This window comes from Leptodactylus fuscus, chromosome 1 (genome assembly GCF_031893055.1).
Source record: "Leptodactylus fuscus isolate aLepFus1 chromosome 1, aLepFus1.hap2, whole genome shotgun sequence".
NCBI lineage: Eukaryota > Metazoa > Chordata > Amphibia > Anura > Leptodactylidae > Leptodactylus > Leptodactylus fuscus.
In genome coordinates, this window is record NC_134265.1 from 72,892,722 (window position 1) to 73,157,198 (window position 264,477).

The following is a 264,477-nucleotide window of genomic DNA, read 5'->3' on the forward strand; positions in this document are numbered from 1 at the left end:
GTAAAGTGCTATCGATCCCGGGACCGTAGCGCTTTACAGTCAGAAGGGCATTTCTGACACTTAGCCAGGGACGCCCTTCTACACAGCAGCGCCTATCGCGCTGTACTGTGGAGCGGGGAGGAACGCCCCCTCCCGCTCCTGATAATACTCGTCTATGGACGAGCACTGTCGACACCACAGCACAGCGCGATAGGCGCTGCTGGGCAGAAGGGCGTCCCTGGCTAAGTGTCAGAAACGCCCTTCTGACACTAAAGCGCTACAGTCCCGGGACCGATAGCGCTTTACACCGGGCACAGATCGGGAAAGCCGATAGTGCGCTGAATTCAGCGCACTGTCAGCTTTCCAGCAGTATATAAAACTGCATGTGCCCAATCTGATGAAAGGTCCTCTTTAAGAGTTTGGTCCCCCACCAATCTGATAGTGGTAATTGATCCTAAGGATAGGTCAGTCACATTTAAATCCTGAAAAAAAAAACCTTTAGGGACATTCTGCAGCCAAAAAGCTCAGCAGTAAAAACCGTGGCAGCAACGCATCACGGTTCTTCCTGCAGTGCTTTAAATAGAAAGTTCACAGAGTTTTCCTCCTATATCTATGGGAAAACCACTGGCATTTCCATAGATACGGTTGACATGCTGCAATTTCCAAAACCGTGATGGTTTTGGAAGTTGTGAAGTGTCCACACCACGGTTTTTACCGCAAAGTGGACATGAGATTCACTAGAATCCCATCCAATTTACCTGTACTGTAAAACGCCGCGAGTTTTCCCATGGCGGACGGCATTTCCATCCCGCGGGGTCCCGACCTTGAAGACAAGAACTTGTATGACAAGCCTAGAGCTGTTTAAGAGTCTCAGCATAATCATCTGAGAAGTTAAATTACTGACATTGATACTCATTGTTGCCTGCAGTTGTCTGCTGTATAATACAGTTAACAGAAACTGACCATGTGCCATACAGCCAGGTGAATATTATATCATACATGTATGTCAAATATCAGGTAAGGGTTCATTTCTATGATTAAAGGGGTTGTCCATTTTCAGTAGTCAAATGCTATTGTTTGTACTGTATAATGGAAAAAATTCAATTTACTATCATTCTTTGTTTACTTCTAATGGATAAAAATCAGTCCATAGTTATGTGATCTACAGTCCATGGTCATGTGAATTACAGTCCGTGGACATATGATGGACACACAGGTGCACAGCTCAAGACAGATGTGAGGATACTTAGATGTAATTGTAACAAGATGGGCACCTGTGTGTGCATCACATGACAGCACATTTACTGTTCTGCGTGGATTTCTTTCTGGAGCTTGTGAACATCGCTTCATGATTTCACAAAATTGTCAGTGAGGCACTTTGGCAATTTTGAGATGGATGAGCTATTTATATTGTTTATTCATTGTAATGCATTTTCATTATGTTTTACTGTCTTCACACACCAAGGGAGCTCATAAGGTTTGCTGGTTTTCTTTAGTTTCTGTTCTCTTTTCCTCATTATTTCTTTAAAATGCTCTTCGTTTTTTCTTTGTTTTTCTTGCTCTTCTTTCTTCATCTCTTCTTCTTCTTCCTTCAGCCTAATGTCTAACTCTTTTGCCCACTTTAGATAAAATAATATACAATATATTATTAATGTCATTGTTTCCAGTCATTACATAAGTACCTATAGAACCAAATATAATACAGTTGAAGTCTAAACTCAACAAGTCACTTGGAAAATGGTGTCCAGCGTGTAGTCATGTAGTCAGCATGTTATAGTAGGAGGCAATGAGCAGAGAGAGATGTATAAGTTTGTAAGAAAAGATTCAGTATAACCTGTCTATGATGAGAAGTTAAGAAGACATTGCACAAGGCAGAAGTAATAAATGGCCAGGAAACTCCCCAGATCTTAATCCCATTGAGAATCTGTGGTCCATCCTCAAAAAGTGGGTGGAAAACAAAAACAGAGAAATTGTACTATAATCCAACCACTGATTAGGAAAGATCAGGTTGCCATCAGTCTGGATTTGGCCCAGAAGCTGATATCTAACATACCAGGGAAAATTACAGAAGTCTTCAAAAATAAGGGTCAACACTGCAAATATTTAGTCATAAACATTAACTATTAAGTCATAAACTTAATGCATTTGTAAAAAAAAAATAGGGGAAAAAAATTTTGAAGCAAAAAATGGTAAAATATTTAATATATGGGAGTTGTAGTTTTGCAACAGCTGCAAGGCCACATTGACAGGTGACCCTGCAGCTGTACGGGGACGCATAGAGTGTTTTGTTTTTTTTGCGGGGCCAGATGTACTTTTTAGTTTACCATTTTGGAGAATATCTATTGCTTAGATCACCTTGTATTGAAAAAAACCCCGGTGGTTTATGACATATGATTTTCTACTTTTATATATATATTCTAGGGACAGGAGGTGATTTAAAACTTTTATTTATTTCATATTTTTATTATATATTTTTAAAGCTTTTTTTTTTTTTTTTTTAACTATTTTATTTCCCCCCCCCCCCCCCCGGGGGCTTGAGCCTGCGGTCACTTGATTGCAAGTCCCATAGACAGCAATACAACTGTATTGCCGTCTATGGGACATTCTGTCTGTTAGTATTATGGCTGGTCATAGACCCAGCCGCAATACTAATATAGCAGTGACAGGCCCGGGAGCCTTCATTAGGCTCCCGGCTGTCACCTGAACAGGTCGGCTCCTGCGATATCGCCGCGCAGGAGCCGGCCTGCAACTTTACAGGTACGGGGCCGGTGGGGACCAGCCCCGGGGGAGAAGAGGCCGCTGATACAGACTGCAGACCCGGCATCCGCTGTACTAGAGAGGCGGATGCCGGCAAGGGATAGACGCCAGCACAGGTGCCGGGGCCTGAGACATCGCTGCGCTCCTCTGCCCTGCATGAAGCCAGTGGCGGGGGGACGGAGGAGCGGAATAGCATCGCCCCTGCCGCTGCTGGCTTCATGCAGGGCAGAGGAGCGCAGCGATGTCTCAGGCCCCGGCGTCTATCCCTTGCCGGCATTCGCCTCTCTATTACGGCGGGTGCCAGGCGCCACATTCAGACTATAAGACGCACCCTTCTTTTCCCCCCAAATTTTGGGGAAAAAAGTGCGTCTTATAGTCCGAAAAATACGGTAAAATTATGAAATGCTTATAATTGTACTTCAGCATACCACATAAACATCTGACTAAAAGATCTCAAAACATTGAAGCAGCAAAGTTTGTGAAAACCATAATTTGTATCAGTCTCAAAACATTTGGCGAACATCTTCACTTAAAGGAAACCTGTCAAGACAATTTGGGACACTAAACCGTGGTGTTTATCCCCCCCGCTTCACTGATCAACTGCGCAGGAGAGAACCAGAGCGGAGTCTGATAAGACTCAACAGACTCATCTCTTGGTAAGTCTAGAGGTTTTTTTTTTTTTTTTAATATGGCACACATGACATTGCTGCAGGTCTTCTTGGGACACTAACCCCCCAGTCAAGAAGGACCTCAGAGTTTATTTATTGTCCCATGTTGACCTGACAAGTTCTCTCTAACCCCTTCCCAATCTCCGTTGTAATAATATTTAAATATGGCCGCTGCCTAGGAGCCGAGTGGCCATGGGTTCTCTGCTCTATTATACAGCAGAGACCCGGCACTAATGCCCCCAGCTTTGACCGAGACATCATTTTGCCTTGGATCGCCGACACCCTGAGCGAGATCCAGGTCATGCGTCCTGTTGTCATGACAGCCGGGAACCTATTGAAAGCTCCCAGGGTTGTTTCCCATTCATTTGTATGGCAGGCTGCTTTATCATCAGAAACCCTGGGGTTCAAGACTCCTAGGGGCTCTGATAAAAACAATAAAAAAAGTTAAAAAAAAAATATTTAAAAACCCCAAAAAGTATTAAAAGTTCAAATCCCCCTTTCCCTATAATACTTATAAAAGTTAAAAATTACTGTGAAACATATACACAGTAGGTATTCCTGTCTCTGCAGACGCCCAGTCTACAAATGAACGTCACAGCGGGATCAAAAGTTCTGAACCGCCAACTTTGTGTCCGGTCAAAAAAAATAGTTTCACCATGGAGAGGCTGCATACGAACACCAGTAGTTTGCTTTAAAAACCCATTCAAATAAATGGGTTTTTAAACTGACCGCTGGCAAGCTGTTTCCTATGCAGTTTTTCCAGGGATTGGAACGGAGACCCAAAGGCCAGACAGTGGCACAAGTGTGAACACCACATAAAAATTACACCTGGAGCCATAAAAAAACACAAAGAGGGCCAGGTCTATAACAGGAGATCTAGCTTCACCATTTACAGCAGCACAGCTATTACCAGCTCTTATATCTCCTGAATGCAGGATATCAACCCAGCTCCATAAATAAGACTCAGAGTGACTTTAGAGACACCTGTATCAAACATTGTATTCCTTTTGTGAACCTTTGCCTCCATTGCAGAGCTATTGATGCTTTTATAAATATGCAAATAAGCACTTTGGAGAAACAAGAGTGTTCCGGTTGTTCTAAAGAAGCAATTGGCAATGTTATTCTTGCTCTAAATAGCTCATTTGCATATTGAGAAAAAAAAAGGTAATCTCTCAGTAATGGAGTCTCCAATTTACAAGGGAAAAACAACATTTGGTTCAAGGGACTCTAACCTATAAACCTAAAGGGTTGGCTTGATATATTGGGTTCTGGTGACAGACCCACTTTAATCCCTTCTCGCCCCACACTGTGCTATGGATGTCAGATATTTAAATATTGCTGCTACTCAGGACTTGATAACAACATAAGGGTAAGTTCATACAGGGTTTTTTGGTCCGTAACCTGAGGTGAAAGCCGCCTCAGGTTCCGGACCAAAAACCAGGTAGCCACAACTGAAAGTTGGTGCACTGCAGCGGCATCCAGCCGTGCACTCCGCTCCGGATTAGGCCCAATGAGGAGTCCGGAGGAGGGTGTGTCTTCAGGTCGAATTGCGAGGCAAAACAGCCTGAAGAATAAAAAGTGATCAAAGCAATAGATATTCCCCAAAATGGTATAACTAAAAAGTACAGGAATCGTATACGAAGAAATCATCCAGCAGAAAACGAAGATGTAAATATAAAACTTCTTCTTTATTTCATGCTCGCAATATAAAAATTATAAATATTTTTCATGCAGTCTACAGGAAAAAATGTGCGTCAGACTTTTTTTCCTGTAGACTGCGTGAAAATTATTTATAATTTTTATATTGCGAGCATGAAATAAAGAAGAAGTTTTATATTTACATCTTTGTTTTCTGCTGGATGATTTCTTTGTATACGATTCCTGTGTTCCTGCTCCATACCGAAGGAGTTTTTCATCCGGGCAGAGCTCGCAAGATACATATCAAAGAAATTGGTCGTAATCCATAAATATCTGAAGGCAACTGCAAGAGGGCTGAGTATACTTTTCCATTTTTCCTTTCCCAACATTGCATAACTAAAAAGTACACCTGGCCCTGCAAGAAAAAAAAAAAAAAAGATGCCCTTTTTCTCCAATTCCACCCCATTCAGAATTTTTTCCCAGCTTCCCAGCTAATTGGACATGATAATAAATGGTACCCTTATGAAGAACAATTTGTTCCACAAACATTAAGCCCTCATATGGCTCTGTGAATTGAAAAATGAGGAGTCAAAACCAAAAATTGAAAAACGCCTCTGGCGGAAAGGGGTTATACTTTGTATGTGTTGCTTTTGAGCATCAGCTCTGTTCATCTCTATAGAGGTTCCCTTGCTAATTTAACCAGTGATGTCCTGTGATGTCCTGTTTGTGAAATGGGACCACTTCAGCCAATCACAGGCCTCTTCACAGCACGTGACATGCAGGTTGTGAAGAGGTGACCACTGAGGCCGTGATTGGCTACAGCAGTCACCTGGCACGAGTCTGTGTACAGGCAGAAACTGAGGCCCACAGGGAGGACAATACTGGTTTGCTATGTTTAGAGCCACATTAGCAGCACTGGTAAATAGTGTTGAGCGAATAGTAGATTCGAATACTTCGCTCCCATAGGAATGCGTGTTAGCGGCCGGCGCAGGAGCGGAGATATTCGAAACTATTCATGAGTACTATTCGCTCATCTCTACTGGTAAATATTAATGTGCCAATACACAAAGTGCAGGAGGAAATGTCTCGGACTACCCAAGCACACTGTGCATAAAATAGTCTGGACACTATACTAGTATGGACAGCTGATGGACACGTTACAAAATTGCAGAGGAACTCGTAATGAGAGGAACAGTGATAGAACTTTTTAACTATGGTCTGGTTCACATCTGTGTTTGGTCTTCCATTTGGGGACCCCCCGAACGAAATACCAAACGCATTTAAAAAGAGAATGAAAGCACACAGAATACTCAACACAGAATATTCTTTCATTCGCTTTTTAAATGCGAATGAATATATAATAGAATATAATGGGGTCCATGTGGAGTCCGCACGAGTCATGCGGAGAGAAAAGTGCTGCTTGCAATACTTTTCTCTCTGTAAGATTTGTGCGGACACCACGTGGAAAACACATGGACCCCATTATAGTCTATGGGATCTGTGAGGTTTCTTAGCTAACTGCTTCTTAATGTCTTCAGTATTCCGTTTGGAGGGGTCCCCAAGCGGACTCCCCAAACGAAATACTGAACACAAATGTGAACCAGGCCTATGACTTGTGCATTTACTGTCAAACTTTCAGTTAACTTAGATTAATGTAGGGCTACGGTGTATGTACAACACAACATTACTTACACATAGTGAATACAGATCAGTCTATGAAACGTCCCATGTTCTCCCCTGGGGTCACATAGCATTCCCAATGTGGATTGGCCATGGTAGAAGTATTGTACTTGTCAGTGTATTTTAACTATTTGCCATCCACAGATCTGAAGATATACTGAATCTAATTAATATAATAGTTTTGACATTATGTGCTTTAACTTGCTAGCTTGCACTTTTCTGTTACATTTAATAAAGGTTATAAGTAAATTAATAATTCAATAATTGGCTTCTGACTTCATATTTAATATAGTGAGAATAGATAAAGCATTTGTTGTAGAGACACTTAATTAGCTAAGGAAGTCAGGAAAGAACAAAACTTAATATATGCTCAGTAAATTGCAAATAATTCTATACAATTAAGTATCTTGTTAGTAGAAGCAACAGCAGCATAGCCATAAAATATGGATAATTAGCCTTGCAAGATTTATAATGCATCAAAGAATTAATTTTTACAATGAAGAAGGATGAACGAGGCCATGATTTCTGTCCTGTCTATTCTTCCGCGGTATTACCTGCACAATGCACCAAATCCAAACTCAGACACTGGCATAAAGAAATCCAAATATAAAGAATTTTGCTGAAATCCCAAATGTCAATTTACACATTAAAGGGATCTTCTGGGATTATATTGATGGTCTCTCTTTAAGATCACTGGGGGTCCAACACCCAACACATCCACAAACAGCTGATTGAAATGGAAAGCGCTACAGACTCTTCTTCAGTCATGTGATCCTACTGCAGCAGAGTCCCATTCAAGTGAATGGGCCTGAGCCACTACACTATGTACAGTCTTGTGCTTGGTATACAAGAAGGTTGTAGCAACTTGCCAAGCAACACATCCTTTTCAATCAGCTATCTGTGAGGGGTGCATAGTGTCAGATTCTAACACACAATGGATCCCTACTGATTTTATTTAAGAATAGACCATCACTATAAGAATCCTAGAATATAAGAATGCCTATATAAAAAGGTTCCATAAAATTCTGCATAGGCCAGTGACCTAATAAGTTCTCCTTACTTCTACTACATATTTCTTATGCTTAGTTTCCAAAACGTGCATTCTGTGGTCTAGCTGCCATCTTGTCCTCTTCTCAGCTCTGATGAGCAGTGCACTTGCTAATGCTCATCCACATTAGGAACAGGAAATTACAAGTCCCAAGATGCCCTATAGTCAATGAAGCTAATGGGAGTGGAGTTATTGCAAATCTAGCAGCTCTTGAGGAAAAGAGAATGGAAGAATTGGGCAGGAGAGCATGTGAAACTCTACTTGACTTGAAATCTGGGAGGACACAAGAGAAGACAGACTACTCACTGGTTATAGCAGTCACTGTGTTCACCAAAGTTCAGAGTAGAGGACAGACACACAACAGCTGGGAAAAGAAGTTGGGAGGCAGGAAGGGCTGATAGAAGAACGTTTTACATTATATCAACATTCATACTGAATAAGATTGATAGTCACCAAAAACCTAGTGTCAGTGGCGTAACTAAAGACTTGTGGGCCCTGGTGCAATCTTTTGTCTGGGGCCCCTACCTCATCCCTACAGCGAATTCTTGATAGTGATGGTTCCGGGTGCTAAGGAGTTCACTCAACCTTAGTGTGGTTAGGGTAATCTGTGGGTCTCCTTGGCTTATTGGCCAGATGGAAGCTGCAATTTCAATACTGATGCCAGTGCTTATCGGCCACCTAAGGCTCCTGGGCCCTAGTCTGACTGCACCCTCTGCACCCCCTCAAGTTACGCCACTGCCTAGAGTACTTCTTTAAATGTATGCATACTATAGGATTTTCTAGCTCCTCACAATCTTCTCAGCATAATGACTACAGTGCAGAGGGAAAGAGAATGGAAGGATTCAGGAGTACAAAAGCACTGCAATCCTAGAAATGGATGGAAGCCATATGAGATATAGGATACATTCTTGCATATTATATGTTTCTTTTTTAACATCAGTGTGAAGAAAGATTATTTCCAACGACCTTCTGTTTTTCAGATAGAAAAGAAGTGCAGCTTTTGCTGCTACCTAAAAAACTGAAAACGGACAAAATTGACCTTCCATCTTTTTTTTAACACTGCAGTCAATGAAGACAAGTATGAGCAGACAGTATGGTTTCCATCAATCTATCTTGAAAAATGTAATGTCCATTGTTCTAATCCATTGATGGATACCACGAACCATGAGTAGTGTGAAATTAGCCTAATTTGTATTATTATTCTGGCCCTGGACTGAATAGATGCCCCAAATAATCTGTTTACGAGTCACTAACTGAAGTGAAAAGCGTAAAGAGCAAAGCGTATAAAGCAAAGCATCAGAGCACAAGTGTACATGGGCATGCTTATTATTAAATAGTCTACCCTACCCTACCCTTATTATTAGATATTCTACCCTGAAAACAGTCGCTCCATAAAGATGGAGTCTGATGGAACATGGGGGCGTTCACACTTGTGCCCCTGTACGCCCTGTGTCATTCCACCGGGTTTCCGTCGTAAGCCCCGAAGAAACTAGACAGGGGACGGCTTCCTGGCGGTCAATTTTAAAACCCATTCATTTGAATGGGTTTGTAAAGCAAAACACCGGAGTCTGTATGCAGCCTCTCCACAGGAAAAACATTTTTTTTGGCCGGACACAAAGTCGGACATGCAGGACTTTATGTCCGGCCCAAAAAAAAAAAAAAAAAACGGTTTTCCCGCAGCGAGGCTGCATATGGACACCGGCGGTTTGCTGAAAAAACCCATTCAGATGAATGGATTTTAAAACTGACCGCTGGGCAGCCGTCCCCTGTCCAGTTTCTTTAGGGATTAGAACGGACACCCGGTGGAATGACACAGAGCGCACATGGGCGCAAGTGTGAACACCACACACACTAGTTAAATGAAACTGCTACAAAACTTTCTAAACCTTTTTCTTACAAATAGCGGGTTTTGCTGCCTTTTCTTTCTACAGGAACCATATATAACTTTCAGCATTGTACTGCAATAATAGGGCTAATATTAGAGATGGAAAATAATAATAGAAATGACAAAGTGCAATGTGTAAGTCCTTGTTCCAGTCTGATGAAGCAAAGATTGAAAAAAATAATAATAGCCATTAACCTAGGGAATAACATGGAGTGCCATTTTCATTTAATTTCCCAATGTAAATTAATCCAGGCTTATTCCTTTCATGACTGTGTATAATTTAACCAGCTAATAGAAAAAGCAAAAAACATAGAAGGGGCTTTCTAGTACAAAACTATCTATCTACATAGCCGGATGGAAATTCGCACATGTTATGGCTGTGCAAAGAAAGGTACAACATTGATCATGTATGGTTATAAGAACTACTCTTAAGAACATCTTACAGCACCAGGATGGTTATTGACAAAGTAAATATAACTTTATTGTGCAATTTTGCTGGCAAGAAAATCAAATTTTAAGGCTGAGGCCCTACGTTGCGGAAAAGCTGCTTTTCTTTGTTACTGAGGTTACTGTGATTTTTTGAGTCAAAGCCAAAAGCAGCTTCAATAAGAATGCAAAATATAAAGCAAGTACTTCTACTTCTACCTTCTGCTAAATTCACTTCTGGCTTTGGCTCAAAAAACCAAAGAAAAATCAGCAACTTAGGGTCCATTCACATGGAGTAAATGCGCGCTCATTTTGGCAAAATACACGTATAAAAAATACATGTGTAAAATAAGACTCCCATTGACTTCAATGACATTTTGTTACACGTGTAAAAAAACACGTCAAAATACACGCGTAAAATGTCATTGAAGTCAATGGAAGTCTTATTTTTACACGTGTATTCTTTACACGTGTATTTTGCCAAAATGAGCGTGCGTTTACTCTGTGTGAATGGACCCTTAAAAAGCAGCTTTTCAGCAACGTGAGGCTTTACACTACGGCTAAGCCTACCCCTGCTGATCAGCTGTTTGAAAAAGATGCAGCATTAGGCCGGGTTCACACAGAGTATTTTGGCTCGTGATTTGGTACGTAGACGCCGCGGGAGCTTTTGCGGGCCGTATACACGGCGCTATTTTGCGGCCGCCGCAAAATCACGGCCGCAAAATAGCACCACGTATACGGTACCGGCTCCCATTGAAAACAATGGGAGCGTATACGGCCCGCAAAAGTTCCCGTGGCGTCTACGTACCAAATCACGAGCCAAAATACTCCGTGTGAACCCGGCCTTAAGGTGATCGCTGCAGCCTCTTTAATATTGCATTTGTATAGCACTTGTATTGTAGCTCAGCTTATTCACTTGAATGGGACTGAGCTGCTATCAAGCCATATGACCAATGAACATGGCATGGCCTCAGGTAGCACCACTCCAAAAAATCTCCAAACAGCTGATACCTGTGGATTATGGGTGTTGGACCCCAGTGGTTCTTCAACTGATGCAAAAGATAGGTCATTAAAGGGGTGATCTGGTGACTAACATTGATGGTCTATCCTTAGGATAGGTCAACATTTCCCAAACCTTTTGAGTCGAGGAGCACTATTCAGGACAGACATTCTGTAGAGAGCACTTAACATATTTTACCTAAAACCTATAGGTGCCAAAGATAATGTACAATATTAACGATGGGGGGGATTTCTAATGAATTGATATTAGATATTACATTTTCGTTTGCTGAACGCTTCTGGCGCATTTGGCATCACTAAGGGCATGTTCACATTTGCGCCTGTGCGCGCTTTAGCCAATCTGGCAGGTTTCCGTCCTCTGCCCGAAGAAACTAGACAGGGGACAGAAACCCAGCAGTCAGTTTTCAAACCCATTCCGTCCCCTGTCCAGTTTTTCGGTACTGTAGACTGAAACCCAGCAGGATTGACTAAAGCGGAGTCCGGGGGCAGGTGTGAACCCACCCTAACTCTTCCACAACCTCTTCAGCCTGTTGAATTATTTCAGCATCAGTAATCTCTTCAACACTGCAATTGAAAAGTCATATCGCCCAAATTTGGTTCGGGATAATCACAACATCCATATTTTTACTTTTTAACATAATATTTGAACATTCCTGTTGGATGTTGAAGCCGCTGCTCCTACGGGAGGGTCTGTGTCAGTGGTGGCTCCTACGGGAGGGTCTGTGTCAGTGGTGGCTCCTACGGGAGGGTCTGTGTCAGTGGTGGCTCCTACTGGAGGGTCTGTGTCAATGGTGACTCCTACTGGAGGGTCTGTGTCAGTGGTGACTCCTACTGGAGGGTCTGTGTCAATGGTGACTCCTACTGGAGGGTCTGTGTCAATGGTGACTCCTACTGGAGGGTCTGTGTCAATGGTGACTCCTACTGGAGGGTCTGTGTCAGTGGTGGCTCCTACGGGAGGGTCTGTGTCAGTGGTATTAACTGCTTTTCTGAAGGATCCAGTCTTCAACCAGTGATCCATTGCTGAACAACCAAATTAGGAATAACACATGGCGAATAGCTACAAATACTGCGCGAACTAAACTGACACAGCAAGGACTGAGTGACCGCACAATACGAGCGTGAAAGATGACTAAAGCACTTCTGTCCATAGGTACAGTTTGTTCGGCAAATATACGACACCGGCGTATTAAATCGGAAAGGGTGGTCTGAGACCAGTTTGAAAGTGCTATCCGACCATGAAGCATTAATCCGCCGACCTCGTATATTCGCCAAACAGACCGTAGTGCTGCGCCGGTAGAATATTAGGAGTGTATGTGAATCAGTATTTTAATTTTGAAACCCTTCACATTTACCTATTCTTTTTATTGTTAACCCTTTATTATTACCATATCGCGGAGCGCCTGTAAATGGTTTGAGGAGCACTTGGTGCTCCTCGGCGCGCAGTTTGGGAAACACTGAGATAGGTTATCAATATTAGATCTGTGAGGGTCTGACTCTCGAGACCCTCACAGGTCACCGGTACCGAGACTGCAGCATAGATTTCAGTGCTGTAATACCTACACTGGCTGCTGCAATTGGTATGGCGAGTGAGCAGCACGGCTCAATATCAGTGCTGTATCAGTATCGGTGACCTGCAGGGCTCCCAGATGTCAGACCTCAACAGATCTAATATTGATGGCCTATCCTAAGGCTAGGCCATCAAAGTAAGAAACCAGATAACACCTTCAATTTAACAGTCCAGGAAAACACCTATAATATGCATGCAAATTAGCTGTTCAGTGCACCTGAAGCATGGCAGCACTTGCAGGGGGACTTGTTCTCACCTGTGGTCACGACCCAGCCCCCACTTCATCATTAAGATTGACAGGTCCCTATGTGTGGCAGCCACAGACAAGAACACTTGCATGACCCAGGTGCACCAAACAACTACTTTACATATGGATTAAAAGTTTTGCACTTTGACACAAAAACTTATATTCATGATACCCACCATGAACAGCCCCTATAGCAGCATAAAAGTGTCTTAGAAGATACTTGTGGTTGTAAATTACTCCCTTTAAGAAAAGAGTACAGCTCACCCATACATTTACATTACTTATGGTCTTGCATGCATCTAGGGCACTGCTCATCTATAGAAGAAAAGATACACATGGAAATTACCATTCCACTTGTCCATAGATTGTGTCTACTAATGTCGGCATGGATTGGATTCCAATTAAATAGGTCTCTTCTGGGAGTCACCAGAAAACTCAATGTCAAATGAGCCACAGAGCTTTATAGGGGGCACTATACTGAGCACTAGCATAGCTTTAGGTAGCCCAGTAGGTCTAATTTAATTTCCTTATTAAAGCCATTTTTAGAAATATGCAAATTAGGTTGCAGTGCAATGGGGGAGGGGAGTTACCAGAACCCCTACTTTTCCAACTTGAATACAGAGTCCTTGGAGTACCCAGCATGTTGCCCCCTACAATGCACTATGACTGGCTTGATATTGAGTCACCTGGTGACACACTCCCTTTAAATGCTATCATGATCCAATATGTGTTATGAGTCACAGATACAGCCAGAATCATACACCCTGCTCTCCCATGCTGTCACAGTGCTTAAAATCTTGTGACTCATTGTCACCTATAATCGGCAGCATAAAACCATAACCACATTGTACTATTTTTACATCTAGCCTGAAGGGTCGTATGTTTTATAAAATATCAAAAAAACTGCATGAACGTTGGATAACTAATAATGAAGTAAATTCCTTTGACTCTTCACTCTGTCTAATAAGCTGGAAACCCCCTCTAAGGGCCTGTTCAGACAGCAGAAAACGAAGAGGAATCTGCTTCAGATCCCTCTTCACTTTCCAGCCCTTTGACTTTCTGCCATGGCTTTCACTCATTGATGAGCCCCAAATGAATGGAGCTGATCAGCGGAGTGTCTCACGCTGCGCGTTCTACGTTTGATCAGCCGTAGAAACTGCGGCAAGATTGAACAGGACGATTATTTTTTCAGCATCCTGCATTGATCTCTGCCTCCTACTGAATACAATGAATGGCAGATTCAGGACAGAATTTGGCCCTGATTTTGAGGGGTCAGAATAATCTTAAGAAGCTATAAGTATAGGGTGCAATGTACAATCACAATGTGAATACTGTTATGGACTGTAGTATTGTAAAGTTCAGCCTGTATTTTTGTTTCAGTGCACATACCGAACAATTCTCCTGGCATATACGTTGAATGTAAAGCCTTAACATATGACACTGTATACACACCACAGATGAGGGATCCTATTACTGAATCTATATGCTCAAGGAATAGGAATGGTGCAGGCAAACTGCTGAGAGTCCAATACTCCAATGTGTTCGATCAAAGGCTGTAAGCAGATGTGCTGTACAAATCTTTTATTTTCAACAGGCCGGTGTTTGGCATTGGACCAGTGGCCTTCATCAGCCCGTAACCAAATTAAGAGAAAACTTTTACAACACATCTTTTTACAGTCATCAGTCAAGCACCTTGTCATCCCCAGACTTGATCACTATTCTATTCCATTCACGGTCTTAAAACATCTGGAGTAGGGAGCAAAAAAGAACAAAGACATCTTTGGCACAAATCACAGCAAAGATGCGCCAATTGTTCACCAATTTCTGGCATATATGTGTTGGTAAATTCCTCCCTATCAATGCATAAGCAAAATTTATAGCAGTTCTACTGGAAAAACAAGACTAGTCTAAATATATACTGTATATATATATATATATATATATATATATATATATATATATATATATACAGTCCTATGAAAAAGTTTGGGCACCCCTATTAATCTTAATCATTTTTAGTTCTAAATATTTTGGTGTTTGCAGCAGCCATTTCAGTTTGATATATCTAATAACTGATGGACACAGTAATATTTCAGGATTGAAATGAGGTTTATTGTACTAACAGAAAATGCGCAATATGCATTAAACCAAAATTTGACTGGTGCAAAAGTATGGGCACCTCAACAGAAAAGTGAAATTAATATTTAGTAGATCCTCCTTTTGCAAAGATAACAGCCTCTAGTCACTTCGTGTAGCTTTTAATCAGTTCCTGGATCCTGGATGAAGGTATTTTGGACCATTTCTTTCTACAAAACAATTCAAGTTCAGTTAAGTTTGATGGTCGCCGAGCATGGACAGCCCGCTCTCAAATGATCTGAAAACAAAAATTGTTCAACATAGTTGTTCAGGGGAAGGATACAAAAAGTTGTCTCAGAGATTTAACCTGTCAGTTTCCACTGTGAGGAACATAGTAAGGAGATGGGAGAGCACAGGGACAGTTCTTGTTAAGCCCAGAAGTGGCAGGCCAAGAAAAATATCAGAAAGGCAGAGAAGAAGAATGGTGAGAACAGTCTAGGACAATCCACAGACCACCTCCAAAGAGCTGCAGCATCATCTTGCTGCAGATGGTGTCACTGTGCATCAGTCAGCAATACAGCGCACTTTGCACAAGGAGAAGCTGTATGGGAGAGTGATGAGAAAGAAGCCGTTTCTGCAAGCACGCCACAAACAGAGTCGCCTGAGGTATGCAAAAGCACATTTGGAGAAGCCAACTTCATTTTGGAAACAAAGATTGAGTTGTTTGGTTATAAAAAAAGGCGTTATGCATGGCGTCCAAAAAGAAACAGCATTCCAAGAAAAACACTTGCTACCCACTGTAAAATTTGATGGAGGTTCCATCATGCTTTGGGGCTGTGTGGTCAATGCTGGCACCGGGAATCTTGTTAAAGTTGAGGGTCGCATGGATTCCACTCAGTATCAGCAGATTCTTGAGAATAATGTTCAAGAATCAGTGACGAAGTTGAAGTTACGCCGGGGATGGATATTTCAGCAAGACAATGATCCAAAACACCGCTCCAAATCCTCAGGCATTCATGCAGAGGAACAATTACAATGTTCTGGAATGGCCATCCCAGTCCCCAGACCTGAATATCATTGAACATCTGTGGGATGATTTGAAGCGGGCTGTCCATGCTCGGCGACCATCTAACTTAACTGAACTTGAATTGTTTGTCCAAAATACCTTTATCCAGGATCCAGGAACTGATTAAAAGCTACAGGAAGCGACTAGAGGCTGTTATCTTTGCAAAAGGAGGATGTACTAAATATTAATGTCACTTTTCTGTTGAGGTGCCCATACTTTTGCACCGGTCAAATTTTGGTTTAATGCATATTGCACATTTTCTGTTAGTACAATAAACCTCATTTCAATCCTGAAATATTACTGTGTCCATCAGTTATTAGATATATCAAACTGAAATGGCTGTTGCAAATACCAAAATATTTAGAACTAAAAATGATTAAGATTAATAGGGGTGCCCAAACTTTTTCATAGGACTGTATATATATATATATATATATATATATATATATATATATATATATATATATATATAGTAGGAGGCATGGATTTGAGTAAAACAGACTTTTTCTTCTGCGAGAAAATATAGACACAGAAACCAAGGCCACGGGTTTAGAAGAACATTCTATAGAGATTCATGGAACAAAAGCAATGTCCTTCATGACTAAGATGGAGTCCAGTGTATATAATTCAGACTCAGATTCTCTCAAGACCCAAGTGATTAAAACTCTTTCAGACCTGTAAAGTACAAGTTCTGGTTACATGTAAATGGAGTCATTGTGTTTCGATGTAACTGCTGAGAATACACAAAGCATAAGATCGTTTCTGAACATTGAGATATCAAGTTTCTGTCAGATGAAATCAGCACTTCTCAGCGTAACTCAGCTTCTCCCCAGTCAAAGAAAGAACAAGAGGTAACATATTCCGATACATTCTTGTGAAGAAAAGGCATTTCGTTTGCTCTAAATAAATTAAATACACTCTGTAGGTTCACTTAGGTCTGAAGGAGATCTGCTCAGGGATGCTTGAAAACTGAGTAAGTTAATGAAATATCTGGATGGAGCTATACTTTATAATTGTATTATTGCATATAAATCTGTCCATAGACATGATATACATGGTAGCCAAAATGACTGATTTTCTTTTTTCTGTAATTTTTGCCTGCTCATGGCTGTAAATGACCATAAACCAGATGTCTATGTCATATGTTCACTTGAGTATGGCAAGACCACACAGCCATACATTGCCATAGTTTCTGGATCCATTTCTATAAAAATGTCTAATCTCACACAACCCTTAGATTAAGGCCCCGCATAGTAAACTGCAGCCAAAAAACACTGCAGAAAATTAGAGAAAAACATCATTTGTATAATAATTTGCAATGCAGTATATTTTTAGTCTTGACTCGATCATTAGAATCCCTTTTTTCAGTACTACCACGTCAGAATAACCTTAAGAAAGGCTATTCTTCCCCTTCCTTTAGAATTCTTCTCCGCACCGCCATTCCAGTCATATTCCCGGTTTTCTCTGTATGCAAATGAGTCTCCAGACAGCACAGGTGTCCCCTGTGCTGCCTGAAGACTCTCCAGTGATCCATCTTCTTCTCGAGAACGCCTCTTCATCGCTTTTTCATCCAAAAGCGCCGACTGTGTATGTCCGTCAGCCATTTTCTTATGGCTTCTTACACGATTGTCCGTTCGGCCACAGGAAAACAGCCGGCGGACATACGCAGTCGGTGCTTTTAGATGAAGACGCAGCGAAGAAGCCATCTTGAGAAGAAGATGGAGGGTGTCGCTGGAGAGTCTTCAGGCAGCATGGGGAACGGCGGCGTGGAGAAGAATTCTACAGGTAGGGGAAGAATAGCCTTTCTTAAGGCTAGTCTGACGTGGTAGGCCTGAAAAAAAGGGATTCTAATGATAGAATCCCTTTAAGGCCGGAGCCCCACATTGCAAAATAGAAGCAAAATAACGCTGTGGCAAAAAACACTTTTACAATACTTGCAAAGTGGATGGGAACAATGTTTTTGAAGATCACAGCATGTCAATTCTACCTATGAAAACACAGGCGTTTTTCTTATAGGTATAATAGGGACAGAAACTCTGCAAACTTTCTGTACAAAGGGCTGCAGTAAGAATTACAATGCATTGCCGCTGCAGTTTTTCCCGCAGCGCTGTTTTGCTGAGGAATGTTGTGCGTGGCCTTAGCCTAAAACATTTTACCCCACAAATACATTTTGTAAAGTCATCCTAATATATGAAATGATATTACCTGATCTTCCACAACTCTCTGCAAATCCATGCTAGTTCGTGTGAAATAATTTAATGGAGGAGTTACAGCTCTTGCTTCATGCAGATATTCGTGCCTGTGGAAAAATGTATTTGCACTATAACTAATATCTAGAGATGTATACATATATATATATACTTTTTCTTAATAATAAGATCTATTTATGTATTTTACTAGAGATGAGCGAACAGTAAAATGTTCAAGATTCGATATTCGTTTAGAGTAGCCCCTCAATATTCGACTACTCGAATCGAATATCGAACCCTATTATAGTCTATGGGGGGAAAATGCTCGTTTCAGGGGTAGGCAACGTTCGATCAAATTATACTTACCAAGTCCATGAGCGAGGGTCGGGCTGGATCCTCCGAGCAGTCTTCTCCGTGTAGCGTCCCCGCGGCGTCTTCCAGCTCTGAATTCACTCTGCCAGGCATTGGGCCTGGGCAGAGCCGACTGCGCATGCCCGCACTACAAGCAGACATGCGCAGTCGGCTCTGCCCAGGCCCGATGCCTGGCAGAGTGAATTAAGAGCCGGAAGACGCCGCGGGGAAGCTGCACGGAGAAGAATTCTAAAGGTAGGAGAAGAACCAGCATTGATTGGCCGACTGTATAGCATTCAGCCAATCAATGCTGGTTCTGCATCGAACTTTTCCATTCGAACAGCGAGTGGTACTCGATCGCGTACGAGTATTTAGAATACCGTAGTATTCGATCAAATACCTACTCGATCGAGTACTACTCGCTCATCTCTATATTTTACAGATACTCTCACAAAATCTAATGCTACTTCTTAGGCTATGTTCACACTACTGTCTCTGCTGGAATGATGGATCCATTTTTAAGTTTACATACAATGATATTTGGTTTGGGTCCTTTGATGAGAAGAATAGGGCTGCAGACGATGTTGTCAAAAATACTGCACAGCCAACTGAAAGTGTCAGTATGAACAAGTCTTTATACATTTTGGATTTCTTCATTTTTACTATTTATAGCGCTTTCTTCCTCTTTTTCTATGGAGATCCATCACTGGTTTCCTTCCTTTTGTGTTTCCACTGAATTTTACAAATCACATACATTAAAGCTCTGTTGTTGCGACGAGAAGGATGGAAGTCAGACTGTCCCATAATAAGTCATAAGAATCCATCACTCTTTGCTAGGATCTGTTTCAAAGCTCCCATTGCTATAATTATAATGGAAGCCATGACGCTAATGTGAATGGAGCCTAAGGCTAATCTCAATTAAACGAAAAGTAAATTGTTTTGCATCATTGTATCAGTATAGATTTATTTGTTTAGTTATTCATTAAATAGTTATTTAGATGAATTTACAATAACCTTATACGTAACCTCAAGAAAAACTAAGTATGCAATTTCTTGACAGTCTTTGATAAGACAGAGAAGACACTTATAAAACCCATGAACTGCTAAATCAATTTACTGTCTGTCTGCAACATCATGTTTAATTGTGGTATTGCTGTTCTGGTGTGCCGGTTGTCACCAACATGCTAGGCGGCTCGATCTCCTCAGTGTCTGGCATAATGAACAGTTTCATGTCCTTTTCTTGCATACTTAATGCAGTATACTGTAAAATTAAGATCATTCCATAGTAACTACAGCCAAGGACAAAACAAAAATATAATTTCCCCAGAGAGAAGCCCTGCACACCACAGATCTTACTGACAAAATGTTAGCTGTTCAGCTGAACTGTTGGTAAATATGCAAGTGCACAGATCTATCCATAATAGAAATGTAATGATATGATGCATATTTAATGCAGACACAGTAGCCATTTTATGTGCTGTATCGTAATAAGGAAATCATGATATTTGGTTTGTGTATAACTATTAGCTTTCCCCAGAACAGAGACTCTTATGCCAGCTCTATTGAACACAAGGTGTTGGAAGCGCTCTTTACTGCACGCAGCCTTCTTCAGCCTATCTGCTCACTGATCCAATTTTTGATCTCCTTTACCAACTATGGTCTTGCCATTCTGCCTTTCTTTTCGCGGTAGGTGGATTTACAATTATAGTTTGATCAAAGCGTAAAAGCCAAGAGCATCATCTGTACATATTCTTATATATAGTAGGTATTTGCGGGAACGCTGTAGCAGAGTGCTGATGCAACTTTTTGTGTTTGCATTTGTATTGAAACCACAGCCTTGTGCACCTGAATTTCTTGTTCACAATGTTTGGAAGTGCTGACCAATTTTTGTGCATTTGTTGCATTGTGCGTGCATTGAACTCCATTTTGGTTCATACGCACCACCCATCTGTCCAAGGCTGATTTTAATTAGAGCATAATAAGGGTGAACTTCATTCCCCTATCATTCAGAGGCCATGGGTCCAGAGAGAAGAGGCTTTTTTTTGTGCATTTGTTGCCAATATCCAGGAATGGCACACGAAGGCTGAATTCAGACAGGGGTTTTTGATCAGGATTTTGAGGCAGAATCTGCCTCAAAATCCTGACCAAAAAAAACGCCTCCCATTGAAATCAATGGGTTCCTTTTTCCGTGAGTGGTTTGTTGCCGCTCCCGGGAAAAAAGAAGGAAAATGCTCTTTCTTCAGGCAGATCTTTTTTCAGGACATCCGCCTGAAGACAATCCCTCCTGACTAGGCCCATTCATTTGGGCCTAATCCGGAGCAGAGTGCCATGACTGGATGCTGGCTACCCGTTTTTTGGTCTGGAATCTGAGGTCGCCTCCGTGTCAAATTCCAGACCAAAAAACCCCATCTGAACTCAGCCTAAGGAATGATGAGTTGGGTATTTTTTTAGAAAGTTGTATGTGACTGCAATCTGTTTGACTCTGCATCACATATCAGTTCTAATATATATATATATCTACAAATTAGAGATTGGGAAACCTTGCAAGATTCATTTCTGATCAAACAAGTTTACGTCCAATTGTCAAAACGTCAACATGCCTCACATGACCACTAAGGATCTATCACAGACTTTAGCAATCCGCCAGGGGCTGGTAACATCATCAAGGATGCCAGAAGATTGCCAAGAAAGAACACAGGTTGCTGCAAAGGAATCGTACCTTTATACTCTTATGTTTGAAGAGACCCCAAAGTATAATAATACTCCGTGGGTATATTTAACAAACATGAGATCTAAATAGGAAAGAACAGGTCTCCTATTTGTGTGCCATACGTGGTGCTCAGCTGAATATAGTCCAATGACACAAAATTGAAGAAAGTAGCAGCACTCGCCATGCAATAAAATGTCTTTATTCCTGCGTAGTGAGACACAAAACAGCCAGCATCTTGTATTCCCCATATCTTGTGCCTATATGACTATGCACTAACACTATATGGCTATGTAGTTTTATTAGACAGTGAGTATAACTACTTTAACATTCTAGCAGATTTAGGTCATAGTAGCATGACCAATACGGAGCCTGACATTGTCCTATTGATAAATGGTTCCTGGAACACTTTGATTTGATCATGGAAGCAATGCAATGGCCATTTTTCAATGTACATAAAGACATCCCACACCTTAATCCTTGGGGTTAGGACCAGTGCAACGTTTTCTTGTGAAGTCCTCTTCAAAGTGTTGCCCACATGGTCCCCAGAGCAATGGTTATTATTCATCTGAGAAAAATGAAGGACTGGGCAGGATTACTGAATAAGATAATCCTTTAATAGTCCCACAGTGGGAAAATTTTAGTATGTTACAGCAGCATAGTAATACAGATACAGGACAGAAGACAGGAATTGGACAGACCTCCATTGCCATCTTGAATGGCACCATAATAGTCTTTGGGAGCAGAGAAGTGAGGTCAATGGAACACTTGTAGCTAAAGATTTGGCCCAATGCTGTGCAAATGAATTGTGTCAAGACTGCTTGCTGCCCTAGGCTTGGATTGTATAATCAAATTTCACTTGTAGTACAAAAAGGATCACTGAAGACCATTATTCCTACAACATGATATGTCCATGTAGAATGTCACCTTTGGGCACCTCTTGCTGTCATTCCAGTTTGTCGTTGCTCTCTCAACCACTGGGATACGCAACGATGAACAGTAGTCACAACTTGGTTTAGGTGCAAAGTGATCTGCCGGGATGATCGAAATCTCACAGTTCAAGGATTATATCCCTCTGAGTTTGCAACAAGGAGCGATAACTGGCTTGTCGACAAACAGGAGGTATCTCACAATCATCCAATACTGATGGATCAGATTTTTTAGGTTTAATGTGGCTAAAAACTTAGCTTTCAATCTTTCTATTCTTTCTTTCAATTTACATAACCCTACAGTTTGTCCTTCTTGGTGCTGCAACTGGAATACTAAAGAGTATATATCTTACAGACAATGTATGCCAATCAATTTCATTCTTTACCATATATATATATTCATACAATGCCTAGTTACTTTATAGAATGCTTAGTATTTTTGATAAAGTAAATGAGGTTAGCTTTTTCTGACCTTAAATAGTTTAACTAGGAAATGCAATGGAGGGGGTGGACTTTATTAACGTAAATCAAAAAGGAACGTAATGGGTAGGGGGGGAATGATTGCATTCATAATCTAGAAAGAAGACAAAATTCATTACTGCAATAACATCACAAACCCCAACATAGTCTGTTGTACAAATGAATGGATGAACAGTCAATGCAGCAGAAAAACTCATCATATAAGACCCCCCCCAGTATAAAACCATATATATTCTGCATCAAGAAAGCAGTGACTGCATCCCTAATTGAACGTAATACAGTTCATACAGTTCAATGTCACTACTTATAGTGCATTCCAGAGTAATGTAGGCCACCATACAAGCATCCAATATTATGAAATAACGTCATTTTATTCTGACACCATACAATTTACCTACGGATTTTATAGAATGCCTAGCTTTTTTTTTTTTTTTGCAAAGTATAAAAAGGATTATTTCATTCTGTTGCATATATTTTTAGGTAGTATTTTATAATAGACAACTAGATAAATTAATTGAAACCTATGAATCCCAAACTAATTAAAGGGGTTGGCCACTTTCAGACCAATATTGACAAACAAATGTACAATAAAAAGATATACAAATTTCCAATATACTTTCTGTATCAATTCCTCATGGTTTTCTTTCACGGATTTTGGCTTGCTATCATTCATTCTGTTACTTCTAGAGGATAAAAGTCTAACCATGGGCCAACCCCTTTAAAGATAAATAAACAACAAAGGTGAGAAACTTTTAAGAGTTAACTGTGATCTGAAAGTTGACTTTATAGTATTATAGTCTTTTAGTTATTAGGGTTAGGAAATGTGCACTCACTGTACAGATTAGTGTAAGGGTTAGAGCATGTCCGCAGATCAATATATTGTATAAACTGCCTGCAAGTACTTTGGTCACTTTGGGTTGGGGGAAGTGGACAGATTACTTTATGTTACATATTGCCTTCATGTTTTAGGCTGCAGTTGAGACATTTGGTCCAAGAACAGTTTACTTCATGCTCTAAATAGTGACTGGACACCATCACTGCAGCTTTGTTCCCATTAAAGTTAATGTCCCAGGCCCTGGCCCTGGCCACTGTACAGGGATGGAACCAACTGCTTCTGGATTTATAGCCTAAGCATAGGCAATACATAAAGGAAAAATCTTGGTCAATCCCCTTTAAGGTTAAGAAAAGTGTATAGATTAGAGTTAGGGTTATGAAATAGGTAGAGATTTATATTATACATTCCCTGAAGATTGGTCATTTGCATCATTAACGTTAGGATTAAAGTAGAGAAATATGTACAGATTCATTTATTATTGAGTTTTAGGCACAACAAGGTTGTTTGGAAGAAATCAGTCCTTTATTTATTAGAGTTTTAGAGTCATCTATTTTATGCGCTTCCTTTGAGCTTTAGTCTGCAGATTTGTTGTATCACTGGTGATTCACAAATGCTGATATCTCCCCTCCCCCCTCCCAGCAGTCACAATGGCTAGTATCCTCACACAGGCTGCACTTCTCTGCTTCTAGGCAGCTGTTGACGTATCATATATGTGACGGTGCGCGCAACCAGTATTCTGTCCCTTGCAAATCACCAATGTTTCTGGGCTATAAAAGGCAACTTTCCATACAGGAAGGCTCCTGAGCAATAAGGTTCCTAGCATTGTAGTGTCCTACATATATCTCCTTCAGTATGGTCATTTCACACATTGCCTAAAATGAATTAGGCATCAATGGAATACCTAGTAGATGTATAAAGGTGATATTTTCTATATTACATTATTACATTATTATGATGCTGCCATTCTTATTACTATAATTCACTTTACTGTAATAAAGGCACAGAGGCAATTTTTGACTTTGCTTTGGAGCCCAATGAATTATTTTTACTATAACCATGGTCTTTCTTTTTTAAAGCGGGCGTTCTATGTTCTGGGACATGCCATGACTTCCTTATTGTGGATAGGGTGTTAGGTCATACGTATGAAAAGATAACTAGCCACAATAAGGAAATCATGGCTGGGTACCAGGCCATAGAAAGATCCTGCCTTCATGGTCATATCCATTGGCAACCGATCAAGCTAAACATGACAATGTTATAGAGAAATGTTTAAAAGTCTGCAAAATGTTTAATTACTTGTATCTTAAAAAAATGTTTAACTTTTAATTCAAACTTAAATAAGATCATGTTTCTGGGGAAACCCCTTTAAAGGGGTTGTACAATCACAAGGATCCTATCTATACTGCTAGTTTATGTGGATTTTAGACTTTTCCTAAATGCATTGCTTTATAAAAACTGCTTTGTTTGGTCGCTATTTTAATTTATTCACTTCATTGTTTACACCTCATTTCTATGGCCCTTGGGATTATCTGCTCATTTGTCAAATGATGTAGCTGCCTGCTCTCAGAGGGAGAGTGAGGGGCTGGGAGCAGCTTTGAGCTGTTTGCGTCTTTTAAGTAGCGGAGCTTCTCAGATAGGGGAGGTGAGAGCTCCAGGATTTCTGAGCTCTTATCAGTCGGTTTAATTGAATTTGGCTGATAAGGGCTGAGATAGGGAGTCCGTTACCTCTGTATGTAATGCAAACTGACTCAAATCCAGCTCTGCTACATCAGCTTCACACTATGGTAATTCATTTACAACCAATCCCGTGCAAGTGAAACCCCGCCCACCTATGTGCCGAGAAAAGCAGGAAGTGAATAGAGCACAACAGCCTGAAGGTTAGTGAACAAGCATCATGGGAATACCCCTTTAATTATGAAGGGACTAGTAATAAAACTAACAAAGTACATTGTGAGAATCATGAGAAATTTTGTACGTTATGTTAAGAATAGGTAGGCTCGATACGTTTTTAAGATAGTTTTAAATATGTACTGTCTAAAATAGAAGTCATTGACAAAGTGCCAAATTTTCATTAGTGTCAACCCAAAGAGAATCTATGTAAGTTTAGTCCACCACTAATTGGCTAGATAAGGCTTGTTTAGATCCAGCCAGATTTGTTGCTGGGCTGCTGGGTCTCGTCATTCATTTTCTGGGCTTACTTTCAGGTTAATTACAATATGATATTAATGCGGAATTATGTTAATTTCGACTAACAATGTGTAAATCTGAAATGAATGTGTAAAATGCATTGTGACAACAAGAAGAAAGTAATGGCTCCTATTCAAATGTCAAATTCATTCATCTCTGTTTCTTGGTATAAATGCTATAAAATCATTCTCCTATATTCTGGTTACCCCCAAATTTGTTCTTATCCCGGTATTAAATATTAAATATAGAACAAGCTTAATGGGGATGTGCTGCGATAGACATTAAACCCATTCAAGTCTATGAGCCTGCCAGAGATAACTGAGAGCTGTTGCTTTATTACAGAAGTCCCAAAGACTTATATGGAGTGCAATGAACATGCTTGTCTACTGCTCCTTTGTAGTAGAGAGCTATGGGACCCCTATTCTTGAGAACAATACGGACCCCATCTGGGAATAGCAGGAACTAAGCCATTATGAACAGAATCAATAGATTCTTCTCAATAAAAAACTATATACTCATCTCGATACTTGTCATATTTTGAGTTTCTTAAGCATTTGTGAGTCAGCCTTACAGAAAATGTGTGTTAAAGTTATTTTCATTGGAATCAGCCATTGATGTGAAGAAACCAGTAGTGACAAACCGTTCTATTTTATTCAATCATCCAAGGTCATACAGTATGTACCAAGGAGGCAGCCCACTACCATGAAGAGTAAGGCAGATGTGGTCTTCTCCCCTTGGCTATCAGGTGTCAAGAACACGTGCTGTACACATTTAGAAGAATAGAATATTATCTTTAGTCAGCATTAAGGATTAAGACATGGTTAAGGCAGCAGTGAAGAATGTAATAGTACATAAGATAGAATGGATACTAATAAAGAAATGGTAAATCATCCTCCCTTAGGCATCGTTCATGACAGGTAATTTTCAAATACGCTCCGATACAGAAACAAATGTCTTCTTTACACTGTACTAAATGCTTAACATAATAATTCTGCAATTCTACTTCTTATGTATCTGTAATAATCTGTATGATTGATCTGCACACCACTTTATCTGGAAAAGAGTTATCCCAATTGTTTCATTTGCACAGAGATAGCAATGCTTATTGATAGACAAGCAACACTAGTAAATCTGACATAGACTTCCCCTAGCTACATGATTAAAACTGTAAGATTAACTTGAATTATAATCCAAGTTCCCACAATTTATGCAAGGTTACAATTTACTAATACATAGAATCTGTACAAACATCGGGCAGGGATGGTAAAATTATGGACAAAACCTGAGCTGGATTATAGCAGGTTTCATGACCAAATATTAAAGGGATTGTACAATTAAAACACTTTTTTTTCTAGTGGACACGTGGGAATAGTCTTAAGAAAGGCTATTCTTCTCAGAGGCCACAAGAAAATGGCCGCTTACTTACTGTGCATGCGCAGTCGGCTCTTCCTGAGGCCTACAAGTTTGACCGCCTGCGCCGGAAGAAGACGGTAAAGAGGACGTTCCAGATGAAGATAGAGGAGTCACTGGAGAGTTCTCTTGCAGCATTTGGGACTCCCCCAGTGCTGTTTGAGCGCTGGGGCCCCTCCCCAGTGCTGCGAGAGAACTCATTTGCATACTGATAAAAACCGGATTATATACCGAACGGCGGCGTGGAGAAGACTTCTAAAGGTAGGAGAAGAATAGCCTTTCTTAAGGCTATTCCTACGTGTCAACTAGAAATAAATTGTTTTAATGGTAGAATCCCTTTAACTCTTTTGGGGTCTGACAACTAGCAGATAGGTCATCCATATTTTAGCCCAGAAAACCCCTTTAGGCTGGGGCCCCACGTTGCAAAAACACAGTGTTTTGGACATGGCGGAAATGCGTTTTACAGTATCTGTAAAGTGGATGGGATTGTGGCTAATCCCATCCATACATTGTAGAAAAAATATGCAGGGGAAAAGCTGTGTATTCAAAAATGTTTGTGTTTTTGAAAATCGCAGCATGTCAAGTATACCTGTATAAACGCTGGAGTTTTCTGTATAGGTATAATAGTGGCAGAAAGGACACAGAGGAAAACGCTACGGACGCGCTGTGAAAAATGCTGCGGAAAGAAATGTGATGCTGTTCCGCTATATTTTTCTCTGCAGTGGCAGCACTTCGCTGCATAAGGCCTTATCCTTAACGTTGGTAGATTTACACTTTGAAAGAATTCAAATTGCTGCTATATGTCTTCCTTAGAATGTCTAGGAAGTGCTGAATGGAGGTGGAACAGTGGATAATCTTTTCTTTTCCACTTCCTACAGTATAATCCAGCCTGGAATACAACACAACAGCTTCCACATAATGTGGGGCTATATATCTCAAGGATCTGATTACTCTCCAGGAATAGGAAGCAGATAGAAATTAAAATAAACTTCGATTTGGACATCAGCCCTAATGGGCGAGAAGGCACCAGCTCATTTAATTTATATACTTTTTCTCTTACTGTTGAAATTCTATGCTTTGTCAAATATTTTATAGCAATATAGTATTAATTACCATTATTACGCTTAAATAAAGTTGTATTGAAGCTGGACAGAAAGATACATATGAAGCAACGTATTACTTATATATTTGTTCCATAAAAATGTATTATAATAGGAAAAAGTGTAAACCAATGGACTGAACAGTTGCCTTGCACATATGTTTATATCATTACATTGTCTTTCACACAAACACATAAACATTATTCAAGGATGGTCATAAATATTGGATAGTACATATGGTGTACATATTCCTTGTGACAACAACCATACTGTTAGGGGGCTGGTCAGGGATGGCATGGGTTTATTTCTGTATGTCTAGATTCTCTGATTTTGGATGAGATTTTGCCCCACCCTCTGGTGTACTGTTTAAGCTGGGTTCTGGCAGCTCTCCAGTGATGTCTATTCAGTTGATCTCCATGTTCTGATAGTAAGCGGTCCCTGATCTGATTACCTGTGTTCCTGACCCTTCTGCCTTGACCTTTGACCTTGCCTTTGTCTCCTGATTCCATAATCTACCTGTTTCTGTTAATGACCCTGGCTTGCCTCTAGACCTCTGCTCCCTGAACTACGCTTTGTACTCCGCTACCATTCCTGTTACTGACTCGGCCTGACTGATGCTCCACTTGGATTTCACTCTGTACTGTGTTGCCCTCTTACTGACGGCCCAGACCGTACAACTATCATTTACTCCCTGCTAACCACCTGCTTCAGCCTTCTGGATCTCTGGACCAACACTGCAACCCGAAACGTTTGCAGGTAAGAGTCTCAGTGTCTGGTTTGCCGTGATTTGACACGTACCAATCTGTCCAGCAGTGCCGTCAAGTCCATCCCTACTATCTGGGGCTGTGGTAAACACCATTGTGGGGTTGGAGTTGGTGTGGTCCGGGGATGTTGAACACAGGGTGCAGTGTTAACGATTTTAATTGGTATATCTAGTACTGGTTTTTACTTTAGCTCTGAAACTGCATCTGCTATCCTAACACATACACATCCAGACTTGCAAACTATTGCACTACTATTAATAATGACCTGGAACATGATAATATGGGGGTCTGTCATAGTGTATGCAATGCTAACATGGGCATGCCAACAGTTTTTCATATATCAAGAGATTGTGAGACTCTCTACTAATGTTCTAAAATTCATGCAAGTGATGGTGGACCAACTGGAAAAGAAGGAAATTCCAAGTTTTCTCTATAGTCTCTGAAACCAGCCTTTATGTTTGAGGTCTAGATATAAGGGCAAAATGAATAATTTTTAAGGAAAAACAAAAAAAGTCTAAGGTTGAACTATCTATTCTTAACAAGACTAACCCCTTTCCATCAGATGGATCTTCTGATGAAGAACTATTGTTTTCTTTTGTATGGAAAACATTTTGTTGTTGTTTTTTACTTTCTAGCCTCGCTACATTGCCTCTTCTTCAAGCAGAAAATCTTATATGTCACAATACTTCCCATCCTTTGGTTGATGTTCATATAAAAGTAGTAATGCTACATTTTGTGTTACTGCAGTTTACTTTGCTATCAACAAAGCGGGGCCCGTTCCTGAGTCCATACGAATTCTTGGTGAGGATTATTGGATAACATATAAAATGTGAATAACAAACTATATTTTCACTAAGACAGAATCTTAAATGATTGCCTGCAGCCAAAGCTTGACCTACATGGGCAGTTGATCTCTAGTGAGTAGAGATGAGCAAACAGTGTTCGATCGAGTACATGTTCGATCGGATATCAGGCTGTTCGAGATGTTCGATTCAAGTCGAACACCAGGTGGCAAACTCACTAAAAATGCTTTTTTTGCACCAATAACTGCACAGGGGAGGTGGGACAGGAACTACGACAATGCAGGCATCGAAAAAAAAAAATCGGAAAAAGTAATTGGCTGGCTAATTCAGGTGACCTCCAATTTATACGAACAGTGGATTTAATATCCGGTTCATATGAGACTGTGAACTATGTGACTGTGAGACAGGGATAGATGTACTGGCAGGGTTAGCTAGGGATTACCTTTATTTAGGTGGGAATGTCACTCACCCAGCTCTTTGGGGCTCTATCTGGTCGGGATCCCTGTCAGTTTCCGATATGCACGAGCTGACTTTTTCCCATAGTAATGCATTGACCAGCGTTGATCAGAGGACAGCATTCGGCCAATCAACGCTGGTTCTGCCGGAGGCTCGTCTGTGAGGAGGCGGAGTCTAAGATCATACCAGAATGGAGACTGCTGTGGACCGATCTTAGACTCCTCCTCCTCCGGCAGAACCAGCGCATTCGGCCAATCAACGTTGGTCAATGCATTCCTATGCCGAGATGTAGCAGTGCTGGCCGTGCGCTCAGCACTGCTACACCGGAGATGAAGCAGAGCTGAGTATGCGCTGAACCCTGCTGCACACTCAGCTCTGCTGAGATGCAGCAGAGCTGATTGTACAGCAGGGTTCAGCGCACACTCAGATCTGCTACATCTCTGATGCAGCAAAGCTGAGTGCAGCAGAGCTGAGTGTGCAGCAGAGTTCAGTGCATCTCTGATGCAGCAGAGCTGAGTGTGCAGCCGGGTTCAGCGCATCTCTGATGCAGCAGAGCTGAGTGTGCAGCAGGGTTCACATCTCTGGTGTAGCAGTGCTGGCTGTGCGCTCAGCTCGGCAGCATCTCTGGTGTAGTCGAGCTGAGCACACGGCCAGCACTGCTACATCTCGGCATAGGAATGCATTGGCCGAATGCCATACAGAGTACAGCATTCGGCCAATCAACGCTGGTTCTGCTGGAGGAAGTGGACTCTAAGATCAGTCCACAGCAGTCTCCATTCTGGTCCAATATTAGACTCTGCTTCCTCACAGACGAGCCGCCAGCAGAACCAGCGTTGATTGGCCGAATGCTGTACTATGTATGGCATTCGGCCAATCAATGCTGGTCAATGCATTCCATGGGAAAAAGTCAGCTCCCGCATATCGCAAGCTGACAGGGATCCCGACGTAATACAGTGACTTGGGCATGTTAGATGCCCCCAGACATGCTTCCACTGCTGTCCCAGTTGCATTACAGAGGTGTTGGCATTAGAGATGAGCGAACAGTGTTCTATCGAACACATGTTCGATCGGATATCAGGGTGTTCGCCATGTTCGAATCGAATCGAACACCACGTGGTAAAGTGCGCCAAAATTCGATTCCCCTCCCACCTTCCCTGGCGCCTTTTTTGCACCAATAACAGCGCAGGGGAGGTGGGACAGGAACTACGACACCGGGGGCATTGAAAAAAATTGGAAAAAGTCATTGGCTGCCGAAATCAGGTGACCTCCATTTTAGACGAATAGTGGATTTCAAATCCGGGTCATATGAGAATGTGAACTTTGTGACTATGAGACAGGGATAGCTGTACAGGCAGGGATAGCTAGGGATAACCTTTATTTAGGGGGGAATGTTATTAAAAATAACTTTTTGGGGCTCTATCGGGTGTGTAATTGTGATTTTTGTGAGATAAACTTTTTCCCATAGGGATGCATTGGCCAGCGCTGATTGGCCGAATTCCGTACTCTGGCCAATCAGTGCTGGCCAATGCATTCTATTAGCTTGATGAAGCAGAGTGTGCACAAGGGTTCAAGCGCACCCTCGGCTCTGATGTAGCAGAGCCGAGGCTGCACAAGGGTTCAAGCGCACCCTCGGCTCTGATGTAGGAGAGCCGAGGGTGCACTTGAACCCTTGTGCACCCTCAGCTCTGCTACATCAGAGCCGAGGGTGCGCTTGAACCCTTGTGCACACTCTGCTTCATCAAGCTAATAGAATGCATTGGCCAGCGCTGATTGGCCAATGTATTCTATTAGCCTGATGAAGTAGAGCTGAATGTGTGTGCTAAGCACACACATTCAGCTCTACTTCATCGGGCTAATAGAATGCATTGGCCAGCGCTGATTGGCCAGAGTACGGAACTCGACCAATCAGCGCTGGCTCTGCTGGAGGAGGCGGAGTCTAAGATAGCTCCACACCAGTCTCCATTCAGGTCCGACCTTAGACTCCGCCTCCTCCGGCAGAGCCAGCGCTGATTGGCCGAAGGCTGGCCAATGCATTCCTATGCGAATGCAGACTTAGCAGTGCTGAGTCAGTTTTGCTCAACTACACATCTGATGCACACTCGGCACTGCTACATCAGATGTAGCAATCTGATGTAGCAGAGCCGAGGGTGCACTAGAACCCCTGTGCAAACTCAGTTCACGCTAATAGAATGCATTGGCCAGCGCTGATTGGCCAATGCATTCTATTAGCCCGATGAAGTAGAGCTGAATGTGTGTGCTAAGCACACACATTCAGCACTGCTTCATCACGCCAATACAATGCATTAGCCAGTGCTGATTGGCCAGAGTACGGAATTCGGCCAATCAGTGCTGGCTCTGCTGGAGGAGGCGGAGTCTAAGGTCGGACCTGAATGGAGACTGGTGTGGAGCGATCTTAGACTCCGCCTCCTCCAGCAGAGCCAGCGCTGATTGGTCGAGTTCCGTACTCTGGCCAATCAGCGCTGGCCAATGCATTCTATTAGCCCGATGAAGTAGAGCTGAATGTGTGTGCTTAGCACACACATTCAGCTCTACTTCATCAGGCTAATAGAATACATTGGCCAATCAGCGCTGGCCAATGCATTCTATTAGCTTGATGAAGCAGAGTGTGCACAAGGGTTCAAGCGCACCCTCGGCTCTGATGTAGCAGAGCTGAGGGTGCACAAGGGTTCAAGTGCACCCTCGGCTCTCCTACATCAGAGCCAAGGGTGCGCTTGAACCCTTGTGCAGCCTCAGCTCTGCTACATCAGAGCCGAGGGTGCGCTTGAACCCTTGTGCACACTCTGCTTCATCAAGCTAATAGAATGCATTGGCCAGCGCTGATTGGCCAGAGTACGGAATTCGGCCAATCAGCGCTGGCTCTGCTGGAGGAGGCGGAGTCTAAGATCGCTCCACACCAGTCTCCATTCAGGTCCGACCTTAGACTCCGCCTCCTCCAGCAGAGCCAGCGCTGATTGGCCGAATTCCGTACTCTGGCCAATCAGCACTGGCTAATGCATTGTATTGGCGTGATGAAGCAGTGCTGAATGTGTGTGCTTAGCACACACATTCAGCTCTACTTCATCGGGCTAATAGAATGCATTGGCCAATCAGCGCTGGCCAATGCATTCTATTAGCGTGAACTGAGTTTGCACAGGGGTTCTAGTGCACCCTCGGCTCTGCTACATCAGATTGCTACATCTGATGTAGCAGTGCCGAGTGTGCATCAGATGTGTAGTTGAGCAAAACTGACTCAGCACTGCTAAGTCTGCATTCGCATAGGAATGCATTGGCCAGCCTTCGGCCAATCAGCGCTGGCTCTGCCGGAGGAGGCGGAGTCTAAGGTCGGACCTGAATGGAGACTGGTGTGGAGCGATCTTAGACTCCGCCTCCTCCAGCAGAGCCAGCGCTGATTGGCCGAATTCCGTACTCTGGCCAATCAGCACTGGCTAATGCATTGTATTGGCGTGATGAAGCAGTGCTGAATGTGTGTGCTTAGCACACACATTCAGCTCTACTTCATCGGGCTAATAGAATGCATTGGCCAGCGCTGATTGGCCGAATTCCGTACTCTGGCCAATCAGCACTGGCTAATGCATTGTATTGGCGTGATGAAGCAGTGCTGAATGAGTGTGCTTAGCACACACATTCAGCTCTACTTCATCGGGCTAATAGAATGCATTGGCCAATCAGCGCTGGCCAATGCATTCTATTAGCGTGAACTGAGTTTGCACAGGGGTTCTAGTGCACCCTCGGCTCTGCTACATCAGATTGCTACATCTGATGTAGCAGTGCCGAGTGTGCATCAGATGTGTAGTTGAGCAAAACTGACTCAGCACTGCTAAGTCTGCATTCGCATAGGAATGCATTGGCCAGCCTTCGGCCAATCAGCGCTGGCTCTGCCGGAGGAGGCGGAGTCTAAGGTCGGACCTGAATGGAGACTGGTGTGGAGCTATCTTAGACTCCGCCTCCTCCAGCAGAGCCAGCGCTGATTGGTCGAGTTCCGTACTCTGGCCAATCAGCACTGGCCAATGCATTTCTATGGGGAAAAGTTAGCTTGCGAAAATCGCAAACTGACAGGGATTTCCATGAAATAAAGTGACTTTTATGCCCCCAGACATGCTTCCCCTGCTGTCCCAGTGTCATTCCAGGGTGTTGGTATCATTTCCTGGGGTGTCATAGTGGACTTGGTGACCCTCCAGACACGAATTTGGGTTTCCCCCTTAACGAGTTTATGTTCCCCATAGACTATAATGGGGTTCAAAACCCATTCGAACACTCGAACAGTGAGCGGCTGTTCGAATCGAATTTCGAACCTCGAACATTTTAGTGTTCGCTCATCTCTAGTTGGCATCATTTCCTGGGGTGTCATAGTGTACTTGGTGACCCTCCTGAGTCGAACAGTGGTTTCCCCCTAAACGAGTATTTATTCCCCATAGACTATAATGGGGTTCGATGTTCAATCGAACAGTCGAGTATTGAGCGGCTACTTGAATCGAAATTCGAACATTTCACTGTTCGCTCATCTCTACTAGTGAGTATTCAGTTTCTCTTTGTCCAATTTCACCAAATGTAAAACTGTACATACATTTTTTGTAAAATATTGTTTTCATTGTAACCGTCTGAGAATGTAGTGCGACTGATAAAATAAGGGGCTACACTAAAATGTCACATTCCCACAGCCAAAATGAATATGCACATGGCAGCTTGTATTCAGTGAAGGTCTGCTCAGATCATTTGGTGGGTAACCGGAAACCCCACCAGATTTTTTTGAGAAATGTATTGGGGAGCCTTGCAAATGCAGAATTCTTTTTACAGCACATGCAAAAAATCAATCCATAAGTTTCAATAGAATTCCGACAAAAATAAATTGTAACTCTGCAAACAATTATGCAAATAAGTAAATGCTGTACTTTCAAAATATATGCATTCTGAGCATTTGTATAACCTTGATAGAAAAACAAAGAGAACACTAAAAAAGAAAAGAAAATGATATAATGGAAATTCAGAATTACCTTGATGTCTAAGATGAGAGAAGCAATTTTATAAAATGTACTAAACCATAAAACCTAATTTCATTCAAATCAGAAAAATTCAGGTGTAAGTGCACTTTTTTCTGAGTAATCCACTACTTCTATTTCAGCAAGTTCTAGAAATCGGGTGTTATTTGACTGGGTTGTCGCATTAGAGCACTGCTTTACCTTCTAGATTCTGCAGCATTACTAGGATTCCCTCCAAGTCACAGGCAGACAAGTGGACAGCTAAAGTGGATTTCCACTATGGGAACCATAGCACATACCCATACATAACTCCTGACCCTGAACACATTCCTCATCTTATCATTACTAGCTAGTCCCTTGCGTAACTCCGCTGCCTGGATGGAAAAGGTATGACTTGAAGGAAAATGAATGAAATATACTGGGATTATAGCAGTCACATCATGTGAGTAAAGTTAGACTGTAACCTTATGTTACAAAGCTCTCAGGGTGTGAACACATATCCCAGCTGCTGCAGATACCATGCCCATCCATGGGGTAAATGTTCATATCATTTTGTTGGCAAAACCAAGATCATACCATAAAATTGATTCGGACATTGGATGCCAATGAGAGCAGGTTTTCTGCCATATTGGTAACAACAGATATCACTCCAGCATGGTCGTCTTACAAAAATATCCAAGTTTTGTGTTAGGGAATTGCCAGTTAAGCAATTCCCCAGTAACTGCTGCAGGAACCTGGCAGGGGGAAGGGGAATGACAGGGACAGCGAGTCCTAATCCTAGACCCACTACTTGCCTCAACTATCCTAGGCAGTAGATCACAACTGGGCCACAGTCCCTTCCTATAATACAAGTGGAAGACAAAATGCAGACAAGACAGACACAGATAATCAAGAGAGCCGGGGGTCAGAACCAATCTTGCAGAGAAGTACAGAATCAGAACCAGAAGAATAGTCAAAGGGAAAAGGTCAGAAATATAATCAGCAAACAGATTATAGCCAGCATGTTCAGAGAACCTAATAGCAAGCATCCAAGAGAGGGCTGGAAAACTATATAAAGGGTAACAAGAACCCACCACAAGCTTGATTGGCAAGTGAGGATATCAGTATTAGTAGCTATTTGATTAACTCCTTAGTAACCAGAGGAACTATTAACACTGGCTGGACTGACACACTGCAATGAATACTCAGCTTTGCTAAAACAACAGGAGCACAAGATCACAAATGTACATGCCTCTTGTGCCATAGCATGTGACCTGAGGATGGTGCAGAGGCCAGAACAAGCAAAAATATTCCACTTTGTTGAAAAATCACATTAAAAACAAAGTGGGGTACACATCCATAAAATCCAGAAAAACTGCTGACAAAACATTCAAGGTTTCTTAATCTTGGCTAGTATATGCCCAGTACTGTATGTAAAGGTATTGATTAGAACTTAAGAATACCAAGTAAAGACAAACATAACGTAAGATTCCTTCAACCCTGTGGAATTCTTTGTGTCCCGAATATCCACTTAATATGCCCCTGTTATTGTCTTGCGATCTCTCCTTACTAATGAAAGCCTTGTTAATATTTTACCAGACAGCTGTTTGCATTTGGACTCAGAACAGACGCTTTTCTATGTTTCTATGTGAGCATCTAATGTTTATGAGTCAGAAGCAGCGGTAGTCTTCTGTCGTGTGCTACTAAAGCCTGCAAAACAAAGTAGGTGTATTGATTTACTGCTCAGACAGACTGTTCACTGATGCTGTAGGGTCCATGACGGACATAAGTTACATTTCTGAAGTGTAATTCAGCGGAATGAAATGACAGGTACAAAAAAGTGATTATAGAAACCAGGAAATCAAACAAATGTCCAACAGAGACGTCGTATGTGACTTTTTACCTGTTGCAAACTACTTTACTTATAAATAGGTTTTATCAATTTTAAGATTTCTTCAACTAAACTTGTTATGTGGAAATAACGCGTCGAAAATTTATTTTGCGTTTTTTAACATCAATTTTTTAAGACTTTTTATTTGTATTTTTTTATATTTTTATTCAGCATGTGTATGTGCTTTAGTCATAAAAGACCCTTGGGGGACAGTCACACTTTTGTAATTTTTTATATATTGCATTTTTCCAATATAATTGGGGTATTCCCGGCAGTCCCAGTTACAGGTGAAAGGAGTCTCCATGTATGACAATAGTCATTGGCAGAGCTGATCTGAGGGGTCTGCTATTACTGGAGGTCACTAGGCCCAATAGAGGTAGCGGCCAGAGAAAACAGAAGTGCTGATAAACTTCTTCTGTCTTCTCCTCAGGGTCTCCTGCTGTCGTGCTAGCTGCAGAACAGTACAGAGTTTGCACCAGTCCCAACTGATGTCTAACGTTGGCCGTGTTATTCCTCAGGTTAAATATCATTGTACTTCTCTTATCGAATGACTATATTTCAATTGGAACAATTAAAAAAAAAAAAATTGCTCATGTATCTAGGCAATGCTGTTACATTCTTTGTTACGGTGCCCCCTGGTGTTGTTAAGAGTCCTTCTTTAAATGCCCATCTAATGTGTCCAGTGACATTTAGAAGAAGTCACCTCTAGAGTATTGATTCCCGTAGACTGGCCTACGTAGTAGCAAGAATCACGCCACTGCCTGCGTACAAGCGGATTTGAAGGACGTCACTGAACTATTGCCTATGTGTTACCACCTAGGTGGATATTGTGAGATGTACATAAAAAAAGTAGGTGTTTCCATGGACAAGTATGTAACAGCAATATCTAGTATAGGATAATTTTTTTTTAATTGATTCCAAATTTTAAAAAAATTAGTAATAGATAAATGTAATATTTAATTGTGGTTGAGCCCTTTTGCAACAGAATTGGGGGCATTCACACGGAGTAACGCCGGGCGTGTATCACAGCCGTACACGCCGGCGTTACGGCAGACTGCCGAACACTTCCCATTTACTTCAATGGGAGCGCTCGTAACAGCGGCGTTTACGAGCGCTCCCATTGAAGTGACTGGGAAGTGTTCGGCAGTCTGCTGTAACGCCGGCGTGTACGGCTGTGATACACGCCCTGCGTTACTCCGTGTGAATGCCCCCTTAGTCTTTTATAGTATAGTCTTTTTAGTATATTTAGTAGCATTTTGTGCCAAAGACTGGACTTTGGGATGGGAGAGTCCTTGGTAAATGAGTGAATGTGGTACTTCGCAAATAACTTTATGGTTCCTGATTGGATCTTTGTAAAAAAAAACAAAAAAAAAAAAACAACATTTTCACCAATTTGTTTAGAGAGTACATATTGCTGCTAAAATGTCATTTCCTCCTCCAGTAGCTGCCAAAGGATATTAAATGACGTATAGCTAGAAATATTGCACTTGAATCTAATAAGCTGCCTCCCCAGTCCTGTCCTCGCACGCTGTTTCACCAAAACACTGGGGCTGAGGCTATAGCTACATTCCCTGTAGTATTAGCTGCCTTATCTGTGTCTTTCTTAATGTTCCTCTCTTACTTGGGCCCTCCTTTATCTTTCCTCCTTTCCCCACAGACTTATGGTCTGTTGTTAGTTGATATCTCAGTGATCTGACAGTCCCTCTTGGGATACCAAGACAGATTCAACAGAGACTTCTGAGTGAGTGAATTGAGTAGGAGGTAGGGAAGAAGGAAAAGGCCCTGAGAAAGAAGAATTTTTCTATGATTAGATATATTACAAAAGTTTTTTCTATATATATCCGCTTGCAGTATTGATTTATGCAAAGTGTGTTGAAAGGTTATTAAGTATTTAAAATAGTTTCACTTTTATTCCCGTGATGGTAAGCAGAGGTTTGGCTTGATGTTAATTGTGTATTATATTTAGTACAATAACCTGCTAATTTGTTAATTAGCTTTTTGAGGAGATGGGAAGAGATTTGTTTGGAGATGGGCAATACAATGTTGAATTCTTGAGGGATACGGAGATAAAGGGGCACTGAAGCACTGAGAGGAATGGCAATTGTTTGAAACTATTTTCCATTAGGAGCAGCTGATGGTTTTATTGTGTTAACAACTGATAAGAACAAGAAAAACCTTTTTACTTAAATGAAGCAAGTACAACTGAAAGAATCTGGGTCTCCTTGTCAAGCAAGTTCACATGAAGACACACTGAATAGTTGCAATCTAAATGTGCATCAGCAAATAGCAGCATCACTTAAGCTTTAATTTCACTGTCCCTGCCTATATGTTTCCATTAGGAAGAAGTGGTCTTGTGGCCTGTCTTGGAAGGGCAGACGTTTCACATTTGACACAGAGTTTTTGTTAGATATTGAGGACTAAATTTAATTAGCAATGATAAACTCTTGTGATTATGAGTGTAGGATTCTGAATGTAATTTCATAAAGTGCAAAATAATGCATAAACCAGGTAGAAATCCAGGGTGACAATATACAATGGATGGCACTTTGCTGATTACAAATCCGCAAGGAGAGGAGTTATTATTACCTATACAGTGTGTACCCTGTTGAATTCTGAAGACCTCATATCAAGGCAGGTATTTTCAATGATTTATACATGTTAAAGGAGTTATGCCCAAAACATATTTATCCCCTGTCCATAGGTTAGAAAATAAAATACTGATCAGTGGAGAATATGACTGCTGAGACCCCCAAGATCCTAAGAATGGGGGTTTATTACCCCTGCTGTGAATGCAACTGTGGGAAAAGCTACACTGTCTGGTGGACCCTCACTCCCATTAATTTCAGGGAGCGCCAGAGATGGCTGAAGTACAGCACTCAGCATCTTCAAGGTGTTCAGTCACTTTTCCCAAGGCTGCACCCACAGCAGGGGGTAATACACCCCCTGTTCTTGGGATTGGCAGGGTTTCAGTGGCCACATCCCCACCAATCAACAATTTATCCTATAACCTATGGATAAGGGATAAATATGTATCATGGCAAAACCACATAAAGGGTCAGCAAAAGGGTTTCTTGTAAACTAATCCAGCCTTAGAGATATGTAACCTGTGCAGACACACAGAGCAATTGCGTGCCCCTGCTGGAATGGAGCATCTGACCATATCACTGTTACTTACGCACATGAAATAGTGCATAAGCAAAATATAGTATCATATATTGCTAAAATAACACATATAAAAGCCTAAGTTATAATACAAAGTAGAGTAATATATTTTATCTTGTACGGTGCCATACAATAGGTACTACACAGAGCACCATCAAATGTACAGCTGTCCCTGCCTGCATCCAAACATTGACTGTAGTACACTAGTTTTACCAATTACCGTATTTTTCGGACTATAAGACGCACTTTTTTTCCCCAAAATTTTGGGGGAAAAGAAGGGTGCGTCTTATAGTCTGAAGGTGGCGCCTGGCATCCGCTGTAATAGAGAGACGGAAGCCGGCAAGTGATAGACGCCATTACAGGTGCCGGGGCCTGAGACATCGCTGCGCTCCTCTGCCTTGCATGAAGCCAGCAGCGGCAGGGGCTCCTCCATCCCCCCGCCGCTGGCTTCATGCAGGGCAGAGGATCGTAGCGATGTCTCAGGCCCCGGCGTCTATCCCTCCCCGGCATCCGCCTCTCTAGTACAGCGGATGCCGGGTCAGTATCGGTGGCCCCTTCTCCCCCCTACAGGTGGGGACCGGCCCCGTACCTGTAAAGTTGCAGGCCGGCTCCTGCGCGGCGATATCGCAGGAGCCGACCTGTTCGGGTGACAGCCGGGAGCCTAATGAGGCTCCCCGGCCTGTCACGGCTATATTAGTATTGCGGCTGGTCTCTATGACCAGCCGTAATACTAATAGACAGAATGTCCCATAGACGGCAATACAGTTGTATTGCCGTCTATGGGACTTGCGATCAAGTGACCGCAGGTTCAAGCCCCGGGGGGGGGGAATAAAATAGTAAAAAAAAAAAAAAAAAAAAAAAAGCTTTAAAAATATGAAATAAATAAAAGTTCTAAATCACCTCCTGTTTTTTTTTTTCAATACAAGGTGATCTAAGCAATAGATATCCCCCAAAATGGTATAACTAAAAATTACAGCTGGCCCCGCAAAAAAAACGCTCTATGCGTCCCCGTACAGCTGCAGGGTCACCTGTCAATGTGGCCTTGCAGCTGTTCCAAAACTACAACTCCCATATATTAAATATTTTACCAGTTTTTGCTTCAAAATTTTTTTTCCCTATTTTCCTCCTCTAAAACCTAGGTGCGTCTTATAGTCCAGTGCGTCTTATAGTCCGAAAAATACGGTATAGTCCTTAAGATGTCATTAGACGAAGTACCAATCATGGCATCAGTAGTAAGTATTATGACATGTCCGTCAATACCTTTAGGGTGCATTCACACGGAGTAAAATGGAGTGTAATTTGGAGCGTTTACGGAGCGTTTACGGAGCGTATACGGAACGTTTACGTAAACGCTCCGTAAACGCTCCGTATACGCTCCGTAAACGCTCCGTAAACGCTCCAAATTACACTCCATTTTACTCCGTGTGTATGCACCTTAAGGTGCATTCACACTACGTTTACGGCAGCTTATTCTGAACGTAAAACACGTTCAGAATAAGCGGCGTCTAAAGCAGCTCCATTCATCTCTATGGGAGCCGGCATACGAGCGCTCCCCATAGAAATGAATGGGCTGCTTCTTTCACTGCGAGCAGTCCCATTGAAGTGAATGGGGAGTGCTGGCGTGTACGCTCCGGCATGAGCAGAGCTTGCCGTATACGCCGGCACTTCCCATTCACTTCAATGGGACTGCTCGGCGTGAAAGAAGCAGCCCATTCATTTCTATGGGGAGCGCTCGCATGCCGGCTCCCATAGAGATGAATGGAGCTGCTTTAGACGCCGATTATTCGTGTTTTACGTTCAGAATAAGCTAGCGTTTACTCAGTGTGAATGCACCCTTAGTGTATTTATCTGAATCAAAGCTGCAAGGGATGGAACCTTCTATGGAAAGATGAATTGCTGCACTGTGAGAGACCATAGTGAAAAGAATAATGGTATGGTCCTGGTTATGTAAGATGACCAAAGAGGTCCATATTCATTCTAAAAACTGTACCAGAGTTCCACCTTAACAAAGGGAAGTAATCACTGGAAACAAAAATTGTCTTTTGCCTTAAAGGGGTTGTAAAGGCAAATTCTTTATATTTTAAATAGGCCATTGGACATAAAAAACAAACAAACAACATATATATATATACTAGCTGGTACCCGCGACTTCGTCTGCGGTGATTGTAGCAGTGGGCATATACAGGCGCGGGTAAGGTTTTCGTACTGTGTATAAGGTATGGGATATAAAATGTAACTGTGTATCTTGTTGTTGCTGTAATTCTGAGAGCACATGAGACTTTTGTGTTGAATGTAATTTGTATTTCAGCCGCTATACGGTGTTGGTATAAACTGTACATAGTGACTTTGGGACAGAGGTATTTCAGGTTAATATACTTCGATATACGACATTGTATGATTTGTTATTTTCCGCCAGTACATGTAAGTTTTGGGCACAGGATACTCTTGAGTAAGCAACATAAAGTCTGGCCCTGTGCATGACAGTTTAGTAACTCCATGTGCCTCTTATTAATAGCAATTAACCCCATCATGTCCCTCACATTAACCCCAGTGTAAGAGTTACTGATAGAGATGAGCGAGTACTGTTGGGATCAGCCGATCCGAACAGCACGCTCGCATAGAAATGAATGGACGTAGCCGGCACGCGGGGGGTTAAGCGCGCTGGCTACGTCCAAGCGGAAGTACCAGGTGCATCCATTCATTTCTATGGAGCGTGCTGTTCAGATCGGCTGATCCCAACAGTACTCGCTCATCTCTAGTTACTGATATGTGAGAGACTTGGAGGTAATAATTAAGTATCTTCATTACTGAGGTCTTTTATTAGTACCTCCATATGTCTCATATATTAGTAATCTTTATATGGGGCACACAGGGGTTAATATGAGGGACATGATGGGGTTTATTCCTATTAATGTGAGGTACATGGAGTTACTAACACTAAACTAATAACCCCAAATGCCTGACATTAATGAGAATAGGAAGTAAAGGAAGGGAGCTGTGTGTTTCTTACTTTCAGTTTGCTAGCAGCTTCGGCAGGAGCTATCACTATAGCAGGCAGAGACTTGAGCGACTAAGCTCCACCCCCTGGGTTTCCTGCACATCTCACAAAGGGGAGTGTCCTTATGCCTCAGCTCTAGCAGAGACTTTATTTAACTCTTGCAGGTCCTGTGCTGCTGGCATGCCAGTGAAATATGGCAGGAGTGCCACTCTTGGCATGTGTGCCAGGGGTTGCTGACCTCTGCTGTAGGGGGTAATATGAATTTTGTGGCTTGCTATGGTCCAAAGTGTGTGAGATTGCACAGATAGTGATGTGAGTTTGGGTTTTGTGGGGGTCCTGGGAAAAAGTATGTGCGCTATTGTGACGAAAAGTAGCCTATTGCGCAATCGAGTGTAGGGACTATGTTTGTGGAAAATTTCAGCCAAATCGGTGGAGCGGTTTTTGCGTGATTGACCGCCAAACATCCGAACATCCAAAGGGTCCTGGGAAAAACGTATGTGCGCTATTGTGACGAAAAGTAGCCTATTGCGCAATCGACTGTAGGGACTATGTTTGTGGAAAATTTCAGCCAAATCGGGGTCCAAAGTGTGTGAGATTGCAGAGATAGTGATGTGAGTTTGGGGTTTGTGGGGGTCCTGGGAAAAACGTATGTGCGCTATTGTGACGAAAAGTAGCCTATTGCGCAATGGGGTGTATTAACTATGTTTGTGGAAAATTTCAGCCAAATCGGTCAAGCGGGTTTTGCGTGATTGACTAACAAACATCCGAACACACAAACCCACAAACATCCAAACTCACAAACTTTCACATTTATAATATTAATAGGATATATATATATATATATATATATATATATATATATATATAGCGTGGTTCAGTCCTGCCGGTCCATTGTTATCTTCTGGCGGATGTCCTTGCCACACGTGACCGGTGGGGCTAATCAGCGACCTCAGCGAAGGGCATGTGACGTCACTACCTGTGACCTCCGGGGTCACTTCCTGAGGCTGCTGATTGGCCTCAGCGGTCTCGTTTTCGTTTCGGTCAATCAGCAGCTTCAGCTGAAGGGATCCAGGACATAATAACCAGCGAACAGATTCACTTTGAGAAGACATCCAGAACACTGAGGCCAGCGCGTATTTTTTTTTTCACCTCCCCTTGCTATTTTATTTCTATTTATTTAGTATTATGTTTCATGTAAAAGTGCAAAACCATTCAGCATTGTAAAATTGCAATAAGTAGTAAAATCTAGAAGGAGAGAAATATTTTAAGGTTTGGCTACTTAATAAGAAAAGTATATAGATTATAAAGCATTTGCCAATTACAATTGATAAGATTCTCTTTCTACTGAACTCCAACAGGACACGTGTTAAATAATTTCACTAAAATAGTAACGTGCATGTATTGTCTTTATTAGAAGCCTTAAAGACATGACCTGTTGAAATTTGAGCACAAGATTAGGAAAACGCTGGCATGACTGGTATACAAACAGTCTTTGCTGGTTTTAGTTTTAGCTTCAGCTTTAGATTCCCATTTCATTTCCATATGAACAAAACAGTAATTTATATAATAATGGTACTCCAAGGCTGAAAAACAGAGGCATATCTGGAAACTGAAGAGTCACCTCTGCGATGGCCTGTTATACTGTAGTACTGTTTAACCCCTTCCCGACATCCGCCGTAATACTACGGTGGATGCCGGGTGTTTAACTATGGCGGCCACCCGGGAGTCGGGCAGACGCCATAGCTGCCGGGTGTCTACTGTTTTACACAGTAGACACCCAGTGCTAATGCCTCCGATTGGTGCCCGGACCGATCAGAGGCATTAACCCCTCCGGCGCCTCGGTCAAAGATGACCGAAGTGCCATTTTCTCAGTGGCGCATGGGCACTGCCATTTTGTTGGTGATCGCTGGCGCCTGGAGCATGCTCCAGGGCCGATGTCACATTGGCATGACAGCCAGGAGCCTTGTAAAGGTTCCCCGGCCAGTCTGCAGTGCTTTTCTTTTGCAGGCTGCTCTATGTAGCATGCAAAAGAAATGACGATTTTTTTTGCAATGTATTGCAATACATTAGCATTGTAATGCATTGCATTAGTGATCAGACGCCCTGGGGTTCAAGACCCCCATCATGAAGAACAATCAGTCCCGCAAAGATTAAGACCTCACATGTTTCTGAGAGCGGTGAAATAAAAAAAATTATGGGATTTAGAAGGAGGAGTCAAAAACGAAAAACGAAAATCAAAATATGATGTCGGCAGGAAGGGGTTAAAGTCTATAGGTTACAGACTGCTTAGGGTTACATTTTTTAAATAAATTTAGAGCAATTCACTTTTATGATCTAAGAGAGAGTTTGATAAAGAATAAAAGGGCTGCGTACTAAATGCTAAGTACAGACCATAGCTTAGTGAAGAGTATTAGAAAAGTGCTCCCAATCATTTATTCCAGACACTATATGGGGATATTTAGCTAAACTAAGGCAAAGTGGAACTTCTTAAAGAATAATTAAATTTCATGCTCGATTGCAGTTCCTCTTTAGGAATCTGCGGCATAATTTCCCTAGAATGAATGTTTAACATAGGCATTATCAAAGACTTTATCCATTCCAAACCGGCTTTCAGTAGATTCCCACATACTGATTTTACAGTATAAACATCATACGAACATCCAGCATAAATACCTTCAATTCCATACCATATTGGGGAATAAAACATCGCCCTGGTGAATTATTAATTCGTTTTGAACATCATATCTCTATTAAAAAAAAGTGCTCATTAGGATTTAAGTCACATAAATCAGGCCCTGTTATGGAGCACAGGGGAAGTCTGTCAAATTCCCTGAAATATACAGTAACTCTTCTAATTAAAATTGTGAATTAGAAATAAAAATACAACATTAATGAAAACTATGTGAGCATCTTTGCAATGTAAATGCTAATCCATCCCAATTAACAAACAACACTAAACTAATTACTTTCATAAACAACATGATTAATTCACTATCACAGTATGACATTTGCGGTATTTTAGGATTTTTCAAATGCCTCTTGATAATGCCGCAAATAGATTCAGGCTGCCATCTGCTGTGGAGATAACGTATCACAGGCTGAAAAATGAAGGCGCTGAGATTACTCTCCATGGCTGTCAGTTCAGTATAGGTGTCCTCTGAATAACCCGTAATCCACTGCATCAGTACTGTATTAGAACCAATGCAAAATCCATTAGGTCTTGTTAAATGTAAAAGAAAAAGCTAGATATGGAAATACCGCAAAGATTATGGAGACTTGGACTAGATTACACAGAGTTGATGCAGGTCTGTGACTCAATATATACAAATTAACACTACAGGACAAAGAGGAGTGTTAATAATTCACAGATAATTGCATCCGCCTTGCGAAGATAGTATGTACAGGCGCCTAAATGATAACCCATGTGTTACTGCTATGTATCCATCACCAAGGGATTTGTGGTCTCTGTAATGAGCGCTAAAGCTTTTTCCTAATTGAATCCGTTAAAATACAGACAGTATATAATTTCACCTAGTCGTGACTTCCATCTGCACCCAAAGGGCTATGCTTATAAATAACATGGATAACATATCATAGTCAATACTCTCTGGTGATCTGAAACGCTCATGGACCTTGGGCTGTGTCCCTTAAGAGATATATATATATATATATATATATATATATATATATATATATATATATACTGTATATCTAACTGATCACCCACTGAGGCACTATGCTTCAATAGAGCTGTCCAATAAGAAAAATAAAACATTGTAAATAGGTTTTAAAAACCCATATTCTCCAATTGTCCACCATTCCTATCTCTACACGGTCTGACTGGTCAATTCCTGTGTACTGTATCCAGAGGGACCAGAAAGTAGGGACCTGGGGGAAAACAGATGTGTCCTACCCAGAGAGACAGGGATCAATGAGGTCCATATATAACACCACCCATCCCACCCCACCTCCCCATATAGCGGTCACCAACTAAGAGGAAGCTGAGACTCCACGGACTGTTATACCCCAAATCAGCCACCCCACCCCGCCCATACTCTCCTCCTCGACTCCAACTCCTAACCCCCCCCCACCCACCCACCCACTTTACTAGCTTTGGCAATGCCAAATATCTATTCGGACGTGCCAATAAAGCCGATTTGATTTGATTTATATCTCAGTTCTTTTACATATTACTAAATATAGAAATCATTACATATAGTAATTCCTTCACATTTTAGTTGGTTTTAACATTAAAATATACAGCAGAATTTTGTAATAAAATAGTATTGTAGAAAGTGCAGTTCTTACATTATAATTTATATATTGTGTATGCAACAATGTTTCCATCTAGAGAAAAACATGAGCACTGGAACATAGGGAAGAAATTTGTTTAAGGCCGGGGCCCCACATGGCCTAAACACAGCAATTTTCCCACGGCGAAGATACCGTGGAAAAAGTCACAGTGTTTTACAGTCAGAGCAAAGTGGGTGGGATTCTAGCGAATCCCATGCCCACTTTGTGGTAAAAACCGCGCTCTGGACATGCTGCGATTTACAGCACAGCATGCTTTTAGAAATTGCAGCATGTCAATTATACCTACTGAAATGCCGGTGGTTTCCCTATAGGTATAATTGAAACAGAAATTCGGCAAAGGCAACCTCTGCAAACTTTCTGTCTAAAGCGGGAAGAACCGCAATGTGTTGCGGGACACCACATGGGGCCTTAACCTAAAAGGTTTTCTGGGACTATATTAACAGCCTATGTATTGGATAGGTCATCAAGGTTAGATTGGTGTGAGTCTGAATATTGGCAGCCCCACTGAACAACAGCTTATGGCTGGGGGCCCCACGTGGCATAAAGGCCCACAGAAAAAAAAAAAGGGGGCATTTTACAGTCCCTGAATAGGAGAAGGGGTTAAATCTGTCACATGGTTTTATGGCATCTTACAGAAATCACTGACCTGAGACCCTAAGAACTGATAAGAACCTGGAATTGTTTACATTGTTCTTACATTGTTTCTACCAATTACTAATAACCCTCTACCCCCCTTCCTCCTGGAATTCTATCCCTATGTGTCCTTTTGTACATAAATATGCATCCTTCAGAAATGGTTTTTAAATTTATTTGAGAAAGGAGCCTAGAGTTCCGAAACGTTGTAATCTGTTATCATTATTAGTTAGCCATTAAAAAGGTATCAACTACTGAAGACTTCCAAGTTTTGGGGGTTTTTTTATATTTCCTACCCACTGGCTAACACAGTACAGAACAAACATTTTCCTTGGTCTACGTGAGTCAAAGTTGAAACACTTTTTGTCTGTAATGCTTTTCAGTTCCTGCTCAATTCAAGGGTTAAACAACTGGAAAGACAAAGAGGGTGATATATCAATACTAGCAGTTTGTATACCAGTCTTGATAATCCCTGTGCCACTGATGGATATTCCTGATTTATGGCAAGGATTAGGACTCTTCATAAATCATGCACATCCTTTGGCTGGCTGCATTGAAATCTGCACCAGCTTGTAGTTGCTGTAGATTCCAGACATTGTTTATACCAGAAAACTTCTACAGTTTTTGGAAATTGGCAAGGGCAGCATAAAAACATCATATTGACATTTTCACAATATGCCTTATTTGCTGTTTTTGTATGTTATTTGCTTTTTTAAAATTATTCTTTATGCTGTTGCCTTTAGTATCATATACTAAAAGTTTTATTTCATTTTTTAAAAGTATGATCTATTAAGATTGTTAATAAGAGCAGAGATGGGGGCTACAGTGTGAGTTTCCTGCTCCGCCATTATATAAAACTGTATCTGCATCCTGAGGATGGCCGCGATGAGAGATCTCATAATACGCATGAAAATAATATAACAATATGAAAGCTACCTGTACTATTCAGAAACGATTGTGGCTTTGGGAAGTATAGAGATGACATGACGCATACAGTATCACTTATTTCGTTGGCCTACATTTAAATCTTCTACGGTAATCATATAACACATGTCGTACAATTTGCATAATGAATTGCATCACATTTTTTCTTAAATTATATTTCAGTAAAATGTCAGATTAATTCTTGTAAATCATTTCAGGCTGGATGATGATTGATTTGAATTTTTACTAAGCCTCCTGTTGCTAAGACGTAAGGAGCGCTGATCATTGTAAATTGTGGTGGCCTTTCTATACAGGTAATTAATCAAAATGTCTTCTCTTATTTTTATGGCCTGCATTATTCTACTGAATGTATGCAATTATATACTCGAAGATGCCAACAACCTAAATTATCATGCACACACAGTCTGCTTTTGTTAAGATAGCTCTTACAAGCAATATACCTATGGACACGTAATGATCAATTTCAATTTTTAACTTCACTACCTCCACCAACTCCAAATCTTTGCATGCTTCAATAGTTTCTGCTTATTAGGACTGTGCGGCAGGTGTGGCCAAGAGAGCAGGGTCGCAGCCTGGTCCGCTGTCACTGCTCAGTCCAGCATAGCAGGGGTTAAGTCCCTTGCAGCCCATATCTGTGGTCGGTTTCCTGACTGCCAGGGTTGTCAGCCTATGAGCACCTGGCCTGACTGTTCAGGCCCGCCTTCCCTCAATTTAAGGAGGCAGAATTGGGCAGCCCGGTGCTCTAGTCTCAAATTCCATATGGTGCACATCTGTGCAAGACTTTAGTTTTGGCAGCAAGCTGCCTAGTTAGGTGAGTAGTGAGAATCTCCACCCTTTATTTATTTATTTATATTGTGGGTATCCTTTCCCTTAGTTAGTATTGTAGGAATCTCATTACCTTAGGCAGGCTGCTACCTGTGGTGCTCCACAGCAGGTGGCTGTGGTGGGTGCTGCCCAGTAAGCTACTGAGAGCATACGGTCATGGTTTGCGTTTGTATTGCACTGGAGTAACAGGAAGACTTTATAATTCATTTGCGGCTGCTCTGTCCTGCAGAGAACTTATCTATTTAGTTTATTTGTTTACCCAGATGGTGTTGTAGCCCAGCAGTGACATTAACTGTCGGGCCTTGTTCACACCAGGGTGCTCCGCGGTTCAGAGCCCAGTTGGGCTCCGCAGGTTGTTTATTTATAATTTTTTTTAAATAACCTGCTGACCGTAACACTGCTCCACTGATTCTGCCCTGGTTGGAATATTTTCTCTAGCCCCACCATTCCTGAGCAATAATTTGTTAGTTTCAAACAAATTAGGCTCTGTAGTGGGTGGTCCCAGACTATCTGCAGCAGTCCAAGACCACCAACCTGACAGTAACCTGTAATTGAGTGCTGAAACTAACACAAATTATTGCTCAGGAATGGTGGGGGCCAGAGAAAAAATTCCAACTGTGTTGGAATCAGTGGAACAGCATGCTTAGGATGCAAAGTGTAGGAGGAGGTGAAAGGTTCTCTTTAACAGGTTGTCCTCTTTGAACTTATTTTGTTAGAATATTCCTTGGTAATCGATCAAAGCATTTCCTATTGCTAGTAACTCTGTAGATGGGAACCGGGCAGATGTTCAATTCTCCTGCAGCACCATCACAGGCGACATTTTGGTTTCCATTTAAATCCAGGTGAGATTTGTGTAATTTATGGACATGACGGGTTCCCAAGAGCACTCTTATAGTCTTTCTCTTCTCTGGTAAATGGACAAAGAAGCTAAAGGTGGCCACTTTTCTTTTTATTCTATTTCTCAAATAGGGTATTTTCAACTGGCTCTCTAAACCAGACAGCTCCTTTAAATTAGCAGTAATAAAAATGTGTTTAAGAGTACTGTGACCTTAAAAAGATGAAGAACAAATGAAATCACATGTGTTATAGCTGCCAATTATTAAGCAATACTTTCTACTTATTTCACTAATTCTGTCAATGGCAAGCCAAAGTCAGTCAGACACGCAGAAGGGCAGCCTCGATGTGCTAGACTTGTTTCCTAAAAAAGAATTAAATCACCCATTTTGTTTAGAGTGTAATCAATTGCTGGTAAAGGTGACAGCCGACTGACAAAATACTTCTGGCAGGCCGCCTAATGGACTTGATGGAATTGTATGTATTATTGATGGTTTTCTATTGGATTCCAAATTACATTACAGACAAGTTTTGAAAGTAAAAAGTAGCCTGGTAAATATTAAAACGCATTTTAGATTGTATAAAGACAATTTTATATAGAATTACAGATTTTAGGCCACTTGAAATTACTGAAAAATGTGGATGTGTAAAGTATATGAAAAAGTAGCTATTGACCAGTGTTAAAAAAAAAAAAAAGACCTCAAAAGACCTAGACAATTTCCCACACTCAGCCTAAAGCCCCACGTTTCGAAATCAACACTTTTTTTGTTGCAGATTTTGCTGCGGTTTTTTGAGCCAAAGCCAAGAGTGAATTGTGCAGAAAGTAGTAGTATAAGAACTTCCTATACATTTCCCATTCCTTTTATAGCCATTCTCAGCCTAAGGCCCCATGTTGCGGAAGTGCAGCTTTTGTTGTTGAAGATTTTGGTGCCAAAGCCAGGTGGACTAAGAACAAGGTAGAATTGTTAGGTCTCCCTATGTATTTCCCATTGGCTTTGGTTCAAAAGAACGCAGTGTAATCTGCAATAAAATGAGCTGCATTTCCGCAACGTGAAGCCTGAGCCTAATCTATTTTATGACTTACAGCACTTTGCAAATACTTTGCCCATAGTTAGTGCAATAGAGTGAGATGACAAAGTTGGATGATAAAACAATAGGTTCAATGTTATAGCCTTAGAAATTTCTATGGCATATCCACAGTATGAGACCTGCTGCTACAGTATTAGGGCTAGTTCACACGGAGTCAAATGGGCCGGATTTTCACACGGAATCCGGTTTGTTAAAAAAGAAATGAGCTGCCCTTTCTTCAGGTGAATTCCGCGGCTGAATCCGCCTCGCGATACCTCTCTTCTGACTAGGCCCATTCATTTTGGCCTAATCCAGAACAGAAAGCCGCGACTATCGGAAGCCGTGACAGTTGCGGCTAGCCGCGGCAGGTGCACTCGGGTCCAGATTCAAACGCGGATTCCTGCATCAAAATACAGATCATTTTACTCCATGTGAACTAGCCCTTAGTGGTTACTTGGCTGTACTCCTTTAGAAGTGAGACAACTGAGCATGTGCGACTACCTCTTCATTAAAAGCAGATGTGGCACCAGTCAGGACAGGGGCTTGACGCACCCTTGTTTTGGAGGTGAATGCATGCAATATCCTGTGGATATTCCATAAATGTTTAAGATGAAAATAGCCTTGTAACCCAATAACATTATTGGCCAAGATCTACCTAACGTTTTAGCCACAGCAGAAGTCAGGAACTGAAACTGCAGAGCATGCAGTTACTCTAAAGGTTCTAACTCCAAAGTCACTTGGGGGTAGAGCCACAATTTTGGTCTTATTTTGCAGGCAAAATCACTAGTTGAAGTGGGTGCAGCTTATATTCACTTCAATAAGGAATATATAGGAGAGTTGAAGCTACTAAAGGATGTATTAAATGTCAAAACTTTATTACACTTGTTTAAAAATAGGTAAACAAATAACCCCAAAAACAAAAGACATAAAACTAAGGCCTGGTTCACACCTGCATTCAGTATTCCATTTGGGGAGACCGTTTGGCGACCCCTGAACGGAACACCAAACGCATTTAAACAACGGTGAGCAATGAAAGTACACAGGCCCCATAGACTATAATGGGGTCTGTGTGTTTTCCACATGAATCATGCAGAGAGGAAAGTAGTTCTTCAAGTACTTTTCTCTCTGCATGATTCGTATGGGCACCAGGCAGAAAACACACAAACCCCATTATAGTCTGTGGGGTCCCTGTGCTTTCATTGCTCACCACTTTTTAAATGCATTTGGTATTCCATTCGGGCGGTCCACAAGGGGACTCTCCGAACGGAATACCGAACGTAGATGTGAAGCAGGCCTAACTCCACTCTTGAGAAATAATAAATGGATAATTTAACTACTCGACTGAATATATAGGTATGTATCCTCAGATATTGCACCTGAACATAGCACTAATATCCACCCTAATAGAATTCGGTCAGTGCGAATACCCCTCTATCTCTAATGCAAAGTGGGAGGGAGCTGATCAAAAAAGTGCTCTAAAAATCCCAAGTATGTTCACCATCAGAGGGATACCGATAGTAGTCAGGAAATAACCCACATAACAGACAAATGAACATCTGTTCCACCCCACATCTGCTGATAATGTAATGCAGGCTATGGCAAGACATGAGCTGATAAACTCAGCCAAACATGTGAACTAAGCATGAGAACCGCTCCAGCTGACTTACTAAAACTGTCTGAAAACATACCTTACGCATTTCAATGCCCATAGATGTATGCTACAATGGCAAATCATCAAAGGTTTTATGCTACAGATCTAGGGGATCTATAGTAAGTACATCCCTAGTTTCTTGTTTTGTTATACAGGATTATACAACAACCCCACCACCACCACCACCACTCCCCTATTGGCACTGATACATGACTGCACGGGGGAACGGAGGTTCTGGCCTCAAATGATTAAAGATCCATCCTCTCCTTAGCCTTAAGGTTAGACTACATTCTACAGATTTGTATTATTCCTTGTTATACTTACTAACACTATGTATCTCTTCTAAACAAGATCATTAATCCATAACCCAGGAAACCTAAGCACACATTATATTATACTCATCTACCTCTACAGTATATTAGAATTAAACATTAAAAAGGCAAAGCCGCTCAAGGTAAATTGCATTGTCAAAGTTTACAAGTAGAAGCTGAACTAATGTCTCATTTAGGAAAATGATGTTCTTCATAAAGAAAGTGGAAAAAAATGACAATAGTAAAAGAAAAGAGCATTGAGTCACTTCTATAGACAACACAATGCAATGGCGAATAAGAGTAAATGTACTTAAAGACTGAACAGCTCAGAGGAATTGCTGTCTCTTGAAAACAATAACCAGAGTGACAACTCCAGATGACATCGCAATGACTCATTATAATTCATTTTACTTGGTAACTTTTCTATTAGTAAGGTACCGTTCACATCAGCAATTTGACTAGCATTTATAACTGCCATAAAGCTATGTCAGTTTCATCGCAGGTAACTGATGGACATCCATGACAAATAATGGGGGATGGGTTTTATGGTAGTGCATAGGGTAACACGGTTTTGGCCAAACTTAGAACAGCCCTTTGAACAATATTCCTGACAATAGCCCTAACAACTGACCCATCACGTATCGCAAAAAATAATAAAAATACGTTTTTTTCTATCCCTGCATCCATCACCTGATTGTTACTCCAGGATCATTTCAATAAAGCTAGTCTGGATTATAAATCATCTTGGATTTAGCATTCCTCCTTCCCTTTGCTCGGATATCAATCCTACAGCATCATATGGGCAGGTATTCCTACAAGTATATCATTAGGGAGGCTAAACTGTGAGCTCCTTCTCCATAGCTGTGACAGGAAGGGTCTGCTCATACGTAGGATTGCTTCTTTAACCCCTTCATGCAAAATCATGTACATGTATATGATTGGGGTGAGGTGGTGTATGGAGAGAGCTCAGGAGCTGAGCTCTCTCCATACATGGCGGATGCCAGCTGTATAACACAACCAGCACCAACCACTAACAGACTATGACAGCGGCATCTAAAGTATCCCAGGCTTGTCATTGCATCTCTGCTACAGCCTGTATACATTACTATTGTAGTGTACAGTGTGAGCAATCAGACCCCCTAGGGTTCAAGGTCCCTAAGGGGTCTGAAAATAAAAGTAAAAAAAAAAAAATTACATAAAAGTTCAAAACAACTCTTTCGCTAGATCACATATAAAAACAAACAATAATAACCAAACAAGTTAGGTGTCCCTGCTCTCTAAAATGCCCCAACCATCAAAACATTAACCCCTTAAGGACCAGGCCATTTTTTGGTTTCGCATTTTCGTTTTTCCCTCCTCACATTTCAAGAGCCATAACTTTTTCATTTTTCAGTTCACAGAGTCACATGATAGCTTATTGTTTGCGGGACAAATTGTACTTTGTAATGGCACCATTCAATATGCTGTGCAATGTACTGGGAAGCTGGAAAAAAATTCAGAATGAGGCGCAATTGGAGAAAAAATGCATTTGCGCCATTTTCTTATGGGTTTAATTTTTACAGCATTCACTGTTTGGTACAAATGACATGTTACCTGTGTTCTACGTGTCAGTACAAACGCGGTGATACCAAATTTATATAGTATTTGAAATTTTTTGATACTTTTAAAAAAATGATAAACTTTGCAAAATAGAAAAAAAAAATTTGTGTCATCATGTTCTAACACCTGTAACTTTTTCATATTTCCATGTATGGAGCTGGTTGTGGTGTCTTTTTATGCGGGACAAGATGACGTTTCTATTGATACCATTTGGGGAAAGATCTGATGGTTTGATCACTTTTTATTCAATTTTTTATAGGAGGCAAAGTGTTGAAAAAAACGCTTTTTGGCTGTTTTTATTTTTTTTGCCGCTACGCCGTTCGCAGTACGGGATAAATGTTTTAATATTCTAATAGTTCAGGCATTTTGGAGCGCAGGGATACCTAATATTTTTATGTTTAATGTTCTTTAATTACTTTTATAGCTGATCTAGGGAAAGGGGGGTGATTTGAACTTTTATATTATTTTTATTTTTTTAATACTTTTAAAAACTTTTTTTTTTCTTCTGTTACATTTATGATCAGACCCCTTAGGTACCTTGAAACCTAGGGAGTCTGATCGCTCATACTATTCACTGCAATACTACAGTATTGCAGTGAATAGGAAAATCGCAGCACTTCTATTAGACGATGCCTCTGGCCTCTGGCATCGTCTAATAGATCTAGTGCAGAGACAAGCCTGGAAGCCTTCAATAGGCTTCCGGCTGTCATAGCAACCGATCACCGCCCTCTTGTGACGTTCAGGAGGGCGGCGATCGGCGAAACATGGCGGCGCCCATGCCGCCGGTGCCGTTTACACACTGCGGTCACGTTTGACCGCAGTGTGTAAAGGGTTAACAGCAGCGATCGGCTCGGGCACCGACCGCTGCTGTTAGTGGCAGGTCCTGGCTGTATTATACAGCCGGCATCTGCCGTGTATGGAGCGAGCTCAGCGTGTGAGCTCGCTCCATACATCCCCATGCGACCCATGACGTACAGTTACGTCAAGGGTCGCTAAGGGGATATAAAATGTATTCCGTACAGTGAACAGTTTTGCAAGGAAAAATATCAAAATGGCCAAATAGCCATTTTTTCAACTTTTTGCATATAAAAAAATAAAAAAAATAGGATAAAAAGTGATCAAACTACCAGACCTTCCCAAAAATGGTATAAATAAAAACGCCATTTTGTCCCACAAAAAAAGACACCTTAGCCAACTCCATACACATAAACATAAAAAGTTACAGATGACAAAATATGGCAACGCTATATTTTTTTCTATTTTACAAAGTTACATTTAAAAAAAAAAAAAAAAAAAAGGTATAAAAATATTTAAATTACTATATAAATTTGGTATCACCGTGATCATACTGACACAGAATACAGGTAATATGTCATTTTTATCACATAGTGAATGCCATTGTCAGAGCTCAGGTCACGATTATAGCATGTTATATTTTACGTTATGTTGAAATACTAATTTTCCTTCAAAACTATTTATTTTTTATTTTATTTTTATGGTAGAGTTGGAAGGGACCTCAAGGGCCATCGGGTCCAACCCCCTGCGAGTGCAGGTTTTCCTAAATCATCCCAGCTATATGTTTATCCAGATTCCGCTTGAAGATTTCCATTGATGGAGCGCCCACCACCTCCCGTGGCAGCCTATTCCACTCTCTCACTACCCTCACTGTCAGAAAGTTTTTCCTAATGTCTAATCTGTATCTCTTTCCCTTTAGTTTCATCCCATTGCTTCTTGTACTTCCTTGTGCTAATGAGAATAGGGTAGATCCCTCTGCACTGTGACTACCTTTCAGATATTTGTAGACTGCTATTAAATCTCCCCTCAGCCTTCTCTTCTGCAAACTAAACAATCCCAGTTCTTTTAGCCGCTCCTCATAGGACATGGTTTGCAGACCTTCCACCATTTTGGTTGCTCTTCTCTGGACTTGCTCCAATATATCGATGTCTTTCTTGAATTGAGGCGCCCAGAACTGTACACAGTATTCCAGGTGTGGTCTGACCAGGGAAGAGTACAGCGGAATAATGACCTCTCTTGATCCAGATTCAATGCTTGTCTTAATACATCCCAGAATTTTATTAGCCTTTTTTGCAGCAGCACCGCACTGTTGGCTTATGTTGAATTTGTGATCTACTATTATGCCCAAGTCCTTTTCCCCTATGCTATCACTTAGTTCTATTCCTCCCATACTATATATGTTTTTTACATTTCTGTTACCCAGATGTAGAACTTTGCATTTGTCCCTGTTAAATACCATTTTGTTCGCCTCAGCTTATTGTTCCAGTGTGTCTAAGTCCTTTTGAATACACTCTCTCTCCTCTCTAGTGTTGGCTATTCCTCCTATCTTCGTATCATCTGCAAATTTTATGAGTTCCCCAATAATTCCATTGTCCAGATCATTTATAAAGATATTAAAAAGTACTGGGCCCAGAACAGAGCCCTGCGGCACCCCGCTTTTGACTTTCTTCCTGTTATGTCAGTCCAGGTAGCTGCAACGGGGCTAAGGAGTAGCAGTAGGGAATCTCGCCCTGCACTACTCCCACTAGCTATCCCGGTCCCTGCCTCACGGGTGTGGGTCGGCTGTACTCAGGCTAAGCCTGACCCCGACAGCTCCTCTCTCACTGATTCCGTAGGCCTAGAGGGAAGTGGGAGAAGGAATGCCCTATAAGACCTCTAGGGACTGGAGACTAAAGGGGGTCACCCCTAACGAACAAGTGAAGCTGCTACTGACAGGGACTGACAAGGGTGTGCGCTGACTAACAACACAAGCAGCACACAGGAAAAATGTGGGAAAGGATTCCCCCAAACCAATATGGGAAGGAACCTTACACTAGGAAACAAACACAGGGAAACTGAGTAGAAATCAAAGGATAAGGCAATTCACTCACACAGTCAATTATACACAGAGGGAGGATTGGTGAACACAGAAGGGAAAACACACAAACCAACTCGTTCACCCAAACCTCCCAAAAACCAACCACGGAACTTCCTCTATCCAAGATAACCACCTACTCCTCCTGCTAAGGCCTAGCTCTGTAAAAGCGACACTCAGCACAGAACCATGGGAGGTATGGGTTTAAATACAGAGTAGAGACCACTCCTCCCAGGTGCAAATGGGAGGACAGACTAATCAACCAGGAGATAAAGCTGCCTACCATCAGTGCGCACGTGCAAGTCAGAAGGTGTGCACCAATACTCACGACAGGACAACCCCGCAGCGCCAGGATGCCACCCCAGACACTGCGCAGCCAAAAACTCCCCAGGTAAGAAAAATAGAAAGTAAAGAACCTAAATACTCCTAACACTTCCAGTTCGATGTGTAGCCATTTAGTATTACTCGTTGTGCCCGATCATTAAGCCAGTTGTGAATCCACCTAACTGATTTTTTGTCAAAGCCATACTTAATCATTTTTTCAATAAGAAGGTTATGTGATACTTTATCAAATGCCTTACTGAAGTCAAGATATACTATGTCCACGGCATTCCCTTGGTCCAACCATTCAGTGATTTTGTTGTAGAAGGAAATCAGGTTAGTCTGACAAGATTTATTGGTCATAAAGCCGTGCTGGCTCTGGTTAATTAATGCCTTCCCATCCAGGTACCGAAGTAAATGTTCCTTGACAATTTGCTCAAAGATTTTTCCTGCTATCGAGGTCAGCCTGTAATTTCCTGGATCGTCCCTTTTCCCCTTTTTGTAGATGGGGACAACATTTGCCCTTTTCCAATCTAAAGGGACCACTCCTGTTTCCCATGACTTACCGAAGATTATAGCAAGGGGTTCTGTTATTTCCTCTGCTATCTCTTTCAGGACTCTAGGGTGTAAATCATCTGGTCCTGGGGACTTGGTTTCCTGTAACTTGGCTAAGTGCTCTCTTACCAGACCTTCGCTTATAGTCAGCTTGGAGTCCTCCTTCCCTTCGCTAAAGACTATCAGCTTTGGAATTAAGAATGTATTCTAAGATGGCGCTGACTCTCATGTTTTGCTGAATTCCTTAGATTGTAACCAAGACTACAACCTGTTATATGTCACGATCAAGAGCCAATCATGTGAAGAATTTCATGTTATATTATGCATTAACCCTTTCTTTTCCTTTCCTGTATAACTATGTGTGATGTGAAATAAACGCAGTTCAGTGCTAGCCGAGGCGATGATATTGCATGAGATGGGATTGAAAACGGAACGGAGTGTCTGTGTCATTCTTAGTGCGGTGCACACATGCTCATTGATTTGGACTGGCTGATTGACCCGTGCTGTCGAATTCGACCCTGACACCGTAAAAATTAAACCAATAAGAAATTGGTACAAATTCCATCTCATTCTCAATTTTTTTTCCAGACTCGCAGCACAGTGCACAGAATATTGAATGGTGCTGTTACAAATTACAATTTGTTTCGCAAACAATAAGCCATCATGTGACTCTGTGAAATGAAGCGATAACGTCACTTGCTGAAATGCCCACTCTGTAAACTCACTAGTAACTGAATACTTTATAATTCTGCACTGCCTTTTGGATTTATGTATACGATTTCAGTCGGTAACTAATAGTAAAATGACATTCGGTAGTTAAAAAAAGGACAAAAAAACAAGGGAAACTGTCACAGATACCGTAATGGCTCAGCACTCTTATCTGCACAGATGAGCCATCAGTTCCACTTGCAAATTGGATTCCTTGCTCATCTGAGGTTTCTGTTGCAGATTCACATAGCATCTTTTTTCCTTTAAACATAAAGATACCATCTCACCATGGGACACCGTGGATATCTAAGTACTCACAAAAACTGTACAGTTTGATCATAAATCACTTGAATCTCCCCATAAATGCTCATTATAAGAAAAAAAACACGGCCCATCTGTCCATTTGGTTACAATTTACATTCACTAACTTATCCCTATGTTGCTTAACATTTGTCAAGTTTTTACTTGTTCTACTGGAGAGAAACGGTCCCATTGAATACGCAGCGTAAAGTATAGAGCAGAAGAGGCAGAAATTTATATTTAAGTTAAAGGGGTATTCCAGTAATAAGAATTTAGCTCCTATCCAAACGATAAGCACATTTTAGTGGTGAGCTTATGAAAGCACATGGAACCCATAGACTATAATGGGGTCCGTGTGTTTTCCGCTCGCTGTCCGTGCGAGTCATGCGGAGAGATAAGTGGTTCATGAATGTAGATTCTCTTCACTGCATGTCAATACCTTCTTCAAACAAGATAACCAACCAACAGAGCTAGCTCTTCAATTCATCAGGTTCATACTCCACCACTATTACTTTTCATTTAACAGCAATATATATTTACAGTGCATAGGAAGTGCTATGGGTAGCAAAAAGTCCCACAGTACTACAACATGTTCATAGCGAAACTAGAGGAGGATTTCTGTCCTTCATTCAACTTAGGGTAAGTTCGCACAACGATTTTTGGTCTGGAACCTGAGGCAGAGGACACCTCAGGTTCCGGACCAAAAGCCAGGTAGCCGCGACTGAAAGCTAGTGCACTGCACCGTCATCCAGCCACGCACTCTGCTCCGGATTAGGCCCTATGAACGGGCCTAGTCTGGAGGAAAGAGTGGCTTCAGGCCAAATCGCGAGGCGTGTGGCATCCATTTTTTTAAAATTTAATGTCTGTGAATGGGGGCTATTCACCCGACTGCTATTTTGATGGTCTATTTCAACGAACCATCAAAATATAGGTCATGTTCAATTTTTGTGTTTTTACGGACTCCTCCATACACTCAAATGTATGGGGAATCCGTGAAAAAGGCAGCCCCTCAGGTGCAAGATGGCCATGATTTTTTTTTTTTTTTTAAATCCGCAAACAATTTTGGCTTTACAAACTACATACAAAGACCTGAGTCTGTAAACAGACCTGAAGTAAGAGGTGTCTCCTTCCTACTATGATATTACTCTCAGGCTATAGTATGCCAAAAGTCTGTGAGTGTTGCCGCTAGGATGGCCTGGAAGCTATGTGTGTTGTAAATGTTGAGCAGTAGTGTCTGTGTTGTGTAAAGAAGCTAATATGTAGTTAGTAGAATGATAGTCAGGAATTGTTATACACAGGACATAGTGGGGCAAATTTATTAAAATTGGTATATTGTATGCCAGTGTTAATAAACAGCCTGACTGGCACTGGGACAAGAGATTTATGAAGCGGCCTCAGCCTCTTCATATGTCTATCTGCTGTCCCTGATCAGAATGAAAATCTATGGCATTTAGGAACTGGGGTAGATTTTCACTTTAAGCCATGCCAGAAAACTGGCATGAGTTATAACAAATCTGTGACCTTTCCCCGATCTCCGCCCCGCTCTGCCTACATTTATATAATGTGGACGAGGCGCAGATCAGGGCTTGAGATGTAATATTATCAGTAATTAATTTACCCCATTAAAGTCAGTTTATAATGGATTCCTTTGTGGATTTTGACCCAAGAGTTGGCAATCCCAATAGGTCACTAATCCCAACATTCTTACACTATAGACAAATAAAGTGAAACCTCTTCTTACAATGGCTTTATATATATTCCCAGTAACATATCTATAACATATCAAACAATCCAATAATCTAATATCTGCAGGGTACATCAGCGATACGACCACATTTTGGAGTGTTTTACAAGAGAAAGTTCCTCTTTTCCTTAGCAGACCCCTATCAGACATTATGAAGAGGCTATCAACTTCAAGGCACAATGATATTTAAAATGGCCTAAATAATTTATGGAATGAAGATGAAGACTTTCATTTTACCTCATCTAATGAAGTGGAGAAAATGAAAGATGAATGTAATAAAAAGGAAATGAGATACCCTTTGTACGATGGCCGCGATATATTATTTGTAGCCATTGTAATTGCCTAAATGCTAATTTATCTATAAGTAGCGTTTTCTTTAATTTTCTGAAACAGTTCTAGAAACATTTACATTGTGCTTGGCTGAAAAGGGTAAAGTCCTCCATGTATTATGTCATGTTTAGAGAGGAACACAGAGTATACTAGAAGGACAATGGTGACTGATAATGGTTATTTCCAAAGATCAAGCTAAAACTCGTCCTTTTGATGTCTCTCATCCAAGTTTAAAGGGAGTCTGTCTGCATGAAATTACATTATAAAGTACACACAGTACCTTGCTGGCCATTGAATACAGTTTCCAAAGCTGCTTTTATTTTTTTTTATAGGGTTTTTTTTTTTTTTTTTTTTCAAAAAATATACTGGAACACTCCTTTAATTAAGATATTTGGCCATTTAAAAAAGTTGTAAATTTTAAACACAGCCCATCTTTTGTAAGAGAGCAGGAAACTTTTTGTGAATTGTTTTCTGCATAAAGTAAGGTGGGCGTAGAGGAAAGTAGCATGGCCAACTGCAGTCCAATAGGTTTAATGTAATTTATGCTAGTTCCCATTCCTACTTTTCCCATTCCTAAAGCTAAGGTGCCTCAGTGGATGTCCATATCCTTGCCAGTAGTCTATCCACAAAGTAGATATTCTAAATGACCATTAGTTGTAAAAGGAACTTGTCGGCTTCATTAAACTCACCCAAACCAGCATCATTACCTCACAGGACATATCATGTGATGTCTTCAGAATGCCTGAGTGCTGCCACTATCAGAAATTTAACTTTTACTTCTTATTCAGATTAGGAATTTCAAGTCAAGGATTTAAAGAGATATCAGCGCAAGTTAAAGGGGTTGTCCCATCACAAGGATCCTATCTATACTGCTAGTTTATGTGGATTTAAGACTTTTCCTAAATGTTTTGCTTTATCAAACCTGCTTTGTTTGTCCGCCATCTTAATTTATTCACTTCATTGTTTACACTCCGTTTCTGTGGTCCTTGGGATTATCTGCTCATTTGTCAAGTGATGTAGCTGCCTTCTCTCAGGAGGGAGGGAGGGGCTGGGAGCAGCTCTGAGCTGTTTGTGTCTTTTAAGTAGCGGAGCTTCTCAGATAGGGGAGGTGAGAGCTCTGGGATTCCTGAGCTCTTATGAGTCAGTTTAATTGAATTTGGCTGATAAGGGCTGAGATAGGGAGTCCATTACCTCTGTATGTAATGCAAGCTGACTCAAATCCAGCTCTGCTACATCAGCTTCACACTGTGGTAATTCATTTACAACCAATCCCATGCAAGTGAAACTCCACCCACCTATGTGCCGAGAAAAGCAGGAAGTGAATAGAGCACAACAGCCTGGTGAACAAGCGTCATGGGAATACCCCTTTAAGTTTTCCATACCTTTAAATCTCTCCATATTGTGAATGACACCCCTCAACTCTGCTAATGTCACAGCATAGGGGCCATATTTGGGCATAGAGAACTTGACTATTAGTGCTACAATCCCTTGATTTGAAACACCTAAGTTGAATATAAAATAGATGTTAATTTTTGGAAGGTGGAGGCATTATAAGCACATTGTTGCAAAACACACAAGATGCCCTGTCAGGTGCTGATAGTGGTGGGAGGTTATGAACTGAAAGGTTAAATTAAAATCCCCCATCAACCAAAATATATCACCATTTATGTATCACAATTTTTTCATTTATAAAAAAAACTAGGGTTTGTTTTCTCTATTTTGTTCATGATTTGTGGGGTCGCTATCTTGCCTGAGATTATCCTCTGCTCTGTTAACAGCATTTAGTGATTTGCTTTACAGCAGGCTCATGACCATAGGTGCCGATAGACTGGAGTTGACAATCTGAGGTCTAAGGGATAGTTTTCTAGATCTGCTCTGTGGAGGGAAAGAGAATAGATAAGCTTTAACATAATCTAACATAGTAGTATATGCAATGTTGGGTCAATAGAGGTGTAATCCTGTCTGTGTTATCTGTGATGTAAATGATCTGACTTCTGCAAAGAAAACCCCCACAGAATTGGAAAGAACCAGTCTATTATCAAAAGTAAAAATTGCAGGATTTACTATTTTTTTAGATATAGATAGTGATTGGAAAAAATTCTAAAAAATATGGTTAGCACAAAAATTTGGTTTAAAAAAATTAAGAAATAGGTAATTTTCTAGTGACAAATTCCCTTTAAATTAAAAGATAATTTTCTTATGGAAAAAAAAATCAATTCTCTAGGCCAATTATCTAGCATAAAAAATGGCAAATGTTTGTTTCACAAAGATTTGCTGAATCTTTCAAAGATTTATATTCTTCTGATAGCCTTGCCACTTTTCTGAAATCATTGTGGTGCGGGCAGGGTATTAAGGGAGGGGGTGTTGTCTCTCACAACTGACAAGATTGAGCCGCTAGCATAAACTATATTTCAAATTTATTGCAGCCACAAGCATGGGGTGGGGGGTAGAGATGTCTCGACTTCTCTTAGAAGTACATGCCTTGCAAATCACACCAATGGGAGAAATTATCATGAGGGGAATAAAACATTGTCGCATATAACAATAGTACAGTGTGTGTACTAGAATTTTTTTTTTGTTATATTAGGCTGAGGAAGGTGAAAAAAATACATAAAAATCATACTCTCCTGTCCCCGATTCTCTGGTATCTCCCAGTATGATTCGTTCCTGTTGCTTTGGTGTTTTCTTCTGGCAGAAGTCCCTGCCGTTTCGTGATTACTGAGGCCATTCAGCGGCTTCAGCAAAGGACATGGGATTTCGGTATCTGTGATGTCCGGGGTCCTTTCCTTAGGCTGCCGATTGGCCTCAGCGGTCACGTGACCTTAGGAAAAGGACTCAGGACATCACAGTGCGGCGGAGACTTACGCCACAAGAACAACATTGGAGCAACACGATCGGACTGCGCTGGGTGATATTGGAACATCAGGGACAGGCGAGTATGCTGCATTTTTTTTTCTTTTTCTTATAACTATCCTTTTTAACGTATCCATTTTCCAACCCACATTTGATAAGTGGAATGAGAAGTGTGAAAAAGCTGAATGCTCTGAAAAAAATAATGTTGTTAAAACTGTACAACTGTCTTAAAATTGTACCATACATTTTGGATAATTTTACAATGTGTCCTCTGTTAGCACTGCCGAGATAACAATATGTTTGCAGAAGGCTTAACAGTGCACATTTACTAACATTGGCATATAGCAAAACAGTACACCAATGTGCTTTACCCAATCACATAAATAGAAGAGGCCATGCTAACAGTGATGTCATCAAGTAAAACTGTTGCCCACCAATGAGAAAGGAACACCAACCAAAAGAGCAAATAAAATAATAATTATAACTATGATGTCATCAAACCTTCTTAAATTTTCACCAATCATAGAGCAGCACTCAGAATAAATACCAGCCTCTGGTCAGTCTAGGAAGGGCAGAACTACAACTAGGAGTAGCAGAACACCCAGGGCCAATATAAAGCAGGTCATGTAAACTGTGATGTAAGAAAAAATGGTGCTGGCTTTAGTGCCAGTGGTTCAGTGCTCCTGAATGCTGTGATCAATAACATGTTCTTAGTAGTGCTCAAAAACCATTATCAGTATACCACATCGCCTACTGCTGGCAAAGCATGCAGATGTGGAAGGCAGGTAAGTAATTGGTCCCTTAAGTATATCACATGGGTAATTACATATGATATTACATGGGTAATTATATATGATCCTACACCAATATCTTACCTGACTAGTCATGCTACATTACTACAACTGCCTGGCTGTATTAAATACAAGCAGTAGTGTACTGTAAAGTAAAGCTACTGGTATACAGAAGGAAGCAGGAGGATACTGGGTACGAGTATAATGACAGAGGAAGTATTCCATTAATAAGAGAAATGTTTGCTGTCTCCGCTATGGGGAAGCAGTGTGGCTGTCACTGGCATGTACAGCATTAGCGTTACACCACTGCTATCTTATGTCGCCTCTGTTCTCTAACTTGTATTCTCTTGTGATACTTGTAACCTTTAATTGAAAGCAAAAAGCAAGAACACTCTTCTTTTTTTCCTTCTAGCAGAAATGTATGACAAAATTACTTGTTTTTATGTTCTGACTTTTGCTGGAATATCCTTTTCACTGTACATCTAGATTGAAATAAAATATCGGAAAACTACATGACCAGTATTTAGCTAATAGTTAAAGGGGTGTCCCCCTGTAGGAAAAGAAAATCACAGGAAGGACTAACAACTGGGTTTTCCTATTAAAGAAGACCTTTCATGTCGTCATAAAAGTGCAGTTTTATATAGCGCTAGAAAGTCAACAGTGCGCTGAATTCCGCGCACTGGCCGTTTTTCCAGTATGTGCCCTAGTGGTGGAGATATTAGTGCTGGTAGTTTCGACATAGAAATCACCCCATTGTGAGAAGGGTGCCCAGCCCTGACTGTACTATTCCATAGACTTATACGGGGGAAGGGGGTGTTTCTCACAGCTCAGCGGCAGATGATGACGCTGACCTATGAGGAACGCCCTTCTGACACTGGGGAGATATCCGTGCCGAAACTAAACAGATAAACCGACAGTGCGCTGAATTCAGCACACTGTCTGCTTTCTATTGGTATACAAAACCACGCTTTCATGAGGAATGAAAAGTCCTCTTTAAAGGACTTGTCGGCAAAAAAATAATTTCCAAATAATAGCTCCTCCATAAAATTACTTTATAATCTATAGTCATTGGTAGGGAATAGAGATGAGCGAACACTAAAATGTTCGAGGTTCGAAATTCGATTCGAACAGCCGCTCACTGTTCGAGTGTTCGAATGGGTTTCGAACCCCATTATAGTCTATGGGGAACATAAACTCGTTAAGGGGGAAACCCAAATTTGTGTCTGGAGGGTCACCAAGTCCACTATGACACCCCAGGAAATGATACCAACACCCTGGAATGACACTGGGACAGCAGGGGAAGCATGTCTGGGGGCATAAAAGTCACTTTATTTCATGGAAATCCCTGTCAGTTTGCGATTTTCGCAAGCTAACTTTTCCCCATAGAAATGCATTGGCCAGTGCTGATTGGCCAGAGTACGGAACTCGACCAATCAGCGCTGGCTCTGCTGGAGGAGGCGGAGTCTAAGATCGCTCCACACCAGTCTCCATTCAGGTCCGACCTTAGACTCCGCCTCCTCCGGCAGAGCCAGCGCTGATTGGCCGAAGGCTGGCCAATGCATTCCTATGTGAATGCAGAGACTTAGCAGTGCTGAGTCAGTTTTGCTCAACTACACATCTGATGCACACTCGGCACTGCTACATCAGATGTAGCAATCTGATGTAGCAGAGCCGAGGGTGCACTAGAACCCCTGTGCAAACTCAGTTCACGCTAATAGAATGCATTGGCCAGCGCTGATTGGCCAATGCATTCTATTAGCCCGATGAAGTAGAGCTGAATGTGTGTGCTAAGCACACTCATTCAGCACTGCTTCATCACGCCAATACAATGCATTAGCCAGTGCTGATTGGCCAGAGTACGGAATTCGGCCAATCAGCGCTGGCCAATGCATTCTATTAGCCCGATGAAGTAGAGCTGAATGTGTGTGCTAAGCACACACATTCAGCACTGCTTCATCACGCCAATACAATGCATTAGCCAGTGCTGATTGGCCAGAGTACAGAATTCGGCCAATCAGCGCTGGCCAATGCATTCTATTAGCCTGATGAAGTAGAGCTGAATGTGTGTGCTAAGCACACACATTCAGCACTGCTTCATCACGCCAATACAATGCATTAGCCAGTGCTGATTGGCCAGAGTACGGAATTCGGCCAATCAGCGCTGGCCAATGCATTCTATTAGCCCGATGAAGTAGAGCTGAATGTGTGTGCTAAGCACACACATTCAGCACTGCTTCATCACGCCAATACAATGCATTAGCCAGTGCTGATTGGCCAGAGTACGGAATTCGGCCAATCAGCGCTGGCTCTGCTGGAGGAGGCGGAGTCTAAGGTCGGACCCTTAGACTCCGCCTCCTCCAGCAGAGCCAGCGCTGATTGGCCGAATTCCGTACTCTGGCCAATCAGCGCTGGCCAATGCATTCTATTAGCCCGATGAAGTAGAGCTGAATGTGTGTGCTAAGCACACACATTCAGCACTGCTTCATCACGCCAATACAATGCATTAGCCAGTGCTGATTGGCCAGAGTACGGAATTCGGCCAATCAGCGCTGGCCAATGCATTCTATTAGCCCGATGAAGCAGAGCTGAATGTGTGTGCTAAGCACACACATTCAGCACTGCTTCATCACGCCAATACAATGCATTAGCCAGTGCTGATTGGCCAGAGTACGGAATTCGGCCAATCAGCGCTGGCCAATGCATTCTATTAGCCCGATGAAGTAGAGCTGAATGTGTGTGCTAAGCACACACATTCAGCACTGCTTCATCACGCCAATTCAATGCATTAGCCAGTGCTGATTGGCCAGAGTACGGAATTCGGCCAATCAGCGCTGGCCAATGCATTCTATTAGCCCGATGAAGTAGAGCTGAATGTGTGTGCTAAGCACACACATTCAGCACTGCTTCATCACGCCAATTCAATGCATTAGCCAGTGCTGATTGGCCAGAGTACGGAATTCGGCCAATCAGCGCTGGCCAATGCATTCTATTAGCCCGATGAAGTAGAACTGAATGTGTGTGCTAAGCACACACATTCAGCACTGCTTCATCACGCCAATACAATGCATTAGCCAGTGCTGATTGGCCAGAGTACGGAATTCGGCCAATCAGCGCTGGCTCTGCTGGAGGAGGCGGAGTCTAAGATCGCTCCACACCAGTCTCCATTCAGGTCCGACCTTAGACTCCGCCTCCTCCAGCAGAGCCAGCGCTGATTGGCCGAATTCCGTACTCTGGCCAATCAGCACTGGCTAATGCATTGTATTGGCGTGATGAAGCAGTGCTGAATGTGTGTGCTTAGCACACACATTCAGCTCTACTTCATCGGGCTAATAGAATGCATTGGCCAGCGCTGATTGGCCAGAGTACGGAATTCGACCAATCAGCGCTGGCTCTGCTGGAGGAGGCGGAGTCTAAGATCGCTCCACACCAGTCTCCATTCAGGTCCGACCTTAGACTCCGCCTCCTCCAGCAGAGCCAGCGCTGATTGGCCGAATTCCGTACTCTGGCCAATCAGCACTGGCTAATGCATTGTATTGGCGTGATGAAGCAGTGCTGAATGTGTGTGCTTAGCACACACATTCAGCTCTACTTCATCGGGCTAATAGAATGCATTGGCCAGCGCTGATTGGCCAGAGTACGGAATTCGACCAATCAGCGCTGGCTCTGCTGGAGGAGGCGGAGTCTAAGATCGCTCCACACCAGTCTCCATTCAGGTCCGACCTTAGACTCCGCCTCCTCCAGCAGAGCCAGCGCTGATTGGCCAGAGTACGGAATTCGGCCAATCAGCACTGGCTAATGCATTGTATTGGCGTGATGAAGCAGTGCTGAATGTGTGTGCTTAGCACACACATTCAGCTCTACTTCATCGGGCTAATAGAATGCATTGGCCAGCGCTGATTGGCCGAATTCCATACTCTGGCCAATCAGCACTGGCTAATGCATTGTATTGGCGTGATGAAGCAGTGCTGAATGTGTGTGCTTAGCACACACATTCAGCTCTACTTCATCGGGCTAATAGAATGCATTAGCCAGTGCTAAAGGTTATCCCTAGCTATCCCTGCCTGTACAGCTATCCCTGTCTCATAGTCACAAAGTTCACATTCTCATATGACCCGGATTTGAAATCCACTATTCGTCTAAAATGGAGGTCACCTGATTTCGGCAGCCAATGACTTTTTCCAATTTTTTTCAATGCCCCCGGTGTCGTAGTTCCTGTCCCACCTCCCCTGCGCTGTTATTGGTGCAAAAAAGGCGCCAGGGAAGGTGGGAGGGGAATCGAATTTTGGCGCACTTTACCACGCGGTGTTCGATTCGATTCGAACATAGCGAACACCCTGATATCCGATCGAACATGTGTTCGATAGAACACTGTTCGCTCATCTCTAGTAGGGAAGTAAGTCCTCATTGGTGAAAGAAAGGAACTTGCTCTGAGTGCCACCTTAAATTTCAACGATACATGTCTTTTTTGTCTTTCTTGAAAGGAATATTCAGACACAGGAGGAAATTCTCCTCCTCACTTCTGTGTCAAGAGACGGCTCATCCTCTAGAATGTCTCAATATTTCAGACCATTTTTAACTTAGAACCTCTAGGCAACAACATAGCAATAAGAGTCACTGGCTCATCTCTTTCTACAACGAGGATCAATAGCAATAGTGTTCCTTACAGAAACAAAGCACTGGCGAATATATAAATAATAAAATATAAATAATTATATAGATAATGTTTGTGTGTTTGTTTATAGCTTTCCCATTTTTCTCTTACACATCTTAAGCTGTTCACACTACCGCTGCTGTCCGCCCCAGGGTTTCCGTTGTAAACCCCAGGAAAACTGGACAGCTGACGGCTTGCCGGCGGTCAGCTTTAAAACCTATTCATTTGAATGGGTTTTTAAAGGTGACCACCGGTGTCCGTATGCAACCTCTCAGCCTGGAAACCATTTTTTGCAAGACTTTGTGTCCATGCAAAAAAAAAATGTATAGCGGCGGTAGTGTGGATAACGCTTTAGCTACTAACTAGGGTTGAGCCGATCTTGACTTTTCAGGATCGATTTTAAAATCCGATTTCCGATCATTTTTCATTCGAACCCGATCTCGATCCAAATTCCGATCCCAATGCAAGTCAATGGGATTTTTTTTTTAATCGGAGATCGGATTTTAAAAGCAATCCTACCCCCTGGTGTCCACTTACCTCCAGAGATGGCTGGTCCTGTGCCCTGTGCCTTCATTCTTTGCCTCGCTGCTGCTCCACGCTGCTTTTCTTCCTTCGCTGCCCCCTCCCTGCCAGGTTAGGAGAGTGTGGGCGGGTTAGGAGAGTGTGGGAGGGTACTGGGAGGGGAGACGTCATGTCTCCCCGCCCTGTACCCGCCCACACTCTAAGCCCCAAGCCCCGCCTACCTAGTGCTTTAAACACTAACCTGGGAGGTGGGGCAGCAAGGCAAGAAGAAGGAGGGCACTGGAGCAGCCATCTCTAGAGGTAAGTAGCTGCTAGAGATTTAGTTTAGCCTTCCATTCGAATGAATGAAGGCAGCCGGCGCGCAGAGGGTTAAGGCTGTGTGTCGGCTGCTTCCATTCATTCCTATGGAACTGTAGCGGAGCCTTTACACTGAATATACAGTACATCGTATACTCAGTGTGAAGGCTAAGCAATGCATTGTGGGAAAAATCACCGATCTCGATCCCACATAAAAAGATCGTATTCGGAATTCCGATGGCGATCATGAAATTTTCTCGATCGCCGATCGGAATCCAATCTTTTCCAAACACGATTGCTCAACCCTACTACTAACTTATTAAGATACCAGTACTTTGTGCTTTGTGGCTATAAAATACATTGCTAATGATGAGGCTTTTAGGCTGAGAACATCCTTCCTTTAGTTCTGAGAGGTTTATTAGTTGCTCACCTCACATGACTGCTACTAATGTGAAAAAAGAATTTTTTCACATTCACATATTTTTCCATAGGGCCTCAGGCCATATAACTGTAACCTGTACTGCTTTAATAGTAGCCCTACTGATTCCAGGGGCATCGAAAGAGGTAAGTGAGCGAAGTAAAAAAGGAATTGCAAAATAAGTAAAGCCCAGCTTCAGTCTTCTTCCTTGAAGTTGCGACCCCAATACTTGCAGGTATTAAAGTGTGTGGTACTAAAGGGGCAACACGGTGGCTCAGTGGTTAGCATTGCAGCCTTGCAGCGCTGGAGTCCTGGGTTTGAATCCTGCCAGGGTAACATCTGCAAGGAGTTTGTATGTTCTCCCCGTGTTTGTGTGGATTTCCTCCCATACTCCAACGACATACTGATAGGGAATGTAGATTGTGAGCTTTATATGGGGCTCACAATCTACATTAAAAAAAAAAATTAAAAAATGTGTGGTACTAAAAGCAGACATGTAAACATTTATGAAAAGAAGAGGTTTAAAGTAAAACATACAAGAACATATAACAAAGACTTGGTAATATTGTGTATCTTCCCACTTCTTAAGAGCCATCTTAAATCTGAAGAACACTTGATCTGTATATGGTCTGGCACTCATTAGTGACACATAAATGCATGCCGATAAGAAACATTTACCATACTGTGAGACAAATGTGTATTGTGACTCAAGGACGTACTCAAGTAATGAGAACAGCAGTGTTCTATTGTAGGAGAAATGTACAGTATTATGGAGCCATTTTCCCTATTTGTACATATTGTACTACAGATTTTGCTGTACATACATTCATAACAAATAAGAACTCATTATTGTACCTTATAGAAAGACGTGATGTTTTCTTCTCCATGCTGTGCTCTGTTACATCACAAACTTTCCTAGGCACCTGTCTTTGAGAAGGTTCCCATGGTGTAGGGATGCAGGGCACCACGGGTGGTAGGAACCGTTGTGAAAGTGCACTTGCAAGTCTGCCTCCCACATACTGAAAAAAGACCAGGCTCTCAGGGGCTGATGGAGACTTAGCACTTGCAGTAATAAAAGGATTTGCAGGACCATTTATTTCAACCTTTTCAAAGGACAATAACAGGAAAAACACATTAAAAGCTGCATTAGTCTATATATATATATATATATATATATATATATATATATATATATATATATAAAAACACTGTTACTTTAGAATGATAGGACAAAACTACATACAATCTGGATTAGCAACCAATATGTGAACATGGCAGACAGTGTCAGACTGATATTTCTTGGGTACATCATGTAGCCTCTGTATACAGGACACATGAATGTCCCCCTTTTAAATAATTTTTGTTCGTATTGTATAGGCAAGACTTATAATCATTAATATTAGATAGGATATTTGGTTATTGGTTCCAAGATCAACTCCAAATGGGACCGTCTTCTGCTAGACCTTGTGGTTCCTATTTTCTTAGATTTCTACTTTTAGAAATTCACAGGACTGAGTCTTGGCTGTGACACCCAGTTTGCGCATCTGTCTGATTTACTAGTCTGGACAGGGTGCAGGGTCTCCTAGCATTATAGTTATATATGGTGCTAGGAATCGGCCTCCCTGTGAACTACTGTTCCATACTGTAATGGTATACTGAAAAAACAAAGAAATAGGTATACAGACACTCAAAATTTTGAGTGTCTGTATACCTATTTCTTTGTTTTTTTCTCTATTAGTTTGTGGTATAGACACGATTTTGGATGTAGGACCCTACTTTGGGAACATACTATGTGTCTCAAAACTATATTTAGTTTTTCCCTCTTATGTGCTAGGTTTGTTTTAATCTTGTAATAGTATACTGTATGAGCAGCCTATACTATACATTCATATAAAAACAGTTAACAATAGAAAACAATGGGGCAGATTTACTAATGCTGTTTAAGCTTTATACAGTGCAAACTAAGTCTAGACCTTTATAAAATGTGCCAGATTTACCATAGTGTCTGCTGCTGGATTTTAAAGATGGCGCACTGTTACCCATCGCTCACATCTGCGTTTGGTAATCCGTTCAGGGAGTCCGCATGGGTATCCCACGAACGGAATACCAAACGCGATTGCAAGTGCTGTGTGGAAAAAGCACATGGACCCCATAGATTATAATGGGGTCCGTGTACTTGTCGTGCTCTGCCCACATGAATCATGCGGACAGGAAAGTGCATTGTGAACTACTTTCCTGTCCGCATGTTCTGTGCGGAGATCTGGCGGCAAGCACACGGACCCCATTATAGTCTATGGGTCCGTGTGCTTTTACTGCACAGCGCTTGAAATTGCATATGGTATTCCATTTGGGGGGGTCCCAATGCAGACTCTTCGAATCGAATACAAATGCAGATGTGAACGAGAGGTTTGACTGTCCAGTCCTCGTTACACAACCTATGAATTGGCTTCATTTCTTACAACAATAAAAATGCACCAAAATTTTGGAGCATTTTAGACACATGGTCACATCTTAATCCACGTATCTTCCTTCACAAACCCGACCCACATGTTGAACACAGTACAGGAACTGTCAGAAAGTGTCTAAAACCGGTTATAAATGTGGTGCAAATCATATGGAAGAAATTGTTTGGGTTTTTTTTACAGCAGAACTCTGGCTCATTTTCAGTAGTAAATCAGCACTACAGCAGATTTACTACTGAAAATGAGCCAGAGTTCTGCTGTAAAAAAACAAAAACAAATCTCTGCAAACAGTCACCAAGATTAGCATATAAGAACTGAATATTAATCTATGGTATTTTAGAATATTAGTGGTCAGTTACTTATACATTCTGGAAAATCTTTATAGAAACCCTTTCAATGAATACAGAACCTTCCATTCATGACCAGATTCCCTAGAGTCCAGTAGGTTTGAGCAACTACAGTAAGCTCCTCTGAAAAAGCTTCTTAAAGAAGGTTGTACTTAGGGCTGGATCATGGGTGCACATACCATTGGTGCCACGTGTGCAGTAGAACAGTAGCCCCATAGGCCAAGAGATTCTATCAGGTTTGTGCTGTGTATTAGACTGTGGGTAGCTGCCTAAACCGTCTAACCTACCGGATATACTGGAAAACAAGAGACCCATAACTATTCTAGCACAGGGTCCTTCAACTATCTGCATGTGCTCCTTAGTTTGAATATGGTTGGTAAGGGTTCCTTGGTTGTAATAATGGTGTCCAATAATATGTGAGCATATAGTACACATTAAATGATTGTCAACAGTTGCTGCCAATATCAACAGGATTTCCCAAAATGTGATTTATCAGTAGATCATGACATCTGTTGACCAATATCTTCTAATAAAGAAACCAAGGATCACCAAATTGTATTTGAATAAACTTTCTTCTTCCAGTGGTAAGTGATGTCTAGTGGGAACCTAGACCCTATCTGCTTATGGCAATAAACAAGTACAGCCTTTGGATTTTTTTTCTACCAAATAGTGCAGTATGGGGCCTTGAATCTCTGAACAAAGGTAACAGAGCTTCAAACATTAGCATTATATACTGTACATGTGGACATTCCCAATCACTAAGCCTAATGCCCTTGTCTTTTAATATACAAAAGATGGACCAACTACACAACCTAGTGAAGGACGGAGGAATACTAGGAGTAGTAGTCAGTGATGGTTGGGCTCACGGTGGCTGTAGTCAGCTCCACTAGCCAACATATGCTCCACAGAGGCAGTTGCAATGATGCTAAGATCACCTATAGTGTGGATGGTGGTGGTGGGATTTTTCCTAGGGCACTTCCTTGTAGCAAGTCTCTCCCCTGATAGTGATTGGGTGTCCTTGACGTTAATGTTGTATTGAGGCCTCAGAAGATAATGAGGAACAGTACAAGAACACACAGTTTTACTGAAGTAAGGCAGGTGAACAACAAAACTTCAACCAAACAGAGGCACAAACTTATACCACTGGGCTGGAACTAAGGTTTCTAGATGAATTACCCTGGGGCGAGTCTGTGTCTGTGTTGTTCAGTCTTCTCACAAAGTGTGCTCATTTATTTCCCACAACCGACTGTCTCCTCCTCCTCACTAGAATAATATAAGATGGAGGCTTTCTTCAGCCTCATTGGTACCATGTATGTAGGGTTCACACTGCAGTTGGATTCCATTCAGAAGGAAATGGGCACCTATCAGAACGGAGAGTATCTGATGGCTATCAGTTACTCTCTGTTACAAGTTCATTGCCCATAGACTTCAATGTTAAAATAATAACAGACACTTGCTGTGCATTTTTTCAAACGGATAGAAAAGTCCTGCATGTCGGATTTTTTTGTCCGCTTCAAAAAACGGACATGGGTGTAAACGGACCCAAACAGACACAAGATAAAATCCAATTGAAATGAATGGAAATTTCAGACGGACCAGTGTCCGTTGCTAAAATCTTGTATGGACAATAGCCACGGGCACTGCTGAATCCAACAGTACTGTGAACACCCCCTTAAAGTTATAACAAGTAAAACCTTATCAAACAGCATTACAACTTATTAAAGTACAAGTACACAATAAGCAATTCAGTAAGTCCTTTAGTAGTGATAATACTAAGTTTTTATATACTCCGGTTTGTTCTTTATTACCATTTTCTTTTTATTATCTATATTCTTAGCTACAAGAAACTAGGAAAGTGTTAATCCAGCACTCGCAACTACATAAAAAAACAGAAAGATAAATTTTTCATTATCATATAATTAAAAGAAAATTGGTTGAATAAATTCATTGTTTCTAATAACTTAATTGTCTGCCCGTACTAATGCATCCAGCTATTAATTTGGATTGTCTTGTCAATCTGTACTATTTATACATTAAAAAGAGAAAATTTATGCGGCATAAAAGGCTAAGTAATTCAATATTTTGTTAATGTCTCTCAGAAGCCAAGTATTTTTCTAAATTAACAAAGTTACATTCATAGCATCTGTGGTGTCTAAAAATACAATCTGATTAATGCTACATATAAATTATTTAGATCCAGCACCAGATGGCTGAGGGTGGTAATGTTCAGTGGAAGTACTGAGTTTTGCCAACATATGCTGTTAAATTGATTAAACAAAGGAGTCTAGCTCAAATTATTGTGGATCATTTTCTGTATCATACACTATTTTCCATAAACTTTTATTGCGTAGAAAACTGTCATGCCTCTTTCTCCCGTTACAAATGTATTTTTACCTGTCTGAAGCATTAGGATCATTTTCAACCCAGCAGGATAGGATTTTTCTATTTTGCCACTTATGTCAAAGCCATTTCCCATACAGCATAAGGTATTGTATGAATGTAACAAACCCAGAAATAGTCCACATATAGATACACATACGTAATTCTGACATTAAAGGGGCTCTATCATTGGGAAAAGTCATTTTTAACTAATCATATCCTTGCATAGCCTTTAGAAAGGCTATTCCACACCTACCTTTTCTATGTACATCGCCTCAGTGGTTTTTGAATGTGCCTGCTTTTATTCACATGCTAATTAGCCTCTCTGTGCACCCCAGAAGTCTCATCGTGCACCCTCTTTGCTATTGTTTCCTATGGGTGTATACAGCACAGGCTGCTGATGATAATGATGACTTCCTGCTTTATGTTGCACACACAGATAGGAGAGCCTAGCAGAGGGGAGTGCTGCTGGGAACTTCCTGTGCTGGCTGGAAGCTAATTAGCATATGAATAAAAATGGGCTCATTCAGAAACCACTGAGGTAATTTACATACAAAGTTAGGTGCGGAATAGCCTTTCTAAAGGCTATGCATGTATGTGCTTAGTTAAAAATGACTTTTCCCAATGATTTTCCCCCTTTAAAGAGTTATTTAAACGATATAATGAGTTTTCAATTAGATGTGTCTATCCTTAAGGCTGGGGCCCCACATTGCAGAAATGGTGGAAACACTGCGGCAAAAAAGCAGCATTTTTCAGTTCCTGCAAAGTGAATGGGATTCTGACTAACCCAAGACCACGCATTGCTAAAAAAAAAAATTTGCAGCGGAAATGCTGCAATGTCAAAATGTTTTTGCAAATTACTGCATGTCAATTATTCCTACGGAAAGCTGGCATATGACTTTTCCACATTGCCTTTTGGCTGTGACTCGCTACATGGGGCCTTAGCCTATGGGAGTTTCACACAAACTTAGTTAAGTCTTTAGAAAATTATAGGTTAAACATTTTTGAAAATAAGTAATTCAAAATTTTGCAGAGTTTTAAAGATTTTCTCAAACTATCTTAGTGGTGACAGTCTGTTGACTTGATATGACCAAGAATGCAGGAACTTTCTATGGTCTGGCATTTGTTAGAAATTCAATCATGATTTCCTTATTGTGGCTGTGTTATCAGGCAGGGTAAATAGGTAAAAAAGCCTCCCATTGATTTCAATGGGTAGCGCGCGTATGCCGAAACCCATAGAAGTCAATGGGATCTGTTTTTACTCTGTTCACTCTGAACGAATTTACGTTCAGAATGAGCGGAGCGTAAACTCCATGTGAACGCTCCCTTAGAGTAATTAATCTATTGATGTAAAGGCCAGCAAACACAATACAGCAATACATTACTCCATTTCATACAGCACATATACTGCAAGTAGTGTCTTCCTATTCTATACAAACCTCTGCTACCTTCTCAGCATCCAGAATTCGAGCATCAGTTTGTCCACTTTTCCATTTGTCCAGTGCTTTATATATTGCAATTTTTAGGCCATCTCTGCTGTCGTCCCACTGCAGCTCATGGTATATTTTAACCAGGTTGTAAACTGTGCAGTAATGAATATTCCACTTTAACTGGCCTGATCAAGAAAAAAATAAATAAATAAAAAAATCAGTGTTAATTAAAAATTTTTAGTACACCATAAAAGAAAGTAACCACAGTATAGAACACCACATTCAAACATCTTTCCCCAAAGAAAGGGTAATTGCAAACTTTATCCTTATACTTAACAGGGAAGAAAAAACACTGAGCAAACACAGCATAAACTGGAAAAAACACATGGGGCCTTTATCCAACTGTAGAACTCTTCTTTAACCCCTTCCCAACATCCACCGTACTAGTATTAGCACTTCATTAGCATTGAACAACTTGTGTCTGGGGTCATAACAGTTTGTTGGAAGGTTCATGGTCGACAGTTGGCCATATTACCATCCAACCGCAGTTTGTTTCAGATGAGCAATATGTATGGCCAACTTTAGTAATGTAGTGCAGATTGCTATAGGTGAAGAGGCTGTGCAGGATATACTTAAAGTATACAGTACTAAAATGTTCCTTCTTACCTCTGTTCATTTTGTAATATTATTTTCTACTTCTACCTATTATTCCCTACCTCACTTTATATAATATTCTTAAAATTCTTAATATTGCAGTGTGGGAAGCCCTTACAGTTTCCCATTGGAATAACTGTCCATTTAGCTGTATTGCTAAGCACCACGCTTCAGAAGCACTGCTTTACTTGTTGCAGATTTTTGTGATTTTTTTTTTTTTTGTAGCCAAACCCAGGAGTGGCTATAGAAGTAATGGGAAATATATTGAAAGCTATTATATTTCTCCCTTCAGATCCATCCATTCCTGGCTTTGGCTCCCAAAAAAAAAATCTGCAACCAAAAAAAGCAGCATTTTACAGTCCCTGTGTAGTGGATGGGATTCTAACGAATTCCATCCCTGCACTGTGATAAAATATGCGAAGCAGACACGATACAATTTCTATACGTGTACTGGTTTTGCCAATCGCAGCATATCAATTATACCTATGGAAATGCTGGTGGCTTCCCTGTAGGTATAATTGAGGCAGAAAGTCCGCAGAGGAAATCTCGGTGAACTTTCTGTGAAAAGTGCTTACGATGAGTAGCCACATCACAGCATCTGTTGTGTTTTCTGTCTAATAGTGCCTTAATGTGGGACTATTAAAGGATTATCTTATCTTATCTTATTTCTTTGCCGCGTCAGGGTATTTTGTTTCCTGTTTTTCCTTTGCCCCTGTATTAAATATTTTCCAATGTTAAACAAGATATGCCAAAACCTAAATAAATTTGCTAACTTAAAGAGGATCTTTCATGTCCTCGGGCACATGCAGTTCTATATACCACTAGAAAGCAGATAGTGCGCTGAATTCAGTGCACTGTTGGATTTCCCGTTATGTTCCCCAGTGGAAGAGCTACTGGTGCCAGTACCGGTAGCTCTTCACTGTCAGAAGGGTGTTCCTGATAGTCTAACAGGGAATGCCCGTCTTGACAGTACTATGTGAAGCGTGATGACGCTGAGCAGTGAGGAATGTTCCCCCCGACATTACCCGTACATAGACTAGTACTTGGAGGGCATTCCTCACCGCTCATCGTCATGGCAGTAAGGTATGTCCCCTCACAGTATCAGCGCTACACACAGTACTGTCAGGAGGGGAGGGGCGTTCCCAGCGGGACTGTCAGAAACGTCATTCTGACAGTGAAGAGCTCTTGGTAATGGCACTGATAGCTCTTCCATCGTGGCACATAACGGGAAAGCTGATTTCAGCGCACTGTCGGCTTTCTAGCAGTATATAAAACTGCATGTGCCCAAGGACATGACAGGTCTTCTTTAAAGAATATAAGGAACAGTGAAAACCATAAGAAATGAAAATCTGATAAATTTTACAAATTATGTAAATGTGTGTAAGATCTAAACTTATAAAATCTGCATTGATATGGTTCATTAATATAGTATAATAGTATACAAGACATGTCTGATCCTTCTGGTCTGGTACCAAGCTCATCACAATGTCAGAATGACACCAGAATGCATATACTATTGCATATTTGAACACTCTTTCACATATAGATTTGTTTTATTTTGGAAAAACGTACTTCATGTACATCCTACTGTATAAATGTCTGACTAAATAATTTCAGCACCTCCATATAATTTATATATCATACAACATATGTGAAAAGCAATAAATATTAAATTGTAAGATATGAACTGAATCCAAAAATGATCATTTTCCCAGTATCTATTACCTTGCCTAAATATGGTTTCTCAGTTGAAATCCAATATCACAGATCATATTGTGCATGGTCAGGATGCTGGAGGCTATGAAAGCAGAATATTTGCTCATATAGAAAGGAATATTTTAATAACAAAGATCCTCCATTATTTATACATTAAAAATACAAGTATGCATAGTATTCTATGGGAAGTGCATACTGTGGCTCCAACATTAATGCTCAAAATATTCATACAAAGGAATTTACGTGGGTACATTTTAATATATTGAAAAGCTAAACAAATAAATTAAAAAAGTAATACAGCAGGTTTGCAGCAAGCAGTACAATATAATGTCCTACAGTAATGCTTTGTGTACTTTACTGTATATTTCTCCAGTGTGGTTTGATTTTTAGCCATTTCCTTACGGAGCAGCTATTATTAGTGACTGCAACTTCTACTGATAACCAAATAAAAAGGGGAAAACACCGAGCTGCTGGAAGGTTCTGGTTGCAGGTCACACCCTGGGTGGGGGGGATACTCTTGTGGTGATGGTCAGATATTTTGAAGCAGCAGCAGCCTACACTTCCCACTAGGGAATAAGTGCACACAAATACGTCCTGAGTAACCAAAGTGGGACCCAAGGGTTTCACAAAAAGGCTTCGCGCTAAATGCAACTTAAAAAGCAAAAAACTTTATTGAAACACACCAAGTAGCTTAACACATGACGCTTGTCAGAGCGATTCGGGGAATCGCACCCCTTTCTCAAGTGATACGTACAAGAAACAACCGAAAGATCACAGGTTCTGCACAGCGATTGTTTTTCTTCTCTGCTTTTTTTCTTCTCTATTCAGAAGACAGGAGGGAGTTACACGGGAGCCCAGCAGAAGATCCTGCAGTTGTTTCTCATAAATATCACTTGAGAAAGGGGTACAATACCCAAAACACTCTGACAAGCGTCGTGTTTAAGCTACTTGGTGTGTTTCAATAAAGTTTTTTGCTTTTTAAGTTGTATTTAGCCTGGTGCCTTTTTTGTGAAACCCTATCCATCGGGAAGGGCTCACTTTAGTCACTCAGAATATATACAACTACTATTGGGCTGTCTATAGCTATATTCACCTCTGTGTCAGGTTCTGCATAAAATCATGAACAATAAATCCTACATGCAAAACTTTTTGATCTGTCGAAATTAAAAATAGGCATATGCATGCAAGACTTAACTTGGTCCTTGACTGAATGTGATGTGCAATTCTTTGACGGCATCATAGGTCACACTTGAAATCAACACAATATTTTATGTTGATCAAATGAAGCTAGGGGTTGAGGATGCTGCTTATGCAAATTAGCTGTTTAGTGCACCCAGGGCATGACCACAGAAGCCATGGGTTCTTCTAAACAGCTACCTAGCACTCTGAAAATTAAAATGGTGTTAGCCCACAAAGCAGGAGAAGGCTATAAAAAGATAGCAAAGTGTTTTCAGGTTGTCCTTTCCTCAGTTTGAAATGTAAAGGAATGGATAGTTACAGGAACAGGGGAGGTCAAGATAAGGTCTGGAAGACCAGGAAAAATTGCTTGTAAGATTGCCATAGTAGCAAGTCAGAACTCCCATTTGACTACAAAAGACCTTCAGGAAGATTTAGCAGACTCTGGAATTGTGATACATTGTTCTATTGTTCAACAATACCGGCAGAAATACGGCCTACATGGAAGAGTCATCAGAAGAAAACCTCTCCTGCGTCCTCACCTAAGCAAACCGGATGCATTTTAGAATCAAAACCTGTGTGCCAATGAGGCTAAAATAGAACCCTTTGGCCACAATGATCAAAGGAATGTTTGGAGAAAAAAAAGGGACAGAATTTCAGAAAAAGAACATTTCTCCAACCATTAAGCATGGGGGTGAATTAATCATGCTTTAGGGTTGTGTTGCACATGGGAAACATTTCATGGATAGAGGGAAGAATGGATTCAATGAAATTTTAGCAAATTCTTGAAGCAAACATAACACCATCTGTACAAAAGCTGAAATTGAAAAGAGGATGGCTTTTACAAATGGAGAATGATCCAACACACAGGTCAAAATCCACCATAAGGCTGGGGCCCCACGGGCCGGAAACACCTAGATTCGCCCGCAGCAGCAACGCTGCAAGAAAAATCGCAGCATTATAAAGTAACAGCAAAGTGGATGGGATTCATGCGAATCCCATGCCCATTTTGCGTTAAAATCCGCAGTGCGAACACACTACGATTTCCAAAGCCGGTGGAGTTTTGGAAATCGCAGGATGTCAATTATACCTACAGAAACGCCAGCGACTTTCACGTAGATGTAATGGTAACAGAGTCTGCAGAGGAAAACTCCATGAACTTTTTGTTCAAAGCGCTGCAGGAAGAAGCGCGATACGTTCCCGCCACAGTTGTTCCCACAGCGCTTTAGTGCAGCCTTTCCGTCCCCTTGAGGCCTTAGTCTAAATCATCTAAAAAAGGTAGAAGGTCCTACCATGGCCCTGACAGTCCCCTGATCTGAACATTATTGAAAATCTGTGGCTAGACCTCAAAAGCATGGTGCATGCAAGACGACCCAAGAATCTCACAGAACTGGAAGACTCTTGTCTGACTGCAAACAGCATTTACAAGCTGTCATATTTGCTAAAGGGGGTTCTACTAGGTACTAACCATGCAGGATGCCCAAACTTTTGCATTGGGCCATTTTCATTTTTTTGTTACCTTGAAAATCTAAAATATGTTTTTTTTTTCCAAATAGTACATTGGAAATGTGTCATCTTTAATGTTATGCCTTCTAAAGATCATTTTATCTTCAACGTGCTTAATTGTTCACAAACTTTTGCAGGCCACTGTAAGTGGTTTAAAAGTCATTTTAGTGGTGGTATATTCTGTTTAATGTACAATATATGGATGGGATAGATCGAGGACTCCAGCTAAGAACTCCCTCTGTTTGCGAGATGAATCACTGTGCCCCGACTGACCCAACATGACCCACTCCACTGTGAGAAATAATTTATTCATTACATATATTTGTTGTTGTTATTTCATGGTGGGCCATTTATGTGAAGTATCGACGTAAAATGGAATCTTCCCTGAAGCTGCTGTATGTTTTTTCTCTTTTTTTTTTTTTGATTCCTCTAATCTTCCATGTTTTGCTTAATCCTTTACTGCTTTACTGTTTTGCAGATTCTTGACTATAGAAGACACAGTATTTGTGAATTATGGGGCAATAGACTATAGATTAATGGCTTCATTCTGTAACCATTTTTAAGTAAAGAATTTGGATCTAAAATATTGCTAAGATACAAGCATGCTCTAAATCACACTACACAGATTGATTCTATTTCTACAAAGTATGGAATGATATATGGAATTTAATTTATCCTGTTCATCTCATAATAAAACAATACATTTTATTTTAATATTTCAATATAAGTATAAGATTTATTGTATCAATATCCCGCTTATTTGTTCTACTTAATTGCTTTGGTGTTATGATCATTATTTGTTTTTTGCAAATAGTTCTGGTTCTGTTGATGTTTTGTATATTGTCTTAAAATGGAAATAGCTGGAAAACAATATAAAGGTATATCCACAATTTTCGCACACATTTTAATCTGTATTCAGTGCCTTAAAGGGGCTTCATCATCAATACAAATGAGAAACTCAAAAAGCATTTTAGAGCAACTATGTAAAATATTGTTTATAAAAGGTTTCCTTACAGATATATTACAAGTGAATGGGAGCGCCAAACATTACCGGTCTCACCCAGAATAGGTGATGGTCAGCTTGAGTGTGAAGCGCAAGAAAGGTCCTTTTCACTTTACTTTGCAGGTGTAAGGGTATTGCAAAAGGAGCAAGTAGCTGCTGGTGAACCCTGGGGGGAGGGGCACAAGAGACAGTGAGCCCTAAGCTGAATTCCCACCACTGTCCCTTTCTGCTTGCCGATCCTATCCTAGACAATAGGGGGCAATGGGCCCTTCCTGTATATGTGCCAACACAGACCGCAGACAAGACAAACAACACAAAAGGGAGGTCAGCTCGTCTCGGGTGAAACTCCTTTGGATATGTTGCCGTAGGCCAAATCAATAATCTATAAGTTCAAGCGCTCGGGAAACAGACACTCAGACACCAGTGTATCTCAAGCGAATGTTTCAATTTAATACAGCGCCAAGCAAATACTTATAGGAAGTATGATTGTACTGCAGTCACAGGGTACATGCCCTTACAGGAAGATCCGCTTCCGGGCCTAGTTTTACAACATGCAGACACAACAGCAACTGATAACAGAGTACAGCTGCTTCTTTTCCCAGCTTTGATATCACTATGCCCTAGACTGGCTGGCCGCCCAAACCTGTAAGGTCAGCACTATGAACACGGCAAGCATTTATTTTCTACTATTTTTCAAGAACAAGAATCATCAGACTATTTTAACCCTTACAGCTAGCTAAGGGTCCAGTAATAGTCGAGCAACACAGTACAGAATCAAAATCCAAAAGAATAGTCAATAGGGAAAGCCAGAGGTCTGAGGTCAGTAATATAATAGTAACAGAAGAGGAGCTTAGCAGGGACAAAGTCAATAGCCAGCAAGTCTATGTGGGCTGATGGCCTGTATATAGGAAGCCAAAGACCCGCCCTAGGCTTGGGAAGACAGGCTGTCAATCATACAGGCAAGTATAGAATTAACCATTTGATGAACAGAAGGAAACAAGGTGCAGGAGATGGAGTATGGTCATAATCTCATAATCTCCTGCCTAGACTACTGCAACACCTTTCTCCATGGACTCCCAGCTATCACCCTCGTGCCCCTCCATTCCACCTTAAACTGCGCTGCTCACTTAATCCACCTCACCCCTCGATCTTCATCGGCTGCTCCCCTCTGCCAGTCCCTCCACTGGCTACCTATAGCCCAGCGAATTGAATTCAAGCTACTAACACTAACATACAAAGCCATCCACAACCTGTCCCCTGCATATATCTCTGACCTAATCTCCCGCTACCTGCCCACACGTAACCTCAGATCCTCCAACGACCTCTTACTCCGCTCTGCTCTCATCCACTCCTCACACAACCGTCTCCAAGATTTCTCCCGTGCATCCCCCATACTCTGGAACTCCTTACCACGACACATAAGACTGACCCCCACAATCACAGGATTCAAGAAGGCCCTGAAGACTGACCTATTCAGGAAGGCATACAACCTCCAATAACACTATCACCACACTGCCATCTGAACTGTCTCCCCCTCTCCTTCTGTCTCTAACCCCCTTCCCTCATAGATTGTAAGCCCTCGTGGACAGGGCCCTCTACCCCACTGTGCCAGTCGGTCACTTTTAGTATTATATCTATCTGTATATTTTGTGCATTGTACGTAACCCCCAAATGTAAAGCACCATGGAATTAATGGTGCTATATAAATAAATTAATAATAATAATGTGGAAATTTAATTACAGAGATTGTACAGTTTGAACACTGCTCAATGATAAACACTACGCAAAGAATCAAACTGGATACACCTCTTGCGCCACAGCGTGCGATCGGTGGGTGGCTCAGAGACCAGAGCAGGCAGAGACGTTGCAGCAGGACTGTTAAATATTATGATATTACAATATTCATTATAGGGTTAACATTCTAGTCTGCTGACTTCACTCTTCTACTGGGTGCGGTTAGGGTACATCATTTTAGAGTTGTCCTTATAAAGCAACAAGATGGAGGGCAACACGCTCTCTCATGAACATAAATGAGTGACAGACACACATGTCTGAGTCGTCATCCATGGGGGGGGGGATCCTTGAGGGATCTATGCTGGTCTGCCTGCTATCTCTTCTCTGTCATCCTGGACAAGATGTCGTGACCATCCCAGAGCCCATCAACCAAACGATCAGCATGAACCAAGCTGGAACACTACAAGATATCCAGATTGAAGAAACCTAACTATGAGCTTCTTTTCTGTTATTCTGGAAGTTTTCCCAGTTTCTGTAACAAGTCATCCTTGAAGACGTTAATAAATCAACATTTTTTTTATATTAAAAGCTGAGTCCTCTCTCTTAAGGCCTCTCAACACATGATTACAGATTTCACCAAATATTGTATATTTTACAAGGACAGCCCCTTTAAAGGCAATTATAGGTATAAGGTGATATAATTTAAGAAGTTGTGCCATCTGTACAAATAGCAGTAAAGAAACTCATCATGCATTTTATAGTAACATTGTAAAGTACTGCTATTAAAAAAAATATTCTCTTCACAAATTTTTTGAAATTATATGATACTATTAGAACCCACTGGTGTTCAAAACAGATAGGTATGTGCATGTAATTCGTCAATCTCCGTTGCTCCTATTAAAGTGAATAGACCAAGCATCATCTGTCTCTCCCAACCTAGCTGTGGTCAGGTGGTATGTAGAACTTTTTACTTTACTTTGTAGGACAACCCTTTAACCCCTTAACGCTCTGGTCAGTAATAGTACATCCTCGCATGTACTACGTTAATGCTCAGGTCAGTAATATTACTGACCAGCTTCCCCTCACCCTCCTGCCTCCGTTTCACCGAAAAAAGTTGTGATGGCTGCTGTTCCCTACAGCAGACCATCACAGGCAAGTAAAAAAAGACAAATGGTGGAGGTCTCACATTATCGATCACCGCTATTAGTCACTGACTGATAGAATACTAATGGCGGCGATCGCCGAAGTTGGATCGCTGCTATTTTGTTTCATTATGCATACAAGCTGGGATGGTCTGCTGTCTGAGACAGCAGACCATCTCAGCTAACTGCCAGGTGACAAATAGCAGTGGTCCCACTTCGGCGATCGCCGCCATTAGTCACGTGGGTAATGGCAGCGACCACGGAAGTGCGACCCCTGCCATGTGAGTCTTGTCGCTGCAAATAAATAAAATTCCTGCTGTGATAGCTGCTGTAAGGGACAGCAGTCATCACAGCATGCAAGATGAGGCCCCAGTATGATGCACCAAACCCCGGTATGAGACGCCAGCATGAGGCATGAGGCGCCAGAGAAAAGTGGCGGCGGTCGCCTGTTAGGATCGTGAACATATTGGCGATCGCCGCTATTGCAGACATTGCAGACATCTGAACAATGTCTGCAATGGCAGCGATCGCCAATATGCAAACGCAAATGCATGTTTATCCTGCTGTGAATCAACGTCATTGCATATGTGAGCGATATGCTGCTGCTTGCATCTATCCAGATGTGCATTGGCGCCCATGCTGTGATTGGCTACTGTAGTAGTAGTCCTGCCTCCTGATCGCCACTATTGGTTAGTCACTGACTACTGACCAATAGGAGTGATCAGTGATGTCACAGAACTGCTACTACATCTTGCACCCTCCTCCATCTTCTCTGTTGGGTTTAGTCAGTCGTTGAGAGAGGTTGCTAGTGGTTGCTGTGCTGTGCTATTTTGAGATATATTCAAAACTCTGTTCCTGTGTGTTTGTGCCCACTGTGTTCCATCTGAATTTCCCCCTCTGCCCATCTCCTTATTGCACCACCTGAATTACCCCCTCTGCCCACCTCCTTATTGCACCACCTGAATTTCCCCATCCGTCCACCTCCTTACCTGTGTCCCATCTTTGTCTGTTTGTCCTTGTTTTTTTGTGGGTTTTTGTGGGTTGTTTTTTTTATATAATAATAATAATAATAATAATAATAATAATAATAATAATAATAATAATAATAGATTAGTGTTAGGAACCCGTCACCTTAGTTTTAGTAATAGGGATTAGTTCAGTGTTAGTTAGGTGCGTTTACCGTCTGTCTACCCCCTGCGTCTTGTCTGTCTGTCTTTTTTTTTTTATTATTATTATTATAGTCAGTGTCAGGGAATTTGCAAAAAATTTAGTTAGGTTAGTTAGGTTTAGCATCAGGGAATAAATAAAATTAGGTGTAGTGTAGTGTAGTGTAGTTTAGGGAATCCTTAGTGTAGTGTAGGGAAGTCCAAACTTCATTTATATACCTGATTTTTTGGGGTATATTATTTTTTTTCTTTATACAGTTTTTACTGTATATACAGTTTACTGTGAACACACCAATATACTGTATACTGTGAACACACAAATATAATAAACTGTGAACACACATTACGTACAAAAATGTCCCAGCGTTCCTTTACTGCTGAAGAGGCGTATCAATTTCTCGCCTCTGAAAGCGAATCTTCTGATGGTGCCACACTCTTTTATTTATCATCATCCTCATCAAGTCATGATGAGGATGATGATGAGGGACCCCCAAGAAGACACTCTAGACCCACTGCACTTGAGACCCCAGAAAGGAGTGACAGCACCATACAAAGCCCAGAGGAAAGTTGCCCCATTTGGACTTCGGTTCCTGAGAACTATGTTCCCCAGATCCCCAAGTACACAGGCACCCCAGGGATTAAATTTGACACGGCAGGCTCAGAGAATTTGATTTCTTTAATTTTTTTTTCTCTGAGGACCTCATAGAGCTCATGGTGGTGCAGACGAATTTGTTCGCCGAACAGTACAAAACCAAAAACCCTGGTGCATTTCTTTCGCAACCCCACAGGTGGACCCCTGTAACAGTAAATGAAATGTACATATTCTGGGGACTCTTGTTAAACATGGGGCTTGTAAAAAAGCCATCCCTTAGAGACTACTGGAGCACGGACATATTATACTACACCCCATTATATCGCACTAGAATGTCCAGGATGCGCTATGAGGCTATACTTCGATTCCTGCGCTATGCAGACAATGAACAGTGCCCACCCCGTGATGACCCCAGTTTTGATCGCTTATATAAATTGAGACCCATAGTAGACCATGTCAGTGCCCGGTTTGTCCAAGCATACACCCCAGAGAAGTATATTTCTATCGATGAATCGCTGGTACATTTTAAAGGGAGGCTTAAATTCCGCCAATATCTGCCAAGCAAGAGGGCAAGGTATGGCGTGAAGATGTATAAGCTGTGCGAGAGTGCATCAGGGTATACCTACAGATTTAGGATATACCAAGGGAAGGACACCAAAATTGATCCTCCAGAATGCCCCTCCTTCCTGAGAGTTAGTGCCAAAATTGTGTGGGATTTGCTACACCCACTGCTGGACCAGGGTTACCACCTCTACCTGGATAATTTTTATACCAGCGTGGCACTCTTCAATAGCCTCGCCTCCAGAAATACTGCAGTATGCGGCACCGTCCGAAAAAATCAGAGAGGCCTCCCTAAGACCCTGCTTGGGCAAACGCTCAGAAGGGGTGAGAGCAGGGCTCAATGTACCAGCAATGTATTGTATGTCAAGTACAAGGACAAGAGAGAAGTCCTTGTATTGACAACAATACATGGCCACACCAGCACCCATGTACCAGAACGAGGTACCAGTACAGAGACTCCCAAACCAGATTGCATCCTGGACTACAATAGGTACATGGGAGGGGTAGACTTGTCAGATCAAGTCCTGAAGCCCTACAGCGCCATGCGCAAATCAAGGGTGTGGTATAAAAAACTGGCTGTGCACATTGTACAGATGGCAATGTACAATGCGTACGTGCTATTTCGATGTGCAGGCCAGAGGGGAACTTTCCTGGATTTTCAAGAGGTGGTTATCAAGAACATCCTGTTTAGAGACCAGGAAGGGACGGTACCCAGTACATCTGGAAGCGAGGCCCCATGCATAGTTCCAGGACAACACTTTCCAGGAGAAGTTCCTCAAACTTCCAAGAAGGGAAAGAATCAAAAGAGGTGCCGAGTCTGTGCAAAGAGGGGGATAAGGAAGGACACTATATACCAGTGTGATACGTGTCCTGAAAAACCAGGGCTCTGTATGAAAGAATGTTTTCGCATTTATCATACATCCCTTGATATATTTTTTTTTTTTTTTTTATGTAGATTGTGAGCCCCACATAGAGCTCACAATGTACATTTTTCCCTATCATTGTCTTTTTTGGAATATGGGATGGAAATCCATGCAAACACGTGGAGAACATACAAACTCCTTGCAGATGGTTTTATGCCCTTGGTGGGATTTGAACACCAGGACTCCAGCGCTGCAAGGCTGCAGTGCTAACCACTGAGCCACCGTGTGGCCCCTCATCCCTTGATATTTAATTTTACCCTGATGCACTCCACACAGCTTATCCCCTTGCCGCATGCTGCCTCTTTCCCTTCTCTTTCCCTTGTGTGCCCAGGTATCACATAGCAGCCATGGGGGATTGCCATTTCCAGGAAAATCTATGGTAATAAAAGCTGGGCATAATATATCAGGCACTGAAATGGCATTTATGATTCGAAAATTACAATTCTCACTGTGCACCAGTTGCTGCACAATACCTTTTGAAAATACGTCCATGCTCCAGTAGTCTAAATAGTGGCCCTTCCATTCTGAGCCCTGCCGTGTCGTCAGACATTATACAACTGCCACATATAGGGTATTGCCATATCCAGCAGAACCTACGTTACATTTTATGGGGTCAATGTCTCCTGCGGCATGTGCTGGGCACAATATATCGGGCACTGAAATGGCATATATGGTTTGAAAATTGCAATTCTCACTCTGCACCACCTGTTATGCAGTATCATTTGGAAAAGCCTGTGGGGTCAATATGCTCACTATACCCCTAGATGAGTACCTAAAGGGGTTACGCTTTTAAAATGGAGTCACTTCTTGGGGGTCTGAACTGTACTGGTACCTCAGGGGCCTTATGTAAATGCCTTAGCTGATATATCTTTCTGCTACCAAATCCAGGGTCCTTTCCCATTATGAGCCCTGCTGTGTCATCAGGCATTATACAACTGCCACATGTAGGGTATTGCCATATCCAGCAGAACCTACGTTACATTTTATGGGGTCAATGTCTCCTGTGGCATGTGCTGGGCACTATATATAGGGCACTGAAATTGCATATATGGTTTTAAAATTGCAATTCTCACTCTGCACCGTCTGCTATGCAGTATCATTTGGAAAAGCCTGTGGGGTCAATATGCTCACTATACCCCTAGATGAATTCCCTAAGGGGTCTAGTTTCCAAAATGGGGTCACTTTGGGGGGTTTTCCACTGTTATGGTACCTCTAGGGCTCTGCAAATGCACCATGGCACCTATAAATCATTTGTGTGAAATCAGAGCTCCAAAAGAGAAATAACACTCCTTTGCTTCTGAGCCCTCCTCTGTGCTCAAACAGCGGTTTTTGACCACAAATGGGGCATTTCTGTGTTCGGGAGAAATTGGGTAACAAGATGGGCTATGTTATTCCCTGGTAAAAGGGAAAGAAAATATGAAAAAGTGCATATAACTGTAGAAATTATCATTTTTTTAAACTGATGGCCAAATTCAAAGAAGTTCAGTGAAAATTCGGGCCATTCAAAATGGTCATATGACCCCTAGATGAATTCCTTAAGGGGTCTAATTTCCAAAATGGGGTCACTTTTGGGGGTTTTCCACTGTTGTGGTACCTCTAGGGCTCTGCAAATGCAACATGGTGTCTATAAATCATTTGTGTGAAATCAGAGCTCCAAAAGAGAAATAACACTCCTTTGCTTCTGAGCCCTCCTCTGTGCCCAAACAGCGGTTTTTGACCACAAATGAGGCATTTCTGTGTTCGAGAGAAATTGGGTAACAAAATGGGCTACTTTATTCCATGGTAAAAGGGAAAGAAAATATGAAAAAGTGCATATAACTGTAGAAATTATCATGGCCAAATTCAAAGAAATTCAGTGAAAATTCTGGCCGTTCAAAATGGTCATATCACCCCTAGATGAATTTCTTAAGGGGTCTAGTTTCCAAAATGGGGTCACTTTTGGGGGTTTTCCACTGTTGTGGTACCTCTAGGGCTCTGCAAATGCAACATGCTGTCTAAAAACTATCCTAATGAAATTGCTGCACCAAAATCCTCAAAGGTGCTTTTTCATTTCTGAGGGCTGTTTTTGAGTCAACTTACATAGAAGGGCCACATATGGGATATTTCTACAAACTTCAGAATCAGAGTAATAAATATTATGGTATGTTTTGCTATTAACCCTGTCTTTGTTACTGGAAAATCTAGTTTGAAATGGAAAATGTGCATAAAAAAGTGGCTTTTGGAAATTTCACCTCCATTTTGCATTAATTCCTGTGGAACACCTAAAGGGTTAACAAAATTCCTATATACAATTTTGAATAGTTTGAAGGCTATACTTTCTAAAATGGGGTCATTTATTGGTGTTTTCTATTATATAGGCCCCTCAAAGTCACTTCACAACTAAATAGGTCCCTAGAAAACACAATCTTGAAATTTTTTTGAAAATTTGCTACTAAAGTTATAAGCCTTCTAACTTCCTAGAAAAGTAAAAGGACATTGAAGAAACAATGCCAATATAAAGTAGACATATGGGAAATGTTAATTAGGAGACTTTTGTGTGATCTGTCTGTTTTTTTACAAGAATATCAGAAACTTTCAAAATTGATAATTTTATGAAATTTTCAGTACATTGTCCTTTTTTTAACAAACAAACACAAAGTATAATGACCAAAATTTACCACCAACATAAAGTAGAAGGTGTCACAAAAAACAAATCTTGGAATCACCTGGATAGGTAAATGCAATATGAAGCTGTCCTCACATAAAGTAAAAGATGTCATATTTGAAAAACAGGGTCTGAGCCTTAAAGCCCAAAGTACCCTGCGTCCTTAAGGGGTTAAAGGCAATTGAAGGTATAAGGTGATATAATTTAAAGGGGGTTGGCCACTTTCAGACCTATATTGAGAGACCAATGTTATTGTTTGCAATAAAAAGTTGTACAATTTTCCAATATACTCTCTGTTTCAATTCCTCACAGTTTTCTCAATCTCTGCTTGCTGTCATTCATTCTGCTTACCTCCAGTGGATAAAAGTCCGACCATGCTCATGTGATTTACGGTCCATGCTCATGTGATTTACGGTCCATGCTCATGTGAAGAGTACACAGGTGCTGCTCGTTATAGTCATAGCACAGTAATCAGACATCTGCCTGGTTGTGCACCTGGGACTTGTCAGGAACCCAGCCATGATGTCCTTATTGTAGCTGGGTTATCAGGCAGGGACACTACATGTATCAGAAGATATCCCGGCCATAATAAGGACATCAGGGCTGATTTTCTGACCTTAGAAAGTTTCTGCATTAGTGGTCGTATCCAGTGGCAACCGATCAAGATAACAGACTGTCACCACTAGAGAAAATCTTTAAAACTCTGCAGAATTTTGAATTACTTATATTTGCAAAAATGTTTAACTTTTAATTATCTAGAAATTTAAAAATAATTATGTAGATGGGAATACCCCTTTAAGAAAAATCAAAAGTTTGCACATATCCTAACAGTACGCGGCAATCTTAATAAGGTTTGTACCAAGATTTTACATAATTCCCTATTAATCAGTGGGGGGTCTGACTGATTGATCCATGCCAGGGTCTCTTGCCAGTCTCTACGTCCTGGTTCATCTTGACACACAAATAAATGCCCACTCAGCTGATCAGTGGCCACAGCAGTGACTGTCTCAGGAATAACTGGCTGTGACGTGTTTTTCCTTTATGTCAAGAGGGACTTGTAGAGACAAGTGGATAACTCATGTAGAATCCAAACACGAGCAGTGAGAGTTCTACCTGAACTGAATGGCAAAACATTTTTGATTCTGAAACGTTTGATTCATAACTAGATTTAAAGTACTTACTGGAATCTGATGTATTTGGAGGATTAAAATGTAATAAACTGTTTAAACTGGCTCCCATGTTTTCCATATTCCAGGTGTTGTCACTCTGAAATCCAACAAATGCATGCTTTTGGATTTCAGATGTGGTTCCATGTAAGCAAATATCTGCTAGCACCATAGTAAAGACATAAATAACTTCCAGTGGCCAAGAAGAAGTATTTAGAGAAGAGACCGAGGACTGTACAGAGAAAGGAAAAATAGATCAGCTATTCCAGAAATTATTTAAAAATAAATAAATAAAAAGATTAAGTTAATGAACAAAAGAGAAATCTGAATTACATCAACATTTAATGTGACTGGTCTTTAGAGGAAGAGCCCTGGAAGTGATGATATGGCCCCCACAGTGTCCTCATCTCATTATCCAGTCTGTCTGGGATTACATGAAGAGATAGAAGAATTTGAGCAAATCTACATCCACAGAAGATCTTAGGTTAGTTCTCCAAGATTTCTGAAACAATCTTCCAGGGTAAATTCCTTAAAAAACTAGGTGCAAGTGTACCTAGAAAAATTGATGCTGTTTGGAAGACCAAGGGTGGTCACATCACATATTGATATGACTAAGACATCACTGCAACTTTTCTTTGTCTTTCTCTGCACAGTGGTGGCCAGCCATAGACTATACAGAAGAAGTGCTGCTCAGAAGTCCTTTCACATGAATAGGGTTGGCTGTAGCTCCCCAAACAGTTGGATTTGCCAGAAACATAGGTAAATGGGACACAGCACTGAATCATCTCAAGTGGCCTCTTCAATTTCAGAATCAATAGGGATCTCAGAAGTAAGATCCCTAGTGATCAAAAAGTACTGGCATATTCTAGTTATTTGGTAATACTTTAGGACATGGGAATACCCATATAACATCACACATGACTAACTACAAAGCGCAGCTTCAGATCAGGGACTTTCTTCTCTACAGTTGTCACTAACTTTCTTAATGGACCATTTACTGTGCACAAGTGTACAAGAGAAGTTTTGGATATGATGGCAACATGATGACTCAGTGGTTAGCTATAGAATATAAAAGAAAAAAGTTCCAGCATGCCATATATAATAAAATATAACTTTTACTAAGGCATAATTAAAAACCTATAACAATAGGTATGGATCCATGTAAAAGAAATAACATACAAAAGCTTACGCGTTTCGGGTGTTCAAAAAAACAATCCCTTAGTCATAGCTATGACTAAGGGATCGTTTTTTTGAACAACCGAAACGCGTAAGCTTTTGTATACGGCATGCTGGAACTTTTTTCTTTTGTATCTATCTTGACATCCCGAGTAGCAGTCCGGGAGTTTTTCCGTGCAGCCGTTTTTTTTTTTGCTCAGTGTGAATACGTGTTTATATACGGTAGAGTGGTCAGTAACACTTGTGGTGTGTTTGGACTAAGCTATAGAATATGTCATTATATTTATAAGCAAAATAAATAAATGATACAGTCCTATGAAAAAGTTTGGGCACCCCTATTAATCTTAATCATTTTTTGTTCTAAATATTTTGGTGTTTGCAACAGCCATTTCAGTTTGATATATCTAATAACTGATGGACACAGTAATATTTCAGGATTGAAATGAGGTTTATTGTACTAACAGAAAATGTGCAATATGCATTAAACCAAAATTTGACCGGTGCAAAAGTATGGGCACCCTTATCATTTTATTGATTTGAATTCCCCTAACTACTTTTTACTGACTTACTGAAGCACAAAATTGGTTTTGTAACCTCAGTGAGCTTTGAACTTCATAGCCAGATGTATCCAATCATAAGAAAAGGTATTTAAGGTGGCCAATTGCAAGTTGATCTCCTATTTGAATCTCCTCTGAAGAGTGGCATCATGGGCTACTCAAAACAACTCTCAAATGATCTGAAAACAAAGATTGTTCAACATAGTTGTTCAGGGGAAGGATACAAAAAGTTGTCTCAGAGATTTAACCTGTCAGTTTCCACTGTGAGGAACATAGTAAGGAAATGGAAGACCACAGGGACAGTTCTTGTTAAGCCCAGAAGTGGCAGGCCAAGAAAAATATCAGAAAGGCAGAGAAGAAGAATGGTGAGAACAGTCAAGGACAATCCACAGACCACCTCCAAAGAGCTGCAGCATCATCTTGCTGCAGATGGTGTCACTGTGCATCGGTCAACTATACAGCGCACTTTGCACAAATAGAAGCTGTATGGGAGAGTGATGAGAAAGAAGCCGTTTCTGCACGTACGCCACAAATAGAGTTGCCTGAGGTATGAAAAAGCACATTTGGACAAGGCAGCTTCATTTTGGAAACAAAAATTGAGTTGTTTGGTTATAAAAAAAGGCGTTATGCATGGCGTCCAAAAAGAAACAGCATTCCAAGAAAAACACATGCTACCCACTGTAAAATTTGGTGGAGGTTCCATCATGCTTTGGGGCTGTGTGGCCAATGCCGGCATCGGGAATCTTGTTAAAGTTGAGAGTCGCATGGATTCCACTCAGTATCAGCAGATTCTTGAGAATAATGTTCAAGAATCAGTGACGAAGTTGAAGTTACGCCGGGGATGGATATTTCAGCAAGACAATGATCCAAAACACCGCTCCAAATCCTCAGGCATTCATGCAGAGGAACAATTACAATGTTCTGGAATGGTCATCCCAGTCCCCAGACCTGAATATCATTGAACATCTGTGGGATGATTTGAAGCGGGCTGTCCATGCTCGGCGACCATCTAACTTAACTGAACTTGAATTGTTTGTCCAAAATACCTTTATCCAGGATCCAGGAACTGATTAAAAGCTACAGGAAGCGACTAGAGGCTGTTATCTTTGCAAAAGGAGGATCTACTAAATATTAATGTCACTTTTCTGTTGAGGTGCCCATACTTTTGCACCAGTCAAATTTTGGTTTAATGCATATTGCACATTTTCTGTTAGTACAATAAACCTCATTTCAATCCTGAAATATTACTGTGTCCATCAGTTATTAGCTATATCAAACTGAAATGGCTGTTATAAACACCAAAATATTTAGAACTAAAAATGATTAAGATTAATAGGGGTGCCCAAACTTTTTCATAGGACTGTATATAGGTTTCTATGCCTTTGTTAGCCTGTACTCTCTTGCCTGTTAGTTTTGAACCCATTGACCCTAAAATGTATTAAACAGCAAGTACCATTTAAACTGTGCAGAACTTGCCTTACAAGGACTACTTGACCATGTTGTCTAGGAGATACAGATACTCCCTGAAAACAGAGCCTCTTATTACAGCAGCAGCTTTCCATATTTACCTGTCCTTGAATTTCTGGAATTGTAGTTAGAAAGTCACAGCCAATTTCTACCAATGTTCTTAAACACAAAATATCAATTTTTGCAGCATCTCCCAGGATAAATAAAGCAAGAAGTAAATCCAACCTGAATAAAAGCAATAAAAAAATAGTAAAAATAAAATCAAATAATTAAACCAGTAAATAAAAAGCCTTTATCTCCTTCATAACTTGAAATGTCACCTCATGTTCTGATGATTTCATATTAGAAAATATTTAGAGACATCCCAAGTCTATATCTGAGCAAATCTAAGAGCAGGCATAACATCCAGCAAATATGTCCAACATGCCGCTGCTAGATGAGACGTATCACTTGTTACATCGGTTTAATTAATCACAATTTTAGTCTTCAATATGAAGTTATTTAAATTATTCAGGATTCATTCTCGCTACATAACACAGATGGCACATTAAGCAGTAAACCCTATGTATTTATTTCCCAAATGAATGTCAAACTTAATTTTCTTTTACTTACATACTTGATAAATTATGGAAGCTTAGAGTACAAAAATAAGGAGACTGAGGATAGATCTTTTAAGGCACATTAAAGTTACAAACTGTCTTGAAGTTTGCAATGAAATGTATATATTTTGTATATTACTATTTATACAGGATGAGGCCTCAAGCACACACTCCCATAAAACGGGTACCTTACACCACGATAGAAATGGGCATCTCACTCCTCACGGCAGAGCAAGAATCTGGGCCACAACTAACATAGGATCACGAATGGATGAGTATTAATTTAGTTATTTATTTTGCTTACATATATTGCGCCATCACATTCCACCGCAGTTTACAGAGATATTGTCAAACACAAATAGTGTGGGAAGAAGCCAGAGTACAAACTCCTTAAAGATGCTGTCCTTGTCTGAATTCCAGCACCGCGTCTGCAAGGTATCAGTGCTAACCACTGAGCCACCAAATAACTTCTTATTTCAATGTGCCCCTATTAGTCACTATTGCACATAGTTTTCTGGGGTTTATAACCCCTTTAGCTTACTGGAAGAAGATACGTTTATGACCCCAGCATGGAGGTTTCTAAAGGATCAGTAAAACACAGATCTGATTTTTTAGTTCCTTTCAGTCTTTTGTTTTACTTCACCATGTGAAGATATGGAAACCTATAAGAGGATAACATTAGCACTATACAGGGTGTCCGGAAAGTCAGTACACAAAATGAAAGTACAGACTGTAGCCGGTATATGAAGCATTTTTTATTAATGAACATGTGACCGGAAAAGCACCGTTGTGGCGCTGCAGGTAGACTGAGATGTCGGTTTCCTATCCCTCGCTGCGCTGTGTGAAAAGAGAAACGAAGAAGACAAAGCGCTTTATTACAAAAGTGCACCCCACATGACCACTGAAGGCCTATGATAGGCCTTACTGGTCACTCAGTGCAAATTAGGTCAGCCTGGAGGCTGGAAGAGGACTCAGAGGGACTGATAGATGCTGGGAGGCAAACCAGGAGAGGTGAGGCAAAATGAGTATGAGTGTTTATTTTGCCATACTGAGCCTGAATTTTCAATACTGGAAGTCTGAAGAGACAGGTGACTGAACCTAATTATATTCAACAAAATTAATACAGTGCCTTGCGAAAGTATTCGGCCCCCTTGCCTTTTCAACCTTTTGCTACATTTCAGCCTTCAAACATAAAGAGATCAAATGTTAATTTTGGGGGAAGAATCAACAAGTTGGACACAATTGTAAATTGGAACGAAATTTATTGGATATTTTAAACTTTTTTAACAAATAAAAAAACTGAAAAATTGAGCATGCAAAATTATTTGGCCCCTTTGCGTTAATACTTTGTAGCACCACCTTTTGCTGCGATTACATCCGCAAGTCGCTTGGGGTTTGTCTATATCAGTTTTGCACATCGAGAGACCGAAATTCTTGCCAATTCTTCCTTGCAAAATAGCTGGAGCTCCGTGAGGTTGGATAGAGAGTGTTTGTGAACACCAGTTTTCAGCTCTTTACACAGATTCTCAATTGGATTCAGGTCTGGACTTTGTCTTGGCCATTCTAACACCTGGATATGTTTATTTGTGAACCATTCCATTGTACATTTTGCTTTATGTTTTGGATCATTGTCTTGTTGGAAGATAAATCTGCGTCCCAGTCTCAGGTCTTTTGCAAACTCCAACAGGTTTTCTTCCAGAATGGTCCTGTATTTGTCTCCATCCATCTTCCCATCAATTTTAACCATCTTCCCTGTCCCTGCTGAAGAATAGCAGGCCCAAACCATGATGCTGCCACCACCATGTTTGACAGTGGGGATGGTGTGTTCAGGGTGATCTGCTGTGTTGCTTTTACGCCAAACATATCATTTTGCATTGTGGCCAAAAAGTTAAATTTTGGTTTCATATGACCAGAGCACCTTCTTCCACATGTCTGGTGTCTCCCAGGTGGCTTGTGCCAAACTTTACACAAGACTTTTTATGGATATCTTTGAGAAATGGCTCTCTTCTTGCCACTCTTCCATAAAGGCCAGATTTGTGCAGTGTATGACTGATTGTTGTCCTATGGACAAACTCTCCCATCTCAGCTGTAGATCTCTGCAGTTCATCCAGAGTGATCATGGGCCTCTTGGCTGCATCTCTGATCCGTCTGCTCCTTGTTTGAGATGAACGTTTAGAGGGACAGCCGGGGCTTGGTAGATTTGCAGTGGTCTGATACTCCTTCCATTTCAATATGATTGCTTGCACAGTGCTCCTTGGGATGTTTAAAGCTTGGGAAATCTTTTTGTATCCAAACTCGGCTTTAAACTTCTCCACAACAATATCTCAGACCTGTCTGGTGTGTTCCTTGGTTTTCATGATGCTCTCTGCGCTTTAAACAGAACCCTGAGCCTATCACAGAGCAGGTGCATTTATACAGAGCCTTGGTTACACAAAGGTGGATTCTATTTCTCATCATCAGTCATTTAGGACAACATTGGATCATTCAGAGATCTGAACTGAACTTCTGGAGTGAGTTTGCTGCACTGAAAGTAAAGGGGCCAAATAATTTTGAATGCCCCACTGTTCAGTTTTTTCTTTTTATAAAAAGTTTAAAATATGCAATAAATTTTGTTCCACTTCACAATTGTGTCCCACTTGTTGTTGGTTCTTCCCCAAAAAAATTAAAACTTGATATCTTTATGTTTGAAGCCTGAAATGTGGCAAAAGATTGAAATTTTTTTTTTTTTTTTTTCTTATGGTAGAGTTGGAAGGGACCTCAAGGGCCATCGGGTCCAACCCCCTGCGAGTGCAGGTCTTCCTAAATCATCCCAGCTATATGTTTATCCAGATTCCGCTTGAAGATTTCCATTGATGGAGCGCCCACCACCTCCCGTGGCAGCCTATTCCACTCTCTCACTACCCTCACTGTCAGAAAGTTTTTCCTAATGTCTAATCTGTATCTCTTTCCCTTTAGTTTCATCCCATTGCTTCTTGTACTTCCTTGTGCTAATGAGAATAGGGGAGATCCCTCTGCACTGTGACTACCTTTCAGATATTTGTAGACTGCTATTAAATCTCCCCTCAGCCTTCTCTTCTGCAAACTAAACAATCCCAGTTCTTTTAGCCACTCCTCATAGGACATGGTTTACAGACCTTCCACCATTTTGGTTGCTCTTCTCTGGACTTGCTCCAATATATCGATGTCTTTCTTGAATTGAGGCGCCCAGAACTGTACACAGTATTCCAGGTGTGGTCTGACCAGGGAAGAGTACAGCGGAATAATGACCTCTCTTGATCTAGATTCAATGCTTGTCTTAATACATCCCAGAATTTTATTAGCCTTTTTTGCAGCAGCACCACACTGTTGGCTCATGTTGAATTTGTGATCTACTATTATGCCCAAGTCCCTTTCCCCTATGCTATCACTTAGTTCTATTCCTCCCATACTATATATGTTTTTTACATTTCTGTTACCCAGATGTAGAACTTTGCATTTGTCCCTGTTAAATACCATTTTGTTCGCCTCAGCCCATTGTTCCAGTGTGTCTAAGTCCTTTTGAATACACTCTCTCTCCTCTCTAGTGTTGGTTATTCCTCCTATCTTCGTATCATCTGCAAATTTTATGAGTTCCCCAATAATTCCATCGTCCAGATCATTTATAAAGATATTAAAAAGTACTGGGCCCAGAACAGAGCCCTGCGGCACCCCGCTTTTGACTTTATTCCAGTTCGATGTGTAGCCATTTAGTATTACTCGTTGTGCCCGATCATTAAGCCAATTGTGAATCCACCTAACTGATTTTTTGTCAAAGCCATACTTAATCATTTTTTCAATAAGAAGGTTATGTGATACTTTATCAAATGCCTTACTGAAGTCAAGATATACTATGTCCACGGCATTCCCTTGGTCCAACCATTCAGTGATTTTGTTGTAGAAGGAAATCAGGTTAGTCTGACAAGATTTATTGGTCATAAAGCCGTGCTGGCTCTGGTTAATTAATGCCTTCCCATCCAGGTACTGAAGTAAATGTTCCTTGACAATTTGCTCAAAGATTTTTCCTGCTATCGAGGTCAGACTTACCGGCCTGTAATTTCCTGGATCGTCCCTTTTCCCCTTTTTGTAGATGGGGACAACATTTGCCCTTTTCCAATCTAAAGGGACCACTCCTGTTTCCCATGACTTACCGAAGATTATAGCAAGGGGTTCTGTTATTTCCTCTGCTATCTCTTTCAGGACTCTAGGGTGTAAATCATCTGGTCCTGGGGACTTGGTTTCCTGTAACTTGGCTAAGTGCTCTCTTACCAGACCTTTGCTTATAGTCAGCTTGGAGTCCTCCTTCCCCTCATCTCCATCACCATTAATGTCGATATTTCCATTAGTTTCTTGGGAGAAGACGGATACAAAATATGAATTTAGTAGCTCCACCTGCTGTTCCACCATGTTAACTGTTTCTCCTTTGTCATTCTTCAGGACTCCAATGGTCTCCTTCACTTTTCTTTTGCTTTTAACATATCCCCAAAATCCTTTTACCTTACTCTTTGCCTTTTTTGCAAGCTTCAATTCGTGTTCAGCCTTAGCTCCTTTGATGCTTGTCTTGCAGAGTCTGCAGACTGCTGTGTACTCTTCCTTAGGTATAGTTCCCATCTTCCACTTTTTGTATGTTTCCTTTTTCCTTTTTAGCAGGTTATGTAATTTTTTGGTCATCCATCTTGATATTTTTAGGTGCTTCCCATTTTTCTTCCTTCTAGGTATTGTTAGTTCCTGTGCTTTAATGATTTCCCTACGGAAGATTTCCCACCCTTCATGTGCATTTTTGTGCTTAAGAATTTTGCACCATGGAATTCTGCTAACTCTTGCCTTCAGGCTCTTGAAGTCTGCCCTGCTAAAGTCGAGCCTTGACGTCTGTGTCTTCTCAGGTCTTCTTCTTCTTGCAACCCCAAACTCAAGTATAGCATGATCGCTGAATCCCAGTGTCCCTGCTACCCGTATTCCCTTAACCATGTGCTCTTTGTTGGTTAGGACTAGGTCCAAAATGGATGTTCCTCTCGTGTTTTCTTCTACTAGCTGGGCCAAATACTTTCGCAAGGCACTGTATCTATAGGCAAATCAGACTATCACAGAACTGAACAGGGGACCAAATGAAAGCTGTACAAGTGCTGGGTGAGAAAATAAGAGTACTTCAGGTTGCATTAATTATGGCCTAAGAGATTAAAAATCGTCAAAGTACTTCTTTAATAATGTCATTTCAGAGTCTATGGTGCCCAGTCCAGTAAGCTCTATCATCAATCTATAATTAAAAAGGTAAGAAAACAACCATCTTAGTATTCCTGTCCCTTGTTCCAGACCTGTCTTTATACAATTACAGAATGTGCCTTCATTACATTTTCCACTTAATTTACATTTGCAGTTAATTGAGGAGAATTCATTGACTCACACAATGGACAATTAAGACAAGAATTCATCTCAGGTAACTGAAATATCATAAGAAGCATGGAACATTATGTTCTGGATATTGACTGGTACCACTGACATATCTTAATGTATAATATACGCTTGTCCACATATTTTAGAAGCGTATCATGTAATTGTGTTAAGAAAGTAGATTCACAAGAATGAATGGAGCATTTTTAGTAAAAAGCTTGATAGTACGGTTAAAAGGAATGTATTTCTTTAGTGAAATAGATCACTTTTTCTAATCTGCTTTTGTTCTCACACTGTAGAACTTTGTTTTATTCTGTTTCTGTACATGATTACAGGGGCAGCCAGCTTGCCCGAGTTCCTCCTCTGCACAGTTAATAGCATTTAGTGATATGCTTAACAGCATAGTCAAGGCCATGGTCAGCAATAGACTAGAGCTGGCACTTTGAGGTTAATTGGAGAGTTTTCTAGGTATGCTCTCTATAGAGAGAGAGTAGATAAGCTAGAGATGGGCAAACCTCTCAAGATTTGTTTCATTTCAAGTTCAGATGGTTCCTGAATAAGTTTGTCAGGAAACTGGAAGTGAAGCCTCAGACCCCAAAAAGTGGAGGCCCAGGGAAGGTATGGAAACATAATAAACACTTCATTTGAGCATCCTTACAGTGTCTGGTGCTCCATTAGGGTCCTCTGCCGGCCTCCTGGGTGATGGCGCATGTCCTGAGTCACCATTAAGGCCTTTGATTGAGTCTCAGTGGTCACATGGGGTGTGCCACTTCATTACAAATAGCCATCCTCAAAGTGCAAGGCATCACCCAGACCCAGAGGGAGCACCATATACCACAAGGATGCCTAAGAGAGTTGATAGGAGTGAAATATAAAACTGTATTATGTTTACACACCTACCTTGAGCTTCCACTTATTATACTCTGGGGTCTGGAAAGACTCCTCAGTATAACGCTTTCACTCTGGGCGATGAACCCCCAAAGTTTCAGATTTGGGTCAAACCCAAAACTTTTTGAAAATTCAGATAGAATCTGGTCCATTCATCATCTATTGTCAGTAGTGTCAGTAATGGATGCAGTGATGGCTGCTATTGGATGTTATCTATAAAATAGTCAAAGGAGTTGTCCAGATACAGAACAATTTTCTAATATACTTTCTGTATCAATTATTCAGCGTTTTTCTAAATCTCTGTTTGCTGTTATTTATTCTTCCTAACTTCAGTATGCTGACATATAGTACCGATGCCTGCCATCAGGTATCGGGAATGTGGTTTTAACTGCATAAAACTTTTGTAGGGCTGCTTATTAGTTTCAGTTTATTAGTAATTTATCAGTATTAAAATTAACGGCACTGATATATCCAGTCCTGGGGCACATACCAGGAAAGCGACAGTGCACTGACTTCAGCGAACTGTTGGCTTTCTAGCTTCTATAAAACTGCATATGCATTAAGACATGAAAAATACTCTTTAGCAAAAAAAAAACTTGGTATAAAAAGCAGATCATTTTTGGTGGCACATGCCATTTAAGGAAAAAAAAACCCAGATATACGTGGAAACTACAGAAGGTGAAGAAATATTTCTAACACATTAGATCTACATAATCAAAGCAACTGGCTGGAATATACAGGGTGTCCCAAAAAAAATGTATACACATTTTAACAGCTGATAACTCAATTATTTATTCTTTCTTTACAGACTGAACCCATTAAACCGAGTTTGAGAACATGCGATAACAAGACAATAGAATGATATTTGTAAATTCTTTTACATGTTGAAAATTATTCGAATTATAATAAACCCCAAATTTACAATTATTTAAGGTGTGTATACATTTTTTGGGACACCCTGTATTTATTCATAGCAGAAAATGAGGAGAAAGTTTACAGTACTTTTCTATATTTAGGATACCCGCTCAAGTCCATATGAATAACTTTAAGTGACCATTTGAAAAGTATTCTCACAACAAGGCTTCACAACATTAACCAGAAATTACAGTACAATTCAGAAAACCATCGTTATAAGTTATTATTATGTTATTTATTATTATTTTTTAAAAGGGGCTTTCCTGGCTAAAACTTTTGATTACTTATGCTAGGTGGGGGTCTTACACCAGATACCTTAACTGATCAATTGTTCTCAGAAGCTGATACAGGGATAATGGTGCAAGAAGCAAAAAGTTATATTCACTACATAGTGGCTGAACTAAGTTACCAAAGCTTAGCTTTCATTCAAGTGAATGAGAGGTCATCTACAGTATCCTACTTTAGCCACCATACTGTATCAGCTGCTGAGAACAGTTGATCACTGGGGGTGTCAGATGAAAAAGACCAACACCAAACTGATATTGATGACCAATCCTTAGAAAACCCCTTTAAACTTTACATTCACCAAAGAATCCTCCTTTTGCAATAACAACAGCTTTGCAAAATGTAGGCATTCTAGCAGTTTGTACTTATTCATCCATTTTACTTTGTCAAGTCTTCTAGCACCCTATGCAATCCTAACTAATGCCAGCAAACTTTAGTTCTCTTTTTCTACTATTAAAGCAGATGATACAGCAATTGTTATGTAATATTTAAAGTAGTTTTCCTGCTTGAGATCGACCTCTATGATGAATAGAACTGAGAGCTTGTCTGGCAGATTTAAAATGGTATTATGTTTTTACTGCTGCCCATTTATCTTAATGGCTGCCACACAATACAATATGTAACCTGCAGAGGACAGACAAGAACTTCTTCAAGAAGATCAACCACTTTCCAGAGGTGCTCAAGGCTGGAGACATGGCAAATTGATATAAATGTAATGATATCTTTGTTTAAAAAAAAAATTTAAACAGTGGTCTAAGGCTGACCATCCATATTAGATACCTCTCAGGCCAACCCAACTCCTCCACAGCCCCCCATACATATGTATGCTCATTTCGGCCATGTGGGTCTGCTTTCTAAATAGGAAGAAAGCTGCTGCTGCTGGACATCTCTGAAAGTGGCTTATCTCTACAAGAAAAAAAGATGCCATGTTAAAATCCAACATGTTCAACCCTTCTTTCTCCCAAAATCTACCATCAGGAAAGAGTCAGAAGGTTCCCATGCACATTAAATGGTTGGCCAGTCCCATTAAAATGATGTAATGTAAATGGCCAGCTTAAAACCATCACTGTCACATGTAAATCCAGTCCCATGCTACTAACACTGCTTATATTTAACCAGTTAATTACCAAGCATGTACTGTAGATAGTAGGTCATGGCAGGAAAGCTTTTTACTAGTTAAGAGGTGCTAAGTACTTCACAGTTTCTTTTCTTTTCACCAGAGCAGGTGAAAAGGGAACACCATTATCACATTTGTGACTAGACCCTAAAGGCAAAATTCCATTTCTTATATTAACTACAATAATTTCAGCATTTGAGATTTTTTTACCCACCTACTTTTCAATTCCATTCTGAAAAGCAAGCCAGAAAAAAAAAATATTCTGTTGAAGATCTAAACTTTTTAATGTGCTATAAGACCTGAGCTGAAATGATGATAAAAGCCAAGCATTATGGGGAAGTGAAGAAAGGTTCACAATACAAAGTGCAATATTTTTAAAATTGCTAAATTAAATTACTATGTAAATTTTCCGTAATGTTATGCAGGCGATGAAATAAGGTCTGTTTGATACAAACCAGTTTCCGTGATGTAGATGTTCCTTTAGGAGGTAGAGATGCTTGCTAACATCATGTAAATTTGTACTATTATTTTGAATGCGCTGCCAAACCAGAAGCGCGTGCCAAAGAAATGTGTCTGTATCAGCTGCTCCTGAATCTAAACTCAATTTGTCTTCAAGATCTGGTTGTTTCTGTAAGACATAAGCACAAAAGCAGGAATACCTGAATAATACTGGCAAGCAAATATGGTGCTATGTCTTCTCTGAGAGTGAATCATTGCTTTTTATACATTTCTCCAGCAAGCACATATTTTATATAGAGGAACTTACAATAGTGTGGAAAAGAAAGAAGCAAAAACTATATTTAAGTTCTGTACAGGATCATAGTTTGCTTAATACAAGCTTCTATGGGTTCAGGCTAAGTGGGTCAGAAGGCAGGCAGTTCACAAGTATTGTTCAGAGGAAGGGGCTACAAGACTTTAGACCTTTCCATGGCAATGTGTGCCTCAGTTATTGACCCCTCTCCAAAGTTATTGAAGTGTTAATTTCATACTCTAACAGTGTTAATAATTTACAACTGAATGATGTATAATTGATCTGAGGAAGGTTGAACTTAAAGGGTACATCTAGTTTTTCAACCTAAGTGACTATGAAACTACATAGAGTGAATGGGGCTGCAATACCAGACTCAGAGAACTCTTCATATTATATTATGTATCTGTCATAGTGATGATAACAATATCGGTGATCTCTCACCTTTGCAGACAGCAAGCACATATCCAGTAGACGTGACAGGAACATAGAAACTACTGGTACTTGGTGGTTCAATGTCTAGCACTGTTGCCTTAAAGCAATGGAATCTTGAGTTGGAATCCAACCAAGGGCAATATCTGTATGGAGTTTGTATGTACCCCTGTGTTTGTGTGAATTTCCTCCATGTGTTAGGAAATGGAGGGCAAAGCAGCTCCATAGCAGATATAGATTTAATTTTCAATTTAAAAAAAAAATACTGTGGTAATTTTTTAAAATTTCTTTAATTATGTGATTATTCCTCAATATAACAAAAATCTGTATTATTGTTATCTTCTCAGATCCTTCTCTCTTGAGGTAAATTGTAAGCCCTTTAAGACAGGCCCTTCTATCCCACTATACCAGTTAGCTCATCGTGCTTGTTTTTAGGCATTTTGTTTTTCATAAGTAACACTCTTCAAATGTAAAGCACCATGGAATAATTAGTGCTCTAATAAATAATAATAATAATAATAATAATAATAATAATAATAATAATAATAATAATAATGTCACTCTGCTCTGTTGAAATTTACAAGTGTTTCTGAGTAATCCAGAAGTCAGAATCTCACTTCCTGTATGCATGGACTGTACCACACAGGCTTTCCACAGGAGGGACACAAACTCCTTGTCGTAGCTAATGTTGACGATTATACAGGCTTCTGTCACGTGGTTGTAATAAAAATGATACCACAGTCTCTCCAGCTGTATATTTATAGTGTTTTAGACGTTTTAGAAGCACATAGAGAAAAGATTTATGCTGACTCTAAGCAGGCAGAGAGGGTAGTGTCTCTAAGCAGGCAGAGAGGGTAGTGTCTCTAGCTGTCCATGTAATTCTGTACTGAGGCATAATGGGATTAATTGGAGGGCCCATAGAAAGAAAAGTCTAAAAACTAAGATGTTATCTGATGAAAGCAGATAGAAAGCCTGACTGCAGAGATGTAAAAGCAATATATATTAGTAGTGATGACTAAAAGGTGTTTTCACTGAAGTTCTTTTGTAAGAGGCATGCATAGTTTTTGTATAAACCTTTTTTAAGTTTTTTTTAACTAAAAGTGCAAAAAAGTGAATGTTACATCAATAAAGGGCACACAATCCCTAAACTTTGAAAATAACTTCAAAAAAATAAACGTCACATGAAATCAGATTAACAATGGAGCAAAGAAAAAGTTCCAAAATAAAGCAAAAAGACAAGAGTAAGAAAACTGTAAGATAACTGGGTAAGCAAAGGGGAATTTAAAAAAAGAAGCTAAAATGAATAGAGAACCGCACAAACAAATGGATTGAGGGGAGTGACATTAATGAAGTTCTCCAGGGGTTCTAGGTCAGAAGGAAAGCAGAGGTGCAGTCAGGTATCTCCGACATTCACATAATGATATGGAGCTCAGATATGCATTTATGGAGACAGATTACTGCACTTGATCGCCAGTGTCTGATGACGGAGATGTGCACCATTTAATAAATTTGGCACAAACCACGCCAACTATCCTTTTTTTAAATAGGAATTTATGAAATGTCAGTTCTAATTAATGTGGGCATAATGTATTTTTTGCCAAACTTTAATAAGCAACAGACAAACCCCTTGGTTGGAATAGTATATTATGTTGGATGAAGTTTGACGCACAGATGTTTGAGCCAAGGCCATGGGTGAATTCACAAGGAATGGACTTCTACCACTTCTTCCTGACGGATCCACTGATGGATTTGGCTCAGAAGTAGCATCAAAGACTGCATGTGTGGTCCCAGCCTTGAGCCGTTGATTTATATGGCCATGTAATATTTTCCATAAGACAAAGTAATGTCACTCTGTTTAGTGAGTTATATGGATACTTTAATAGTTTGGTTTTGTGCTGCCTCATACCGGCCTTAAACTTCAATGCTGCTTCAGAGCATTTCCCATTTACAATTTCACAGTTTATTAAGCAATATTTCTCACTTGGGTGTCTACTATTAAACCACAATAGCATTTTGTTACACAACACTTTTCTGCTTATGCCAGCAGACCTTAGGTTATATTCCAATGATGCAACGCCGGTATTGTGACATGAGTGCTCAGGAGACAATCTAGGCAACAATTAAAATTACATTACCATATTAATCCTCCACATCCCATTCCATACTGAGCTCAAGTCATTAGGTTGAGATAGAAACCCTGTCAGCAATACACATAAACACAGACATGGTATACAATTGTACAGAACATTACTCCAAATATAGGGACTCAATTAGCATGAAAGCGTACAATTCCATAAGGTATATATTGTGATGTGTGTGACTTAAAAGTAAAATTCTAAAAGGTTATGTTCACACATTCATGATTCTTCCTCAAAATCCACAGTATGCTCAGTATTGTTAATTGTGCATAGAAAAGTCATAGATGTGTCTTGCTGAACTACAGACATATGCAGACCTACTGGCCAATCCATGACAGCAGAATTTTATACAATAGATGATCTGGCTGAAGAGATTGTTTTGCCATCGACAAAACCCCACAACAAGGGTTTGCCTGTCTCTGGAAAACCAATCCTGCCTTCTGCTACATACAGACACTTTGTGAATTTACTAAAGTAATTCTTTTGATAAATGCTACAATTTTGGCACAAAACCAAATTAGCCCAGCACTTTGCAACTTTGTATCTTTTCCAAAAAGTGGGTGTGTTGGGGCCAGAATATAATTTACTCCAGGTGTGTAAATTATAGTTTAAGGGTCCATTCACACACAGTTTTTTGGCACTGACGCTGAATCTGCATCAGAATCCATGTGGAAAAAAAGCTTCCCATTGACTTCGATGGTTTCAATGGTTTCAATGGTTTCAGCTCCAAAATCCTCACCAAAACCTCTGTGTGAATGGACCCTAAATCTACGCCTCGTATACAGTATGCCTCCTAATAAATTATGTGCAGAAAAAGCCAGTCTTGATAAATTCTCACATTATCTGTAGCAGCTGTCTCCTCCGGCTAGGGCCAGAAGATCAGGTTCATGAACTTGGGATCCCCACTAGTAACTTGAATACCCTTAATGGGTAAATGAAATTCGGTTTCTAAACTAAACATCACGTATAACTTCACCTAGGTGATCACGCAACCACTTCACTACCGTATCCATAGCTTCTTTAATCTGCATTAGCAAGTTTCAGTAGTAATGGAAAATATGACGACCTAAAAGCTAAATCTTGTTAATATGGTATTAACAGTCCCTGAGAAAAACAGGTCAAGCCAGTTGACAATATCCAAATGCGTTAAACATTTCTTAATAATGAACACTCACCTTTAAAAACATCTTACTTTCTTTCCAAGAGTCTAAGTCACAAATGACTTTTCCAACTTGTAACATTATATACACAGATGAAAGAACATTTGGATATTGCTGATACGCCGTTTCACATGGTGGCAGGGCTAGATAAAGGAATAAAATGGTGATATTGTTTAGAATTGAGAACAGACCACAAATATGCATAGATGAAAACATGGAATGGTATCATTCTCTTTTTTTTATATTTTTTTATAATTTTTGCGCAGATTGCGTGGTAGAAGGTTGGATATGTTTGTTATTATTACATATTGCATCATATTATGTTATATATTTATTGCCCTTGAAATAGAAAATTATTTTTTTTAAATTCTGAAAACACTACCAAATGGCTAAAACACCATCATGTTTACAAGCAGTCTGAATCAGAATTTTCATAATTTATGATAAATAAGTCATTCTACAATATCTTAAAACCAACCTTCTAGATATGTAGAAAGTCTCCTTTTTTGTTCCTCAAAATGTTGCAGATCCCCAAGGAGATAAAAGGTGTAAAGCTTTATAAATGTCAAAAGTCCAAGCTGTTAAAGTAATTACAAAGAAATAAATATATATATAATAATATATATTTATCATTATTTATTATAAATAATATAAAGTTATCTGTATAAACAATGTTATCCATATTGGGTTTCAATTTTGGATCTATCCTTATATCAGTCCCCTTCAAATGACAGTTCAAGGTTATCCAGGAATCATTTCAATGGGATCGAGCTGTAGCATTGCCATGTGACCAACGGATGTGATGTCATTTCCTGAGAAGAAGAAAGCGGCTAAATTTTCTAATCCTAGATAATCCCTTTCAGTCTTTCAAATGTACGAGTATGGGGTAAGCAACAACATATCAAGTATGACGCAAAGGGTGCAATCAATGCTATTGTGATTAAATTCTAGTTTACCTTGTCAAGAATTATAGGAAATATTTACCACTGTAATTTATTCTAAGGGTCCAGTCTCACATAGCAGCTACAAGAAAGTCGGCACAATCTTCAAATTGACTCATTGAGTTATGTGATTGTTGATTGATAATAGCCATGTGGCCACTAAATGTGACTGGACTTTGGATATAGGACAAGGAAAATCTGGAGTTAAATAAGAATGTAAATTTTATGGTATTTTATTATCGGTCCGCTGTCCATGTTGTCAGCTGCTTTGTTGTTGTGGGTTGACTATAATATTCGATGCCAAATTACATTGTCATTATCAGTAAACATCTGCTTCATTTCCCTCATAGGCAGCAATATTGTGCTGGAAGAGTCTTAAATTTACAATGGGGTCCATTGGGTTCTGCTGATTTGATGGAAAGTAACCTACTGTATTCATCTAAAAAAGTATACAGTTGCATACACAAAGGAAGGAAGTGAACAGAAGAACAAGGGGCACTATATGAAATAACTATGGGGGAATCACAACCAATATCAATATTATTTTACTGAAACAGTAGTTGAGGCTTGGAACAAACTTCCAGCAGATGGATCATGCAGACTTTGAGAAAGGATAGACATATCCGAAACGCGTCAGTCTGACGCAAGCTTTCTATTCCTTGTAGACTGCATGTTTTATTTTTTGATATATTTTCTACGAACATGAAATAAAGAAAGGAATTGATTTCATATCCTGGTTTCGTTGCTGGATGATTCCTCCATACTTGTCTTTGTCTGCTGTCTTTCCTCAATGTTTCTATTTTTTTCTTTCAAAAAGAACAAAACAGATCCAGATAGTCTGTAACTGTGACCCAATGTAGAATAAAATAAATCTATATGGTACCTTTGAAAGCTTGATTTCACTAGTAAATAGGTATGGCTTCTGAGCTGTATCACAACAGATTCTATACAGAACCGATTCAGCAATAAAGAACAGCACCGCAATATGGCCTTTATTTAGTTCAGCTTGATCAATGGAAAGAGTCAGTATATCCAAAGCCTCTGAAAGACACATGGTTAACACTGGGCATTATACAGTGATAGGGAAAGAAACTCTTGGAACATCTTCATAATTCGCAATTAATTTTACATTTACTTACATCATGAATGTATCAGTGCAGGACCTTTATCCATTTCACTCTGATCCCCCAAAATCCGCAAGATTCTCTGTACACCACATTCTCTGGACACCAAACACAACTACCACTGTAGTTTATGGAGTGTGCAGGAGCAGTGGCCAAAACAATACCCCTTTCTCAGTGCTCTGCTGCTATTGGCTGAAGGTTCGCCTCACATACTTCCTGTTTACTCTTCTACTGCTTGAACTCTGCCTACACTGTAACATTGGAAATGCTGAGGACTGTTTCCTCCCTTTCAGCCACTACTCCCTTCTTTCTGGTCCAAATTCAGGAGGAAGAAGGACCCCAGCCTCTATGGTGGAGCGCAATCAATCCTTCTCTGTGTCTCTTTGGAGACTCAAACTAGCCTTCTACGTTCTAACCACTGGGAGGTGCATTATAAGAACTCTGTCCATTCAGCTTTCACATGCTAATTTCTCGTATTCTTATATTGAACTGGCATGTCCGAAGGTCCTTCTATAGTTATTCTGCTGCTTTCTCTTATTTTGCTTTACTTAACTTATTATGTCATACTCTCTGTATGTTCAGAAAACTGGACATAGACACAGTCTAGGTATAAGAAAGCGGTTTCTGAGAATTATACCATTATTTTCTGGACTGATTTTTAATAACTGTCCTATAGAATACTGAAGGTAGTGAACATCATAGCCCCATAATATTTCGTTCATATTCTAATACAACAAAATCGTACAGTACATTACCTTCTTGAATTTTCCCTTTACACTGTGCCATTAAAATTAATTCAGTCCATGCTAGCTCAAGGTTTCCACAATGACCAGAACCTTTTGAACGAGGTCTCGATTGTCTCTAAAAATAATACCAGAGGAATTATTAAGAAAAATATTGTTTAATACCTTCTTTATTTACATATTACTGCACTAGCTTCTGAAGGCTCCTTTTTGTGCACATATGTATTATATGTTTTTGTAAGAATATTAGTATTTATAGTAACTGTAGCAGTGGTATGGAAATAATAGTACAAAAAATGGCCCTGGTCTTGGGTTTGAAAATTTTTATATAGATGCCATTTTGAGATAAGTTTTAGTGAGTACTGCCTTTATCATACAGTATATTAACCTACTGGATAGACTGGTAAGACTGGCTTTGTAGAGGAGTCAAGTGAAACCCAATGATACTACAGTTATGCACCCTTGTCAGTTGCCTCTAAACAGCTTTGCTGCACACTTTCAGGTAAGAATCCATTTCTTGGTGGAAGCTCAAGATTCAACTAACAAATTTGAATTTAGGAGAGAAAGCTGGAAGCATTTTGGGCGAAGCTCAACAGTAACTTTTTATATGCTAATAACGCTGAAACTTGTAAGCCATTTACAATATTATAGGTGCTATTGAGCTGCTCTAGATATTAAAAATGCATTCTGCTGCCCTCAAGAACTTGGATTAAAGAAGAACTGACAAGACTCCAATTAAATAATTAAACATTGAATACTCTTTACCCAATTAGCTTTTAAAGGAGTCAGCCATTTCTGTTGGCCTGCCACCTGGTATATGACCTCAGACTTGGCGAAGCAATGCATGCCCACAAGGTCTCATGCAGTGAGGCTAATACTAATTTCCCATGCTGCCTCAGTATTTGATGGGTGTTACTGTTTAATAACACTGTGGTGATATCAATCCAGGGGTAGGAAGGAGAGGAATGGAGGGAGGTGAACTACTTAGCATGTAGAGTTGTGTAGACTTGTACTGTAGATAGGGTCATACCAAGAGATGATGACCCCTTCCAAATACAGTCACACCAGGCATTCCCAATGAGTCACAGTTAGACCACATGACCATTTGGACATGAAGAAAACAAGTAAATTACACAAAGATAAAGTTAATACATGGAACAATGTATATACATTATGGCACAATAGGTATCTAATTATTAAAAGTACTACAGCAATAAAAGAGCAATATGTTAAAGGTATGAGGGAGTGCTTTGCATAAAGAAACCAATTTACGGTAAGTCGTTAATGACCTATCGCATTCCAGATCTCCTCCACAAATTAAGTCCTATGATCCAGAATCTGTGCTGGAGGTGATATTCATTCTTGGTTCTTTATATTCTGGACCTGAACTCCTATTTTCTCTTATTGGAGAGTCGTGAACACCTTACTTATTAATCTATTTGAGAACCAATTGCGCTTGGACCCAGTCACCTTTATTTGGGGCTTCCTACCAAGACACTTGGGAGATCACCTACCAGGATCCTCCAAGTCCTTACGGCGGCCAAGTGTCTCGTGCTACACAGGAGACGTACTGCTCCTCTGTCTCACCTCACGTTATATGTACATATTTAAGACCTGCAAACTATGGAATATTTGACAGCAATACTACGCAACAGCATGAATAAATTGGTCACTTTGGGACACACATTGAGACCGTATTTCTCTTTGATGTGGGGCTCATGAGAGATTTTGTGGACATGTTTTTGGATTCCTTGTAATTACTTGTAAGTAAATGAACATTGTACATTTGCCACAACTCTATAACACATTACCTGATTGCCTGTTAATATTTTTTTAGTGTAATATACATAATATTTTTTTTCTAATAATATATTAGCCCCAATTCTCATTTCTTTATTTTCTTTTATTGTTATTGGAAAAATTGTAACAATAAAATGGAAATAAAAAGAAATGTCCTGGGACTACCATTCACAATATGGTTTAATCTCTAGTACTATGTTTCAGAAATACCATAACTACATCCCTGCACAAACCTGGGAACAATAGTACATGTCTTGCAACAGCACTACCTGTTAGGTCTGGTCACTGGGTCTTTTTCAGAGACCTCCTTGGTCTAAACTAGTTCAGATTTTCCATGTGGACGTGAATTTTTTATTTTCTCATAGAAAAACACAAGGTTACCACCCACTTGGAGAATAAGGCTAAGTTCAGATGGAGTATTTTGGACCAGAATCTGAGGCGGAGGCCGCCTCAGGTTCCGGTCCAAAATACAGGTAGCAGTGCACCGGAATCCGGTCACGGCACTGCGATCCGGATTAGGCCCAAATGAATGGGCCTAGTCGGGAGTGTCTTCATACGGATTTGCGATGCGCAATCCGCCTGAAGAATGAGCATGTCCATTTTTTTTTCCGGGAGCCGGAACATACGGCTCCTGGAAAAAAGAAACAGCTGGCTCCCATTGAAATCAATGGGAACCGTCTTTTTGGTCAGGATTTTGAGTCGAATTCGGCCTCAAAATCCTGACCATAAAACTCTGTATGAACTCAGCCTTAAAGGGGTATTCCCACGTCGCATACTCACCAGTCTTCACGGCTGTAAAATCTTCTTTCTTCCTGGTTTCCTGCATCATTTGGTGGGCGGGGTTTCACATGCAACCTGCCGTTTAGCTCTGCCCCCAAATTAGCATGTAGCTCCGCCCACCACATAGCGTGACCCTATGGGGTGGCTGAAGGGCCTGTGATGTCATCAAAGGTCCTTAAACACTATATGCACAATATTGGACTATGAAGTACAGGCAGGAGCAACTCCATTCTGTGTTACATACAGAGACTGCCTGTCTCTGCCATAATGAACACAACTGAATTAGCTAGCCTGATAACTGGGAGAACAGAAGACGTTTAGAAATGAAAGCAGCTCCTCTCCCCTATCTGAGTGCAGGACCTAGGTCACATGCTATAGACACAGGAATAGCTAGATACACAGGCTGGCTCCCGTACACTTAGCCCCTCCTCCTCCCCCCTGAGAGCAGCAGATACATCACTTGACTTTTGAGCAGATAAGTCAAGGGCTGTGTCAACAATGAATTGAATAAAGTGATATAGTGGACAAACAAAGCAGTTTTGCTAAAGCAGTGTATTTAGGAAAAGTCTTACATCCACATTAACAAGCAGTATAGATAGGATCCTTGTGATTGCACAACCCCTTTAAAGGTATAACCTTCCAAGGATCATATCTTTTGAACGAGTGGATGGGTTTTAAAAACAAAACTGCCAAAAAGACTAGGGGTACAGCGAGAGTCAAATGATATATGGCATTTAGTATTTTGTACTTGGTGACAGGTCTTCTTTAATAATAAGGGATGTAATGAATTGTAATTTTCATTTAAATTGGTTAAATGAAGAATTTATGTAGTTAGTGGCGGCAGCTCTGGGTATTGAAGCTTTCTGCCATTCAGTTCTTATACTTCTATAATTAGACACCATGCATATAGATTGACTAATATAAACAGTGATGTGGCTGCAGGACTTGGTCAAGTGTCCTGGACTGTCCAAACAGTTGATCAGCAGGGGTTCCAAGAGCTTGTCCCCTTTGAGCTATTAATATTATGATCCCAGGACACCAGTTTAAAGGATGACATCTAACGGTCTGAAGATTGTAAGACTACATAATTATTGTTAATTTATGTTAAGTCTAATTACAACTCCAAACATAATCTACTATTGCAAATCTAGCTGTAAAACAGACCATTTTAGAGAAAATTTACCCCATCGGCTTTGGTTAATGTCAATTCTTTCCATAAAAACATGCATATAGCATTAAGGTAGTACAATTAGCATAACTAGATTGCGTTCATATCATTTGATACATTGAGGAGTTAATGTGGCTTGACATATTAAAAAGTCAGATTTCACAGCAGACAGAGGACACATTCAAGATTCAGACTAAGTATCATGAGTATACTAATGTTGAACACACTAAGATAAAACCTGAACAAACATGCCGACATTTTTCCAGCTGGGATATTATTACTCTAACAATAAGCGCAGGCAATAAGCCATTTGTGGCAAATGTTGCATACGGTCTTATTCTTAGGAGGTGCGAAACGGCCATTAGCGCTCACACAATTATCTTGCACTGTACTTCACGTCAGTAAGCTGGTGCTAAATCTTCCCCTTTATGTCCATTTCCTTTATTAAAGCCTTCTCTCCGCATCCATTTTCTATAACACAAATTCTTCTATTGTACATCCTCTGCTTACCTCTAAATCAAAGTGGCTTATTAAAATGAATCACCGTATTTATTTCCTTTATGGTGTTTAAATCTGGATTTAAAAACCTATAACTGTAGTGCCTACATAATCCGTGTTTCTTAAATGGCCAAGAAATAATCATATTCATTGTGGTAGCGCAACCTTAAAGCGTACTGCAAGGCACGTAATGCTACTACCGTACAAAGAAATGGCTAAAATCCCTGGATTAGAACTGCATTAGAGACAATTAAAACACGTCTTCCCATGTTCCATTACATGTTACTCTGGATGCATTTTGAAAAACAAGATGATTTATCATTTTTCATAGAATAACTATTCTGCACGATCTGGAACTCTACATTGTGCCACTCCTATTTCATTCTTCCTGGAAAAAAGATGAATACATTGACTACTGGAAGTTATGTCCATTCAGCACATACAATGTCCAACTTTGTAGAGACATATCATCATGCCATGGATGATAGTCACAAGTTGTCATTTATAGGGTGTGGGGAAGGTAGAAGCAGTGGTGCGGACCCAACCAGTCAGATAAATCTTGAAGCAAAGCGGTTTATTTAAGAAAAACAGCAAAATAAACCTTCACTTACGGCAAAAAAAATTAGCAAAATGGGGCAACATGGTGGCTCAGTGGTTAGCACTGCAGCCTTGCAGCGCTGGAATCCTGGGTACAAATCCCACCAGGAACGACATCTGCAAGGAGTTTGTATTGTGTTGTGTTCTCCCCGTGTTTGTGTTGATCTCCTCCCATTCTACAAAAACATACTTAAATGGAAAAAAAAAAATTACATTGTGATCCCTACATGGGGCTCACAATCTACATTTAAAAAAAAAAAAAAAAAAAAAAAACCATGCAAAATAACATCAAACATAATCCTGCTCATCTGAGCGCTAACCAAGATATCAGGGTCACAGCCTGTTCCGCTGTCCCTGCTCAGTCCAGCATTCACGGGGTTAATTCCCTTCCAGACGATGGGCTAGTTCAGTTTGCTGACTGGCAGTGGTGTCAGCCTATGGACACCTGGCTTGAGCACCTGGGCTGGTTGTTCAGGCCCGCCTTCCCTCAATTTAAGGAGGCTGGTTTGGGCCATCCGTGCTCTAGCCTCAAATCACATTTGCAAAATATGTGTGTGCGTGCGCATGGGTTCCTGTGTGGTTCTCTAGTTGGGCATAGCTAGTTAATTCCCCTGAGTTAGAATCACACTATTAGTTGTTGGGCAGTGAGCTTCCTTGTGTGTCTGATTGGTACTGGTAGCACACACTGTATACTTGGTCTCTGTCTAATTCAGGAGTTCTGGTTAGACAGTTTTGTTTAGTTGCAGCGGCTGCTCTGAGCTGCCCAGGCTGTCTCTGTGATTTAACAGAGCTCACCAAGTTGGTGTGGTTATCTGGCAGTGACACTAACTGCAAGACCGTGTTCACACCAGGGTGTTCCTGCGGTTCAAAGCCCAGTAGGGCTCTGTGGGGATTTTGTTTATTTAGTTTTTTTTTTTTTTTAAATAACCCTGCTGACCATAACAATGGATTGACAGAAGGGTGCATATTACCTTCCATTTGTCTTTGTCTCCCATTGATTTCAATGTACAAAATTTTGATCTACTGCTGTGGATCAGTTTTATTAGTCAGAGGAGAAAGTCCTGCATGCTTGAGTTTTCCTCCAACTAAAAAACAGACCCTCAATGGAGCAGATACAAATAATTGGCGCCTGTACAGTTTAAGAACCCAGTTAAATTGTAATGGGCAACAAGATGTGAACCCACTGTGCCACCTAAACAGTGGAGCTTTTGGGCCAATCCCAAGATCGTTATCTAAGTAGCCTTCTAAGTTTTGTGCCAGTGTGAACATCAGTGGCTCAGGCAAAGATTATTCAGGTACAATCTGAAGGTTTGTAGAAGGCATCAAGATAACAAGATCATAAATAGACCAAAAGGTCAGGATGGGGAGCATGGGTTTTCTGGTCAGAGACAAGACAGAGCTCATACACAGAAAACCAATAGAACAGAGTCAAAGTCAATTGTAAAGTCAGTAAATGGGCCTAGGTCAATGAACGAGAATCAAGCACACAGAAAGAAGATAACCTCACAGATACTAGCTTGCTTATATCCTATACTGCTCAGGTGCTGTACTGAAGGCTGAGCCGTTATAAATATGTCATGGCTTCCTATAATTGGCTGGAAAGGCTTGTTAGGCCTTCAGGTTGCACAGAGGGTGTGTGGGTCATTTGGGCAGGACCAGTTGCATCAGCAGTAACAGCATGCCCATGGCTATACTGAGAGGTAGGAACTGAACAGTGTATAGAAGAGGTCATCTTCAGCGGTAACCTGAGGAACTTAATTAACATGAAGAGCCATAAGAAGTACAGCAGTGTGGAAAAAAGCTTCAAAGTAAAAATACTTTAAAAAATAGAGGTGTTAATAGGCTATTTCTGTCAATTAATGGAACTACAGCAATACAGGGCAGGCCACTTGAAATATGGTAGCAAAAGTGGCACAAGCAGCACAGTAAAGATGGCCAAAATATAAAAGAAATACCCTTCGTATAAACTGAAACATTACAGTCAAATAGATTTAACCCCACTCTTTCAATTCTAATTTGGCACAATTCACAATATTTAATTTGTTTCCAATTTCAATATACAGATGTATAATATTTGATACCTTGCACCTATGTAGGATTTTCCGAGCAGCGTCAAGCATGCGCTCTTGATCCTCAACTTCATCTGCAGCATTAAAGTGTTTGATGAATTCCTCTGTGACTTCCAAGGGCTTTCTATATAAAGATCACAAGGAATGCAGTGATTTCAAATGTCATTTACTGACAAGTAACATAATCCTCTATTGAATCTTCAAAAGTAGTTCTAGAACAATATGAGAAAGTTCTAAGACAAAGTATAGCGCGCTGTTATTTTTATCCCAATCTATTACATTTAATGCTAAAATAATGTGCTCTTAGAGTAGAAAGGTTCATTGCAACTGAATGTTCATTTAGCTTTTATGTGTTTTATTAAGTATATAATATGTATTATACGCAAAGACAAAAAAAATAATGTACCATGGAGTTGTTGAAATCGACTGAAACTTAATATGTGTGAATGTAATGATAGTATCTTACAATAACAGAGAAAAAGGTTAAGTTTAGAGATGAGCGAGTACTGTTCGGATCAGCCGATCCAAACAGCACGCTCACATAGAAATGAATGGATATAGGCGACACGCGGGGGGTTAAGCGGCCGGCCGCCGTCAAAGCGGAAGTACCAGGTGCATCCATTCATTTCTATGGAGGGTGCTGTTTGGATCGGCTGATCCGAACAGTACTCACTCATCTCTAGTTAAGTTTATTGGGAAAACTGTAAAAAAAGAAAGGAGACAAGAAGACAAATGTTTGGGCATGTAGGCATCAGGTTCAGCATGGGCTCCTGCAGCACACTGGCTGACAGATGTAGCAGCTGGGCTTAAAGGGATCATATCATTCAGATGGAATTTTTTGTGACTAACACGTCGGAATAGCCTTAAGAAAGGCTATTCATCTCCTACCATTACATTGTCTACTTTTCTAGTATGTTCCCTATTTGCAGAGATATTGGTGCCATTAATATAGGTTGTGCCAGGGATCACCTGTAATCTATACAGTAACCAACAACATATGTCTATTTTCCCTGCAGGGCCACCTCAGGAAAAATTAAAGGGATTGTATCATTAAAACGCAATTTTTTTGTCCCTAACATGTAGGGATAGCCTTAAGAAAGGCTATTCTTCTCCTACCTTTAGATGTCTTCTCCACGCTGCCGTTCCGTCGAAATCCTGGTTTTCACCAGTATGCAAATGAGTTCTCTTGCAGCACTGAGGGAGGGTTCAAGCACTCAAACAGCACTGGGGGCGTCCCCAATGCTGAGAGAAAACTCTCCAGTGATGCCTCCATCTTCTTCAGGAACGTCCTATTCCTGTGTCTTCTTCTGGCGCAGACAGTGAAACTTGTAAGCACTGGGACCTGCCCCCGATACTGCGAGAGAACCCATTTGCATACTGGCGAAAACCGGGATTTCTATGGAATGATGGCGCGGAGAAGACATCTAAAGGTAGGAGACGAATAGCCTATCTTAAGGCTATTCCGACGTGTTAGTCACAAAAAATTCCATCCGAATGATAGGATCCCTTTAAAGATCCTGCACACTCATAGATTTCTGAAACTGGTGCCCCAGATGGACCCATAAATGTGTCACACCACAGCAAAGGAATTGAAGAGCTCACTATGAGGCCACTATACTCCAATTGACCATTGTCGGGTGCCAAACAGAACCAATGACAAACTATGGTTTCATTGCTAAAGATGATATGGTTGCTTCCCATAGCAGTCCAGGTTTCTTGTTCATGACACCATTGCAAACAAAGTAGATGATGGCTGGCTGTTAATGGCACAACATGTAATGGGTGCCATGATACCAAATTTCCTTCTGTTCAGCACCTGGAAATGGTCCAGGCAGAGACAGGAGTGTTTGATGGTGGCGCTACCTGTGTCTATCTGGATTGTGGAAACTGTAGGGGCTGCTCATGCTTGTCAGTGGATTAAGCAAGCAATGCTCTCCTTTGGTGGTGATCCCAAGCCGGTTTGCTGCGTGTCACTGCCCACAAGTAACCACCACTTCAAACACCTCCCAATACCTAGCTTGCAGTGAATTCATTTAAAGCAGCAATACTTCTCTCTGCCCAGTGATTCGCCCCTCTCCAAGTCTGCCAACTGGGCAAAATGTGTTCTAGTGTATCATGGAGGCATGTCTAGCAGTCAACAATCGGACACTTCTCTTGGTGCGTTTTTTTTTTGTTTTTTTTTTTGACACTTTTAAAGTCTTTGCTTTCCAGCAAAAAAGATTAACCATTTTGGATGATTATATTTTCTATTGTCCTCAGCCACCCTTTACAAGAGTAATCCACCCTGAATCACCTACAAATTTTAGTGGATTGATTAAAATAAAGCATGTTTTTCATTCTTTATGTACCTACTTCCCCAATATATAGAATTCAGCCATTATTGCCTTATTTAGTTATTCTATATGAATCCTTCTCTTGTGCTAGGTCATGTGATTGTCACTTGACCAGATAAAATCCACATGCAATAATGCAGGGATCTGTGACTTCTTGTATGATGGTGTGTTCCACACAGACTCTCCACAGGGAGAGACAGAAACTTCTATCACTAACTACTGATGAGAAGACAGTTCCTGCCACACAGTTATGAAGGAGCTCACGCTTCAGCCTTCCTAACCATATACTGTACTTATAGTCTTTTAAATTATTTAGGAGAATAAGAATATAGCGAGCTGAATGATTACACTGCCCCAAAGCAGGAAAATATAGTGCAGTCTCTATAGAGCAAACAGAAACAGAAATATAAAAGGCCAAGATGGTGTCTGATGAGAAGGTGGATTGCAGGGATTAGAATTCAGTACACATGAAAGAAGCCTAGAGAGTGACAGTCAGGTGATGGGTAGAGGAATAGAGAATAGTGTTTTTGTTTGAGTGCTTCTTCCAATGGACTTCCACAAAAAATTGCCAAAGGTTTGTAATCATGATTAATTTATTTACAGAGATTGACATTTTTCTGTTCAGTTGTTCTGTTGAACTAATGCTGGATATCGACCCTTTAAACCACACTCTGATAGGCGCTGTCTAATCAGAAGTGTTGAGAGTAAGGGATTCCAGGTAGCCAACCTTTAAACTATGCACATGGATCTGGATTTCACTGCAGGGGCAGCAGAGAGTAATAGCAGAGCATAGCCATGAGCTAGCCAGTGGTTGTCAACATAGACGGCAACATAGCAATAAAGTAAAGAGAGCTCAGAGTGGAACGAAACCAAGGTCCAGAGACGTAGAACAAGAACTAAGTGTAGCCCTAAGGAAACACACACAAGGACAGTCAAAAACAAGCCATGGTCATGGACTTGGTCTGAATCAAACACTGAAATAAACAGGTAGCTAAAATATATGAAGTACAGATGAGCAAAACAGCAGAGCTCAGAACAAGGGAAAGTGAATGGATACTGAAGTAGAGAGAACAATAGGAAGGGAAGTACACAGGAACCTGGGGAGCCATGTAACAGCCAAAAGGGGCAACAGGAAGTAGTCATATTGGTTGTCTTGGATGGTAAACAGACATTATTCCGGTATATTCTATCAATAACAAAATGACAAAGACAGCGAATATAACTGCACCACCTGTCCTTGTCACATTTACAAATACGACCGCCATAACAGAATGGAAAAGTGTCAACATCTCTGTAAGAGGTGAAATCTTCCTTGGATAGTATAATCAAAACCAATAGAAAAAGTGTCCAGCCATACTATAGGCCATTGTAATGGTACATTTACAAAGAGAACAGAGTTATATCATATGTTATACTAGTAATGGATGTTAACTTAAAATCTCTACCTGGGACTTTTACATTCTCTTCCTGAGCTTTCTTCTGTTTTCTGTAATAACTTTTTCTGGAGTTCATTGTGATATTTTGTTGAGATAATCCCAAAGCTCTGTATTACTGGTATTTTGTGAATTGGCATTCTTCTACTATTCTGCCACAAAGTAAGATGCTGTAAAATTAAGAAGCAATAAAATAATGTAAACTATTAAATATAGAACAATATTCTGTACAATATTCAGAGGTAGGATAAAAAAAAAATGATGATCCAAGACTGTGTATGATCTATATCAGATGAGGAAGGATCTGCAATGTTCCCTCACTTAAGCAGCAACGCAACTCTCTAAATACTGCAGTCTTTTTATCATAAAATTTCTAACATTTTACGGTACATTCTGTGTACCTACTGTACATAGCCAGCTGTGCTGCTGCTTCTGTCATAGATCTAACTGTGCACCACTCCTGGCCATTAGGCTACTATAAAAATTGGTAAAATAATATGAAAATTTAGGGTCTCTAGTGAATCGCACTAATCTTTGTCTGTGCCACCCTTCTCCCTCCCTGTATGAGGTTTCAGAAATGGCTTCCCAATCACGTATACTTATTGGTATCATACATTACCCTCCTAATTAGCATATCCAAGAATTTTTATAATTAATTACTGAAAATTACATCCACAGAAATGTCTGATAAATGTGGGTCCTAGGTCTGGGACGCACATCAATCTTGAGATTGGGGGTCCCGACCCGTATTTTAGAAGTGTTTATGTCACGCCTGGGTGGCTCTCTCCATTTAATTGTATGAGATTTCTGAGAATAAGTAAGTCTCCCTGGCCTTTCCTCACTGCAAGACAGGGGTTGGGACCTCTGTTCTCGAAATAGATGCCACCTCTGGTACCAACATCTCCTGAATCTATCAGCCACTTATGGCATTTCCAATAGAGTTGTCATTAATGTCAAATGAGAATACTTTAACTTTTAATAAGAAAGTATAAAAAATGTACACACATGCTAATTAAGAGTGCAAAAAGTGACATCAATAACCATATCTGATTGGCCAACCACATACAAAATTACATACAGGTAGGGAGAAGAAAGATCCAGCCAATTTATCAACAATTCCCCAAAAAGGGGCAAAACACATCAAAAAAATGCCCCAGCATATTGCCAACTAGCTTTATCTAATGCATGATACTGTGTATACATAGCATGCTGTATCAAATTCAAGGGTTAACATTGGATGCAAACAGTAAACAAAAATATATGGTGTAATTATATAGTATATAATGTATAACACATATTAATCTAAAATGCATGAACACTGAACATACTAGGTAACCTCAAAATATACACAAAACGTACATTGGTTCATTATATGTAATATATGGCAGAATAATGGATAGAAACAAATGTAGAATTGTGGACTTCAAATTTTTGAATCTGGCCTTATAACCCTTCCCAGATTGATAGGAAGCAACAAATGCTTCTCTAAGATCATTGCTGATGTCCTTCCTCCTTGTTATTGTGTTAACACAAGCCGATTTGCTCCTGACTAGAAAATTGCCAAAACTTCTGATTTTATTGCAGTTGTCAGACTTGCTGATAATCAATTACATTAGAAGCACCTGGCTGCTTCTTACCCTTTTAACACCTAGACATCAGCAATCTAGCTAGTTACATTACCCTAGCTCAGGAGTAGGCAACCTTTGGCACTCAAGCTGTTGCAAAACTACAATTCCTAGCATGCATACTTGCTCTGCTGTTCTTGGAACTCCCATGGAAGTGAGTGGAGCATGTTGGGAGTTGTAGTTTCAGAGCAGCTGGAGGGCTGACGGTTGCTGACCCCTGCTATAGCTGATACTCTGTCCTGCAATCACATTAATTAAACTCAAACAGCTTTATTTACAATGAGCTGTGATTTACAAATGATCCGGTAGAATGGTAAAAGCCACTTCTCCGTGCAAAGGTTATTGTCCCAAAGTTACACTTTGATAAAGGAAGCCTTTAGGTCCTTTATCCTCTCTTTGATCACCAAAATTTAACTCTTATGGTTATCACTGTGAAGTGAAGGAGCCTTCTGATTCACCTTGTACTAACAGAAGTTGCTCTCCCTGCCAACCTTTGCCTCCATCTTCTTTCCAGAGTTCTCCTCTGTCAACAGGGAGCTTAGCTAGTGACAACACAAGCAGTTTACAGTCCTGTACTTTACTAAACTACTAGTTACTTTACCTATGGACTACTTTTTTGTAAAAATAAATAAATAAATAAAAAATAGATAGATAGATAGATAGATAGATAGATAGATAGATAGATAGATAGATAGATGTAGTCCCTGTAATCAAAAGAAACAGAAAATCAAATTTTAAGATGTGCAATAGTATAGAAGTAGGTAATGAAAGCAAAAAAATAAATTTTTTCCAAATTTGATACCATTTTTATACCAACAAATAAGTGTCCTAAAGAAAATATGGTAAAAGTAGTTGAAATATTTTAGGAACTTCTGAGAACCAGATTTTTTTTTTATTATATCCCAATACATAAAACCATAGAATTTATAATGCGTGTACTTTGTTTTATTCATGACTGTAACATGCAAATTTGTGATAAAAAATATATAATTTCAGTTACACATTAATATGAACCATAACTCTGTATTACATTTTGTATTTGTAAACCGGTATAACTGCATCTATATGATCACTTATATAACATTTATTATAGGAGTCAATAATCTGTTTTACATGCGTTGCAATTAATCTCACATGAAAAACAACTAAAGCTGGCACATGATGTAATACTGTATACACTGTACTGCAGACTGGATACAGTAAAGGCGCGGTATTATTTATTATATTATCTTACCACATGGCGACAAAGCTCCCATAGGTTATATTAATAACATAAATATAAAACTTTATTTCAGGACACAAATGCTGACAAAGAGATAACAAATGAAACAATATGTCTTTATTTTCTTCACCCACATTTCTTTAGCTCAGTTGAACCATTTTTTATTATCTGTAAAAGTCTTTGAAGTCAGTTACTGCCATCTAGTGGTATAACATGCGTATTGGCATCTACATTATATACCAGGAATGGTCAAACAGTGGATGCTGGTAGTAGATGCTAAAAGTAGATCTCAAAACAGGGATCAGTAAAATTCTCTCAAACTGGTCCTGAGGGCTGAGCAGGGAGCAGAATGGCCATGTACGTGGAAAAAATAGATGTGCAGCAAGTGTAATAAGTAAATAGGGAAGATTACCATTACTGTCGTAGGGGCACTGGGACATGTGAAGACGGCCAAAAACCTGGCTTCTCTTTTAAGCATTCCTAAACTTTTAAAACGTGTGTTTTTTTTGTTTGTTTTTTTGAAATTTCATTAATCTAAACTGCAGGTAATAACTATATATATATATATATATATATATATATATATGCAAAAGAAAGTGCTTGCTTTTCACTCATTGCTGTCCTTCTGTATCAGATCAACTCTACTGCTAGAGTTGTCTGTTCAGCCTTAAAGCAGTTGTCCGGAGATCTTTTTTTATTTACACTTAGGACAGGCCAGAAATGTTTCGGTGGGGAACGACAGCTAGCCCCTAAACAATTCAGTTGTTGGCTGCATCTGATGTCATATTATATAACGTATGGAGCCAAAAGCAGATCACTCCTTACACAGTATAATAATCAGGCCATCTACTTCTGGCTCTGTACATGGTATAATATAGGGATTAGAGATGAGCGAGTATATTCCATCGAATACCTCCGCCGCATAGCTCCCGATGCAAAAACACTTCTGGGGCATCAAATTTTTACTGCCCTAACCACCTTCCCTGGCGCTTTTTTGAACTGGGAGCTATGCGGCAGAGGTATTCGATCAAATACACTCGCTCATCTCTAATAGGGATCCAATAAAAATCTGAATAGCTGATCCTTATGGGGGCAGTGGTCAAATCTGTGTAACGTAATTAGACATTTACAGTATGAGTACATTCACTGTGCATATTATTTGATCTGAATTGATATTAGATTCCTAGTATTTATAATAAATAATCTCTCATGGTAAAGTCTATATTGTGATACTTCATAGTGTCCTGTTCAGCAAGTTGGGGAAGGCAGCTTTGACTGATGAAAAATACAAGTGAGAAGAAGAGACAGCAGGCAAAAGCTGCTGAAAGAGGGAGATGATAAAACGCCTGTAAGTTGTGGTCAGTAGACATCTATGCAGAAGGCTGGAGAAAAAGAGAACAGTTCCTGGTGGAAGAGAAAACCCTTTGCAATATAAAATTACATTCCATTACAACAGAGCTAAACACCTTTTCCTCCACCCTCTTTTTTTTCTCCATAGACTTCAATGTAAACTGATTTTTCTGTTTATGGACATAAAGAGTATGAAAAGGGCAGAGACAAATGGAGGGCAATAATTAAAAAGCAGGAACTTTTCTTTAATAAAGTTATGAGGAATCGAACTCTCATACAAGATATATCCGCTCACTGTATAGAGATGGGGTATTCAAACACCTTGCTCGCCACACACCTACCCACGATCATAAAAAGGGGAACTCCACTTCCAACTCCCTTATCACACTAGGCAACACAAGGGTGAGTTCAGCTTCTACACTCCCACATCCACGCACAGAGCTGCCACCACCCGCCACTTGTGGGTAGACAAGACACCAATATACCCAAAGCATGCACAAATGGCAAGCAAAAAAAGGTAACAAGCCTAAGTGATAGTTACTTTCTTTGGACTTGTGGGAACGTTTATAGCCATGGGCAATCTTTTAGATTAATATACACAAAAAGTAAAGTGTTTAATAATAAAAAGATGTAATAAAAATATGTACATACAAACAATATAAAATAAAAAGGAATAACAAAGAACAGATCTGTCTTAAGCCTGGCCATGGCGTGGAATGAGAAAAGGGACGGATCCCACATTAAATGTGGCTACAAAGAATCTGACCCTGAAAGCAGTATTTTTATTTTTTTTTATAAGACTGCAACAAAGTATACAACAGATTTTGGATTGCTATCACCACTCCAGGGATTCGACACAAGTTCTGAAGGATCCCATTTCTGTTATATACATTAGTTGTTGTGGCTTGCACCACATAAGGTGCACACCTTGTGGAAGATGCAAACTGTCCTTCATTTTATACTCCTTGCCAAGGTATATCTGTAGCCATCTTAAATTCCTTTTCTTTGTTCCGTCCAGATAACTCATACTCCCTAAGAAGCCATAATGAGATACAGTTCCTATTGTGTATTATCCAATAGCTGTGTGCCAGTACTATGTTACAACTTTATAGGCAATTATGTTATGCTAATTATACTAATCCCACCTATTCTCTCTCTATACAATATATAACCTCACCTACAATGTATTTAAACCTTACCTTTTTTCTTTCCATTAAACAGAACTCACTATACACTATCTAGCTGTGCGTGTTTCTCTGAGCCAGCTCATATACCAATTGTATTCATTTGGACTTCAGTAGAGCAGATTGCACTCACAACCTCAGGAAGTGATATTTCACTTTTATACACTATATATTATTGTAGTGAGGCTCTGCAATAGGGAGCACCCTTTGTTGTATATTTTCTTCTCAGATCATACATTACATTACCAAGCACATTACAATAGCAAACATCATACCTTTGTTATCTAGGTCATATTTTTAGATTTGGAGAAAAACAACTTCAAAGTCTTATGCAAATGAGGCAGTTGGTGCACTGGGGGAGGGCCTTGAGTTCCCAGAGCACTGCTTTTGCCACTCAGGCTAGGTTCACACCTGCGCCTAGTCTCCGCCTGGAGATTCTGATCCCCATTCCACTTGAAAGAGGCGGATAGAAAAGTCCTGCAAGCTAGGCTTTTCTCTCCACATTTTCTGCCCTTTTCAGGCAGAAACCTGACGCACCCCATTATAGTCTATGGGCTCTGCGGGTTTACGAAGGTAGCTGGTTTTTTTAAAGAGGACTTTTCAACTCCTGAGGCACATGCGGTGTAATCAGTGCCGCACCTCCCATGAGGCGACCTGAAGCGAGCGCTTCAGGCGGCGCTATGCCAGGGCCTCAGCATTTTTGCTAACCTAAGCCAGTCCAGGACAAGCTGTCCTGGACTGGCTTAGCACGGAGCGGTGTTTTGGGGAGGCCACTGGAGCAGCGCTGCTCCAGCAGACTCCCCTCACGCTCAGGCAGAGCGCAGGCAGTCTCCGGGCCTGCTCTCTGCCCGTTGAACGGCGCTAAGCCCCGCCCCCTTTCGACGCGCTACGCGTTCTGTACTTCGCCTCGGGCGGTGAAAGGAGCAGCTTCACCCCTGGGTGTAATACACCACTAGAAAGCCAACAGTGCACTGAATTCAGCACACTATCAGCTTTCACGTTCTGTGCTCCCGGTGAAGAGCTATCGGTGCCGGTACCATAGCTCCTCACTGTCAGAAGGACTATACTGGGAGAGGGGGCATTCCTTACCACCCAGCCATGACGCTGAGTGGTCTATGGACGAGTACTATCAGGAGTAGGGGAGTTGAACGCCTCCTCACAGTACAGCACAATAGACGCTACTGTGAAGAAGGGCGTTCCTGACTGACTGTCAGAAACGCCCTTCTGAAAGTGAAGAGCTACGGTACCGGCACCGATAGCTTTTCACCGGGGACGCACAATGATGTATTACACCGCATGTGCCCCAGGAGGTGAAAGGTCCTCTTTAAGGTACCATTACAAGGTATAATTTGTTTTACAACCAATAAGCCATCATGTAAATCTATGAACTGAAAAATGAAAAAATTATGGCTCTTGGAATGTGAGGAGGGAAAAACCAAAATGCAAAAATGAAAACTGGCCCGGTCCTTAAGAGGTTAAAGTAAACCTCGCAGATTCTACTTCACCATATAAGCTGCTATGCTTTCTACTAAGCCTCAAACATTGATTTTGTGTGGACACATTTTACCCAAAGCATTGTGCAAGATGAACTAGTGTCTTTTCTGCTTTCCAACAAGATGTCCATAAACTATCTATGTACACCTCTGCCAGTCAGTCACCAGACAGTGTCACATAATAACCCCAAGGCCGACAAGAGTCCATTGTAGGAAATCTGGCATTTTTTCCCCCAATTTCTTTTTCGCCCGACAAGATCAATGCAAACCAAACAGATTCCTTTGGCTTTATCATTCCTGCTTGTGGGCAAAGTCGCTGTTCTTACCACATTTTCCATCCCTTAAAGGGGCTCTATCATTGGGAAAAGTCATTTTTAACTAACCACGTACTTGTATAGGCTTTAGAAAGGCTATTCTACACCTACCTTTTGTATGTAAATCGCCTCAGTAGTTTTTGAATTAGACTGTTTATATTCATATGCTAATTAGCCTCCAGGGTGCACCCGGAAGTCTCAGCAAGTACTCCTCTCTCTCCTGTGTGCACAGCAGAGGCTGCTGATGATGACGACTCATTTCCCTGCTCTCACACACAGCACACGGTGTTCTCTGAGACTTCCGGTGCTCGCTGGAGGCTAATTAGCATATGAATAAAAACGGTCTAATTCAAAATCTACTGAGGCGATTTACATACATGGGCTTGACAAGGCTTATAAAACATACTTGACGGAGTATCTTATTTATGAAGTAGAGTGTTAAGAGCACCATTCTTGATAATGCCTGCACTCCATCAGAAGATGCACATCATTTATGACAGTAAGTCAGGTGCATCCTCTACCACGGCCATGCAGCTACACTGAAATCTAAATGGTGTAGATTTCAGACATTATTTATACCACTAAGTGGATGTGAATGATGATAGTACTGGGGCCAGTAACCCAGCACACGCCACACACCCGGAAAGTGGCAAGGGCGGCATAAAAGAGAAAAAAGTCACAGTTTTTATGCAATACCCTAACTTGCACACAATGTTGTCAAGTAATCCACAAAACTGCCATCCAAGGTACAATAAAATTTATATTAAAAGGCGGATTTGCTAAACTATATACAACATAATTCAAGCTTAATCTACACAAGAATAACATCCTCTGGATGCAGATCTGAGTTGAAATAGGACATACAATGACTGCTACAGGCGCCAGGGGGCCGGCACATGGTGGCGGGCCAAAACCGGGCCCCCCCCCCAATTTTTCAATTTGGCCGGGCCCCTGACGCCAGTAGCAGTAGTACTGGCCTATCGGCGGCCCTGTATTGTACAGTACTGTGCAATGGTTTTATGCAAGTGTGGAAGAAATGCTGCAATGTATGAATGTTTTCAGAACTAGAAATGTTAAAGGGATTCTATCATTGCAGAAACGTATTTTTAAATAAGCATATATTCCAATAGGTTTTAGAGAGGCTATTTTCCCTTTATTTTTTTGCAGCCATTTTTGAATAAATTTGTAATTCTTGATTTGCAAATCGAGCTCAGGGAGCAGAGGGGGCTTTACCCCTGTGCTCCGAGCACGTCTGAAGAACGCCCCCTCATTTGAAGAAGATCCCTCCTACTGATCCTCTTCACTAATGAGCAGCAACTGATATTGCCAAGATCAAAATCTCTCAGCATGTGCTGTATGCTCATTCAAGAAGAATAGGAAAGATGGCCGCCAGCCATCTTCTTTAATGACGATACAGAGCATGCGCAAGATTTTGATCTCACTAACCAGTGGCGTAACTAGGACCGGCGGGGCCCCGTTGCGAACTTTTGACATGGGGCCCTCCTCTCGACCGACGCCCGCTGAAGACACCAACTGACCCCCATCCCCCCCTCCCACATTCCTGCGCACTCTATTATGTCCCATAGTGGCCCCTTCACAAACTATTATATCCCATAGTGGCCCCTGCACATAGTATTATGCCCCATAGTGGCCCCTGCACACAGTATTATAACTCATAGTGGCTCCTGCACACACTATTATGTCCCATTGTGGACACCCACGAACAATTATTATACTCTGAGGTCTTTTCAGACCCCAGAGTTTAATAATTGGAGACTGAGAGGGGATAAAAACATAAAAAACAATGTTACTTACCTATCTCCAGCTCCCCTGCAGTCCTCGATGGTGTCGGCCTTCTTTAATGACATCCGGGACGTCACATTACCCGGGACGTCACATGATCGGGCCCTACGTCTCGGGTCATGTGACGTCAGGCAGCATCCTGAAGTAGGCCCGAACCTGCTCGCAGCGTGGAAAGGTAAGTAACACTGCTTTTTATGTTCTCTTACCTTTCCTGGACCTCCGATCATTATACACGGGGGTCTGAAAAGACCTATTGGAATATGTGCTTATTTAACAAGGCATTTCTACAATCCCTTTCATAGTTTATTGTTGTCAATTAACAAAATGAAGTAAATGAACAAAAGAGAAATTTAAATCTTATCAATATTTGGTGTGACCATCCTTTGCCTTCAAAATAGCATCAATTCTTCTAAGTACACTTGCACACAGGTTTTGAAGGAACTCAGCAGGGAGGTTGTTCCCGCCATCTTGAAGAACTAAGCATAGATCGTCTGTGAATGTAGGCTTGCTCCAATCCTTCTGTCTTTTCATGTAATCCTAGACAGACTGGATGATATTGAGATTAAGATTCTGTGGGGGCCATATGGTCACTTCCAGGACTCCTTCTCCAAAGGGCAAAGGCCACACCAAATATTAATGGGATTTAGATTTCTTTTTTTTCTTCATTCACTTAGTATTGTAGATAAACTATTAACAGTCCCTTCTCAGGTGCTCTAAGGGCTCGTTCACACAGGGGGCGGTGTGGCTTATTTGGACCATATTTTGACTCAGGGAGCCAAGTCAAAATATGGTCAAAACCCGCCTGCCACGATATAGTGGCTTCCCCCACCCCGGAGTCGGCTCAAATGAATGGGCCAACGCCGGAGGTTGTTGCTGCCAGGCAGAAGCCACGGCTCAGGGAGCTGCGGAATCCGCCTGAAGAAAGGGCAGCTCGCTTCTTTTTTTCCGCTATCGGCAGTTGCAGATAGTGGAAAAAAGAATGCTAGTGGTCTCCATAGACTACCATTGTAAAGGGGCGGATTATGACGTGGATTTCGCTTTCAAAATCCGTCCCTTTGGCCCCGTGTGAACTAGCCCTAAGACTGCTAGAAATAACACATCTATCAATAACATTGAAAGGGTTTATCCAGGACTCTAGTACTGATGAGATATACCTAGGAGAGGTTTTAAAGAGGTCAGAAAATGCTGTGGCATCTTTAGTGCCTAACACACACTGTATAATGGCCATGCTTAGTATTGCAGCTCAGTCTCATTCATTTAAATAGTAATGAGATGTAATCAGGTCATGTGACTCTTGAATGTGATGTCACAAGCCTCTGATAGTGGTGACATTAATAGGTAATCAAGAAAAAAATTGAATAGCCTTATTACAATGTTACTTGCTAAGTATTTGCTTAATACTACAATGCTTGACAACTGTAGGATTTGTATATAACCAGTTAGGGCTATGTCATATGGTCACGTTCTTAGGTGCAGCAATAATCAGATAACACCAAAGGGCACTAAAGAGGTACCATGACCCTGTATTATAGAGTAAAGCTCTATTCAAGTGAATAATGGCTGTGTGACATTTTTTTTTTTTTTAACGGATGCCTCATGTCATGTCTCAGTGTATGTGAATGAGGGCTATTCATGAACCATAAAAATATAGTTTATAGTTCATGTACTATTTTTGGCCATTTTCACAAATCTCTCCACACGACAGCCTAAGGTCGCATTCACACAAACGAGTTGCAGAAAGTTGGTCCGTGTTGACCGGATTTACCGGCCTGCACCGTTAGCCAGGAGAGGGACTCGTAGTATAGTTATCTATGCTGCCAGTAGTCACTGCCTCCCAGTGACATACTGTCCCGTACAGCTTACTCAGCTGAAACTCGGTCCTATGAATGTGCCATTAAAGGGATCCTATCATTCAATCACTCTTTTTTCTAACTAACACGTCGGATTAGCCTTAAGAAAGGCTATTCGTTTCCTACCTTTCGTTGTCTTCTCCGCGCCGCTGTTCGCCTAAAATCCAGTTTTTTTCTCGGTATGTAAATGAGTTCTTTTGCCGCACTGGGGGCGGGCCCCAGAGCTCAGACAGCACTGGGGGCGGCCCCAATGCTGTGAGAGAACTCTCCAGCGTCGCCTCCTCTTCTTCTGCAGCGAGGTCTTCACCGAGTCTTCTTCCGGTGGCGACTTGTAACTTCCAGGCCTCAGGCATAGGGCAAGCTGACTGCGCATGCTTGCGACCACAAGAAAAATGGCCATTTTCTCGTGCCCAGCGGGCATACACAGTCGGGATTGCCCTATGCCTGAGGCCTAAAAGTTACAAGCCACCACCGGAAAAAGACACGGTGAAGACCTTGCTGCAGAAGAAGAGGAGGCGGCGCTGGAGAGAGTTCTCTCGCAGCATTGGGGCCGTCCCCAGTGCTGTCTGAGCGCTGAGGCTCCCCTCAGTGCTGCAAAAGAACTCATTTACTTAAGGCTATTCCAACGTGTTAGTTAGAAAAAAAGGTGATTGAATGATAGGATCCCTTTAAGCTATATCAACACAATAGTAAATAATGGCTGTGTTTTTAATTGATCTACATGGCAGCAATAAGTTTAAGTGAATGGGAGATATTCGTATGGCAGTCAACGGTCAGTCAAAATAAAGATTATGTCCTATTTTTGTCCATTTTCACGGACGCCTCCATACACCAAAATGTAATCTGAAAAAAACAGGTGCCCTTCGGGTGCAAGATGGACGTGAAAAATGGATGCACTTCACAGTTGTTTTGCATCTTGTTGTGTGAATAAAGCCTTAGGTATTTTTCACCTGGTAGATTTGGTCAGTATTCTGCATTAGGATTTATAAGCCAAAACCAGAACCCATTTTACTTAATGGCAGTTCGCGCGTGTACTGCGCAGTAGCGCTCTGGAGGGAAGCGCTACTACGCAGGCGCGGGATTTGAAGACAAGAAGACGGAAGAAGACACGGAACCAGAGGGCGTCACTACAAGAAGACAGAAGAGGTAGGCGTGCCCGAAGCTGACGTCGCACCGTGCATCCCCGCCCATGGGGCACGTTCGGTAAGATTAGCATATATGTTTTAATGCTTTTATTTAAAAACGGGACCGGGGTTTAATATAACATTTACGGTGCCTGAATAGCCTTTTTAAAGGCTATTCACGCATATGTGGGGCTCTATTAGCATAATTTTGTTGATCGAGCCCCTTTAAACATACGCCTCTCCTATGAGTCTATTTAGTCTGTTGTTTTATATTATGGCCACAAGATGGCGCTCAATTACATAAGTTTTCTTGCTAGGAAACAAAACTATCAAATGTAATGATTTTAGTCACTTGTTGCACAAACTAGCTCTCTCTAGTGCCACCTATGGGTAGTATGAACATCAATGTCTGTCCCATTCAACAGGCTTAAAACATGTCTAGGCATATTCAGCAAACCAAACACCCATCTGTAGACAGCAGTTTCTGTTTTCGTTCCCCCAGTCAGTACAAAGCAGGATGTCATAAGACTCTGAGAGCGGACTACAGTATTAGAGACATTTAACATAAAAAAAACTTTTAGGTAATTTAATGCAATTTTTTAGTATGGTGTAAGGCTGGGTTCATACTAGCACTCGGTTTGTGTCCTTCGGGTCCGCAAGAGGACCTATAATGGGGTTCACCGTGTTTCTGCCTGAAAAATGTGGAAACTTTTCTCTCTACATTTTTCAAGTAGAATTGGGGGACAGACACAGGTGTGGCCATAGCCTTAGTGATATCACCAGGGAGCAATGCTGCAGATCTCTCCTAAGCTAAGCTCCTTATATTGATCATTTTCAGAAGAAATGGAATATTGCTCCTGGGGCAATGATTTTATTTCAGACTGAACTTTAAGATTTGTGGATTTTTATAAAGGATGATAAAGTTACCACAAAGGCATATTCTAAAAAAGTTGATAGTAAGGCTGAGTGCACTTGGGGTTTGTTGGTCCGGAAACTGAGGCGGAGAATGAGCATGTCTGAATGAACTAAATGACTGCCACTGATTTCAATGGGAGCCGTCTTTTTGGTCAGGATTTTGAGGCAGATACTACATATGAACTCAGCCTAATAGTTTTTAGTACTTTTGAAGTTGCCATAATGGAAGAATAGATGATCAATGTGGCATAAAGCGCTAAAAGATTGGACTTTCATTGTTCTGGAAATGGATGTTCAAAAAGTCCATGACGTCTTTTTTTCACTGCCAATTTTATACTAAAATTGGCAGATTTAAGTGGAATTTCATGTGATTTAAGTGGAATCTTGGCCTGAACGCTAGTATGAACCTAGCGTAAATATATCCTATAATAAATAAAATGTCACTACTACTTTCTGAATGTGTCGTAAAATAATACAGCAAATGAAAAAGTAACAACAGTAAGGGCTAATTCACACGTTGGGGGCCTGGGCGGGTTTTGACACATCGCGGTCGCGGCTTTCCCCTCCTATGTCGGCTCAAATGAATGAGCCGACATCGGAGGGTGCTGCCACTAGGCGGAAGCCGCGGTCCAGCGCGCCGCGGCTTCCGCCTGAAGAAAGCAGCTGTCGCTTCTTTTCTCCGCTAGCAGCAGCCCGCTGCTAGTGGAAAAAAGAAGCCCGGCGGTCTGCATAGACCACCATTGTAAAGGGGCGATTTTGAAGTGAAATCTGCTGTCAAAATCCGCCCCTTTGTTCACGTGTGAATGAGCCCTTACAATTCATTTATTATGTGCTGGTTAATCATTTTATTTGGGGGAAGGGGTTCTATGCTGTAATCAGCTCTACATTTAGCACAAGTAATATACAGTATATGTCAGCTCTAATATGTTATATGGACAGGACAACAGCTCAGTAGTGCCAGTAGCCTTCCACATTGGCTCCCTGGCTGGCCAAAGGCGGCATCTGCATTGTGTTTTTATGCACCCCTGTATTTGGGGGGGGTTCCTACCATACTCCAAGGACATAAAAAAAGGAATTTAGATTGGACACTACTGGGAACAATGAACAATGCTGTCTGTAAAGCGCTGTGGAATATGTTGGTGCTACATAAGTAAGAAAAATAATGAATATCGTCAGAAAGAAATAAAGTTCACTTTATTTCTACAATGCATGACTGCGCTGAGCTTTCTTACAAGAGATTGTCTTTACAAAGCATTTTGCTGCCCTCTACTGGTACATTTTAGGTTGCAAAGATGTTTGGGGGGAAAAAAATGGATGACTTTTTATTTTCACTGAATTTACACACATGATGGGTGTTTTTTATGGGAACGTTGTAGTAACATTGTATTCATTTCCACTCTCAAATAAGGTACATTCTGATGTTCGAATTATTCTACCTATGTCGCTGTTCTTACTGGAGATTTTTTTTTTATTCTGCATGGAGACAAAAAGAAACAAAAAACTCTTCAATGCCTTAATTCTACTATTTTTCACAAAAGGATCGCTTATGAAAGCTGAAAAATCCTTTTGAAAAAGCTCCAAAACTGTCTTACTGAACCAGTCTTGGATGAAAAGCCCCAGATTTTTTTTTTTCTATTGCTTTCAAATTCTGGGGCTAAACACTCTGATTGTATAAATTTTTTGGCTCCATTATGGGAATTTTGTTTAACCACATTCAGGTCACCTCTGGCTTTGCAACACTTTTTAAAAACTAAGACCCCATGGACACAACAGTGAAAAACAGACGTGTAATGGACCTTTCGAACATCCATTTTCAGAACAATGAAAGTCCAAATCTTTTTGCGCTGTATGCCACATTGATCATCTATTCTTCCATTATGGCAACTTCAAAAGTATTAAAAACTATTACTAGCAGCTTTCTTAGAATATGCCTTTGTGGTAACTTTATCATTCTTTATAAAATCAATAAATCTTAAAGTTCAATCTGAAATAAAATCAGTGACCCAGGAATAATATTCCATTTCTTCTGAACATTATCATCAATATATTGTGTGTAAAATATAAGGTGCTTAGCTCTATATGGTACGTAGTTGTATAGAGAGAATATAAACTTCTGAGGAGATCTGCAGCATTAACCCTTGGTGATATCACTGACGCCAGGTTCACACCTGCCATTGTGGTTTTGTTTCTCTGTGTCCGACTGGAGGAATGGGAAACAGAATCCTGATTCGTGATCAAGTGAAGGTTTGAACCTAGCCTAAGGCTAAAGCCCCACATTGCGGAGATATAATGGACATGCTGAGATTTACAAAACCGCAACGGTTTTGGAAATCGCAGCATGTCCGCGCTGCGGTTATTACCACAACGTGCGCATGACGTCTCATAGATGAGGAGAGTTCTGTGGAGAGCGCTGGAGCTGTGAGAGCGAATACAACTTACATCTGCCATGTTGCGCCCATATACTCACAGCGCAGGCACTGTAGTGGACACTCACTCTCCCACTCACCTACCTACTCCTTAGTTTCGCTTCCCCCGGTTGCTAAGGACGCACAAGCATCCTCTCTGCTAAATTACACTCCTTCCCCGCCTGACCAATCAGAGGCTGAGTTTCTGTATCCACCCCCACGTGTGCGCATGACGAGCCCAGCTCCCAGAGAAGCTCAGACTTCCGCCAGCCCCGGACTCTATTGGCGGAGGATTGTACTACAAGTCCCGTCACCCCTAGCGGCCGTATGATGTCATATCGTCCCAGCGCCGCCGCCTTCCTGCATAGCTCTGGGGCTGGCTGAGCACCTGCCTCTGACGTCACGCCGTACGGTGACCAGGGCTGCTTTTGCAATACTACAGGTAGCATGCAGCCCCGCCGGCCCGAGGGCTTCGATGGCCTGGGATATAGGGGATCTGCCTGGGGCCGAGGAGATGAAGCTCCCCCGCCGTACCAGCACAGCTTCCCGACAAGGTCATTCAGCTCTTCCGGGGATCTGTCACAACATTGGGTGACCACCCCGCCTGACATCCCGGGGAGCCGTAACCTGCACTGGGGGGAGAGGACTCCGCAGTATGGAGGAGATGGAAACCAGGCGCACCCCGGCCTGGGGGAAGAGAGCAGCGGCAGTGGCGGGGGTGAGAGAGCACTGTCTGCAGGGGGCGCTGCTCCAGTCTATACTGGATACAAAGTGGAGCATCATAGATACATAATGTCTGACCTAACGTTATGTGATCGCATACAGCCCAGAGACTAGTTATTGTAAGGAGTAGCTGGTGGACGGGGCACTGCAAGGGCTGATGCCCTATGAACCTGCACCTCTCCTCTATCATATACCAATCCTGTGATAGTGTTTCAGTAGCCTGAGCTCTAGGGTTGTCATTTATCAATTGTCATTTGTCAAGAGGCTCTGGACTTTGAATAAATCAGGCACAGCTACCCTGTTTTCCCGAATATAAGACACCCCCCCCCCTCCCCCACCTTCTGGATCACATACAACCGGCAGTCATGGTATGTGCCAGAATGGAAATCTACACCAGTCAGGAATTGGCATGGATTTCTTGTATGACTTGCCATAAAAGTGGTGAGTTTAAATAAAGGTTGGGCCATGGCATCCCCACCCTGCTCCACCCACATTCACAGAAAAAGATGGCCAAAGGTGCTCCACATTACCTCCCGTCTACACTGGAAAACTGGTACAGATGTATTGATGCGTTCTCCCCAATGTGTCCAATGTATATCTAGCCTCCCCTCACCAATCTTGTAGGATTTCCATTGATTCCTGGTAATGCTGGGTTCACACCTGCACTTGGTCACCATTCGGCAATTCTGTTCCCAAATTCGCTTATAAGCAGGACTTCTCTCTCTGTATTTTTTCGGGCAGAAACCCGGCAAACCCCATTATAGTTTATTAGGTCTGCAGGTTTCTGTGGGTAACAGCTTTGTAAGCAGATTGGGGTTCTGTTTTTTTGGGTCTCCCAAGCGGTACTGCAGAGGTGATCTGAGCCTTCTGGGATGCAGCAACTCATGCAGTTCCCAATCCCTGGCACAGGTCTGGAAGTCGAGCTACATCTTGGCTTCCATAGCTGTGTATACAGTGATCACTCCTTATCTATAGGAGGTCGGGTCTCCATCTTTGCGGCTGCACAGCTTCTTGCAGCTACTTAACAATGCAAGGATGTGTATATGTACGATGTGGACCTGAAGCAGTTGTTATACCCTCTGCAAAAAAAATAAATGTAGCTCTCAACATTGCTGAAAAGTGCAGTTTTTCCCACTTAAAACAAGGCTTCATAAAGCTTCATTAATAGAAATGTTATGGCTGCAATGCAGAGGAAAAAATGATAGTCATTATGCTGTGTTCAGACCCAGCAAAGAGAATGTGTGGAGTTTTTTTTTTTTTTTTTTAAGCTGCAGTTCACTACATGTGAGCTTAGCCTAAGTAAGTTATCCAACCACCAGTGAAGAAGTAACTACCCCCTTTTACAGCAATAATTTAAGCTAACTTTCTATAATTTTAGAACTTCTAATTTTATATTGGTCTTTTACATTGCAGTTAAAGAATATTACCTTGTCTTGCTACCTTTGGGCCTGAGTTTGCCACGGAGTGCACTCCAATATCATTCGCAGTGACATCTTAGTGTCATGACAGTGCATTCATTTATACATTCGCCCCTGTGCGGGCTTCCAATCCATTCTGTCTCTGCCTCCATTAAACTCAACCAAGCTTCAACACTGTACAGCCCCATGCACACGACCGACTGGGCTTTGGACGTGCGGCTGTGGTTTCAGCTGAATGCACACAGAGTGACATCAGAGTGCTTTGCGTTATACATTCATGTCTGTGGGGCCTTCCAATCCACTCTGTTCTGATGATACGGAGCGGGATATTCTCTGCTGTGTAATCAGTAGTAAGGATGTTGAAGTTTGGAAATAAGAAAAACCTCTCACTGAGAGACAATGACTCATGTAGTAGTGAATGACTTGCATACATCATCATTTGCTGTGAGCCTGAGTTCAAACCCCTGATCGTACCATTGAAAAAATACATTAAATGGAGGATCCCCTCTGCAATTTCATCATTTTGAGATTTTATTTATAATTATATTATATTGCAATACATAACCATCCCAAAACAGGAAATAGACATATGTGGTCTTTCTATAACCGTTACAATCTATACAATAAAAGTAACAGTGTTTAACCTGATCACTAAATGGTGTAAATAAAAATGGATTGTCACTGGTTATATAAAATAAACAATCTATGGTATGATATTATATAGGGGGAGTATATTGAAAGGGGCTCTATCAGCAAAATCATGCTGATAGAGCCCCACATATGCGTGAATAGCTTTTAAAAAGGCTATTCAGGCACCGTAAATTGTTATATCAAACTACCTACCCACCCCGCCACCCCCAGTTTTAAAATAAAACCCTAAAACAGAATGTGATAAACTTACGGAAGGTGGGCGGGCATTCAGGGTGCGCCGTCTTCTTCATCCACGCCTCCTCTTCCTCCGATGTCCTCGGGTCCCGTCCTCCTCCGGCGTTCGCGAACTGACATTGCTTAAAAAAAATGGCCTGGGTGCATGCGCAGTAGCATGCTGCTTCTACCACGGCTACTGCGCATGCGCCCAGGCCATTTTTTTTAAGCAATGTCCGTTCGCGAGCGCCGGAGGAGGACATCGGAGGAAGAGGAGGCGTGGATGAAGAAGATGGCGCACCCTGAATGCCCGCCCACCGTGCACCTTCGGTAAGCTTATCGCATTCTGTTTTAGGGTTTTATTTTAAACCGGGGGGGTAGTTTAATATAACTTTTACGGTACCTGAATAGCCTTTTTAAAGGCTATTCACGCATATGTGGGGCTCTATCAGCATGATTTTGCTGATAGAGCCCCTTTAATATGGCCACTCCCACTCTTGCCACAAAGTGCAATTTGCCAATCCGCCTGTGAAGGGCTCTCCCAGGTTGGCATCTGTTTGTCAAGCTTTTTTATACTGGGACGTTGTCAAAGATAGACATGTGAGTACAATGATTTACTCTTTGATTAAAATAGTCGTATGATGGCATTTTTTTTAATTGTTGTGTGAATGAAGCTTTAGGCTTTCTAGTATATACACTGTAGATTTGTTGGAGAATCTTCTGCAGCTTCCCCATAAGTAGAACCTGCTGAAATCTTTGTACATGTGCCAGAGTAGAACAACTGTGTGTAAATACACCTTTAACCTTTCAGGTCAGTATGCCAGATGGTAGGAGTGTTTGTTTTTATGGTTTTCGCCATAGTTCATGCACAAGTGAAAATTCTTTGAAATGAAAATTGTGTGAAAACCGATAAGTCATTTTAGTAGTCAAAGGTCACTGTTAAGTTGCTAATCTTGTTATACACAGGAGATAAATCTGCACTGTTGACTCTATAAGTGAGGTTGTCGGATGTAATAAAGTGTTTAATTGGTACTAGGTAGCTTTTTGTGTATCCCCAAGAAAAACTTGGCCGCAAATGTTGTAAACGCCCTTGAATGGTTGGATTAGTAGGTGTTAAGCATAGCAGTCCTACGTAGTGACTGACGGGCCTTATTGTATGACTACGCATACAGAGATGATTGTCGATCGATAATGGCACCACACCCATGACTAGATGACTGTTTCTTAGCATAGAAAGACTAAAGATATAAGTGAAATAACTTCTATATATTAATCTATATATCGGTCTATTCAGCTCTATAACATTCTGCTTGTGGATTGCACTGCATTTTCCATGTGACAGGTTCCCTTTAAGGGATAGCCAGACCCTGCACTGATCAGTTAATCTGACTTGTGCCAGAAGCTACAGAGAAAGATGGAAGTCCTAGAAACCCATAGGACCAGAGCTGTAGGCTACATCCACTGTATAGGGGTGGCACAGGGGTATTGTAGATCTGCTCCTATTACTTGAATAGAAGCAAAGCTGGTTCTGAGCCCAACGCAGCCTGGTCAGCTGACTGGTGTGGAGCCTTGGTGTCGGGCACCTACTTATCATATACTGATGACTTATTGTGTCATCAGAGTGAAAACCCCCTGGGGGACGAGCGGCCAAACTATTCAGCTAGGAAAAAGAAAGATGTGATGTAGTGCATGGTGAAGAACTGCTGCCTTCACATTAATCTGTCTGCACTGTGACTCATATTGGTTGTATGTTTTATCATCTTTGATATCTAATTCTTGGTACCAATTGCATGTGAGTGTTTAAAGGGGCTCTATCACTGGGAAAAGTCATTTTTAACTAATCACATGCTTGCATAGGCTTTAGAAATGCTACTTCACACCTACATATAGTATGTAGATTGCCTCAGTGGTCTCTGAATAAGTCCGTGTTTATTCATATGCTAATGAGCTTCCAGCCAGCTCAGGAAGTTCCCAGCAGCCTCCTCTCTTCTGTTATCTCCTATGTGTATGAGGCAAACAGGAAGCTGAGTCATCATCCTCATCATCATCAGTCTCCCATAGAAAACAATAGGAGAGGTGTGCACAATCTATCGTGCACCAGTGTAATTAGCATATGAATAAAAATGAACTTATTCAGAAACCACTGAGGTAATCTACATACTAAAGGTAGGTGTGGAATAGACTTTCTAAAGGGTATGCAAAGGTGTGATTAGTTAAAAATGCTTTTCCTAGTGATAGAGCCCCTTTAAGAAGTTTTTATTGACTTTGGCATACATTCATGTCCAGCGTGTGAAGGTTTCTGTCTGATTCATCAGCCTTTTTTTCTAGAAGTAGCGTAGCAACCGTCCCATTTACTAAAAACAATTTACCCATTACTTTGGAATATATGGTGATTGTGATGAGGAATTGGCTGCCATGTGCACCCTTCACAGGATGCAGCTAAATTCTGTGGAATAACAGTCAGCCAGGAGCGGTGCTTACAGTAAGTGAGGTGTTGAAGTTCTTCTACATGTTCCCCTGCTGCCATATTTTCTCAATGAGCGGTAGAATTCCTGGCAATTATGTTATCAATGATTACAATAGGTGTCATTTAATACGTGGTGATATATGAGTACGTCAAATTAGCCTGAACTGTTCAGAGCTGGTGATTTTTGTCTCCAAACTAAACTGATTCATTTCGGTTGTGGTATTGGAAATTGGCCATAACATAATATTTTATAAGTTTGTAGTTCGGACATTTTCGGTCAGAGGGATACCTAACGTGTTTGTGTTTCACAGTAGTTTTCTACGTTTATATGTATTCTAGGGAAAGAGGGTGAGTTAGAACATTGTTTATTTTACTATTTTATTCCTCCACCCCCGGTGGCCTGCAACCTGCAATCATTTGATTGCAAGCCCCATAGACTGCAATACAACTTTATTGAAGTCTATGTTAGATTCTTTCCATTACTATTGCGGATGGACACAGATTAGACTCTGATTGTGTGCATTAGCTCTGGCGTCTCTGCTGTACATTACAGCAGAGACCCGATTATGATGGTGGCTGCCATCATTTTTACAGACCCAGCATCCGTTGTAATAGCATTGCGGATGCTGGGGAATGGGTTCGCTGGAACACCCTGTCCTTGCTGCCTAGGGACTGCACATTGTCTCTCTCTCCTGCTGCTGATATTTTATGGGCATTTTAAAACCTATATACTCCTACGAAAGATAAGGTAGATAAACTTTTCAGCTTTTATATGACACAAAGATTGCTGTTCTACCTGTATTCTTTCAAGAGAGATCACTAGTTGAATACAGTTGGAATTTGCAATTTTATGTGCTGTTCGCAAAACTAGAAACATAGAACTGCTCTTCCCATGTGCAGACGTCACTCAGAGAATTTTTCACCATCTCTACAAGCATCCAATTTTTTGCATCCTTCAGTAGCAGCAGCTTCAATGACTCTGATGCAGTTGGAATTTTTTCTCTAGCCCTCACCATTTCTGAGCAATCATTTTGTTACATTCAGAACAATTCTGCTGTCTGTCAGGTGGGCGGTCCTTGACTGGTTCAGGAAACACCTGGCTGACAATTTCAGCACAACTATAGTCTTCACTAACACCAATGAGTGTTCAGGATCAGTAAGAGAGAAAAAATTCCAACTGTGCCTGAATCAGTGGAGCAAAACTTGAAAAATTGAAAGATGCAAAGAGATGGAGATGATGAAAGCAATATCTTTTAAAATTACAAGCATTGGAGCCATTTTTCTGGGCATGACTAAAGTCTCTGTACCAAAATTCAGACACTGCAGACATCAAATTTAGACTTTGCTGTGCATTATTGACATGGCAGAAAAGTCCTGTATTTCTGCAGATTGCATTTGAAAAAAAATAAATAAAAACTTTCAATAAAGATCCTGTTATGTTGTTTATGTATTTGTTTTTCTTTCTTTCAGAGCAGCTCAATCGCTTTGCTGGATTTGGCATTGGACTTGCAAGGTACATCTGCTAGATACCATTAAGGCTTTTTTTTTTTTTTTTTTTAAATATAGTTTTAATGCACTCAAGATAAAGATATACAGATGTTGCAGCGTTAACCCATACTTATGCAATTTGTTAAAGTGCTGCAACGTGTTACCTTACCATAGAAAAACAACATAAGGGTGTATTCACACTGAGTATACGCTCACTGATTCTGAACGTGTAACTCGTTCCGAATCAGCGGCGTTAAAACAGACCCCATTGCTTTCTATGGGAGCCGGCATACGTGCGCTCCCCATTAAAAATGAATGGGCTGCTTTTTTCCCTATTGCTTTCAATGTGATACACGCAAATCACATTGAAAGCAATAGGAAAAAAAGGTCTTGACTAATTGGGTGAAAGTTTTTGTCAGGTGTAGTAAGGATGCTTTCAGAAATAGAATGAATTGAATGAGCAAAAAAGTATTCTGAGACTGAATGTACATGACCGAAGGATCAGGATGTTGTATTTCAGCATGTATGATTCTTTGAACTTATTTTTGCTTAAGAATTTCAGAATTTTTCCTGGTTATTGGTTAAATAACAATGTATTTTTCTTTAAAGCCTCTTTACAGAAAATGTATTGGCTCACCCCTGTATTGTTCTGCGCCGACAATGTCAGGTAAGACTTTTTTTTTTTAAATAAATAAATACCGTATATACTAGAGTATAAGCCGAGGCCCCTAATTTTACCACCAAGAACTCGGAAAACTTATTGACTTGAGTATAAGCCAAGGGGGGGGGGGGGGGGGGGAATGCAGCAGCTACTGGAAAATTTCAAAAATTAAAATGGCCGGAGTTTTTGGGTGCAGTAGTTGCTGGGGAAAGGGAGGGGGTGTTTTGGTTGTCTGTCTGCCCCTTCCCTGAGCTTGAGGACTAAGTTATTTTTCCCCCACTTGGAATTCAGCCTGGCTGAATAGAGGGTATCTGCAGTGCTCCTATTAAACCCTTCCTGACAGAAAAGGAGCACTGCAAGTCCCCTATATTCAGTAGACCGGGCACTCTCAGACACAGGGATACCTAATGTGTATGTGTTTCACAGTCATTTTCTACTTATATATGTATTCTAGGAAAAGGAGGGATTTAGAACTTTTATTTACTTTTTTTATTATATTTTTTTTAAAGCTTTTTTTTTTTTTTTTCCCCCCCCACTATGTTATGGGAGATTCTATACAATACTATTGTGGCTGGTCATAGAAACCCCCCCCCCCAAATAAAAAAAATCTTTTTCTTTATTTGCTTGACTCGAGTATAAGCCGAGGGGGGCTTTTTCAGCACAAACGATGTGCTGAAAAATTTGGCTTATACTCAAGTATATACGGTGTGTGTGTGTGTGTGTGTGTGTGTGTATATATATATATATATATATATATATATATATATATATATATATATTTTGTTTTGATCCTTTGATTATGTGAAGCCCTCGCCTGTTTACTCAGCTCTTTAGCACTGCTTCTGTTCAGTATTGCCACAGAGTTGAATAGACCAGCAGTGGGCATGCTCACACTCCATTACACAGTGGGCCTCAGCACTCCTGTTCTCAGAATGGATGGTCCTACGTATACATTGTGAATAAGTGACAACTTTCAAGCTTTGAGCCAATGCTTTTAAAGTCAACCTTTCAGGCTGTTTGAGACCACTAAACTCCCAGCATGCCATTAAGCAGTTGTGGTTTAGGTTCACGAACCTCTGTATCACAGCCACAGTTTGCACCTTAGTGGACACCTGGCATCTCCATGTTTAGATTCCTAAGGATACTGGCAGCGAACGGAGGTATGATACAGAGGTTTGGGATCCTATACCTCGGCTGCTTAACAGCATGCTGGCGGCTTTAGCCTGACTGGTTCCCTTTAAGCACTATGAGGTTGCTGGCGCTGTAAGGGAGATTGCAGTAATGACGGCTCTATAGCAGTGAAAGAACCTCCAGTCACACAAGCATACTTTCAAGGGGGAGGCATAGCAGGCTTTCGGTGGCCCATTCACCTGATTGCTGTGGGGACTGACATGTCAATATTTGTTATGCAATTTTTCTCAAGCACAGCAATACCCCACATGTGACTATAAACTGCTGTTTGGCACATGACAGCATGCAGGTGCCTTGTCTCATTTGCAAAGCCCCTAAAGTACCAACACTGTAGAAACCCCACAAAAAAAAAGTGATGAACACCAATGGGTAAAATGAGCACCTTAACTTTACAACAGTTTCAAAGACTAACACAATGGACAGGCAATGCTAGTATAAGCCTAACGTTCTGGTAAATAGTTTAATGCAACATTTGAGGGTTAAAAATATTCACTGCACTCCTGGATAAATTCCTTTAGGGGTTTAGGGTGGAAATAAGATGTTACCTTTATTCTATGGGTCAGTGCAATTACGTTTACAATTACAATACCTAATTTCTGGGGGAGGGGGGTATGAGTTATTAATTTTGCATAATAAAAATCTATTTTGGGGAAAATGATCCATTGTGTGTGCATTGCAATCTTCTGAAAGGCATAACATTTTTATTTTTCTGCCTGAGCTGGTTGAGAGAATATTTTATGCCATTTACTGATAAAGTTTTGATCTATACGAGCGTGGGAATACCAAATGTATAATATTTTATATTAATTTATATAATAAAAGGGGTAGGGACTGGGTTGTTAAGGAAACCCCTTAGATGCTGTGATTATGATTGTGGCATCTAAGGGGTTAAGGGCTGTGCTCGGAGCTCAGCTCCATCTTTGGGTGTTACCGGAAGGTGTCTGCTGTTTTCTTACAGCTGACGTCTTCTCTTGATGACCCCTTCTCAGCTTCTGAGTGGGTGCCATTATCATGACCTAATAGTCCTTCATGGTACAGGAACTTAGCCCACTACATGATGTACTGTACGTCATAGTGTGGGAAGGGGTTAAATAGGGCAAATAAAGCCCCACCCCCGATGCACTTGCAGACTGATTTTTCACATCCTTTAAAAGATTATCTCTGCATTGCTTAATTGGTTTGTGGTCACAAAAGTATGTTTTTGGCAACTAGGCTCTGTGACATCAGACTTCAGATTCACATCCAAAAAGTGAAACACATTTAGAGGTTATCCCCATTAAATATATGGTTGCCATATAATGATCCTCCTTCCCTACATGCACCTGAGTGGTGTCTCCTTTGCATTTTCCCTTGACTAGTAGCAACCCATGTCACTGCAGTAATACCAGCTCTGAAATGTGATAGTCCCCTCTCATGCCTAGAAAATATGTTCGCTAGTGATACTGCCCCACTTTTTCTCTGGAAATAATAAAAGTATGGCAGGTATGACTTCTACGCAAGGCATGGCAATAGTGAGGGAACAGATAGTGCTGCATCCCTGTGTCTGTCTGTCTGTCTCTCTCTATCTATCTATATATATATATTGCAGGCATAGACAACACTTCCTTCCTGTCTCTCCATTTCTGGCACATTATAGTGTAGGTTCTTGTGTTAATTCACTAAGATATCAGGAAGAGGGAAGGGAACGTTATAAACAAAGCTTATTATACTCTAAATAGAAAATCTCTTAAAGAGAGTTTGTCAGGTCCAGAATACTTCCCTAACCAATATCTAGTTTAGTTCTGAAAAATAATGCCACACGTTACTGCAAACACCTTGTACACTATATAACCACATAGTGTAGGTTTTCATAGTCTAAGCAACTCGGCAGATTTTTCAATAGAATTGATGTGACCAGAGCGTTCTTTACCATTTAGTCAGAGCTTCTGACCTTACTGCCGTTGATATACAGTCCTATGAAAAAGTTTGGGCACCCCTATTAATCTTAATCATTTTTAGTTCTAAATATTTTGGTGTTTGCAACAGCCATTTCAGTTTGATATATCTAATAACTGATGGACACAGTAATATTTCAGGATTGAAATGAGGTTTATTGTACTAACAGAAAATGCGCAATATGCATTAAACCAAAATTTGACTGGTGCAAAAGTATGGGCACCCTTATCATTTTATTGATTTGAATACTCCTAACTACTTTTTACTGACTTACTGAAGCACAAAATTGGTTTTGTAACCTCAGTGAGCTTTGAACTTCATAGCCAGGTGTATCCAATCATGAGAAAAGGTATTTAAGGTGGCCAATTGCAAGTTGTTCTACTATTTGAATCTCCTCTGAAGAGTGGCATCATGGGCTACTCAAAACAACTCTCAAATGATCTGAAAACAAAGATTGTTCAACATAGTTGTTCAGCGGAAGGATACAAAACGTTGTCTCAGAGATTTAACCTGTCAGTTTCCACTGTGAGGAACATAGTAAGGAAATGGAAGACCACAAGGACAGTTCTTGTTAAGCCCAGAAGTGGCAGGCCAAGAAAAATATCAGAAAGGCAGAGAAGAAGAATGGTGAGAACAGTCAAGGACAATCCACAGACCACCTCCAAAGAGCTGCAGCATCATCTTGCTGCAGATGGTGTCACTGTGCATCGGTCAACTATACAGCGCACTTTGCACAAATAGAAGCTGTATGGGAGAGTGATGAGAAAGAAGCCGTTTCTGCACGTACGCCACAAATAGAGTTGCCTGAGGTATGAAAAAGCACATTTGGACAAGGCAGCTTCATTTTGGAAACAAAAATTGAGTTGTTTGGTTATTAAAAAAAAAGGCGTTATGCATGGCGTCCAAAAAGAAACAGCATTCCAAGAAAAACACATGCTACCCACTGTAAAATTTGGTGGAGGTTCCATCATGCTTTGGGGCTGTGTGGCCAATGCCGGCATCGGGAATCTTGTTAAAGTTGAGAGTCGCATGGATTCCACTCAGTATCAGCAGATTCTTGAGAATAATGTTCAAGAATCAGTGACGAAGTTGAAGTTACGCTGGGGATGGATATTTCAGCAAGACAATGATCCAAAACACCGCTCCAAATCCTCAGGCATTCATGCAGAGGAACAATTACAATGTTCTGGAATGGCCATCCCAGTCCCCAGACCTGAATATCATTGAACATCTGTGGGATGATTTGAAGCGGGCTGTCCATGCTCGGCGACCATCTAACTTAACTGAACTTGAATTGTTTGTCCAAAATACCTTTATCCAGGAACTGATTAAAAGCTACAGGAAGCGACTAGAGGCTGTTATCTTTGCAAAAGGAGGATGTACTAAATATTAATGTCACTTTTCTGTTGAGGTGCCCATTCTTTTGCACCGGTCAAATTTTGGTTTAATGCATATTGTGCATTTTCTGTTAGTACAATAAACCTCATTTCAATCCTGAAATATTACTGTGTCCATCAGTTATTAGATATATCAAACTGAAATGGCTGTTGCAAATACCAAAATATTTAGAACTAAAAAATGATTAAGATTAATAGGGGTGCCCAAACTTTTTCATAGGACTGTATGTACAAATTACGGTATTATTTTTCTCAGCATATTCCGTTTAAGGTGAATGCCTAGACTGGTTTATCCCTATCAACAATTCAGCTACTTTGAATATGGCATTTGTAATGCTTTCTCCTGTACATTGATACTATTATGTTCCGTATTGTTGGGATCTAATATGAATTGACATTTATAAGGTGAAATAGGAGGGTTTGATCCAACATCAGAAGTCATATTCTGCTGGATTCACAGTATTGTATGTCCAGAACGTCTGAGTCCTCCCCAGACAACATGTGGCTGCTATAAAACATATCTCTGAATCCTGTTAGCGGTATCTCAAGAAGTCCACTGAAAAATCCATGTGCAGAAAATACTGTAGAATCAGAAAAAATATGTCAATCTTTGATTTTTAGTTCGGTAAAATCTAGGTGTTACTTTCCCTTTTAATTGTCAGAATAATTGATACTTCCATTTAGGGCTTACTAATAAATGATGATAATCTCCAATACTTGACAATAACTACCTTGTGGTCTAACTTCAAGATGCTTTGGTTCTCCCCTTTTATTCTGCAATTTACCCACCACTCTCTCAATTAGATTATATAAAACAATTCCACTTATCTAACATTATAATGGTTTGCTTTCAATTCTTAAGATTTTTCTGTAAATGTATTTTTAGAAGCATGAAAACGTTTGTGTGTTTATTTTGTAGGCGAACTACCATGCAAGGAATTACCACTTGTCACCATTTAGCATAGTGAATATTATGTATAGTTTTACCAAGACACAGGTAAGTGTGGAAGCTTCTTTGCTTATCATTTTTTGTAAGTATTTTTCTAAATTCTGTTTGCAAGACTGTACCATATTTTGTCCCTTCCTACTAATATTGTTTTTCTATAGTTTGATGTTACTTGTGTACAATTGACTAACGTTGGGAATAGTGTTTATTACTTCTCTTGTACCGATCTTGTCTTACAGCCTGTATTCTGTGGTTGTCTGTTGGTATGTTACATAACATGAGCTCCTATTTAAAGCATTAATTTTTAGCATAATCTTTTTATTATGACAGTCAATATTTAATTTTCTTTGGAGATACTTGCTGGTAAATGATGTTTTACTTTTTCCAAGTGCAACAGATTTATAAAAGTATTTTATTTTATTGTTCTAAACTTTTATAGTATCTAGAGATGGACAACCTCATAAGATTCATTTTGACCAATATTTGAGCATTTCAGGCTGAACTTGGGGGGGGGGGGGGGGGAGAGGGGTTTCTTAGACACCAGAGTATAATAAATAGAGACCCAGAGAGGTGAGTGAAAATGAGTTATACTCTCCGTGACTCACCTCTCCTGGGCATCCTTGCGACCACTAAGGTGGCATTCACACTTGCATTTGTGTCAGCCCTGTGTCATTCGGGCGGGTTTTCATGCTCAGCTCAGAGAAACTGGACAGGGGATGGCTTCCTGGCGGTCAGTTTTAGAACCCATTCAGTGGCTTGATGAGGACGTCTAGGACCACCAGGTGAGGCAGATTGAGTATAACTGTTTATTTTTACCCACCTGCCCTGGGCCTCCACTTATTATACTCTGGGGTCTGAGGAGACCCCAGGGTATAGTAGTGTTTCATGGAAAACCCTCTCCACCCCAAGTTCAGCCTGAAATGAACCCAAACCTTTTGGAAAATTCAGGTCAAATCCAGTTCTGTCCTAATTTGCTTTGCTCATCTCTAATAGTAGCCTGCTCCATATGCCGTGATTGTCTTGGACCTTGGTAGGGAATACGATGGGCTGTACCTTCAAATCACAATGACAATCCTAATAAGACTTGTCACATGACTTATGCAGAATTTGGCTCTAAATCTATAATTTCTATTCAACTTAGAGAATTTTTCCTATAAACTTATCCATAGATAATACGTAATGGCAAAAGGGTTCTATCATTTATTGTCCTTGTCTGATGTAATAAACATGGCTCTAATTTCTCCTGCCTTGTTCTTGCTAATTCACAGGGTCCCAGGGCACTTTGGAAAGGAATGGGAAGCACTTTTATTGTTCAAGGTATAACCCTTGGAGCAGAAGGAATCATCAGTGAATGCACACCTCTGCCTAGGTAATGTCACTATTTATTGCCCACCTTTATACATATGAATATCCTACTTAAGGCAGGAAATCTTGCAGAACAATGTGAACTACATTCTTCTCCTCTGGACACGAAATAAATTTACTACTGGATCTCCATATGTTTTGAAAGGAGGTGTAGGGAAAAGGATCCTTGCCTTGTATGGTAGCTCTCTCGTCGGGATTTACATAGTACAGAATATACTACAATTGTGGCCTTAGAAAATGTGTAATGCTGTAACATCTGTTGTGAGAAAAGGGAAATTTAGATAAAGGTCAGTTTATTGGAAGTGGAGGTTTCAAGGAATTTAATGACTAAAATTAGAACAAATATATGATCAGGTCAACACTTCATTAATAAATTATTCAAGACCTTTGGGTATGATCAGTATCTCATGGGTGGGGATCTGTCACCTGGGCTCTGTGTAAGTTAGGTGATCTGGCTGATTTACTGTAAGCAACTGTTGTGGTTATTTATGTATGATGTATATAATGGTAGCAGAAGTGTAGCACTTGACTATCTCCAGCACTCCTATAGAAGTGAAAGGGAGCGCTGTCCACTACAGACGTGACTATGTTCAGCTTACTTGTGCTGAGGCTGAATGTGCAGCATTGTGTATCAGGTTCATGATGGTCTTAGCGGTCAGACCCTCCCCACCAATCAGATATTTATCCTCTGTCCTGTTTTCATTGCGTAATCTCTTTAAAGAGGTTGTCCAGGATATTTTCACAATATCGATAGGTAGATAGATTGATTTATATTAGTGTGTGTGTGTGTGTGTATGTATATGTGTGTGTGTGTGTGTATATATATATATATATATATATATATATATATATATATATATATATATAATTTATATGTTTATATTAGGCCGGGGAAAGTGTAGGGGAAAAAAAAGCATGCTCTCCTGTCCTGAGTACACCAGTGCCTCTCACCACAGTTTGGTCCACGCCACACTGTGGCAGTTAATTGATTGCTGAGGCAAACCAGCGGCCTAAAAAAAGGTCCTGGGACATCACAGATAGTGATAGTGACACATATAGTCCCGGGTCCGTCATTAGGGCTGATGATTGGCCTCAGCAGTCATATCCAGCGGGGACTTCTGCCAGAAGAAACCACTAGAACAACGGGACCGGATTGCATAGAGGAACACCAGAGCTCCGGGTACAGGCACATGTGTTTTGTTTTTTGGGGGGTTGTTTTGTTTGTTTTTTTGTTTGTTTTTTTTCACCTTCACCAGCCTAATATACAGTCATGGCCAAAAGTTTTGAGAATGACACAAATATTATATTTTCACATGATCTGCTGCCCTCTGGTTTTTATGTGTGTTTGTCAGATGTTTTTATCACATACAGAAATATAATTGCAATCATATTATGAGTAACAAAAGCTTATATTGACAGTTAGAATGAGTTAATGCAGCAAGTCAATATTTGCAGTGTTGACCCTTCTTCATGACCTCTGCAATTCTCCCTGGCATGCTCTCAATCAACTTCTGGACCAAATCCTGACTGATAGCAGTCCATTCTTGCACAATCAATGCTTGCATTTTGTCAGAATTTGTAGGTTTTTGTTTGTCCACCTGTCTCTTGATGATTGACCACAAGTTCTCAATGGGATTAAGATCTGGGGAGTTTCCAGGCCATGGACCCAAAATCTGTGTTTTGTTCCCTGAGCCATTTAGTTATCACCTTTGCTTTATGGCAAGGTGCTCCATCATGCTGGAAAAGGCATTGTTGATTGCCAAACTGCTCTTGGACGGTTGGGAGCAGTTGATCTTGGAGGACATTCTGGTACCATTCTTTATTCATGGCTGTGTTTTTAGGCAAGACTATGAGAAAGCCAATTCCCTTGGCTGAGAAGCAACCCCACACATGAATGGTTTCAGGATGCTTTACAGTTGGCATGAGACAAGACTGGTGGTAGCGCTCACCTCGTCTTCTCCGAATAAGCTGTTTTCCAGATGTCCCAAACAATCGAAAAGGGGATTCATCAGAGAAAATGACTTTACCCCAGTCCTCAGCAGTCCACTCCCTGTACCTTTTGCAGAATATCAGTCTGTCCCTGATGTTTTTTCTGGAGAGAAGTGGCTTCTTTGCTGCCCTCCTTGAGACCAGGCCTTGCTCCAAGAGTCTCCGCCTCACAGTGCGTGCAGATGCACTCACACTTGCCTACTGCCATTCCTGAGCAAGCTCTGCACTGCTGGTAGCCCGATCCTGCAGCTGAAACACTTTCAAGAGATGGTCCTGGCGCTTGCTGGTCTTTCTTGGGCGCCCTGGAGCCTTTTTGCCAACAATGGAACCTCTCTCCTTGACGTTCTTGATGATGCGATAGATTGTTGACTGAGGTGCAATCTTTCTAGCTGCGATACTCTTCCCTGTTAGGCCATTTTTGTGCAGTGCAATGATGACTGCACGTGTTTCTTTAGAGATAACCATGGTTAACAGAAGAGAAACAATGATGACAAGCACCAGCCTCCTTTTAAAGTGTCCAGTGGTGTCATTCTTACTTAATCATGACAGATTGATCTCCAGCCCTGTGCTCATCAACACCCACATCTGTGTTAATGGAGCAATCACTGAAACGATGTTAGCTGGTCCTTTTAAGGCAGGGCTGCAATGATGTTGAAATGTGTTTTGGGAGATAAAGTTCATTTTCTCGGCAAATATTGACTTTGCAAATAATTGCTGTTAAGCTGATCACTCTTTATAACATTCTGGAGTATATGCAAATTGCCATTTAAAAACTGAAGCAGTAGACTTTGTAAAAATTTATATTTGTATCATTCTCAAAACTTTTGTCCATGACTGTATAAGAAAAAAAAAAAACAACCTCTTTAAAGGTAGACCAAGAGCAGCTCTTTTCCTATTCAAGCAATAGGACCAAAGAAAGGGTGTGTTAACACAGAGCTTTTTGCAGGCGGATTTTGATGCGAAATCTGCCACAAAATTCGCCTGCAAAAAGGCCTCCCGTTCATTTCAATGGGAGTCCCTTGCGCTTTTTTTTTTTTTTTTCCCACCTGCAATTTTTTTTTCCAACTTGCGGTATGGAGAAGCGACATGCCCTATCTTCCCGCAGTCTGCGGCTCAAGACACACTCCTGATTAGGCCCATTCATTTGGGCCTAATCGGGAGCAGAATCAGGTTTCCGCCATGTGAACATACCCTAAGGCTCTATTCTGATCATGTTTTTTACATCTGTTTAATGGCTGCAAAAACAGAAACTTTTTTTAAACCTTGATGGCCATCTGTTTGCCTCTGCTTTTTGCAACTGTTAAATAATCTGCTAATTGGGTGTAAAAAAAAAAAAAAAAAAAAAAAGTGGTGTCAGATCAGGACGGTTGCCTCATACAACTTACCCCTCCTTCCTCCGTCACTTTTTTTGATACTGAATAGTAAACTGAAAACAAGGAAGAGGCTGGTGTGTAATGTAGTCGTGCACAGTCTTCAGATATGCTGCATGCAAAGGTCATTGGGTAGAGGAGTGGCACATGTATTGCGTCTTCTCACGGTTATCTAGAAAGATTAAGGACCCATGCAAGTGACTTTTCTAAAGTGAATTGTTCACCAAGATGCAGAGGGCCTGTTCTCAAACAGACGAGCAGCCGACCCCATAGCACACATAAGCTGAACCTGCATTTATCTCCTTTTGACAAAGTGAACAATGTATCCAAGTTATAACACGTCATACTGAGATCTCAATCAGTTCTGCTTGCGATCTTCGGATGTATTTATCTTTACTCATAGCTTACTCTTAACTCAGTGGGTGACTGCAAAACCACCTCTTAAAAAAACATGCCTGTAGGGGCAATACAGAGGCTCAGTGGTTGGCACTGCAGCTTTGCAGCGCTGAAGTGCTATGAGTAAGGCTAAACGTCCGATAGACGTCAGCACAGCTGGTTTGGATCTGTGTACGGATGTGCTGTAGCTTGGATACAATACCACTATATACCACTGCTTGTTTGACTTATCTTGCATATTTGTCCATTGAAATTATTTATTGGAATTTTTTTCTACTGCTGAGCTAAAGGTAATAAAGCAACTTAGACTCTATTTTTGTAAACTATGGAGTTAATAATAATAATATTATTATTATTTATTATTATTATTGTTTATTTATATAGCACCATTAATTCCATGGTGCTTTACATTTGGGGGTTACATACAATACACAGAATATACAGGTAGGTATAATACTAACAATGACCGACTGGCACAGTGGGGTAGAGGGCCCTGCCCGCAAGGGCTTACAGTCTATGAGGGAAGGGGGTTAGAGACAGAAGGAGAGGGGGGAGACTGTACAGATGGTGGTGCAGTGATAGTGTTATTGGAGTTTGTAGGCCTTCCTGAATAGGTGAGTCTTCAGGGCCTTTTTGAAGCCTGTGATTGTGGGGGTCAGTCTTATGTTGACTACTGGCTTATGTGAAAACTATGTGTACTTGCCAATCTCTGGTAGGTCCATGGACTTGAATGGAGTGCAATGGACATGTCATGTGTCCCGCCATTCAAGATGAGCAATGCTGGACCACTATTCTCAAAATAGGCAATGGAACAAACCTGTTATGTTCGCAGAGTGCTGGAATCCAGATATTAGTCCCAGGTTTCTGACATCTGTGTGGTCCAGGGGAGATCTGGAGTAGGCCTCAGCCCAGGTGTAGATCCTTGGCTCATTACTGGGCCAGAAAAGGCTGCGGATCCTGAATTGCAGTGCAGTTCCATGAGGTGAAAGGAGGTGTATGGCTCTGTACTGTAACCCTGAGTCCAGTGAGACTATATTGCACTTGTTTTGTTCATGTGGCTGGAAGTAAGTATAGTTAGGTTATCCATTCTGTTTAGTTAGTTGCTCAGACGAGCAGGTGTTTAATTTGTTTTTGCCTGAAGTTAAGGCTGTATTTTGTTTTGCTCATTTTATGCCTGAAGTCAAGGTTTAGTTTATTTTTCTGTTTTTTGTTGTTGTTTTTTTTTAAATAAATCAGTTTGCTGCATATTTTGTGTCCCTGTCTTGACTGTTTGGGTCCACACCACTGCTTCTACCGAGCTAACTTCTCCACAATATATATGGGTGTGGCCTGGGTCTATATCTTTATATAGGAGATATGAACATGCCATCCTCTTTGGAGTATGTCCTGTATAAACAGTAGGTGCATCAAGAAAAGAAATATGCAATGTATGCCAGTGTATATTTTATTTAGTCGTCTTGCCGCAGTACCAGCGCCACATGAGTCTCGTAACAGACACGAACACCCCACAGATTTCACTAAGTGGGGTCTGACTTAGTGTCATTTTGATCGTTGGTCAACATTTCATCATACAAGTCTTTTCTTATTACTTATTCCCTAGGCCTCCAGTAAGCTATGCTGTGATGGCATACAAAAGTTTGATTCCATATTAAAACCAAAGCTAATTATTTTTTTAATTTTTTTTAACAGTTCTGTTTTTGTCAAATGTCTATACTGTAAGTAAGCTGGTTTTTCTGACTCTGCTGAGAAAATGGCTTAAATAATCCTATTTATTTTTCTAGGGAACTTACGCATAAGTGGAGTCCCAAGCAAATTGGAGGGCATCTTTTTCTTAAAAGGTAAGTCTTTCCAGATCTACTGAGCAGCTTTGTGTTTGATTTGTGTATTCTATTATATTAGGTTTATATATATGACACTTTTGTTTTGCAGCTTAGTCTATGTGATTGCTACTCCCTTCTATTCAGCAAGCCTGATTGAAACTGTACAAGTAAGTGCAACTAAATGTATAGAAAAACCCTATAAGGCTGAAGCCCCACGTTGCAGAAACACAGTTTTGTTATGTTTTTTTGTTGTTTTTTTTTTTTCTTTTCTATTCTTTTAGTTTTACCTATGGTTTTTTGAGCCAAAGTCTGGAGTGAAAAAGATTAGAAGGTAGAAGTGTAAGAACTTCTTATATATTTCCCATTCCTTTTTCGCCATTCATGGCTTTGGCTCAAAAAAAACGCAGTAAAATCTGCAACAAAGAAGTCTGCATTTCTGCAACCTGGGGCCTTAGCCTAACACTTCAAGGCTGGGATTGTTACAATTCATAGAAGTATTTCTATCACACTCCAGCCCCCACCCGGACATAAAGGTCTTCACGTAAAGAATGAAGACCGCTATGGGACATGATATAAAGAAAACTAGTTCAGAGCAATAACCAGACTTATGCTCTTTTTCTTACCTGTCTGCAACAAAGTGTAAAATTAGCAGTTTTGAATATACTATACAAAGGCATCTCGGTGCAAGGAGAGAATAATCAGAGATTGCAGAAAAAGCCACTTAAAGAGGACCTTTCATGCCCTCTGGCACATGCTGTGTAATACACTGCTAGAAATCCGACAGTACGCTGAATTGAGCGCACTATCGGCTTTCCCATTATGTGCCCCCACTGAAGAGCTATCTGTGCCGTTACCGTAGCTCTTCAGTGTCAAACGGTGTTTCTGAAGGTCAGTTAGGAACGCCCCTCCTCACAGTACTGTCCATAGCTTTTTACTGTGAGAATCATTCCTTACCGCCCAGCCATGACACTGAGGAAACCCCCCCTCCTAACAGTACTCATACATAAACTAGTACTAGGGGTGCGTTCCTCAGCGTCATGGCTGGGCGGTATGGAACGCCCCCGTAACAGGAAAGCTGATTGCGCTGAATTCAGCATACTCTGTCAGCTTTCTAGCGGTGTTTTACATGGCATGTGCCTGAGGACATAACAGGTCCTCTTTAAAGCGAAGGCTGCATGTAACGGGCCGGAGGAAAAAAGCGCTGTGGGAAATAGTGCGGCAGCAACACATCGTAGTTTTTCCCACAGTGCTTTTCATAGAAAGTTCGCATAGGTTGCCTCTGAGGACTTTCTGCTTCCGTTATACCTATAGGGAAACAGCTGGCATTTTTGTATGTATAATTGACACGCTGCGATTTCCAAAACTACGACAGTTCTGGAATTTGCTGCTTGTATTTTTCCGCAATGTGGAGATGGAATTCTAGCAAATCGCATCTGTGCTGCAGCCAAACCGCAGCAATTATGGAATGTAGTGCCCCAGCCTTAGTCACATTTTTGGTTTTTTGTTTTGTTTTTTTTTCAAAAAAATATTCTATATTCAAGTTCTTAGCATCTATTAATAGCTTCCACTCCACTATTTCTGGCATAGGTAGACTTTTCTCTCTAGCCCCCCCCAATTTGCAAACAACAGGCCGCCAGTGTCAGAGCTCAGAATCGCACCCTTGTCTGCTGCTGCCTGACACTGTTCCACTGACATTTCTGGAGCCTGATATACTATTTAGGCTCTGTGCTAACCGCATTGACTACTCGGGAATGATAGGCACTAGAGAAAAATTCCAATCGGAGGAGCAGCAAATATTGATGTAAGGAGCTAGAGTTGTTAGAGATGGTTGTTATTTTTAGCCGTACGTAGTATATAAGGAGACTGCATACAGGTGTCACAAGATACTAAAGCAGCTTTGTTCTAAATTTCTTACAGAGTGAGATCATCCGTGATAATCCAGGAATTTTAGATTGTCTAAAGGAAGGAATTGGAAGAGTTATGGGACTCGGAGTGCCTCACAGCAAACGTTTGCTGCCCCTCCTCGTTCTGACGTTTCCTACCGTCCTCCATGGAGTGCTACATTATATAATCAGCTCGGTAGTTCAGAAATGTGTTTTGTTCTTCATAAAGAAGAAGAAGAGTCCTGCCCCAATTCCAAGCAACGGAGCCAATGCCGCCCAAAGCATTTTGGAAGATTATTTTCCAGAACTCATAGCTAACTTTGCAGCAAGCCTATGTGCCGACGTCATACTGTTTCCTCTTGAGACAGTCATGCACCGCCTTCACATTCAAGGAACACGCACTATAATAGATAATACAGACCTTGGCTATGAAGTGTTGCCTATTAACACTCAGTATGAGGGAATGCGAGACTGTATCAATACTATAAAGCGAGAGGAAGGGATGCTTGGCTTCTACAAAGGCTTTGGAGCTGTGGCATTACAATATACTCTTCATGCTACTGTTCTCCAAATTACTAAATTCATTTATTCATCTCTTTTGCAAAATACAGCACAATGAGCATGATTCACCTGTTTTGGCACATCAGTGTGTTTTATTTCAAGTTACGCCCTATGTTTATGACATTGGGATACAGAAGAGGGCACCCTGCCAGATCTATCTATACTGATCGAGATTGTATAAACCGAACGTTGAATATTCTGCCTGGTTAACAAGGATATGCTGTTCTAAGTCTTAATGTTGTGTGTAATGCTGATCTTATTTCTTTCAATGTACAGACAGGTTCATTGTACACGTTGTGCCTGAAGGGCTGGAAGTTCGTAACATTTTCCGAAATTGAGTTTCCTCTGTAGTTACCACACACTGAATATCAATTCTGCATAAGTTCATATATAAATCTAACCTACTTAGAAAGTTGAGTAACTTTCAATGCATTTACCTGTTACCACAATATTATTTGCACTGCATTGCAGTGTTTGCACTGATCAGTAATCTATGAAACTGTCCAAATGTATTACAGGAGCCCAATTAAGGCTGTGTTCACATATGCATTGAGGATTGCGTTCATAATGGAAGCCATGGCCTCTGCCACATTGTACAGCAATGAAGGGGGGGGGGGGATTGCTATAACAAACAGACACTTATCCCCTGTCCACAGGAGAGGGGATAAGTGGCAAACTATTGGTTTGACACCAACAATAAGGAGAAGGTGGATATCAAAATAACCCCAGAATCCTCCCTGTGAATGGCCGCACTTGTAGGACTGTACTCCATTCACTTCTATGGGGTTGCCAGAGATTGCAGCTCTGGCAACCCCATAAAAATAGATGGAACATTGGTGACAGATCCAAACCCTCTGAATGTGCTGTGAACAGATCCAGTTCTGGGAAAGGAGTCTGTCATGAGTTTTGACATCATTAGATGTGGTTTAGAATATACTGTGACTGGTCATATTGGTTATATGAATAAGAAAAGGCAGTTTTAATCCACTTTGTGCCTCTATTACAAGTGCTCTGTTCCCTTACTGTGAAGTTTCCTGGGCTTCTTTCTCGTAACTTCCCTACACCTCTGCTATTGAGTGACAGCTCTAGCGTCCCTCAAGGGAAGGGAAGGGTGGGGTAGCATTCAGTGCCGCCAGTCCACTTAAGAAACACAGATACATCCTTAGACTGGGGTCCCATGTGGCATAAACGCAGTGTTTTACGGTCCCTGCAAAGTGGATAGGTTTCTAGCGAATCCAATCTGAACTTTGCGGAAAAATACTTGCAGTGGACCGTTGTGGTTTTGGAAATCAGAGCATGTCAATTATACTTACAAAAACACTGACTGTTTCCCTGTACATATAATGGAAGAAGAACGTTTGCAAAGGAAAATTCTGCATACTTTCTGCGTAAAGCACTGCAGGAAAAACCACGATGCTTTGCCACTGTGGTTTTTCCCATAACGCTTTTTTGCTGTGGCCCGCTAAGTGAGGCCTTTGTCTTTTAAAGGGTTTGCTCAGATATTTTTACCTCTCAAAACTGTTAAAGGCACTAGTTGAATGGTCATACTAGTTTTATTGTTTTAAAAGGACCTTTGTCTGTCCCATTGCTTCACTCAATAGGCTGATACCACTGCAGTTGGAATTTTTCTCTAACTTCAGCGTTCCTGAGCAATCGTTTCTGAGCGTTTCGGCTCAATTATACTCTCTGCTGTCAGCGGGATGGTCCAGAGCTGGAGAAGACGACTGAAACTAACAAACATGATTGCTCGTCAATGGTGGGGCTCACTGGAGGATGCGGTGAGGTGGTAAAAGGTCCTCTTTAAGGCTAAGGAAGTGCAGTGGTTTTTGTTGCAGGTTTTACTTCGTGTTTGGCCTAATAAAAAGTCAGAATTGTATTGAAATGTATAACAGAATTGAAATTTCAAAGTGTTTTATATTTTTCATTCCTTTTCAAGACTTTGGCTCAAAAAACTGCAGCAACATCTGCAACAAAAACCTGGGGCCTTAGTGTAAAGCAATACAGCTAGTATGACCATTCATTTATCTAGTGCTGTCAACAGTTTCATGTGATAACCACAGTCCACAAGACCGCAGCGATTAAATGCATTTATTGCTCTGCACCTGACACTCAATAGTTAAAATCAATTAATAAAATCAATTAATAGCGCAAGAAATCGTTACAGTGTAGCCCTGCCCTTGTACAGATTGTAACTCTGGCTCAATACAAGACAATATAATGCTGTGTATTTACAAAGTTACTCTGCTTTTTAGGTATATTATATCCAAGGTGTAATATGACGTTCGAAGGTGAACATACCTTTTTAATGCTCATTGAATTTAGTTTTATTTACAGGGCAATACTAACCACTGCTGTCTTAAACCTGACCAAAGCCAATTGCCCCTTAGTATTGTGTGGGGAAATGGAAGTGGTAAATGTTGTGGGTGCTCTAGTCTGAGGCCCCATGGCATGGGCCCATGAGTTGCTATAGCGTTGACGGATAACTCTTGTAGTCACAATGTTTCCCTATGAACAAAAAGTCCTGAGGGATCCTGCGATCATCACAAGTGACCTGGTTCGATCTTTAAAGGATTTGGTTTTTCTCAACAGCAATGTTGTGGCATGCTTGTGATCATTGTGAGGCATGCGAGTGCTGCTGTGGCGCTCAGTCTCAGGTTAGGGTCACATCTGCGCTCCCTGCACTCTGATTCCCTTCTCCATTCTGCATTAAAAATACGAGCAAACAGGATTTTTCTCTCCATATTTTTCAGGTGAAAACCCCATTATGGAGTCTTTGGGATTCCATGGGTAACAGCTTTTTAAAGAGGACCTTTCATGGATTTGGGCACATGCGGTGTTATATACCGCTGAATTAAGTGCACTATCGGCTTTCCTGATCTGTGCCCCAGGTGAAGAGCTATCGGTGCTGGTACCGTAGGTCTTCACAGTCAGAAGGGCGTTTTCTGACACTGTCAGAAATGTCCTGCTGCACAGCAGCGCCTATAGCGCTCTACAGTGTGCGCGGGGAGGAACGTCTCCCCCCCCTCCTGATAATGGACGAGTCTATGGACGAGCGCTGTGAGGTGAAGGAGGGGGCGTTCCTGCCCGGTCTCACAGTACAGCACTATAGACACTGCTGTGCAGAAGGACGTTCTTGACAAAGTGTCAGAAACGCCCTTCTGACTGTGAAGAGCTACGGTACCGGCACCGATAGCTCTTCACCCAGGGCACAGATCTGGAAAGCCGACAGTGCGCTGAATTCGGCTTTCCAGCGGTATATAAAACCGCATGTGCCCAAATCCTCTTTAAGTTGATTGGGTTTCTGTTTTTTGGGTTCCCAAGCTGGACCCAAAGAACAAAAACTGGGCACAGATGTGAACTTAAAGTAGGGAAAACTTTGCTTTTACTCAAATTTGCAACATTTAGTAGTAAGCTGAAATATCTTACTTTATTGCGAAGAATATGTTCACACGACGGAAACGTTTTCCACCGTGTGACTTCTACACGCGGCTAGCCACAATAGGATGCCGATGCATTGCATTAGCATCCCGTTCCTGATTAGGCCCAAATAAATGGGCCGGAATCCGTGGGAAGATAGGGCATGTTGCTTCTTTTTCCCGCTAGCTGAAAAAAAATCTGCAGTGGGGGGAAAAAAAAGGGACTCCCATTGAAATGAATGGGAGGCCTTTAAGCAGGCGGATTTTGCGTCAAAATCTGCCTGCAAAAAACTGTGTGAACAGACCCTTACAATGAAAGTATCTAAAGTAGCTGTTTACAACCTGTTGCTAGAGAACAAATGACAGAATACTGAACGGTATGTAGTAAATTTGAAGCAGAATGCATTGTTCTTGCCAATCCTTGTCACATAAAATACTGCCAAAGCATTTAACTTTGCTACGTTGTACATCTGATCATCACATAATTGTTTGTATGTGGAGAAAAATGCCGTGTTCCAGGCCTGTATTATACCAATAAATACGAAGGTGTCCTGTCATTGACATCAAGTTAGGTGTTGTATATAAAATTCAGTCCATATGTTTTCTGTGTTTCCCGGAGTCACTGTGTCTACCATGGAAAATATTAAACATAAATATGCCATTTAAAATGGATTATTGATCTGCTGACTGCCTTCTGCATAGGCCTGACATGGCCTGTACTTGTCTTGGCATGGTAAGCTGGCCTGTTTAAGTTATCTATTAGAAGGAATGCAGATATCGTTTGTAATCGGTCTGACTTTCTTGGCAGCAACCACATGTCAGCAGTCATCTTTTATTTGTTTTATAACCTTTACAGCCTATGTAAATAGAACGACAGTCAGGCAGTTGTTCAGGAGCTTCTTCCCACTCAGCAGGCAGGGCTTTAGTCAGTAGGCCCAAGCTCTATCTGAAGTCCTATGATTCCACTCTCACAAGAGCTGGGCTCTAGGCAGTAGGAGCAAAGGAGCCATTCCCTGCAGAAAGAAATCCGGACAGAAAAAAAAACAGGGAAGTATAATTGGGTAGTGGTGTGGACTGAGTTAGTTGGGAAGGGCTAGTAGAGGGTAGGATAGCAAGTGAGACAGGGAGCTGTTAGAGAGGGAGGGGGAAGGAGTGAGATGATGTGAAAGCCTACAACTACCATAATGCATTGCATTAGCTAAGACACCAGTAAGCTACACCATGTAAACAAATGCAGAAGGTGCCAGGAGCTCCCAGAAATCACTTAAAACACTGCTAATGGTGCCCATATTAACCCATCAATAGAGCTCACAGAAAAAAAACATCCGGAGAACTCCTTTGATCCTAAGCAATAAGATCTATACAGTCGGTCAGTAGAAGCGTCTGTTACTGGCCCTACTTGTACCCAATGTTATTTACTGATAATTTACTGTGAATTGCAAGTTGATGAATTGGGATGCATTCACACAGAGCAGGTGGAAGCTTTTAAAATTGCATGCAAACGGTGCTGTGTGAATGCACCTTAAATTGACAATGTATATGATCAGTTATGGTTTAGTCCCTGCACAATGACATTGTCCAATCTATGCTGGCAGTACTGCATTATCTAGGGACACTCATTTACAACAAGGAATAGTAACAGCCAATTAGAAACTTTTTCAGAAATTTCTAGGAGGAATAACAAAGGAACAGCACAAAGTAGAAAAAGCTGAGCACAATGAGAAAACGTGATCCAGAATTGTTAGGTAGTAGGAAATGTGAGTAACCTAAGAAGTGGTAGCTGCTAATTCTTTAGGAAACCCTGCGTATAGTACAAAATGGGATCATTTTTTCGGTAACTTTTAAAGTACGCTATTTTATATATCTAACACTGATCTTAAGTTAGACCCGGCTTCATTTCAGTCTTTCAATTTCTGGAGGAATCTGTTTAAAGCTAAAGCCCCACGGGATGACCTGCAGCTATAACGCACTGCGGGAAAAACCGCAGCAGGAATGCATTGCAGTTTTTCCCACTGCGTTTCTGGCCTGCAGTGCCCCAGCCTAAGGAACACTTGCAGTGGTATAATTCTAGCACAGGTTTTTAGCTGGCTTTCCAAGGAATTGGCCAGTCAAAGGTCTGGTGTCCTGGTATAAGGAAATAGTATGTTTTTGTACCGTGTTAGCCAGTGGGTATGAAATATAAAAAACAAAAAACTTGAGTCTTCAGTAGTTGATACCTTTTTTAATGGCTAACTAATAATGATGACAGATTACAAGCTTTCGAGATATGTCAGATCCCTTCCTGAGGTATATTTAAAAACAATTTCTGAAGGATGCATATTTATGTAAAAAGAGGCACATAGGAATAGAATGTTGGTTGGGAGGGTGGATGGTCATTGGTGCATACAAGTAAGTAATCCGTTCATAAGGTTCTTATCAGTGCAAAGAGTGGTCTTTGGCTGCTTTTGATCAGTCATGATTCCTGTAAGAGGCCATAAAACCGTGAGACAGATCCAACCCCTCCTGGAGTGTGTTGAACTGGGTCATCAGCTTGTACTCCTAAATCCTTCTCTCTTTCTTAGATTTGAAGTTTCCCCTTAAAACCAAAATTTTCATGTCATTGGTCATATTATGATCTTGATTGCAAAAATGTTTTGAAACGTGCCAACGTATCAGTGTTCGGATATCCTGTCATCTACTGCATTGTCTTACTCCGCTACATGCTGTAAGGTGTGAACTACAGGTTATATATTTGTTGTGAGTACTATACAAAATTGTATGGGGCATATACCATACTCTGCTCATAATACAGCCAAGAGTGTGCACCAGTTTTTGGTATTATCCGGATTCTTTTATAATATGTCTTAATAAAGCTTCTGTTTTACGTTAGGGAACCATAGTCCCAAGTTTTGCTAGTCTCTATCACATAAGTCCTTCCACCATTGGTGACTGTGAATAGTTGGAATTTTTTCTCTTGCCTCCACCAATCTTGAGCAACAAGCGCGGTTATTTTTGATGCCTGATGTGCTATGTAAGTTCAGAAGGGCAGTGTCAGGCAGGGGGTGGGATTCAGAGCTCCAATCAGAGGCAGCCAGTGTTAGACACCGCCCTCCTGACAGTACAGAGACTAAATAGCATATCAGACACCAAAACTAGCAGAACTGATTGCTCAAGAACAGCGAGGGCTATAGAAAAATTTCCAACTGTCTCAGAATTGGTGGAGCAGCCCCTATTAATTGATGTAAAGAGCAGGACTTTTTGGAGGTAGTAAAAGGTCCTTTTAAAGAGGATTCAGCTGTAGACAGTCCTGACCATCCTGTGAGGTAGTTGTGCTAGTAATGATTAGCTATGTTGATTCTTTTGGAGTTGCCTATTACCATCAGATGGTGCCACTAGGGACTAGTGTACGTCTGTAGCCAATTAGGGTTATTAGTGCACTAAAAATAGCCTAATATTGCCAATTTCAGCTTATACTAGCACAACTCTAAGTACATGCTACCATACAGTGCATACATGTAATTCCCTGAATATAAGTTGAATCACAGAATATGTAAATACACAATATTCAGTTCCTTGATTTTCTAAGAAGAACACTCTACCACCACCAAGCAGTCCGGGATGTTAGTTTTGATGCCTGAACTCTCTGACATTATCCAATTAGAAGCAGGCGCTATCAGAGCTCCAAATGACTCCTCTTTGCCTGCTCTTGCCTGACGCCACCACTTGATAGTAGAGAGCCTACTGACCATATCAAGCACCAAAACCAACGGCACTGAAAAAAAAAAAATTCCACCTGCACCCAATTTGGTCAGACTGTACCTATTAAAGGATATAAAGAGCAAGTGGAGGTGGTGAAAGGTCGTATTTTATTTATTTTTATTTTTTTCAAATGTTATTGCACTACTGGATATAGTCTATTGGTAATTAATTTTTATATTTCTTTCTTTTTATCTCTTAATCTTTGTTGACAATATTATAAACACAGTTCCAAAATATCAACATAAGAAGAAAAGTATTTTCATTGTACAGAGAGTGAGTAATTTTTATCTTTAAATTGATCTGCTTCCTCCAACTTGGCTTACTAATGTTCCTTAGAAAAAGTAAATCCGTTAGAGACATTGAGGCACAGATTCAAGAACTCTTTAAATGCATTGTATCATTCTTCAAATATTGGTTGTCTCTTAATCACTAATCTCCATGAAGTTCTAGAAAATAGGAGTGGTTTAAGGCAAGCTGCACGGACAATCTGAAAAAAAAAAAAAAAAAAAAAGTTTAAAATCCACAAGAAAATCTTCAAAATTTGAAATCATAAAATTCTGTAAGGGTTCATTCACATCTGCGCCCGGTCTCCGTTCATGCAGGTTTGTTTCCTGCACAATACTGATCAGGAGACTGAAACCTGCAGGACTCTTTCAAGATGTCTGGCCGTGAGCACCGGTGAGCGTTTTATGCTCTCTGCCGCAAAACCGTTTTTTTTTTTTTTTTTTTTTTTAAATCAGACACAGAGTCAGACATAAGTCAAAGATAGACAACCAACCAAAAATAAGCAACCTAAAGTATAAGCGTAAATGCATGGGTTCCTTTAAACTATACCAAGCCCTAAAGAAATCTGTGTCCTCACCATACAGATAAAAAATCCACAAGAAAAGCAATTGTGAGTATGACGCTTAGTATAAAAGGAATATATTACACATCCAGTCTTGGTCAATAAGCTTATAATTTTATTTATTACATCATACACATATATAAAAGATGGACATTGGAAGGGGAATCTACAAATACAAACTGACTTGGTAAAAGTGAAGTGCAGCAGATGGTACGTGGTCCCTTTAAGTATTTACATACAATGGAATGCACATGGATTAAGCTAATGCCAGAAAGGACCTCAGCATTGGAGTCCTTTATACACCGTGTGTGGGCATTATATACACATAGCAATAGTATCAATAGCCGCTGAGGTATATATCATGAGTGGCCACTAAGTTATACACATTGCCACAACAGCTCAAAGAAAATGCTAGAAGTTTAAAGTTACCATGTGGTCCAATATATGTCTCCTATCCTTTAAAGTAATAGCATTGATATACACACACACTGGTGACTATAACAACACAGGTTGACATGTATCCTATACCACTATATACAGGTTTAATAGCACTGTGGCTTACCCATGTTGCCAATAGGAGGTATACAAGTCGGGACAGGCACTCACTCCCCAGTACCTTAGCTTCCTCCAACTTGGCTTACTAATGTTCCTTAGAAAAAGTAAATCCGTTAGAGACATTGAGGCACAGATTCAAGAACTCTTTAAATGCATTGTATCATTCTTCAAATATTGGTGGTCTCTTAATCACTAATCTCCATGAAGTTCTAGAAAATAGGAGTGGTTTAAGGCGAGCTGCACGGACAGTCTGAAAAAAAAAAAGTTTAAAATCCACAAGAAAATCGTCAAAATTTGAAATCATAAAATTCTGTAAGGGTTCATTCACATCTGTGCCCGATCTCCGTTCATGCAGGTTTCTGTTTCCTGCACAAAACTGAGCAGGAGACTGAAACCTGCAGGACTCTTTCAAGATGTCTGGCCGTGAGTGCCGGTGAGCGTTTTATGCTCTCCGCCGCGAAACCTTTTTTTTTTTTTTTTTTGTTTGTTTTTTTAAATCAGACACAGTCAGACATGCAGTACCCGGTGTCCGATTTTAAAAAAACGGTTTCGCGGCAGAGAGCATAAAACGCTCACCGGCGCTCACGGCCGAACCCGGTCTGACAGCTTGCAGAAGACAGAAAGCTGAGAACGGACTGCGGGCGCTAGTGTGAACATAGCGTCACACATATGTACATGCATTTCAAAAAATTGCAGCCTGCCAACAATCATTTTGTAAAAAGAGATCACAATAGGGGCGCGGCCTGAACATTGTGTGCAGTTGTACCTCTCCTGAGCTCCCAGGTCAGTTTTCTCCTATTCCAGGAGCTCAGAACCTCTCCATATTCCCCAGACAGCGATTGTCCACCGGGTGGGAAGAAAAGGAACATCCTCCTCAATCTCTAAACTGTAAATTGCTTGTTTTCTGCACGCCAAAACTTCTGTCTCCCTCCCTGCGCATGCCTCCCAGATGGTGCTGGCACACAATCTCCTTCCAGGATGCATAACCAACATTTCCCCAGCAAGTACCAGCTCCCCTGCTGCCTCCAGACACACAGCTCCAGCCCTCCCTGCTCTCTCTGATGGAGCCTGTGAGAGGACAAGCACTTCCCCAGCAGCAGCCTGCTCCTGTGCAAGCCCGTTCTCAAGATAAAGGTCCTAGCACTGCTGAAGCACTCCTGCTGGCTTCCTCTACTTTGGTGCCATTAACACCTGAGCTCCTGTCTCATACCTCCTCATCTGCTCCTACTCTGCCTTCTGGACTGTCTCACTACTCAACCACATGCTCCTGCAGTTCTGCTCCCTGCTCCAAGACATATGCCTATCTCTTCATCTCCAGAAGCTCAGACTCCATCCTCTGCTCTCCAGCCCCTGCCTCTGTGCCTCCAGTTTCTACATTCTCCCCTGGGGCACCCTGATGTCCTCCCCAGGATGGACACTAGTGTGGCATGTTTCTCCCTCAGGGAAACCCACCTTACCTCTGCAGGTGATTTTGGTTCCTCTCTTAAAGTGACACACCATCTCTCTGCCTCTGCTGCACTCAAGGGCTCCCAACGGTCTCTGAGTACCTCAGCTGTTCCACTATGCCACAATATGTACTGTCTCAAACTGGACTTCCCCTCCACTCCGGCGGCTCTTCATACCCTACCATCTTCTGACCTGTCTGACTCTTCTCTGCAGGAAGCCACCTCCTTGGGCCGCAGATCCAAACACCCTAAATTAGCAGATATCTGGAACCTCCTCAAATCTCTGCCTACTAAAATGGGCCTGGAAATTATCGTCAGTCGGATCGAGGTGAAGCAGGACCGTATTATTGTGGAGTAGAATTCAGAGCTTCAATCTATTTCTATGCAGGTTTCTACTCAACAGCAGGCTGCCTCCTTAGACCAAAATCTCACTTCTGTAGACCAATTTTAGACTACTCAGCGGGCTCTTTACAGATCCATCCTCCTTCAAGTTGATGATCAAGAAAACAGGGGACGCCAGAATAACATCAAACTGCAGGGCATCCCTGATAGTGTCCCCCTGGCTGAGTTCTGCTTAGTGGTCACCTTAATTTTCAACACTGTCCACGCCTGCCCTGCAGAGTCAGAGGTTATCATAGAGTGCATCAAGTACTGGGTCCCAGACACAGTGACACTGTGGAACCTCGTGATGTTCTGTGTAGGGTCCATTTCTTAAGGCAGAAAAAGGATATACTCCAGGTGGCTTGACGGAAAGGTCTGACATCAATTAAGGACACTCATGTACAGCTTCTTCCCTGTGTTTCCAGACACACCCTTGCTATGCGCAGAATTCTTAAACCGGTGCTTCAAGTCATCCTTAACTCTGGTGCTACCTACAGATAGGGACATCTAGTTTTTTGAATGTGCAGTTTTGAGGGCTATAACATTTTTATAATTTGCGTTATTCAACTAAGTTTTTTAAAATCGTTTTTACCCTCCATTATGATAAATTTTATTTTGTATGGTGTCATCACTGGTGGGGCTAGAACCTGTAATAATGGCATGTTGTTGACATTTTATTTATTTTTTAATTATTTTATTTACTTTTATTTTTTTTTTACTTTTCTATTCATTTATTTTTTTTTTTTAATTTTCACATTGTTTACGTATAAGGTCATAATAGACCTTTGGGGACATCTGATCACAATTTTTTTTGGGGGGAGGAGGCTGATTTCCCCTGCAACTGCAGCTGGTACATTTAGCCTCAGTTTCAGGAGGAATACAGCTTCCTGCCCATTCTATAAGTTGATCTGGGTCCTGTGGGATCTTAGAAGACGCTGACATCGGCAGATCATGTGACCGCCAGGTCAGAGGGCAACCGCATCATGGCGGCGCCCATAGCAGTATATACAGTGCTCATTGAGCGCTGTATACACAGCGATTGGGAAAGTAGGAAAAGTAATAAACCTTTCCTTCCTTCTCTTTGGGAGCTCTGGCTGAAGTTACAGCTGGCTTCCTGTTTCAGGAGCGGCTTGATTTCATGTAGCTGCTGAAATCTGCTTAGACATATCGGTATGTCCTTGCAGAACAAGGCAACCACCTTCTGGATATAAAAACCCAATGGGGAGGTCTGGAAGAGGTTAACCTAGGATTTTTTTTTCAATAAAATGTATTGATATTTATAAAATCTACAACACCCCTTAACCACAAAACACAGGGTTCAGGGTTTTCCAGCAGCGTATCGTACAGCAGAGAGACAGTTTGTGCCGGAGGCGGCGATGTGAGGCAGAGGCGCTCGAGAGGGAGCAAAGTTCTGTGAAGATTGTTAGAAAGTTTCAGAGAGGAGTAGAAGTGGGAGAGCTGAGAATAGTGCTAATGCGCGGAGACCGAATCAGGATGTTGCGTTCGGGCCAGCAGTTCTGCACGGGGAAGAAGCGAGGAGGTCAAGGTAACATGTTTGAAACAGAGAACCAGAGCACCAACAGAGTGGCCTAGGAACGGAGAATCAAGTGCAGCAGGGAAATCCGGGTTGCCCGATACAGGAGTCATTGGTCCATCATTCCTGAAGAGCTTCCTCATTTCCCCATACAGTCGGCATTTTTAGCAGGTTGATGCGTCCCAACCACGAGAGTCCCTTGGTGTCCCAGCGCTCTAGATCAGTTAGAAGAGTGCGCAAAATAGGCAGAAAATTCAGGGAGTATGTGTCAGCCAGATTGGAAGGGAGCTGCACACCCAGATACTTAATTGACCTGCGGGACCAGAAGAATGAAGAGGAAGAGCGCAGAAAACCAAGGACCGACGCCGGCAGGGAGACGTCAAGTGCAGTGCTCTTGGATAGATTAATTTTATAATTACTATAAAAACTGTATGTGCTGATTTCCCGGAGGAGAGAAAGGATTGAGGTGAGTGGTTGGGTAATAAAGAGGAGCACATCATCCGCAAATGCGGAAACCTCAGGCACTCTCAGGTTACTCCTGATCGCAACAAGTAGGTGTTCCATAACTAGAGCGTACAATAGTGGAGAGAGGGGACAGCCCTGACGGGTGCATAGCAGGACCGAGGCCAATCTGAGACAGAGTCGCCTCCAAGAAACCCCAATCCACCCTGTCAAAGGCCTTCTCCGCTTCCAGCGAGAGCGATAGCATAGGAGTCTGCAACCGTTGAGCATGGTGGATCACAGAGAAGGCCTTTAAGGTGTTATCCCGGGCCTCCCTACTGGGGATGAAGCCCACCTGGTCAGGGTGAACAAGATTCTCCATATGCGTGCCCAGTCAGTTGGCGATCAATTTGGCATACAATTTGGCATCTGTGTTAAGGAGTGAGATCAGTCAGTAGCTCGAACAGAGAGTATGATCTTTGCCCTGTTCCTAGACTTTTGTACCACTATTGGTGTTAGCAATAGTGACCTTAGCACCACACTATATCATAAAGAAACTGCTACAGTCTTCTTAAGTGGGACAGTTACCATCATGAAATGTTGACTCATAGTCATCTTAAACCCCTCAAACGTAACACCACCTGGCTTGTGAGGAATGTTCCCAAGAGGACATTCAGATGTGGCGTATACATCCTAAAAAGTAATACGGTTACATGTGTCTCCACTAGTGCTGTTTACCTGACTAATGAATTCATCAATTGCCGCATTACTGGAGTAATATGCCATGATGTGTCCTTGTCCATACAACTACGTCAGCAAGACAAAAAGGAAATTTTGGGGTAGAGTGTTGGATCACATTGGATATATTACACAGAAAGAAGACAAAACCCTCAGTACCCACATGTGGGAGAACATCACATGGGTGATCCCGATGCTTAAAATGCCAAGTTCTGGAACATGTTCATCCCCAATACGTGGGGATAACAGGGATCAACTCATTTTACAACAATGAAACATAAGAAAAGCTGGTTTGCATGTATATAGCCGGTTCTAACTGCTCTGTAGTCCTGCTATTTTATGGGGGGGACACCCCTAATAAAAGCTGTTTTTCACGTATATAGCAAGAAGTAACTGCTGTGGATTCCTGCTATTTTTTGGAGGGGACACCCCTAATAAAAGCTGTTTTTCACGTATATAGCAAGAAGTAACTGCTGTGGATTCCTGCTATTTCTTTAGGGGGACACCCCTAATAAAAGCTGTTTTTCACGTATATAGCAAGAAATAACTGCTGTGGATTCCTGCTATTTTTTTGGGGGGCACCTCTAATAAATGCTGTTTTTCACGTATATAGCAAGAAGTAACTGCTGTGGATTGATGCTTTTTTCGGGGGGGGGACACCCCTAATAAAAGATGTTTTTCACGTATATAGCAAGAAGTAACTGCTGTGGATTCCTGCTATTTTTGGGGGGCATCTCTAATAAATGCCATTTTTCACGTATATAGCAAGAAGTAACTGCTGTGGATTCCTGCTAATTTTTTGGGGGGACACACCTAACGAAAAGCTGTTTTTCACGTATATAGCAAGAAGTAACTGCTGTGGATTCCTATTTTGTTGGGGGGACACCCCTAATAAATTCTGTTTTTCACATATATAGCAAGAAGTAACTGCTGTGGATTCCTGCTATTTTGTGGGGGGACACCCCTAATAAAAGCTGTTTTTCACGAATATAGCAAGAAGTAACTGCTGTGGATTCCTGCTATTTTTTTTGGGGGGACACCCCTAATAAAAGCTGTTTTTCACTTATATAGCAAGAAGTAACTGCTGTGGATTCCTGCTAATTTTTTGGGGGGGACACACCTAACGAAAAGCTGTTTTTCACGTATATAGCAAGAAGTAACTGCTGTGGATTCCTATTTTGTTGGGGGGACACCCCTAATAAATTCTGTTTTTCACATACACTCACCGGCCACTTTATTAGGTACACCATGCTAGTAACGGGTTGGACCCCCTTTTGCCTTCAGAACTGCCTCAATTCTTCGTGGCATAGATTCAACAAGGTGCTGGAAGCATTCCTCAGAGATTTTGGTCCATATTGACATGATGGCATCACACAGTTGCCGCAGATTTGTCGGCTGCACATCCATGATGCGAATCTCCCGTTCCACCACATCCCAAAGATGCTCTATTGGATTGAGATCTGGTGACTGTGGAGGCCAATGGAGTACAGTGAACTCATTGTCATGTTCAAGAAACCAGTCTGAGATGATTCCAGCTTTATGACATGGCGCATTATCCTGCTGAAAGTAGCCATCAGATGTTGGGTACATTGTGGTCATAAAGGGATGGACATGGTCAGCAACAATACTCAGGTAGGCTTTGGCGTTGCAACGATGCTCAATTGGTACCAAGGGGCCCAAAGAGTGCCAAGAAAATATTCCCCACACCATGACACCACCACCACCAGCCTGAACCGTTGATACAAGGCAGGATGGATCCATGCTTTCATGTTGTTGACGCCAAATTCTGACCCTACCATCCGAATGTCGCAGCAGAAATCGAGACTCATCAGACCAGGCAACGTTTTTCCAATCTTCAATTGTCCAATTTCGATGAGCTTGTGCAAATTGTAGCCTCAGTTTCCTGTTCTTAGCTGAAAGGAGTGGCACCCGGTGTGGTCTTCTGCTGCTGTAGCCCATCTGCCTCAAAGTTCGACGTACTGTGCGTTCAGAGATGCTCTTCTGGCTACCTTGGTTGTAACGGGTGGCTATTTGAGTCACTGTTGCCTTTCTATCAGCTCGAACCAGTCTGGCCATTCTCCTCTGACCTCTGGCATCAACAACGCATTTCCGCCCACAGAACTGCCGCTCACTGGATGTTTTTTCTTTTTCGGACCATTCTCTGTAAACCCTAGAGATGGTTGTGCGTGAAAATCCCAGTAGATCAGCAGTTTCTGAAATACTCAGACCAGCCCTTCTGGCACCAACAACCATGCCACGTTCAAAGGCACTCAAATCACCTTTCTTCCCCATACTGATGCTCGGTTTGAACTGCAGGAGATTGTCTTGACCATGTCTACATGCCTAAATGCACTGAGTTGCTGCCATGTGATTGGCTGATTAGAAATTAAGTGTTAACGAGCAGTTGGACAGGTGTACCTAATAAAGTGGCCGGTGAGTGTATATAGCAAGAAGTAACTGCTGTGGATTGCTGCTATTTTGTGGGGGGACACCCCTAATAAAAGCTGGTGTGCACATATATAGCAACAAATAACTGTTCTGTATCCCTGTTTTCCACCGTCCGTGGAAAGTTGGACTCCTGTTCCTGAAGGTATCGCTCTGAGAAGAGCTGTTGTTGTTCTTTGGTTTTTCGCTGCCTATCTGAAGCTAATGCCTATCTAGCCCTCAGCAGATATGTTTTTTTCCCTATCTCTGACCGCAAAAATGGCGACTATGGCGGCAGCCGTTCTAATAAATGGGAGGTCACATGTTTTCGGTAGCCAATGGGTTTTTTCAATTTTTTTCACTGCCTCCGTTGTTGTAGTTCCTGTCCCATCTCCCCTGCAAAAAACGCGCCAGGGAAGGTGGGAGGGGATACGAATTTTTACTGCGTTTGCCGCGTGGTATTCGATTGGGAACGAATATCTCGAACGGTCTGATATTCGATCGAATACCTATTCGATCGAACGGTGTTCGCTCATCTCTACCTGCCAACAGTTCACATTTAAGACACATCTTCAGTACATTTCGTAAAACTGTACTACACGTATGAATCAGCATTGTATTATGTCAGAAACCTATAATGTCATGTCTGTTACTTTAGGTACAACTTTTACATACAAAAGTTATACTGTAACATTTTCAGTAAGTTTCATGAGTTGTCATGTTCTCAATGTGCAGCCTACAAAATACTAGATGCAGCATAACCTTGCTTTAACTTGACTTTCCTAAGGCCCAGTTATGGTACATTTCACAATTTTTAAGCCACCAGCATACAATCCTGGACCGTTCCTCTATTCCAGAGGTGTATGCTGCATCATGTATGTACCTTTGCCTGCTCTCACTCTCTTCGTTTTCTTCTTACGGGAGGGGGGGAAGCTTGCAAATAAACCACTGCAGCAGCATGTGTCCTCAGATATGGGAGCAATTTATTACCTGTGATTTCATTGCAGGGGAGGGTGGAGAATGGAGAGGTACACAGAGTGTGAGAGCAGGCAGATGAATCATGGGAAGTGTAGTTTGTCCACAGAATCACTGCATGGAAATGACACTGATACAAGGAGCAACAAGTAAGATAAAATCAAGCAAAGGGTGCACAAGGGAACAGTATTTAGCACTGCTGTGGATGTATTTGCAGGAAATTTTTAGAAGCTGAATAACCCCTTTAAGTATAACTCTTTAAAGAGCCCTCCCATTGTGACATCTCTGGGTCAGTAACCTTTGACACTCCAGATTCTATGAAACTACAACCCCCAACATATTTCTGTGGTTGTTCTGAGGACAAATGAGTAAGAGCACGTGCTGGTAGATGTAGTTACACAACAATTGGAGTGCTGTCTCCCCCCATTCCTGTGGGGGAGACAGTACAATTACTATGTGTACATCGCCATTTTGTAACACACACTTTTGCATACCAGCTACATTTATAAGAAAACTAGCCTCTGCCCGTGACTTCATCTGCAGGTTGTTGGTGTCAGTGATCCGCCTATATTCAGCAAATTGATGCCGTTGATGGTTTGCCTGTTCCGGCATTTCAGCAGCTCTCAAGCTGTCCTGCTGCTGAACTTGTTCTTCACACTGTGCCTGTGATTGATCTGGCATCTCAGCAGCTCTCCGGGACGTCATATAATGAGCGTGTTGTTGGCGCTGATGATCCGCCTGCTGTTGAACTTGTGCTTCGCTCAATGCCTGTGATTTTTTCGGCATCTCAGCAGCTCGCTGGGACACCATATACTGAGTGTGTTGTTGGCGTCGATGATCCCCGTCAGCTCTGCTAGAGGAGAACTCTGTGACTTCTGGCTACCTTCATAGCTCTCTTTGTTTGCGACTAATTAGAATTTCTTTTTCCAGGCATATTTAAAATTGGCAAACTGCCAATTTTAATTAAAGGTGTTTGCTCATGACAATTTGTCAGCACTGCCTGGAGCAGATCAGATAATATGCAAATGCATGTACACAATCCAATGAGAGTTAGCTGAGTGTTTACATAGAGAGATAACAGACCTGGCTTTATCAGAAGCTGAGATAAGCTGCAGCCAAGAGCTGTTTAATATAGTATGTAATATGCGATCATAAATTCATAATAGTCGTGAAGCCATGTCATTTACTGGGATAAGTAGCCTATGTTTTAATCGAGGTTGCAAACTATTTCATTTAAATCCATTCAGCCGTTTTTGCATGATTGAGGAACAAACACACAAACATCCAAACACACAAACTTTCACATTTATAATATTAGTAGGATAGGATTATGACAGGCATTTGCATTTTGCACGTGGAAAGGACAAACAAAAAAATGAAGTCCAGCAAAAAGATCCAACTCCTAAAAACTTAGTTTATTGAAAATTATTTAACACCATGAAGATGGTGTTCAAGCAAGGAAATATATAATCTCCATAAGAAACGCTTATGGCTGATGACAACCTCTCAGGCTATGACTAAGAGCGGTTGCTCGCACGAAACGCTGGAATGGAAAAAATGGTTTTGCCGTAGAGAGCACAAAACGCTCACCGGCACTCACGGCTGGACACGGTCTGCCAGGTTTCCGTCTTCTGTTGGCAGAAGACGGAAACCTGAAAATGGAAATTGGGCGCTGGTGTGAACCCGCGTAAACTGTTTACAGTTTGGATCTGAAGACCTCCCAATCAATTTCTAAAACATGATCCTGTTTTTGCTGTGGGAGAAAAAGTCTGTCTCTCTTCCAAAAATCTTCAGCTGAAAATTCCATCTCATAAGATGTGTCCTAAATATATTAGGTCTTCTGAAATTCTTGAGGTAGTCAACCCTGTATCTTTTAGTTTAGCTCTTCCTCTCTTTCAACATATATGATTTGTTTCATAAATCTATTCTCAAGAAATATTTGCCACCAGAGAAACTGCCCAGTAAACCCCCTTCTCTGGTTCAAGTTCAGGGAGACTTTAAATTTGAGGTTCATAGAATTGTTGACTGGCATAGGGTAAGAGATTCTCTTCAGTATTTGGTTCATTGAAAGGACTATGGACCTGAAGAACGCACTTGAGAACTGGCCTGGTCTGTTCCTGCCAAGATATTAGTTAGGAATTTTCACAGAAAATGTTATTTAACCCATGGTTGAATGATTAAGGGTATAGTGGCTCTCATAAAAGAGGGGATACTGTCAGGGGTATGCATTGTGATGCTGTGACTTTAAACTGTGTCCAGTTATCACCTGAGGAGGTCTATTTAAGTTTTGGAGCTTCTTAGTCACCTGCCTGAAATTGTTTCCTGTTTAGTTTTGAGACCTGTTTTTCTATTTACCTGTTGCGATCTCCTGGAATACAACTTTTGGCTGCTTATTGGATTCTGCTTTCTCCTAGCTCAGACATTTCTTCTGACAGGCTAGTACGTAGATCCTACCCTCAACATCATCCTCCTGGTCCAGGTATTCAGTAAGTAAATAGTAGATTCTAGTTTGTTTTCAGTTAGTGTAGCATTTATTACCTGTACAGTTGCTGGTAGTGACAATTTAGATGCCGCAAATTTAGCAAAGCACATCTGCAGTCAGCGTTGGTGAAGGTGTTTGGGGATCTGTCTCTGGCTTGCAGTGCTGTACTGGTTTTAAATAGCTTGTTTTTTCTATTCCCTGTTATCAACTAGTCTCTGCTTGTTGCTGAAATTTTCTCTTGGAACTCGAGCATAACAGCCTCTCACACTCTGGTTACAGTAAATAAAAGTTAAGCAATGAGATGGTGACAGGAAGAATGCTGGAGTCCTGATATATCAGCCCCAGGTTTTTGACGTGTGTATCCAGTGCGGGTCTGGAATAGGCTTCAGCTTCAGGTGTGGGTCCTGGACTCGCTACTGGGCCATAAAAGGCTGCAGAGCCTGCACTTCAGTGCAGATCCTGGGAGCGAGAGGAGGTGCCTGGGTCTAGTGAGACTGTACTGTGCTACTTTATTTGTTAGTGTGGTTGGTAGTAAGCCACATGTACAGTTAGTTTTTTACTGCTTTGCTAATGCTCGGACGAGCAGGGTTTTGTTTGACATTTTTTGCCTTAAAAGGGGTATTCCCATGTACCTTGCTCACCAGTCTTCGCTGCTGCAAAGACTTCTTTTTTCCTGGTTTTCGACGTCAATTGGTGGGCGGGGTTTCATATGCAAAGCCATATTGTCCGACTACCTCCAGTTTAGCTCCACCCCCACATTAATGTGTAGCTCCGCCCACCACATAGCGTGATCCTATGGGACGACTGAAGGGCCTGTGATGTCATCAAAGGTCCTCTAACACTTGGATTTAGCTTGTTCTATATAGAGTCGGCTAAATCCTAGTGGGCTAAGGGACCAGGTCCTTCTGACCACTACCTTTTAGCCTGCTCTATATATGAAATCTAAATCCTAGTGAGCAGAGGGACCAGGTCCCACTAGGATTTAGACTGTTTTATATAAGAAAGCAGCACTAATTTCTGAGAGCAGGAAGCTAGGTCACATGTGTGGTCCAGACACAGGAAGAGCTACAGACACCGGCTCGACCCCATGCACTTAGCCCCTCCTCCCTCCCCTCTGAGAGCAGGCAGCTACATCACTTGACATTTGAGCATATAATCCCAAGGGCCTTAGAAACGCAGTGTCAATAATGAAGTGAATAAATTAAGATAGTGGACAAACAAAGCAGTTTTGCTGAAGCAGTGTATTTAGGAAAAGTCTTAAATCCACATTAACAAGCAGTATAGATAGGATCCTTGTTATGGGACAACCCCTTTAAGTTAAGGCTCTATTTTAATTTTGCTTATTCTGTGCCTGATGTGAAGGTTTATTTATTTTTGCTGTTTTTCATATAAACCTGTTTGCACCATACATCGTGTCCCTGTCTCTGACTGGTTGGGTCCACACCATTGCTGCTACTGAGCTATGTTCCCCAGATATATATCTATCACAGAATGCCTGTCATTTATTTTTCCCTGTATTTATCTTGAACCACATCATAGTATTATTTCCTTGTTGTAATTGCTTCTGGTATACGATATATAAAATCTTACATTCCATTCAAATCTCCTCCTGGAGTCAGAAGGAGTGATACGGTGATGTCAGGTAATACGCATATTCTTACTCCGGAAATATAGAATTACTGAATTCATATATTATCTGTATTATGGGGACAACATCTATCCTTAGGGAGAGACCACCTTCTCAGGTGTGTGGAGACTTATACAGCCATAGTTGCTCCACTCAGGGCCGCCGATAGGCCAGTACTACTGCTACTGGCGTCAGGGGCCCGGCCAAATTTTAAAATGGGGGGGGCCCGGGCCCCCTGGCGCCGGCAGCAGTCATTGTATGTCCTGTTTCAACTCAGATCTGCGTCCAGAGGACGCAGATCTGAGTTGAGCACATACACGGCTGAAGCGAGGAGCTGACCTGTGTCAGCTCCTCGCTTCGCTGCTGCCGCCTGTCTCGCTGACACATATGCGGCTGAAGCGAGGAGCTGACCTGTGTCAGCTCCTCACTTCGCTGCTGCCGCCTCTCTCGGTGACACATATGCGGCTGAGCCGGAACCCGGCTCAGCCGCATATGTGTCAGCGAGAGAGCCGGCAGCGGCGAAGTGAGGAGCTGACACAGGTCAGCTCCTCGCTTCAGCCGCATACATGTCAGCGTCAGCAAGAGAGGCGGCAGCGGCGAAGCGAGGAGCTGACACAGGTCAGCTCCTCGCTTCAGCCGCATATGTGTCAGCGAGAGAGACACCCAGCGGCGAAGCGTGGAGCTGACCTGTGTCAGCTCCTTCCTTCAGCCGCATGTGTCAGCGAGAGAGACGCGCAGAGAGCGGCGAGGGAGCGGAGGAGAAGGTAAGTTTAATGTGGAGGTGGAACGTGAATCTGGGGGCAGATGAAAGAGAGGATGGAATGACACTGGGGCAGATGAAGGAGGGGACGGCATGACACTGTGGAGACATGAATCTGGGGGCAGAGATGGAGGGACATGAATCTGGGGGCAGAGATGGGGGACATGAATCTGGGGGCAGAGATGGAGGGGGGACATGAATCTGGGGGGACATGAATCTGGGGGCAGAGATGGAGGGGACATGAAACGGGGCAGAGATGTGGGGACATGAATCTAGAGGCAGAGATGGAAGGGGGACATGAAACTGGGGGCAGATGAAGGGTGTATATGAAACTGGGGGAGAGATAGAGGGGGGACATATAATTTACGGGTGACTGTAGGAGGATTATACTGTGTGCGGGCACATGTAAAATTAACAAGTGGGCGGAGTCAACACAAAAGTGGGCGGGGCTAAATTTGCCGCGGCGCGCAAAGCAAAAATGGGGGGGGGGGGCCCAGACACTTAGGCTGTATGGGGCCCCAAAATTCCTGATGGCGGCCCTGGCTCCACTGCAAAGGAACATGGGAAGAATATGCAAATCTGTCTCCAAAGATGTAAACAGGGATACAGTGCCTCTGTTATGCTGCCCTCTATAGCAAGCATCCTGAACATCATGCCCGACTTCCCAGAAGTCTTCACTTCAATGCAGTATATTGAGGAGCTACTCGAAACGAATATTGAACCTCGAACATTTTACTGTTCGCTCATCTCTAGTTAGCAACAATACAGTGAGTGCATTACCTTAGATGTAAACTATACTGGGAGATGTGTACTTGGGTAAACAGCTGATCTACAGAAGTCCTAACAGTCTAAAGGTCTATTCAGATCACATTTTTTAAATCTGTTTTCTACATCTGTTTAAAGAATGCAAAAAAAGGATGCAAAATAGGACACAAATGAATGAAAACTGATGGTGATCCATTTACATGGAATTGAATCTTAAAAATAAACAAAAAAACCAAAAACCTCAGATCCGTTTCTGTCTGTTTTTTTGTGGACGGATATACACACCTGTACAAAATTGTTGGTACTTCTCGTGTAATGAATGAAAAACCCACAATGGTCACAGAAATAACTTGAATCTGACAAAAGTAATTTGCTAACCTACATGTTGACAAGCCACAAAGCTTCTGGGAGAATGTCCCATGGACAGATGAGACAAAAATCCAAATTTTTGGCAAGCCACATCAGCTCTATGTTCACAGACGGAAAAATTAAGCATATCTTGGAAAGAGCACTGTCCCTACTGTGAAACATAGAAGAAGCTCTGTTATGTTCTGGGACTGCTTCGCTACATCTTGCACAGGGTGTCTTGAATCTGTGCAGGGTACAATGAAATCTCAAGAGTATCAAGGGATTCTAGAGAGAAATGTGCTGCCCAGTGTCAGAAAGCTTGGTCTCAGTCTAAGGCCATGAGTCTTGCAACAGGATAATGATCCAAAACACACAGCTAAAACACCCAAGAATGGCTGAGAGGAAAACATTAGACTATTCTGAAGTGGCCTTCTATGAGCCCCGACCTAAATCCTATTGAGCATCTTTGTAAGGAGCTGAAACCTGCCATCTGGAAAAGGCACCCTTTAAACCCAAGACAACTGGAGCAGTTTGTTCATGAGGAATGAACAAATAAAAAATAAATTCAGAAATCAACAAGTGAAAAGAAATATGTTCTTAAAAAAAAAAAAAAACATACGTTATTCAAGTGCATTGTTAACCCCTTCCCGCCGATGGCATTTTTTGATTTTCGTTTTTCGTTTTTGACTCCCCTCCTTCTAAACCCCATAACTTTTTTATTTCTCCGCTCCCAGAGCCATATGAGGTCTTAATTTTTGCGGGACAAATTTTTCTTCATGATGCCACCATTATTTATTCTATATAATGTACTGGGAAGCAGGAAAAAAATTCAGAATGGGGTGGATTTGAAGAAAAAAATGCATTTCTGCGACTTTCTTACGGGCTTTGGTTTTACGGCGTTCACTGTGCAGCCAAAATGACATGTCCCCTATATTCTGTGTTTCGGTATGGTTCCAGGGATACCAAATTTATATGGATTTATTCACATTTTGACCCCTAAAAAAAATTCCAAAACTGTGTTAAAAAATTTTTTTTCTAAAAGTCGCCATATTCCGATGGCCGTAACTTTTTTATACGTAAGTGTACGGGGATGCATAGGGCGTCTTTTTTTGTGGGGGCAGGTGTACTTTTTAGTTCTACCATTTTCGGGAAATGTTATTGCTTTGATCACTTTTTATTCAAATTTTTATCAGAATCAAAACAGTGAAAAAACGGCGGTTTGGCACTTTCAACTATTTTTCCCGCTACGGTGTTTACAGAACAGGAAATATATTTTTATAGATTTGTAGAGCGGGCGATTTCGGACGTGGGGATAGCTAACATGTATATGTTTCACAGTTTTTAACTACTTTTATATGTGTTCTAGGGAAAGGGGGGTGATTTGAACTTTTAATTCTTTTTATATTTTTTTTTACTTTTTTTTTTTTTTTCTTTTTTTTTTTGCATTTATTAGACCCCCTAGGGGTGTTGAACCCCAGGGGGTCTGATCACTAATGCAATGCATTACAATGCTAATGCATTGCAATGCATTGCAAAAAAGCATCCTTTCTTTTGCAGGCTGCATAGACCAGTCTGCAAAAGAGAGGATTTGCAGACAAGCCTGGGAGCCTGTACAAGGCTCCCGGCTGTCATGGCAACGGGACGTCAGCCCTGGAGCATGCTCCAGGAGCCGGCGATCCTGGCCAAAATGGTGGCACCCATGCGCCGCCAGGAAAATGGCGCCTCCGGCGCCTTTGACCGCGGCGCCGGAGGGGTTAATGCCTCCGATCGGTCCGGGGACCGATCGGAGGCATTAGAGCCAGTTGTCTACTGCTTAAAGCAGTAGACACCCGGCGGCTATGGCGGCCGCCCGGCTCCTGGGCGGTCGCCATAGTTACAGATCTGACATGCGCCGTACTATTACGGCGCATGTCGGGAAGGGGTTAAATACAAAACAGTATAAAGTGTATAAGGCAATCCTTATCAAAGTCGGCGATAACGCCCCCTTGTGGGTGCTGGAGCCCTAAAGGGGGGTGGTAAAGGGCCCAGAGACAATTGGGGATGTTGAAGCAGTGTAGAGGGGTCATAACTGATTTGTGTTTTTATAACATTTTAAACTAAAATCAAAACCTACCTATTACACTACATCGATTATTATTATTTTTGAGTTAATTCAAGCCTAATATTAAGAAAATTGTTAAAAAATCATCAGATTCACCCTTCACAGATTAGTTTTAAAATTTAAATTAAACTGTTTGTTTTAATTTGAATAAAAAGTTTTCTAAATATTATTTATAAAGTTGCATTTTATTGCTCTCATTAGAAAAGTCTAATTGAAAATGTAAGTGTGACCTCTGAAACAAGAATAAGACTCATATGGGCACTATAATTAAATTAAAGTAATGATTGCAATTGTAATTTTTAAGATGTGGTAAAGTTAAAAATTGTAGGGGGCACTGGAAAATAATTGATTCTCAAAGTGGGCGGTAGATGAAATAAGTTTGAGAACCTCGGGTATAAGGCCACCATAAAGAACAGTTTAACCACTTCCGGACCGCCCATAGACTATATACGTCCGGGAAGTGGTTGCCTAGTTGTGACAGGATGTACCGGTACAAGATCGTGCAGCTACTGAAGGTGGGAGCCGGCTGTAACTTCAGCCGGAGCTCCCAGAGAGATGGCAGGGAAGGTTTATTACCTCCCCTGCCATCTCGATTGCTGTGTATACATTGCTCAATGAGCGCTGTATACACAGCTATGGACGCTGCCATAATTCAGCCGCCCTCTGACCCGGCGGTCACATGATCCGCCGGGTGCAGAGTCTTACCAGAGCTGCTGGGTCCTACAGGACTCAGATCAGCTCAGTAAGCCATATATACAGCCTGTATTTCTCCTGTAACTGAGGTTAAATGTAACAGCCCCAGTTATAGGAGAAATCAGCCTCCAGTACAAAAAAAAAAGGTGATCAGATGTCCCCAAAGGTCTCTTATCACCTTATGGGGACACAATCTGGAAAATATATATATATATATATATATATATATATATATAAAATAAAAAAAGTTTTAAAAAAATGTAAATAAAATAAAAAAAATTATTAATACGCTAATAAAACGCCATTATTAAAGGTTATAGCCCCACCCCCGACGACACCATACAAAAGAAAAATTACCGTAACGGAGAGGAAAAACTATATTACAAAGTTTTTCACTGACACTTTGTGTTATTAAATAAAAAAAATAATAATAAATTGAAAACCAGACACAATTTCCCTCCTATTATGTTCATATTTTCCCGGATATAAAAAGTAGTTATATATTATAATATATTAGTTGACTGAGACATACGAGAAAAATGTTACAGCCCTCAAAACCGCACATACAAAATAAACCTAAAATGTGTCTGGTCCTGGAGCACAAATTGGCCCGGTACTGAAGTGGTTAAGAACAGAGAGACACATAATAACAATACTTTGCTTAGCAACCCAATAAAAGCCATGTTTCACATACAAAGAATGTTCAGCTAGTAAACTTTTTTTGTACCGTAGCTGTGATTTGTGCATTTGCTACAGAATAATAAACCTGTGCGCTTATCATCTATGTGTCATAATTCTGACTTTGTACTAGGACATTCATAGATTCTTAAAGTATGATCACTAAATTGAATCCAAGCTCTGTGACTAGTGACAGCTTCTCTTCATTGTCACACTTCACATATCAAACGATATCAACCGGAAACATCAATGTCATTGTCTTTTCAGGTTACAGTAGCTAAAACAATGGCATATTGTGACTAAAGATTACTGAGTGAATCATCTCTGTACTGTCATGTGCATAGAACACACAGTTATATTTTATTACGCCATACTCTCACTTTTATTACATCACCAGATTTAAATTAGATTTATAAAATGTGCTCATGCCATACAGTGCAGGAGCTGCTCAATCGGTGCCCTATTTAAGTTACAGGGGAACATATCATTATTGGCTCCGCTGTGTACATCAGGCAGCCAACTTCCTTGCCGGAAAAGCAGAAAGTGACTTCAGTAACTGTAGATTCACACCCCAATTATACTAGCTATTCTTATAGTTGGTGACAGGACCAGAATAATGGAAAAATGGACTATCAAATGATGGACAACAGATCCCAAGAGACCCCATTGATTATAATGAGGTGCATTTTTTCCCCCTGAACATCCTGGATGAAAAAGTGGAAAACGGAGACCCCAATTCAGATGTAGACGTATCCTTACTGTTCTTATGCCCAGTCATGGAAATGCTTATGTTATACCATTCCACAGCTTCCTTTGGTAGCAAGATTGGTCACAAGATTGTTGCTAAACTATAACACTAGTGCCCATCACCTCTTGTTGTTTATCCAGTGCTTCACCACTAGTCACTTACTATCTAAACAATTCAATGGGTTCAAGTTCCAGTAAAAAAAATGGTCTGCACTTTTTTCTGATAAGAATTTGAAATAAACCAATAGGGAAAATGAGTAATATTGGTAAAATTAGCTGTGTTTCCGGTGACTTTTCAGGATTAACTGATGTGTGTGCACATGAGTAATAACATTTTCTGGCTATTAAGGGCCTCTTCACACGGTGTAAGCGTGCCGCTCATTTAGACACGTATCCGAGCGCGGCGCTTCAAAACAGAGCCGATATACGCGCGCTTCCCATTGAAATCAATGGGCTCTGTTTTGAAGCGCCGCGCTCGGACACATGTATACGTGTCTAAATGAGCGGGGCGCTTACGCCATGTGAAGGGGCCCTTAGTGACTTAAATTTTGCATTATTTAGTAAGTTTTTCCTCTACAAGCTCTAATTTTATGTTCCCCTTTATCTTAGTAATATGCACTGCTCAATAAGTAAAGAAGAGCTCTCTATTTTTTTCTCTCTGTCACTCAGCTTATTATTTGTCTAAGTCCCATGTTGGGACTAAAAGAAAAAGTTTCTAAAGTGAAAAATAAATAAATAAAATGCCAAAACACCCATTTAACCATATAAATATAACTTTAAAAAATTTAAAGCTTATTTTAAGCTGAAAAAAAATAAAAAACAAGTAATTAGAAATGCAATTTTTTTGTCATCTGTCATAGAATAATGAGTCATCAAAAAATCATGTATAAAATGGTACCAATAAAAAGTACAACTCATCCTGTAAAAAACAACTCCACAATAGAGATGAGCGAGTGCTATTCGAAATGGCCGTTTCGAATAGCACGCACCCATAGGAATGAATGGAAGCGGCCGGCACGTAGACTTTGCCAGCAGCTGGCCGCTTAACCCCCTGTGTGCCGGCAGCATCCATTAATTCCGATGAGTGCGTGCTATTCGAAACGGGAGTTTTGAATAGTACTTGCTCATCTGTACTCCACAACAGTCAACAGAAAAATGCTGCCAAATTAGTGAAACATAAAAAGTATAAATTAATTATTGCTGTATTGGTACTAACCCATACAATCGAGGAAACGTTACCTATGCTGTATAATGAAAAGAAAACATTTAAAATGTTACATATCAGTAACAGAAAGAGTTAATATAACTTTTTCCGTAAGGAACCCCAAAATGGTGTAATTGAAAAATGCATCTCAGCCCACAGAAAACAGGCGCTCATATGGCTAAGTCAGTAAAAAATATAATAACAAAACATAGCTTCTTCAATTAGACAACAAAAAATTCGCCATATACATGCGTATCACATTGAGAGCAATTGGTAAGAAAGCCTCCCATTGATTTCAATGGGGAGCGCACGTATGCCGACACCCATAGAAATCAATGGGATCTATTTTAACGCCGCTCACTCTGAACGAGTTTTATGTTCAGAATGAGCGAGCGTTTACTCCCTGTGAAGACTCCCTAAGATTGAATGAGTGTGTTCATGTTTTCTTGCTTTTTTTTCTGAGTTTATTCTTATTTTACAGATTTTACAAAGTAAGAACATTGCAGGGTACAGAGTAGCTGCAAATACAGAGATGGTAACATCAAACAATGACATAATTGACAAGTGGGAATTAAAAGTCACAATAGTAAGTCAATGGTAAGTCATAGATAATAGATTAATAATGTTAGTATCATTTCATAGCAAAGCTAAAAAACAATTGCACTACATTTCAGACTGTACTTGAGGTTAATATACAGTAGTTAGAGAAAAGTGGGGTAAGGAGGATGAGAGGTAGGAGGGGGAGGGGAGAGAGGACCAGTGGGTTGGTTCAAAAATGAAATGTATCCTTTCTATAACAACCCATTAAAAACTGATGCAAAACAGATGACACGACTATTATAAACAGAAGGAAAGAACCAAATGAATGCAAAACAACCATCAAAAAGGGACGTTCATGGCTGAGTCTGACAAGACTTGGCCCATAGAAGGTTCCTGTATTAGGCTAAGGCCCCACGGGCCTAAATAATAATAATAAAATAATAAAAGAACCGCTGTGTGAATGCATTGCAGTTCTTTTCGCAGCGCTTTTAAGAGAAAGTTCATGGAGTTTTCCTCTGCAGACTTTCTCTTAACATTATATCTACAGGAAAGCCACCGGCTTTTCCGTAGATATAACTGACATGCTGCGATTTACAAATCCGCAACAGCTTTGCAAATTGCAGTGTGTCTGCACTGCGTTTTTTTTTCCGCAAAGTGGGTATGGGATTCACATGAATCCCATCCCCATTGCTTGCACGGTAAAACTCCGCGATTTTTCCCACGTGTATCACATTAAAAGCAATAGGGAAAAAAGCAGCCCATTCATTTCTATGGGGAGCGCACGTATGCCGGCTCCCATAGAAAGCAATGGGATTTGTTTTAACGCTGCTGATTTGGAACAAGTTTACACGTTCAGAATCAGTGAGCATATACTCAGTGTGAATGCACCCTAACCAGACGGAATACATATGCTAATGTGAACCAGGGGTTACATATGTGTGGTTTAGTGCTGTTATTGAGTAGGCCTCAGCCCAGGTGTGAGACCTGGGCTTCTTACTGGCCCATAAGAGGCTGCAGTACAGGAACTTTAGGGAAGATATACAAAATATAACCAAAGATTAGAGAAAGGGATAACAGCCCACCTGCTTCACCTTCTTATGCATACAGTCCATGTGGGATATATTCCAAATGTTTCAGGATGGAGGATGCTCGGAAAATATGCCCATCGGCTTGGGCTATGTCCAAAAGATACAACAAAGAAAAAAATCCAGCTCCGCTCCAAAAATCCTTAAAACTTAATTTTTATTTGCACTGGTTTAAAATCCAAAATGAATTGCAAGCACTACTGCTATCATGATGATTCCATCTTACTGGGAAAAAACTTGAAACACTTCAGCTGGTTGTTTTTTCCCAGTAAGATGGAATCATCATGATAGCGGTGGTGCTTGCAATTCATTTTGGATTTTAAACCAGTGCAAATAAAAATTAAGTTTTAAGGATTTTTGGAGCGGAGCTGGATTTTTTCTTCGTTGTAACTTTAGGGAAGATCCTGGGAGGGAGAGGAGATGCCTCGGTCTGCGCTGGGGTACTGGAGACTGGTGAGACCTGTCTGCTATTTTGTTCACGGAGCTGAAGCAAACCAAATCACATGTTAATTAGGACTGGATTGTATAGTTAGAGTTCTGATGAGCAGCATTTTTTCCTTTTGTTTCTGAAGTTAAGGCTATATTTTATTTTTCTTATTTTTCTCAAAATAAAAAATAAAAAAATAAACGCACAGAGGGCAAACTCAGTTTTCACTGGGTGACTTTTGAGTCACTTTCTCTGACTGTTTGGGTCCACGCTGCTGCTGCTACCGAGCTATTTTCCCACAAGATACATATATTTCTATAAATTTATCCATCTAAGCAGACACAAGCACCTATTGGCAGGCAGAGGATAAAATCCGCTGTTTATTGTATAAAAGCCCAGCATGAAAGTTTATTTAGTGGATTAGTCATTACTAGCCCAGACAAAGGAAAAGTTCCAAATGTATTTTGCAGTTAATTTTAGAAACAATATAAGAAATATTCTTTTTCTCAGTGTGAATATGAGTCACATTATAATTACGTAACACTGTATTTTTGTCAACCCTAAGCAGGATATTGTGTTTTCTTTGATGCTTTCAAATACTATTGTTCACAGGAATATAATTTTTTTCAGCCCGTGTAATTTTTTATTTTTATTTTTTTTGGAAGAGGGGGTGGATTATTCAGTGTAGAGGAGAGTAAGGACTCACACAGCTCTCTACCTCACCACTTCCCTCCGGCGTCCGTGTTGGCCAGCACGCCGGGCTTCTGATGTGCCACATATGAAAAAATGGGTTCAGATATAGAAAAAAAAAAACTCCCCTGAAATCAAACAAGTCAGGACTCACACAGCTCTGTGTTTTGCTTGTTACCACTCCCCCTTTACCTCACCACTCCCCTATAGCGTCCGTGTTGTCCAGCGCACTGCGCTTCTGATGTGCCGCATACAAAAAAATGGGTTCGGATATAGAAAAAAACTCCCCTGATGACTGGAGGTAGTGGCTGATTGGCTGGTGGAAAAGCTGCTGGAAGCGTTATCCGCAAGCCACATTTTTTTTTGTATACACAGAGGATAGATATATTGAGGGTATATACTGCCATATATACCGGATGAAAGTATACAAGAATGAGTGAGTGAGTGAGTGAGTGAGTGAGTGAGTGAGTGAGTGAATCAGTTCACAAACTGATGGATTGTATTCAATTTTTTTTGTATACACAGAAGGTAGATATGTTGAGGGTATATTCTGCTGTATATACCGGATGACAGTATACAGGAGTGAGTGAGTGAGTGAGTGAGTGAGTGAGTGAGTGAGTGAGTGAGTGAGTTCACAAACTGATGGATTGTATACAGTTTTTTAAATATAGTGTATACCAGTGGTGGAGAATTGGAGCCCTAACAAGGGCTTTTGTGAAATTTCTACAGATAAGTGTATATACTAGTGGTGTATATACACTGCTGAAGTAGTTTAGCTCTGAAAAGAGCTGTTGGTTTTAATTTTTCCTGCCTATCCAAACCTAAATCCTCTCTAGCCCTCAGCACAACGTCTCCTCTATCTAACTCCAAACCGCATCTGACATGAATATGGCTGCCACTATTCTTATAAATCCGAGGTCCCCTGATTTAGCCAGCCAATGACTTTTTCCTATTTTTTTTCAATGCCTACGTTTTCTTGCTTCATGTCCCACCTTCCCTGCACAGTTATTGGTGCAAAAAAAGCACCAGGTAAAGTGGGAGGGGATTCGAATTATTACTGCATTTACCGCGTGGTGTTTGATCGGAATCGAATATCTTGAATACCGTAATTTTCAATAGAATACCTACTCGATCGAACGGTATTCACTCATCTCTAGTATTATACCAAAAGAAGTTCTAAATGTATGAATTCTGAACATAAACATTACTGACACCTGAGATGACATCATACTACGTATATCTGTATATTGTTTCATTTTTTTTCTAAATTTAGAAAGTTTATATAGTGGCTTAGTTATGACAATACCAGGAAGGCAAAAAGGTTCAAATTTATTTTGGGTGACAGTTATGAATGAGGTTTCTCATGTCACAAGTGTGTAAAAGGTCTTTAAGTTTCGCTAATATTAGAATTTTCCTTATTATGACTAAGACCAAGGAGTCACAATTACACAAATGCTTCTTGAAATTCTGTAATTGTGACTCCTTGGTGCCAAATATGATCTCATAAATAATCATTTTTGGTGGCTTTTTTTTTTTAAATAAAGTCAATTCTTTGTCACTTTTCAACTGGCAGGCATGCTGACAGGGTTCTACAAATTTTTCTTCAAATTCTGTGGTTGCCACCAATGCCATGTTGGTGTAGCATTCTGCTCCCATAAAGGGATCTTTTTTGTTTTTTTAATTAAAGGACCTTTCATCAGATCGGGCACATGCAGTTTTATATACTGCTGGAAAGCTGACAGTGCGCTGAATTCAGCGCACTATCGGCTTTCCCGATCTGTGCCCTGGGTAAAGCGCTATTGGTCCCGATACCATAGGGCTTTACAGTCAGAAGGGCGTTTCTGACATTTAGCCAGGGACGCCCTTCTGCCCAGCAGCGCCTATCATGCTGTACTGTGGAGCGGGGAGGAACGCCCCCTCCCTCTGCTCACACAGCTCGTCCATAGACGAGTATTATCAGGAGGGGAGGGGGGAGTTCCTCCCCAGTCTTAGAGCACAGCGCGATAGGCGCTGCTGGGTAGAAGGGCATCCCTGGCTAAGTGTCAGCAACGCCCTTCTGACTGTAAAGCCCTATGGTACCGGGACCGATAGCGCTTTACCCGGGGCACAGATCGGGAAAGCCAATAGTGCGCTGAATTCAGTGCACTGTCAGCTTTCCAGCAGTATATGGAACTGCCTGTGCCCAATCTGATGAAAGGTCCTCTTTAAAGCCACTTCTTCATCACTTTTCAACCAAGAGCGCAGCCACAAATTTTTCCTCCAGTCTTGGTTACCAAACCTTTACTTGACGTGCCCTGACCTTGTGATATTGAGGGCAATAGGAGCCTATTTACATTTATATATACAAAATACAGGGGCCTTTTATACACACATTAATTGTGGCTGTTCTCATCCCCTACACCACTAGTGAGGCTTTTTTTCTAGCAGATTATGCACCTGCTGGAGCTGCTCAGTCCAATGCGACCTCCACTCTTGTTGTTTGACATCTGTTGTTTTTAAATGTTTTTATGTGTTTGTGTTTTCCTGATACCAATATTCTTTACATTTAAAAAAATTTTTTGTAATAATAAAATTAGATTTAAAACCAAAAAATATTGTTTTGTGTTATTTATACATTGATACTTAGTTGGTGCTTTACTTGACAGTGGTTCAGAAGAATAGAGAAATCCATAATTATTCAACGCTATTCACATAGAGCAGATTACCCTGAATTTGGCAAGTAAAACTGCTGCTTAAAAAATTTATGGTGGGCTGCAGTTTATTCCACTTATAGCTAAGGCCCCATGTAGTGAAACACAGCTAAAAAGTGCTGAAGAAAAAAACAGGATACCTATTTTTTCTGAAACATTTTTCATTGAGTTTCTGCTGCATTTTTGGTGCATTTTTTCAACAATAGTTATTCTTAGCATACCCATTGTACTATTCTACATGCAAATATTGTCCTTTACAGTGATACTGGAAATAAAATAAGATCTCTTTACATCTCACAGTGAAGTAAGAACACAAGTGTCATGTTTCACTTAAAACATTTAGTTAGTTCTTATCTCTTGGTCACTGTGCGATCTTTGATAACATCTTCTCACATACTTTTACATCGGTGTAATATTTCATCTCATTGATGTTAAAAAATAGCAGAGGAATTTCTTCCATAAGCTCAAGGTTACAGAGAAAAGCCACAGATGCATGACATTGAGTTACATGGTGAAATTGTCTGCATCCAAATATCGCTTTTTCGACCCACAACATTTATTGTGACCTCGATTTTGCTATGAATGTATCACTTTGCTGCAAAAAAAATGCTTGTCTTTTTGCAACTAGGAGTCATGATCACAGCAATCACAAATCATACTGTGAACTTAATTCCCTTACATTACTTGCCATATTGTAGAACTAGAAAGGATTTGGAGGAACAGCAGCTGTTGCAGCCAAAGTTGATGGGCAGACTTAGCCAAAATTATTGTATTTTTCTACCCTAACTTACTACTTCTGAAGTTTGTACTAAACTTTTCATTGCTAAGAAACCAGGGGCGTATGCAAGATTTTCCAGAGTATAAGATTGATAGAGAGGGTTTAATGGTATAGGGAGCAAGTCAGGGCAGAATGTATAGTAGGAAAGCTCCCTATACACAATATAATGCTCTCTTAGAGCCCCCATACTGCATAGTATAATGTACTGTTTAGGGGAAGTGCTTATTGACCAGCATTCCTCTTCTTGTCCATGTTCATGCCTTTCTTTTTCATGTACACACCTGGAACCTGTAGCCCACAACTAAATTCAGCTTGCAGTACAGTGCTTTGGCTATATGCAGGCAGATCAGACTAGTCTCTGACTAAAGCAGTGCAGCAGTTTCTAATTTTTATTTTTTTTTTTAATTTGTCCTCTCACTGTATTTTTGTCCTACAGAGTCTCCTGCCCATGCCGACCCCTAAAATCATATCAAATCAGGGCACAGTGATGTCCATAAGTATAGATCACAAGGGAACATATGTCTTAGAGGAACTGGCTACTAGATATTATTCATAATCTGTACATACCATAGTAGATGTAAGCATGGGTGGGTTCAGCATTTCTGTCCCCCCTTCCCCTATTGTACAGATCTTGCACATAGCATACAGCACCTGTTAGTGCAATTGCCAGTTGGAATGTCCTTAGAGGTGGGCCCTCCTGATCTCTGGGGCCCGTTACAATTACTTGGTGGTAAACATCACCCCTGGATGTAAGACATTTCCTCTGTACTACTCTGACATCATAAGAACATAATGGGGCGAGTTAAATGATAAGGATCTGTTTATTTTGGTTACGCGACACATTATTACAACTGGGTTCCCAAAGTGTAAAGATAACAGTATGCAATTAATCGTTATCTTCCAACAAACTCAGGACTAAAACCATTTGCATACTGATATTTACATACAATTTGCAAGTTGGTTTCTGTTCACATCCGCACTATTGATTTCCATTGTTCTTCTCTGTTATAGGAGCAGAACAACGAAAATCACAGAAGTTTTGGATCGACCACATCCAGAACATGATGGACCTCTTTCTCTATAATGAGATACTTTGAGTTTCCATCATGTCGCCCCATATTTTACCTAACCAAAAAGATCAGCACAATGAACTCAAATGAACTAAAATATCTGGCATTTTTGACTGGATCTGTGATAGAGACTCTTAGCAGAGCCTTCAACATGGATATGAGCAGTGCCGCACCTCCCATGAGGCGACCTGAAGCGACCGCTTCAGGCGGCGCCATGCCAGGGCCTCGGGAGGGCGGCATTTTTGCTGACCTAAGCCAGTCCAGGACAAGCTGTCCTGGACTGGCTTAGCGTTACCGTGTCTGCAGCCCGACATGGGAAGCGAGCGGTGTATTGGGGCGGCCCTGCTGGACGCAGCGCTGCTCCAGCGGCCGCCCCTCACACTCAGGCAGAGAGCAGGTCCTCTCCCTGCCTGCTCTCTGCCTGTGAACGCCGCTCGCTCCGCTCGGCCACGCCCCCTTTCAGCTCGACCCCGACCCCTTCCGCTCGGCCCCGCCCCTTTCTTGCAACCCCCGTCCCCCTCAGCTCCGCCCCTCCTCCGGGGGTGGGGGAGGGGTGGCTTTCTGACACCGCTTCAGGTGGCAGAAAGCCCAGGTTCACCCCTGGATATGAGCACAGGCCAACTAAATGATAAACATATACAGGAAAGAAATCTTGAATCTAAACATCTTGAATCTAAACATGGGACTAATTCCCTGAATCAACCTCTCGTGTTCATAAATCTAATATAAAGTTTGTAATTAAAATTAGTATAGCAATATCATTTGTTATTAGATAACCATCTGGTCCTTTCTCAAATACTGACATGGTATCTGCCATTATTACCTCGTGGGGTAGGACATTCCATAATTTAACTGCTCTCACTGTAAAGAATCCCTTCCAATGTAGATTGCCTAAAGTGCCCTCCTTCTACCCATAGCAAAATGTCCCCTGGACCTTTGTACACTTCTTAGAAAGAAGCAGACAGCTTTGTTCTGTTTGTAGTGGCAGAAGTGAGTCACTTGCTGTACATTCAAATAAATAGAAGCCAATCTGCAGTACCAGGTCTGGCCACTACACAGAGAACAGAGCTGGTATTTCCAATATGATACATGAGCAGAGCCTTCCCTTACATAACATCACACAATCATAATATTTGCTTGCTGAAGCTGGAAAACCCCTTTAAGTAGGGTCGGCACCACGTTTGTGTGAGCCATTAGATGACAAAGCCTCACTGAGCCCCAGTTTGGAACTCATATGCACCACAGCAAAAAAAAATAAAAATTAACGAAAGTGTGTGTTTTTTACTGAGGTAGACCTACTGGAGTGGACTTTAATACAGTCTAGTCCATACAAGCAAATAGAACCTGTTCAGACATCGGAAAGTAAAGAGGAATTTGAGGAGGACATCTGCCCTGGATTCATCTTTATTTTTGCCTCCTGGCTCACAGTGATGGATGTAGAGCATTCTGTTGTGGCTTTCCATTGTTGATTAGGCCCAAACGAATGGACCTAATCCCTGGGGGGGATCTCAAGTCGCAGCCTCCGAATCAGCTCATAAGGGAGGAATGAGGTGCTGATTTGGGTGTGAAATCCACTGCAAAATCATCACCAGATTCCACTGTGTGAACAGGGCCTGATACTGTTAACAGTGCAATGAACACTTTCATCCCTATTAATGGATATGCTCATTGTAGAAACCGAGTAGGGCCCCCACAGATAGATATATATGCACATAAAACTTTTGACTTGCGGCTCCGCACCCAGCATAGTAGTCCCTCCACTCAGTATAATATTCCATACCATGCCCATAGAGTATAATGTCCCATGGTGGCGGTTCCACACATTATAATGTTCCATAGCAGCCCCTGCACAGAGTATAATGTCCCACATCTCCCCATACAATATAATGCCCCAAAGTGTCCCCCACTCAATATAATGTCCCATACCAGCCCCCCATGCAGTATAATATCCCACAGTGGCCCCATGACACAGTATTATATCCCATAGTGACCCCTAAGGTGTTCCCTGCAAATATTGCAATAATTTCAGGTTTGGCAGAACCCAAAATTTTGGGGGTTCACCACCCAAAAACTAATATTCTAATTATTATTTTCCGACCCAAAGTATTATGATTGAGAGCCTAGGGTAGTTGATGTCACTAAAGAGGTCCTAAGACAGTAAGACGTTGTGCCGCAGCCCAGAAGAGGTAACTAACACTGGTTTTAATGTTTCCTCACCTCCCCTGGGCTTAAGATCATTATTCTCAGGGGTCCGATGAGACCCTTGAGTATAAGGATATTAGTTTCAGTTCAGGCGAATCTTGCAAGGTTCGCCCAACAAACCCTAATTGATCCTTGCTCCTAGGCACGTCTGTCTTTGCTTCCACTTCAGCCCTCCAGGGGGCCCTGTGCATCCCATATCACGTCGCTGTAAGCTATGTCCTGGCACTTTTCAGAATCACCAATGTGATATGCGAAGGCCGGGGCCCCCTGAAGGGATGAAGTGGAAGCAGAGGTGGCTGTAGCCAGGAGCGGGGATCAGTAAGTAAATAGGGCCATGTGCAGTCAGTCAGCCCATGGCATCCGATTGGGCCTCCTCAGGAGCTTGGGTCCCTGGCACTTGCCCGGGTTTGCTAGGTGCTGATGCCAGTCCTTCCTTTAAGCATCTTAAGTGTTTTGAAACAGTTTTTCATGGTTCCAAGAATTTACCAGCTCTCTGTGAAAATCAATAAGATTGATTCATCGCAGTGAAATGTCCATAAAATCAGAAGCTGCATGACAACTGTGGTGCTGTGCCTGTGGAGTGGTGTGGCCGAGAGCCTGGGGGCTTATCCTGATAGTAGGAGTGCTGCTGGGTCACCTGCTTTGGGCGCTGGGTTTTGGTGGTGTCCGCACAGTATCACAACCAATAGTATAGGGTCCCACTACACAGAGATCATCATGATGTGGTTACTGGCTCTATGCAACTTAATCATAATGTATGCACAAAACCTCATTTTCATTTTTGTAGACTTTGCTGAGAAATGTAGATCGGTGTATAATACTAGATGTGCGGTCCATGTCTTTTTTTCTTAATTTTGGTTGTGTTGAGACAGCAGAAACTAAATCCATCTCAGAAGTGTCACAAATACATGGAAATTAGGGCCCAAGCAATACAAAGGTGTCCAAAGACTCTGCGTAACATACCAGGAAGTGTGTACTGTATATTTATGGATACTGTAAATTCTTTTAGTTATCATGAGCTAAACATTCTATGTGTATAGGTGAAAGTCTACACCCAAGGAGTAGAAAAGGTATTACACATGCCTCTGCTATGTAAATAAGGGTGACTGCTTAAGATACGTTACCTCAATTATTCTCTCTGGCGGAAGTTTAGTAGTATCAGGTTAGTATGCAAGTTAATATGCAAGCTATATTTAGAATAATAAATATTGATTCTGAAAAATGTATTTCCTTGTGAGATGGAGAACTACAATAAATCAGACATTTTCACCTAGGCCAAATTATCTCTCCTTCAGAAGAAAATTATGGTAACTACAGTACTTCATACTATACACAACAGAAACTCCTAAAAATGAAAACAACACCAGCAAATCTGCTTAAAGAAGAATCAAAAAAGCAAAAAAAAGACAAAGAAAAGCAAAGGTGAGATCTACTACACGGGGGGGACGATGTAGGGGGGGAACTGAAGCTGGGGACCTGGGGACACCGACTTGGGGACACTTCCTCCCCCCTGGCCCCCCCCCCCGGACTCCCTCCCCCTGGAGACCCCCCCGGGACTCCCTCCCCCTGGAGACCCCCCTGGGACACCCCCTCCCCCCGCTGCATTGACCTGTATGTGTAGTGTGGGGTGCAGCAGCCTCCTCCGCGATGTGTGTACGCTGCGTGGTATAGCTGCGGCTCCAGGACGCTGTGGGCGGCCGCCATCTTCCTCACTGTGTCACTGGTGAATCGGCATGCCCACATTCATCCCCCAACCTATGGTGCCACAGCCCTGGCTCTATAGCCCGCCCACAGCCTGCCATGCACCAATAGGAGGAGCGTGGACAGACCAGCGCTGGCAGAATTCCAGCTTCTATAGCCGAGCCCGGAGGGGTCTTGGGAGGGTGACGGTGGCGATTTGGGGTGAGTGACCCACATTTAAAGTAGCCTATTGCACCTTCCTGGGAAATATGTAGGTGTTTGTGAAATTTCACCAAAATCCGTTCAGCCGTTTGGCTGTGATTGAGGAACAAACATCCGAATATCCAAACACACAAACCCACAAACATTCACCTTTATACTATTAATAGGATTTTACAGATAAGAGAATGCAATACATTGACCAGACTACACTGAGGAAGCCAGGGTGTCTTGGCTGAGTCATCAAGTTAGCTTGTTAGACAAATATATACATTTGGTCCTTCACATAATACTATAGTTTTAACCCTTCATTATCACAGTAAATGCTAGATCAATGACAGTATGATTACTCAGCAACAATATAATTAAAGTGACTTTGTCACAATATATCTAGTGCAGCAAAGAGTCATCACAGGCAAAGCAAAGAATACGAATACACAATAAAACACCTCACTATTACAGTGCACAGACAGAAAATGTGCACATAAACAGTATACAAGGCAAACTACGTCCATACGAGTGGAAGGTGGGGGCTTTAACCCCTTAAAGTATCACCATTACCACGCCATGAATTCAAGTGTTGTAGCCCGACTGCTAGGATTCTTATGGATGGCCAGAACAGAGGCCCCATGTCCTAAATTCAGAATGGGGTGTATCTGAAGAATAAATGCATTTGTGCGACTTTCTTACGGGCTTCGTTTTTATGGCATTCACTGTGCAGCCAAAATGGCGTGTCACCTGTATTCTATGTTTTGGTATGATTCCGAAGATATCAACTTTATATAGTTTTATTAACATTTTAACCCCTTAACAAAAATCCAAAACTGTGCAAAAAAATTTTTTTCTAAAAGTCGTCATATTCTGACACCCGGAACTTTTTTACACTTATATAAGTCAATGACAGAATTACTTGCCCTAACCATTAAAAGCAATTACTCATGATAGCCTGAAATGTCAGCAAACGTTGTTGTGTAATTCTTACCTGCCCACAGTATTGGAAAAATTGGAGTTTGTATTGTATTGTGTTCCAGATATTTGGCAGGTAAGCAACAGCTTCCCCCATTTGAATATGAAAATAAGAGTTTCCCTCTCGGGGATAGTGGGTGGAATTACACATAGGGTTTCCTCAGCTATTCATGCAACTGCTTGGATAATCTGATGTGACTCACTACTGTATTATAAGATCAATGAACTCTGGGTTTCCCTATGACTTACACTAATATTATAATACGCTGCAAATTCTTTACTAATTTACTACTATTACTCAAGTAGATTAGAGGGCAAAGCAATAAGCAAAAAACAGCTCAGAAGGATATTATAGTTGAAATACAGGTTTTATACTTGTAAAAGAACACACTGACCAACAACATTTTATGTGTTGAAGGCCACATTTACTCTTGTAACTTACTGTAACTCATTGTTCATGTTATATCCTATATTCCATGTCAGGTTTTTTTAACCCCTTCTTGACATCCACTGTAATAGTACAGCGGATGTTGGGTGTTTGAAGATGGCGGTCGCTTGGGAATTGTGTGGCCAACGTAGCTGCTGAGGCACTAATGCCTGTGATTGGTACCAACACTGATCACGGGCATTAACCCCTCCGGAGCCTCAGTTAAATCTGACCGAGGTGCCATTTTACTGACGGTGCACAAGCGCCACCATTTTGCCAGGGATTGCCGGCACACAGAGTAAGCTCTGGGGCCGGTGTCCTGCTGCTATGAAAAGCGGGAGGCTTGTGAAGGCTCCCAGGCCTATCGTTCATTAGTTTCTATTGCAGGTTACTCTATGCAGCCTGCAATAGAAGAGACATTTTTTTTATAATGCATTATTATTGTAATGCATTGCATTAGTGATCAGAACCGCTGGGTTTCAAGACCCCTAAGGAGTTTAATAAATGCAAAAAGAAAATAAAAAAATATATATATTAAAATTTCAAATCACCCCCCTTTCCCTAAAAGACATATAAAAGTATTTAAATACTGTAAAACATTAGGTATCCGTGTGTCCAAAAACGCCTGCCTTATAAAAATTTCATTAAAAAGTGATCAAAGCAACAGTAATTCCCCAAAATGATAAAACTAAAAAGTACACCTGGTTCCACAAAAAAGACGCCCTATACATCTCCGTACACAGAGTGGAACATGTCAGAAAGCTGATTAACAATGCCCAGATGGTAACTGTAATGTAGTCATGTAAATAATGGAGTCATGTAAGTAATGGCCGCTGAAAAATAATATAGAGAACTATCTCTCTATATTATAAAAATGAATTCTTGTCTGTCTGTCTGTTCTTTATGCATGACCAAACGACTGGACCAATCTTCACCAAATTTGGCACACAGATACTTCAGGTGTCCGGGAAGATTTAAGACAAGACCTCAACTCGCTTGGACGTACCATTCCGGAGATACAGCTTTCGCAAAACCCTGACCCCCCATTAGACAATAAAAACCTCTAAGTCTTTCACTCATATTCCAACTGCCATACCATAGTCACTCCACATGCACAATCCAACACTGATCTGCACACAGTTCCACATGCTTGAGGATTACATACGCACATCTGCACACAGTTCCATACGCAGGAGGATTAGATACACGCATCTGCACACAGTTCCACATGCCTGAGGATTAGATACGCACGTCTGTACACAGTTCCACAAGCCAAAAGATTAGATACCGTATTTTTCGGACTATAAGACGCACCTAGGTTTTAGAGGAGGAAAATAGGGAAAAAAAATTTTGAAGCAAAAACTGGTAAAATATTTAATATATTGGAGTTGTAGTTTTGCAACAGCTGCAAGGCCACATTGACAGGTGACCCTGCAGCTGTACGGGGATGCATAGAGCGTTTTTTTTGCGGGGCCAGCTGTAATTTTTAGTTATACCATTTTGGGGGATATCTATTACTTAGATCACCTTGTATTGAAAAAAAACAGGAGGTGATTTAGAACTTTTATTTATTTCATATTTTTAAAGTTTTTTTTTTTTTTTACTATTTTATTCCCCCCCGGGGGCTTGAACCTGCGGTCACTTGATCGCAAGTCCCATAGACGGCAATACAACTGTATTGCCGTCTATGGGACATTCTGTCTATTAGTATTACGGCTGGTCATAGAGACCAGCCGCAATACTAATATAGCCGTGACAGGCCGGGGAGCCTCATTAGGCTCCCGGCTGTCACCCGAACAGGTCGGCTCCTGCGATATCGCCGCGCAGGAGCCGGCCTGCAACTTTACAGGTACGGGGCCGGTGGGGACCGGCCCCGGGGGAGAAGGGGCCACGGATACTGACCCGGCATCCGCTGTACTAGAGAGGCGGATGCCGGGGCCTGAGACATCGCTACGATCCTCTGCCATGCATGAAGCCAGCGGCGGGGGCACGGAGGAGCCCCTGCCGCTGCTGGCTTTATGCAGGGCAGAGGAGCGCAGCGATGTCTCAGGCCCCGGCACCTGTAATGGCGTCTATCACTTGCCGGCTTCCGCCTCTCTATTACAGCGGATGCCAGGCGCCACCTTCAGACTATAAGACGCACCCTTCTTTTCCCCAAAAATTTTGGGGAAAAAAAAGTGCGTCTTATAGTCCGAAAAATACGGTACATGCGTCTGCACACAGTTCCACAAGCCGAAGGATTAGATACGCACGTCTGCACACAGTTCCACACGCCTGAGGATTAGATACGCACGTCTGCACACAGCTCCACAAGCCGAAAGAGTAGATATGCGCGTCTGCACACAGTTCCACACGCCTGTGGATTAGATACGCACGTCTGCACACAGTTTCACAAGCTGAAAGAGTAGATATGCGCATCTGCACACAGTTCCACAAGCTGAAGGATTAGATACATGCATCTGCACACAGTTCCACATGTCAGAGGATTCGATACGCGCATCTGCACACAGTTCCACATGCCAGAGGATTAGATATGTGTGTCTGCACTAAGTACCACACACTGAAAGATTAGATACACGTGACTGCACACGTGCCAGAGGATTAGATACATGCACCTGCACAAAGTACCACATGCTGGAGGATTAGATACACAGGACAGCACACATTATCACACGCCAGAGGATTAGATATGTGCGTCTGCACACAGTTCCACATGGCAGAGGATTAAATATGCGTGTCTTCACAGAGTATCACATGCTGGGGATTAGATACACAGGTCAGCACAGAAATCCACATGCCGGAGGATTAGATACACAGGTCAGCAAACAGTGTCACATGCGAGAGGATTAGATACACAGGTCAGCATACAGTATCACTTGCCAGAAGATTAGATGTGCGTCTGCACAAAGTACCACAAAGCTAAAGATTAGATAGATGCATCTGCACACAGTTGCATATGCCAGAGGATTAGATACGCATGTCTGCACAAAGTACCACACGCTGGAGAATTAGATAAATGCATCTGCACACAGTTTCACATGCAAAGGATTATTTACGTGTGTCTGCACACAGTTTCACATGCCAGATCATTAGATATGCGCGTCTGCACAAAGTACCACACACCAGAGGATTAGATACACAGGACAGCACACAGTATCACACGCCAGAGGATTAGATATGCACGTCTTCACACAGTACAGCACGCCAGCTGGAGGATTAGATACACACTTCTGCTTACAGTACCACAAACCAGAGGATTAGCTACGCACATCTTCACACAATACCACACACCAGAGGATTAGATACCTGCCACTGCACACAATACCACATGCAAGAGGATTAGATACACACTGCTACACACAATACCATACGGGGAGTGTACGGGGAGATACAAGCGTCTGCACACAGTGCCAGAGGATTAAATACACATGTTAGAACACAGTACCACATGCCAGAGGATTAGATATACACATCTGCTTACAGTACCACAAGCCGGAGGATTAGATACACACGTCTTCACACAATACCACATGCCAGAGGATTAGAAACGCTCCACTGCACACAATACCACATGCAGGAGGATTAGATATGCACCACTGCACACAATACCACACGCTGGAGGGTTAGATACACGCCACTGCACACAATACCACACGGGGAGGGTTATATACACGCGTCTGCACACAGTGCCACACATCAGAGGATTAGATACGCACATCTGCACACAGTACCACACACTGGAGGATTAGATACACAAGTCAGCACACAGTACTACACGCTGGAGGATTAAATACGCATGTCTGCACTCAGTACCACAAGCTGGTGGATTAGATACACACGTATGCATACAGTAACAAGTGCCAGAGGATTAGATACACGTGTCTTTACCCAATTCCACACGCCGGAGGATTAGATATGCGCCACTGCACACAATACCACATGCAGGAGGATTGGGTACGCACCACTGCACACAATACCACATGCCAGAGGATTAGATATGCACCACTGCACACAATACCACATGCTGGAGGATTAGATACACGGCTCTGCACAGAGTACCACATATTAGAGTTTTACTCTAGGTTTCCATAGAAACCTAGCCATTTTTCTTCACTGCTTTATGTCAGCTTTAAAGGGGCAGGGCGCTGTGGATGACACTGTTACACAAGGTCACATACACACAGATTTACTCCGGGTCTTCATAACAACTGATCGCAGGTTTTTCACCGATATCCGAAATGAGATACACATGATCACATGATGCTAAACTGGACAATTCTTATGGGGCCACTACACAAACAAATAATGAAATATACCTGTGCAAAGCTGGGTCCTCCTGCTAGTTCTCTATATTATTTTTCAGCGGCCATTATTTACATGGCTCGTTTTAATTTACAATTTTTAGTCTTTTATTTTCTATGTTCTTTGTGGGTTCATTTCTTACAGTTACCATCTGTGTGTTGTTATTCCACTCCGTCAACATGACTTCTTTACCTCTCGGATTTTTGGGTCCCATTTCATCACCAGCCTATACCTTGTGTCTCTAATATTTGATTAAAAATATATTTTTTCTTTTATATATTTTTGTTTTTCACTTGTCACATTCTTCCGCACTGCGTACTGGCATTTTTTTGTTTTGCACCATTTTCATTATTTTATATATTTTTTTTATTTTCATTTCACTATCATAATTATCAATGATTAGGGTTGAGCGATAGGGATCGGAAAAGATCTGATTCCGATCGGCGAACGAGTAAATTTCACGATTACGATCGGAATTCCGATCCTGATCGTTTTAGGCAGGATCAAGGTCGAAGGTTATTTCCCACAATGCTTTGATACTGGCCAAGCATTGTGGGAAAAGCGAACAATGTTAGGAATGAATTGATGCCGCCGGCACACAGCCTGTGTCGGCGTCCGGCCCTTAACACCCTGCGCGCCGGTTGCGTCCATTCATTCCTATGGCATAGCTGGGAGGAAACAGAAGAGTAGATGGTATCTTTTTATTATTCAACTTGATTTCTATTCACGCCCTGCATTTTTCTTGCCATGACATAACAATGCGATTCTATGGGCTATGCAATGATATACTTACCTTCCTTTTATATGTTGCAACCATTTACATATGTTTCACCACACATTTGAATGTTATTTACACTAAAATGTTTGCATTCACATGTTAATTTCTTTTTGTGTGTCCATCAAATGTAGTTAATGTGAATTTTATATATTCCATCACCTTTTGTACTTAATCAATTGCACATTGTATATTGCATATGTGTCTTATCACACTAAGCGGTTTTATTGCATTTTTTATTGTGCTTTATTGTGGTTTCACACACTTCATTAATAGCTTATGTATTGGTGACTTTCAATATTAGTATTCACAAATTCCTTCTTGTGCCGTTATTTAATGGACCACTTATTGTTTTATTATGCTTTCTTTGGCTTACATCCTTAGTGAGCAACTATATTGTTGTTTTATTAGTCTCATATGCTGTCTCTATGGTGTTACAAGTTGCCAATGTATCCATCCATCTAACTTTGCATGCGCTGAGTTTCGTCTTGGTCTTTTCCATATTCCCGCAATACTTACAAATTGCGCATGTGCAGTTAATACCTTTTTGACCATATTTGTTTCTATCATCTTATACGCTGTTCCTATGGTGTTCCGAGGTGCCGATACATCTAGCCATCTAACTGTGCATGCACGGAGTCTCGTTTTGTTTGTTTCCATACTCTCGTGATACTTACACATTGCACATGCGCATTTGATACTTTTTCGGCCATATCTGTTTCTATCGGCGGAGTACACAAATCACGCCCATTCAGTGATGTCACAATGTTTTCGTATGTCTCAGATTTGTGTTAATTGTGCTTTCTATATATAGCTCAATAGATTATACGAGTCTTTGTCCCCCTAATGAAGCTACATAGCGAAACGTGCGTCGGGGCACGTCTGGTGGTATGTGACTATGTAACTGTAGTATTTGTACTTGGGTGTTGTTTGTAACCTCTTCATTTGCCTTTCTGCAGTGTCTGCTTCTAACTGTGGGCTGTTCACCCTATCATGATAATTGTGGAACTTGATAGGCTCCATACTAAAGTATATACAAGTTAGGGCTCATTCACATCTGCGCCCGGGAGTCCGTTTTGCAGGTTTCCGTTTCCTGCACAAAACAGAGCAGGAGACAGAAACTTGCAGGACTCTTTCAAACCCATTCATTTGAATGGGTTTGAAAGATGTCCGGCCGTGAGCGGCGGTGAGCGTTTTATGCTCTTCACAGTGAAACCGTTTTTTTTTAAAAACGGACACAGAGTCGTACATGCAGTACTCTGTGTCCGGTTTAAAAAAACTGGTTTCGCCGCGGAAAGCATAAAACGCTCACCGGAGCTCATGGCCGGACTCTGCATGACAGGTTTCATTCTTCTGCATGCAGAAGACGGAAACCTGAGAATGGACTGCCAAACGCTAGTGTGAACCCAGTGTTACTCAATCCCCTATTTCACTTTTTTGTCACGGTTCACCACCAGTTATATTATTTAAGCATTGGTCCCCTTGTCTTATATGTTGTATAATGTAACTAATTTGATATGTATTTAGAAATAAAGATTGTTATTTTACTAGTGGTTCTTCTGTCTTTTGACATTGGTATACATTCTAGTTTGTAAGGTTAAAAAGCTTGCAAGATCAAACTGTTATCTTGCACTGTTGATCCAGATGAAAGCAAAAAACTGCTTTGTTGTAGAAGGTAATTTTCCCATATTTTAGGAACATTTTGGAAAAGTTACACAGATTCCTGGATCAGCAACCTCCCTCCACTAATCTTCTGCACACAACTATCAACCTACTGTAGAATACCAAACTAAATCTGTCAGAATCCTGGTTTATTATGCACCAAATAACTGAAACGCAGCAAAAATGCATTATATTTTTTACTGTAGAATTTTTGATTGAGTTTTAGCTGTGTTTTTCTCTTATTTTTTTCTATACTTATTAAATGTATATGGCAAACTCTTGCAATTTCACAGATAAAATTAACAGGCTGCGTTTTTCAAAAATGTACTTGTTTGTGAAAAACCTGCTTTTCTTGTTTTTCACAACATTTCATTTAGGTAGGGTTCACACTACCGTTGGTGTCCACTCCAAAGGTGTCCATTTAAAAAAAAAAAAAAAAAAAAAGGACACCTATCATAACGGACACAAATGGACAGTAACTGATAGGGGGTGTTCACACTAGCGTCGGTGTCCGACAGCTAGTGTTCGATGCTAATGTCTGCGCAAAATCTTGCGCGGACATTAGCATCGGACACTAGCTGTGTCAGTTACATTTTGCATTATTTTAAATGGATCATCATGTGTGTCCTTTACTGTCCGTGTCTGTCCTTAAGTGTCCATTTGCAAAGATGTCTGATTTTTTAAGCGGACAGCTGAATCCTACATGTAGGATTTTTTTGTCTGCTTGAAAAAACGGACATGGTTGTAAACAGACACTAAAGGGCACAAACGATCCCTAAAGGACACAAGATAAAATCCCATTGAAATGAAAGGAAATTGCAAATGGACCAGCTAGTGTCCATTGCTAAAATCTTGTATGGACAATAGCCACGGATACTGTTGAGTGGACACCAAACATAGTGTGAATGGCCCCTTACTGTAAAATGTAAATTTGTTACATTTCGCCATATGAAAATATAGCCAGAGGCAAGGAGCAAGCAGTTGTTCCCACAATACTCCAGCACTGCCACTCCATTTCTCCCTGCTGGTTTTACTGTCATGACATCACATGTATCCTTCACAGGGTTGATTTCACATTGCCAATGCCTGTGTGTGTGGTACCTGGCCAATGACTGGCTGCAATGCTCACATGAATGATGTATGTGGCATCAATGCTAAAAGACCATTGAGGACCAACATGGCAGTGGCACTGGAGTGGAGAGGGCAATTGTTAATTCATCACATTACCTGCTTTTTAGCCAAACAACCTGCACAAGTTGCTTCTGTAACTATTTTAGGCTACAGTGAAAAGAGATGATGACATAGTTCCTTAACACTTTCTCCTTCTCCTACACTTATTCTTAAAACCTCCCACTTATATTTATCTGATACTTGTGTGCTGAAACTTCTTTTTTTCTTTATGTTTAGGTTTCATTGCGAGATCATCTACTCTAGATAAGACTACCAAGACTCAGAGGCGTAGCTTGGGTTTCAGCATGGGGGAGGGGGCATAAAGGCCCCCTACCCAGATATACCTATATTATCACTATACTGTACAGTGACCATATAGTGGTAGATATCAGCTCTAAGCAGGGCTCTGCAGACATTTTAAGTGAATACAGCATAGGAAACATTTAGTGACTTATAGGTGATGAGTGTAATAGTCCACATTTTCTGTCTGAACGTACTGACGTGACTTCTCTCTGTTTAGCTTGCAACACAGAGATCTTTAACTCCCCACTTTCCAGGCACCCAATCTGTCTCCATCCTGCTGCTACACCCAATTATAGTATAAAATGCACTGGAGATTAATAATACCCCCTGTGTTCATCTTTAAACTAATGCCTTCCTGACATCCGCCATACTATTACAGCCGATGTTGGATATTTAAATATGGCTGCTGTTCAGGAGCTGAGCCACCACTACAGCTGCTGGGTATTATACAGCAAAAACCCGGCACTAATGCACACAATCAGTGCCTGCACTGATAGCAGGCATTACTTCCCCAGGTGCCTTGGTCGTAGCTGACTAAGGCACCATTTTCCCAGTGGCGCATGGGCACTTCCGTTTTGGGAAGGATTGCCAGCATCCGGAACGAGATCCGGGACTAGCAATCCATTGCCATGACATCTAGGAACCTATTGAAAGCTCCCAGGTCTATATCAGCATTACTTCTATTATAGGCTGCTCTATTCAGTCAGTAATAGAAGTGCCAGTATTTTGCAATGCATATTAGGCTATATCACTGGACATGGGTTCACCAAAATTTTCTTTAAACACATTCAAGGGTGCCCTCAAAATTAAAACGTAACTTTTAATGGTTTGTACTAAAATTAAGACATCAGAACTTGTGTTAAAAGGGTGCAGAGTAGTGATTTAAAATTACATAAACTATCACCAAAAGTGATTACTCACACTGCAGCCACTTCTAGATAGATAACAGTGCCTCACTTAAGATATTCAGGGTCAGGGGATAATCATACACATTAGGGCGAGTGTGTGCCTACATAGGCGTACGGAGACTTACAAGTCATTCCTGCTCTGCTAGGGATTCTGGGTAAAGGATATGTAAATCTATTCTCCAGGATGTAGGCACACACTCTTCCTAATGTGTATGATTATACCCTGACCCTGGTCTATAGTCTCTCACTCTGCCAAATCAGTATCCCTGCACTAAGCTGAGGAGGTCCAAAAGACTGAAACAGTGCTGTCCATAGCTGGGAATCTGTTCCTTTTGGAATAGAAATACTAATTTGGCAATAAACTCCGCATAATGTCAGTAGGCTTATTAACTGAGTCATGCATGATGTTAAGGGGGCTGCCCCTAGAGGGCAGCATACAGAGGCACTGTTCTCCTAATTACATCCTGGAGAATAGATTTGCATATTTTTTACCCAGAATCCCTAGCGGAGCAGGAATGACTTGTAAGTCTCCGTATGCCTCTGTAGGCACACACTCTCCCTAATGTGTATGATTATCCCCTGGCCCTAAGATATTCAAGGCTATACAATGCTTCAACTGCCAAATCAGCAGCTACACAATAGGGCTTCTGATATATACAATTACAGCTCTGTAAAGGTCATCCACCTCACTGGTGCAGAGTTGGAGTTAATTTACTGCATGAGACTTTCCTGACAGGGTGTGAGCTGATGTGTGATAAGTATTGCCGTCATGAGCTCATCCTATGACTATTTAGTATCTAAATCACTCCTGACTAATCTGGCCCTAATAAGCCAACACACTGCCTATATCACCCATATAATCTACAGGAGTACATACAAAACCTACTGAGGATAGTGAGCTAATGCAGAGAGGTAGAGGGAGATGATATTACTGTCCTAACATAGACCTCCCTTTCTTGTAAATAGTCTCATTTTGCAATGCATTAACATTGTAATGCATTGCAATAGTGATCAAACCCCTTGGGGTTCAAGACCCCTAGGGGGTTTAGTAAATACAGTATAAAATTTTTAAACTGTGAAAAATAATATCAAAAATTAATATTTGACCCAGTCTGAGTATTTCCCATTAGCAAGCATCCTCTGTTTCCTATCACTGAGCTAGTTGTTAACTCAGATGCATATATTTTCCCCCAGTCCCAACATTCTCATTTTGTATACCAACCTTGTATGTAGTACAATACCGAATGCCTTTGATAAGTCCAGATTGACTACATCTATAGCATTACCAAGGTCCAGACTAGAACCAACCTCTTCATACAAGCTGATTAGTCTGACCGGACCGATTCCTCATAAACCCATGTGATTGGGTGTTCTAAGATTATTGTTATCATTGAGATGCTCCAGGATAATATTTTACCTACCACCAAGGTAGGCCTATATTGTCCAGGATCACTTTTTGATCCATTAATGCTATAGCTGACATGACCGCCACAGTCCGGTGAGGTGTCATCATTATGGAGAGTAGGATATGGTTCCTCAGTGTGTTCTCTAGCAAACAAACTGTTCTTTGACCTAAACAAAGAAACTGCTAAATTATCCATTAGAAACATATCCAAACTATTTTATGGTTGTCTGTGATTACATGCAAATACAATATCTACTTGCAGGGGACTTCTCCGGCTGATACGTGGCCGGCACTGAATCACCCACATGGATAGTTCATTATGAAAAGCTTTCTAACATTTAGCTGGAATATTATACAAATGTAATTCATATTAAGTAGGTCACACAAGTTGCAAATTTCTTATGAAGTCAATATAAACAATTATGATACATCAATAATATAATCAAAGAAAACATGAGGCAATGTGAACTGACTTTCCCCAAGCTGTTTTACAAATTTCATAGCCATAAAGGCCATGACTAACAGCAACCTCGATGTTCTTTTCATAGGCGTTAGAATTGATCTTAAAAGGATCCTATCATTGAATACCCTTTTTTTCTGACTAACACGTAGGAATAACCTTTAGAAAGGCTATTCTTTTCCTACCTTTCGTTGTCTTCTCCGTATCACCGTTCGATAGAAATCCAGGTTTTCTTCGGTATGCAAATGAGTTCTCTCGCAGCACTGGGAGTGGTCCCCAGCGCTCAAACAGCACTGGGGGCATTCCCAATGCTGCGAGAGAAATCTCCAGTGCTGCCTCCATCTTCTTCTGGAACGCCCTCTCCCTGCATCTTCTTCCGTCCTGGGTTTCAATCTTCTAGGCCTTGGGCAGAGCCGACTGTGCATGCCCACGGCCACAAGAAAATGGCCGCTTATACCAGCTTACTGAGTAAGCGGCCATTTTCTTGTGGTCGCGAGCATTCGCAGTCGGCTCTGCCCAAGCCTCAGAAGATTGAAACCCAGGACGGAAGACGACGCATAGAAGCCATTCCAGATGAAGATGGAGGCGTCGCTGGAGAGTTCTCTCACAGCATTGGGGACACCCCCAGTGCTGTTTGAGCGGTGGGGACCGACCCCAGTGCTGCGAGAGAACTCATTTGCATATTGAAAAAAATCCGGTTTTCTACCGAACAGCAGCACAGAGGAGACATCTAGAGGTAGGAAAAGAATAGCCTTTCCTACGTGTTAGTCACGTGTTATTCCTACGTGTTAGTCAGGAAAAAAGGGTATCCAATGATAGGATCCTTTTAAATGTGTACGGACTCCTAGACTGCTCACAGGGATAGATCTCCCTGAAAACTCACTGTACAGAAAATTAATGTACATGCAAGATAACCATAAAAATAGAAACAAGAATTAAAAAACGACCATTCATTACCATTTACTGAAGCAGCACCATACTGTCATTAGCATCAGAGTGCCCTGACCAAGATGAATATGGTACCCACAGTGGACAAACCCTGGAGTGACTGCAAAGGCAAGGGAAATACATATGGAACACTTAGGCAATGGCCCACATTGCAAAAATACTGCATTTTGGGCGTGGCAGAAATGCTGCGTTTTACATTACCTGCAAAGTGAATGGGATTCTCCAAGCATTGCAGAAAAAATCTGCAGTGAAAATGCTATAGTTTCAAAAATGCGTATAGTTTTCTGTATAGTTATAATAGAGGCAAAAAATCTACAGAAGAAATCTCTGCAGACTTTCTGCGAAAAACACTGTAGAAAAGAATGCAGTGCATTTCCATCTCAGTCTTTTCCACAGCGTTTTTTGGCTACGACTCGCTACGTGGGGCCTTAGCCTTATACTTCTCCCTTCTGTTCATTCCATATCTGGCTTTAGCTCAAAAAATACAGCAAAATCTGCAACAAAAAAAAGCAGCTTTTAAGCAAGTGGGGCCTTAACCTGAGGCTGTAACTCCACGTTGTGTAAATGCAGCGGTTAAAAAAAAAAAAAAATTACAGTACCAACAAAGTGAATGAGATTCTGGCAAAATCTATTTAAAATACTGTGGAAAAGCTACATTTTTAAAAACTCACAAGTTTTTGAAAAGAGCAAAGCTCATGTTTTCCGCAGATTTGCAAATTTTCTACGTTTTTTTTCACAACTTTTTAGCTGCATTTCACAATGTGGGACCTTAGCATTAAAAGAGTTTTCCCTCTCTATTTTTATGTAGTGTTGTGTTGCCGGGGTGGGGGCTACAATCTCTGATGTCAGTGGTTTTAATTTCTTTTCTTTTTTTATTATTTTCCTTTCTTTTTTTTTTTTTTACATTCTGCCCTCCCATAAAGTAATAATAGACCTTTGGGGGCTTGTTAAAAGTACTTTTTTTGGGCTTATTTTTCTTGTATCTGGGAATGATACATTCGCCCCAGCTACAGGAGGAAATACAGCCTTCTTATCATAACTGCAGAGCTGGTCTGAGTCCTCTAGGACCCAGCAGTTCTTAGTCTTTGGTCCCTGAAAGATGATGTCCCCGCCAGTTCAGAGGGGAGTCTATGCAGATTTGGAGTTAGCCTTTAACACTGCTCTTACTGCTCTAGTAGGATGGATAATGTCACCAAGAGGTTCAACTTTCATTGTATAGCATGGTGAAAGAAGAAAGTAGAGGTCTGTTTGGTAAGAGCAGTGCTCCAGGGAGGTAAAGGTTCATCCCCCTTTGCACCGACTGTCTCATTTCCATAAGACTTGACCGTTTTTGTTTTTTTTTGTCCAAATCTACACAACTGACATACAAGTATCTTGTTTATCATTGTAATATGCTCTGTAATGTGGTGGTGACAGTTGAATATACTTGAGGAAGATGGCAGGCTTCCTTTAATAAGATATATTACCGTTTATTAGCATATGCTATAGTCCAGTGATGGCGAACCTATGGCACGCGTGCCAGAGAGGGCACGCAGAGCCCCCTCTGCTGGCACGCGTGCTGTCGCCCTGATCGCTCACTAACGGCGAATCCGATGCAGGATTCCCCGTTAGTGAGCGATCGCTGCCTTCAGCTGGTTGTGCAAATGCGCATCCAGCTGAAAGCTGTCAGTGTAGCTCAGTGTAGGCCACGCGTACTACGCGGCCTACACTGACTACAGAGTGTGACCTCTGAACAAGCGCGGGCGTGATGACGTAAGTCATCAGCGCGCGCAGTGAACAGAAGAGAGAACACCCGGCAGCTCTTCAGGTAACTATATTGTGTTTGTTTGCACTGTCAGGGGAGGGGGGCAACGGTAGACATTTCATGTTGTGTAGGAGGGGGCTACTGTAGACTTTCATGCTGTGTGGGTAGGGGGCTACTGTGGACCATTTTATGCTGTATGGGAGGGGGCTACTGTGGACCTTTCATGTTGTGTGGGAGGGGGCTACTGTAGACTTTCATGCTGTGCGGGTAGGGGGCTACTGTGGACCTTTCATGTTGTGTGGGAGGGGGCTACTGTAGACTTTCATGCTGTGCGGGTAGGGGGCTACTGTGTACCATTTTATGCTGCTACTGTGGATCTTTCATGCTCTGTGGGAGGGGGCTACTGTGGACCAGTTCATGTTGTGTGGGAGGGGGCTACTCTGGACCATTTCATGCTGTGTGGGAGGGGGCTACTGTGGACCATTTCATGTTGTGTGGGAGGGGGCTACTGTGGACCATTTCATGTTGTGTAGGAGGGGGCTACTGTGGATCTTTCATGCTCTGTGGGAGGGGGCTACTGTGGACCAGTTCATGTTGTGTGGGAGGGGGCTACTGTGGACCATTTCATGTTGTGTGGGAGGGGGCTACTGTGGACCATTTCATGTTGTGTAGGAGGGGGCTACTGTGGATCTTTCATGCTCTGTGGGAGGGGGCTACTGTGGACCAGTTCATGTTGTGTGGGAGGGGGCTACTGTGGACCAGTTCATGTTGTGTGGGAGGGGGCTACTGTGGACCAGTTCATGCTGTGTGGGAGGGGGCTACTGTGGACCAGTTCATGCTGTGTGGGAGGGGGCTACTGTGGACCAGTTCATGCTGTGTGGGAGGGGGCTACTGTGGACCAGTTCATGCTGTGTGGGAGGGGGCTACTGTGGAGTATACAGGTATAATCCTGTGTGGGGGCCACTGTGGGCCAGATTGTACTGTGTGGGGGGCCACTGAGGGGCAGATTGTACTGTGTGGGGGGCCACTGAGGGGCAGATTGTACTGTGTGGGGTCCCCTCACTATGTATATCACACAGTATTTGTTTTATAGCAGACGTGAAATTAGTACAGGATGTAATAACATTGCACGGTAAACTATAAAACAGATCCTGTGCGATGTAAATAGTGAAAATTAATTGTTTAAAAGTACAGAATGCAGAGACCTTTACCTTTCAGTACAAGATCTGTAAAGCCCCAGTCACATGACTGTAATTTGTGGGTCCGCAATTGTGGACCCACAGAGTTTTAAGGTTAAATTGCCGTGTTGGCACTCCGTGATAATTTATTTGGTTTTGGGTTGCAGTTTAGGCACTCGGTCTCAAAAAGGTTCGCCATCACTGCTATAGTCTGTTAGGCTAAGGCCCCACGGGCCGTATCCGCAGCACTAAAGCGCTGCGGGAAGAACCGCTGCGTGAACGCATTGCGGTTCTTTCCGCAGCGCTTTTAAGAGAAAGTTCACTGAGTTTTCTTCTGGGGACTTTCTCTTAACATTATATATATGGGAAAGCCACCGCCGTTTCCGTAGATATAATAGACATGCTGCGATTTGCAAAGCCGCAACGGCTTCGCAAATCACAGCATGACCGCGCTGCTATCTTTTCCACAAAGTGGGGATGGGATTCGCATGAATCCAATCCACTTTGCCTGCACTGTACAGGCAAATCGCGGCGTTTCCGGTCCGTCGGGCCCCGGCCTTAGAAGGACAATGCCCATTTAAGTAATATTCACTTCTCAGTGTCCCATCCAGTCATCTGGTCTGTGACAGGACCAGAAGAGTACAAAAAAAAACAAAAAAAAACAGATCCAAACGGATTCCGTGGACCCATTGATTATAATGGGGTCTGCCTGGTGTCTATCACGTCTGTTTTTTACACTGAAATCACCAGATTAAAAAATTGGGCCCACAGCCCTTTTTCTTCCACCAATTTCTGCCGGAATCTGCAATGGAAACACTGAATGCAGCCTTAGCCTAAGAACTACCTTTCACTGGGTTTGAATCATTTCTAAATATGTTTATTATTATTTAGATATTAATATTTCCCTTCAATCATAAATATTCACAGAAATTTCCCAACGTCTTAATGAAACAATCGCTTAGAAACTTGGAAAGTAATGTTCCATTTTCAGACAGACATGGAAATGAGTCTACAAAAAAAAAAAGTGGAAGCTGCACTTGGTCATTTCACATGCAAATCAATATAGCAAATGGCTGCCAAATAATACAGATATCATTAGGACTCCCCACAGATAAACAGTGAGATCACTGCCAACTTCATAGTATGCAGAAGTCATCACCTAGAGAGTACAGAATATTATTAAGGCACCTAAAAGGAAAAAAAAATAAAATGCAGGATTTATGGTTGTCATGATAAGAAATATCTTAAGGTTCATTCACTTGGTGCAGCCATATTAAAGAGGACCTTTCTTGACTTGGGGCACAAGCGGTTTTATATACCACTAGAAAGCCGACAGAGCGCTGAATTTTTTTAACTTGTTCCGAGAGAAAACATTTTGCTCAGTATTATCAGTACGAAGGATGTATTGTAATAGCACAGTACAGTATCAGACTTTTTTTTTTTCTTTAATGTAGATTGTTAGTCCCATATAGCGATCACAACGCACATTTTTTTTTTCTTCCTATCAGTATGTCTTTGTAGAATGGGAGGAAATGCACACAAACATGGGGAGAACATACAAACTCCTTGCAGATGTTACTCCTGGCAGGATTCAAACCCAGGACTCCAGCGCTGCAAGGCTGCTTTGCTAACCACAGAGCCACTGTGTTGCCCCTCAGTATCAGACATTGACCCAGACATCATGGGCATGTTATGCCGCGATATAAAGTATATCATTGACCTTAGTGCCTACATCAAGATTATATAACAGGAACTTGTCATTAAAGTCACTAACGTAGTGTAGCATTAGACTTTGTACCTACATGATAACATTATAATTTGTATTTATTACACTATAACATTTTCTGATTGTAGATAATTCACATCATAGAGTCAATGCGCACCAGCATCTGTCTTAATGTATCTATAAAAGTAAGTGTAAAATAAGGCTAATATTAGAACTACATTGGTGTCTCCATAGGAGACTCCACCACAGATTCCATCTAAAATCTGTAAAGAGAAAAGTCTTATAAAACCAGCGGAAACCTGATGAACACCCGGTGGACCCCATTATAGTCTATAGGGTCACTCACTCACGTCTCCCCTCCCAGTACTCGCCCACACTCTCCTAAGCCACAACAAACCCCGCCTTCTCCCAGCATCTGTAACACTAGCCTAGGGAGGTGGGGGACGCGTAGGGCGCTCTGCCGGTGTGTGAATGACAGAGGAGAAGACAGAGAACAACGGCTGGGAGCTGTGGGGAGCGGCAGCGGCTCTGTGCAGGTAAGGTTGAGCAATCGGGATCGGAATTCCATTCCCGATCTTTTTAGGCGGGATCAGAACATGATTGTGAAATTTACTCGATTGCCGATCAGGATCCGATCTTTTCCGATCCCGATCGCTCAACCCTTATTTACGGGTATCCACCAGTAATCACTTTTAAGTGAACAGGCTCTCCATCTTTCAGGTCCCCATGGAGGGACCCGAATGCTAGTGTGAACCTAGTGTAAGCAACACAAAGAATGAGTGTTATGTTATAAATGGATCTGGATATATTTGAGGTTTGGGCAAAAAAAGTACTTTGATGTGACATTCTGATGATGGACTTGTTCAGTACTGAAACACATAATTAAAACATCAAAACTAACAAACATATTTGTCCATTAGAACAAAACTTTGGGATTGAAAAGTGATCCCCTTACAGAAGTGCGATGACCATGATACCTACTTTTTTTTTTTCTACAATTCACTGTGTATGCTGCAGACAGCAAAGTGGTTTCAGCATGCATACCTTCACAGGGGGTTATGCACCTTGTATAACTCAGCCCCTTGTGTGGGGAATTCCCACTATCTACCATTGGGATCAGTCTGCAGTGCATAGTGAAATTGCCCTATGAAGTGCCCCTTCTCTGTTTTTTACTTTAGCACACACATAACATTATATAACAGGAACTTGCCATTAAAGTCACTATTATACTGAAGCACTAGACTTTGTACCTGCAATATTACATTATATTTTGCATTTACCACACTATAACTTTTTCTGATTGTGTGGATGATTGAAGTGTTAGGCTGAATTCACACCAGCATCTGTCTTTATGTTATGTAAGTAAGCCTAAAGTAACACAAATTAATGATTGTTAAGTTACAAATGGATCTGGAAATATTTGAGGCTTGGGCAAAAAAAGCAAAGGATTGACATAATAAATGTAAAGTTATGCACATGGGAAGGGAAGTACATGTCAGTAGTATTCCCGCTACGCTGGGCACTGGTTAAAACAACATACTTAGGCTCCATTCCCATGGAGTAACGTGCCGTGCATTCAGACATGTATACACGTGTCAGAGTGTGAGTGCTCAAAACAGATGCCATTCATTTCAATGTGTGCCGGCTCATGCGCGCTACACATTGAAATCAATGGGAGGCTTTTTAACCCATTGATTTCAATGTGTAGTGCGCATGAGCCAGCACACATTGAAATGAATGGCATCTGTTTTGAGTGCTCACACTCTGACACGTGTATACGTGTCTGAATGCACGGCGCGTTATTCCGTGGGAACGGAGCCTAATGTGTTCAACCCAGTAACACCTACATCTGTCTGCAGGGTGTGGTATTTTTAGCTCTATCATTTCCAGAATAAACAGCTTAGAGGAAACAATGCTTGTCAGATTTATGTAGGAAAACACTGGCTAAAACTGACATGGAAAAGGACTCAGGGCTATTATTAGTAGCAACAAGTGTCATGAGGCTGCTACCAAAGGAAATAAGATTAGGGACCGCATCTAAAGGGTGTAAATACACATGACAAGAACATGGAGCTACCTCTTCACTAGCTAGACCGGGCGATAACTTGGCAACTGAGGCATCGGTTCACAAAGGGAAACACCATTTGATTCAGGTTACCTAAGCTGGTTTCTAGTGACAGACTCATCAGGCATCCAGTACAGCACAATATCTGAAGGAAAATTTGCCAGGGCTCATGTTCCTCAGCCACTAAGGAGTGCAAGCCCTGGCATATTTTCTTTTGGAGCTGTTTATAGCAGTGGTCCCCAACATTTTTTGCACCAGGCACTGACTCAAGCAAGACCATCTTTCCATGGCCCAGCGGGGTGGGGAAGGGGTGGGGCTTTGGTCATATCAGGGCAGGGTTATAGGCACGTTCCACCATATGGATGGGAAGGGTCTCTGCCAGGATGCTCTGCAGGGCAGGTGGGTGTGACACAAGCATCTGAATGGACATGGTGAATCACTAGACACTGAGGTTGGATACTTTGCACTAGGCCACATTGCTATGGTAACCTGTAAACTATCGGGTAGCGAGGCATCCTTAGCAGATACATCTTACCATAGCAACGTGGCCTAGCGTGAAGTATCCAGCTAAGATTAAGGCCAGCCCACTGCCCCACCCCGCGGACCGGCAAAAGACCCCAACAGCCTGGTCCTGGTCTGTGGACCGGGGATTGGGGATCCCTGGTTTACAGTTCCGTACATACAGATTGCTGTATACTGCTCTGGTCTGTTTAGGTAACCGGCTGTCCTTTGACTTCTGGTAGTTTATACCCTCCAGAACATTTGTTGCCTATCACAATAGGTAAAGGTGAGCACTCAAAATTAAAGAGGAAATTGTGGGCTTCCAGAAAATGACATACTATTACTGGTTCCCCAAAAGGAGCACGTCTTTTCTGTTTTTTATCCATTCAGTATCTACAATATCTGAAGGATCACAAATTTATACAAATAGGATATAGAAATAGTGTGGTAAATGAGACAAGTGACATAGAGCAGAACTACCAATAGAAGGAGAGGAGTGAATGACGAAAGCGTTAAACATTGGTGCAGGTCATAGATAAGGAGGATGAATGTTATTTTGTCTCCTGATGGAGATCTGGTCCATGATGCTCCCACCAGATCTGAGGGCACAGTCCTCAAATGATGTAGAATGACATATATGCATGAGACACATTCATCCTTGTTCTGAGTGTGTCAAGGATTGTTTATACTCCCAGAAGCTTCTTTATTAGACTTGATGTTACCATTTAATAGTAATATTTTCATTTCCATCATGCTGTGGTCAGAGCTACAGAAGTGTTTTGGCTCAGGGAGATCTGTTCTCTTATAACAATATGAGTTCATCGTCATTCTCAGCTTCTGCTCTGTTTCACCTACATAAAGACCCCTAGCAGGACATTGGAATAAGTAGTCCACATTTTGAGTGGTAAGTGGATTCTGTAATCTTGGCCTGAGTTAGGAATCTTTATTTTGTTTGTGGTCATTATGTATAAACAGGTTTTACATTTTTTTCTGTTTGCAGGGAAATGTTCCTGTTGATGGTGATGGGCACAGTGAGCTCCTGTTGGTTGAGGATGTTCTCCAGAACACTGGTTTTAAATGGTCATCTGTCCAGAACGAAAGATTGTGAATGACAATCTGTTTTCCCTTAGCCCAAACAGCAGCACAACTGGGGTATTCCTACCCCTATGAGCTGTTAGGACAGGTGGAATATTTAATTACCTAACAGCTTTGACCCCTATAAGAGGTCAGAAGACCAACTCCCCTTTGTGTTAGTAACAAGTACAGTCTTGACATATATTTTACAGAAGTAATCTGACATAGTACACGTAAAGTACAAATACAGCATAGGGAGGGAGCCTTGTGCTGCTGTTTGGGCTAAGGGAAAACAGATTGTCATTCACAATCTTTCGTTCCCCCTATGCCCAACAGCAGCACAACTGGGGATTTAGCAAGTATTGCTTTACCCTAGGGCGGGTGATTCTGGCAGGCTGATGCCAACACCGAGTGTCCAAATGCTGTGGACTCCACTGTTCGCCACTCAAGTCTATAATGCTTGGCGAAAGTTAGCTGGGAACTCCAAGAAGCCGCTGCACATATCTGCTCCAAGGAAAGGGAACGTCTCTCGGCCCATAATGTTGCTACTGCTCGGGTAGCATGGGCACGGATAAGGTCTGGCACTGGGAGATCCTGAGCACGTAGGGAGCAGATAATGGCTTCTCTAATCCATCTTGATATAGTTGGTCTGGATGCTTTGGTACCTTTAGTGTGGCCAAACACGTTGATCAGCAAATTCTCCGATTTCTGAAAGGACGCAGTGCGCTCTAGATAAATTTGTAAAGCTCTCACCAAGTCCAACTTGTGCATCCTCTCCTCCCACTCCGAGGTGGGAGAGGGAAAAAAGGCCGGTAAGACAATTGCCTGGTTGATATTCTGAGGAGTGGGTACCTTTGGCAAAAATCCTGGGACGAACCTCAGTTGTACTCTGTCTGGAAAGAAGGTTATAAATGGCTCAGAGGCTGCTAAGGCCTGAAGCTCACCGACCCTCTTGGCGGAGGTTATTGCCAGGAGGAAAGTTATTTTGTATGCTAGGTACTTCAAATCCAACTCAGATAGGGGCTCGAAGGGGGGCGCACAAAGCCCATGTAAAACTGCGGCTAGGTCCCAACTAGGGACGGGCGGCTGCACTTGAGGACGAAGTCTAGTAGCCCCTCTTAAAAATTGCTTAATCAGAGGATCTAGTGCTAACCTGGTCTCCAAGAGAGCGGACAGAGCTGAGACTTGGACCTTTAGGGTAGCAGGTGCCAGCCCCTTCTCCAGGCCATCTTGTAGGAACTCCAAGACTGCATTTCTATTAGGGTCGCGCTGGTTACTTGAACACCAGTTCTGGAAAATCCGGGCGACCCTCCGATAGCTCTGGTTAGTTGACTCCGCTCTTGAGTGCGCCAAAGTTCTTAGCACTCCTTGGGATAATCCTCTTTCGCCAGCTACAGGCTGGCTGACCTCCAGGCAGTGAGGTTGAATCTGTCCAGGCCTTGATAGGGCCGACTGTTCCGGATTACCAGATTTTGCACTGGTGGAAGCCTCCAGTTTTACCTCCGCCTCATGGGGGTGAAGACGGTGAACCATGCCCTTTTTGACCAGAATGGCCTGCTCCTTGCCAAGCTCTGGTCCTGCCTGAGTTTCGTCAACACCTTCAGAATCCTCCGTCGAGGAGGGTAAACGCTCTTCTGTTTGAACCTCCCAGGTATTGACAGGGCATACAGCACCAGAGGACTGTCCTCCCGGACAGGGGAGCAGTGTACCTCTATTACGGTGCTGCTTGAGGTGGCCATCAGATCCACCTCGGGGAGACCTCATTTTTTGATAAGATAGTGGAAGGCACCCTGGTCTAGGGACGACCTGGCTAAGGTCGCCCGAACTCTTGCGAGTTAGTCCCTGAGACTGTGTCAGCAATCTGGAATCTGAACCGCCAGCAGCTGGGAGAGTAGAAGATCCGTCTAGATAAGGATCTCTGTGGCGCCGCGTAAGATGGGAAAGGCTCTGTTCTTCCTTCCGTGAAGGCTGTAAGCTGTCATCGGGTCGTCTACTTGGATCTTGATCCTGTCTCTCAGGAGAAGTGGCGCCAACGTCTGACGTTTCATCCGAGCTTTCATAGGCTCTCGCCAGCTGGGTAAGCTCGTTCTCCTCAGGTACCGCCAGGTGCCTTGTACCAGGGTCTCCCCCAGATGAGCTCCCCCAAATGGGGAGGCATCTGTGGTCAACAGGGTCTAGGTGAACCTGACCGAGGACCTGCCATCGAGAAGATGGGTCTGCTGGGCTTGTACAGGCCGGGCACTGATGGTTTACTGGATAGGCTCTTTTAGTCCCTAGGGACAGTGATTCCAGACTCGCAGCTTCTTGGCATAGAGAAGGTGCCTCCAGGTGAGAGAGAGTCTATGGTGAATCCCAGGAACTGGATTCGATCTGATGGAACCACAGGTGATTCTAACGGGTCTTTGGCTACGGTCTGAATGTATCTGAGGTAGCCTTCCTTGATCTAGGCTTTGAGAAGCCCTATGCCCAGTTAGAGGGCTTTCCAGCCTTACTGCAGGTCTGGGGGAAGACCCGTGGATACTACTTCCCCGAAGGTAGGGGGGGCTGAAGTTCTGCCGTCTGGGAGGGTGGACACTTGAGGACAAGGCTTCCCATCTAGGTATTTGTCCCCTAAATACAAGGTCCTGGACCGAGCTACTGACGATCCTGCGAGTATACCTGGCCTGAAGGTTCTTCAGAGAAACCGCATCCCGAGGGGGAAACGGTCTAGGTAGAGAACGATGAACCTGAGTCCCTCGCCCAAGGTCTTGGGTACCAAGAAAACTGGAGGAGCGTCCTTCTGGACGGGCACTCACAGATGAAGTTGTTTGGGGCCCTAAAGAGGGCAAGATGTTGTCTCGGTCAGTGGAGTCTAGATGACATGCTGAGTGACTCCGGAACCTTTGCGCTGGGGGCCTAGATGGAGGGCGAGCCCATCTTCTCCCAAGCTGACAGGTTTCAGATTGGTCAGGGATCTCTTTTTCGGTCGCGGGAAGCACCGCGTCCCCTGCCTCTGCCCTGGGGAGCGGAGCGCCCACGTCCCCTGAAGCCTTTGGTGGAGGAACCTCGCCCCCGAAAGGCGGTTCTTCTTCTTTCTAGCGGCTGCGGCAGATTTTTAGACTTGGTGTCCGCCAGATCCTCCATAATTTCGTCCAGGGCTTTGCCAAAAAGCCTACCTGGCTCAAAGGGCAGTGTATGAAGCCCCAGTTTGGAAGCGTTGTCCACCCTCCATGGTTTGATCCACAGTGGTCGCCTGGCCACGGTAGTAAGGGCCATAGACTTAGAGGCGAGCTTCAACTGTGTCCTGGAGGATTCAGCCAGGTGGTCCACCAACAAGTTAATGTCAGTCATGGCCGACAGGAGGTCGTCCCGGTGGACTCCCGTGTCAATATCCCTTGCAAGGGCTGATAGTTCGGCCTGCAGGCCAGCGACCACTTCGTTTGCCGATATGGCCACAGAGGCCTGAGAAGAGGCGGCGGAATACGCCCGCCTCAAGGACCCCTCTACACAGCGGTCCAACGGATCCTGCAAGCTTGACCCATCTTCGGCAGGAAGGACAGTTCGGCGGGATAATTTTGCCACTGCCACCTCCACCTTGGGTGGTGGTCCCCAGGCACCCTGCTGGGACTCCGACATCGGGAAGAGAGCCCTAAATCTTGCAGAAGGTATGAATGCTCTCTCTGGACGCCTCCACTCTCCCTCCATTACCTGGATCAGGTCTGAGTTGGCCTTAAAGGACTTTGCCTTCCTGCTTGGTCCCTCACCAGCCTCCCGATCTCTCGGTCTGATGACCCTGAACAGCCTGCTCATTTTATCGAGGGGAAATACCTCCTTTTCCACCTCCACGACGTCCTCATCCGAGGAGTCGACCTCCCCGATGTGAAGACTTTCCAAGGGCGGGAGGGAGGGCTCAGATGTTTCCAGCCGGGGTCTCTTGGCAAGGTGAGAGATGGTCTCATCCATCTTCCTCATAGACTGAGACACAAAGTCCTTTACCCAGGAGACCATTTCCCTAATGGGAGTAGCCTCAGAAGGGGGGGGGGGCTCTGCATCCCTGGCAGTACCTGTACTCACAGGTACTCAGGACTCAGGGTCTTCCTCCGAGGGAGGGTAGAGGAGGATGAGGAGGACATTCTATAAGGAGGCAGAGAAGAGAGACATGCACAGATATACATAAGGGTTCGGACCTCCTCAGTTACAGCCCCAGCCCCAATCCCCTGCACCGACCTTGAAAATAGGAACTTGAGATTCAAACACACTGGTAACTCCAATCCTGAGGCAGCAGCACTCAGAAGTACCTGTAACCGGAGCGACAGGTACTCTACTCTGGTGGAAGGGAGTTTAAATAGGCGGGCTGGGGAGGGACAGGGGGCGGGGCCACGCCCCCTAATCAGGTCCGATCTTTCCTGTCCCTGTGTGCACACATATCTGCCCCCTCCCCCGATCCTCCTACATAGGAGGGGGGGGAAACAAACAGGAACAGTCTTACCTGCTCTTCTTTTGACGCTGCTTGCAGCCGCGGCCACAGAACAGGACGCGCGGATTGCGCATGCGCGGTCTCCCCGTAAGCAGTCCCCGGCTCGGGCGGAACCTGGGAACCGCAAACTGGTTCCCAGGCCCCGCCGGAGGATGAAAGTTCCTACCCGCTGGCAGCAGGAGACCTGACGTCCGATGCGGAGGCAGAGCGTTTCAGTGAAGAATCAGAGGACGCCAACACTGAAGAGTGAGGTCAACCCGACAAGCTGACCGGGAGCCGCGCAACAAGGTATAATCTAGGGGGAGAGAGGACCCCTATAGGAGGCCGGAACACCTCTCCCCTGTCCACCTGTCCTGTCCCACAGGACAGAAAAAAACACAAAGGGGAGTTGGTCTTCCGACCTCTTATAGGGGTCAAAGCTGTTAGGTAATTAAATATTCCACCTGTCCTAACAGCTCATAAGGGCAGGAATAACCCCAGTTGTGCTGCTGTTGGGCGTAGGGGGAATGGTATATTTAACTCTATAGATTTATTCGAGTTTCTATCACATCCAGTTGGAGGGGTTTTTTAATCTAAAAAAAATATATAATAGAAAAATATATTACAATGTTAGGCCTTGTTGTGCTTTTTTTAACTACAGTATTTCTATTGTTTCATTGCTTTTCGTGAAAGACTGGCAGAGATTATAAGCAGAAACTGTAAGGTTAAGTTCAGATGGTAAATCTGAAGACCAACCACTGCAACATTTGCTAGAAATTTGCAAGAATCTCTGTATTTGACCATACCCTTACTGTCTTAGCTGTTATTTCTATCCAGACTTAACATTACTATAGAATTATTTTTATAATAGCCTGAATATACTGCACATTACATTTGCAGAGCCATCTAATAACTATGAAGAATAATTAATATTTTTGTGATTAAAATCAGAAACTGGGTGTTAAATTTTCCAAAATACTGCAAACCAGCCAGATCTCCATGGATTAAGTTAATAGTAGCAGAGCTGGTCATTGTTCCACAACCAGTGGCTTGAAAGCCCTGCATATGGCTCCCAGGCTTTTAAAATATGCACAAAAGTTGGTTTACTGGTGGCATCAGAAAAGTCAAGGCATAACTAGTCTCATATTACAGTTATAACTGAAAATTACATAGATAAATATTCTCTTTATATCTCAGAATGTCAACCATGCACTGCATACCTCATCTACACCTCGCATTTTTTGACGCGTTTTTTTGTTGCGACGTGTTTTTTGTTGCTTTTTTGTTGCATTTTCTGGCGCGTTTTTTTACACGTGTAAATTAACATTATCTATTACTTTACACGTGTAAAAAAACGCACCAGAAAAAAACACTTCGCGACAAAAAACGCATCAAAAAACACTTCGCCTATTTTTACACGTACAAAAATATACACCTAAATGAGTGCTTGCTTACTCCGTGTAAATGGACCCTTAGTTTTATGGCATAGAAGGGACAGTGTAGGTCAGTATAGGTCATCAGTATGTGATTTGTCCAACACACAGACGAACTCCCCAACCACTAGCAGCTTCTGGCATCTGTAGGCTGCTACTGATCTGTAAGATGCGCAGGTGTCATTCTGGCAGATCACATACTGATGACCTATACTATGGATCCTATGGTTAGGGCATTAATATGAAATAAAATTATTTAAAGCTATTTAAAAGGCCAAAGAATCTTAATAATTATTTTATTAACCCTTTCTTGACATCCACCACAATATTACAGCAGGTTTTTTTCCAATTCCACACCATTCTGGATTTTTTTCCAGCTTCCCAGTACATTGTACAAAATATTAAATGATACCATTACATAGGACATTTTTTCCCACAAAAATTAAGTACTTCTACAGCTCTGTGAACAGAAAAATTAAAAAGGCATGGATTTTGAAAGGCAGGGAGTCAAAATTGAAAATCAAAAATTTAAAAATGGATGTGGCTGCAACAGGTTAAGATTGGCATAGGAAACATCAGTCTTATAAATTTATCTTTTTGTCTTCATTCTAAGACAGTTTTCATAACTCTCCCCAATAGTGTTGTATGAAATCCATAAAACATAAATGTAGTGCTTAATTTGCTGTTTTTAGGAAAATATATCAACACTTACAATCTGAATTTGATTATTTTTTATGATGTTTGCATGGATGCTTGGTTGGTGGATATCATAAGCATTACATCACTATCTCACTATTGCTTCCTGTATGGTTCTTGGAAGCTAGAGGATATAATGTGAAGTGTCAATCATATATATATATATATATATATATATATATATATACAATGCCTATGTATATACAATGCCTGACGCAGAAAATATCTGTAGTGGTTCCTCAGAGGCAAACAAATAAGAGAAAACTAATTGTGCATGTGTTGAGAGAGATTTACTAGTTGTTATAGACTCTCCAATGAGTAAGTTTATTCTTTATGCACAAGGAAAAATATCTTAGTACTGTGTTAGCCAGTGGATACGGAATATAAATTTTTTTTTTTTGAGGAATCTTCAGTAGTTGATACCTTTTGGCTGACTAAAAATGATGACATATTGTGAGCTTACAGGCCCCAAGAACACTTGGTACATATTATTAAATGCAACCCATTAGATGTGCTGCAGGTGAAGGTACCTGGGATCTTGTAGTCCTGTTCAGAGTTGGGGAGAGACAGGACAGACACTCAGAATGCGGATGAAATCACACCGACATATGATTAGAGAGCAGAGAATTGACCTCCTTGTGCCAAAACACTTCTGCAATCAAAATCATAATATCATCAATGATATGAAGATCCTGGTTTTAAGAGGAAATTTCAAAAGCAAAAAAGATCAGCGTGTGTGTGAATACAAGCTAATGATGACCACTGACACACTCCAAAGGGGTTAAACCAGTCACAGGGACTTATGTGGTTTTACAACAACTAGACACCACGTGACTGATCAAAGGAACCATAAACTCAGAGAACCTTCCTGTGAACTGATATATATGTTTTTGAACTGTTTATTTGCATGTACTGCTTTCTATCAATTGTGCATGTAACACTCTATTGGTATATAAATGTGCTTGCCTTCAGATACTGTGTTATACTAGCCTGATGAAGGAACCTTTTTAGTAGTCCCGATAGCTCGCAATATGTCATCATTTTTAGTAAGCCATTAAAAAATCATCTACTACTGAAGACTCCTCAAAAAAAAATTTTATATTTATGCACAGTGAGAGAGGAATATGTAGTTATACTTGCTTCCATTAATCTCTCACATAACACTAGTATATAGCAACTCCAAACTAACACAAAGGGAGACAGTTGTTCTATTCTCATAACAGATCTATGGCCTCTCCATCATACAGGGATCGCTCTGATACTATCAATCACTTATTTTCCATTTGTTGAGATGGCCAAGACCACTGTAGTATCCGCCAGATTTAACAGATCTCCCATGTTTCCTCATTAGATATCACCATAGATCGCTCTAGTAGCTATAATCCTTCTCAATTTGTATAGCACTGCGGAATATGTTGGCGCTATATAAATAAAAAGTATTATTATTATTATTCTGTTACCTACCTAGTTGTATAGTCAGTTTAAGTTCTGGCCGAGCTATATATATGACCAAACAATATTCCCCAAATGTATCAAACTAATCCCAAAACCTAATTCACATAATAACCAAAAAATTGAGACAGACCAGAAATATTATAAAAATACCAAAAATATTTATTAAATCACAATAAATAAAAACACACAAAATACAGGGAGCCGGCCAAACCACAACATTCCCCCCCTTATCAGCTGGTTTAATAACGACATCCCTCATAGATTTCAGTTGCTGGAAGGCCTGTCTCTGATGAAAATTTCAATTAGATTTCTCAACCTTGGTAGATAAAGATGCAAAATCTCTACTAACTCGTTTAAAAAATATCTCAACTGGTGGACAAAGCGATAAAGTGATCGGCGGCACAGATGATGAGGCAAACCAGATCCATCCATTCTGGTCTGCTCCTCAAGCAGATCCATGAGTTACTGCAAGGCCTGACTTTCACCAGGATCATCAATGCAATTACACCTTTACACAGAGTTTTTTGGTCAGGGTTTTGGCATTGTCAAAACCGGACTGGAAAATGCATGAGACTTTCCTGAGGCGTTTTTTGCCATTTGAAGCGTTTCCTGAAGCGTCTTTTGAGGCGTTTCCTGATCCGTTTCCTCTTGGGATGTGGTCATGAATTATATTTAAAAAAAAACACCTGGCGTTTCCTGATTAGGTTTTTGCCAAAAACGGTTTAGGTTTCGCTTCAGATTTCTGACCAAAAAACGTGATCAGGAAAAACCGGCTCACATTGACTTGCATTGAAGCCGTGAGCCGGAAAACGTTCAGGCTTCAAAAAAGAATGAACATCTCGCTTCTTTTTTGCCGCTAGTGGGAAAAAAACCCTAGCAGAAAAGACTCAGAAGTGTTTTGTATACTTTGAATGGTGAGGCGTTTTTTGGTTCAGGGTTTGGTCTGCCAAAACCCTGACCAAAAAACTCTGTGTGAACTTAGTCTTAGAAAAATGCGTTTTAAACATTACCTTGCATAAAAACAAGGCCAGATCTTTTTCTGCCTCAAAATAATTAAAATGATCCGTAGGTGAAAAAGACAGCCCCTTGCCAAGAACCTCAATGTGATACTGTGTCAACATATGTGAGGATAAATTTATTGTCTTTCTTTTTGCAGATAATGGCGTTAGCATAGGATCCACCCCTCCTGAAGCACTCAGTTTGCCTAAAAATCCGGAACCTGTTCCATCTGTAGATATAGAAGAGGCTAAAGAAGAGGACCTGGAACAGTAACTCCCTTTGTCTTGTTTGTGATGCCACCAATGCACACGACCAGACTGAAAATCCTTAAAATCCCTTTGAAATTTACAGGCTTTTAAATCCTGGATGTTTTTCTCCCACTTTCAGCGCCGCACCTCCCATGAGGCGACCTGAAGCGACCGCTTCAGGCGGCGCTATGCCAGGGCCCCGGGGAGGGCGGCATTTTTGCTGACCTAAGCCAGTCCAGGACAAGCTGTCCTGGACTGGCTTAGGGTCACCGTCACTGAGCGGTTGATTGGGGAGGCCACTGGAGCCCCTCACACTCAGGCAGAGAGCAGATCCTCTCCGTGCCTGCTCTCTGCCTGCTAAAGACTATCGCTCCACTCGGCCCCGCCCCTTCATGTGGCCCCGCCCCCTTCTGCTCGGCTCCGCCCCTCCTCCAGGAGTGGAACGGCTTTCTGACATCTGCCTCAGGTGGCAGAACCCCATGGTTCACCCCTGCCCACTTTGATCAATCCTCCTCCAATGCCTTGTTTAATGCCTCCACCTCCTCCTGGAACAACGCCTGCTGGATTTTACCCTTTAGGCTGGTCTTACACAAACGTAATTTAAGTCCGCAAATGGTCCATAATTGCGGGTTTTCAATTGCGGACCATTTGCGGATACATTGTATTCAGTGCGGCCTCTTACACCACCGTATATTTTATCTGTGGTGTGGTGTGCTGCAAACAGGGTCCGCACTGAATACCGCATGTCCGCAAAGGCCGTGAAGTCACGGCACGGACTCTCCAAAAGAACACTATGGACTGTGCAGTTATGTAGAGCTCACAATGTACATTTTTCCCTATCAGTATGTCTTTAGAATATGGGATGGAAATCCATGCAAACACAGGGAGAACATACAAACTCCTTGCAGATGGTTTTTTGCCCTTGGCGGGATTTGAACACCAGGACTCCAGTGCTACAGTGCTAACCACTGAGCCACCGTGTGGCCCCAGGTCATGTATTTGAGTGGGAGAGTTCTTGGTATCAGTTCACTTGTATAGTGAATTTTTCTTTGTTTGTTTCCCTACATTTTGTGTGTTTTTATTTATTGTGATTTAATAAATATTTTTCATAGTATTTCTGGTCTGTCTCACTTTTTTGGTTATTGTGAGCTATATATATGGGCAGGAAGACAGGATCGGTGTTAGAACAGCGTTATGTGAACATCCGTTCCTCCTCTCCCTGCTACACACTGATAGACAGCTGCTATACTAGAGTCGATATCATCTAGTAAATATATACTCCTTAGTGTCCCATCTGAGCAGAGTAAGCTCGTCTGTTTGTCCCATTAGGAATCTGATCTTAAGAGATCCATTCCCCTCGAGGATTGGTATAAGGCCTTAGGTTTTGCCAAACAGGTGTTTAGAGGGGCCGCGCACTGGGAAACGGTGTGTAAACTAGCTCTCCATTGGTACAGAACCCCCATCCAATTGCATATATAGATCCTTCTCATTCGAATTTGTGCTGGAGGGGTTGTGATGAACCTGGCACTATATTATATATGTGGTGGGAGTGTCCCATGATTAAGGCTTTCTTGACCAAACTGGTGGCTCCCCCCAGTGGGTCGGGCCTCTCCCTTCTGTAGGATTCATTACCCCCCTTGTTATTTTTACTGGTTGAGTGCATGAAACTCCCTTAGGTTTTCGGAGATGGCTACTTCTCTTATAATACATCATCTGTACTGAGTTATGTGAAGTTGTTCTCTTGTTTCTTTTTTCCTCTTCCTTCCTTCTTTATCTATCTTTCCTCCAGTTTTGTATAAGCGCTGGTGTCATTTGTTTTGCAATGATTTATATTTGCAGTCTTATTTTCTGACTTGGTAGAAAGTATATCATATGTTTGCTTTTTATCTTGACATCGGCTCTTATTATCTTTACATTTCTCGTACCCTTTGTGAACTTTGTTTTATAAGTTTTTCAATAAAAACCAAATTAAAATCAATATATCAACTATTAAATCGCTTTCTGCACTTGCACAATTTGTTTGCCTCTGGGGAACTACTACAGATATTTTCTTCAGTGGAAAAATGCTTTAGGCACTGTACATAGGCATTGTATATCTATGATTGACACTTCACATTATATCATCTAGCTTCCAAGAACCATACAGGAAGCAATAGTGAGATAGTGACGTAATGGTTATGATATCCACCAACCCAGCATCTGTGCAAACATCATCTAGGATTCCCTAATAGAACAATGTCAAATGCTATTATGGAGTAATACAGGATGGAAAGGCTGATTGTGGTTTCAACATACTAGGCATGTGTTAGCACATTAGGACCTCCTCCATAATCCACAAGCTGGAGATACTGAGATGTATGAAAGATATAGGAAGTCACCAAAGTGACATCAATCAATTGTCTCAGATTTTAAGTACATAGATAGGCAAAAATGGACAATTTGTGTTGTATTAACATTATTTTTTATTTAGAGAAATGCAAAATTAACTCAGTCAGTGTTAATATTGCTCTCTGAATTGGAATAAAGATCTAAAATATATAATTCTTATGTTATATGATTTTTATTAAATAAAAGCTTTCAAAAATATAGTATTTATTCTTTTTTTCTATTTAGTGTTTAATATTTGTAATACTGTACATTACCATCTATTCCATTGCATTATATGTATGTATGTATGTAAAATCATAGCTAACGCCATATCAATATTGACTGGAACATAAGAGTAAAACAATCTGTGTGAACAGAGCCTAAGGAGCAAACATAGAATCAATGTTCTGGTGGGAAAAAAAGATTCATCTTGTACATCTTGTATTTCTGATTTATCTTAGATGCCATCAAATTGCAAAATATTAAAATCGGATGTCGCTGGGACTGAATACTGTATTTTTCAAAATTTATCAGTTTCAATTCTCAACAACTTTTTTTTTTTTTTTTTTTAAATGATCCCCTGATGATACCCCAGGAATGATGCATAGGGGCTTATTAATACCTTTACATTTTATGGACTTACGGTATATGGTGCATTTTACATGGACAGCAGACAGATCCGTTCATTTCAATGTATTTGTTCATGTGTCCTTTTTTTCATGGACCATGGGTCTGTACAAAAAAGAAATGTACTGTCCATTTTTTCCCAGATTCATCAAACCAATGCAAGTCTATGGGACATAGGGACAAATAAAAGTATAGAAAAAGAAAAACATTTTTACAAATAAGGGCTCGTTCACATCTGCGCCCAATCTCTGTTCTGCAGGTTTCCATTTCCTGCACAAAACTGGGCAGGAGATGGAAACCTGCAGGCATCTTTCTAACCCATTCATTTGAATAGGTTTGAAAAGTGTCCGGCCGTGAGCACCGGTGAGTGTTTTATGCTCTCCGCGGCTAAACCGTTTTTTTTTTTAACCTGGACACAGAGTCAGACATGCAGTATTCTGTGCTTGGTTTAAAATAAACGGTTTAGCCGCGGAGAGCTCAAAACACTCACCGGCGCTTACGGACGGACTCGGCATGACAGGCAGAAGACGGAAACCTAATATGGAGTGCCGAACGCTGGTGTGAACCCAGCGTCATCAGGATTGTGTGCTGTCCATGATTATCATAGGCATCACATGCCCACAAAATGCATACATGTGAACAAGCCTCTACACAGTGCTTACTGAACTCAATGGGTTCTTTGTGTAATGCACAAATATTTCTAGTCCTCCAGAATGACGTATGCTCTACTCTGGATAACAGATGAGAGTCCAAAATATGGGACCACTTATTAACAACTTTTCACCATCTTTTCATTTCTGAATTTAATTTTTTTATTTTATTTTTATTTATTTTCCATATTCCAATAACAATAACTTTTTTATTTTTCTGTTCATAGAGCTTAATAGGAGTTCAGCGATTATCACCTATCTGACTGCTGGGACTACGAGAATCTTGCTTCCTCATATTATTCATTTCTAGGGAGCTACCAAAGAGAGGGCAAGAACAGAATCTCTAAGGCTGGTCTTACACGACCGTATTGAATGTACAGTCCGCAAGTTGCTGATCAGCAACACCAGTTGCTGATCGGCAACATAGACTACGCAGATGTCCGTGTCCTGCCACACTCGCCCATAGAGTTCTATGGGCGAGTCCGTGCAGTTACGCAATTCACGGCCATTACGGACATGTTCCATAAATAGTGGACCACAGTTGCGGCCCGGCCACACCACGGATAAAATATCCAGTGGTGTAAGAGGCCGCATTAAATATAATGTATCCGCAAAATGGTCATGTCATTACGGCCATGTACGACCATCCTAACAGTCCCATAGAATTAAATGAAGTACCAGCACGCCTCTAGGAGACCTGCTCCATTCAGACATGGGTAGAAGTTTCCTTCATTCTTGTGATCAGTTGCAGGCTGTAAACTTGGCACAAGTCTCTTTAGGTAGAACTAGGTTTCCCATATTCATTCATAATACGCATCAAACATCATATCAAACATGAGTAGTACCTTGGAAATATCATCACAATGCTATTTATGGATGACGTAATTTTCACAAGAACAGTGATAAACCGTAAGAAGCCTATGATTTATTGTATTATGCAATTTGCAAAAGAGCTGGTACTCCCCCTGTTGGAAAGAAGTCATATATGCAGCATGCCTTTACATGCCTTTTCCAGTTTTACTATCATCATATGAAGAATAATACCTGTAAACGCTAAAGTCAAATAATATTAACAATAATATAAAATAATAATTATGAAAGAAATTCTAACCAAATCAAAATTAATAGATTAATTCACAACATTATTTGATTATTTGGATTTAGGTAATATAGGTTTTTGTATTATTGCACTATTTAGATAAAATGTATGAAATACTAAGGCTCAGTTCACATCTGCACTTGCACTCCATACAGGGATTCCATTCCCATTTCCGCATAAAAAATGCAGAGAGAAAACTGCTGCAAGCAGCTCTTTTTCGCTCCTTTTCAGGGGAAACCGGATGGAAACCACATGGACCCCATTATAGTCTATGGGTCTGTGAGATTCCTAAGGTAACCGCTTTTTTATGTGGATTAGGTTTCCATTTGGGAGGTCCCCAAGCAGACGTCTCTAACGGAAACCCGAGCGCTGATGTGAACCAGGCCTTAGGTTACGTATTAGACATCAACTTAATAAAAAGGAGATTGACCAGTTTCCTTGAAAAATGTCGGCATATAGAACAATACCTGCTGGAAAAAAATAATGGAACACATAGAAATGAACTCATTTACACACAATGGGGCAGATGTGTATAGTAATGGAACCGAGGCAGTCTTTTACTACAACTGCATTGAAAAGGACAACATTTCATAAAAATACTATATTTATGAAATTCATGGTTCACGCTTTCTAGGAAACGTAACTATGGAATCCTTAGCAAATCCTCAGCAGATTTACAAGTACATCTGATTTATTAACATTTTACGTCACTTTTCTACTTAGAAAGATGGCAAAATTAATGCCAGGTCTGACTCCTTTTAAGCCTGTGCAAGATTTATTAACATGATGTGCATTGTATTCATGAATGCGCAGAGGAATAGTTCATGAATAAAACTTACCCTATGTGTATTAGGGCAGAATCTGTGCTATTTATGCTTATTTTATTCATTTATATAGCACATGTAACATATTTTATTCATTTATATAGCACATGTAACACATTCTGCACCTGCTGTACAGAGACTGCCATCACTCACCTTAGTCACTGCCGCCATTGTGGCTCAGAATTAATATATCACATTAACCAATGCATATGTTTTTGGATTGTGGCAGGAAAAGGGAATTCCCAGAGGGCACCCAAACATACAAGTGCAGAATATACAACCTTTATGCAGATGTTGCACTTGCTCGGACTCAAGCCCCATAACCAGGCACTGCAAGGAAACATTGCTAACCACTGAACCTCTCTGCTCATACACAGGTTAGACTCTCAGTACATTGATCCATACCAAATATAAAATTCAGAATCTCTGTAAATAAAATTATTGAATTTTTTAAAATAAAAATAACAAATTTAAAGCAATGTGACATTTTATAATAGCCAAATATACACATAGAATATTTAATGTCATGCATCATGCTATATTTATGAAGTGTAATAGATAGACAAACATATGGATAGATAGATAGATAGATAGATAGATAGATAGATAGATAGATAGATAGAATAATAGATAGATAGAATATATATAATAAAATATATACACACAGAACTATGTCACTAAAAGGCAGATCAGCATTACAAGGAAGTAAAAGGTACCAAGGTTATCTGCTGCCTGTGATAGCTTAACTAAGTCCAATTCACTCTCTCTATACAATAAAGTGTAGAATAATATTGGGTTATTATCGGGTCTCTAATTTTTGTTGCAGAAACAATAATTATGCTAATAAAAGTTTTGTGTAATTTGTTATTTCATCCATGACAACTGTATTATTCATGCAATGAGACATACAGGGAAAAGTCCACTGTAGGCGGTAGGTGTATATATACATGGATTCTGCATGTGAAATGGAAGACAGTTCTATTCAAGAGGACCTAAAATCATGGGTGAGATATAGACTTCCTCTGCTCTGCCTGTCTTTTGCACTTGTGGCCATATCTAATTTTACCTTCATTTTTCCACAGCTTTTTTCAGCTTCAGCTTTATGTTCATTTGGATGTTTGGGATCCCCATAGCAGTACATAGCCATGATATATCTAACAAAACCTGCAATGTAAAAGAGATTAGAGATGCCTACGAATACCAAATTCACAAAGAGTTGAATAATGTAAGTTTAAGAGTATATACAGTTTCTTCAAAGCTGTGACTAACTAGCATGCATAACCACTGGCAAACTAGACCGCATCTTCATGTGTGCTGGATAGAAATTATTGTCTTTGTCAACATGTATTTGAGCAATATTTATGGTGTTGGTGATGGTAATCGTATTATATATGAATATTATATTTGTTTGTACGGTATTGGTGATGGTATATATGAATATTATATTTATTTGTATGGTGTTGGTGATGGTAATCGTATTATATATGAATATTATATTTATTTGTATGGTATTGATGATGTGTTAATATTGTATAAAATATTATATATTTGTATGGTATTTGTCATGGTTATTATATTATATAGGAATATTATATTTGTATGCATGGGATTGGTGATGATGATCATCATAATAAACAAAAATATATTTGTATAGTATTGGAAATGTTTATCAGATTATATGAGAATATCAGATGATCATGCTATACAAAAATATTCATTAATCTTGTTCTGGATTTGCTAATGTTCATCATACTATACAAGAACATGACATGTATGCATAGTCACAGTACCATGCATACACGTGTGTATGTACAGAATCTACATTATATCACATAGGAATATTTTATTAAAAGTAATATATAATTATATTTTATTTTACAGTATTTTAACAACTGTCCAATATGTGAAGTTCATAAGGATGTCACCATCTCTATCAAAATAGGTAACCAGGTAGGTGTAATAATATAATATAAATATATATATATATATATATATATATATATATATATATATATATATATATCTGCTATTTTTATGTGACATTTTATTTCACAGACTTCATTAGTAGTCTTTTAGCTGTATTACGTACTACTCAATCACTGAAAGTATGGAAGCTGAACCTTAACCTTCAATGATAACACTATAAGAAAAACCCCAAATACATAGTAAAATAGGAAGGGTAAGTATTCAGAGTCCGGCCAGATATTGGATAAGCTCAGAGTAGCACCTGAATAGACTGAATATCCCCCCTCAATGTATTGACCATTGATCAGATTGCTGGATCTACCTTGTCAGTGCTGATCTAACAGAAATATTCAGGTGCTGCTCTGAGTTTATCCAATACCTGGCACAAATCTGAACACTTAACCTTATTATTTTACTTTGTATTTGGGATTTTGTTTATAGTATTATCATTAAAAGTTAAGTTTTAGTTTCCATATTTTGTTTCAGTGATTGTGTATGGTGGGCCTGGAAATACCCCACAGCGAGTTTTTTCAGTATGTACTACTGCAATAATATATCATTTTCTACTTTACTTATATCTAGACATGGGAAAACAGCACACAAGGATTCAAAAACAGTGACCTTCACAATTACAATGTAAGTCTCAATTTTAATTCTGCTTTTAAATGAGAAATTGTGTCCAGTCCAGACAAAGCTCTGTAAGCTAAATAGCCTGGACTCTTATGGTAGATACCATTGTAGTTAGCTCTCTACGGGACTAGATATTTATGGATTTGCAGCTTATGAATGTCAAGTAGGAATCACAGAAATGTGTTGAAATAGTAAGAAACTGGAAGACGAGTGAAGTTGTAAAACGTTTTACATTAGAATTATTAAGCTTTATTTGCATAAAACATGCATTTTCAGTCTTTTGGCTGTATAGAGATGGAGGGGATTTGTAAGGTTGTTAACTATCAGATCAAAACAAGGAACGATTATAAATATATATATATATATATATATATATATATATATATATATATATTCCTTTTTTTATACATATGCATGTAAAAAATAAACAGCACCCCTCAAGAAATAAAAAGAAATAAAGGACTTTATTAGCTCAAGGCGCAACATATCAGTCCTATGAGTAAAAAAAAGTCCTGAAACGTCACAACTTGAAGTCCATTATTTATTTTATATATATATATATATATATATATATATATATATATATATATATATATATATATATATTATATATATATATATATATACAGTATATATATATATATATATATATATATATATATATATATATATTATTATATATATATTATTATATCCCTCTCCTTCTGTCTCTACCCCCCTTCCCTCATAGATTGTAAGCCCTCGCAGGCAGGGCCCTCTACCCCACTGTGCCAGTCGGTCATTGTTAGTATTATATCTACCTGTATATTTTGTGTATTGTATGTAACCCCCAAATGTAAAGCACCATGGAATTAATGGTGCTACATAAATAAACAATAATAATAATAATTATGTCATGTGTTTATATTGAGATAACATTCCTTCTGTCTTTTCAGTTCTCCCTTGTTCTGGAGAGTATCAATGAGCTTGCAGACAAGATGCCGCTGAGTGCTCCAGTGAGCAGTACAAAAAATGTAATGGCGAATTGCAGGGTGAGTTGATAAAATAGCATACTGATCTTAAAAAATTGTAAATGTTCAAAGTTACATTAATCTCCAAGTGTGCGCATTAAAGCCCTACAAAAGATATCCTAAAAAGATATACCAATATAGCGGTCATAGGTAAGTCATCAGTGGCGTACATTATTTACATCTCTACCGGAAGCAAAAATACATAATACAGATAAAGTAACATCAAAAAGAGGATTTCACAAAAACATATTCTGCACGCTGGATGTCACATAGTGATCAAACCCACATAGTCATGATTACATGTAGTAATAAGAATATTGTTCCTACCTTGACATATACTGTATTTGTGTTCATATTTTTTGTAGTTTAGACCAATTGTTTACTATATGTTGTAGTAGCTAGTACAGGGATTATGTGATTACTTTGGTTTGCATGTGTTAAGGGAAATTACATACAGATCCAAGATAGATAGATAGATAGATAGATAGATAGATAGATAGATAGATAGATAGATAGATGTTCAATGGACTGTTACAAATATATTTCATAACAATTTTCTGTTTGTTTCAGAATGGTGTGGGTAGAAGAAAAAGAAGGAGCAGAAATAGAAGGGTATGCACTTTCTATTATTATATGGATGATAAATTGAAAAGTAACTATAATTGTAGGTCAAAATGAGGGTACGTGGGTGCATCTCTACTGTACTTATAAAGTATGCTGGCCCCTATAGTTGGCTTTGCATATTTGAAATGTACCCAATGGGCCCATTATCCTAAAGTTAGGATCTTATATAAATGGATTTTTATGATTTTTTGCAGTTTTCCTATGAGAAATACATTGTAGTACAGAGTATAGCCAGGTCATTTTACAGCTACAGTTAAAATCAAAGCCAAGGACCAAAACTTCTGAATAAAAGGGTTTACTTTTATTTTAAGTCTAAAAATTACAGTGGCTTTCCAGGCTTTATATTGGATACCCTATCTGGCCCCTGGCCGATGAGCTGATGGAAGAGGTTGTAGCGTTCAGATGAATACTGCGGCCTCTTCATTGCTCACTAAGAACGGTGCCATACATTGTGGCCAATGAACATGATGTCACATTGTAACGTGACACTGTTACTTCAAAAAGCTGTTCCAGGAGGGTCTCAAATGCCAAACCCGCACAGGTCTTCGATTGATGACCTATCCAAATGCCTGGAAAACCCCTTTCATTTTATGATCCTAACTGTAAGTTTGTGCATAATATTTTACTAATATTACCTTTATTTTTTATTTTGTTACAGAATATTTGTAACAAAAAGGTGTGTCTTCAAACAAAGAGTCTTTCAGTGTTATGGTGGATAATAAGAGCGCACCCTGGTCATCCGCATCATCATACAAAGACTGACTAATGTCCTGCCAGCAGCTCATGGTGTACTGACATATGTCCACCGCTACTGAAAACACATCAATGCTTTTTTCCATTTCCTTTCCAATGAAAGGAAATGAGATTTATACAAATGTTCTTCTGAGAAAGGCTGTATCAGCCTTTGTTGACTTGCCAACAGTAGATGTATTGCATCTTTTCTAAATAAGGAGCTTATGTCCTGTATGTATATATATACATACACAGTATATTACTGAGAGATACTGATAAATAATACAAGATTTTTCTAGTTAAAAACCCAAATGATAGCATTATATGTATGCAAGTATTTATATGCCTGATGAAGGTCTACCCTTCTGTGCATAATTTATATATTTTCTGTGACCCACATTTTTGGGTACCTATAAAGCCACATTTGTGCTGGATTTAAGGATTTTCACTTTATGTGAGTACACATGTAGCAGGTTGAATTTGTCATTGCACTGTTTTTTTGTGGACATTGCTGTAAGTCACTATAACTGGCCATACACTGGAAATAACTGTAAGATAAAAGATGGCATGCAAGTGCAATACCCCTACATTAAGCACTACAACATTTTTTCCCTACAACTGCGCCAATGAGCTTTAATTTTTTTCATTTCTACCTTTGAAAAACCAGGACTTTACACATTTTTTTCATTAGGTGCTGGAGGGCTCGGTTTCTGAGGAACAAGTTGTATTTTCTAATGGAACCATTTATTTCCCCCCTTTAACTAACCATTCAGATGATACAGCCACTATTGACTGTAGTTAGTAAAAGGTTAAACGTGTGGGACCAGGACAGGTGTCATCCACATAACACAGATGGCATCTGCCATCTATAGAGCAGACTCGGCTTCTTTATACCACAACCAAAAATGTACATATACATGGTTGTTAAGGGGTTAAATCTATCAAGAAACAGTCAGAAGGTATTTATACCTATAAGATTATGAGCTGTGGATGACTCTAAAGTGTATGACCAGATTTATTTAAAGGGCTTTTCCAGGACAACATTTTTGATGGCCATCAATAACAAAGCAATGGTGGTGTGATGCCTTGCACTCCTATCGATCATCTGTTCTCAGCAAGTGATACATAGAGAATGAAGCAAAAAGCAGATACATAGAGAATTGAACAGTTTTTTGGCTGAAATGATTTATTGCAGCTTACCTACCTTTCAAGTGAATGGGAGCTGATTTGCAGTAACCTGTTCTAGCCACTAAACAAAAAACTGAGCTGTCTGCTTTCTGCTCCATTCTCTGTGTATCAGCTGCTGACAACTACTGATGAATAGGTGTGCCAGGTGTCAGGTCCCCACTGATCTGATATCAGTAACCTGTCCTTGGAATTGGTCATCAATACTTTTAGTCTGGAAAATCTCATTAATATAAGCTATGAAAAACAACATATACAGCATTGTGATATAATAATATAAATATAAAGAACAAACTCAAACCTGCTACATTGGGAGATTCGGCATGTGCACATTGTGCATGCATACAGATAGAATCTATCTATTGCATAATTATTATTCATATTATGAAACATTGTCTCAACACATGACCTAAATCTTGGTGATGTGCTGACCCTGCTGGTGTCACTACTGGCCACTAAAATGGGCATAAAACCATGGAACCATTGGTGCAGAAACACTGGAGATGTTTTTACAGGGCTGGAAATTATATTACACTATTTTTATATGAGTAAATTAAGTATATGTAATAAATTAATATATTAGTAATTTAAGTTAATGTTAAACTTTTGACGCTGGGTTCACACCTGCGTTCATGTGTCCGTACTATGGTTTCCGTCTTCTGCATGGCAGAAGACGGAAACCATAGACCGGGTCCGGCCGTGCGCGGCGGTGAGCGTTTTAGGCTCTCCGCCGCGAAACCGGATTTTTTTATCCGGACACAGAGTAGTGCATGTCCGACTCTGTGTCCGGATTATAAAACCCGGTTTTGCGGTGGAGAGCGCAAAACGCTCACTGCCGCGCACGGCTGGACAGCTTTCTCACCCATTCATCTGTTTTATGCAGGAAACGGAAACCTGCAATAAGGACCCATGAACGCAGATGTGAACGAGCCCTGAGTTGTATACTTTTCTCTTAAGTGTATGTGAAAAATATCTAGAAACATAACACTATTTTCTACATTAAAAGAGATCAGTTATATTTCATGGTATTTGTTATATGGACAAAGTTCATTCATTTAGTTACCACAATGGTCATATGGAATATTTAATGGAAAATTTGTCTTTTCAAAAAATTACTAAAAAAATAATATAAGCTATAACTTATCATTATCATACTACCTGAAATGAATAATTTATATTGTAGTTGTGCTGTACTTGTTATATTTTTCTAATAAATAAAATAGCACATTTATGAGTCTGACTGTTGGCTGGTTATTACACCTTCTTAAATAGAGCTTTTCTAGTCATTTTACTGGACTAAGTGTAAATTCACACGGCATCCAGTCGCGCACTTCACTCCAGATTAGGCCCATATGAATGGCCCTAGTCAAGAGGGAGTGTCTTCAGGCGGATGTCGCGAGGCGAATCCACGTGAAAGAATGAGCATGTTGCTTCTTTTTTCCGGGCGCCGTCTTTTTGGTCAGGATTTTGAGGCGGATATGACCTAAAAAAAAAAACAACGTGTGAACTACCCTAAGGTTGCCAAAAAGGCCTTGGACACCCTTCAATGAGACAGAGTAGGCAACTGCTGTTACGGAGAAGTTCTTGCTCCAGCAAACTTGTCCCATGTAACTGACTGCAGCAAAAATGTAGACACAGCTTTCCCTAAGGGCTAGTTCACACGTGAGTATAAGGGGAGGTTTTTGACAGCGGATTTCGCGTCCAAAACCTCCCCTTATAATGGTGGTCTATGGAGACCGCCGGGCTTCTGTTCTCCGCTAGCGGCGAGCTGCTGCTAGCGGAGAAAAGAAAGGACATGTCCTTTCTTCAGGCGGAAGCCGCGCTGTCTCAGTCGCGCGGCTTCCGCCCCCGGCAGCTCCCTCCTATGTCGGCTCATTCATTTGAGCCGACAGCAGGGGGTTAAGCCGCGACAGCGATGGTCGCGGCGGGCGGGTTTTGACAAGAGAGAGACGCGGCTCGCCGCGTCTCTCTCTGTGTCAAAACCCACGCGGGCAGTTCACGTGTGAACTAGCCCTAACAGTAACAGCTAGACTCTGGAAGTTTCTAAAGCTGGACCCATGGTGATATTGAAATCTGTCAAAGAAACTGTCTGACGGCTCAGCATGTAGCTTCTATTACTGATCTCCTGACGGTTCTTTTGTATTTTATTTTCTATGTATCTACATGAGGCTTTGCTTTTTGGGGGACAAGTTGTATTTTTCAACTGAGCCCTTTTTGGATACAAATTATATATTGATTAACTTTTATCAACTTTTTGGGAGGACCGAGAACAGCAATTACACTTTTGTGTTGTATTTTATGGTTACCTACTATGCAGTAAAAATCACAAGTTAATTTCTATGGTTCAGTATGACTATAGCAATACTAAATGTTTTTTTTTCCCCATTATGAGGGCTTGTTTTTTAAGTTATTGATATTGTTTAATTATTATTATTAATTATTATTATTATTTTTATTATTCACCTAAGGTTGTTTTGAATATTGATCCAGCCTGGTCACCACAGCATGGTTTCCTTCTCTCATCTTTTGGCTGAACATGTCTTTTGTCACCTATACTATGTAACTATTGTGAGGAAGTTAGCTTGGTAGAAGCAGTAGTGTGGACCCAAACAGTCAAGGCAGGGACACAAACTGTGCAGCAAACTGGTTTATTTAGAAAAAAAACGGGAAGGTAAATAAACCTTGACTTCAGGCATAAAATGAGCAATACAAAATACAGACTTAACTTCAGGCAAAAGCAAAATAAATACCTGCTCGACTGAGCTACTATCTAAACAGAATGGATAACCTGACTATGTGTGGCTTACTTCCGGCCACACGAACAAAACAGGAGAAATATTATTTCAGTGGACTCAGGGTTATAGGACAGAACCACACACCTCCTTTCACCTCATGGAACTGCACTGAAATGCAGGAGCCGCAGCCTTTTCTGGCCCAGTAATGAGCCAAGGATCTACACCTGGGCTGAGGCCTACTCCAGATCTGCCCTGGACTACACACATCAAATCAAATCGGCTTTATTGGCACATCCGAATAGATATTTGGCATTGCCAAAGCTAGTAAAGTGTGTGTGTGTGTGTGGGGGGGAGTTGGAGTCGAGGGGGAGAGTATGGGGGGTGGGGTGGTTTGGGGTATAACAGTCCGTGGAGTCTCGTCTTCCTCTTAGTTGGTGACCTCTATATGGGGAGGTGGGGTGGGGTGGGTGGTTTGGTGTATAACAGTCCATGGAGTCTCATCTTCCACTTAGTTGGTGACCGCTATATGGGGAGGTGGGGTGGGGTGGGTGGTTTGGGGTATAACAGTCCGTGGAGTCTCATCTTCCTCTTGTTTGGTGACAGCTGGACACGTTTTGGGCAGCGATCTCCACAGTGGCCTCTTCTTCTCCCAGTAGGATGTAGAGTTTCCTCTTCTTGTCTGCAGGTATGAAGTCTGGGATGTATGTCATATATCATATGTCATATGTCAGAAACCTGGGGCTGATATATCTGGACTCCAGCACTCTGCCTGACACTTTCTCACAATATGTAATTAGTTTTTTTTTTCTTTAAATGTTTATGTATAAGTTATCTCTATCCTTATCTTTGTGGTGGTACACAATGTGTATCTTTAAAAAAAAGAATAAAATTCTTGGTCAAAAACCTGATTGGTAAAAAAAACTTGCAGATTTTCATGCTTAGTACTCAATAAAACTAATGTACAAGGCATAATAAATCTGCCCCAATGAGTCTGGGGGTGAGAGTCTGCCGTCTGCTTGTTTTCACTTTTATAGGGACACCCAAGCTTCCTCTGAACAAGTAAAAAGCTTTGTCTAATTGTGTCCACCTCCTCTCTCATTAAATATAATATGATTGGTGTCATAGACTCCTTAACTCCGTCATCCTTTTTCCTACACACTACATGCATGCAATAGCAGTTATTGATGTTGCTGCAACATTCAAAAACCCTTCCAGTAGCAATATGAGAGAAGTAGTGGTCAAACACTGCACTGATCATGGAAGTTTACGTCAGCACAATCTAATGGAACCGTGTGAGTGTACAGAACTGGTGACCACAATAACAGTATCTGCCTACTCTCTCAGTTCTGACGCCAATTCTTAGTATGCCCATAGGGTTACATAACAACTAATCCATCAGGAGCCCAGTCTCTTTAAGAATTAATAAAACATTACACAAAATACAACAGAATCAAGAAACTATTGTTTAATGAAACATCCTGAATTGGAGAAGGTTGCTGCGAATGCTAAGATTTAGCATGTGGATCATTTTCTATAACTATAATCCATAATCTTACTTTAAATTGAAAATAAAAATTATAGTGTTTCAATAGAGGCCTGTTTGTTCCCATATCAAAACTACCGTATGTACTCGAGTATATATGGTATTTCTTACTCTACACAGATATGTGAAGATCACCCTTTAGTCTATATTCCAAATAAAATGTTGAACATACCTAATTATTTGTTTCTCCATTTATCTCTTTATTAGAGTTGAGTGAGTAGTATTCGATCGAATACTATGGTGTTCGAAATACTCATACTCGATCGAGTACCACTCTCTATTCGAATGTAAAAGTTCGATGCAGAACCAGCATTGATTGGCCGAATGCTATACAGTCGGCCAATCAACGCTGGTTCTTCTCCTACCTTTAGAAGTCTTCTCCGTGCAGCTTCCCCGCGGCGTCTTCCGGCTCTTCATTCACTCTGCCAGGCATCGGGCCTGGGCAGAGCCGACTGCTCATGCCCGCTTATAGGAGAAGGGGAAGACTGCTCGGATGATCCAGCCCGACCCTCACTCGTGGACTTGGTAAGTATAATTTGATCAAACGTTGCCTACCCCTGAAACGAGCATTTTCTCCCCATAGACTATAATAGGGTTCGATATTCGATTCGAGTAGTCGAATATTGAGGGGCTACTCGAAATGAATATCGAACCTCGAACATTTTACTGTTCGCTCATCTCCACTCTTTATCCATCTTGTGTTACTGCACATATTATAGCATAAGGGCAGGGTCACACCTGCGCCCCGGTCTCCGCTTTCTGTTTTTCGTCTTCTGCCCAAGAAACTGGTCAGGAGACGGAAACTGGCAGTCACTTTTCAAACCCATTCATTTGAATGGGCTTTTAAATTGTCCACCCGTGATAGTTTTGTGGTCTCCACGACAAAACCATTTTTTTTTTAACCAGACGCAATGTAGGACATGCAGGACTTTGTGTCCGTTTTAAAAAAAACCAAAACAGTTTTGCCGCAGAGACCACAAAACGCTCATGGGCGCACACTGCCAGGTTTCCGTCTCCTGTCGACAGAAGTCGGCGGGGCGCAGATGTGAACCCCCCAAACTGTACAAGCAATTCTGCTGGCCAGAAGTCCTAATTTAAAGAAGTTTGTCCAGAAACTAACCTAAAGGTCCTGGGTTTCATTGCAAAATTTGCATCAGGACCCCCCAGCTACAATGTTGTAATGGTACTGCAGGCATCTTTTTTTGTGGCACAAAATCCTCTTACCACACCAGGCACAAAGTCAAAGGTGCAACAACATTTGCTACTTGTGAAATGGCATCACTGGCTGTATTTCCATTCACTGTGGAATGACGTACTGCAAGAGATAGTTATGGAAAAAAATTATTACAGAATTAAAATTAAGAGGAGTCATTAGCTGGAAATAAACAGTATACCTATAGGAGCCTTCTTTTTACCTTCATGAGAATAAATTGATCACAATTGCCTAGGTGAAGTGTTATTTATCATTCTCTGAAAGTTGAAATTGATGTTTGCAAATGATAAAGCTGAGGTTGTTTGCATTTTAACCATTGATTTCAGTCCTGTAAAAAACCTATCCAAGCAGGTAGAAAGAGGACCTACATAAAACTGACCTGCGACATATAAGCAGCTATGGAGCCTAGGGGAGATCTTAGTACAGAGTTAAGCAGGGAGGTATGGATTTTTTGAAATAACAGTTACACACTCATTTTTCAACGAAACTCAAATTTTATTTTTTCAATGTGTAGCTTGGATGTTGTCATTACAAAAATCTAAGAAAAACTAAAGAAAAAAGAGATTAAAATATTGATTATGTGCGAAAAATTACATCTGTTAAATGGCGTCCATTTTTGTCCATACACTCCTGTAGACGTTGTGAGAAGTTGTCCATACTCTTCTGAATCGGTCCGACATGCGAAAAGCATGAGCATGCTGTACAGCCAAACATCGAGGGCTGGCTTAAACTGTTTGACGCACCCTTTTGATAGCTTCCAGGGTCCGTACCATTCAGTCACCTCCTCGTGCAGTTTCGGGTCTCAAAGAACCTGTTCGTTGAAAGTTATTCACCCACTTCATTATCGTGTCAAACTTTGGAACACGACCATGACAGTCAACATTGAAATGATTCCAGAAACGTTTCTGTGTTTGAATGACAAAACGGCCCGTTTCAATAAAGGTGTTGTACAAGAACAAGATGCTCGATCGACCATGTCTCCATTTCTACTAAAATGACAAGCAGATACTCCCACTCTTTATCCACCAAGGTTATCCCCACCCTGCGTGGCGCCCCATTAAAATCATCCATACCTCCCTGCCTAACCCTGTATTATGCTATATGTCTTGAATGTGTTAATGATGATGCAATGTATATTACAGACAATACTGTTACAGTTACTTAGGAATTGCCACATTTTCTTCTCTTACTTTCTGTATATCTATTTTTTCACTACTAGCTAAATATACGATACCATTAACTGTTTCGTCATCCATGCAGGATACTCACTTTACTTATTTTCCTCATACCAAAGAAATCAAATCAAAGAAAATGTTAAACAAATATAACATGGGTGTTGTTAGTCATTACATGAGCATGAAAATTATGTAATGTAGAAATAAGAAACTATGCCAATAAAAAGGGTACACATTTATATGACTCACTTATCTACTGGATGCCTTTTGCTAGGTTTCACTGACAACCATGTTACTACTGCCTTCCTTCCCACCATGGCAGGGCCGCCACCAGGAATTTTGGGGCCCCATACACCCTAAGTGTCTGTGTGTCCCCCCCCCCGCCATTTTAACACTACTTCATTTTGTGACATACCAATTATGTATTACCTCCCAACTTTTGAAAAGTAGAAAGAGGGAGAAACAAATTTAGCTCCGCCCACTTTTCTGTTGACTCCACCCATTCTCATTCATTTTCATGTGCTCCCACAGTCTCACAGTATAATCCTCCTACAGTCACCTGTAAATTATATACCTCCCCTTCATCTCTCCCCCAGTTTCATATACACCCTTCCTCTGCCCCCAGTTTCATGTCCCCCCCTCCATCTCTGTCCCCAGTTTCATGCTGTTCTCCCCCTTTCAACTGCCCACAGTTTCATGTCCCCCCATCTCTGCCCCAGTGTCATGCCGTTCCCCCCTCATCTGCCCCAGTGTCATGTCATTCCCCCTTCATTTGCCCCAGTGTCATGTCATTCCCCCTTTCATCTGCCCCAGTGTCATGCCATTCCCCCCCTTCATCTGCCCCAGTGTCCATGCCATTCTCTCCCCACCCCCTTCATCTGCCCCAGTGTCATGCCATTCTCCCACTTCATCTGCCCCAGTGTAATGCCATTCTCCCCCCCTTCATCTGCCCCAGTGTCATGCCATTCTCCCACTTCATCTGTCCCAGTGTAATGCCATTCTCCCCCCCTCATCTGCCCCAGTGTAATGCCATTCTCCCCCCCCTCATCTGCCCCAGTGTAATGCCATTCTCCCCCCTTCATCTGCCCCAGTGTAATGCCATTCTCCCCCCTCATCTGCCCCAGTGTAATGTCATTCTCCCCCCCTTCATCTGCCCCAGTGTCATGCCATTCTCTCCCCACCCCCTTCATCTTCCACAGTGTCATGCCGTTCCCCCCCTCCCCTTCATTTTCCCCCCAGTTTCATGGGCCCCCTTCATTATGTTAAACACAAAACAAACACTTATTTACACTCACTCTTCCTTCCATCGCTTCCTCGCCGCTCTTCTGACGCTCCTCTCACTCCACTGACAGGTGTAAGCGCGATGTGACGTCATCACATCGCGCCTACACACGCCGAAGCCGGGCGCAGCATTAAAGCAGGAGCGGAGCTGAGCTCCTGCTTTAATCGCCTGTGTATTCAGCTCATCGGCGTCCGACGGACGCCGATGAGCTGAAATCGGGACAGGCAAGTGCCGGGGGGCCCCAAGAGGCTCTGTGGGCCCCGGCACTTGCCCGACTATACTACAGTGACGCCGGCCCAGGGCACAATTGCTGCTGCGGGCGCCAGGGGGCCGGCCAAAACCGGGCCCCCCCCATTTTTCAATTTGGCCGGGCCCCCGACACCAGTAGCGGTAATACTGGCCTATCGGCGGCCCTGCACCATGGTCACTGACTTTAAAAGCCAAACTTTTTTTATCCACATTGTCTAACAATAACCCTATATTCCCATGACACTACTTTTGAATGGGGGCTATTCTCATGACTGATATTTTGATAGTCCATTGTAACAGACTGTCAATGATCATATTCATACTGTCAATGATCATATATTTGTGTCCATTTTAATGGATCCCTCCATACACTGCAAAATGTTGGAACTATAGAAATAAAATGTATTATTATTCTGTAATGTCCTTTTTATGTCTGTACTTGAACCCTAAAATATGTAAAGTGCTGCGGAATATGTTGGCACTATAGAAATAAAATGTATTATTATTACTATTATGTATGAGTGATCCATGAAAGTTGGTGCCCCAGAGGTGCTGGCTTTCACCCACCATCGTATGAATGTAGGCTAAGACTTTTCTTCAACTTCACAAAGTCTCAATTTTCTGCTTGTTGTTGAATATGAAGTGCCTTAAGATTGCAACTGCCCAATCTTGTGGTAGAGCGGATATTTTTCTTACAAGGTTACAGCTTAAACCTGATAAATTTCTATTTTCAGCATGAGAAATGTCATACACATGTTCGCCTAACCGTTTTCTTAAGGTGCGACAGGTGCTGTTGACATATTATAGTTGGTATGGGGGGCTAAATACACCACATGCGTGGAAGCACAATTTACCAAAGTGTGAATCTTATATATACTCTGTCACTATGGATGGAAGAAAAACTATTGGTGACTACTATAAAATTACCTGCCCCACAACTGTTTACCCCGTTTTTGTTTGATCCTCACGTTGGTAACCAGTTGCAATACTGGCTTTGCACATTCTTCTTATATATAAATGGAGAAACCAAGTTACCAATTGTTTTTGCTCCTCTTGCTACAAACTTACAACCATTTCCTCAGATATTAGCCAACCCTTCATCTTTATATAGTACAGTACAGGCAAGTACTTCTGTACAATGTTAACAACTGAGTAATAATCAGTGCTGTATGTAGTTAAGAAAACTATATTCCTTATATTCAGACCCATCTTTGGTACAAACACTAGTCAGAAGATTTTGTCTGCCTCTAGATCTAGCTTTCTGTTGGGCTGTATTAAGACATTGTTAGGAAAAACAGCATTGGAGCCATCTTGATGTAATCTCTTTTTCCTCATGATTGTAATCTGTGAGGCTACAACAATCTCTACGTACAATGATATATGCACCGATTGGCAGACTTTCATTATATGTCATGGATGAGAACCAGCAGGATGCAAAATTGCATTTCCACTGATAGCTTTTCTAAATGTTTGGTGAACACCGATGTGTTCTATACTAGACATTAGCACTCTGTAGTCCAGAGTGTCTAGCAGCCATAGCCTATTTCCTCTTCTCCTTATTTCTCAAAAGCAACATGGAGAAAACAAGTTCATCATCTTTTCTCCACCTTACATGCTTCCCCCCACTTGACCCATATATCAAAGTTAATGGTACCACACTTACCCCAATCCAAAGGGTCTGTTGCCTTGGAATAACCCTTGACTCTGACTTATCGTTCAGGCCACACATTCAAGCCCTCAACACCTCCTGTATCCTCCAACTCAAGAACATTCATCGAATCCGCTCTTTCCTCGCCACTAAAACTACAAATATTCTAGTACACATCCTCATAATACCCCACTGGGACTACTCACTAACCCCCTCAATTCCACCCTAAACTCTGCCATTTGCTTAATCCACCTCTTCCCCCTTTCATCAGCCTCCCCCCTCTGCCTGTCCCTTCACTGGCTACCCATTGCCCAGCAAATAGAGTGGAGTCTCCTACTCCACTCTCTTATCAACTCTTCCCACAGCCACCTCCAAGAGTTTTCACATGAATCCCCCATACTCTGGAACTCACTACCATGACACATAAAGCTATTCCGCACAATCACAAGCTTCAAAAAGACCCTGAAAGCTCACCTCTTCAAGAAGGCCTACAACCTCCAATAGCCCTACTGCCACATACCAACATCTGCCCAGTTTCTACCCTCAGCTACTGTCTCCATCCCCCTTCAATCATAGATTCTAAGCCCTGCGGGTACAGCCTCTATTGCACTGTACCCATGTTGATGACTGTTAGTTCTGTACTTGTTTTGTGTATTTTGTGTATTGAATGTAAACCCTCAAATGTAAAGCACCATGGAATTAATATAATGATGTACAGCACCATGTAATTAATGGTGCTCTAACAAAAAATAATAATACCAATGCACATCCGTAAGAATGGACTTGTTTGGGCCTTGATGGCTACAATAAACATCACCTTTTGGAATGCTGTATACGAGCCACAGACCAGTTCTGGGCCATGGTCATTGGGGAACTCTGTAGGCTACTAGAAAAGATAAGATAATCCTTAAATAGTCCCACCATGGGTAAATTCAGTGTGTTACAGCAGCATGAATACATAGAAGCTCACAGCAGATAGAAAAAAGATACTAGGAGTCGTGGCAACTAAGAAGAAAAAAAAAGACTAAGGATCATTTAGTTCTCTGTGCGGAGTGATCTTCGCTTAGCCTGATGTTGATTATAAAGCCTGACCAAGAATGGGAGGAAAGACCTCCAATAACACTCCTTCTCGTACTTGGTGTGAAGAAGTTGGTCACTGACAGTACTGCCCAGTGCTGTCACAGTCTCAAACATGGGATGGGAGTTGGGGCAACACGGTGGCTCAGTGGTTAGCACTGCAGCCTTGCAGCGCTGGAGTCCTGGGTTTCAATACCGCCAGGAACAACATCTGCACGTGTTTGCATGGATTTCCTCCCATTCTACAAAGACTAGGAAAAAAATATGTACAATGTGATCCCTATATGGGGCTTACAATCTGCAAAAAAAACAAAAAAAACATGGGATGGGAGTTGCTCTCTAGCATGGGGCTCACCATGGACATGAACCTTCTATCACCCACCACCTGTACTGGGTTCAGGGGGCTTCCAAGAACAGAGCTGGCCCTTCTAATCAGCCTATCAAGTCTATTTCTGTCCCTGGTTGATATACTGCTCCCCCAGCAGGCTACTCCAAAGAAGATGGCTGATGCTACCATAGAGTTTAAAAAGGCCCTAAGAAGTGCCCCTTGGACTCCAAAGGCCCTCTGCCTCCTGAGGAGATAGAGTCTGCTGTGAACTGTATGTCAATTGATAGTCCTATGTAGCTGGTAAATGTAGCCTACACCAGCAGATTACCCTCCACTTACCTGATTACTGATGCAGCTCCCAAGACCTGTTCATGCACACAGGATATGTGCATCTTCTATTAATACAAGATGTAGACATCCAGTGTGCAAGAACAAGTCCTGGAGCTGCAACAGTAACCAGGTAAGTATAATGTAATTGTAATTATAGTAACAGTATGTAGAGAGGAGGGAGGACTGTTGCCCACGGGGGTACTATTAGGCCACTATTACAGTAAAATTGCACCCCGCACACAGTTAATAACTAGAGATGAGCGAACACTAAAATGTTCGAGGTTCGAAATTCGATTCAAACAGCCGCTCACTGTTCGAGTGTTCGAATGGGTTTCGAACCCCATTATAGTCTATGGGGAACATAAACTCGTTAAGGGGGAAACCCAAATTCGTGTCTGGAGGGTCACCAAGTCCACTATGACACCCCAGGAAATGATGCCAACACCTCTGGAATGACACTGGGACAGCAGGGGAAGCATGTCTGGGGGCATAAAAGTCACTTTATTTCATGGAAATCCCTGTCAGTTTGCGATTTTCGCAAGCTAACTTTTCCCCATAGAAATGCATTGGCCAGTGCTGATTGGCCAGAGTACGGAACTCGACCAATCAGCGCTGGCTCTGCTGGAGGAGGCGGAGTCTAAGATCGCCCCACACCAGTCTCCATTCAGGTCCGACCTTAGACTCCGCCTCCTCCGGCAGAGCCAGCGCGAGACTTAGCAGTGCTGAGTCAGTTTTGCTCAACTACACATCTGATGCACACTCGGCACTGCTACATCAGATGTAGCAATCTGATGTAGCAGAGCCGAGGGTGCACTAGAACCCCTGTGCAAACTCAGTTCACGCTAATAGAATGCATTGGCCAGCGCTGATTGGCCAATGCATTCTATTAGCCCGATGAAGTAGAGCTGAATGTGTGTGCTAAGCACACACATTCAGCACTGCTTCATCACGCCAATACAATGCATTAGCCAGTGCTGATTGGCCAGAGTACGGAATTCGGCCAATCAGCGCTGGCTCTGCTGGAGGAGGCGGAGTCTAAGGTCGGACCTGAATGGAGACTGGTGTGGAGCGATCTTAGACTCCGCCTCCTCCAGCAGAGCCAGCGCTGATTGGCCGAATTCCGTACTCTGGCCAATCAGCGCTGGCCAATGCATTCTATTAGCCCGATGAAGTAGAGCTGAATGTGTGTGCTTAGCACACACATTCAGCTCTACTTCATCGGGCTAATAGAATGCATTGGCCAATCAGCGCTGGCCAATGCATTCTATTAGCTTGATGAAGCAGAGTGTGCACAAGGGTTCAAGCGCACCCTCGGCTCTGATCTAGCAGAGCCGAGGGTGCACAAGGGTTCAAGTGCACCTTCGGCTCTCCTACATCAGAGCCGAGGGTGCGCTTGAACCCTTGTGCAGCCTCGGCTCTGCTACATCAGAGCCGAGGGTGCGCTTGAACCCTTGTGCACACTCTGCTTCATCAAGCTAATAGAATGCATTGGCCAGCACTGATTGGCCAGAGTACGGAATTCGGCCAATCAGCGCTGGCCAATGCATCCCTATGGGAAAAAGTTTATCTCACAAAAATCACAATTACACACCCGATAGAGCCCCAAAAAGTTATTTTTAATAACATTCCCCCCTAAATAAAGGTTATCCCTAGCTATCCCTGCCTGTACAGCTATCCCTGTCTCATAGTCACAAAGTTCACATTCTCATATGACCCGGATTTGAAATCCACTATTCGTCTAAAATGGAGGTCACCTGATTTCGGCAGCCAATGACTTTTTCCAATTTTTTTCAATGCCCCCGGTGTCGTAGTTCCTGTCCCACCTCCCCTGCGCTGTTATTGGTGCAAAAAAGGCGCCAGGGAAGGTGGGAGGGGAATCGAATTTTGGCGCACTTTACCACGCGGTGTTCGATTCGATTCGAACATGGCGAACACCCTGATATCCTATCGAACATGTGTTCGATAGAACACTGTTCGCTCATCTCTATTAATAACATTACCTGCATGTGTGGGAGGAGACTATAACCAGTGTGTGTGTGTGTGTGTGTGTGTGGGGGGCACTATTATAGTTATAGTGTCCTCCACAGTTAATAACAGTCCCCTCACACTCAGGTAATGTTATTAACTGTGGGGGGCACTATTAATATAATAGTGCTCTACTAGTGCCAACCTGAGTGATGGTCCCGCCTGCCCTACCCATACTTTTATTAAGGGAGCTGTCCATACCACCAAGTTATGCATGATATGGAGAGAGATCTCCCTTAATAAAGTATAGGTAAATGTATAAATGTAATAAATAATTAAATATGAACTTTATTGAGTTTATTTTTTTTATAAGTTGCCCAATCACCCCAACCCTGCCCCATCACCAAAAACCCTGCAACCTGCCATATCATGGGAAAATTGGCTTACATGAAAGAGGTCCTTGGTACAAAAAAGGGGGCCATTGCTCTAACTTGCATAAACAGTATATGAGCACCAGTTATAGAAAACAAAATTGTGACATAGTATATAGCTAATCTCCTTGCCAATGGTAATAAAAGTTAATAATGTACTGTACGATCCCTGTCCTTCCCTTCCTATGGATTGTTTATTACGCTTAGCATTCCTTCCATGCCAGAAAAGAGAATAATTGAAGATTTCTGTACACTGGTCCCTCAAGCTACAATATTAAATGGTTCTGGGATGACCATAGTAAGCTGAGAGTATTGTAACTTGAGACCATAACTCTAAAGTAGTAAGTGATTTCACAGACCAAATAATGGCACCAAACATGTGAAAAAATAATGATTAAAGAATCAGGGCAGCAGACATAGAAGCTACTATGGGACCCAACAACTAAAGTCGTCCATTTCTACTGAGACCCACGGTACAAATAGTAATAACTATAGGAGATGGAAGAGAATATGGAAAACCTTGCTTTATTAGGAGTTCATAATGCCTGCATGTGACATCACTATAATTACTTTCTTCATATATTACTCTGATACTGGGACATGACTGTGTGCATTATTAAGGTATTGTCACATCACTGTGTACATTATGCTGGTACTGTGACATCACTGTGTGCATTATTCTGGTATTGTGACATCTCTATGTGCATTATTAAGGTACTGTGACATCACTGTGTACATTATTCTGGCACTGTGACATCACTGTGTGCATTACTCTGATACTGTGACATCACTGTGTGCATTATTAAGGTACTATGACATCACTGTGTGCATTATTCTGGTATTGTGACATCACTGTGTGCATTATTAAGGTATTGTGGCATCACTGTGTACATTATTTTGGTAATGTGACATCACTGTGTGCATTATTTTGGTACTTTGACATCACTGTGTGCATTATTCTGGTACTGTGACATCACTGTGTGCATTAATAAGGTACTGTAGCATCACTGTGTACATTATTCTGGTACTGTGACATCACTGTGTGCATTATTCTGGTACTGTGACATCACTGTGTGCATTATTCTAATACTGTAACATCACTTTGTGCATTATTAAGGTACTGTGACATCACTGTGTGCATTATTCTGGTACTGTGATATCACTGTGTGCATTATTCTGGTACTGTGACATCACTGCGTACATTATTCTGGTACTGTGACATCACTGTGTGCATTATCAAGGTATTGTGACATCACTGTGTACATTATTCTGGTACTGTGACATCACTGTGTGAATTATTAAGGTACTGTGACATCACTGTGTGTAAAAAGGACCAAAATAATCACTGTTCTGAACTTTCTTATTAAGGTGGTTATGGAAAAGTGGGGCCCTTTTGCAAGTTTTACTATGGGACCCCGTGGCTACTTATGTCCCTGGGAATGACCATACCGATTTTTCATACCTCCTGCCAAGCATTGTACAGTATGTTGAGTCTGGTTTCAAGTTACATAGGCCAGAAACAACAATGCATAATGATTGTATCCTGAGGTTATTATAACTTTAGGGTCCATTGCACTGGGACCATGTATAACACAGATTTTTTTTTTATCAGGGTAATGTACATAACCATTATTAACCTCTTACCGCCGCAGGCATTTTTTGATTTTTGTTTTTCATTTTTGACTCCCCCCCCCCCACCACCACCCCCTTTCGTTCCAAACCCCATAACTTTTCTATTTTTCCGCTCTCAGAGCTATATGAAGTGTTAATGTTTGCAGGACAAATTTTGATAAATGCCCCTTTGTGTAACATTTATCTTTCATTTACTGAGCAGGTTATTAAAACAGGGTTTCATACTGAAAAATGTGTTGACTCACAGACATCCCTATTTTATACAAATATTTATTTGGTGAGCGGGGGAATCTCCCAATTATATTTAGGAGATAGCAAAATGAAGTTAGTGTGTTTATTTACTCTCCATGGCATTTGCAATAGTCATATTCAATTTAGTCTGAAACAGGACACAATACTACTATTGTTCTGTGTGTTTGATTTGCCTGCCAGGTAATGGTGAGTTTTTCGTTTCTGCAGTTCAGGAGTACAAATGCAAATCAGTCTTTAAGGCTTGGATAAAATGATGCCACATACTAACCCCAGGCCAACACCAGGCTAAATTGTAATGAAAGGATTATAGATAAAATAATTCACACCTGTGTGATAATTGATAAGCTAATACCAACAGTGGCATAACTACCGCGTTTTTTTTTTTTTTTTAATAGGCCGTTACGGGCCCTATTTACTTGCCGATCCTGGCTGGGCCGGGATCGACAAGTGACACCGCGGGCCCCACAAATACTATCATTATACTTGGGGGTCTTTGCAGACCCGCGAGTATAATGATCGGCGGACCGGGAGTGGTAAGGGAACGTAACAAACACTGTTACTTACCTCTCTACGATCCTGCCAGGCCTCCTTCCTAGTCGTCTGACGTCTCTGATGTCACATGAACCCGGCCTGCTTCCCGGGTCATGTGACGTCCGACGTCATAGAACAAGGACGGCAGCGGAGAAGACAGGGTAGGAGCCAGGGGACAAGTAAGAAACAGTAATTTTTTATGTTTTTATTCCCCCGGGTCTCCGATTATTATACTCTGGGGTCTGAAAAGACCCCAGAGCATAATAATTGTTTATGGGTGTCCACTATGGGCTATAATACTGTGTGAAGGAGCCACTATGGGGGATAATACTGTGTGCAGGGGATACTATGGGGGATAATACTGTGTGCAGGGGCCACTATGGGGGATAATACTGTGTGCAGGGGACACTATGGGGGATAATACTGTGTGCAGGGGCCACTAAAGGACATAATAGAGTGCGGAGGAGGGGGTCGGTCGAGGTCTTCGGCGTCGGTTGGGGGGGCCCCATGTCAAAAGTTCGCCACGGGGCCCCGCCATTCCTAGTTACGCCACTGAATAGCAACCAAAATATGCTAAATATTTTCACAGTTCTTAAAGGGGTGTTCCCACAAGAAGGTTTTTCCCACTCTGGAATCTGCACCTATCCCTAGAATGAACTACCTCAGACCATGTCCTGCACCTCCCACTGGAAAAATTAAACCCATAAGAAATTGGCACAAATGCGTTTTTTTCCATTTTGTACATTGTAAAGAACATTGAATGGTGCCATTACAAAGTACAATTTGTTTCACAAACAATAAGCCATCATGGAAATACAAAAATGAAAATTGGCTGTGGCATGAAGGGGTTAAGTCCCTTTTTTACTGAATGGTATCAGTTTAACTTGCCCTGCTTCTGTTGTTTTCCACTACAAAGTACCTAGTACAGAATACTTTTTTGGTACCTACTTTACGCTTGTCGAACTACTGGTCAGCCTTAGGCCCCGTTCACATGGAGCGCGGAATGGCGGATTTTAGTCCTGATTCTGACACGGAAAGCTGAATAGGGCCAAAATGCGCCTGCCATGATTGTTGCGGCTTCCAACAGTCGCGGCTTCCCGCTCCAGAGTAGGCCCGAGTGAATGGGCCTAGTCCAGAGCGTGCTGCCGTGAGGCGGACGCCGCTGCTGAGTCAGCCGCGGAATCCGCCTGAAGAAAGGGCAGCTCGCTAGTGGTCCACATAGACCTCTATTGTGAGGGGGCGGATTTTGATGTGGATTCAACGCCAAAATCCGCCCCCTCTTGCCACGTGTGAACGAGCCCTTATGGTAGACAAAAAAAACAACCACATGGCGTGGGAAGTTTCTGCAGTGGAAAAGGGGCCATATGTGCTTTATTCTTTTATTTGTTAACAGAATTCTAATCATATATATATATATATATATATATATATATATATATATATATATATATATATTTTTTTTTAATCACCCGGAAATCTTCAACAATGTAGTAGAAAAGTTTTACCGGAAGCTAATTTATATTATCTATTATTGTCCTCTACATATGTATTTGTGTGACCACCATCTTTCATGCCCCAGCGTGTACTATTACGGATGTCGGGTGGGGTACATTTATTTAAAAAATATCCTTTGAGTTTGCTAATGTTTCACTATTATTTTGTTGCTTTTAATTTGACGTCTTCTATTTTTTGCAAAAATATCAAAATTTAATAAAAAAATAAAATAAAAGTATAAATAGTGTTTTGCTAGTGTCATAACTTTAATAGTAAGAAATCCACCAATTAGCTATAACTTTAACACCCCCCCCCCCCCACACACACACACTTGTGTCAACAACGCAACTTTGCCCCATCAAAGCACGGACAGCACAAGATCTCTGCATACTGTGATGGAAGACCTAGGACCAGTGGCGTAACTAGGAATGGCGGGGCCCCATGGCGAACTTTTGACATGCCCCCCCCCCCCCCGACCGACACTGACGACCTCAACCGACCCCCTCCTACGCATTCCTGCGCGCTCTATTTTGCCCCATAGTGGTCCCTGCACACAGTATTATACCCCATAGTGGCCCCTGCACACAGTATTATGTCCCTTAGTGGCCCCTGCACACACTATTATGTCCCTCAGTGGCTCCTCCACACAGTATTATCCCCCATAGTGGCCCCTGAACACAGTATTATCCCCCATAGTGGCCCATGCACACAGTATTATCCCCCATAGTGGCCCCTGAACACAGTATTATCCCCCATAGTGGCCCATGCACACAGTATTATCCCCCATAGTGGCTCCTGAACATAGTATTATCCCCAATAGTGTCCCCTGCACACAGTATTATCCCCCATAGTGGCCCCTCCACACAGTATTGCCCCTCCACACAGTATTATCACCCACGGTGGCCCCTCCACACAGTATTATCCCCCATAGTGGCCCCTGCACACAGTATTATGTCCCACTGTGGACACCCATAAACAATTATTATACTCTGGGGTCTTTTCAAACCCCAGAGTATAATAATTGGAGACCCAGGGGGAGAAAAACATAAAAAAAACTTTGTTACTCACCTATCTCCCAGCTCCTACGCTGTCGGCCTCCGAAGTAGTCCATCTTCAATGACGTCAGACGTCACATGACCCGGGACGCTGGCCGGGGTCATGAGATGTCAGACGACTAGACCGAAGCCTGCCCGGATCGTGGAGAGGTAAGTAACAGTGTTTTTTATGTTTCTTACCTCTCCCGGGCCGCCGATCATTATACTCAGGGGTCCGAAAAGACCCCCAAGTATAATGATAGCAGCGGTACCGGCTGTCACCGGGCCCCTAATGTCCCGGGCCCTGTGGCAGCTGCCTCTGCTGCTACGGCGGTAGTTACGCCACTGCCTAGGACATGATGGAATAGGGCTGCGTTCACAATAACGTTATGCACTTCCATTGCTGTTATCTGCCATAGGATGAGATCAACAGACATTACCGGTAGTAAAGGGAAGGATGTAGATGGAGTCTCCTCCTCCTCCTGCATCTGTTCTCACTGACTAAAATGTAAAAGACATTATGGACGCTGCCTTCTATCTTCTAACATCTTCTATTATCAGAACCTCCCATACCGCGTATACAAGACTTCTCCCGAGTTGCACCACTTCTCTGGAATGCTCTACCCCGGACAATCAGATTAATTCCCAATTTCTACAGCTTCAAGCGCAGACTAAAGACACATCTTTTCAGACAGGCCTATCACAATTCCTAATGTAACTCTTCCGTACCATAATTAGAATCCCTAAAACAAACCCTCCTCTGTTCCCACTTCCACATTACTCCACACGATATGATGCCATATCAGGCTAACTTTATATGTCCAGGCACCATCTGCATGTTAAAGGTCACGACTGGTGACATAAAGTTTTATATTTCTGTAATGACAGTCACCTCTATTACAGAATTGTCTGATCATTGTATAAGCAATGCCGCCCCTGCTACCTCCGATGCCACCCCTGCTACCTCCTGTGTCACCCCCTCTATCTCATAGATTGTAAGCTCTTGCGAGCAGGGCCCTCAGTCCCATTGTGTGAAGTGACTATTTCTTTGTAATGTCTCTTTTTGTCTGTACTTGAACCCTACAAATTGTACAGCGCTGCGAAATATGTTGGCGCTATA

At 41.4% G+C, this 264,477-nt stretch overlaps 2 protein-coding genes across 2 annotated transcripts; one reads left to right on the forward strand and one right to left on the reverse strand.

Annotated features, from left to right (window-relative positions):
* Positions 1-1,397: 1,397 nt before the first annotated feature.
* On the reverse strand, positions 1,398-140,274 carry TMEM232 (transmembrane protein 232). Its single transcript, XM_075272250.1, has 14 exons — positions 140,197-140,274; positions 124,819-124,976; positions 121,053-121,164; positions 114,141-114,246; positions 113,145-113,302; positions 111,799-111,898; positions 111,336-111,463; positions 107,298-107,470; positions 97,737-97,860; positions 94,451-94,667; positions 78,462-78,637; positions 72,690-72,937; positions 18,263-18,356; positions 1,398-1,598 (listed from the first exon to the last, which is right to left on the reverse strand). Exons 2-14 carry the CDS (start codon positions 124,944-124,946, stop codon positions 1,398-1,400), a joined length of 1,965 nt encoding a protein of 654 aa, XP_075128351.1. The 5' UTR covers positions 124,947-124,976; positions 140,197-140,274.
* A 167-nt stretch (positions 140,275-140,441) lies between these two features.
* SLC25A46 (solute carrier family 25 member 46) lies at positions 140,442-166,786 on the forward strand. Its single transcript, XM_075272010.1, has 8 exons — positions 140,442-140,809; positions 147,034-147,076; positions 147,661-147,718; positions 153,155-153,232; positions 154,450-154,550; positions 160,083-160,139; positions 160,231-160,288; positions 162,039-166,786. The coding sequence occupies exons 1-8, from the start codon at positions 140,539-140,541 to the stop codon at positions 162,621-162,623; spliced, it is 1,251 nt and encodes a 416-aa protein (XP_075128111.1). The 5' UTR covers positions 140,442-140,538; the 3' UTR covers positions 162,624-166,786.
* The last annotated feature ends 97,691 nt before the right edge of the window (positions 166,787-264,477 follow it).

Bases quoted from the DNA above. Each gene is read 5' to 3' on its own strand.
- TMEM232 (XM_075272250.1), bottom strand. From the start codon at position 124,946: ATGCCAATTCACAAAATACCAGTAATACAGAGCTTTGGGATTATCTCA. The intron at 78,638-94,450 runs GTAAGTACTTTA...TTTCTTGATCAG, and splicing joins TCCAAATACATCAGATTCCA to GCCAGTTAAAGTGGAATATT. The intron at 18,357-72,689 runs GTACAATAATGA...ATTTTTCCACAG, and splicing joins ACATCACGTCTTTCTATAAG to GCACGAATATCTGCATGAAG.
- SLC25A46 (XM_075272010.1), top strand. From the start codon at position 140,539: ATGCAGCCCCGCCGGCCCGAGGGCTTCGATGGCCTGGGATATAGGGGA. The intron at 140,810-147,033 runs GTGAGAGAGCAC...TCTTTCTTTCAG, and splicing joins GAGCAGCGGCAGTGGCGGGG to AGCAGCTCAATCGCTTTGCT. The intron at 154,551-160,082 runs GTAATGTCACTA...TTATTTTTCTAG, and splicing joins GAATGCACACCTCTGCCTAG to GGAACTTACGCATAAGTGGA.